Consider the following 240,054-nt stretch of genomic DNA (forward strand, 5'->3'; position numbering starts at 1 on the left):
CATTTAACTGAGCAACAAAACTTTTTGGTTTGTAAGATTTATGCATCTGTTAATAAATCCTGCTCTTGTTTGAAGTTTGAAGGCTCTAACTTATTTGCATCTTATTAAACCTGCTAAATCTGCAGGGGGTTGAATACTACTTGTAGGCATTGTATCTGTGTGATTTAAGGGCATGAAAATTCAAAGTTGGAAAATTGCGACATTTTCAAAATTTTGCCAAATTTTCGTTTTTTTCACAAAAATAAACGCATGTCATATCAAAGAAATTTTACCACTATCCTGAAGTACAATATGTCACGAGAAATCAATGTCAGAATTTCCGGGATCCGTTGAAGCATTCCAGAGTTATAACCTCATAAAGGGACAGTGGTCAGAATTGTAAAAATTGGCCCAGTCATTAACGTGCAAACCACTCTTGGAAGTAAAAGGGTTAAAGAAAACCTGTCAGCAGGATTATGCTGAGCAACATACAGACAGTGTCAGGTGAGCGCCATTATACTGATTAAAATGATACCTGGTGATGAAATCCGTCTTGTGGTTGTTGTTTAAGCTTTACTTTCAGGTTCGAGTTAATGATATGCCCGTGCTTCAGGGTGGGGTTGTGGGGGGTCTTCACGTGTTGCTCTGCTTAGGTATTCATCGGTTTGGCCTCTGACAGGTCACTGATCCCTCAGTGACCTGCCCCCTAGTTTACATAATGATTAGTATATATATTATTTAAAAAATATCCCCATCTGCAGGCAAGAGGCACTGGCGATGCAACATGATCACATCCATAATGTGCATTTAATAATTCTTTTTGATGGTATCCATAAATTTCTAAAAAAAAAAAAAAAAGTTTAAAAATGGAGCCGGCCACTCCTGCGCAGTAATAACTATCAGTCATCCGATAGCTCCTACTATACAGGCGCAAGCAGTGCCATCTTGCTACAGAAAAAAATGTTTCCTCCAAGATGGCACTGCTGGCACCTGCTGTTGTGAATTCTGTGGTCAAGCTCCCTCCTGTGGTCATGAGTGGTACTTCGGCTGGTTCTGTCTATGAGCTTCCTCTGGTGGATGTGAGTGGGGCTGCGGCTTCTGAGTTTCCTTCCTCAGGTGACGAGTTTAAGTCGTTAGGTGCTGCTCTATTTAACTCCACCTAGTTCTTTCTTCCTGGCCTCCAGTCAATGTTCCAGTATTGGTCTTGCTCTCTCCTGGATCGTTCTTGTGGCCTGTCTGCCCTGCATAAGCTAAGTTTTGCTTGTGTTACTTTTGTTTGCTATATTTTCTGTCCAGCTTGCTATATTGGTTTTTCTTGCTTGCTGGAAGCTCTGAGACGCAGAGGGAGCACCTCCGTACCGTTAGTCGGTGCGGATGGTCTTTTTGCCCCCTCTGCGTGGTTGTTTGTAGGTTTTTGTGCTGACCGCAAAGCTATCTTTCCTATCCTCGGTCTATTCAGTAAGTCGGGCCTCACTTTGCTAAAATTTATTTCATCTCTGTGTTTGTATTTTCATCTTACTCACAGTCATTATATGTGGGGGGCTGCCTTTTCCTTTGGGGAATTTCTCTGAGGCAAGGTAGGCTTATTTTTCTATCTTCAGGGCTAGCTAGTTTCTCAGGCTGTGCCCGAGGCGCCTAGGTTTTTGTCAGGAGCGCTCCACGGCTACCTCTAGTGTGGTATGATAGGATTAGGGATTGCGGTTAGCAGAGTTCCCACGTCTCAGAGCTCGTCCTATGTTAGTAACTATCAGGTCACTTTGTGTGCTCTTAACCACTAGGTCCATTGTGGTTCTGAATCACCTGTTCATAACAGTACTGGAGGCCCAAAGTACTAATGCTTCTCAATAGAGGGAAAAGAGAAGTTCTGAGACCATTTCTTTTTCTCTGTACTGTGTTTTGTCTTTCTTTTCCCCTAGACATTTGGGTGGTTCAGGACATAGGTGTAGTGATGGACATTAAAAGTCTGTCTTCTTGTATGGATCATCTCACTGCAAGAGTACAAAATATTCAAGACTTTGTGGTTCAGAATTCTATGTTAGAACCAAGAATTCCTATTCCTGATTTGTTTTCTGGAGATAGAGCTAAGTTTCTGAGTTTTAAGAATAATTGTAAACTGTTTCTGGCTTTGAAACCCCGCTCCTCTGGTGACCCAGTTCAACAAGTTAAGATCATTATTTCTTTATTACGTGGCGACCCTCAAGACTGGGCATTTTCCCTTGCGCCAGGAGATCCTGCATTATGTAATATTGATGCATTTTTTCTGGCGCTCGGATTGCTGTATGATGAACCTAATTCAGTGGATCAGGCAGAGAAAAATTTGCTGGCTCTGTGTCAGGGTCAGGATGAGGTAGAGATATATTGTCAGAAGTTTAGGAAGTGGTCTGTGCTCACTCAATGGAATGAATGTGCGCTGGCAGCAATTTTCAGAAAAGGTCTCTCTGAAGCCCTTAAGGATGTCATGGTGGGATTTCCTATGCCTGCTGGTCTGAATGAGTCTATGTCTTTGGCCATTCAGATCGGTCGACGTTTGCGTGAGCGTAAAACTGTGCACCATTTGGCGGTATTATCTGAGCATGGACCTGAGCCTATGCAGTGCGATAGGACTTTGACCAGAGCTGAACGGCAAGAACACAGACGTCAGAATGGGCTGTGTTTTTACTGTGGTGATTCCACTCATGCTATCTCCGATTGTCCTAAGCGCACTAAGCGGTTCGCTAGGTCTGCCACCATTGGTACGGTACAGTCGAAATTTCTTTTGTCCGTTACTTTGATCTGCTCTTTATCATCCTATTCTGTCATGGCATTTGTGGATTCAGGCGCTGCCCTGAATTTGATGGACTTGGAGTATGCTAGGCGCTGTGGGGTTTTTTTTGGAGCCCTTGCAGTATCCTATTCCATTGAGAGGAATTGATGCTACGCCTTTGGCCAAGAATAAGCCTCAGTACTGGACCCAGCTGACCATGTGCATGGCTCCTGCGCATCAGGAGGATATTCGCTTTTTGGTGTTGCATAATCTGCATGATGTGGTCGTGTTGGGGTTGCCATGGCTACAAGTCCATAACCCAGTATTGGATTGGAAATCAATGTCTGTGTCCAGCTGGGGTTGTCAGGGGGTACATGGTGATGTTCCATTTCTGTCTATTTCATCATCCACCCCTTCTGAGGTCCCAGAGTTCTTGTCGGATTACCGGGATGTATTTGATGAGCCCAAGTCCAGTGCCCTACCTCCGCATAGGGATTGTGATTGTGCTATCGATTTGATTCCTGGTAGTAAGTTTCCTAAAGGTCGACTGTTTAATTTGTCTGTGCCTGAACACGCCGCTATGCGGAGTTACGTAAAGGAATCCTTGGAGAAGGGTCATATTCGCCCGTCGTCGTCGCCATTGGGAGCAGGGTTCTTTTTTGTGGCCAAGAAGGATGGTTCGCTGAGACCTTGTATTGATTACCGCCTTCTAAATAAAATCACGGTCAAATTTCAGTACCCCTTGCCGCTGCTGTCTGATTTGTTTGCTCGGATTAAGGGGGCTAGTTGGTTCACCAAGATAGATCTTCGTGGTGCGTATAATCTTGTGCGTATTAAACAGGGCGATGAATGGAAAACAGCATTTAATACGCCCGAGGGCCATTTTGAGTACCTGGTTATGCCATTCGGGCTTTCTAATGCTCCATCAGTGTTACAGTCCTTTATGCATGACATCTTCCGAGAGTACCTGGATAAATTCCTGATTGTATACTTGGATGATATTTTGGTCTTCTCGGATGATTGGGAGTCTCACGTGAAGCAGGTCAGAATGGTGTTCCAGGTCCTGCGTGCGAATTCTTTGTTTGTGAAGGGGTCAAAGTGTCTCTTTGGTGTTCAGAAGGTTTCATTTTTGGGTTTCATTTTTTCCCCTTCTACTATCGAGATGGACCCTGTTAAAGTTCAGGCCATTTATGATTGGACTCAGCCGACGTCTCTGAAGAGTCTGCAAAAGTTCCTGGGCTTTGCTAATTTTTATCGTCGCTTCATCAATAATTTTTCTAGTATTGCTAAACCGTTGACTGATTTAACCAAGAAGGGTGCTGATGTGGTCAATTGGTCTTCTGCTGCTGTGGAAGCTTTTCAAGAGTTGAAGCGTCGTTTTTCTTCTGCCCCTGTGTTGTGCCAACCAGATGTTTCGCTCCCGTTCCAGGTCGAGGTTGATGCTTATGAGATTGGAGCAGGGGCTGTTTTGTCGCAAAGAAGTTCTGATGGCTCGGTGATGAAACCATGCGCCTTCTTTTCCAGGAAGTTTTCGCCTGCTGAGCGTAATTATGATGTTGGCAATCGAGAGTTGCTGGCCATGAAGTGGGCATTCGAGGAGTGGCGTCATTGGCTTGAAGGAGCTAAGCATCGCGTGGTGGTCTTGACTGATCACAAGAACTTGACTTATCTCGAGTCTGCCAAACGGTTGAATCCTAGACAGGCTCGTTGGTCGCTGTTTTTCTTCCGTTTTGACTTTGTGGTTTCGTACCTTCCGGGCTCTAAAAATGTGAAGGAGGATGCCCTGTCTAGGAGTTTTGTGCCCGACTCTCCGGGTTTGTCTGAGTCGGCGGGTATTCTCAAAGAGGGGGTAATTTTGTCTGCCATCTCCCCTGATTTGCGGCGGGTGCTGCAAAAATTTCAGGCTAATAGACCTGACCGTTGCCCAGCGGAGAAACTGTTTGTCCCTGATAAATGGACGAGTAGAGTTATCTCTGAGGTTCATTGTTCGGTGTTGGCTGGTCATCCTGGAATCTTTGGTACCAGAGATTTGGTGGCTAGATCCTTTTGGTGGCCGTCTCGGTCGCGGGATGTACGTTCGTTTGTGCAGTCCTGTGGGATTTGTGCTCGGGCTAAGCCCTGCTGTTCTCGTGCCAGTGGGTTGCTTTTGCCCTTGCCAGTCCCGAAGAGGCCCTGGACACATATCTCTATGGATTTTATTTCGGATCTCCCCGTCTCTCAAAAAATGACGGTCATTTGGGTTGTTTGTGATCGCTTCTCTAAGATGGTCCATTTGGTACCCTTGTCTAAATTGCCTTCCTCCTCTGATTTGGTGCCATTGTTCTTCCAGCATGTGGTTCGTTTACATGGCATTCCGGAGAACATCGTTTCTGACAGAGGTTCCCAGTTTGTTTCGAGGTTTTGGCGAGCCTTTTGTGCTAGGATGGGCATTGATTTGTCTTTTTCCTCGGCTTTCCATCCTCAGACAAATGGCCAGACTGAACGAACCAATCAGACCTTGGAAACATATCTGAGATGTTTTGTTTCTGCTGATCAGGATGATTGGGTGTCCTTTTTGCCTTTGGCTGAGTTCGCCCTTAATAATCGGGCCAGCTCGGCTACTTTGGTTTCGCGGTTTTTCTGCAATTCTGGTTTCCATCCTCGTTTCTCTTCAGGGCAGGTTGAGTCTTCTGACTGTCCTGGTGTGGATACTGTGGTGGATAGGTTGGAGCAGAGTTGGACTCATGTGGTGGACAATTTGACATTGTCTCAGGAGAAGGCTCAACGTTTCGCTAACCGCAGGCGCTGTGTGGGTCCCCGACTTCGTGTTGGGGATTTGGTTTGGTTGTCATCTCGTTATATTCCTATGAAAGTTTCCTCTCCTAAGTTTAAGCCTCGTTTCATTGGTCCGTATAGGATTTCTGAGGTTCTTAATCCTGTGTCTTTTCGTTTGAACCTTCCAGCTTCTTTTTCCATCCATAACGTATTCCATAGGTCATTGTTGCAGAGATACGTGGCACCTGTGGTTCCATCCGTTGATCCTCCTGCCCCGGTTTTGGTTGAGGGGGAGTTGGAGTATATAGTGGAGAAGATTTTGGATTCTCGTATTTCGAGACGGAAACTTCAGTACCTGGTTAAGTGGAAGGGTTATGGTCAGGAAGATAATTCCTGGGTCTTCATTTGGCTTATCCTGGTCGGCCTGGGGGCTCTGGTGAGGGTTCGGTGACCCCTCCTCAAGGGGGGGTACTGTTGTGAATTCTGTGGTCAAGCTCCCTCCTGTGGTCATGAGTGGTACTTCGGCTGGTTCTGTCTATGAGCTTCCTCTGGTGGATGTGAGTGGGGCTGCGGCTTATGAGTTTCCTTCCTCAGGTGACGAGGTTAAGTCATTAGGTGCTGCTCTATTTAACTCCACCTAGTTCTTTGTTCCTGGCCTCCAGTCAATGTTCCAGTATTGGTCTTGCTCTCTCCTGGATCGTTCTTGTGGCCTGTCTGCCCTGCATAAGCTAAGTTTTGCTTGTGTTACTTTTGTTTGCTATATTTTCTGTCCAGCTTGCTATATTGGTTTTTCTTGCTTGCTGGAAGCTCTGAGACGCAGAGGGAGCACCTCCATACCGTTAGTCGGTGCGGATGGTCTTTTTGCCCCCTCTGCGTGGTTGTTTGTAGGTTTTTGTGCTGACCGCAAAGCTATCTTTCCTATCCTCGGTCTATTCAGTAAGTCGGGCCTCACTTTGCTAAATTCTATTTCATCTCTGTGTTTGTATTTTCATCTTACTCACAGTCATTATATGTGGGGGGCTGCCTTTTCCTTTGGGGAATTTCTCTGAGGCAAGGTAGGCTTATTTTTCTATCTTCAGGGCTAGCTAGTTTCTCAGGTTGTGCCCAGGCGCCTAGGTTTTTGTCAGGAGCGTTCCACGGCTACCTCTAGTGTGGTATGATAGGATTAGGGATTGCGGTCAGCATAGTAACATAGTAACATAGTAACATAGTTAGTAAGGCCGAAAAAAGACATTTGTCCATCCAGTTCAGCCTATATTCCATCATAATAAATACCCAGATCTACGTCCTTCTACAGAACCTAATAATTGTATGATACAATATTGTTCTGCTCCAGGAAGACATCCAGGCCTCTCTTGAACCCCTCGACTGAGTTCGCCATCACCACCTCCTCAGGCAAGCAATTCCAGATTCTCACTGCCCTAACAGTAAAGAATCCTCTTCTATGTTGGTGGAAAATCCTTCTCTCCTCCAGACGCAAAGAATGCCCCCTTGTGCCCGTCACCTTCCTTGGTATAAACAGATCCTCAGCGAGATATTTGTATTGTCCCCTTATATACTTATACATGGTTATTAGATCGCCCCTCAGTCGTCTTTTTTCTAGACTAAATAATCCTAATTTCGCTAATCTATCTGGGTATTGTAGTTCTCCCATCCCCTTTATTAATTTTGTTGCCCTCCTTTGTACTCTCTCTAGTTCCATTATATCCTTCCTGAGCACCGGTGCCCAAAACTGGACACAGTACTCCATGTGCGGTCTAACTAGGGATTTGTACAGAGGCAGTATAATGCTCTCATCATGTGTATCCAGACCTCTTTTAATGCACCCCATGATCCTGTTTGCCTTGGCAGCTGCTGCCTGGCACTGGCTGCTCCAGGTAAGTTTATCATTAACTAGGATCCCCAAGTCCTTCTCCCTGTCAGATTTACCCAGTGGTTTCCCATTCAGTGTGTAATGGTGACATTGATTCCTTCTTCCCATGTGTATAACCTTACATTTATCATTGTTAAACCTCATCTGCCACCTTTCAGCCCAAGTTTCCAACTTATCCAGATCCATCTGTAGCAGAATACTATCTTCTCTTGTATTAACTGCTTTACATAGTTTTGTATCATCTGCAAATATCGATATTTTACTGTGTAAACCTTCTACCAGAGTTCCCACGTCTCAGAGCTCGTCCTATGTTAGTAACTATCAGGTCACTTTGTGTGCTCTTAACCACTAGGTCCATTGTGGTTCTGAATCACTTGTTCATAACACCTGTGCAGTAACATCTATTGGATCGCCGATAGCTGCTACTGCACAGATGCCAGCAGCGCCATTGTAATAGAAATAAAAAAAAATTGTCTTAAATAAGATGGTGCAAGCCGCGCCTGCGCAGTAACATCTATCGACGATCCGGCACCTGAATGCAGAGGGTGATTTTTGTTTTTTTTTAAATATATATAATATTTATTATGTAAAATAGGGGCAGGTCACTGAGGGATCAGTGAGCTGTCAGAAACCATACTAGTGAATACCTAATTAGAGCACTACATGAAGATGCCCCCCCACAGGCTGCCCCGGAGCATGAGCATATCATTAACTTAAAACTGAAAATAAAGATTAAACAATTACTACAAGACAGATTTTATCAACCAAGGTATCAATTTAATCAGTAAAACGGTGCCAACCTGACAATGTCTGTAGGTTACTGAGCACAATCCTGCTGATATGCTTATATTAAAGGGAACCTAACTAACTGTGCCTTGCTTATGCAGTGAGGTGGGGGAGGGGATGAGTTCGGTGCTGTATCTCTCTCACTTCTATCTTGAGGTAAAAAAGATGCTCCTGGCTGTCCTGACTGCTTCTATGTTTACAGCACTCACTTCCCAGAAAGAACTTATTTATACACCTTGTCTGATATCAGCCTGACAGGAGACTCTCTAACACACATCTTCCTCTTTGATGTCCAGGACACAATAACAACTTTGTGATCAGGGGGCATGGTCAGTATCCACATTCGCCAATCTATGCTGGTGTAACTATACCCGTTTTTCAAAGGCTTTTTTTCATTGGTCAGCTGTATGCATAAAAAGCTGATACCATTACTTTTAGCCACTCTCTGCGTAGAAGGCAAGGACATAAGCCCACGTAGGAGACCTGGCATACTCTCTCCCAGCTCTGGTAATTATATTTATTAGATTAGTGATTTTTGCTTCACCTTACCTCTGAGGCTTTTACTCTATTAGCATAGGTTTTGTGCTTGTTAACTAAGCTTAATTGATCGCTAGATGTCGACTGATTCTCCACAATACCACTGATTGACAACACTGGTACTGATCTTCCTCTGCTTATGCATCTAATCAACTAACTCTATTTGTACATTGGCTATCTGCAGTGTTCCCCAACTCCGGTCCTCAGGAGCCACCAACAGGTCATATTTTCAGGATTTCCTTAGTATGGCCCAGGTGATAATTGCATCACATAGACAGGCAAGCATTTAATAACATGTGCAATACTAAGGATATCCTCAAAACATGACCTGTTGGTGGCTCTGGAGGACTGGAGTTGGGGAACACTGGCGCTAAAGCAATCTCATTTTGTGTTTACCATTATACCATTTGCTGGGACTGGTGACTTAACTTTTGGTTCAGCTGTATTTTAAATTGGTCTAATAAAGATTTAGTTATATTTTTTTACTATCCTGCTACATAGTCCTTTTTGCACCTTTTTCTATATGATCTTTATAGAAGGATATAATTGCTTGTTCATTTCATCCACACAAGAAGTAAACTTTCCGTTGGAAGCATGTAATTTCATAGTAAAGATTTGCACTGAGGAGCAGCCTCTCCAAAATTAATTATATCCAAAAAAATCCACAGTGGGTAACTCCACATCAAATCCAGAATAAAAATGTGCATGTTACAGAATTTGATGAATAGTTGCTGTAGATTTCACAAAATTAAAATTCACAAATCTCGATTTAAAATCTCTTCCATAACTGCTCCATGTGAACAAACCCTAAACTCAAATAAATCAGTTGTTCTGCAACAAAACAAGACTAAAGTAAACCAGAGACACAAAGTTTCTCCATGTAGGTGAAAGGGTTAATGCTACCTAATTCAGAGCGTCCATTCAACCAAACAGTGATTTCTGCCAGTAATTCATAATATCGAAAAAGAAAAATGAATGAGCCCATTCAGAGCTGTTTGAGGGGAAGCAGAGGTAGAGTGTAATATTGGGAAATATTATGGACTGTGAAGCAACGTCTGCACACAGCGGCTCATCTGTCTGCATAAATGGCTTCGTTCTACCAATGGTGAGTGTAGAACACTCTCACTCCAGCCCCTAGAGACAGTGGGTGATGGCTCCTTACTGGGGTGGATTAAGAGTAGCCAGGGTCTCGGGCAGTTTAGAGGGCATGGCCACCTCAGCACATGACATGTCACATGATTCCCTTGAGAGATCATGTGATTGGTCATGTGGCTAACCCCTTTCTGACATTGGGCGTAATAATACATCCCTGTGCCCTGGGCCTATTTTACCAGTGATGGATTATTGCTTGTTTTTTCATGCAACAATGCAACCAAAGTCCGGGTGATCACATTAAAATTCAGGATCCATCTTACCTCAGAGTAGATGGTGTCAGCATCCTGGGGGGTGTCGCTGCCCCCCAGCAACTATGATCACTGTGATTGGCTGCCACAGCCAATCGCAGCATGTCTCAGTGTTTCAGGCAATCAGGCATGGAGTGGGCACGATCTGATTGGTGCGATCGCATGGTCCCTACATGAAGATGTAAACCTTGGACGACTTGAGTAAAATACCCCTGTCTCAAAGGGGCGGAGTTGATGGCGATCATGGGTATGAGTCTGGACAGAGAATGTGGATTGATGCCTTAGACCTGGACGATCCTAGCGTCGATCAAGTTAAACCCTGCCCCACTATCCAGAAATGCAGACACATCTACCTTTATTTTACCCAGGTGAATTTCTGCTGGCAGAAAAAATTGTGTCCTATCCACAAAGGTGATGAGTACACCCAGGTTGCTAACCTCTGTGGTCGGGAAGGACACGTGCCTACGAAATGGCCCTTTTTACCACAGTAAAAACACACTCCCCCTTTGCGCCAAACAGACAGTTTTCCAGAGTGAATTGCCACACCCACCTGCATGGGTTCCTCAGACTTAGCCCTGATCTTCCTTGGCCCTGGACCTCCTGCATACAGGGGTGTTGTCTCCTTTTGTCTCTGGTGAAGACAGCGATCAACCCGGATTGCCAGAGACATGGCCGCCTCAAGGGAGACTGGAGTCTCATACAATGCTAAGGCATCCTTCACCCTTACTCTAAACCCTCACAAAACTGGTTACGGAGTGCGGGGTCATTTCACTTAGTGTCTGTGGCCCAACTCTGAAACTTCCAGCAATGCTCCTCCGCAGGCCAGTCTCCTTGCTTAAGTTGTCGCAGTGTGGACTCAGCCAAGGAGATGTGGGGTGGGTCATCGTGTATAAGGCCCAGTGCCAGAAAAAATTCCTCCACAGTCTGGAGGTCCCCCCGAAGGAGCAAGATTATTATCCCCACAAAACGTTGCTCCTCTGTACCTGAGGAAACAGGATGTAACCTAAAGTGCAGTTTACATGCATCTCTGAAAACTACAAACTTGTCACACACCCCAGAGAACTTCTCAGGCAAAGCGATCTTGGGCTCCACTACGGTTTGCCTGGGAGATGCGATTCCCACACCAGATGTATTAGGGTACTGCAAAACAACACTGCGTAGATCTGCCACCTCCAGACTGAGCTGCTGCAATTGTCCTGTCAGAGCAGTAATAGGATCCATAATGGATCAAAAAATTGTTATGGTCAGGGCTAGTGTCACAACTCAGCTGTCGGGTGACCCAGGACCAGGGACTCCTTCCCTATTCCTAACACTAGGGGGCGCCCTAGCTTGCCCTATTCCATGGGATACTTCTAAAGTGAAGCTACCAGTGCCTCCAACCTTGCATTAGCTGCCGAATCAGCCCTCTGTCTATTCCCTTCCCCCACCCAGTAAAGAGGGGAGCTGCCATGCACCACAGTACACCAATCCGAAGAACAAGGCAACACGAACAAGGGTAATTTAAAATACCAGGTATAAAAATATTCACTCATATATAACAGATAAATGCAAGGGGGAGTGGAGGATGGGGAAAAAAAACAAAACCCACGCAACAGTCACAGATAACTCCTACAAACTGCTTCTCATATAAGCACCAAAACACCTCTCCTCCCAGCCATGCAGCATAAGCTAGCTCTGACGATGCTTTTTAAACGGGACCCAGATGACATAGGGGATATAAGTGGTTAATCGAGCTCAGCTGAGAGCTCAAACTTCCAGAGCTCTCAACATGAACGATTAACCCCTGCTCTGCCAAAAGAAATTAACACCATTTAAAAAGAAGGTGAAGTGCTTCTTTTCAGCGCATGAGTAGGGGCAATCAGACGCTGTGGTCTTCTGGCTCCTCTCTGTTGTGGTAACCCCATGACACTAGGAGTCATTGAAGAGTGATCCAGTCCCAAAGTCTTGGTGATGAAACCAGGTGGAGAATGGCGGCTCTGCAATGATTACCAGAAGTTGAATTAAGTCTTGAAATTTAACACATATCCTAGAGGCTAGGCCAGCCAAGTATATTACCACTCTGGACTTCACGGAAGGGTATTGGTAGAAAAGTCTATCCAAAGATGCCAGGAGAAGTTGGCCTTTTCAATAACAGAGTATTGCTTCCAGTATGTCTGGATGCCATTTGGGTTGGAAGGAGCTCCAGCCACCTCCCACAGAGCCATGGACTGAATCTTAACTTTGCACAAGAAGTACACAGCAGCCTACTTGGATTACATTGTGATCTTCAACTAGGATTGAGGAAGCTATCTAGGCAAGGTCTAAGCAATATCTCGTGCTTTAATGAAGGTGGGTTTTTCTATCAACCTGAAGAAATGTGATATGGGGTGGAAGAAGCTAAATACTTGGGATATATCATAGGCAGGGGCGAGATCAAACCCCAAGTGAATAAGGTTGACATAATCCAGATTGGCCACAGTCACTCTCAAAGAGTAGGTCAGAGCATTTTTTGGCTTCGTGGGCTACTACCGTTAGTTCATCCCTACTTTCGCATTGAAATTGGCACCTCTGGCGGACCTCTTTAAACGTACGACATCGGCTATGGTAAAGTGGTCTCCACAAGCGGAGACACCTTTCCAGAACTCAAGCTAGCTCTGTGTATGTAAACAGACAGTGGCTCCAGACTTCTCCAAGGAGTTTGTTGTGCAGACGGATGCATCAGATGTTGGCTTAGGTGCCGTCTTGTCTGAGAAAGTGAATGACAAAGAAAACCTGAGTCATAATCTGTCCTACTACAAGAACAACTACTTCATTGTGGAGAAGGAGTGTTTGGCCATCAAGTGGACATTGGACACTTTAAGATACTACCTATTAGGCCGGGATCACACATGCAAGAAACACAGCCGAGTCTCGCATGTTAATACCCGGCACTGCCGCTGGCACTCAGGAGCGGAGTGTGCGGCCGCATAACAATACATGGAACCGCACGCTCCGCTCCTGAGTGCCGGCGGCAGTGCCAGGTATTAACATGCGAGACGCATCTGAGTTTCTCGCATGTGTGATCCCGGCCTTAGGCAGGAAGTTCAGGTTAGTGTCAGATCATGCTCAGCTGAGATTGATGCAAGAGAAGACGAGGAAAAATGCAGAGTGGCCAGGTGGTTCTTCTTCCATGTAGAGAATAGTCCTGGAAAACTACATGGCAATGCTGACTCTCTGTCGAGGGTCCACTATATGATGGTGGAAGGTACCAAGCTCTCATTGATTGGAAAAATGCATCATGGGGTGGTTGTCCTTAGTGATATAAGCCCGAAAGCAAGCCCCAGCACTTATGGCGCTGAGAGTCTTAGTAGGGTGTGCCAAGAGCCTGGTTTACAAGTAAAAGAGATGGGTGGGACTGGCTGCTCACATATCCCCACCCCAGGGTGTGGTATGGTGGATATAATGACATTTATCTGTATCATTAGGGCCCAGTGTATGGAGGTAAGAAAGCCTCCTGTGTGTTGTCCATAGACCAAATTTTTATACTAGATGCTATCCAGCCCGAGTGTACTGAACTATGACTACAGTGCCGTTATTTGAACTATTTATTTTGTTTTGCCTGCACTGAAAGGCTTTTATTTACTTTGCTTGTGGCATGGTTTATGGAGTCTTAATATATCAGCTTGGATGTTTTACTTAAACCACTTCCTGTGCCTACGTTAATGCTACCAAGTGAGTAGAAACTTTATATGAAACTTGCATAAGCATCTGCTGGTCAACACCAAAGTAACATGATAGGAGAAACCAGAGTGAAGTCAAATACTGTGACTTATTATTAGTGATAAAGGAATATACTCGTTACTCGAGATTTCTCGAGCACGCTCGGGTGTCCTCCGAGTGTTTTTTAATGCTCAGAGATTTAGTTTCCATCGCCGGAGCTGAATAATTTACATCTGTTAGCCAGCATAAGTACATGTGGGGGTTGCCTGGTTGCTAGGGAATCCCCACATGTACTCAAGCTGGCTAACAGATGTAAATCATTCAGCTGAGGTGAGGAAAACTAAATCTCCGAGCACTAAAAAATACTCGGAGGTCACCCGAGCATGCTCGGGAAATCTCGAGTAAAGAGTATATTCGCTCATCAGCATCACTACTTATTATCAAAGCTCAAGGAACCCAAACACTACAAGAACACAAGCCAAATCTAAAATGGCAAAAATCAATAGGGTTTGTAGCTTTTTAAAGGGAAATGACTTTTTACATCTTTTCACATCAAAACCTTAAAGGGGTTGTCCACTGCTAGGGCAACCCCTTCTTAATCTAAATGCTAAGCCCTGCTAACATAATAAAGCCTATAGTCGCGGTCGCAGTCCCAGGGATGTGATGCAGTGGAATGAGGCGTCACTGTCTCCGCCTTCGGTCAATCTAAGCATGAAGAGGGAGTCTGGGATCAGCTGAAGCCATGGCTTCCTCTTCATGTTGAGTTTGTTCGAAGGCAGAGACAGTGATGCCAGCTCTGATTGGACACCGGCGTTACAACACCGCACGACAGACCCAGGGAAGCGAGTGATGACACCGTAGGAATGGTGCGTTCACGGGCACAGTCCGGCGGCAAAATGACCACTCCTTACTCCCCACAGTCAGTGCCCGCTCCATACTCCCCTCCAGTCATTGCTCACACAGGGTAATGGCAGCGTTAACGGACCGCGTTATGCAGCGGTGTAACGCACTCCGTTAACGCTGCTATTATCCCTGTGTGACCAACTTTTTACTATTGATGCTGCCTATGCAGCATCAATAGTAAAAAGATCTAATGTTAAAAATAATAATAATAATAATAATAAAAAAATCATTATATACTCACCTTCCGGATCCAGCCCAGGCCTTTCCCGCTCCTCGCGATGCTCTGGTGACCGATCCATGCATTTCGGTCTCGCGAGATGATGACATAGCGGTCTCGCAAGACCGCTACGTCATCACGTCATCATCTCACGAGACCGCAATGCACTCTTGGGAGCGACAGGCACAGTCCGGCCGCTCCCTACTCCCCTGCAGTCACTGCCCCCTCCATGCTCCCCCCCAGTCAGCGCCCGCCGCCCACATAGCATAGTAGCAGTCCATTAAACCAACTGCATTACACCGCGGTGTTCGAATCTGGCCACCATCTAGTATTAATAATATGACAACAACAAGTGGGAGAAAAACTTCCTGCCTTGGCACTAGCCCCTCATTCAGCTGAGCCCACTTCAGCTGATGTCTCCTCCAGGGAGGGCAATTTCCTGGTTTATCTGCTCTACTGATGTCACTCTCCCAAGATGCAGTTGAGCAAGGAAAGTGAGCAGCAGTCTCCTGGTTTGTGCCCAGGCCAGAATGCTGGTGCGCCTCTGTGCTGCTGACATTTATGTGAAGGGTAAGCAGTGCTGCTCTGGCAGGATCGCTGGCCTGCTGTATATAAAAGCAACCATTGTGCTGGTGAGTCAGCAATAACCCAGCGATCCTGCTCTGCAGCTGCTGGGTGGATCAATCGGGCAGCTCTGCACTGAAGTCACAATGTTCTGAAGACTCCAGCTTGCCAGTGTACTCATTGTACCCCTCCCTCACCGTGTCACAGCAAACAGGGGTGAAAGGAGAGGTGCTGGCAACAGAAACTACGTACTCAGAGAAGAAGTATGCTGGGCAAGATGGGTTTTATTTATTTCCAATACTTGTACAGGTGCTTCTCACAAAATTAGAATATCATCAAGAAAGTTATTTTTTTCAGTTCTACAATGCAAAAAGCGAAACTCATAGATGGATTCATTGCAAATAGAGTGATGTATTTCAAGTGTTTATTTCTTGTTAATGTTGATGGTTATGGCTTACAGCTAATGAAAATCCAAAAGTCATTATTTCAGTAAATTAGAATACTTTATAACATCAGCTTGAAAAATTATTTTAAAATCCGAAATGTTGACCTACTGAAATGTATGTTCAGTAAATGCACTCAATACTTGGTCGGGGCTCCTTTTGCATCAATTACTGCATTAATGCGGCGTAGCAGGGGGGGCGATCGGCCTGAGGCACTGCTGAGGTGTTATGGAAGCCCAGGTTGCTTTGATAGCAGCCTTCAGCTCGTCTGCATTGTTAGGTCTGTTGTCTCTTCTTCCTCTTGACTATACCGCATAGATTATGGGGTTAAGGTCAGGCGAGTTCCCTGGCCAATTAAGCACAGTGATACTGTTGTTTTTAAACCAGGTGTTGGCACTTTTGGCAGTGTGGACAGGTGCCAACAGTCCTACTAGAAAATGAAATTTCCATCTCAAAATGCTTGTCGGCAGAGGGAAGCATGAAGTGCTCTAAAATTTCCTAGTAGAAGGCTGCGCTGACTTTGGTCTTGATAAAACTGCAATGGATTATATACGGCACTCAAAGTAATTGGAATAGGTGCTCAAGTAGGGTATCCATCCCAAAATCAATATAAGCAAAAACTCGGCACTCAAAATGTATCGTGTTGAATAAAAGGGTTCCAATTTATTTTGCATACAGTGATCAATTAAATGTTTTCGATCTGGGTATAGACCTTAATCAGAAACTATGGAGATATACAAAAGAAATGTGTCAAAGAAGTGACAAATACATCAAAATAAATTGGTTGACATCATTGTATAGACAATAGTAGAACGTCCTATCTTCAATATAGTATGAGCCCTAATACAGCCAGGGAGAAAATATTCAGAGTTACGGCTATAAATAACATCACATCTTTATCAACCTTTTAGCTAGATTTTTAAACGAGCTTCTAGCATAGCAATGAAATATAAAGGATACAACCGTGTCCCATTGAAAAGTCAAAATAGGAGGTATTTCTGCCAGTATAGCAAAGAATAGAGCTGGAAGATCAGTGTTCTTTAAAAAGATCCAGTGTAATAAGACATAGGGGTAGCGAGTCACCAGATACCTGGAGGGTTGAGGAAAGGGTTAATAGAATAACATGTATGTGTTCTGTCACACAAGGTAGTAGTAGTACAGTATGTAGTAAATTTGATTACGTGCATTGTAGTGGCCATAAGGTTTTGTATCGGCCATATCTGTTTGCTGCTTGTTTAGGGAACCACGTGTCCTAGCAACAGGGAAAATTACCGGTGCCGTAGGTCTAATAAACAGACCGGGTAAATGTAGTCCGGTGTAGCGGTGAGGGTAAATAGGATAGCCCGTTGTATATTCTGTAATAAAGGATAATGGCTCAGTTTGAAAAAAAAAAATCACATATTGTGTGCACAAAGTGGTCATATGGGTTCAAAGGAGTAGTGTACCTGTTTGCCGCTTGATGAATAAATCATGTGTCCTGGCACAGGAATATGGCGAGCTGCGTCGCCTGTGATACGCGCTGTTGGTCTATTGTACAGACCGGATTTTTATATCCTGGCAAAACCAATAAATGCGTTGGTTGGGTATGTCAGGCCATGTGATCTGGATAAGATCACATGACCACAGCAGGGGGAAGGTCCTGCTATAAAGTTTAGCAATGTGCAACCATGTGACAATAGGAGTTGTAAGGTCTCGAAATCAGATAGTGTGTACACACTGATTGTTTGGTTATATTGCCCTTGGCAATAGTATCTGTTAAGCTGGGTAGGTATTGGGCCCCATTATGGAAATGAGACTACTATACAAAAAAAAGAAAATGTACAGGAGGGACGACATACTGTACCATGTGATTAGTAGAATATGATGTGACAAGGGCAGAGTCTATCGATTCTGAAAGGAATGAGAAAACAAGCATTAGTGCAAATGGAATAATGTATATACTCGAGTATAAGCCAGCCCGAGTATAAGCCGACCCCGCTAATTTTGCCACAAAAAACTGGGAAAACTTATTGACTCGAGTATAAGCCTAGGGTGGGAAATGCAGCAGCTACCAGTAAATGTCAAAAGTAAAAACAGATACCAATAAAAGTAAAATTAATTGAGACATCAGTAGGTTAAGTGTTTTTGAATATCCATATTGAATCAGGAGCCCCATATAATGCTCCATAAAGTTTATGATGGCCCCATAAGATGCTCCATATTAAAATATGCCCCATATAATCCTGCATAAAGGTTAATAATGGCCCCATACGATGCTCCATAGACACATTTGCCCAATATAATGCTGCACAAATGTTGATTATGGCCCCATAAGATGCTCCATAAAGATATTTACCCCATATAGTGCTGCACAAACCTTGATTATGGCCCTATAAGATGCTCCATATAGACACTTGCCCCATATAATGCTCCACAAACGTTAATTATGGCCCCATAAGATGCTCCATAAAGATATTTGCCCCATATAGTGCTGCACAAACGTTGATTATGGCTCTATAAGATGCTCCATACAGACACTTGCCCCATATAGTACTGCACAAACGTTGATTATGGCCCCATAAGATGCTCCATACAGACACTTGCCCCATATAGTGCTGCACAAATATTGATTATGGCCCCATACAGACACTTGCCCCATATAGTGCTGCACAAACGTTGATTATGGCCCCAGACACTTGCCTCATATAGTGCTGCACAAACGTTGATTATGGCCCCATACAGACACTTTCCCCATACAGTGCTGCACAAATGTTGATTATGGCCTCATACAGACACTTGCCCCATAAAGTGCTGCACAAAGGTTATGGCCCCATAATATGTCCCATACAGACACTTGCCCCATTTGCTGTTGCTGCTATAAAAAAAAATCACATACTCACCTCTCCGTCGCTCAGGCCCCGGCACTTTTAGTATTCACCTGCTCCTTGTTCCGGCGCCGCTCCATCTTCAGCGTCTTCTGCACTGACGTTCAGGCAGAGGGCGTGCACTAGTCACGTCACCGCGCCCTCTGACCTTAGCGTCACTGCAGAAGACGCTGAAGACGGAGCGGCGCCCAGAACGGCGAGCAGGTGAATATCGCGCAGCGGTTCCCCCAGTGACGCTGCTACCATTAGGCGATTTGAGCTCTTTGGCTCAGGCGGCAGAAGAGAGGGGGCGGCAGATTCTGTAGTACCCGTATATACTCGAGTATAAGCCGAGAGTTTCAGCCCATTTTTTTTGGCTGAAAGACCCCCTAAGTCATACCCGGGGTCGGCAGGGAAGGGGGGTCATTTGGGGAGTGTAATTATACTCACCTACTCCCGGCGCGGTCCCTGCACGTCCCTGCTTCTTCCAGCGCTGCAGATTCTTCCTGCACTGAGCGGTCACATGGTACCGCTCATTACAGAAATGAATATGCAGCTCCACCTCCCATAGGGGTGGAGCCGCATATTCATTTCTGTAATGAGCGGTAACTGTGACCGCTCAATACAGGAAGAAGATGCAGCGGTGGAAGAAGCAGGGACGCAGCGCCAGGAGCAGGTGAGTATACGGGGAGAGGGAGCGCAGTGCTGCGCGATATTTACCTCTCCTCGTTCCAGTGCGGCTCCGTCTTCAGCGTCCTCTGGCAGTGACGCTCAGGTCAGAGGGTGCGATGACGTAGTCAGTGCGCACCCTCTGCTGAACGTCAGTGCCGAAGACGGAGCCGCACGAGGAGCAGGTAAATATTGCCAGTGCCGGGGTCCTGAGCGAAGAGAGGTGAGTATGTGATTTATTTATTTTTTATCGTAGCAAAAGCATATGGGGCAAGTGGCTGTGCGGAGCTCTGTATGGGGCCATAACACTTGTGCAGCACTATATGGGGCAAGTGGCTGTACAGAGCATCTTATGGAGCCATAACACTTGTGCAGCACTATATGGGGCAAGTGGCTGTACAGAGCATCTTATGGGGCCATAACACTTGTGCAGCACTATATGGGGCAAGTGACTATACGGAGCATCTTATGGGGCCATAACACTTGTGCAGCATTATATGGGGCAAGTGACTATATGGAGCATCTTATGGGGCCATAACACTTGTGCAGCACTATATGGGGCAAGTGACTGTACGGAGCATCTTCTGGGGCCATAACACTTGTGCAGCCCTATAAGGGGCAAGTGGCTGTACAGAGCATCTTATGGGGCCATAACACTTGTGCAGCATTATATGGGGCAAGTGACTATACGGAGCATCTTATGGGGCCATAACACTTGTGCAGCATTATATGGGGCAAGTGACTATATGGAGCATCTTATGGGGCCATAACACTTGTGCAGCACTATATGGGGCAAGTGACTGTACGGAGCATCTTATGGGGCCATAAAACTTGTGCAGCCCTATAAGGGGCAAATGGCTGTACAGAGCATCTTATGGGGCCATAACACTTGTGCAGCATTATATGGGGCAAGTGACTATATGGAGCATCTTATGGGGCCATAACACTTGTGCAGCACTATAAGGGGCAAGTGGCTGTGCGGAGCATCTTATGGGGCCATAACCCTTGTGCAGCACTATATGGGGCAAGTGATTGTGCGGAGCATCTTATGGGGCCATAACACTTGTGCAGCACTATAAGGGGCAAGTGGCTGTACGGAGCATCTTATGGAGCCATGACGTTTGTGCAGCACTATATGGGGCAGTGACTGTATGGATCATCTTATAGGGCCATAACACTTGTGCAGCACTATATGGGGCAGTGACTGTACGGAGCATCTTATGGGGCCATAACGCTAGTGCAGCACTATATAGGGCAAATATCTCTATGGAGCATCTTATGGGGCCCTTATTACCCTTTATGCAGGATTATATGGGGCATATTTTAATATGGAGCATCTAATGGGGCCCATCAAACTTTATGGAGCATTATATGGGGCTCCTGATTCAAAATGAATATTCAAAAAAACGTAACCTACTGATGTCTCAATTAATTTTACTTTTATTGGTATCTATTTTTACTTTTGAAATTTACTGGTAGCTGCTGCATTTTCCACCCTAGGCTTATACTCGAGTCATTAAGTTTTCCCAGTTTTTTGTGGCAAAATTAGGGGGGTCGGCTTATACTCGGGTCAGCTTATACTCGAGTATATACGGTAACTGGATTTGCGCTGCTAGGTTTTTTTGTTTTTTTTTAAATATTTTTTCTATAAAACTCCGGGGTCAAGTGTCCACCCTCCCTCCTTCCCGCCCCCCCCCCTCCAGCAGGGACTGTGTGTGGGGGGGGCACCATTTTTCCGTTCGCCTCAGGCAGCAGAGAGGCTAGGTTCACCCCTTCGCTCCCCTCCTCGTTATACTCACCTACTTCTGGCGCTGTGCAGTCCCTGGTTCCCCAGCGCCGCAGCTTCTTCCTGTACTGAGCGGTCACCGTTACCGCTCATTACAGTAATGAATATGCGGCTCCACCCCTATGGGAGGTGGAGCCGTATATTCATTACTGTAATGAGCGGTATCATGTGACCGCTCAGTACAGGGAGAAGCTGGGGCGCCGGGGAGCCAGGGACCTGCAGGGACCGCGCCAGGAGCAGGTGAGTATAATTACACAGCCCCGCTCCCCCTCACCTACCGACCCTAGGTATGACTCGAGTATAAGCGAGAGGGGGACTGTCAGCCCAAAAAAATGGTCTGAAAATCTCGGCTTATACTCGAGTATATACGGTATATGTATTGCAATGCATAACACTGTACATATAAATATCAATGGAGGCATCATGATTCCCAAATGAGCAACATATTAAAGAAAACTCGCTATGTCGTAATCTCTGTTCAGACCTTTTGGTTCCAGGGTCTGTAAAGAATAAATCCAAAATGCTTCCCTCTTCTTCAGGATTTTGTATCCTGTCCTGTCCCCTTCTGGATGGCTCAATTTGTTCCGAAACCTAGAATCTTAACTGGGTTACACTGTGACCCATTTTTTGGAAGTGTAATGGCAGTGGTATTTGTGTTTTGTTACATCTAATGTTTGATTTATGTTGTGAAATTCTGTCCTTGACTGAACAGCTTTTGGCCAGAATTAAAGTTCACACTACTGCACAATATGAACAAGATCAGCTTTCTCAACACACTGGTACAAAAGAATGACAATAGTAACCTTTCAACAGATCTCTTTACCAAGGCAACAGATCGTAATAGTATTCTTCACTTCTCTACCTTTCATCCATTATCCACCAGGAAGTCGATCCCGAAATCACAGTTTCAAAGGATTGCTAGGATAGTTTCAGAAGAAAGCACCAAACTAGGCTAGATGGAGATGAAATTTGCATCAAGAGAATATCCAAAAAAATTACTCTCTGAAATAAAAAAAGCCCCTCGCTTTACTAATCCCAAAAGGGATACCAAGAGGATGGCTTTTGTCCATATATACCATTATTAGAAAACACTGGGCCACTTTGCGAAACAGTTACCCAGACATTCAGGAATTTCGGAATCCCTTTCTCCCATGTTACCGACGCCCCACCAATCTTAGAGACAGATTGGTCAGAGCAGACATTGGTTCAAGCACATTAATCCCAAAACAAACCTTCCTTTGTACCCAAAAAGAGGCATGTTGCCATGTCTAAATTGCCTTCAGTGCAACCATATTCAAAAGGGTCATCTTATTTATCACCCACAGACAGGATATGGCATACCAATCAAAGGCCTTTTCATGTGTGAATCCACATTCGTTATATATGCCGTCAAGTCCTTGTGGCCTTGTATATGTGGGAGAAACCACTCAGGCAGTCAAGGACAGAATTTCACAACATGAATCAAACATTAGATGTAATAAAACACAATTACCACTTCCATTCCACTTCCAAAAAATGGGTCACAGTGTAACCCAGTTAAGATTCCAGGTTTTGGAAAAAATTGAGCCATCTAGAAGGGGACAGGACAGGATAAAAATCCTGAAGGGAAGCATTTTGGATTAATTCTTTACAGACCATGGAACCAAAAGATCTGAAGAGAGACTACAACATAGTGAGTTTTCTTTAATGTGTTGCTCATTTGGGAATAATGATGCCTCCATTGATATTTATATGTGCAGTGTTATGCATTGCAATACATATTCCATTTGCACTAATGCTTGTTTTCTCATTCCTTTCAGAATCGATAGACTCTGCCCTTGTCACCATCCTCTTCTCTTAATCACATGGTACAGTATGCCGTCCCTCCTGTACGTTTTTTTTTGCATAGTAGTCTCATTTCCATAATGTGGCATGACACCTACGCTACTTAACCAATGCTACTGCCAAGGACAATATAACCAAAACAATCAGTATGTACACACTATCTGGTTTCAGGACCTTAAAACTCCTATTGTCACATGGTTGCACATTGCTAAACTATATAGCAGGACCTTCCCCCTGCTGTGGTCATGTGATCTCATCCAGATCACATGGCCTGACACGCCCAACCAACGGACTTACTGGTTTTAGCAGGATATAAAAACCCAGTCTGTGCAATAGACCAACAGCGCGTATCACAGGCGACGCAGCTCGCCATATTCCCTGTGCCAGGACACATGATTTATTCATCAAGCGGAAAACAGGTACACTACTTCTTTGAACCCATATGACCACTTTGAAAAAAAAAGTCACATATAGTGTGCACAAACTGAGCCACTATCCTTTATTACAGAATATACAACGGCCTATCCTATTTACCCTCACCGCTACACCGGACTACATTTACCCGGTCTGTTTATTAGACCTACGGCATCGGTAATTTTCCCTGTTGCTAGGACACGTGGTTCCCAAAACAATCAGCATACAGATACGGCCGATACAAAACCTTATGGCCACTACAATGCACGTATTCAAATTTACTACATACTGTACTACTACTACCTTGTGTGACAGAACACATACATGTTATTCTATTAACCCTTTCCTCAACCCTCCAGGTATCTGGTGACTACCTACCCCCATCTCTTATGGCGCTGGATCTTTCTAAAGAACACTGATCTACCAGCTCTATTCTTTGCTATACTGGCAGAAATACCTCCTATTTTGACTTTTCAATGGGACACGGTTGTATCCTTTATATTTCATTGCTTGGCTAGAAGCTCTTCTAAAAATATAGCTAAAAGATTGATAAAGATGTGATGTTGTTTATAGTCGTGACTCTGAATATTTTCTCCCTGGCTGTATTAGGGCTCATACTATATTGAAGACTAGCTGAAGAGCCCGGCGTTGCCTGGGCATAGTAAAAATCTGTGGTTAGTTATAGCACCTCACTTCTCTTATTTTCCCATCATGCCTCTCATTTTCCCAATCACATCTTTCATTTTCCCCCTCACACCTCTCATTTTCTCCCTCACTCCTCTCATTCCCCCCTAACACTTGTCATTTCGACCTCACATCTGTCATTTTCCGATCACTCCACTATTTTCCCTCACTCCTCATTTTGCACTTACACCTTTTCATTTTCACCTCACACCTCTCATTTTCACCTCAGTATATACATGTTTGTCATCTCCCTTATATATAGTATACACGTGTATGTCATCTCCCCTGTATATAGTATATACCTGCTGTGTCATCTCCTCCTATATAAAGTATATACCTGTATGTCATCTCCTTCTATATATAGTATATACCTGTATGTCATATCCTCCTGTATATAGTATATACCTGTGTGTCATCTCCCCTGTATATAGTATATATCTGTGTGTCATCTCCTCCTGTATATAGTATATACCTGTATGTCATCTTCTATATATAGCATATACCTGTATGTCATCTCCTCCTGTATATAGTATATACCTGTAGGTCATCTGCTCCTGTATATAGTATATACCTGTGTGTCATCTCCTCCTGTATATAGTATATACCTGTATGCCATCTCCTCCTGTATATAGTACGTACCTGTATGTCATCTCCTCTATATAGTATATACCTGTGTGTCATCTCTCCCGTATATAGTATATATCTGTGTGTCATCTCAACTGTATATAGTATATACCTGGGTGTCATCTCCTCCTGTATTAGACCTCGTTCACACGTTATTTGCTCAGTATTTTTACCTCAGTATTTGTAAGCTAAATTGGCAGCCTGATAAATCCCCAGCAAACAGGAAGCCTTCCCCCTGGCAGTATATATTAGCTCACACATACACATAATAGACAGGTCATGTGACTAACAGCTGCCGTATTTCCTATATGGTACATTTGTTGCTCTTGTAGTTTGTCTGCTTATTAATCAGATTTTTATTTTTGAAGGATAATACCAGACTTGTGTGTGTTTTAGGGTGAGTTTCGTTTGTCAAGTTGTGTGTGTTGAGTTGCGTGTGGCGACATGCATGTAGCGACTTTTGTGAGATGAGTTTTGTGTGGCAACATGCGTGTAGCCACTTTTTGTGTGTCGAGTTGCATGTGACAGGTTAGTGTAGCAAGTTTTGCGCATGGCGAGTTTTGCGCGTGGCGAGTTTTATGTGTGGTGCCTTTTGAGTATGTGCAAGTTTTGTGTGAGGCAACTGTTGCATGTTTTGCAACTTTTGTGCATGTGGCAATTTTTCCGCATGTGCAAGTTTTGCGTGTGGCGAGTTTTCCATGAGGTGAGTTTTGCACTTGTGGCAAGTTTTTCGTGAGGTGAGTCTAGTTTTTGAATGTGGTGAGTTTTGCGCGTGGCGAGTTTTGAGCGGCGACTTTTGTGTTTCGACTTTTATGTGGCGAGGTTGGTGTATGTGTGGTGAAATGTGTGCTGAGGGTGGTGTATGTGTTCAAGCACGTGGTAGTGTGTGGCGCATTTTGTGTGTGTGTTCATATCCCCGTGTGTGGTGAGTATCCCATGTCGGGGCCCCACCTTAGCAACTGTACGGTATATACTCTTTGGCGCCATCGCTCTCATTCTTTAAGTCCCCCTTGTTCACATCTGGCAGCTGTCAATTTGCTTCCAACACTTTTCCTTTCACTTTTCCCCATTATGTAGATAGGGACAAAATTGTTTGGTGAATTGGAAAGCGCAGGGTTAAAATTTCACCTCACAACATAGCCTATGACGCTCTCGGGGTCCAGACGTGTGACTGTGCAAAATTTTGTGGCTGTAGCTGCGACAGTGCAGATGCCAATCCCGGACATACATACATACACACATACACACACACATTCAGCTTTATATATTAGATAGGACGTTCTACTATTGTCTATGCAATGATGTCAAACAATTTTTATGTTCGTCACCACTTTATTTTGATGTATTTGCATTTGTCACTTCTTTGACAATATTTTTTTTCTATATTTCCATAGTTTCTGATGAAGGTTTATACCCAGATAGAAAATGTTTAATTGATCACTTTATTCAAAATAAATTGGAACCCTTTTTTTTTCAACACGATACTTTTTGAGTGCGGAGTTTTTACTTATATTGGTCTTCATAAAACACAATGGACCTACACCAGCAGATGACATGGCTCCCCAAACTATCACTGATTGTTGACACCTCACACTAGACCTCAAGCAGCTTGGATTGTGGCCTCTCCACTCTTCCTTCCAGACTCTGGGACCTTGATTTCCAAATGAAATTAAAAATTTACTTTAATCTGAAAAAAACACCTTGGACCACTGAGCAACAGTCCGGTTCTTTTTCTCCTTGGCCCAGGTAAGACGCTTCTGGCGTTGTCTATTGGTCATGAGTGGCCTGACACAAGGAATGTGACACTTGTAGTGCATGTCCTGGATACGTCTGTGTGTGGTGGCTCTTGAAGCAATGACTCCAGCAGCAGTCCACTCCTTGTGAATCTCCCCCAAATTTTTGAATGGCCTTTTATTAATAATCATTTAAAACCTGCAGTTATCCCGGTTGCTTGTGCACTTTTTCTACCACACTTTTTCCTTCCACTCAACTTTCCTTTAATATGCTTGGATGCTCTGAACAGCCAGCTTCTTTAGCAATTACCTTTTGTGGCTTACCCTTCTTGTGGAGCTTGTCCAGGGCCAGACTGGGACAAAAAGCAGCCCTGCCATACAAACCCCACCAGCCCACATACTATAACACTCACCATCCCCAAACAGTGAATGTTTGCTATTCTATGTTCTGCCTGCCCTTCAACACTCTCTTTAAGGAATTATTTGAAGAGCCACATGTGAATGGCGCACCATTGGGTATAATCGACCACAGCTCCATTTACATGGAGCTCTTCAGAGCTCCGGCTGTTATGATCTGGTGGCCTAGGAGCAGCATGAGACGGACTCTGGAGAAGGTGGCCCCTGTACTGACCGCAGACCCTGAACCTAGCAACGCAACTAGAAGTAGCCGTGGGGGGTACCTAACACTCCCTAGACCCCTCGGCACAGCCTAAGATCTAACTACCCCTAAAGACAGAAACAGGAAACCTATCTTGCCTCAGAGAAAATCCCCAAAGGATAGATAGCCCCCCACAAATATTGACTGTGAGAGGAGAGGGAAATAACATACGCAGAAATGAAATCAGATTTTAGCATAGGAGGCCATACTAGCTAAAAAGAAAGAACAGAACAGAGCACTATGCGGTCAGTATAAAAACACTAGAAAATATCCACCACAGAAGATACGAATCACCACATCTGACTAAAGACATGGGGGGTATATCTGCATCTCCAGAGAAATAGCTAGGCTGCAAACATCCTTCACAGACAAAACTGGACAAGACAAAAACATGAATATGCACAGAACTATAAGGTCCATAGCAGGTGGACAGCAAAAACAAAGCCAGGACTTATCTTTGTAGAAAAGCACAGCAAACACAATGAACAACTGGCACTGACTAAAGAGTCCTGCAAAGCTATATACCCCAGTCAGTTTTGCAATTAGTAGATACACATGTCCACTCCTGCAGTCCAGGCACAACTGCATTACCCTCTACAACCACCGGAGGGAGCCCAAAAGCTGAATTCACAACATCCGGCTCTTGGGTAGAGGGGGGTCCCAGCATCAGGGCTGTGGAGTCAGAGTTGGAGTCAGAACCCATTTTAGTGGAGTCGGAGATGGAGTCTGTGTCATGGAAATTGAGGAGTCAGACTTGGAAGTTTGGCTTACCGACTCCACAGTCCTGCCTAGCAGTAGGATCTCCAGCGACTGAAAACTTATCACTAGGGTTGAGCGAAACGGATCAGACAAATTCAAAAATCGCCGACTTTCGGCAAAGTCGGGTTTCATGAAACCCGACCCGATCCTAGTGTGGGATCGGCCATGAGATCGCCGATCTGCGCGCAATAGTCACGTTTCGTATGATGTGTTCAGCGCCATTTTTCAACCAATGAAGGAGGACGCAGAGTGTGGGCAGCGTGATGACATAGGTCTCGGTCCCCACCATCTTAGAGAAGGGCATGACAGTGATTGGATTGCTTTCTGCAGCGTCACAGGGGCTATAAAGGGACGTGCACGCCGACCACCATCTTACTTCTGCCGATCGCAGCATAGGGAGAGGTTGCCGCAGCTTCATCAGAAGAAGGGATATAGTTAGGGAGGGAAGATTAACCCCCGAAACTGCTTGTGCTGTAGCGATTTCCACTGTCCAACGCCACCATTTGTTTGCTGGGACAGTGGAGGCTATATTTTTGTGCATCAGCTCTGTAGCTTATTAGGCTGCCTTATAAGGCTCCCTGATAGCTGCATTGCTGTTTGCGCGCCGCTGTGCAAACCAACTGCTTTTTTAAAAGCAAAAATCCTGTTGCTCCTTTCTGCACAGTTATCTTGTTTATTTGTCCACACTTTTGTGTGCAGCAGTCCTTTTTATTGCTGCCATACTTTTCCTGAGATCATTGTAGGGAGATTGAAATTGTACCACAGTCCTTGTATTTTTTCATATATCTTCCAGCCACTTTCTGCCACTTACATTGCGTTGTTTTATACACTGCGCCTGAGTTTTTGTTCAGTCTCCCCCCAAAAAAAGTGAGATTCAAATTCTCACAAAGTGGATATACTTCAGTCCTGTTAGTTTGTCGAATATCAGCCAGCCACTTTCTGCCACCTACATTGTATTGTTTTATACACTGGGCATGAGTCTTGGTTCAGTCTCCCCCCCCCAAAAAAAGTGAGATTCAAATTCTCACAAAGTGGATATACTTCAGTCCTGTTAGTTTGTTGTATATCAGCCAGCCACTTTCTGCCACTTACATTGTGTTGTTTTATGCACAGGGCCTGAGTTTTGGTTCAGTCTCCCAAAAAAAGGGAGATTTAAATTCTCAACAAGTTTATTTACACTTTCTACCTTGTTTTACAGTACCATATAATGGTTGTTATTTTGGTTAGATTTTCCAATAAATGAGGAAGTCTCGTGGAAGATCTCGTGGGCAGTGGTTGCCAGCTGGTACTGATGGTGGTGTGGTGGTGGTGCATCTGGTGGTAGTGGCAAAAGCACAATAGCATCTAAGGCTGGAGGTGTTGAGCCAGTGTCATCGTCTGGCTACACAAGGCCTCGAAGGCTCCCTTATCTGGGAGTAGGAAAACAGCTTTTAAAGCCGGAGCAGCAGGAAAAAGTTTTGGCTTTCCTTGCTGACTCAGCCTCTAACTCCTTCGCCTCCTCTTCAGAAAGTTCCAAATATAAAAGCAGCGAGTCGTCAGTGGATGCTCCCGGTCAGGAACAAGACGTTTCCTTGTGTCCTTCACCAAAACCAAAAGTGAAGGATGCGTCAGGCGACACTACAGGTTACTCCATGGAGCTCTTTACACATGCCGTGCCTGGGTTAGAAAGGGAAATTGTTAACTGCACATTACAAGATGAATCGGACATGGAGTGCACTGATGCACAGCCACAGCTAGATTATTATGCTGTTCCATTGACTCAGATCACTACATTGCCCTCGCAGTGTACTGAGCCAGAATCTGACCCTCATGAGACTATGGTGCCCCGTCCCGAACGGTATAGCACATTATACGGTGACACAGAGGAAGGTGCACATGACATTGAACAGGAGGTGATAGATGACCCAGATGTTGACCCAGATTGGCAGCCATTGTGGAAGAGGGTGTCGCTGCCAGTAGCTCAGAAATGGAGGAGGATGATCCGCAGCAGCCATCTACATCGCAACAGCTGTCATCTGGCAGGCCCGTATCAGGCCAAAAACGTTTGTCAAAAACAAAACCAGTTGTAGGACAGCGTGGCCATCCGGTGAAAGTAGCACAGCGTGCAATGCCTGAAAAGGTAGGAAGAGTGCAGTGTGGCAATTTTTTAACCAAGATCCGAATAATCAGTCAAAAGTTATCTGTAAGAAATGCTCAAAGACCTTTAGCAGAGGGAAGAATCTTTAAAATTTAAATACAACGTGCATGCTTAGACATTTAACCAGCATGCACTTGCAAGCCTTGACTAACTACCAAACGTCCCGTACCGTTGGTGCACCTGCTCTGAATGAAGGTAGTTAGCAATGCTACATTGCTTCCCTCACTGTAAGCCCACCGATTAGGACACCACCAGCAGCAAATGTGGAGGTATCGTCGCAAGGTCAAAGCCGTCAGGGAATCACAAGGTTATTGGTAGGAAACGCTGTATGTAGGCCAACATCAAGAATACCATCACCAACCATCTCTCAATCCGCCATGTCCACCACCACCACCGCTAGTTCCACCAAATGCAGCTCTCCAGTCCAGCTCACCCTACAAGAGTCTCTCGTTAGGAAAAGAAAGTACTCATCCTCTCATCCACATACACAGGGTTTGAATGCCCACATTGCTATACTAATCTCGTTAGAGATGATGCCCTACCGGTTGGTTGAAAGCGAAGCTTTCAAAGACCCGATAGCCTACGCAGTACCACGCTATGACCTACCCAGTCGGCACTTATTTGCGAGAATAGCCATCCCAGCCCTCCACCAGCATGTCAAAGACCGCATTGACCATGCACTGAGGCAATCAGTCAGTAGAAAGGTGCACCTCACAACAGATGCATAGACCAGTAGGCATGGCCAGGGACGTTACGTGTCCATCACGGCGCACTGGGTTAATGTGGTGGATGCAGGGTCCACAGGGGACAGCCATAGTGGGACAGTTCTGCCTAGCCCATGGTCTAGGAAACAGTTGGTTGTAGGCGTTCGCCACCCCTCCTCCTCCTCCTCCTCCAGAAGCGAAAGCTCATCCACAGAGCGCAGTCGCACGACCACTCCATCCGCAGCTGCCAGTGTTGCACACGAAGTGTTCCATTATCGAACAGCTAGTGGTAAGCGTCAGCAGGCTGTGTTACAAATGAAGTGTTTGGGCGACAACAGACACACCGCGGAAGTACTGGCCGAGTACTTGCAGCAACAAACTCAGTCATGGCTGGGCAGTGTACATCTTGAGGCAGGCAAGGTAGTCAGTGATAACGGAAGGAATTTTATGGCTGCCATAGCCCTTTCAGAACATAAACACATACCTTGCCTGGCTCACACCTTGAACCTGAACTCCACACTGCACATGGTTCAGAGGCTGTGCGAACAGAGGCGTGCTGTTATTAATTTGTGGGAGGATACACATGCATGGGCAGGCAGTTGGATGGCAGACATGGAGTTGTCTGGTGTGCAGTGGTCGAATCTCCAAGACCTCTCTGAAGTCCTTCAGTGTTTTGAGGAATGCACACTGCTGGTAAGTACAGACGACGCCATCATAATCATGAGCATCCCACTAATGCGTCTGCTGATGCAAAGTTTGACGCACATTAAGGAGCTGGCGTCTGCAGCCGAGGAGGAGGGAAGCCTTGATGACAGTCAGCCATTGTCTGCTCAGGGAACAATCCTGGATGAGGTGGCGGACGAAGAGGAGGAGGATGATAGGGATGAATAATTATGGGAGAAGGATGTGTTATGATCTGGTGGTTTAGGAGCAACATGGGACGAGCTCTGAAGGAAGTGGTACCTGTACTGACCGCAGTCCCTAAGCTCAACACAACACTAGAAGTAGCCGTGGGATGCTCCTGACACTCCCTAGGCACCTCGTCACAGCCTGAGAACTAACTACCCCTAAAGATAGAAACAGGAAAACTATCTTGCCTCAGAGAAAATCCCCAAAGGATAGATAGCCCCCCACAAGTAATGACTGTGAGTGGAGAGGGAAAAGACATACACAGAATGAAACTAGGATGTAGCACAGGAGGCCAGTCTAGCTAGATAGATAGGACAGGATGGAATACTGTGCGGTCAGTATAAAACACTACAAAAAATCCACACAGAGTTTACAAAAATCTCCACACCTGACTAAAGGTGTGGAGGGTAAATCTGCTTCCCAGAGCTTCCAGCTTAACTGAATTAATTCATACTGACAAGCTGGACAAAACATAGAAAGCACAGAATGGATAAGTCCACAAGCTGTGGACAGAAAAGAGCAAGCAAGGACTTAACTTTGCTGAACTGGTCAGGATAACAGGGAAATCCAAAAGAGATGTGAATCCAACCAGGAACCATTGACAAGTGGCACAAGCTGAAGGAAAGAGCCAGGCTAAATAGCCGAGCAGAATAGACAATCAGTGGAAGCAGCTGCTGACTGCTAAATCCAAGGAGCAGCCATTCCACTTAAAACCACCGGAGGGAGCCCAAGAGCAGAACTCACAAAAGTGCCACTTACAACCACCGGAGGGAGCCCAAGAGCGGAATTCACAACAGTCCCCCCCCCCTTGAGGAGGGGTCACCGAACCCTCACCAGAGCCCCCAGGCCGATCAGGACGAGCCAAGTTAAAAGCATGAACCAAATCGGCGGCATGGACATCGGAGGCAATAACCCAAGAATTATCCTCCTGGCCATAACTCTTCCACTTGACAAGATACTGAAGCCTCCGCCTCGAAAAAAGAGAATCCAAAATTTTCTCAACCTCATATTCCAACTCTCCCTCAACCAACACCGGGGCAGGAGGATCAACCGAGGGAACAACGGGCACCACATATCTCCGCAACAAAGATCTATGGAAAACATTATGAATGGCAAAAGAGGCTGGAAGAGCCAAACGAAAAGACACCGGATTGATAATTTCAGAAATCTTATAAGGACCAATAAACCGAGGCTTAAACTTAGGGGAAGAAACCTTCATAGGAACATGACGAGAAGACAACCAAACCAAATCCCCCACACGAAGCTGGGGACCAACACACCGACGGCGGTTAGCAAAACGTTGAGCCCTTTCCTGAGACAAAGTCAAATTGTCCACTACATGAGTCCAAATCTGCTGCAGCCGATCCACCACAGAATCCACACCAGGACAATCAGAAGGGTCAACCTGCCCAGAAGAAAAACGAGGATGAAAACCAAAAGAAAGGCGAAACCAAAGTAGCCGAACTAGCCCGATTATTAAGGGCAAACTCGGCCAATGGCAAAAAAGCCACCCAATCATCCTGATCAGCAGACACAAAGCATCTCAAATAGGTCTCCAAGGTCTGATTAGTTCACTCAGTCTGGCCATTTGTCTGAGGATGAAATGCAAAAGAAAAAGACAAATCAAAGCCCAGCTTGGCACAAAAGGCCCGCCAAAACCTAGAAACAAACTGGGAACCTCTGTCGGACACAATATTCTCTGGAATACCATGAAAACGTACCACATGCTGAAAAAACAACGGAGCCAAATCTGAGGAGAAAGGCAACTTAGGCAAAGGTACCAGATGGACCATTTTAGAGAACCGGTCACAAACAACCCAGATAACAGACATCTACTGGGAAACAGGAAGATCCGAAATAAAATCCATGGAAATATGTGTCCGAAATAAAATCCATGGAAATATGCGTCCAGGGCCTCTCAGGAACCGGCAAAGGCAAAAGCAACCCACTAGCGAGGGAACAGCAAGGCTTGGCCCGGGCGCAAGTCCCACAGGACTGCACAAAATCACGCACATCGCGCGACAAGGAAGGCCACCAAAAGGACCTAGCAACCAAATCTCTGGTACCAGAAATCCCAGCATGACCAGCCAACTCTGAACAATGAACCTCAGAAATCACCTTACTTGTCCATCCATCAGGAACAAACAGCTTCCCAACTGGACAGCGGTCAGGCCTATCAGCCTGAAATTCCCAAAGCACCCGCCGCAAATCAGGGGAGATGGCAGAAAGAATCACCCCTTCCTTAAGAATGCCAACCGGCTCAAGGACTCCAGGAGAATCAGGCGAAAAACTCCTAGAGAGGGCATCAGCCTTAACATTCTTAGATCCCGGAAGATACGAGACCACAAAATCAAAACGGGAGAAAAACAGGGACCAATGAGCCTGTCTAGGATTAAGCCGCTTGGCCGACTTGAGGTAAATCAGATTCTTATGATCAGTCAAGACCACAACGCGGTGCTTAGCTCCCTCAAGCCAATGTCGCCACTCCTCAAACGCCCACTTCATAGCCAACAACTCCCGATTGCCGACATCATAATTGCATTCCGCAGGCGAAAGCTTTCTGGAAAAAAAAGCACACGGTTTCATCAAAGAACCATCAGACTCCCTCTGAGACAAAACGGCCCCTGCCCCAATCTCAGAAGCGTCGACCTCAACCTGAAAAGGAAGAGAAACATCCGGTTGACACAATACAGGGGCAGAAGTAAATCGGCGTTTAAGCTCCTGAAAGGCCTCAACAGCCTCAGAGGACCAATTCGTTACATCAGCGCCTTTCTTCGTCAAATCAGTAAGGGGCTTAACCACACTGGAAAAGTTGGCAATGAAACGGCGATAGAAATTAGCAAAGACCAAAAATTTTTGAAGGGTCTTCACAGATGTGGGTTGAATCCAGTCATGAATAGCTTGGACCTTAACAGGATCCATTTCTATAGACGAGGGAGAAAAAAATAAAACCCAAAAAAGAGACCTTCTGAACTCCGAATAGGCACTTAGACCCCTTCACAAATAAAGCATTATCACGAAGGATCTGGAATACCATCCTGACCTGCTTCACATGAGACTCCCAATCATTGGAAAAAATCAAAATATCATCCAAATATACAACCATGAATTTATCAAGATAATTGCGGAAAATATCATGCATGAAGGATTGGAACACAGATGGAGCATTAGAGAGCCCGAATGGCATCACAAGGTATTCAAAATGGCATTCGGGCGTATTAAATGCAGTTTTCCATTCGTCACCCTGTTTAATACGAACAAGATTATATGCCCCTCGGAGGTCAATCTTAGTAAACCAACTAGCCCCCTTAATCTGAGCAAACAAATCAGAAAGCAAAGGCAAAGGGTATTGGAATTTGACCATGATCTTATTAAGAAGATGATAATCTATACAGGGTCTCAAGGAGCCATCCTTCTTAGCAACAAAAAAAGAAACCCGCTCCCAATGGTGACGAAGACGGCCGAATATGCTCCTTCTCCAAAGATTCCTTCACATAGCTCCGCATGGCGGCATGCTCTGGCACAGACAGATTGAAAAGTCGGCCCTTAGGGAACTTACAACCTGGAATCAAGTTAATAGCACAATCACAGTCCCTATGTGGAGGACGGGAACTGGACTTGGGCTCATCAAAAACATCGTGGAAATCCGACCAATGGTGTAGCATCAATGCCCCTCAAAGGAATAGAGCTCTGCAAAGGCTGCAAGGAAAAACCACAGCGCCTGGTGAATTCTAAGTCCATTAAGTTCAGGGCAGCGCCTGAATCCACAAATGCCATGACAGAAAAGGACGACAATGAGCAAATCAGGGTCACAGATAAAAGAAATTTAGGCTGTACAGTACTGATGGTAACAGATCTAGCGACCCTCCTAGTACGTTAAGGGCAATCAGAAATAACATGAGCAGAATCACCACAGTAAAAACACAGCCTATTCTGACGTCTAAATTCCTGCCGTTCTGTTCTAGTCAAAATCCTATCACTTTAGGCTCAGGGCTCTGCTCAGAGGACACTGCCATATGGTGCATAGCTTTGCGCTCGCGCAGACGCCGATCAATCTGAATGGCTAGAGACATAGATTCGCTCAAACCAGTAGGCGTAGGGAAGCCCACCATAACATCTTTAAGGGCTTCAGAAAGACCTTTTCTGAAAATAGCAGCCAGAGCATCCTCATTCCATTTAGTGAGCACAGACCATTTCCTAAATTTCTGGCAGTATAATTCTGCCGCTTCCTGACCTTGACACAGGGCCAACAGGGTTTTTTCCGCATGATCCACAGAATTAGGTTCGTCATACAATAACCGAGCGCTTGAAAAAATGCGTCTACATTCAGCAATGCCGGATCCCCTGATTCAAGGGAGAATGCCCAGTCCTGAGGGTCACCACGCAGCAAGGATATGATGATTTTAACTTGCTGAATGGGATCACCAGAAGAACGGGGTTTCAAAGCAAAAAACAATTTGCAGTTATTTTTAAAGTTCAAAAACTTGGATCTGTCCCCAAAAAACAAATCAGGAGTAGGAATTCTAGGCTCCAAAGCCGGAGTCTGGACAACATAATCTTGGATACTCTGTACTCTTGTAGCAAGTTGATCCACACGAGAAAACAAACCCTGAACATCCATGCCAGAGCATAAATCCTGAACCACCCAGAGATCAAGAGGAAAAAAAAGACAAAACAGAGCACAGAAAAAAAAATGGCTCAGAATTGTTTTTTCCTTCTTTTGAGATGCATTTAATTCATTTTTGGCCACTTGTACTGTTATGATCTGGTGGTTTAGGAGCAACATGGGACGAGCTCTGAAGGAAGTGGTACCTGTACTGACCGCAGTCCCTAAGCTCAACACAACACTAGAAGTAGCCGTGGGATGCTCCTGACACTCCCTAGGCACCTCGTCACAGCCTGAGAACTAACTACCCCTAAAGATAGAAACAGGAAAACTATCTTGCCTCAGAGAAAATCCCCAAAGGATAGATAGCCCCCCACAAGTAATGACTGTGAGTGGAGAGGGAAAAGACATACACAGAATGAAACCAGGATGTAGCACAGGAGGCCAGTCTAGCTAGATAGATAGGACAGGATGGAATACTGTGCGGTCAGTATAAAACACTACAAAAAATCCACACAGAGTTTACAAAAATCTCCACACCTGACTAAAGGTGTGGAGGGTAAATCTGCTTCCCAGAGCTTCCAGCTTAACTGAATTAATTCATACTGACAAGCTGGACAAAGCATAGAAAGCACAGAATGGATAAGTCCACAACCTGTGGACAGAAAAGAGTAAGCAAGGACTTAACTTTGCTGAACTGGTCAGGATAACAGGGAAATCCAAAAGAGATGTGAATCCAACCAGGAACCATTGACAAGTGGCACAAGCTGAAGGAAAGAGCCAGGCTAAATAGCCGAGCAGAATAGACAATCAGTGGAAGCAGCTGCTGACTGCTAAATCCAAGGAGCAGCCATTCCACTTAAAACCACCGGAGGGAGCCCAAGAGCAGAACTCACAAAAGTGCCACTTACAACCACCGGAGGGAGCCCAAGAGCGGAATTCACAACAAGGATGCTTCTGAGGGGGCAATAGAAACTGGTGGCGTTGCAAGGTCAGGTACAGGGTTTTTGCGGGACACAAGTGATGTTGATTTGCAGGAAAGTGCTCCTCAACCCAGCACAAGCAGTGAATTGACACCTGGAACATTGGCCCACATGGCTGAGTATGCCTTGCGTATCCTAAAATGGGACCCCCGCATTATCAAAATGATGACCGATGACGATTACTGGTTGGCCTGCCTCCTGCATCCATGATATAATGGAAAATTACAAAATATCATGCCACATGAGAACCTTAAGCAAATATTGGCTACCAAACAAGCAACTCTTGTAGACCGTTTGGTTCAGGCATTCCCAGCACACAGCGGCGGTGATGGTTCTCACACAAACCGTAGGGGGCAACATGGCTGAGGTGTTAGAGGTGCACAAATCCAAAGTGGTGTTGGACAGAGGGGTTTTATGACCAGGTTGTGGAGTGATTTCGCAATGACCGCTGACATGATAGGTACTGCTGCATCGATTTAAAGTGACAGGAGACAACATTTGTCCAGTATGGTTACGAACTACTTTTCCTCCCTTATCGATGTTCCCCCTCACAGGTCATTCCCCTTTGATTACTGGGCATCTAAAATAGACACCTGGCCTGAATTGGCAGAACATGCATTACAGGAGCTCGCTTGCCCTGCTTCTACTGTCCTATCAGAAAGAGTCTTCAGTGCTGCTGGTTCAATACTGACCGAAAAAAGGACACGTCTGGCTACCCAGAATGTTGATGATCTAACCTTCTTTAAAATGAACCAATCATGGATTTCAAATTATTTTGCCCCACCTTCTCCTGCTGACACGCAGCTTGCCTGAAAAATGTCTTGCTTTTGGCCTCCTCTTACTGACTTCTCCAATTCCTCAATTTGCAGCTGCTGAATGTCCACCATAGGCCATTTTTATACCTCCTTAAATGGGCTGACTAACCCCACAGGGCCGTGGTCACACCTGGCCCAAGCACCCGTGCGAGTGCCGTTTGCCTGGACAGGTGGGTGCGCCCACTCTTGGGCACCCGCACTGGCACAGGGTCCCTCATAGTACAATGAAGTGTCTCTGACGGTGGTGGTGCACAACCAATGTCAGACACACCGTCATAATATGGGGGGCCCTGTGCCAGTACCACCACCCACGAGAGTCTTCCCCCCCAGCTCGAACAGTGGTCTGCCACTTGCAATACTTACCTCTCCCTGCTCCACCACTGTGTAGTCTGTGCTGTTAAATCCTTCAATGGCACTGCCAATACAAATTTGTTGAAATGATAGATGATAGTTAAAATATGCAGGGGCCCTGGCCTCCATTTAGACCAGTTAATACTTTGCGCCTACTACCACTGTCTGCTACTCAGCAGAGGAGCCCACCCCTGTAACTAGCTATGCCACCTGTCTATTTATGAACTATTTTTTGGCAGACATTAACCCACTTTATTATTTGGGCCTCCCAACTGTGTCTCCCACTCATTACAGTTGTCCTCCACTGAACAAAGCAATGCCGCCTGTTTAGTCCTGTTACCAATTTTTAACTGCATTTAGCCCACTTTATTATTTGGGCCTACTAACTGTGTCTCCCACTCATTACAGTTGTCCTCCACTGAACAAAGCAATGCCGCCTGTTTAGTCCTGTTACCAATTTTTAACTGCATTTAGCCCACTTTATTATTTGGGCCTACTAACTGTGTCTGCCACTCATTACAGTTGTCCTCCACTGAACAAAGCAATGCCGCCTGTTTAGTCCTGTTACCAATTTTTAACTGCATTTAGCCCACTTTATTATTTGGGCCTACTAACTGTGTCTCCCATTCATTACAGTTGTCCTCCACTGTTGTATATAAATATCCCAAACACTGCGGTCCCCATGAATCTGCCCAGTGGCCAGAGTAATTGATGTTGCTGGCCGGAGGTACTTCACCTCTGTTCTAAAGTTCTGTAACTTAATTCTATGCAGAAAAGTCACGACCAGACCTAGAGATGGTAAATATTATTTATTTTAGTAATATTTTGTAATTAATGGAATATATGACAACATGATAGTCTGGGGTTGCAGCTGTTATCAAGATTACTGCACATGATGGAATCAGTATCTCTACAAAGCAGATGAGGAATCTGTGGATCATACGGGAAATGATCTGTAACTTCTGCAGATTTCTGTAAAGAGAAGAAGTCACATTATTACATCACATCAATAGATTCCGAATAACAAACTAAATACAAATGAGCTGGAGACTAAAAGAAAGCTAAATCTAATATCTACTTATTATGGGACAGAGGCGTAATTGTAGACAACTTACCATCCAATGTTTTTGGGAAATCTCTGTTCATAGCCTTTCATGCTTGGTGAGATGTTGACCAAAGCTGTTGGTAAGCTAAAACCAGACCAGAACAGTATGGAAATAAAGGAAGTTTTTTTTTTCCAGTCTTCAAAATAATGGATATTTCTGTGAAGAGAACAAGATATTACATCACATCCATAGATTCATATTAAAAAGTAAATATTAATGGGCTGGAGAATAAAAAATAACTAATTCTGATACCTACTTACATGAAGTACAGGTTATTCTGATCTAATTCCTCAGTGTTCTCCAGACTTGGACCTTCCTTCTACAAAAATGAGAAAATACAAATTATTTTACATTTTACATGTAATATACATGTTATAGGACAAAGAGAGATGACTTACCATCTGGTGTTTTGGGGATATCAGTGCTCATAGCTCTTCATGTTTGAGATGGTGACCAAAGCTGATGGTAAACTAAAGAGAGACCAGAACAGTAAAAAGTTTAGGTGATTTTTTTTCCAATCTTCAAAATGATGCAGATTTCTTTGAAGAAATTATGACAAAATATTACCCCACATCAATTGACTCCTAGTAAAAAAAAAGTTACTAATCAGCTGGAAAATAAAAGAAAGCAAATTCTAATATCTACTTACATGCATGATACAAGTCATTCTGATCTAACTCCTAGGTGTTCTCCAGACTTAGACCTTTCCTCTACAAAAAAAGTGAAAACAATTAACTTTATGTTACATGTTATATTCATACTAGCTATTGAACCAGTTCTACGCCCGGGTGGCGAACATTTATATTGGTATATGGTCTCCATCCTGATATGTGCTGCTTCCATCCTGCGCCCTAATCTTGTCATGTGCTGTGACCATCTTGCGCCCCCTTCCTGTCATGTGCAGCCCCCATCCTGCACCTCATCCTGTTTTGTGCGCCTCCATCTTGTCATGTGCTACTCTCTTCCTGTGCCCTCATCCTGTCATGTGCTCCCATCCTGCACCCCAATCCTGTCATGTGCTCCCATCCTGCGCCCCAATCCTGTCATGTGGTGCTCTCATCCTGCGCCCCCATCCTGTCATGTGGTGCTCCCATCCTGTGCCCCCATTCTGGTATGTGCTGCCCCCATCCTGGTATGTGCTACTCCAATTCTGCGCCCCCATCCTGTCATGTGGTGCTCTTATCCTGCGTCCCCATCCTGTCATGTGGTGATCACATCCGGTCATGTGGTGCTCCCATCCTGCACCCCCATCTTGTCATGTGCTGCTCCCATCCTACGCCCCCATTCTGTCATGTGCTGCTCCCATCCTGAGCCCCCAGCTTGTCATGTGCTGCTCCCATGTTGCACGCCCATCCTGACATGTGCTGCTCCCTTCCTGCACCCCCATTCTGTCATGTGCTGCTCCCATCCTGCACCCCCATTCTGTCATGTGCTGCTCCCAACCTGCGCCCCCATTCTGGTGTGTGCTGCCCCCATCCTGGTATGTGCTACTCCAATTCTGCGCCCCATCCTGTCATGTGGTGCTCCCATCCTGCACCCCCATCTTGTCATGTGCTGCTCCCATCCTGCGCCCCCAATCTGTCATGTGCTGCTCCCATCCTGAACCCCCATGCTGTCATGTGCTGCTCCCATCCTGCGCCCTCATTCTGTCATATGCTGCTCCCATCCTTCGCCCCCATCTTGTCATGTGCTGCTCCCATCCTGCACTCCCATCCTTTCATGTGCTGCTCCCATCATGTGCTGCTCCCATCCTGCGCCCCATTCTGTCATGTGCTGCTCCCATCCTGCACCCCCATCCTGTATTGTGCTGCTCCCATCCTGCACCCCCATTCTGCAATGTGCTGCTCCCATCCTGTGCCCCCATTCTGTCATGTGCTCCACCCATTCTGCGCCTCCATTCTGTCATGTGCAGTAAAAAGTCACTGGCTTGTGGCGCTGATGTATTTTCTATATATATTCAGTAGAAAGTGGCTGGATTGCTCCGCTGACGTATTTTATATATAGATTCAGTATAAAAATAGCGCCAGAAAGTGTGGACTGCGCAAGCGCCGATTCCGGCGCCACAGCCCTCCTGGGCCACAATCCTCATCCCCGGATGTGTAACTCTGTGGGGTCCAGACTGCGCAGGCGCATCGTGCAGTCTATAGAGGCTTCGGGCAGAGTGACACTCCTAGCATTATATTATAGATTATGGGACAGATGAATGAGAGATGACTTACCATCTGGTGTTTTTGGGAGTCTCTGTTTATAACCTTTCATGGTAGATGTTGACCAAAGCTGATGGTAAACTAAAGAGAAAGCAGAACAGCAGGAAGTTAAACCATTTTTTTACAGCCTTTAAATGAATGTGGTTTTAATGTTTGCACAGCTCCCTTACCTGATCTGGAATTCAGAATGGTCTTTTCCACTGTCTGCACCATCACGTTGGTGCTTTATTGTAAGCATTGGTGACGGCACAGGGGGCACAGAGAGCTGGAGCGGAGCCATCTACGCACACAGCCCTTATGGAAGCTGTGATTGCATGGGAGGACTGTGACCTGCTCTCTGACCTCATATTCAGCCATGCAGATGACACATGACTGGACCTCCTCCTGTGGGGTTACCACCTTTGTTGGGAGATTTGCAATTTGCAGCTTTCTCCTGCCAATCCGACTAATCCTTCCCATTTGCACAGGTACGTTTTGTGCAGGTGGAGCCTGCTCCTGTGGAGCCTGTGGCAGTGGTGGTGTCATCACACCCACCTACTGCCGTTGAATGGGTGGGAGGGAACGGCCGCCATCCCTGCTGCCCTCTCCTGATGACGTGGATGGCTCTGCAGGGGCTGGTCTTAGAGGAGAGCGGCTTCTTTCTCTACTCTCTTCTTGTCCTCTAGGCCTTGGAGGATCTATGGCCCGTCTCCCTCTCCTCTCAGTGACAGCATTGTTGTCACTCTGACGCCCATGACGACTGGTAGAAGGCCTCTCCTGATCTCTTTGAGGAGACCTAGTCCGTACATGGAGAATTATGGTTTGACCTATAAAAAAATGAGAATTTATAAGAATTATTCCCAATTTTATCAAACACTTTTGGGTTATAGCGATGGGCTTGTCTGCTTCTGTGGTGTTTGGGGAGGGTAACCCTAGAAGAATTACCTTTATTTTGGACTAAGTAAACCTGCACTGTCTGCCCCGAAATGTGGCCCAGCATATCCCAGAGATAGCTCCTCTCAGGAAAGCCCTATATGATGTGAAGAATGTCTATCTCCCTGGAATATTTCACTTACCTCGGTTTTCGGGTCTGCCCAGCCATGCCTCATTGTCAGCAATCAGCTGACGCAGCTCCCTGGCACTCATGGCTTAGGTACCTGAAGCTGACTGATGAAATATTGGAGAACCAAGCTCTCCGGTGTCACTGCTGTTATTGTGCTCTGATCAAAGATCAAAAAAGCAATGGAAGTAATCACTAGATGTGTAAAACAAACTAGTTCGCTCTTTCAGAACCAAAATGAAGTCTCAGCAAAAGCCTCAACTCAAGAAATGGCGCTGATATCACAGTGCCCTGAGTTTATATACCCTCAGGACATTCCATAATGCCATTATGACATCATAATTGAGTACCAACCTAAGCATTTCATTGTGACATCAGAGCATCCAGGCTGCCATGTTCTTCATAATTTATAGTTGTGGGTGGTACATTATTGCTAAACTGTACAGACCTCAGCTGCTGCAGAACCTCTTTCACAGAGGTTCATAGGAACTGAGGTGTGTATTATGAAGCTCTGTAGAAGATGAGGTTTGTATTACGAAAATCTGAGGCAGCTGAGCGGAGTATTATTTTATTTTTGCACAGTAGAAGCCATTTTCATCAAAATTCATTTGGGTCACAATAACTCTGCAGGAAGAGCTATTCAGTGTCGAAACATCATGTATGTCCAAACTCTTATTCAGGGCCAGCATCAGCACCTGGGCAAGTAACAGCAAAAAACTGACTGGCACATCCAAACTAGTCTCAATGGTTGCATACTAGGAGGAGCTACCTCCATATACAATATACAAAAAAAGGGTTGTGCTCTATCGTGCTAAAGCATGTCAATGTGAAATACATGAATATATGAATTACAATATGGCACCCGGGCAAGTGTCAGGGCCCTGAGTAGGCGAGGGGCCAATTCGGCATTGGGGACACTGGCGCACGTTGGAGGCCCGATATCAGCGCCCACAAGAGGGCCCCCCTGCCTGCTCAGAGCCCCGGTACATGCAATACTTACCTCTCCCCGCTCCTTCGCTGCAATACATGGGGCCCATCATATACTGGAGCAATATATGGGCCCATCATATACTGGAGCATTATATGGGGCCCATCATATACTGGAGCATTATATGGAGCCCATCATATACTGGAGCATTATATGGAGCCCATCATATAGTAACATAGTAACATAGTTAGTAAGGCCGAAAAAAGACATTTGTCCATCCAGTTCAGCCTATATTCCATCATAATAAATCCCCAGATCTACGTCCTTCTACAGAACCTAATAATTGTATGATACAATATTGTTCTGCTCCAGGAAGACATCCAGGCCTCTCTTGAACCCCTCGACTGAGTTCGCCATCACCACCTCCTCAGGCAAGCAATTCCAGATTCTCACTGCCCTAACAGTAAAGAATCCTCTTCTATGTTGGTGGAAAAACCTTCTCTCCTCCAGACGCAAAGAATGCCCCCTTGTGCCCGTCACCTTCCTTGGTATAAACAGATCCTCAGCGAGATATTTGTATTGTCCCCTTATATACTTATACATGGTTATTAGATCGCCCCTCAGTCGTCTTTTTTCTAGACTAAATAATCCTAATTTCGCTAATCTATCTGGGTATTGTAGTTCTCCCATCCCCTTTATTAATTTTGTTGCCCTCCTTTGTACTCTCTCTAGTTCCATTATATCCTTCCTGAGCACCGGTGCCCAAAACTGGACACAGTACTCCATGTGCGGTCTAACTAGGGATTTGTACAGAGGCAGTATAATGCTCTCATCATGTGTATCCAGACCTCTTTTAATGCACCCCATGATCCTCTTTGCCTTGGCAGCTGCTGCCTGGCACTGGCTGCTCCAGGTAAGTTTATCATTAACTAGGATCCCCAAGTCCTTCTCCCTGTCAGATTTACCCAGTGGTTTCCCGTTCAGTGTGTAATGGTGATATTGATTCCTTCTTCCCATGTGTATAACCTTACATTTATCATTGTTAAACCTCATCTGCCACCTTTCAGCCCAAGTTTCCAACTTATCCAGATCCATCTGTAGCAGAATACTATCTTCTCTTGTATTAACTGCTTTACATAGTTTTGTATCATCTGCAAATATCGATATTTTACTGTGTAAACCTTCTACCAGATCATTAATGAATATGTTGAAGAGAACAGGTCCCAATACTGACCCCTGCGGTACCCCACTGGTCACAGCGACCCAGTTAGAGACTATACCATTTATAACCACCCTCTGCTTTCTATCACTAAGCCAGTTACTAACCCATTTACACACATTTTCCCCCAGACCAAGCATTCTCATTTTGTGTACCAACCTCTTGTGCGGCACGGTATCAAACGCTTTGGAAAAATCGAGATATACCACGTCCAATGACTCACCGTGGTCCAGCCTATAGCTTACCTCTTCATAAAAACTGATTAGATTGGTTTGACAGGAGCGATTTCTCATAAACCCATGCTGATATGGAGTTAAACAGTTATTCTCATTGAGATAATCCAGAATAACATCCCTCAGAAACCCTTCAAATATTTTACCAACAATAGAGGTTAGACTTACTGGCCTATAATTTCCAGGTTCACTTTTACAGCCCTTTTTGAATATTGGCACCACATTTGCTATGCGCCAGTCCTGCGGAACAGACCCTGTCGCTATAGAGTCACTAAAAATAAGAAATAATGGTTTATCTATTACATTACTTAGTTCTCTTAGTACTCGTGGGTGTATGCCATCCGGACCCGGAGATTTATCTATTTTAATCTTATTTAGCCGGTTTCGCACCTCTTCTTGGGTTAGATTGGTGACCCTTAATATAGGGTTTTCATTGTTTCTTGGGATTTCACCTAGCATTTCATTTTCCACCGTGAATACCGTGGAGAAGAAGGTGTTTAATATGTTAGCTTTTTCATCGTCATCTACAACCATTCTTTCCTCACTATTTTTTAAGGGGCCTACATTTTCAGTTTTTATTCTTTTACTATTGATATAGTTGAAGAACAGTTTGGGATTGGTTTTACTCTCCTTAGCAATGTGCTTCTCTGTTTCCTTTTTGGCAGCTTTAATTAGTTTTTTAGATAAAGTATTTTTCTCCCTATAGTTTTTTAGAGCTTCAATGGTGCCATCCTGCTTTAGTAGTGCAAATGCTTTCTTTTTACTGTTAACTGCCTGTCTTACTTCTTTGTTTAGCCACATTGGGTTTTTCCTATTTCTAGTCCTTTTATTCCCACAAGGTATAAACCGCTTACACTGCCTATTTAGGATGTTCTTAAACATTTCCCATTTATTATCTGTATTCTTATTTCTGAGGATATTGTCCCAGTCTACCAGATTAAGGGCATCTCTAAGCTGGTCAAACTTTGCCTTCCTAAAGTTCAGTGTTTTTGTGACTCCCTGACAAGTCCCCCTAGTGAAAGACAGGTGAAACTGTACAATATTGTGGTCGCTATTTCCTAGATGCCCGACCACCTGCAGATTTGTTATTCTGTCAGGTCTATTAGATAGTATTAGGTCTAAAAGTGCTGCTCCTCTGGTTGGATTCTGCACCAATTGTGAAAGATAATTTTTCTTGGTTATTAGCAGAAACCTGTTGCCTTTATGGGTTTCACAGGTTTCTGTTTCCCAGTTAATATCCGGGTAGTTAAAGTCCCCCATAACCAGGACCTCATTATGGGTTGCAGCTTCATCTATCTGCTTTAGAAGTAGACTTTCCATGGTTTCTGTTATATTTGGGGGTTTGTAACAGACCCCAATGAGAATTTTGTTACCATTTTTCCCTCCATGAATTTCAACTGTAAATATACTGTAGCATTATATGGGCCCATCATATACTGGAGCATTATATGGAGCCCAGCATATACTGGAGCATTATATGGGGCCCAGCATATACTGGAGCATAATTTGGGGCCTTGTAAATACTGGAGCAATATATGGGGCCCAGCATATACTGGTGCATTATATGGGTCTCATCATATACTGGAGTATTATATGGGGCCCAGCATATACTGGAGCATTATATGGGGCCCATCATATACTGGAATATTATAAGGGGTCCAGTATATAGGCATATATAGGTGTGGAGCGCATATTCATCACCTTAACCCCTTTACCCCCAAGGGTGGTTTGCACATTAATGACCGGGCCAATTTTTACAATTCTGACCACTGTCCATTTATGAGGTTATAACTCTGGAACGCTTCAATGGATCCCGGTGATTCTGATATCGTTTTCTTGTAACATATTGTACTTCATGATAGTGGTAAAATTTCTTTGATATTATTTGCGTTTATTTGTGGAAAAATGTTAATTTGGTGAAAATTTTGAAAATTTCGCAATTTTCCAACTTTGAATTTTCATGCCCTTAAGTCACAGAGATATGTCACACAAAATACTTAATAAGGAACATTTCCCACATGTCTACTTTACATCAGCACAATTTTGGAACCATTTGGAAGTAATAATGGTTAAAAGTTGACCAGAGATTTCTCATTTTTACACCATTTTTTTCAGGGACCACATAACATTTGAAGTCACTTTGAGGGGGTCTATATGATTGAGAATATCAAAAAGTGACACCATTCTAATAACTGCACCCCTCAAGGTGGTCAAAACCACATTTAAGAAGTTTATTAGCTGGCAGTTAATTAGTTTGGCAGCTGTCACACACTAAAAGATGCTTTTTATTGCAAAAAATTTTGCGTCCCCACATTTTAAGAGCTGTAATTTTTCCATATTTTGGTCCATAGACTCATGTAAGCTCTTGCTTTTTGCGGGACGAGTTGACTTTTTTATTGGTACCATTTTCGAGCACATGACATTTTTAGATCGATTTTTATTCCAATTTTTGTTAGGCAGAATGAACAGAAACCAGCAATTCATTAATTTCTTTTTTTTTTTGGGGGGGGGGCGTTTATACCGTTCCACGTTTGGTGAAATTGATAAAACAGTTTTATTCTTTGGGTCAGTACGATTATTTTATACAGTAATACAATAAAAACTATTTTATATAAAAAATATTTATGTTTGCATCACTTTATTCTGAGGGCTATAACTTTTTTATTTTTTTGCGGATGACGCTATATGTCTGCTCATTTTTTGCGGGACAAGATGACATTTTCAGCGGAACCATGTTTATTTATATTCGTCTTTTCGATCGCATTTTAATCCGCTTTTTGTTCGGCGGTATGATGATAAAGCATTGTTTTTTGCCTCTTTTTTTTTACGGTGTTCACTGAAGGGGTTAATTAGTGGGACGGGTTTATAGGTCGGGTCGTTACGGACGCGGTGATACCAAATATGTGTACTTTTAATTTTTTTAACATTTACATAAAGAAATGTATTTATTGGAACAATATTTATTTATTTATTTTTTCTTTATTTAGGAATTTTTAAAAATATTTTTACACAGTGTAATATTTTTGTTTTACTTTTTTACATTGTACCAGGGTGGGACATCACTGTATACAGTCAGATCGCTGATCTGAGACTTTGCAGAGCACTGTGTCTGATCAGCGATCTGACAGGCAGTGCAGGAGGCTTGCCGGCGCCTGCTCTCAGGAGACACTGACAAGCCACCTCCCTGCAGGACCTGGAAGGACCCCACGGCCATCTTGGATCCGGGGGCCTGCAGGGAGGAGACAGGAGATGACCCTCGGAGCAACGCAATCACATCGCGTTGTTCTGAGGGTCTCAGGGAAGCACGCATGGAGCCCCCTCACTGCGCGATGCTTCCCTGTTCCGGGGGTTAAAGTGCCGGGAGCTGTTCGTGACCGCTCCTGGCACAAGTGCCGGACGTAAGCGCGGCTGATCGCTTATGACATACTATCCCATCCATGGTGATATGGGCCCAGGTTACCTCGATGGGATAGTACGTCTAATGTCAGAAAGGGGTTAATGAGTGGTACCACGTGACTACTGAGCACAGGAAGAGCTGCAGGTTGGCGCCGGTGGCCGGAACGAGATGCAGTGCCAGCACCCAGGGCGTGCAGGTAGGTGAGTATGATGTGTTATTTTTTTTTTAATAGGAAACATGGACACAGAGATAGGGGATAAGGAGGCAGGTATGCAGGGACGGAACGGGGAGGCATGCATACAGGGATGGGGAGGCATTCAAACCAGGACAGGGAAGGGGGAGCCATGCATAGCAGGACAGGGATGAGGGGACAATGCATACCCCGCTTATACTCCAGTCAATAAGCTTACCCAATTTTCCGTGGCAAAAGTAGGAGCCTCGGCTTATGCTCGATTATATACTGAAGCATTATATGGAGCCCAGAATATACTGGAGGTTTATATGAAGCCAAGTATATACTGGAGCATTATATAAGACCCAATATACAGGGTGGGCCATTTATATGGATACACCTGGGTGGGCCATTTATAAAGTTCGATCCAAATTGTCCGACTTCAAAATGGCCGCCATGGTCACCACCCATCTTGAAAAGTTTTCCCCCTCCCATATACTAATGTGCCACAAACAGGAAGTTGATATCACCAACCATTCTCATTTTATTTAAGTGTATCCATATACATGGCCCACCCAGTATATACAGGACCATTAATGGGGCCCATTATATACTAGACCAGTATATAGGACCCAGCATATACTGGAGCGTTACTTGAAGCCAAGCATATACTTTAGCAGTATATGGGGCCCATTATATACTGAAGAATTATATGGGGCCCATTATATACTGAAGAATTATATGGGGCCCATTATATACTGAAGCATTATATCGGGTCCATTATATACTAGACCAGTAAATGGGGCCCAGTATATACTGGAGCATTATATGGGGCCCAGCATATACTGGAGCAGTATATGGAGTCAAGCTTATACTGAAGCATTATATGGGGCCCATTATATACTGAAGCATTATATGGGGCCCATTATATACTGAAGCATTATATGGGGTCCATTATATACTGTAACATTATATGGGGACCATTATATACTGGAATAATACATGGGGACCAGCATATACTGGAGCATGATATGGGGCCCATTATATAATGTAGCATGATATGGGGCCCAGCATACACTGGACAATTAATGAGGCCCATTAAATTCTGGACCATTATATTTAGCCCATTTTATACCAGAGCATTATATGGGGCCCAGCATATACTGAAGTATTATTTGGAGCCCTGCATATATTGGAGCATTATATGGAGGCTAGCATATACTGGAGCATTAAATGGGCCCAGCATATACGGGAGCATTATATGGGGCCCAGCATATACTGGAACATTATATGAGGCCCAGCATATACTAGAGCATTATATGGTATCCATCGTATACTGAGGCATTATATAGGGCCCAGCATGTATTGAAGCATTATATGGGGTCCTGCATATATTAGAGCATTATTTGGGGCCTAGCAAATAATGGAGCATTATATGGGCCCATCATATACTGGAACATTATAAAGGGCCAAACGTATAATGGAGCATGATATAGGGCCCAGCATGTATTAGAGCATTATATGGGGTCCAGCATATACTGGACCATTTTATTGCGCCTAGAGTATATACTGGAGCTTTATATGGGGGCCAACATATACTGGACCATTATATGGGGCCCGTTATATACCGGAGCATTACATTGGGCCCAGCATATACTGGAGCATTATATGGGGCCCAGCATATACTGAAGCATTATATGAGGACCAGCATGTACTGGAGCATTATATGGGGCCCATCATATACTGGACCATTATATGGAGCCCAGTATATACTGGAGCATTATATGGGGCCCAGCATATACTGGAGCATTATACGGAGCCTAGTATATACTGGAGTATTATATGGGGCCCATCATATACTGGAGCATTATATGTGTCCCGGCATATACTGGAGCATTATATTTGGCCCATCATATACTGGAGTATTATATTGGGCCCAGCATATACTTGACCATTATATGGAGCCCATTATATACCGGAGCATTATATGGGGCCCAGTTTATGCTGGAGCATTATATGGAGCTCAGTATATACTGGAGTATTATATGGGGCCCATCATATACTGGACCATTATATGGAGCCCATTATGTATTGGACCATTATATGGAGCCCATAATATACTGGAGCATTATATGGGGCCCAGCATATATTGGAGCATTATATGGAGCCAAGTATATACTGGAGAATTATATGGGGCCCATCACATACTGGACCATTATCTAGAGCCCAGCATATACTGGAGCATTATATAGAGCCTAGTATATACTGGAGTATTATATGGGGCCCATCATAAACTGGAGCATTATATGGGGCCCAAAATATACTGGAGCAGTATATGGGGACCAACATATTCTAGAACATTATATGGGGACAATTTTTTATGGAGCATTATATGGGTCCTGGCATATACTGGAACATTATCTGGAGCCCAGCATATACTAGAGCACTATATGGGGCCCAGCATATACTGAAGCATTATATGGGGCCCAGCATGTACTGGAGCATTATAGGGAGACAAGTATATACTGGAGCATTATATATGGCCCATCATATACTGGAGCATTATATTGGGCCCAGCATATACTGGAGAATTATAAGGGGCCCAGCATATACTGGAACACTATATGGGGCCCATTATATACTGGACCATTATATAGAGCCCATTATATACTGGAGCTTTATATGGGGCCCAAAATATACTGGAGCATTATATGGGGACCAACATATTTTAGAACATTATATGGGGACCATTTTTTATGGAGCATTATATGGGTCCTGGCATATACTGGAGCATTATATATGGCCCATCATATACTAGAGCATTATATTGGTCCCAGCATGTACTTGACCATTATATGGAGCCCATTATATACTGGAGCATTATATGGGGCCCAGTATATACTGGAGTATTATATGGGGCCCATCATATACTGGACCATTATATGGAGCCCATTATATACTGGACCATTATATGGGGCCCAGCATATACTGGAGCATTATATAGAGCCCATTATATACTGGACCATTATATGGGGCCCAGTATATACTGGAGTATTATATTGGGTCCATCATATACTGGAATATTATAAGGGGCCCAGTATATAGGCATATATAGGCGTGGAGCGCATATTCCTCACCTTAACCCCTTTACCCCCAAGGGTGGTTTGCCCATTAATGACTGGGCCAATTTTTACAATTGTGACCACTGTCCATTTATGAGGTTATAACTCTGGAACGCTTCAATGGATCCCGGTGATACTGACAGTTTTCTCGTAACATATTGTACTTCATGATAGTGGTAAAATTTATTTGATATTACTTGCGTTTATTTGTGAAAAAAATGGAAATTTGGTGAAAATTTAGAAAATTCTGCTGGGACCCAATCAGAAGAATATGGAGCTTTTATCCCCATTAGACTGGAGATACATGTTCAACTTGACCACTGATCCATTCATTCCCTCAGAGGCTGCGAGCGCTACTCTTGTTTTTTCTGGATTCCCCACAGAGAATGAATAGCGCTGCGGTCAGACATCCCACCTGCAGCTCCATTTTAAAATAGGGATAACTATCCTGTCAGGACTAAAACTTCCCCATTCTTCCGATCGGTTCAGTTCTGAAAGATGAGAACAAGAGGTTAGATTATACTCACCCAGGGGCGGTCCCGCTGCGGTCCGGTCCGGGGCCTCCCATCTTCTTACGATGACGTCCTCTTCTTGTCTTCACGCTGCGTCTCCGGCGTACTTTGTCTGTCCTGTTGAGGGCAGAGCAAAGTACTGCAGTGCGCAGGTGCTGGGCCTCTCTGACCTTTCCGGCGCCTGCGCACGTCATTACTTTGCTCTGCCCTCAACAGGACAAACAAAGTACGCCTGCGCCGGAGCCGCAGCGTGAAGACATGAATAGGACATCATCGTAAGAAGATGGGAGGCCCCGGACCGGACCGCAGCGGGACCGCCCCTGGGTGAGTATAATCTAACCTCTTGTTCTCATGTTCCAGGATACATCGGGGTCTTATCTACAGCTTTACAGAATGCTGTAGATAAGCCCCTGATGCCCGTGGGCTTAGCTCATCTTCGATTTTGGGGGTGACAGGTTCCCTTTAAGCTCTGGCACTTTACAGGAGAACAGTGTCCCAGTCCCAGTGTGCTGTCAGGTGTGGGGGACATCACACTCCCTTGTGTATAAATATCCCAAACACTGCGGTCCCCATGAATCTGCCCAGTGGCCAGAGTAATTGATGTTGCTGGCCGGAGGTACTTCACCTCTGTTCTAAAGTTCTGTAACTTAATTCTATGCAGTAAAGTCACAACCAGACCTAGAGATGGTAAATATTATTTATTTTAGTAATATTTTGTAATTGATGGAATATAAGACAACAGGATAGTCTGGGGTTGCAGCTGTTACCAGGGTCACTGCACATGATGGAATCAGTATCTTTACAAAGCAGATGAGGAATCTGTGGATCATACGGGAAATGATCTGTAACTTCTGCAGATTTCTGTAAAGAGAAGAAGTCACATTATTACATCACATCAATAGATTCCGAATAACAAAGTAAATACAAACGAGCTGGAGACTAAAAGAAAGATAAATCTAATATCTACTTATTATGCGATGGAGGTGTAATGGTAGACAACTTACCATCCAATGTTTTTGGGAAATCTCTGTTCATAGCCTTTCATGCTTGGTGAGATGTTGACCAAAGCTGTTGGTAAGCTAAAACCAGACCGGAACAGTATGGAAATAAAGGAAGTTGTTTTTCCCTTCTTCAAAATAATGGGATTTCGGTGAAGAGAACACAAGATATTACATCAAATCCACAGATTCATATTAAAAAGTAAATATTAATGGGCTGGAGACTAAAAAATAACTAATTCTGATACCTACTTACATGAAGTACAGGTCGTTCTGATCTAATTCCTCAGTGTTCTCCAGACTTGGACCTTCCTTCTACAAAAATGAGAAAATACAAATTATTTTTCATTTTACATGTAATATACATGTTACTAGATTGTGGCCCGATTCTAACGCATCGGGTATTCTAGAATATGCATGTCCCCGTAGTATATGGACAATGATGATTCCAGAATTCGCGGCAGACTGTGCCCGTCGCTGATTGGTCGAGGCAACCTTTATGACATCATCGTCGCCATGGCAACCATTATGACATCTACGTCGATACTGTGCCCATCGCTGATTGGTCGAGGCCTGGCGACCTCGACGAATCAGAGACACGGGATGTCTACGTCCTTTATGACATCATCGTCGCTGTGCCCATCACTGATTGGTCGAGGCCTGGTGGCCTCGACCAATCAGGGACGCGGGATTTCTACGTCGATACTGCCGGGCTCTGCACACAGTTCTCTGCTGACACACTCCGGGCTCGGGCTCTACACACAGTCTCTGCTGACACATTCCGGGCTCTGCACACAGCGCTCTGCTGACACACTCCGGGCTCTGCACACAGCGCTCTGCTGACACACGCCGGGCTCTGCACACAGTTCTCTGCTGACACACGCCAGGCTCTGCACACAGGGCTCTGCTGACACACTCCGGGCTCTGCACACAGCGCTCTGCTGACACACGCCGGGCTCTGTACACAGTGCTCTGCTGACACACGCCAGGCTCTGCACACAGCGCTCTGCTGACACACTCCGGGCTCTGCACACAGTGCTCTGCTGACACATCCCGGGCTCTGCACACAGTCTCTGCTGACACATCCCGGGCTCTGCACACAGTGCTCTGCTGACACATGCCGGGCTCTGCACACAGGGCTCTGCTGACACATTCCGGGCTCTGCACACAGGGCTCTGCTGACACACTCCGGGCTCTGCACACAGTGCTCTGCTGAAACACGCCGGGCTCTGCACCCAGGGCTCTGCTGACAGATTCCGGGCTCTGCACACAGGGCTCTGCTAACACACGCCGGCTCTGCACACAGGGCTCTGCTGACACATTCTGGGCTCTGCACACAGTCTCTGCTGACAGACGCCGGGCTCTGCACACAGCGCTCTGCTGACACATCCCGGGCTCTGCACACAGGGCTCTGCTGACACACTCCGGGATCTGCACACAGTGTCTGCTGACACACTCCGGGCTCTGCACACAGTGTCTGCTGACACACTCCGGGCTCTGCACACAGGCCGGCTTCTATGTGATTGTGATGTGTTAGGTGTCGGCACCACGTGATCTGACTGCAGGGGGCGCTGTTGCGCTGTCCACACCTCCCCGGTCTTCAGGAACTCAATGCAGCCTGAGGCGAAGTGACCACCTGCCTCGCTATAGGTGCGCCCTTGAGTGTCACCATAGTAACAGGTTCAGCCACGCCTTTTTCTTTGTGATTGGCTGACTCTTCCTAGGTCACCTAACGCATGCTCGCTTTGAATGTTAATCTCCTAGCAACAGGACGCCGCGCTCCCCGATAGTTTACAGCATTACCATAGCGACTGAGCCTGACTGAAGCGTCCGGTCGCCATGTCCGCCGCTCAGGTGCTAGATTGTGGCCCGATTCTAACGCATCGGGTATTCTAGAATATGCATGTCCCCGTAGTATTTGGACAATGATGATTCCAGAATTCGCGGCAGATTGTGCCTGTCGCTGATTGGTCGAGGCAACCTTTATGACATCATCGTCGCCATGGCGACCATTATGACATCTACGTCGATACTGTGCCCGTCGCTGAATCAGAAACGTGGGATTTCTACGTCCTTTATGACATCATCGTCGCTGTACCCGTTGCTGATTGGTCGAGGCCTGGCGGCCAATCAGAGAGGCGGGATTTCCAGGACAGACAGACAGACAGAAAGACAGACAGACAGACAGAAAGACAGACAGACGGAAAAACCCTTAGACAATTATATATATAGATAGGACAAAGAGAATGAGAGATGACTTACCATCTGGTGTTTTGGGGATATCCGTGCTCATAGCTCTTCATGTTTGATGAGATGGTGACCAAAGCTGATGGTAAACTAAAGAGCAACCAGAACAGTAAAAAGATTAGGTGATTTTTTTTCCAATCTTCAAAATGATGCAGATTTCTTTGAAGAAATTATGACAAAATATTACCCCACATCAATTGACTCCTAGTAAAAAAAAAGTTACTAATCAGCTGGAAAATAAAAGAAAGCAAATTCTAATATCTACTTACATGCACGATACAAGTCATTCTGATCTCCTAGGTGTTCTCCAGACATAGACCTTTCCTCTACAAAAAAAGTGAAAACAATTAATTTTATGTTATATGTTATATTCATACTAGCTATTGAACCCTTTCTACGCCCGGGTGGCGAGCATTTATATTGGTATATGGTCTCCATCCTGGTATGTGCTGCTTCCATCCTGCGCCCTAATCTTGTCATGTGCTGTGACCATCTTGCGCCCCCTTCCTGTCATGTGCAGCCCCCATCCTGCGCCCCCTTCCTGTCATGTGCCTCATCCTGTTTTGTGCGCCTCCATCTTGTCATGTGCTACTCTCTTCCTGTGCCCTCATTCTGTCATGTGCTCCCATCCTGCACCCCAATCCTGTCATGTGCTCCCATCCTGCGCCCCAATCCTGTCATGTGGTGCTATGTCCAAACTCTTATTCAGGGTCAGCAGCACATGAAAGGATGGGGGTGCAAGATGGGAGCAGCACATGACAGAATGGGGGCGCAGGATGGGAGCAGCACATGACAGGATGGGCATGCAGGATGGGACCAGCACATGACAAGATGGGGGCTCAGGATGGGAGCAGCACATGACAGAATGGGGAGCGCAGGATGGGAGCAGCACATGACAAGATGGGGGTGCAGGATGGGAGCACCACATGACAGGATGGGGACGCAGAATTGGAGTAGCACATACCAGGATGGGGGCAGCACATACCAGAATGGGGGCGCAGGATGGTAAATGTGTAAATTGTGTAAATGGTATGGTCCATTTTCTCCTATTATCCCTTTTGAATATTAACCCCTTAATGACCATGGGATTTTTCATTTTTCCGTGTTCGTTTTTCACTCCCCTCCTTCCCAGAGCTATAACTTTTTTATTTTTCCGTCAATTTGGCCATGTGAGGGCTTATTTCTTGCGGGACGAGTTGTACTTTTGAACGACATGATTGGTTTTAGCATGTCGTGTACTAGAAAACGGGAAAAAAATTCCAAGTGCGGTGAAATTGCAAAAAAAGTGCAGTCCCACACTTGTTTTTTGTTTGGCTTTTTTGCTAGGTTCACTAAATGCTAAAACTGACTTGACATTATGATTCTCCAGGTCAGTACGAGTTCGTAGACACCTAACATGACTAGGTTATTTTTTATCTAAGTGGTGAAAAAAAATTCCAAACTTTGCTAAAAAAAAAAATTGCGCCATTTTCTGATACTCGTAGCGTCTCCATTTTTCGTGATCTGGGGTCGGTTGAGGGCTTATTTTTTGCGTGCCGAGATGACATTTTTAATTATAGCATTTCGGTGCAGATACGTTCTTTTTATCGCCCGTTATTGCATTTTAGTGCAATGTCGCGGCGACCAAAAAAACGTAATTCTGGTGTTTCGAATTTTTTTCCCGCTACGCTGTTTAGCGATCAGGTTAATGCTTTTTTTTAATTGATAGTTCAGGCGATTCTGAGCGCGGCGATACCAAATATGTGTAGATTTGATATTTTTTTTATGGATTTGATTGGGGTGAAAGGGGGGTGATCTAAACTTTTATATTTTTTTTACATTTTTTTCAACTTTTTTTTTTCACTTTTGCCATGCTTCAATAGCCTCCATGGGAGGCTAGAAGCAGGCACAACTGCTGATCGCTGCTATGTAGCAGAAATGGAGGTGTGCTGTGAGCGCCGACCACAGGGTGGCGCTCACAGCCACCGGCGATCAGTAACCATAGAGGTCTCAAGGACCTCTATGGTTACAATGGAGACGCATCGCCGACCCCCGATCATGTGACGGGGGTCGGCGATGACGTCATTTCCGGCCGGAAGCGGTAGTTAAATGCCGCTGTCTGCGTTTGACAGCGGCATTTAACTAGTTAATAGGTGCGGGCAGATCGCGATTCTGCCCGCGCCTATTACGGGCACATGTCAGCTGTTCGAAACTGCTGACATGTCCCGGCTTTGGTGCGGGCTCACCGCGGAGCCCTGCATCAAAGCGGGGCTTCTGACCTCGGACGTACTATCCCGTTCAAGGTCAGATAGGGGTTAAAAACTTGAGGTTCCATTCCATTGACTCAGCCCAATGTTATACAGTTCTGTTAAACATGCTCACTACACCTCGAGGTATCGGCGTACTCAGTAGAAATTGCACAACAAATTATATGGTCCATTTTCTCTTGTTACCCTTGTGAAAATGAATAATTTGGGACTAAGGCAACATGTTTATGGGAATAATGTGTTACTTTATTTTCACAGGTCAACACTATAAAATTTTGTGATGTAACTGCAGGTTCAAGTTGCTCACCGCACCTCTAGATAAGTTCCTTGAGGGTATAGATTAAAAAATGGGGTCACTTGCGGGAGCTTTCCACTGATTAGTCACATCTTGGGCTCTGCAAAATGCTGCATGGCATCCACTATCTATTCCAACCAATTTTGCGCTTTAAAGGTTTAAGGGATCTCGTTCCCTTCCGAGTCCTGCTGTGCACCCAAACAATAGTTTTCCATCACATATGGGGTATCCCCGTACTCAGAAAAAAACTGCACAACAAATTGTATGCTCCATTTTCTCCTGTTACCCCTTTGAAAATGTAAAATTTGGATCTAAATCAATATTTTGGTGGGAAAAAGTAAAATGTTATTTTATTTTTTTCCTTCCACATTGCTTTAATTCTGGTGAAGCCCCTGAAAGGTTAATAAACTTCTTGAATGTGGTTATGAGCACATGGGGGGGGGGGGGGGGGAAGGGGGTGCAGTTTTTAAAATAGTGTCACTTTTTTGGTTATATTGGCCATCAAAGTCACTTCCAAATTTGGTCCCTAAAAAAACGATTTTTACCTGCTGAATGGAATCACCAGAGGATCGAGGTCTCAGGTAAAAAAACAGTTTACAGTTGTTTTTAAAACTCAAAAATTTAGACCTGTCACCAGAAAACAAATCAGGAGTAGGAATCTTCGGTTCTAAAGCAGGAGTTTGAACAATATAATCAGAAATACCTTGCACCCTAGCAGCAAGCTGGTCTGCACGAGAAGCTAATTTTTGAACATTCATGCTTGCACCAGGCTCCTCAGTCACCCAGATATTAAGAGGGAAGAGAACACAAAACAGACTGGAGAAAAAAAATGACTCAAGAGCTTCCTTCCCTTCTTCTGAGATGCATTTAAGGGTACCGTCACACAGTGGCATTTTGATCGCTATGACGGCACGATTTGTGACGTTCCAGCGATTTCGCTGTGTCTGACACGCTCCTGCGATCAGGGACCCCGCTGAGAATCGTACGTCGTAGCAGATCGTTTGAAACTTTCTTTCGTCGTCTAGTGTCCCGCTGTGGCGGCATGATCGCATGGTGTAATAAAGGTGTGCACGATATTGTATACGATGTGCGCATAGTAACCAACGGCTTCTACATCGCACATACGTCATGAAATTATCGCTCCAGCGTCGTACATTGCAAAGTGTGACAGCAGTCTACGACGCTGGAGCGATATTGTTACGATGCTGGAGCGTCACGGATCGTGCCGTCGTAGCGATCAAAATGCCACTGTGTGACGGTACCCTAACTCATTGTTGGCCAGTTGTACTGTTATGATCCGGTGACCTTGGAGCTGCATGAGAACTTTCACTGGAGAATGTGGCCACTATACTGACCGCAAACCTGAACTTAACACAGCAACTAGAAGTATATTAGTGTAAATATTGGCGGTGAGTCGGAGAGGAAAAAACATACACAGGCAGAAAAAACAGGATTTAGCACAGGAGGCCACTCTAGCTGGATAGGACAGGATAGGACAGAGTTCTGTGCGGTCAGTATAAAACCCTTCAAAAATCCACAGCAGAATATACAAAAAACTTCCTACATCTAACTAAAGATGTAGGAGCGTATATCTGCAACTCCAGTGAAACCAACCAGACTGAGAAAACACAGACACAGTCTAATCTGGACAAAAGACAAACAAACGAACAGTACTGAAAATAAGCACACTGCATGTGTGCCACAGGAAATGAAACAGACACTTATCTTTGCTGAACTGGCAGATAAGCAGGAGAGGCCAGGCAGAGATCCAAAACTTCCAAAGAAACATTGACAACTGGCAAGGGCTAAAGGATCCTGCACACCTAAATATCCCAGTCAGAATTGTAATTATCCGATACACCTGGCAAGGACTGCGAGTCAGAGACAACTGCATTCCCACCAACAACCACTGGAGGGAACCCAAGAGCAGAATTCAAAACAGCCAAGTATATGCTGGAGCATTATATGGGGCCCCAAATATACTGGAGCATTATATGGGAACCTTTTATGGACCTGGTGGTTAGGAGCACCCGGCACGACCTGATAGTTAAACTGACACAGGACAAGCTCTGGGATGTGGGAGCTCTGCTGACCGCAACCCCTAATCCTATCACACACACTAGAAATAGCCAAGGAGCGTTCCTGACTCTCCCTAGATGCCTCTTCACAACCTAAGAGCTAGCTAGCCCTAGAGAAAGAAAATAAAGCCTACCTTGCCTCAGAGAAATTCCCCAAAGGTAAAGCAAGCCCCCACATATATTGACTGTGAGTTAAGATGAAGTCACAAACACAGAAATGAAACAGATTTTAGCAAAGGGAGGCCAGACTTACTAAACAGACAGAGGATAGGAAAGGTATCTTTGCGGTCAGCACAAAAAACTACAAAAGACCACGCAGAGTGTGCAAAAAGACCTTCGCACCGACTAACGGTGCAGAGATGCCACTCTGCATTCCAGAGCTTCCAGCTAGCAAGGCAAAATCATGATATCCAGCTGGACAAGAAAACAATGAACAAATAATAATATCAGGGACTTAGCTTCTGCTGGAGCAGACAGGTAACCAGAAAGATCCAAGAGCGAACTGAACCAATGCAGGAACATTGACAGCTGGCATGGAGTAACGATCTGAGTGGAGTTAAATAGAGCAGCCAACCAAAGGATAAACCACGTCACCTGTGCAAGGAACCTCAGAAGCAGCAGCTCCACTCACAGCCACCAGAGGGAGTCCATAGACAGAACTCGCCGAAGTACCATTCACGACCACAGGAGGGAGTTCGACAACAGAATTCACAACAGTACCCCCCCCTTGAGGAGGGGTCACCGAACCCTCACCAGAGCCCCCAGGCCGATCAGGATGAGCCAAATGAAAGGCACGAACTAGATAGGCAGCATGAACATCAGAGGCAAAAACCCAGGAATTATCTTCCTGACCATAACCCTTCCACTTGACCAGGTACTGGAGTTTCCGTCTCGAAACACGAGAATCCAAAATCTTCTCCACCACATACTCCAACTCCCCCTCGACCAACACCGGGGCAGGAGGATCAACGGAGGGAACCATAGGCGCCACGTATCTCCGCAACAACGACCTATGGAACACATTATGGATGGCAAAAGAAGCTGGAAGGTCCAAACGAAATGACACAGGATTAAGAACTTCAGAAATCTTATATGGCCCAATGAAACAAGGCTTAAACTTAGGAGAGGAAACCTTCATAGGAACATGACGAGATGACAACAAAACCAAATCCCCAACACGAAGTCGGGGACCAACACAGCGCCGGCGGTTGGCGAACCGTTGAGCCTTCTCCTGGGACAATGTCAAATTGTCCACCGACATGAGTCCAAATCTGCTGCAACCTGTCCACCACAGTATCCACACCAGGACAGTCCGTAGGCTCAACCTGCCCTGAAGAGAAACGAGGATGAAAACCAGAATTACAGAAAAACGGTGAAACCAAAGTAGCCGAGCTGGCCCGATTATAAAGGGCGAACTCAGCCAAAGGCAAGAAGGACACCCAATCATCCTGATCAGCAGAAACAAAGCATCTCAGATATGTTTCCAAAGTCTGATTAGTTCGTTCGGTTTGGCCATTAGTCTGAGGATGGAAAGCCGAAGAAACAGACAAATCAATGCCCATCTTAGCACAAAAGGACCGCCAAAACCTCGAAACAAACTGGGAACCTCTGTCCGAGACGATGTTCTCCGGAATGCCATGCAAACGAACCACATGCTGGAAAAAAATGGCACCAAATCAGAGGAGGAAGGCAATTTAGACAAGGGTACCAAATGGACCATCATAGAGAAGCGATCACAAACCACCCAAATGACCGACATCCTTTGAGAAACAGGGAGATCAGAAATAAAATCCATGGAAATATGCGTCCAGGGCCTCTTCGGGACCGGCAAGGGCAAAAGCAACCCACTGGCACGAGAGCAGCAGGGCTTAGCCCGAGCACAAGTCCCACAGGACTGCACAAAAGAACGCACATCCCGTGACAAAGAAGGCCACCAAAAGGATCTAGCCACCAAATCTCTGGTACCAAAGATTCCAGGATGACCAGCCAACACCGAACAATGAACCTCAGAGATAACTCTACTAGTCAATCTATCAGGGACAAACAGTTTCTCTGTTGGACAACGGTCAGGTCTATCAGCCTGAAACTTCTGCAGCACGCGCCACAAATCAGGGGAGATGGCAGACAAAATTACCCCCTCTTTAAGAATACCCACCGGCTCCGGAACACCCGGAGAGTCAGGCACAAAACTCCTTGACAGGGCATCAGCCTTCACATTCTTAGATCCCGGAAGGTATGAAACCACAAAATCAAAACGGGAGAAAAAGAGCGACCATCGAGCCTGTCTAGGATTCAAGCGTTTGGCAGACTCGAGATAAGTCAAATTCTTGTGATCCGTCAAGACTACCACGCGATGTTTAGCTCCTTCAAGCCAATGTCGCCACTCCTCGAATGCCCACTTCATGGCCAACAACTCTCGATTGCCAACATCATAATTGCGCTCAGCAGGCGAGAATTTTTTAGAAAAGAAGGCACATGGTTTCATCACCGAACCATCAGAACTTCTTTGCGACAAAACAGCCCCTGCTCCAATCTCAGAAGCATCAACCTCGACCTGAAACAGGAGCGAAACATCTGGCTGGCACAACACAGGGGCAGAAGAAAAACGACGCTTCAACTCCTGAAAAGCTTCTAGAGCCGCAGAGGACCAATTGACCACATCAGCACCTTTCTTGGTCAAATCAGTCAACGGTTTAGCAATACTAGAAAAATTAGCGATGAAGCGACGGTAAAAATTAGCAAAGCCCAGGAACTTTTGCAGACTCTTCACAGATGTCGGCTGAGTCCAATCATAAATGGCGTGAACTTTAACAGGGTCCATCTCGATAGTAGAAGGGGAAAAAATGAAACCCAAAAATGAAACCCTCTGAACTCCAAAGAGACACTTGGACCCCTTCACAAACAAGGAATTCGCACGAAGGACCTGGAACACCATTCTGACCTGCCTCACATGAGACTCCCAATCATCCGAAAAGACCAAAATGTCATCCAAATATACAATCATGAATCTATCCAGGTACTCTCGGAAGATGTCATGCATAAAGGACTGAAACACAGATGGAGCATTAGAAAGCCCGAATGGCATAACCAGGTACTCAAAATGGCCCTCGGGCGTATTAAATGCTGTTTTCCATTCATCGCCCTGTTTAATTCGCACAAGATTATACGCCCCTCGAAGATCTATCTTGGTGAACCAACTAGCCCCCTTAATCCGAGCAAACAAATCAGACAGCAGCGGCAAAGGATACTGAAACTTGACTGTGATCTTATTAAGAAGGCGCTAATCAATACAAGGTCTCAAAGAGCCATCCTTCTTGGCCACAAAAAAGAACCCTGCTCCCAATGGTGACGACGACGGGCGAATATGACCCTTCTCCAAGGACTCCTTTATAACTCCACATAGCGGCGTTCTCTGGCACAGATAAATTAAACAGTCGGCCCTTAGGAAACTTACTGCCAGGAATCAAATTAATAGCACAATCGCAATCCCTATGAGTAGGTAGGGCACCAGATTTGGGCTCTTCAAATACATCCCGGTAATCTGATAAAACCTCAGGGACTTCGGAAGAAGTGGAAGGTGAAATTGACAACAATGGAACATCACCATGTACCCCCTGACAACCCCAGCCGGACACAGACATAGATTTCCAATCCAACACTGGATTATGGACCTGTAGCCATGGCAACCCCAAAACGACCATATCATGCAGATTATGCAACACCAAAAAGCGAATATCCTCCTGATGTGCAGGAGCCATGCACATGGTCAATTGAGTCCAGTACTGAGGCTTATTCTTGGCCAAAGGCGTAGCATCAATTCCTCTCAATGGAATAGGATACTGTAAGGGCTCCAAGAAAAAACCACAGCGCCTGGCAAACTCCAAGTCCATCAAATTCAGGGCAGCGCCTGAATCCACAAATGCCATAACAGAATAGGACGACAGAGAGCAAATCAGAGTAACGGACAAAAGAAATTTAGACTGTACCGTACCAATGGTGGCAGACCTAGCGAACCGCTTAGTGCGCTTAGGACAATCGGAGATAGCATGAGTGGATTCACCACAGTAAAAACACAGCCCATTCCGACGTCTGTGTTCTTGCCGTTCAGCTCTGGTCAAAGTCCTATCACACTGCAAAGGCTCAGGCCTATGCTCAGAGAATACCGCCAAATGGTGCACAGCTTTGCTCTCACGCAAGCGCCGATCGATCTGATTGGCCAAGGACATAGACTCATTCAGACCAGCAGGCGTGGGAAATCCCACCATGACATCCTTAAGGGCTTCAGAATGACCCTTTCTAAAAATTGCCGCCAGGGCACATTCATTCCACTGAGTAAGCACAGACCACTTTCTAAACTTCTGACAGTACACCTCCGCTTCATCCTGACCCTGACACAAAGCCAGCAAGATTTTCTCTGCCTGATCCACTGAATTTGGTTCATCATAAAGCAATCCAAGCGCCAGAAAAAACGCATCAACATCACGCAATGCAGGATCTCCTGGCGCAAGGGAACATGCCCAGTCTTGAGGGTCACCACGCAACAAAGAAATAATGATTTTTATTTGTTGGACGGGGTCACCAGAGGAGCGGGGTTTCAAAGCTAGAAACAGTTTACAATTATTTTTGAAATTCAAGAACCTAGATCTATCCCCAGAAAACAAATCAGGAATAGGAATTCTAGGCTCTAACATCGGATTCTGAACCACAAAATCTTGAATGTTTTGTACCCTTGCAGTGAGACGATCCACACAAGAGGACAGACCTTGAATGTCCATATCTACACCTGTGTCCTGAACCACCCAAAGGTTTAGGGGAAAAGAAAGACAAAACACAGTGCAAAGAAAAAAAAATGGTCTCAGAACTTCTCTTATCCCTCTATTGAGATGCATTAATACTTTGGGCCAGCTGTACTGTTATGGACCTGGTGGTTAGGAGCACCCGGCACGACCTGATAGTTAAACTGACACAGGACAAGCTCTGGGATGTGGGAGCTCTGCTGACCGCAACTCCTAATCCTATCACACACACTAGAAATAGCCGAGGAGTGTTCCTGACTCTCCCTAGACGCCTCTTCACAGCCTAAGAGCTAGCTAGCCCTAGAGAAAGAAAATAAAGCCTACCTTGCCTCAGAGAAATTCCCCAAAGGTAAAGCAAGCCCCCACATATATTGACTGTGAGTTAAGATGAAGTCACAAACACAGAAATGAAACAGATTTTAGCAAAGGGAGGCCAGACTTACTAAACAGACAGAGGATAGGAAAGGTATCTTTGCGGTCAGCACAAAAAACTACAAAAGACCACGCAGAGTGTGCAAAAAGACCTCCGCACCGACTAACGGTGCGGAGATGCTACTCTGCATTCCAGAGCTTCCAGCTAGCAAGGCAAAATCATGATATCCAGCTGGACAAGAAAACAATGAACAAATAATAATATCAGGGACTTAGCTTCTGCTGGAGCAGACAGGTAACCAGAAAGATCCAAGAGCGAACTGAACCAATGCAGGAACATTGACAGCTGGCATGGAGTAACGATCTGAGTGGAGTTAAATAGAGCAGCCAACCAAAGGATAAACCACGTCACCTGTGCAAGGAACCTCAGAAGCAGCAGCTCCACTCACAGCCACCAGACGGAGTCCATAGACAGAACTCGCCGAAGTACCATTCACGACCACAAGAGGGAGTTCGACAACAGAATTCACAACAGGGACCAACATATTCTAGAACATTATATGGGGACCATTTTTTATGGAGCATTATATGGGTCCCGGCATATAATGGAGCATTATATATGGCCCATCATATACTGGAGCATTATATTGGGCCCAGCATATACTTGACCATTATATGGAGCCCATTATATACCGGAGCATTATATGGGGCCCAGTTTATGCTGGACCATTATATGGAGCTCAGTATATACTGGAGTATTATATGGGGCCCATCATATACTGGACCATTATATGGAGCCAATTATATACTGGACCATTATATGGAGCAAATTGTATACTGTAGCATTATATGATGCCCAGCATATATTGGAGCATTATATGGAGCCCAGTATACAGTACAGACCAAAAGTTTGGACACACCTTCTCATTTAAAGATTTTTCTGTATTTTCATGACTATGAAAATTGTACATTCACACTGAAGGCATCAAAACTATGAATTAACACATGTGTAATTATATACTTAACAAAAAAAATGTGGAACAACTGGAATTATGTCCTATATCCTAGGTTCTTCAAAGTAGCCACCTTTTGCTTTGATGACTGCTTTGCAGACTCTTGGCATTCTCTTGATGAGCTTCAAGAGGTAGTCACTGGGAATGGTTTTCACTTCACAGGTGTGCCCTGTCAGGTTTAATAAGTGGGATTTCTTGTCTTATAAATGGGGTTGGGGCCATCAGTTGCGTTGTGCAGAAGTCTGGTGTATACACAGCTGATAGTCCTACTGAATAGACTGTTAGAATTTGTATTATGGCAAGAAAAAAGCAGCTAAGTAAAGAAAAACGAGTGGCCATCATTACTTTAAGAAATGAAGGTAAGTCAGTCCGAAAAATTGGGAAAACTTTGAAAGTGTCCCCAAGTGCAGTGGCAAAAACCATCAAGCACTACAAAGAAACTGGCTCACATGAGGAGCGCCCCAGGAAAGGAAGACCAAGAGTCACCTCTGCTTCTGAGGATAAGTTTATCCGAGTCACCAGCTTCAAAAATCGCAGGTTAACAGCAGCTCAGATTAGAGACCAGGTCAATGCCACACAGAGTTCTAGCAGCAGACACATCTCTACAACAACTGTTAAGATGAGACTTTGTGCAGCAGGCCTTCATGGTAAAATAGCTGCTAGGAAACCACTGTTAAGGAAAGACAACAAGCAGAAGAGACTTGTTTGGGCTAAAGAACACAAGGAATGGACATTAGACCAGTGGAAATCTGTGCTTTGGACTGATCAGTCCAAATTTGAGATCTTTGGTTCCAACCACTGTGTCTTTGTGCGATGCAGAAAAGGTGAACGGATGGACTCTACATGCCTGGTTCCTTCCGTGAAGCATGGAAGAGGAGGTGTGATGGTGTGGGGGTGCTTTGCTGGTGACACTGTTGGGGATTTATTAAAAATTGAAGGCATACTGAACCAGCATGGCTACCACAGCATCATGAAGCGGCATGCTATTCCATCCTGTTTGCGTTTAGATGGACCATCATTTATTTTTCAACAGGATAATGACCCCAAACACACCTCCAGGCTGTGTAAGGGCTATTTGACCAAGAAAGAGAGTGATGGGGTGCTACGCCAGATGACCTGGCCTCCACAGTCACCAGACCTGAATCCAATCGAGATGGTTTGGGGTGAGCTGGATCGCAGAGTGAAGGCAAGAGATCCAACAAATACTAAGCATATCTGGGAACTCCTTCAAGATTATTGGAAGACCATTCCCGGTGACTACCTTTTGAAGCTCATCAAGAAAATGCCAAGAGCATGCAAAGCAGTCATCAAAGCAAAAGGTGCCTACTTTGAAGAACCAAGAATATATGTAACACCTGCACTGGGAACTGTTAGGGCAGCTACTGGTATACTGGGATTTACAGACACTAAGAAGAGCTTTGCAGCTGCTGTTATACCAGGACCTACAGACATTAGCAGATTTTCCTCTGAGCTGCAGTGGACTACAATTCCCAAGGACCCCTGGACTACAATTCCCAGGGATCCTTGTTTGAGTCAGATGACACAGCTTGGATTGGAGGAGGAGGGACTTGGAGGCAGGAGCTGGGGAGAAAGTGAAACTAAGAATACACAGGAAGAAAAGAGCGTGGTATCTTGTTGGGAGAGACGGAGCACGGGGGACTTGCCTGGCCCCATGCTGCAGGGTTGCTGTCCTCCCGGATATACTCGTGTTGCTGGAGAGAGTGCGACTTTGTGTTACCCTCTGGAACAAGTTGCATCAAAAACTTGGAGATTTCTGCCTGCACTCCCACCGTATAAAGGACTGAATCCGGCCGCCCCAGCTGGTGTCCAGAGAACCATCCGACCGTTAGAGACGTGCCGTGAGTGACTTTCTGAGACTTGTGGTCCTACGAGCGTTACTTACAGTGAGTACATTACAGCTCAGACTATTGCCAGTTATATTCGTCTAAGTGCACTAACTGTTTTAATTTGCGCGCCTGCATCCGCGGCAACTGGGCCCCAACGTTTGGACTGAGTTAAACTAGAAGAAACAAACAAAAAACCCTACTACGTTATACTTGCAGGGTTGAAGTAGAATTAGAGTGAGATGTGTATATGACCTTGACAGAGCACAGTTATTTGTATTTCATGTTATTCTTTTAAATCCATCTAATTTATGCTGCATAGCAATTAACCTGTTAAACTGTTTTACTCCTGATCCCTGTGAGTGTGTACTGAGAGTGGCAGGGGTTTCCCGAATCAGCCCCTGGCAGAAGATAATAGCCCTTCTGCAGTCCCAGAGAGAGAACTCCAATCAAGATTCGGGTGGAGGCACTGCGCCCTGGAGAGGTGAGACCCCCCATAACACCCAGTGTACCGTGGTAGCCCTAAAGGGGTGTTACATATAAAACATAATTTCAGTTGTTTCACACTTTTTTGTTAAGTATATAATTCCACATGTGTTAAGTCAGAGTTTTGATGCCTTCAATGTGAATGTACAATTTTTATAGTCATGAAAATACAGAAAAATCTTGAAATGAGAAGGTGTGTCCAAACTTTTGGTCTGTACTGTATACTGGAGAATTATATGTGGCCCATCATATACTGGACCATTATATGGAGCCCAGTATATACTGGAGCATTATATGGGGCCCAGCATATTCTGGAGCATTATATAGAGACTAGTATATACTGGAGTATTATATGGGGACCAAAGTGATAGAAATATTTATATCATGTAGATCTCACTTGCATGTATACTCCTCTATAATCATATATACTCTTATAAACGCAAATATATCTATATACACTATAATCAATTGCTTAAAATGGCTTACATAAACTGATATAAGCCAGACAGACTGTTCGGTGATTTCCATCCAAGCGGAAGAACTCCAGATGTCTTAAGTGCTGATGAGATGTCTCAACTTTGTCCTAGATGCAGAGATACATTTTAGTTGCTTAATCAGCAATCATATGTGCATTAATCACAATATTCCATATATATTCAGAACCAATAACAGAGGAGCTAGACAATATGTTAATTAACTAACCACCCCTAACCACTCCTTTCTATATGCAATTATAAAACTATGTATCAGGAAATAAAGGAAACTATGTATCAGGAAATAAGGAAATAAAATTGATGGAATGCTTTTCTGTCACAATGATGTACAGACTCATTCTTGATGAGCGCTCAAAATACTCAGTCTTATTGGGAACGGCCGCAGCACACATGGGATAGATTTATCCAACCCAAATTTCCATATCAAATGGCCCCCAACTGCGAGGCGTGGACAAAACACATGGGACCCTGCTGACCGGAGAAACAGAGGTGTTGGCCACGGCCTTGGTTCACGGGATCAGAGACTGCGCAGCTCCATAATTAAGGTAAGAAAATGTTATCATCTTACCTGAAAGTCCCCTGTGCCCAGTCCGGGTCTATACCTCTTGCCGGTCAGGTGTGGTCACCACCGCATTCCCAGGTGTAAAAAGTACAAAGCCTGTATCCAAACCCTGGGATCAAGGTGTCTGCTGTGTGCCGTGTATGTGTTCTGTGTTTGTGTAAGATCCGGGAGACAGTTGGATGGAACAGTGGCTGTTTTGCTTGTGGTTGCTGGGTAACAGACCGCAGGAGGTCAAATCGCTCGATAAGTTATTGCAGGATTCCCGTGCATAGGAGGAACAGGCAGTTCTGGGGCAGGTGGCTCCATATCCAGGCACACGGGTAGTGATAAATTAGAGGGCTACTGCAGATTCCCGTAGTGCTGGCTATCCAGTTAGGTAGACTGGACCGGGGTGGTAGATATCCCGCCTGTTGTGTTTCTCACTCAGGCGGCCCGGGCACAGGTGTGCCCAGTGCGATTGGCAGTAGTCTGTTCCCAGCGCAACCTGCACGTGTCACAATAATTAAATGGGTATCTCCCGGACGTCTGTATATGTTTCTGTTTGTGTCACGTAGGCTGCTTTAAGAGCATATAATTGTATAGAGAAGTTTTTTTTTCTCTTCCTCTTTTTCCTTCCTTTTCCTGCTAGTAGAGATATATCCATTGTAAATCACACTGTCAAATCTGTTTTTTTTTTCCTTTTTGCTAAGTTTCCTGTTTTTGCATATATCTCGCTATGGTATAGCATTTATTTGAAGAGGTGAAACTAGATCATTTTTGATGTGACATACGTGATTTTTTTGGTAACATTTGATACAGCAGCATAAGAAAAGGGGAAGTGTGTGTGTCTAACTGTGTTTGAGCGCAGACAGTTTAGGGGGAAAAAAAAGAGAGAGAAGCCGTTATAAATTTTTACTCTTCTTAAAATTTTCCTTCTGTCTTTTTTCATTTTAAAGTTATTTTTAGTTTTTTTTAGTTTCCAAAAGTTTTCCATTCTATCTCTTTGGTTCTTTTTTTAAAAAAGGAAAAATCTTTCTGAAGTTTTTTTGCTGTTTTTTTTCCTTTTTTGTTTGTTTTTCATTTTTATTTTTGCAAGGGGGAATAAAGTGGCCGAGCAACAGGATAGCCTTTTGCTTCCTGATGAGAAAACGGCCCCCCAGTATGTGAAGAATTTTAGAAGGTATAAAGTATGTGAAATCCATAAGAATGGCAGACTTCAAGCTGCGGAATGGCATGACATAGAAAGGAAAATAAGGGAAGTTAGCTGATGTTACATTGCTGAATGCTGATACATGGTATACAGTAGCAGCAGAGCTTACATCGTTTAGGTGGTACAGAGAGATATGTGAGCAAACCAGGAAGTGATTTTTATGTATATAAAATGGGGAAAGGTATTAAGCCATCAGCGCCTCTCCATGCTCTCACCAGATTCCATTGTATAGGGAGTTTTTGCACAGTATGTGGTGCGCCCCGCCCAACCTTTGTACATGGAGATGGCGATGTTGCTGTGACCATGCAGTCTCAGGCTGCATCTGCCATCAAAGAAGAAGGAATTTTCTATTTTTTTGTCTTTCTCCTCCATCTTTCTCCTCTCTATCCTCCTTTTTCTCTGTCACTCTTTCTCTCCTCCTTCTCCTCTCTCACTCTTTTCCTCTCCCTCTCTATCTCCTCTACACATCTACTCCTCCTTCTTCTCCACACCTCTTTCCTCCTTCACTCACCCTCCTTCTCCCCTCCTTCTTCACTCCCCCACCACACCTATCTCCTCCTGCTCTTCCTTCTCCACACCCATCTCCACACCTCTCTTCTCCTCCTTCTCTCTCTCCTCCACACCTCCCATCTTCTCCTCCCGCTGTTCCTCACTCCTCACCTCCTCCTCCTCCTATACTCTTTTTCATCAACCCCTCCTCCTTCTTCCTCTTCTTCTGTGTTGCCAGCTGGGCCAACGCCCAATCCAAACAATGTGGTGCTTACAGCACAAGGCACCCCTTCTATGTTTCCAATACAGCCCAGCCTCTGACAGTCATGGTATTGGGGGAGGAAGGTGGAGATCCCCCAGTAGAAGGCACCCCCCAAGATACAGACACATCAGGCAGCAGACAGCTCAGCCCTGGGTGCAGAGGGGAGGACTCACCATCTGTTGATAATGTACAACTTCAGCAACGGTCAGAGCTGCCTACATTCACATCAACATAGAGCTATAAGCCTAGTCCACCACAGCTTCAGCAAGGGGGAAGACATCCTCACACAAAAAGGCAGCTTCTAAGTCCAAAATCAGCCAGTGTATGACCCCAGCACACGCTATCACAACTATTCCTCTGATGAAGATGAGGAGGGAACATCATACATGCTGTCCAGTACTAGGAAAAGAAACCCAGAGGCGCCAAGAATGCAGGGGCAGATAGAGGCACCACCATTACACTATGTGCACTTCAAGTCAGGTGACAATCTTTCAGACCCAGGGATGTATCCCATGCCATTTTACTGAAGAATGTAGCAGAACCAGCGAACATATATAGCCACCTGGAATGATCTCTGGGCCATAAATGGAACTAAAAAGCAGGTGATGCAGAATTATATGTACACGCTTGGGAGTCAGGGCCACAGCTAATTGAACAGCTCAGAGAGTGGGCCAAAGGCAGATTGGCAGGACAAGCCCTCAGCTTACATGACATGAGCCAAGACAAGACAGAGTCTGTAAAGAAGTTTCATGGCAGAGTAATGCAAGTATTCCAAGACTTGGGCTTCACCATTCATGACCAGATACACACGCAAATGTTGGCACAGGCCTTTGTGCATGGACTGAGACAGCCAATCAGGAAAACACTGATAGTGGCTAGGCCCGAGAACAGGTCAATAGCAGTGGACTGACCCAGCAAAACGGGTTATGTGCACCTGGGAGACTGTTTATTGCCAATTGTCGCCAAAACTGCTGCCATTATAGCGCCACAAAGAGCGCGAAGAAGGAAACGGGTGCCGTGCTGCTGAGAACGCCGGAACGGGAGCCAGAGGTGAAGACGCTGCAAAGTGTCGAGCGACACGCCGGAAGAACCACTGCAGACTCCGGAGAGGAGACACCGACCTCAACAAGGTTAGCAAAGGGGAGAAGCTATGTCAAAGCAGGGGGAAGAAGTGATGGCAGATGCAGCCGCAGCCCCTGTAATGCCCCAAGACCTTGGGTTGGATGCAGCCGCCGGTCTCATGGCACCCCCGGGCCTCGCCACGGACGCACCTGCAGGCCCCATCTTACCACCGCAGCTTCAATCAGCAGGCCGGACCCCGCTGCCGCTACAGTGCCCATCATGCCGTTGTCCACAGTAGCCAAAGGGATTGAGTCCCAACCAGGAGTGCAGAAGATGGCCCCTCTCATGGTGACCACTGACGTGGAAGCGCAACCACCCTACAAAGACAGAAGAAGGGTCAAGTGTTGCAACTGTGGCAAGTTTGGCCATTCCCGGAACAAGTGCAGAGCACCCATGCAACCCAAGAGTTGGTCCAGAGAAACAGGTCAAGCAAGAAGTACAGAAGGCAGTGAAGTACCCCGTACATAGGACAGGGGCAAGCAAGCCAGGTCCGCAAGACACTACGCTCCTTGTTGTGAAAGGTAATTCAGTACCACAATGGACATAGAGGTCAGAACACATACAGTGACCTAACAATAACCCAAAAACATAGAACGAGCTCTGAGACGTGGGAACTCTGCTGACCGCAATCCCTACTCCTCTCCAACCACACTAGAGGCAGCCGTGGATTGCGCCTAACGCTCCCTATGCAACTCGGCACAGCCTGAGAAACTAGCTAACCTGAAGATAGAAAATAAGCCTACCTTGCCTCAGAGAAATACCCCAAAGGAAAAGGCAGCCCCCACATATAATGACTGTGAGTTAAGACGAAAAGACAAACGTAGAGATGAAATAGATTTAGCAAAGTGAGGCCCGACTTTCTGAACAGAGCGAGGATAGGAAAGGTAACTTTGCGGTCAACACAAAACCCTACAAAAACCACGCAAAGGGGGCAAAAGACCCTCCGTACCGAACTAACGGCACGGAGGTACACCCTCTGCGTCCCAGAGCTTCCAGCAAGCAGGAAAAACAAATAGACAAGCTGGAAAGAAAAAAACAGCAAACAAAATAGCAAAGAGGAACTTAGCTATGCAGAGCAGCAGGTCACAGGAACGATCCAGGAGGAAACAGGTCCAATAGTAGAACATTGACTGGAGGCCAGGATCAAAGCACTAGGTGGAGTTAAATAGAGCAGCACCGAACGACTTCACCACATCATCTGAGGAAGGAAACTCAGAAGCCGCAGTACCACTTTCCTCCACCAACGGAAGCTCACAGAGAGAATCAGCCGAAGTACCACTTGTGACCACAGGAGGGAGCTCTGCCACAGAATTCACAACAGTACCCCCCCCTTGAGGAGGGGTCACCGAACCCTCACCAGAGCCCCCAGGATGACCAGGATGAGCCATATGAAAGGCACGAACAAGATCGGGAGCATGGACATCAGAGGCAAAGACCCAGGAATTATCTTCCTGAGTATAACCCTTCCACTTAACCAAATACTGGAGTTTCCGTCTTGAAACACGAGAATCCAAAATCTTCTCCACAATATACTCCAACTCCCCCTCCACCAAAACCGGGGCAGGAGGATCAACAGATGGAACCATAGGTGCCACGTATCTCCGCAACAATGACCTATGGAATACGTTATGTATGGAAAAAGAATCTGGAAGGCTCAGACGAAAAGACACAGGATTAAGAACCTCAGAAATCCTATACAGACCAATGAAACGAGGTTTAAACTTAGGAGAGGAAACCTTCATAGGAATATGACGAGAAGATAACCAAACCAAATCCCCAACACGAAGTCGGGGACCCACACAGCGTCTGCGATTAGCGAAACGTTGAGCCTTCTCCTGGGACAAGGTCAAATTGTCCACTACATGAGTCCAAATCTGCTGCAACCTGTCCACCACAGTATCCACACCAGGACAGTCCGAAGACTCAACCTGCCCTGAAGAGAAACGAGGATGGAACCCAGAGTTGCAGAAAAACGGCGAAACCGAGCTGGCCCGATTATTAAGGGCGAACTCAGCCAAAGGCAAAAAGGACACCCAGTCATCCTGATCAGCAGAAACAAAGCATCTCAGATATGTTTCCAAGGTCTGATTGGTTCGTTCGGTCTGGCCATTAGTCTGAGGATGGAAAGCCGAGGAAAAAGACAAGTCAATGCCCATCCTACCACAAAAGGCTCGCCAAAACCTCGAAACAAACTGGGAACCTCTGTCAGAAACTATATTCTCCGGAATGCCATGTAAACGAACCACATGCTGGAAGAACAATGGCACCAAATCAGAGGAGGAAGGTAATTTAGACAAGGGTACCAAATGGACCATCTTAGAGAAGCGATCACAGACCACCCAAATGACTGACATCCTTTGAGAGACGGGAAGATCTGAAATAAAATCCATAGAGATATGTGTCCAAGGCCTCTTTGGGACCGGCAAGGGCAAAAGCAACCCACTGGCACGAGAACAGCAGGGCTTAGCCCGAGCACAAATCCCACAGGACTGCACAAAAGTACGCACATCCCGCAACAGAGATGGCCACCAAAAGGATCTAGCCACTAACTCTCTGGTACCAAAGATTCCAGGATGACCAGCCAACACCGAAAAATGAACCTCAGAGATAACTTTATTCGTCCACCTATCAGGGACAAACAGTTTCTCCGCTGGGCAACGATCAGGTTTATTAGCCTGAAATTTTTGCAGCACCCGCCACAAATCAGGGGAGATGGCAGACACAATTACTCCCTCTTTGAGGATACCCGCCGGCTCAGATAAACCCGGAGAGTCGGGCACAAAACTCCTAGACAGAGCATCCGCCTTCACATTTTTAGAGCCCGGAAGGTACGAAATCACAAAGTCAAAACGGGCAAAAAACAGCAACCAACGAGCCTGTCTAGGACTCAACCGCTTGGCAGACTCGAGATAAGTCAACTTCTTATGATCAGTCAAGACCACCACGCGATGCTTAGCTCCTTCAAGCCAATGACGCCACTCCTCGAATGCCCACTTCATGGCCAGCAACTCTCGATTGCCCACATCATAATTTCGCTCAGCAGGCGAAAACTTCCTGGAAAAGAAGGCGCATGGTTTCATCACCGAGCAATCAGAACTTCTCTGCGACAAAACAGCCCCTGCTCCAATCTCAGAAGCATCAACCTCGACCTGGAACGGAAGCGAAACATCTGGTTGACACAACACAGGGGCAGAAGAAAAACGACGCTTCAACTCTTGAAAAGCTTCCAAAGCAGCAGAAGACCAATTGACCACATCAGCACCCTTCTTGGTCAAATCGGTCAATGGTTTAGCAATGCTAGAAAAATTGCAGATGAAGCGACGATAAAAATTAGCAAAGCCCAGGAACTTTTGCAGACTTTTCAGAGATGTCGGCTGAGTCCAATCATGGATGGCTTGGACCTTAAAGGGACACTGTCACCTGAATTTGGAGGGAACAATCTTCAGCCATGGAGGCGGGGTTTTTGGGTTTTTGATTCACCCTTTCCTTACCCGCTGGCTGCATGCTGGCTGCAATATTGGATTGAAGTTCATTCTCTGTCCTCCGTAGTACATGCCTGCACAAGGCAAGATTTCCTTGCGCAGGCGTGTACTATGGAGGACAGAGAATGAACTTCAATCCAATATTGCAGCCAGCATGCAGCCAGCGGGTAAGGAAAGGGTGAATCAAAAACCAAAAAACCCCGCCTCCATGGCTGAAGATTGTTCCCTCCAAATTCAGTGACAGTGTCCCTTTAACAGGGTCCATCTCGATAGTAGAAGGGGAAAAGATGAACCCCAAAAATGAAACCTTCTGAACACCAAAGAGACATTTTGATCCCTTCACAAACAAAGAATTAGCACACAGGACCTGAAACATCGTTCTGACCTGCTTCACATGAGACTCCCAATCATCCGAGAAGATCAAAATGTCATCCAAGTACACAATCAGGAATTTATCCAGGTACTCTCGGAAGATGTCATGCATAAAGGACTGAAACACTGATGGAGCATTGGCAAGTCCGAATGGCATTACTAGATACTCAAAATGGCCCTCGGGCATATTAAATGCAGTTTTCCATTCATCGCCTCGCTTAATACGCACAAGATTATACGCACCACGAAGATCTATCTTGGTGAACCAACTAGCCCCCTTAATCCGAGCAAACAAATCAGATAACAACGGCAAGGGGTACTGAAATTTAACCGTGATCTTATTTAGAAGGCGGTAATCTATACAAGGTCTCAGTGAACCATCCTTCTTGGCTACAAAAAAGAACCCTGCTCCTAATGGCGACGATGACGGGCGAATATGCCCCTTCTCCAAGGACTCCTTCACATAACTCCACATAGCGGCGTGCTCAGGCACAGATAAATTAAACAGTCGACCTTTTGGGAATTTACTACCAGGAATCAAATTGATAGCACAATCACAATCTCTATGCGGAGGTAGGGTATCGGACTTGGGCTCATCAAATACATCCCGGTAATCAGACAAGAACTCTGGAACCTCAGAAGGGGTGGATGACGAAATAGTCAGAAATGGGACATCACCATGTACCCCCTGACAACCCCAGCTGGACACAGACATGGATTTCCAATCTAATACTGGATTATGGACTTGTAGCCATGGCAACCCCAACACGACCACATCATGCAGATTATGCAACACCAGAAAGCGAATAACCTCCTGATGTGCAGGAGCCATGCACATGGTCAGCTGGGTCCAGTACTGAGGCTTATTCTTGGCCAAAGGCGTAGCATCAATTCCTCTCAATGGAATAGGACACTGCAAGGGCTCCAAGAAAAACCCACAACGCCTAGCATACTCCAAGTCCATCAAATTCAGGGCAGCGCCTGAATCCACAAATGCCATGACAGAATACGATGACAAAGAGCAGATCAAGGTAACGGACAGAAGAAATTTTGACTATACCGTACCAATGGTGGCAGACCTAGCGAACTGCTTAGTGCGCTTAGGACAATCAGAGATAGCATGAGTGGAATCACCACAATAGAAACATAGCCCATTCAGACGTCTGTGTTCTTGCCGTTCAACTCTGGTTAAAGTCCTATCGCACTGCATAGGCTCAGGTTTAAGCTCAGGTAATACCGCCAAATGGTGCACAGATTTACGCTCACGCAAGCGTCGACCGATCTGAATGGCCAAAGACATAGACTCATTCAGACCAGCAGGCATAGGAAATCCCACCATGACATCCTTAAGGGCTTCAGAGAGACCTTTTCTGAAAATAGCTGCGAGCGCACCTTCATTCCATTGAGTGTGTACGGACCACTTCCTAAATTTCTGACAATATACCTCTATCTCATCCTGACCCTGACACAGAGCCAGCAAATTTTTCTCTGCCTGATCCACTGAATTAGGTTCATCGTACATCAATCCGAGCGCCAGGAAAGACGCATCGATATTACTTAATGCAGGATCTCCTGACGCAAGAGAAAATGCCCAGTCCTGAGGGTCGCCACGTAAAAAAGAAATAATGATCCTAACTTGTTGAACTGGGTCACCAGAGGAGCGAGGTTTCAAAGCCAGAAATAGTTTACAATTATTTTTGAAACTCAGAAATTTAGTTCTATCTCCAAAAAACAAATCAGGAATAGGAATTCTCGGTTCTAACATAGAATTCTGAACCACAAAGTCTTGAATATTTTGTACTCTTGCTGTGAGCTGATCCACACATGAAGACAGACCTTTAATGTCCATCGCTACACCTGTGTCCTGAACCACCCAAATGTCTAGGGGAAAAAAAGGCAAAACACAGTGCAGAGAAAAAAAAATGGTCTCAGAACTTCTTTTTTCCCTCTATTGAGAATCATTAGTACTTTGGGCCTCCAGTACTGTTGTGAAAGGTAATTCAGTACCACAATGGACATAGAGGTCAGAACACATACAGTGACCTGACAATAACCCAAAAACATAGAACGAGCTCTGAGACGTGGGAACTCTGCTGACCGCAATCCCTACTCCTCTCCAACCACACTAGAGGCAGCCGTGGATTGCGCCTAACGCTCCCTATGCAACTCGGCACAGCCTGAGAAACTAGCTAACCTGAAGATAGAAAATAAGCCTACCTTGCCTCAGAGAAATACCCCAAAGGAAAAGGCAGCCCCCACATATAATGACTGTGAGTTAAGATGAAAAGACAAACGTAGAGATGAAATAGATTTAGCAAAGTGAGGCCCGACTTTCTGAACAGAGCGAGGATAGGAAAGGTAACTTTGCGGTCAACACAAAACCCTACAAAAACCACGCAAAGGGGGCAAAAAGACCCTCCGTACCGAACTAACGGCACGGAGGTACACCCTCTGCGTCCCAGAGCTTCCAGCAAGCAGGAAAAAACAAATAGACAAGCTGGAAAGAAAAAAACAGCAAACAAAATAGCAAAGCGGAACTTAGCTATGAAGAGCAGCAGGCCACAGGAACGATCCAGGAGGAAACAGGTCCAATACTAGAACATTGACTGGAGGCCAGGATCAAAGCACTAGGTGGAGTTAAATAGAGCAGCACCTAACGACTTCACCACATCACCTGAGGAAGGAAACTCAGAAGCCGCAGTACCACTTTCCTCCACCAACGGAAGCTCACAGAGAGAATCAGCCGAAGTACCACTTGTGACCACAGGAGGGAGCTCTGCCACAGAATTCACTACAGCTCCTGACATGTAAAACCCCATCTGCAGGACCAATACCTCAAATTGCCCTGATAGTGGATGGCGTTGTCAGATCTTTTCTTCTGCACACCGGTGCAGTCAGAAGTGTAATGAGACCTGTGGAACTCGCTGATCCCTCCTGCCTATCAGAATCCTCTGTGTCTCGCATGGGCATTGATGATCAAGTCAGACATTCTCAGCTTACAAAGCCTCTGAGCATGTGCACTCAGCCAGGACACTATCCTGTCCCAGTTTGTGGTGTCAAGAACCTGCCACTCAAGCTGCTGGGAGCGGACCTACTGCAGAAGCTGAAGGCAACCACAGTGTTCCAGGAAGATGGGACCGTGACACTTTCTTCATCCCTGACCTATGAAGAATCATGCTGGTGGCCCTACAAGAACCTCAAACAACCAACGGAGGCCTACCCAAGGAGGTACTGGACGTAGTACCAGAAAGTTTATGGTCTAAGGGACCTCAGGACGTGGGAAAACCTCAAGTTGCACCAGCACGGGTGTCACTCAAGCCAGGTACCCCGTACCCTCATAAGGCCCAGGCCAGGCCTAGAGTCAAGCTGCCTCTGACCAACTGAAGGTCTACCTGGAAATAGGAATCATTGTTCCTTGCACATCGCCTTGCAATACCCCGCTTTTCCCGGTCAAGAAAAAAGGACTGTAAAAGGAGAGCCAGCCATCTGTTGTCAGATCGTTGCTCTCAAATGTGCCTGCCACAGCAAGTGTTCACAGTGACCAACATGGCTAATGCTTTCTCCAGTGTTCACTTCATCCAGAAGACCAGTACCTGTTTGCCTTAACGCACCAGGGGGGACAGCACACATGGACAGTTATGCCACAGCGGGCCCAGTACAGCCCTTCACAGTTCAGCAAAGCAATGTCCACAGTCCTCACGAACTGGGTCACATAACATGCAGAAGTAACCCTGCTACAAAACGTGAACAATCTACTCCTTTGTGCACGTGTAAAGCCCATTCCTTGTCTCTCCTACTCTACCTGGCAGAGCAGCACTGCAAGGTCTCAAAGAACCAAGTCCAGTGGTGTCTGAAGCGAGTTACGTTCCAGAGACACTGTATTGCTCACCAGACGAAACATCTGACAGATAACCGGAAGACCACAGTGGAGAAGATGGTTCCTCCAACAACTCCAAAGGCGCTACAGGCCTTCCTTGGTCTAGTTTCGTATTGCAGAGCCTGGATCCCTGATGCTTCAGTCCTAATGCAGCCTCTGTATGACTGTGTCAACATAACCCCGTTCCTCCTGACAGATGCAGCCTTCAGCTTGTTCAAGAATTTAAAAGACTCTGTAGTCTCAGCGCCAGCACTAGGCTTACCTGACTACGAGAAGCCATTCCGTCTCTACCTGATGGAAAAAGAAGGCCTTGCTACTGGAGTCCTGACGCAGCTTCAGGGGGGAAAGCAGAGACCTTTAGGCTACTTTTCAGCTTGCTTGGATCCAGTTGCAAGGGAAGCCCCCTCCTGCATGAGAGCAGCATTTGCAGCATATGCCCTCCTGGACAGGACTGCTGTCATCATTCTTGGGTATCTATTGGAAATCCTGGCTCCACATGACATCTCAGCAATCCTCAACCGAACCCAGCCAAAACATCTCTCCACCGCCAGGCATCTTCGCCTCCAGTGCTCTCTACTCCTGCCCGACAATGTCACCATCTCCAGATGCACAGTCCTCAAGCCGTCCACTCTACTCCCACTCCCAAGGGGGATACAGATATGGACCCTCAGATCAAAAGTCTGATCAAAATCTGCATGATAGCTTCCGTAGGGATCTGAATTTGCTCCGGACAGGTGACCATGATTGATTCAGCATCATGCAACAGGAAACAGTAGGACTACCCAAAGTGGCAGAAGAGCCACTGACCAACCCAGAGTTGATCCTCTACATGGATGGCTCCAGATTTGCAGATGATGAAGAAAGATTCCACACGGGATGTGCAGTGACCAGCAATCAAGAGATCCTGTGGTCCAGAAGTCTGCCGCCTAGTATGTCAGCCCAGGAAGCAGAACTGATAGCGCTGACGAAGGCCTGCCAGATTGCAGAAGGCAAGACTGCGAACATGTATATCGATTCAAGGTACTCGCATGGCATAGCACACGACTTTGGACCTGTCTGGGCTGCAAGAGACTTCATCACAGCAAGCGGAACAACCGTGAAACTTCATGGAGCCATCAAGGACCTGCTGGACGCACTCCAACTTCCAAAAATGGTGGCAGTACTAAAAGTCAAAGCACATGGAAAATTGAACACAGTAGAGGCACGGGACAACAACATGGCGGATATGGCAGCCAAAGAAGCAGCCAAAGGAAGACAAAACGGAGAAGTGGGAGAGGTCGTAGAGCTGGACGGCTACTACATGACGACTGAAGACAAGAAACCTGACCAGATGACGTCCTGGGATCTGCTCAAAAAGCTGCAAGAGAATGCCCTAAAGAAAAAAGAACAAGAAGGAATGCTGGATGCGGAAGGGAGCAACACATGAAGGAGGAAGGGTATACGCAATGGACTACGAACCCTGTTTATCCCGAAGCGTGTATCCTATGGTGGTCCAGTGGGCACATGGGCCCACACACAGATCAAAGACACAGATGAATGATCTGATTGGTGCTTACTGGTTCGCTCCAGGGATCTCCACCCTAACAGCCAAGTTCGCTAGCAGCTGTCTGACCTGCGGCAAATGCAACCCTGGAAGAATGAAGAAAGTTCCCACACATCATCTTGCCAGCCCGCTGTACCCCCTCCAGAGGATCCAGATAGACCACATCCAGATGCCGCCAAGTGGAGGTTTTGAATGTGCCCTTGTGGTCGTGGACGTGTTCTCAGGATAGCCAGAAGTTTTTCCCAGTGAGGAACCAGTCAGCAAAGACTACTGCAAAGAGACTACTCTCAGAGATGAGATACGCAGATATGGGGTCCCAGAAGTGATAGGCAGTGACCAGGGACCTGCATTTACAGCAAATCTCACACGAGAGATCTGGTCAGCAGTAGGGTCAGACTTAGGCCTACGCACTCCCTACAATCCCCAGAGTAGCGAGAAAGTGGATAGACTGAATGGGACACTTAAGAACAGGATGTTGAAAGTTGCCCAAGAGACACGCAAACCATGGCATGAGACACTCTCAATCACACTACTTAGTGTAAGGCACACTCCCAGAGGCCTAGAAAAGCTGTCACCATATGAAATTTTGTTTGGGTCTAGTCCCAGGTTAGGGGTATTCTTTCCCTCAGCAGTTGACTATGTAATATGATACTTTGTCTGCTTATGTAATTGAACTCACCAAGAAACTTGCTAACATCCATTCTCGAGTTTTTTCTTCATTGCCAGATCCAGATTCAGTGTCCGGTACACACTCCTTGAAGCCAGGAGACTGGGTGTTGGTGAAAAAAGTTTGTAAGGAGAACACCACTCGATCCCAGATCTAATGGTCCTGTCCAAGTGCCGCTGATGACACCAACCTCTGTGAAGCTGGAGGTTCCACGCATCGCATTGCAAGAACGCTCCCCTAACAGAAGTTGACACCCAAGCCAGAACGATGTTGTGGATGCCCTGCCTGACGGAATAGATGACCTACCTGATAAAGAATACACTACACATGCTATTGACTAAGAGACTGATTGCAACTAACCCCCGTTAGGGACAGATCTCCTGACCGCCCATTTGCGAAAAGTCTGTACGGTGTAGGGCGTAGGCGCTAGGCTTGCGTCAGTTCGCCAGCAGCACAAAAGAGTTGCAGCGCTTTGGGACAGGAGGCTAGGATTAGGGCAAGTGATATCTAAGGGGGGCTTGTGATAGAAATATTTATATCATGTAGATCTCACTTGCATGTATACTCATATGTACTCTTATAAACGCAAATATATCTATATACACCATAATCAATTGCTTAAAATGGCTGACATAAACTGATATAAGCCAGACAGACTGTTCGGTGATTTCCATCCAAAAAAGCAGAAGAACTCCAGATGTCTTAAGTGCTGATGAGATGTCTCAACTTTGTCCTAAATGCAGAGATACATTTTAGTTGCTTAATCAGCAATCATATGTGCATTAATCACAATATTCCATATATATTCAGATAACCATTAACAGAGGAGCTAGACAATATGTTAATTAACTAACCACCCCTAACTACTCCTTTCTATATGCAATTATAAAACTATGTATCAGGAAATAAAGGATCAGTATTGATGGAATGCTTTTCTGTCACAATGATGTACAGACTCATTCTTGATAAGCGCTCAAAATACTCAGTCTTAGGCTACTTTCACACTAGCGTTAACTGCAAAAGTGCTTGCAGGATGCGTTTTTTCCCCATAGACTTGCATTGACGACGCATTGCGACGGATTGCCACACGTCGCATCCGTCATGCGACGGATGCGTCGTGCTTTGGCGGACCGTCGGGAGCAAAAAACGCTACATGTAACGTTTTTTGCTCCTGACGGACCGCTTTTTCCGACCGCGCATGCGCGGCCAGAACTCCGCCCCCACCTCCCCGCACCTCACAATGGGGCAGCGGATGCGCCGGAGAAATGCATCCGCTGCCTCCGTTGTGCTGTGCGTTAAACGCTAGCGTCGGAATCTCTGCCCGACGCATTGCAACGGGGAGATTCCGACGCTAGTGTGAAAGTAGCCTTATTGGGAACGGCCGCAGCACACACGGGATAGATTTATCCAACCCAAATTTCCATATCACCAGCATATACTGGAGCATTATATGGAGCCCAGTATATACCGGAGCATTATGTCGGGACCATTATAAACTGGAGCATTATATGGGGCCCAGCATATACTGGAGCAGTATATGGGGACCAACATATTCTAGAACATTATATGGGGACAATTTTTTATGGAGCACTATATAAGTCCCGGCATATACTGGAGCATTATTTGGAACCCTGCATATATTGAAGCATTATCTGGAGCCCAGCATATACTAGAGCACGATATGGGGCCCAGCATATACTGAAGCATTATATGGGGCCCAGCATGTACAGGAGCATTATAGGGAGACAAGTATATACTGGAGCATTATATATGGCCCATCATAAACTGGAGCATTATATTGGGCCCAGCATATACTGGAGAATTATATGGGGCCCAGCATATACTGGACCACTATATGGGGCCCATTATATACTGGACCATTATATGGAGCCCATTATATACTGGAGCTTTATATGGGGCCTAGCATATACTGACGCATTATATGTGGCCCAGCACATACTGGAGCATTATTTGAAGCCAAATATACACTGGAGCATTATATGGGGCCCATCATATACTGTAGCATTAAATGAGGCCCAGCATATACTGGAGCATTATATGGGGCCCAGTATGTACTGGAGCATTATAGGGAGCCAAGTGTATACTGGAGCTTTATATGAGGCCCAAAATATACTGGAGCATTATATGGGGACCAAAATATTTTAGAACATTATATGAGGAGCATTTTTTATGGAGCATTATATGGGTCCCGGCATATACTGGAGCATTATATATGGCCCATCATATACTGGAGCATTATATGGGTCCCGGCATACAGTCATGGCCAAAAGTATTAACACCCCTGCAATTCTGTCAGATAATACTCAGTTTATTCCTGAAAATGATTGCAATCACAAATTCTTTGGTATTATTATCTTCATTTAATTTGTCTTAAATGAAAAAACACAAAAAGAATTGTCCTAAAGCCAAATTGGATATAATTCCACACCAAATATAAAAAAGGGGGTGGACAAAATTATTGGCACCGTTCGAAAAATCATGTGATGCTTCTCTAATTTGTGTAACTAACAGCACCTGTAACTTACCTGTGGCAACTAACAGGTGTTGGCAATAACTAAATCACACTTGCAGCCAGTTGACATGGATTAAAGTTGACTCAACCTCTGTCCTGTGTCCTTGTGTGTACCACATTGAGCATGGAGAAAAGAAAGAAGACCAAAGAACTGTCTGAGGACTTGAGAAACCAAATTGTGAGGAAGCATGAGCAATCTCAAGGCTACAAGTCCATCACCAAAGACCAGAATGTTCCTGTGTCTACCGTGCGCAGTGTCATCAAGAAGTTTAAAGCCCATGGCACTGTGGCTAACCTCCCTAGATGTGGACGGAAAAGAAAAATTGACAAGAGATTTCAATGCAAGATTGTGTGGATGTTGGATAAAGAACCTAGACTAACATCCAAACAAGTTCAAGCTGCTCTGCAGTCCGAGGGTACAACAGTGTCAACCCGTACTATCCGTCGGCGTCTGAATGAAAAGGGACTGTATGGTAGGAGACCCAGGGAGACCCCACTTCTTACCCCGAGACATAAAAAAGCCAGGCTGGAGTTTGCCAAAACTTTCCTGAAAAAGCCTAAAACGTTTTGGAAGAATGTTCTCTGGTCAGATGAGACAAAAGTAGAGCTTTTTGGGCAAAGGCATCAACATAGAGTTTACAGGAGAGAAAAAAAAAGGCATTCAAAGAAAAGAACACGGTCCCTACAGTCAAACATGGCGGAGGTTCCCTGATGTTTTGGGGTTGCTTTGCTGCCTCTGGCACTGGACTGCTTGACCGTGTGCATGGCATTATGAAGTTTGAAGACTACCAACAAATTTTGCAGCATAATGTAGGGCCCAGTGTGAGAAAGCTGGGTCTCCCTCAGAGGTCATGGGTCTTCCAGCAGGACAATGACCCAAAACACACTTCAAAAAGCACTAGAAAATGGTTTGAGAGAAAGCACTGGAGACTTCTAAGGTGGCCAGCAATGAGTCCAGACCTGAATATCCCATAGAACACCTGTGGAGAGATCTAAAAATGGCAGTTTGGAGAAGGCACCCTTCTAATATCAGGGACCTGGAGCAGTTTGCCAAAGAAGAATGGTCTAAAATTCCAGCAGAGCATTGTAAGAAACTCATTGATGATTACTGGAAGTGGTTGGTCACAGTTATTTTGGCTAAAGGTTGTGCAACCAAGTATTAGGCCGAGGGTGCCAATACTTTTGTCTGGCCCATTTTTGGAGTTTTGTGTGAAATGTGTGAATTGATGAAATGATCAATGTTTTGCTTTTTGCTTCATTCTCTTTTGTGTTTTTTCATTTAAGACAAATTAAATGAAGATAATAATACCAAAGAATTTGTGATTGCAATCATTTTCAGGAAGAAACTGAGTATTATCTGACAGAATTGCAGGGGTGTCAATACTTTTGCCCATGACTGTATACTGGAGCATTATATATGGTCCATTATATACTGGAGCATTATATGGGGCCCAGTATATACTGGAGTATTATATGGGGCCCATCATATACTGGACCATTATTTAGAGCCCATTATATACTGGACCACTATATGGGGCCCAGCATATACTGTAGCATTATATAGAGCCTAGTATATACTGGAGTATTATATAGGGCCCATCATATACTGGAATATTATAAGGGGCCCAGTATATAGGCATACATAGGCGTGGAGCGCATATTCCTCACCTTAACCCCTTTACCCCCAAGGGTGGTTTGCACATTAATGACCGGGCCAATTTTTACAATTCTGACCACTGTCCATTTATGAGGTTATAACTCTGGAACGCTTCAATGGATCCCGGTGATTCTGACAGTTTTCTCGTAACATATTGTACTTCATGATAGTGGTAAAATTTATTTGATATTACTTGCGATTATTTGTGAAAAAAATGGAAATTTGGAGAAAATTTTGAAAATTCTGCTGGGACCCAATCAGCAGAATGTGGAGCTTTTATCCCCATTAGACTGGAGATACATGTTCAACTTGGCCACTGATCCATTCATTCCCTCAGAGGCTGCGAGCGCTACTCTTGTTTTTTCTGGATGCCCCAAAGAGAATGAATAGCGCTGCGGTCAGACATCCCACCTGCAGCTCCATTTTAAAATAGGGATAACTATCCTGTCAGGACTAAAACTTCCCCATTCTTCCGATCGGTTCAGTTCCCAATGGCCATACCTAAACGATAAATAAGTTATCATCACCTATCCTGTGGAGCCCATGGATCGGTGTGTTTTAACCAAAGAACCCTTTAATGCAATCTAACATAATTGGAGATCCCAACTATAGTATGTGCACAGTAGATGTGCAGGAGCCGCCTGTGCTTTAGGCGGTGTGCACACGTTGCGGATTTTTCACATTTTTTTCGCTATAAAAACACATAAAAACGCATACATTATGCATCCCATCACTTAGAATGCATTCCGCAATTTTTGTGCACATGATATTTATCGCAGTAAAAAACGCAGCATGTTCATTAATTTTGCAGATTTTTCGATTTTTCGTGTTTTTTCCCGCTATTTAATGCATTGGGAAGCTCCGGAAAAAAACGCACAAAAAACGAGTCAAAAACACAAAAAAACGCATGTGGATTTCTTGCAGAAAACATCCGGTTTTGCTCAGGAAATTTCTGCAAGTAATCCTGATAGTGTGCACATAGCCTTTCAGTTGATGCTCCACTATATCGGGGATAACGATATCAGATATTTGCATATAGCTGTAGGGTGAGGCCCTAGAGTCTATTCACCCAGTTTGACCCTGTATGGACCGATCCTACCGACTACGGCAAATGTAAAGTACACGAGAGCGGTAGTCATGATCGAGTTGCTGTCCGGTTAAAGGGAACCTGTTACCCCCAAAATCGAAGGTGAGCTAAGCCCACCGGCATGAGGGGCTTTTCTACAACATTCTGTAATGCTGTAGATAAGCCCCCGATGTAACCTGAAAGATGAGAAAAAGAGGTTAGATTATACTCACCCAGGGGCCTCCCATCTTCATAGGATGACGTCCTCTTCTAGTCTTCACGCTGCGGCTCCGGCGCACTTTGTCTGTCCTGTTGAGGGCAGAGCAAAGTACTGCAGTGTGCAGGTGCTGGGCCTTTCTGACCTTTCCCGGCACCTTTCCTGTGCACTGCAGTACTTTGCTCTGCCCTCAACAGGACAAAGTACGCCTGCGCCGGAGCCTGAAGACAAGAAGAGGACGTCATCGTAAGAAGATGGGAGGCCCCGGACCGCAGTGGGACCGCCCCTGGGTGAGTATAATCTAACCTCTTTTTCTCATCTTTCAGGTTACATCGGGGGCTTATCTACAGCTTTACAGAATGCTGTAGATAAGCCCCTGATGCCCGTGGGCTTAGCGCATCTTCAATTTTGGGGGTGACAGGTTCCCTTTAAGCTCTGGCACTTTACAGGAGAACAGTGTCCCAGTCCCAGTGTGCTGTCAGGTGTGGGGGACATCACACTCCCTTGTGTATAAATATCCCAAACACTGCGGTCCCCATGAATCTGCCCAGTGGCCAGAGTAATTGATGTTGCTGGCCGGAGGTACTTCACCTCTGTTCTAAAGTTCTGTAACTTAATTCTATGAAGTAAAGTCACAACCAGACCTAGAGATGGTAAATATTATTTATTTTAGTAATATTTTGTAATTAATGGAATATATGACAACATGATAGTCTGGGGTTGCAGCTGTTACCAGGGTCACTGCACATGATGGAATCAGTATCTTTACAAAGCAGATGAGGAATCTGTGGATCATACGGGAAATGATCTGTAACTTCTGCAGATTTCTGTAAAGAGAAGAAGTCACATTATTACATCACATCAAAAGATTCCGAATAACAAAGTAAATACAAACGAGCTGGAGACTAAAAGAAAGATAAATCTAATATCTACTTATTATGGGACGGAGGCGTAATGGTAGACAACTTACCATCCAATGTTTTTGGGAAATCTCTGTTCATAGCCTTTCATGCTTGGTGAAATGTTGACCAAAGCTGTTGGTAAGCTAAAACCAGACCAGAACAGTATGGAAATAAAGGAAGTTTTTTTTCCAGTCTTCAAAATAATGGAGATTTCTGTGAAGAGAACAAGATATTACATCACATCCATAGATTTGTATTAAAAAGTAAATATTAATGGGCTGGAGACTAAAAAATAACTAATTCTGATACCTACTTACATGAAGTACAGGTTATTCTGATCTAATTCCTCAGTGTTCTTCAGACTTGGACCTTCCTTCTACAAAAATGAGAAAATACAAATTATTTTTCATTTTACATGTAATATACATGTTATTGGACAAAGAGAATGAGAGATGACTTACCATCTGGTGTTATGGGGATATCAGTGCTCATAGCTCTTCATGTTTGATGAGATGGTGACCAAAGCTGATGGTAAACTAAAGAGAGACCAGAACAGTAAAAAGATTAGGTGATTTTTTTTCCAATCTTCAAAATGATGCAGATTTCTTTGAAGAAATTATGACAAAATATTACCCCACATCAATTGACTCCTAGTAAAAAAAAGTTACTAATCAGCTGGAAAATAAAAGAAAGCAAATTCTAATATCTACTTACATGCACGATACAAGTCATTCTGATCTCCTAGGTGTTCTCCAGACTTAGACCTTTCCTCTACAAAAAAAGTGAAAACAATTAATTCTATGTTACATGTTATATTCATACTAGCTATTGAACCCGTTCTACGCCCGGGTGGCGAGCATTTATATTGGTATATGGTCTCCATCCTGGAATGTGCTGCTTCCATCTTGTCATGTGCTGTGACCATCTTGCGCCCCCTTCCTGTCATGTGCAGCCCCCATCCTGCGCCCCCTTCCTGTCATGTGCAGCCCCCGTCCTGTGCCTCATCCTGTTTTGTGCGCCTCCATCTTGTCATGTGCTACTCTCTTCCTGTGCCCTCATCCTGTCATGTGCTCCCATCCTGCACCCCAATCCTGTCATGTGCTCCCATCCTGCGCCCCAATCCTGTCATGTGGTGCTATGTCCAAACTCTTATTCAGGGTCAGCAGCACATGAAAGGATGGGGGTGCAGGATGGGAGCAGCACATGACAGAATGGGGGCGCAGGATGAGAGCAGCACATGACAGGATGGGCATGCAGGATGGGACCAGCACATGACAAGATGGGGGCTCAGGATGGGAGCAGCACATGACAGAATGGGGGGCGCAGGATGGGAGCAGCACATGACAAGATGGGGGTGCAGGATGGGAGCACCACATGACAGGATGGGGGCGCAGAATCGGAGTAGCACATACCAGGATGGGGGCAGCACATACCAGAATGGGGGCGCAGGATGGTAAATGTGTAAATTGTGTAAATGGTATGGTCCATTTTCTCCTATTATCCCTTTTGAATATTAAAAACTTGAGGTTCCATTCCATTGACTCAGCCCAATGTTATACAGTTCTGTTAAACATGCTCACTACACCTCGAGGTATCGGCGTACTCAGTAGAAATTGCACAACAAATTATATGGTCCATTTTCTCTTGTTACCCTTGTGAAAATGAATAATTTGGGACTAAGGCAACATGTTTATGGGAATAATGTGTTACTTTATTTTCACAGGTCAACGCTATAAAATTTTGTGATGTAACTGCAGGTTCAAGTTGCTCACCGCATCTCTAGATAAGTTCCTTGAGGGTATAGATTAAAAAATGGGGTCACTTGCAGGAGCTTTCCACTGATGTCACATCTTTGGCTCTGCAAAATGCTGCATGGCATCCGCTATCTATTCCAACCAAATTTGCGCTTTAAAGGTTTAAGGGATCTCCTTCCCTTCCGAGTCCTGCTGTGCACCCAAACAATAGTTTTCCATCCCATATGGGGTATCCCCGTACTCAGAAAAAAACTGCACAACAAATTGTATGCTCCATTTTCTCCTGTTACCTCTTTGAAAATGTAAAATTTGGATCTAAATCAATATTTTGGTGGGAAAAAGTAAAATTGTATTTTATTTTTTTCCTTCCACATTGCTTTAATTCTGGTGAAGCCCCTGAAAGGTTAATAAACTTCTTGAATGTGGTTTTGAGCACATGGAGGGGGTGAAGGGGGGGGTGCAGTTTTTATAATGGTGTCACTTTTTTGGTATTTTCTATCACATAGTCCATCAAAGTCACTTCCAAATTTGGTCCCTAAAAAAATGAGTAAAGGAGTTTTTAAGTTGCATGTTCATCGAATCTGGTGTAAATTTCGTATCTGCATATTATGTCACACTGCAGAGTTTGACTGAGAAGCAGGATTTGCACAACAAAATCTATCCCAAAAATCTTTGGTGAATTCCCAGCTGAGTCCGCAGTGTGTTGACTTCACATTAAATCCAGAATCAAAATGTGCGTGTTACAGAATTTAATTGCTGTAGATTTCACAAAAGTAAAATTCACAAACCTGGACTAAAAATCCACCCTGTGTGAACAAACACTAAACACAGAGGAAGAGACATTTATTATTTTGCAGCAAAACAAGACTAAAGTAAACCAGAGACACAAAGTGGAAACTTCTGAATTCTACATCTCCAGTTTTCATGCAGGTGAAAGGGTTACTGCACCTAATCCAAAGGGTCCACTAAAGCAAACAGTGATTTCTGCCAGTAATTCATATTACGGAAAAAAAATGAATGAGCCAATTCAGAGCTGTTTGAGGGGAAGCAGAGGTGGAGTGTAATATTGGGAAATATTATGGACTATGAAGCAACATCTGCACACAGCGGCTCATCTGTCTGTATAAATGGCTTCGTTCTACCAATGGTGAGTGAAGAACACTCTCTCCAGCCCCTAGAGACAGTGGGTGATGGCTCCTTACTTCCCTGTGGTTCTGGGCCTCAATCTGATAGGTAAGCAAAAAAAATATCAGCTATCCTGCAAACAGAATGTAATGCAGATGATCATGTTTATTACATCTGGAAGGTAAAGTGAAAGCATTGATATCATCATGTATTAGTGTAGTGTAATGGGATTTGCCAGTCAAATAATTCCAAATGGACATAGGATAGTTAAAAAGGGATGAATGTTAGTCCAGAACATCAACATAAACGACTTCATGCCCCAGCTCTGTACACGCAAATTCTACTATAACTCTTTATCAAGAACTGCATTACCTTTTACTTTACAAGTATTGTTTGAGGTTGTGTTCACACGTAGCGTAAATGCTGCATTTTTTCTGCTGTTTTTCATCCTCATGTTTTCTGCAAGTGTCCGACCAAAATATTTAAAAGTCTTCTTTGAGTATCGCGCTACGTTGCTACGTTTTTCTCCGTGTGATGCATTTTAGTGCAGATTTTAAGCTGCGTATTTTAATAGAGAAAAGCTGTGATTCTGCATTTTTTCCGTATGTTTTTCTGAGCTTCCCTCAGAAGCCTATGGAGAAAAAAAATGCATCAAAAACTGCACAGTGTAACAGCATCTTTAAATGCACAGAAAGTACAGAAAGCAGGAGTTTTCATGTAATCACATCCACTTTACTTAGACTTCAGAAAAAATGCAGTATACACACTATTTGGGAACATGGCCACTTTACCATGAATATAAGACATTTATCTATACAAAATGTAAGGGAAATTGCTAGACAAACTTTATTAATTGTCTAGCAGAGGTCTCGTGTTAAAAAAATCCAGTGTGGTCCTCACTGAAATCAGTGATGCAAAGTGAGACTTATATTCTTTATAGATGTTATGGAGAGAACTGGTCATTAGTAAAATAGTAGGATATTTATGTGTAAAAACATTTCTTATACAAATATGTTATTGTAATGTACTATCTTTTATACCCTTACAACACGGTGCATATACCATGACACTAGTATTGTCGATGCTCTGGTGGGAACCCTCCATTAACCAAACCTTCCAAGCTGAATACCCAAAAACCTCCCCCACCCGGGCCCCCAAAATAAGGCAAAGACACTGTGAAGTTGGATAATTTTGACCACAGCAGCCTTTATTTATACCACAAATATTTAATAATAATATAAATAAAACCCTGGGAGGGTCCTTGAAGCTCCCAAAATCTGGTGCTTAACCAAACAGAGAACTGTGGACATAATAACAGACCATAAATTACCCCACTGGCTTGGGAGCATCCATTGTCCACTTAAACCCTGGGGATCCGACAAACCCTTGCAGAAGATCCCCTCAAAATCACCAAACCAAACCATAATATATAACCACTTGGGGAATCCATACACTCATGGACCCCCCAGGCCAATTTAGCACCAATTTCAAGGACCCCCCCCCCAACCGCACAAGGCCACAATGACCCGATAATGAAAACTACTAAAACCCCACCAGAACAAATATAAAATTAGGGCGGCTGGGACTGCTTTTCACCTTACAGGAGCGGGAAACTGAGGCACCTCACCCCTAACTGACCTTATAAAAACCCCTCTTTGCATATCACCACCCTTTTAACCCTGTCCCACCTCCTCCAATCCATTCTCATGTCGGTCTCTGCCAACACCATGGGGGGAGGAGGCGGCTTTTTCCAGCCTTTACTGGAGACTAAATCATCTGCAGTAGAGTCCTAGCTACATACTACAGAATTTTCTACCGCAATGACTATGTGCACCTCTTTCTAATACTGCTGTGCCTATGGTCTTCTCTCCATGGGCACAGCACTATTAGAAATTAACCCCTCTCTGCCATCTGACGTACTATCCAGTCCATGCGACCTGGGTCTTACTTCCCATGGATGGGATAGTACATCATGCCCTTTAATGCAACTCTGTGATTTAAGTTGCGTTTATCGCATTAAAATTCCTGTGCCATCTTACCTCTTGGAAGATGGTGTCTGCATCCCGGGGGTGTCCCCGCCCACCCGGGCTCAAGATTGCTGTGATTGGCTGTTCAATTCTGAACAGCCAATTGCAGCCTTTCTCAATGTTTCAGCCAATCAGACTAGGAGCGAGTACCGATCGGAAACCCCTCAGATTGGTGAGATCGACAATCCCATCGATTGCGCCAATCGCATGGCACAGCCGTGGTGTTACCGCATTGTGCCCTTCCTGGATCGGTGCTCTAAGAGCACCAATCATAGGCCAGTGCCTAGGACAGGCCAATCATGGCCTGCAGCTGCTGATTGGCACGATCAATGTAATCGTCGATCGCGCCAATCACAGGGCACAGCTGCAGGTGACCACACTGTGCTCTGCTGGTGACCTGCCAGTGAACTGCCTAGGATCGGAGCAACATTTGCGTCACCAGGGCCAGCTCTGATTGGTGAGATCAATGAGGGACCGCTAGCTGAGGATTCCTGCAGAGCGGTCACACTGCCAGATCTCCTCCTGTGCTGGGCCTTGTGGTGCTACAGAAGCCTGTAACACCACAATCCCTGCTGTAGAAAGAAGACAGAAGAAAGAAGAGAGACTACAACCATAAGTGTTGATCCCTGCCCGATCTCTCTTCATCCACCCCAATGCCTCCCATCCCCCTTCCCTTTACCCCTCTTTTTACCCCCTACAACACCCCTTTGCGCCGCCTCCATATGCACATTTAGCAGCCGCCGAGTGTTGATTGGTGACGCAGTTCATCGATCAACACTCATGCTCGCTTTTCTTTCCCACCCCCCTTTGCTCCACCTCCGTGCGCACATCCAGCAGCCGCCGAACTTTGATAAATGACGCAGTTCACTTATCAGAGCTGGTGCCTGCCGATTTCCTTTTTTTTCACCCCCCTTTGCGCCACCTCCGTGCACACATCCAGCAGCCGCAGAACTTTGATAAATGACGCTGTTCACTTATCAGAGCTGGTGCCTGCTGTTTTACATTTTTCTTTTCACAAACATTATTTTCTCCCCATTTGCTTTTTTTCTTTTAGCTTTTTCTTTTCAGATAAAAGTTTACACCAAACACTATCCCCCTACACACATACAGTTATAGGCCTGTTTCACACGTCAGTGGCTCCGGTACGTGAGGTGACAGCTTCCTCACGTACCGGAGCCACTGACACACGTAGACACATAAAAATCAATGCATCTGTGCAGATGTCATTGATTTTTTGCGGACTGTGTCTCCGTGTGCCAAACACGGAGACATGTCAGTGTTCGTGGGAGCGCACGTATTACACGGACCCATTAAAGTCAATGGGTCCGTGTAAAACACGTACCGCACACGGACGTTGTCCGTGTGCAGTCCGTGTGCCGTGCAGGAGACAGCACTACATTAAGCGCTGTCCCCCCCCACTGGTGCTGAAGCCGCGATTCATATCTTCCCTGCAGCAGCGTTTGCTGTAGAGAAGATATGAATAATCGTGTTTAAAATAAAGATCTATGTGCCCACCGCCCTCCCACCCCCCATAGGGGTGGAGCCGCATATTCATTACTGTAAATGAGCGGCCCCACATGACCGCATACAATAGAAGGTGCGACCAGGACAGGAAGCAGCTACAGCCAACGAGGGAGCTGGGTGAGAATTTTCAGAACAGTGGGGGGGCGCACAGGGGGTGGGAGGGCGGTGGGCACATAGATCTTTATTTTAAACACGATTATTCATATCTTCTCTACAGCAAACGCTGCTGCAGGGAAGATATGAATCGCGGCTTCAGCACGATGCAGGGGACAGCGCTAAACTTTAGCGCTGTCTCCTGCACGGTGCATGTGGTACCCAGTGGGCACTCGGGCGGCACATGTGTGCCGCACGTGTGCCACACTGATGTGCCACAGAAACGCAGGGGCACACGGACACGGATAATTCCGGTACCGATTTTTTCCGGTACCGGAATTATCTGGACATGTGGGACAGCCCTTAAATAAAGTACACACACGCACCATACTCATAAAACAAATGTCCCGCCCCGTTACGTTCGTCCCAACAGCGCTATTCAGTGGAGGAGGCATATGCTTTCCTTTCCTCTGACACTGACAGCGAGGGAGAGGGTCCCACATTTCTTTACTTTTTGGATTCTTCATCCTCTTCCTCCTCCTCATCTTCCTCCTCGGGTCCTGCGGAACCACCATGCAGATGTCCCAGGACAGAAAATGAGGCAGCGCCCACCATTCCACAAAATGAAGCTGAACCAGCGCACCCTATTGCGGACCCCGTATGAACCTCGCCCCCCAAAAAATTACAAGCCACTAATTCCTGATTTTGTGGCAGAATCAGGAATCAAGTTTGACACCACCGGCCTCACAGATATAGACTTTTTCAAAGTCTTTTTCTCTGAGGATTTTGTTAACCTCATGGTGGACAAAACTAATTTGTATGCTCGTCAATTTTTGGCACAAAACCCCGGTTCATCATATTCTAACTGGTCTCCTGTAGACGCAGTTGAAATGATGCAGTTTTGGGGCCTGGTCCTTCCCATTGGGATCCTGAAGAAGCCAGAAATTTGGCAATATTGGAGTGTTGATATTTTATACAACACTTCAGTGTTCCGAATGGTCATGGCCAGACACGTTTTGAGGCCATCCACAGATTCCTGCATTATACCGATAATGGACAGTGTCCCCCATAAGATCACCCCAACTTTGACCATTGGTTCAAAGTTCAGCTGGTCATCGAACACTTCAACAAAACATTTGCTGAAGTGTACATGCCCCAAAGGGACATCTGTGTGGATAAGTCCTTAGTTCATTTTAAGGGAAGGCTCGGATTCCGTCAGTACCTGCCCAGCAAGAGGGCCAGGTACGGAATCAAACTCTATAAGCTGTGTGAGAGTATCTCAGGGTACACCCACAGGTTTAGAGAATACGAAGGAAAGGACACCAGGATTGAACCCCCTGAATGTCCCTCTGTCCTGAGAGTGAGTGGGAAAATTGTGCGGGATTTGGTGAACCCACTGCTGGATAAAGGTTATTACCTCTACACCTATAACTTGTATACCAGCATCCCACTCTTCATATCCCTCTCTGCGAGAGGCACCGCAGCCTGCAGTATTGTCCGCAAAAATCAGAGAGGCCTCCCGAAAACACTACTTGGGCAGATGCTCAGAAGGGATGACAGCAGAGCCCAATGTAGTGACCACCTGCTGGTGGTTACGGGGTACCTCTACACAGGTCAGCAAACCGGACTGTGTACTGGGGTACACCAAAAACATGGGGGGCGTTGATCTCTCCTATCAACTCCTCCATCCGTACAGTGCTTTGAGAAAGGCCAAGGTGTGGTATAAAAAGCTGGCCGTGCACATCGTACAAATGGCAATGCTCAACGCTTTCCTGCTGTCATAATGTGCACGCCACACCGATACGTTGTACCTTCAGTTCCAGGAGGTAGTGGTTAAGGCCCTGATATTTGGCACTCAGAAAGAAGCGGGCCTCAGTACTTCCGGAACTGAAGGCGCTCATATCGTACCAGGTCTGCATTTCCCGCGGATGGACCCGCCAACTGAAAGAAAAGGTAAGATGCAAAATAGGTGCCGAGTGTGTTACAAAAGGGGAATGCGCAAGGACACCATTTATCAATGCGACACCTGCCCCGAAAAACCTGACTTGTGTATGAAAGATTGCTTCAAATTGTACCACACCTCCATGCACTACTAATTTACTTGGATTTACAGGACACAGTAGATTAGTTCCAAAAAGGGGGCACATCTAGATAAGTTCCTTAGGGGGACTAGTTTAAAAAATGGGGTCACTTGTGGGGGGTTTCTACTGTATAAGCTCATCAGGGGCTCTCCAAACTGAACATGACGCCCGCAGACCATTCCATCAAAGTCTGCATTCCAAAACATCACTACTTCCCTTCCAAGCCCGACAAGTGCCCAAGCAGTAGTTTTCTCCCACATATGGGGTACCAGCGTACTCAGGACAGATTGGACAACTACTTTTGGAGTCCAATTTCTCCTTGGTAACATTAAAATTTGGTGACTAAAAGATCTTTTTTGTGGGAAAAAATATGACTTTTGTATTTTCATGCCCGAGCATTATAAACTTTAGTGAAACACTTAGGGGTTTAAAGTTCTAACCATACATATAGATAAGTTCCTTACGGGGGTCTAGTTTAAAAATGGGGTCACTTGTGGGGGGTTTTTACTGTTTAGGGACATCAGGGGCTCTGCAAGCGGAACATGAAGCCCACAGACCATTCCATGAAAGTCTGCATTCCAAAACGTCACTACTGCCCTTCTGAGCCCCGAAGTGTGCCCAAACAGTGCCCCCCCCCCCCAAATATGGGGTACCAGCATACTCAAGACAAATTGGACAACAACCTTTGGGGTCCAAATTCCCCTGTTACCCTTGGAAAAATAAAAAATTGGGGACTATACGATCATGTTTGTGGAGAAAGTATAAACTTTAGTGAAACATTTGGGGTTCAGAGTGCTCACCACACATCGAGATAAGTTTCTTATGGGGTCTAGTTTCCAAACTGGGGTCACTTGTGGGTCATTTCCACTGTGTAGTCACATCAAGGGCTCACCAAACTTGACATGGTGTCTGATCTTAATTCCAGCCAAATTTAGTTTGAAAAAGTCATACGGCGCTCCTTCCCTTCCGAGCCCTACCCTGCGCCCAAACAGTGGTTCTCCCCACATATGGGGTATCAAAGTACTCAGGATCAATTGGACAACAATGTTTGGGGTCCAGTTTCCCTGCTATACTTGGGGAAAAAAATTGGGGACTAAATTATAATTTTTATGGAAAAAATATATATTTTTTTCACGCCCATGCATTATAAAGTTTAGTGAAACACTTGGGGGTTCAAATTGCTCATCAAATATCTACATAAGTTCCTTAGGGGGTCTAGTTTCCAAAACGGGGTCACTTGTGGGGGTTTTCACTGTTTAGGCACATGAAGGGCTCGCAAAACGTGACATTGCGTCATATCTCAATTCCAGCAAATTTTAGTTTGAAAAAGTCAAATGGCGCTCCTTCCCTCCTGAGCCCTGCCGTGTGCCCTAACAGTGGTTCCCCCACATATGGGGTATCAGCATACTCAGAACAAATTGGACAACTTTTGGCATCCAATTTCTCCTGTTACCCTTTGGAAAATAACAAAAATGGGGACTAAACAATCATGTTTATGGAAAAAATAAATATATTTTTTCACGCCCAGGCATTATAAACTTTAGTGAAACACTTGGGGGTTCAAAGTGCTCACCACACATCTAGATAAGTTCCTTAGGGGGTCTAGTTTCCAAAGTTTAGGCACATCAAGGGCTCGCCAAACGTGACATGGCGTCCGATCTGAATTCCAGACAATTTTAGTTTGAAAAAGTTAAATGGCGCTCCTTCCATTCCAAGCCCTGCCTTGCGCCCAAACAGTGGTTTTTCTTAACATATCGGTTATTGGCGTACTCAGGAGAAATTGCACAACTTTATCTGTTCATTTTCTCCTTGTACCCTTGTTGTGAAAATAAAAAAATTGTTGCTAAAAGATCATTTTTGTGACTAAAAAGTTAAATGTTTATTTTTTCCTTCCACGTTGCTTCTGCTCCTGTGAAACACCTGAAGAGTTAATAAACTTGTTGAATGTGGTTTTGAGCACCTTGAGGGGTGCAGTTTTTAAAATGGTGTTACTTTTGGGTATTTTCTGCCATATAGACCTCTCAAAGTGACTTCAACTGTGAGGTGGTCCCTAAAAAAAATGGTTTTGTAAATTTTGTTGTTAAAATGATAAATCGCTGGTAAACTTTTAACCCTTAGGCTCTGTGCACACGTTGCGGATTTTGATGTGTTTCCGCAGCGTTTATGGACACGCGGAATTGCATCAAATCTGCAGTGTAGTACAGTAACAATGATAGTCAATGGGAATTTGAAAATTGCTGTGCACATGCTGTGGAAAAATCTTCGCGGATTCACTGTGCTTCTGCACCCATTGAGTAAGGCAAATCCACACATCAAAAAACGCATGACAATCCACAACAAATCCGCATGAAATCTGCATCAATTCCGCATTAAATCAGCAAGCATTTTGGCCTGCTTTTTCTGCCAAGAGATGCAGATTCTGGGCCAAAAATTCCGCAGGCCAATCCGCAACGTGTGCACATACCCTTATAACTTAAAAATGTTTCCAAAATGTGGGAAATGTTATTTATTTAATCTATTTTAAGGGAATAAAAATTAAACATTTGAAAATTGCAAAATTTTCGCCAAATGTCCATTTTGTACACAAATAAACGCAAGCTATAGCGAAGAAATTTTACCACTATTATGAAGTACAATATGTCATGAAAAAATAATCTCACATTTGCCGAGATCTAATGAAGCATTCCAGAGTTATTACCTCATAAAGGGACAGTGGTCAGAATTGTAAACATTGGCCCGGTCATTAATGTGCAAACCACCCTTGGGGGAGGGTAAAGGGGTTAAAGAATTTGGATTATAAATGCAGCTTATCACATTCCAGTGTAGGGTCCCGAGAACAGGGCGCTTTAATTAAATCAGTGATCCTATCTGCGAACCACGGCTCCATTCATTGTCTTTAGGACTTCTAAAGACAGCTGAGTACATAGTCCATTTGTACTGCAGACACATCCGAGCATTCTTTTTTTGGATCAGTGGAGGTATTCTTTTCATAGTTTTTACGCATTGCAGAGTTTTGGTCTTTTCCCACTAGTTTGAAACACCTCAACCGAAATGGGTGGAACTGGGGAAAAGCAATGGTGGGACGGGACGCGGCTATACCCACCTGTCAAATTCATCAAAAGTGGCGTCAAATTCAGCAAAAGTCCCTGACTGGAGTAGTATTTCTGTTGAGGCGCGTGCCAGTGATAAAATGCGTTAAATTCATTAAATGGTGTGGATCGTCTCCAGCGAGTCCTTCATTAAGACTGGCAGGCGCAACGCCAGTCTAATTTAATCAGTTCCTGTGTGTTTTAGAAACTTTCTGCCTCTTTCAGGACAAGGAAGCATGGTCTCTCTTAAAATACACATTGCTTCACAAAAAGGGCTTGGTCTAACCTGAGATGCCATGTACCGAATAACAAGCCAATTAAAAAGTGGAGCAAATTTAGATTAAACAGTCTTAAAGTATGCAAGATGTATAGAACAGCATGAGCCAATGGGATAAATCTGGAACACTTTAAGGCTAGGTTCACAAGACCATATGTTCTCTCACATAAGAAAATCGGTCGGATTATGCTAACACTCTGATCAGAATTGGATCAGAGTGTGATCATAGTGTAATCCAATTTTTTCAGATGTGGAGAAGATGTAAAAAAAATGTGTCTATCTTATCCATTCTGTCAGTCCGTAAAAATTGGACTGCACTCACATGTCGTCCGAGTTTGTCCCGACTTTTTGACAGACTCGTTGACTTACATTCGATCCAGTTTATGGATGCAAATTGGGCATGCTGCTTTTTTCCTTCGACAGACTTGGTCCAAAGAAACAAATCGGACATCTGCATGGCCCCATAGAATAACATTGGTCAGAGTGGACCATAAATATGCTCATGTGCACGAGCCCTAAGACCATCTAGTCAGTTCTGATTGTCTAAATATTAGACAGTATTGATAAATATGTCTTGGTGTGTCCCCTTGCCCTGATGGGGCTATGGTGGCCTTCAGGCTGTTTTGTGTTACGTTTTGCACTGGGGCCAGTCCATTACAGATATTTAATTGGTTACAGATGGTATTACATTGAGACGAATTTAATGCTATTTTCCTGTTTCTCAGTCTTTTGCCTAGCCGTTACTAAAACAAGAAATATTCGCTGGTGTCTGACATCAGAGAGTGAATACAAGAAATGCAGGGATTTGGCAAGATTGTGTAAGAGTGCAGACATTCCCCTCATCTGTGTAAAGAGAACCAGCCTCGAAGACTGTTTCCTTGCCATTAAGGTAAGTTTGATGATTAAATACAAAGACATGTACGGTATATTAAAGAAGCAATTATTTCAATATATGAGAAGAAATTATGTAATAATACTTCAAAAAGTAACAATGACGAAGGCGTGTGTGAAACGCGTTTCGAGTTTGGCTGGGGATCCATGTTGGGTACTGGAGCATGGGACTGTTTAATGCTGCTACCTTTGAGTCTCTTTGTCTTCTTTAGGATCATCCTTGTAACTTATTCAGGTTTCCTATTTATAAAGCGCCATGGAATAAATGGCGCTATAACAATAAATAATAATAATAATATGCATTCCTATATTCACAATCTATACTGAAAACGTAAAACGCTTGATATTTTGCAGGATGGAGATGCTGATGCCCTTACGGTGGATAGTGGAAATGTCTATAAAGCATCCTTGCATCCTTATAACTTGAAACCAATCCTTGCAGAAAGCTATGGTCCTCAAAAAGGTATAAGCGTGTTGTATGAGATTCATGAGTTGTTGACCAATTTGGACGATGACACAAGATCAGGCAGTGCTGATGCAATGAAGAATCCTTTTGGGCCAAGATGAGTTGAATGCTTTTTATTTCCTCAACGCGTTTCAATGCTTGACTAACGTCTGTTTCAAGTGAAAAACACTATTGCAACAAAAAAAAAAAAAAGTTGCAATTTTTCCATTTAACCCCTTCATGACCTGAGCTTTTTTCAGTTTTGTGTTTTCGTTTTTTGCTTCCCTTCTCAGAGCCATAACTTTTTCATTTTTCCGTCAATATCACACGTGAGGGCTTGTTTTTTGTGGGACGAGTTGTACTTTTGAATGACACCATTGGTTTTACCATGTCATGTACTAGAAAACGGGAAAAAAAATTCCAAGTGTGGTGAAATTGTAAAAAAGTGTGACACTTGTTTTTTTGCTTGGCTTTTTTACGAGGTTCACTAAATGCTAAAACTGACCTGCCATTATGATTCTCCAGGTCATTACGAGTTCATAAACACCAAACATGACTAGTTTATTTTTTATCTAAGTGGTGAAAAAAAATTCCAAACTTTGTTAGAAAAATAAATAAATAATTGCGCCATTTTTCCGTTACCTGTAGTGTCTCCATTTTTCATGATCTCGGGTTGGGGGAGGGCTTAATTTCTGCGTGCCAAGCTGACATTTTTAATGATACCATACTGATGCAGATATGATCTTTTGATCGCCCATTATTGCATTTTAATGCAATGTCGCGGTGACCAAATAAATTAATTCTGGCGTTTTGACTTTTCTCACTACGCCATTTAGCAATCAGGTTAATCCTTTTTTTTATTGATAGATTGGGCGATTTTGAACTCGGCGATACCAAATATGTGTATGTTTGATTTTTTTTATTGTTTTATTTTGAATGAGGCAAAAGGGGGGTGATTTAAACTTTTATATTTGTTTTTATATTTTTATAAACATTTTTTTTTCTTTTGACATTCATCAATAGTCTTCATGGGAAACTAGAATCTGCCACAACCCGATCGGCTCTGCTACACAGATGCGATGATCAGATTGCCTCTATATAGCAGAATTAGTGGCGCTCACAGCAAGCTGGCACTGACAACCATAGAAGTCTCCAGGAGACCTCTGGTTGTCATGCCAATGAACCGGTGACCCACGATCACGTGACGGGGGTCACCGGTGGATGAGATTCTGGCCCGTTGGCCGGAGGCGCGATTTAAATGCCGCTGTCAGATTTGACAGCGGCATTTAACTAGTTAATATCCGCGGGTGGATTGCGATTCCACCCGCGGCTATTCCGGGCACATGTCAGCTGTTCAAATCAGCTGAAATGTTCTGGGAAAGATGTGGGTTCACCGCCAGAGACCACATCAAAGGGAGGGAGTCCGACGTCGGTGTGCTATTACGCCTGACGTCAGAAAGGGCTTAAAAAAGATGCTAGTCCAGCATTGTGGAAATAAAAACCATTCAACTTGTCTTGGTGAGCCTGATATTGTGTAATCATGCAAATTGGTCACCTATCGAGATCATCCCTCAGCCATGAAGGAACAACAGCTGATATTTTATGATTTTCATATGAGTTGTGCCTGCACACAACCTGCTTTTGAGCACCTTCCCTTTACTTTCCTAGTGCCCAAATATACCCTGCAAAGACATGCGTGGGGCCCACTGATGGCACCCCCCCTGCCTGCTCAGGGGCCCTATAGTGGCCGGGCAGCAGAGCAGAGAGATCGTCTCCCAGCTCTGTCCCAGAATGTAACTGTATCGGCTCGCTGTGCACGCCGATACAGTTACATAGCATAGCTACGGATGGGACCCCTCAGAGCACAGGGCCCCGGGGCGCCCGCACCCTCTGCCCCCTCGGTAGAAACGCTACTGCCTGCCCTGCACCAAAGTTACACGCACCCCAATAACCCTTTGAACCAACGTCTTGAATGGCCACATGAAAGCAAAGTTCACATTATTAGTCTTTGGTACTCCCATAAAGTTTACCCATTAAGTGAATGCAAGGCCTGCACCAAATTTGCACGCACCCCAATCACCCTTGGAATAAATGTGGACGATTGCCTCCGAAAAATGTTTTCCCAGTTTAAAAACCCTGCTGTTCTGTTGGTCAAAAATGACCGACTTTGAACTTCAATATTCTTTAAAATATTCAAGATGCGGCTCTGAAACCCGTGGCCGACCGACCCATCCTCATTTAAGTCAATCAACCACAAGTTTCAGAACCGCATCTTGAACACCCCAAAAAATACCAAAGTTCAAAATAGGTCTCCCCAGACCGAACAGAACAGCAGGGTTTTAAAGGAGCGGGTCTCCTATACTTGTAGTGCCCATACACTAAGTGTATGGGTAGACAAATACTTGCCCCAGGGGGGTTCACCTCAACATGCTGTGTAAACATTTCTTTACGGGCATCATAAACACCCTTTAACACAATAACTTGGCTGTTGCATCATGGACCACGGTCACCATGGTGATCTAGTGATGATAGCTGATGAGGATGAGGAGGATAACAGCAAATAGGCAAAATCAGGAAGCGTATACCCATGTGTGGGTGTGAAGAGGTGCATGAGAATAGACCTCCCAAAAAATGACACTGGATTTGAGGTTATGCTTCGCTGTTATCATTCTGTGGTGTAGAGAAGTCTGGCCCAATCGAGACCTTGTTCTTTTTTATAAGAGTCAGCCTGTCAGCATTTTCAGTGCGATGGGAGGGTCTGAGAAAACTCTATCAGAACTTTGCCAGTGTTCTCCTGCCTCTGCTGGATTGGAGTTGTGTCTCTCTCGCTTGTACTCCTTCGTTGTCCAACGAACTGTGACCTCTGCTGCCAGCGTTTTCAGATGGGAATATTTTAACAATTCTGCAACAATGGCCTTCTGGTACTGCACCATTTTAGTACACCTGTCTGCCTCTGGAAGAAGAGATTGAAAGTTCTCCTTGTTGTGTGGGTCTAGAAGTGTCACCAACCAGTAATGACTGTCACTCAAAATTTTAAGAATACGAGGGTCAAGGGAAAGGCAGCACAACATAAAGTCAGCCATGCGTTCCAGACTGCTAACAGGCAAGACTTCCATGTCCTCACCAAGAGGACGACTGACCAGGCCATCCACTCTGAATAGACGGTATGACATCTATAGCACATGAAAGTAGCTTCTATTCTTCCTCATCCTCCTCTTCCTCATTGTGAACCAATCTACGCTGGGATGACATGAGGCTGGGCAGTGTGTAATCACCCTGTATCGTTCCTTGCTTCATCACATCATGCTCCGCCTGCAATGCATCCTCTTTCATTGTGAGCAGAGAGCTTTTCAGAATACAGAGAGGCAGGATGTTGACGCTAATTATGGCATCATCACCGCTCACCATCTTGGTGGACTCCTCAAAGTTTTGGAGAATGGTACATATGTCTGACATCCATGTTCACTCCTGAGGTCTTATGTGTGGAGTCTGAACTGAATACCGACAGCCATGTTGATGCTGGTAGTCAACAACTGCCCTCTTCTGCTCACAAATACTTTCCAACATTTGCAGTGTAGAGTTCCAACGCATGGGGACATCACACATCAGTCAGTGAGCCGGAAGCTGCAAATGCTGCTGAAGCACGACAAGAGCGGCGGAAGCTGTAGCTGACTTCCTAAAATGGGCACACAGGCAGCACACTTTCACAAGCAGATACTGCAGCTCCAGGTAGCTTTTGAGAAACCGTTGTACAACAATGTTAAGCACATGGACCAGGCATGGTTCGTGTGTGAGCTCACCTCTCCTCAGAGACACCACCAGGTTCCGAACATTGTCACACATGACAATTCCTGGCTGTAGGTTCAGCGATGTGAGCCACAGATCTGCCTGCTCTTTCAGAGATGTCCCCTACTTTTCAGCATTGTGCGGTTTGTCACCTAAGCATATTAGCTTCAGCACAGCCTGTTGCCGCTTGGCTGAGGCAATGCTGCAGTGCTTACAGCTTGTGACTGATGTGATCATTTCTGAGATGGAGGCTGAAGACGAGGAGGAGGAGGTGCTGGACCTGTAGACTGTGGAGGCAACCCTGATTGACGTAGAGCCCGCAATCTTTGGCGTCGGGAGGACTTGTTCCATCCCAAGGTCTGACTGGATTCTGGCCTCCACTATGTTAACACAGTGTTCCATCAGCGAGATGTACCGTTTCTGCCCACAAGCACTTGTCCACGTGTCCATGGTTAGGTGGACTTTCCCACTAACAGCATTGTTGAGGGCATGGGTAATGTTGTGAGACACGTGCTTGTGTAATGCCGGGACGGCACACACGAGAAATAGTGGTGGCTGGGGACCCAGTACCTTGGGAAGGACACCTCCATCAGGTAACGGAAAGCTTCAGTCTCCTAAAAGGCAACATTTCAAGCACAAGCAGACGTGGAATGTGTGAATTTAGTACTGCTGCCTGTGGGGCGTTGGCTGCGTATTTATGCTTCCGTTCCAAGGACTGGGGTATGTTCAACTGAACACTTCGCTGGGATTACATGGACGTGCTTGATGATGGTGCTAGTTGAGTGTGTGTGCAATGACAGGTGCAGGGCAGGAGGCATCTCCGCTTGCACCATAGACAGGGGATTGGCATTGTCACACAACAGCGGAAGAAACAGTGGTGTCACCCGCAGACAGTGTTCCTGGAGCCTGGGGTTCGGCCCACAAAGTCGGGTGCTTTATGCCATATGCCTGATCATGCTGGTGGTGGTCACGCTGGTAGTTTTGCTACCCCTGCTGATACAGGCATGGCAGATGGTGCACATGGCCTTTTGGGGTTATCGGCAGAGTCTTTAAAAAACAACAAGACTCGGGAAGACCTAGCAGTTTTACTGACAACTTCCGTCATGTTGGTGTTACGAGGATCGGTTGACCGCCTTCTGTCTGCGGCTACCACACTGGTCCTTCCTGCCTGTTGGGGTGCTACACCTCCCTCCCCCTGTGTGCTGCTCTCCTCGCTTTGCATGTCCTCCTGCCAGGTTGGGTCAGTTACTATATCATCCACACCTCATCTTCCACTTCCATACCCTGGTCCTCCTACTGACATTCTGGCAATTGTGTCTCATCATCATCCACCTCTTGTGACACATGCCCACCATCGCCTTCATGTGACCGTGGCTACTTAAATATTTGGGCATTGCTACATGCGATCTCATCTTGCCCTGCTTCAAGTGAACCGGGCGAGAGGCCCAAATCTATAAATGGAAAAGGGAACAGCTCTTCGAAGTGTGCAAGTGTAGGATCAGTTATCTCCGGGCACGCAGCATGGTGGAAGGAAGGAGGATCAGGGTGAGGAATATTTGGTCAAGACTCACGGCTACTCAGACTTGACCGTGTGGAAGACAGGGTGGTGGTGGTGGTAGCAAAGTGACTGGAAGCATTATCCGCTATCCAACCAACAACCTTTTGACACTGCTCTGGGTTCAAGAGTGCTGTTCTGCAGTCCCCTAATAATTTGGACAGGAAGGTCAGGTGAGAAGATGTGGGTGTTTGTTGTGGCACAATTTCAGCTTGCCCACGGTCTCGGCCTCTGCATGCACCATCACGTCCACTTCCCCGTCCCTTGCCACATGCCTTGCCCATTTTAAATAGACTACAATATTTTCCATGTTCACTACAAATTGGTGAATTTGGAGAAAACTTATATATGATTCCTGTGCGGGAAAACCACAGTTTAAATATCTGGCCTGTAGCTAACAATTTTTTTTTCAACAAACTGGTGTCAATAACTAGGCTAAAGTAGAGTAATGTTCAATCACCGCACACTCTTGATAAATGCTTGTGAAGACTTTATTATACAGATGTACATGCAGCGATAACACAATTCATGAATAAGTGCAGGGATAGAGAAAATGGTGAGGCGACAAGAACATAATGTTTCGACCCTCATAGGGTCTTATTCATATAGTCGCTGGGTCATGGGTAGGTCCGGCGCACCTGAGCCTTGGATTATAGGCTGCAATGTCATTGCAGCCTACAATTCAAGGCACAGGTTTCACTAACTAGGGTAGCACACAGCAAAACCAGTTCAATGTAGGCCTGAAATGCAACAATTTTTAGCCCACAGATACATTAGGCGTGTGATGGAGAAACCACACTGTAAAATATGTGGCCTGTATTTTTTGTTTCCCAGCAAAATGGTGTTGATAATTGGAATAACACACAGGAAAAACAGTAGAATGAAGCCCTCAAATGCCACAATTTGTAGCACACAGAGAGATGAGGCGTCTGACAGAGATAGCCCACTTTCAAATATCTGGCCTTTATTTTTATTTTTGTTTCTCGGCTTCAGGAAAATGGCCGCCGCGATGTCCATCTGCGCACGCGCGGCATCCCGCGGCCATTTTCCTGAAGCCACCAACGGGAACATAGGCAAGATGTGGGGGAGAAACAGCGCTGTGACCACGCCCATCTGACCTGACCAGCCTGATTGACAGGCGAAAAAGGACACTTTTGTAAGGTATTTCGGCAGCATAGATAGGGAATCAGGGGACAAAAAATACCCTATTGTAAAGCACAGCTCAGGCCCTATTTAACGGTATTTTTATCTCCTACTGAAAAAACGGGGTGACAGGTTCCCTTTAATCACAGTTTGAATGCTGCTGACTGGCATTATAAATTCCTTGGATATCTTTTTGTATCGATTTCCTGTTTTATACATTTCAACTACTTTTTCCCATAGATCCATTGACAATTCTTTTGCTTTCACCATGACTCACAATCCAGAAACATCAGTGGCTGGATGAAATATGCAAGAGTCTGTCTGGATCCCATAAACTCTCAGCTTTCATGTACACACACTGATTACAAGCAAACAGGGATGAGGATGTTACCTTTAGTAGCTATTCAAACCCATTTGTGTCAATTTCTGTGCATGTTATCAGGCCAAAATCACCAGGGTATGTAAACTTTTGATCAGGGTCATTTGGATGTTTTGGGTTGTCATTATGATTTAAAAAGAGAAAACACAGTAGTTTGACAATAAATGGCTTCACCCAACCACTAACCATGAGTGGAGAAAAAGTTTTGGTGTTATCATTAATATTCTCCAAACAAAAGTCTAGGAAAGCAAAAATTCTGCCGGGGTATGTAAACTCTTGAGCACAACTGTATAAAAAATATACATATATTGTATATGAGGAGAATACAGGAAATGCTCTTCTCCATTTACACCTTTGGCCTGGGACAGCTCATAGAATCTCATGGCTTTCAGTATCACCTCTATGCTGATGACACACAGATCTACATCTCTGGACCAGATATCACCTCCCTACTAACCAGAATCCCTCAATGTCTGTCCACTATTTCATCCTTCTCCTCCGCTAGATTTATGAAACTTAACATGGACAAAACAGAATTCATCATCTTTCCCCCATCTCACGCGACCCCCCCAACGAACCTATCCATTACAGTGCATGGCTGCCCACTCTCCCCAGTCCCACAAGCTCGCTGCCTTGGGGTAATCCTTGACGCTGATCTCTCCTTCAAACCACATATCCAAGCCCTTTCCACTTCCTGCCAACTTCAACTCAAAAATATTTCATGAATCCGTACATGCCTCAACCAAGAATCTGCAAAAACCCTAATCCATGCCCTCATCATCTCTCCCCTTGACTACTGCAACCTCCTGCTCTGTGGCCTCCCCTCTGACACTCTCGTGTTGTGAATTCTCTTGTTAAGCTCCCTCCTGTGGTCATGAATGGTACTTCGGCTGGTTCTGTCCATGGGCTTCCTCTGGTGGCTGTGAGTGGAGCTGCTGCTTCTGAGTTTCCATCCACAGGTGACGAGGTTAATTCGTTAGCTGGCTGCTCTATTTAACTCCACCTAGATCTTTGCTCCATACCACCTGTCAATGTTCCAGTATTGGTCTAGTTCGCTCCTGGATCGTTCTTGTGACCTGTCTTCCCAGCAGAAGCTAAGTTCCTGCTTGTTTTTCTCTGTTTGCTATTTTTTCTGTCCAGCCTGCTATTTTGATTTTTGTCTTGCTTGCTGGAAGCTCTGGGACGCAGAGGGAGCGCCTCCGCACCGTGAGTCGGTGCGGAGGGTCTTTTTGCGCCCTCTGCGTGGTCTTTTTGTAGTTTTTTGTGCTGACCGCAAAGTTACCTTTCCTATCCTCTGTCTGTTCAGTAAGTCGGGCCTCACTTTGCTAAATCTATTTCATCTCTGTGTTTGTAATTTTCATCTTAACTCACAGTCATTATATGTGGGGGACTGCCTGTTCCTTTGGGGAATTTCTCTGAGGCAAGGTAGGCTTTATTTTTCTATCTTTAGGGTTAGCTAGTTCCTTAGGCTGTGTCGAGTTGCATAGGGAGCGTTATTTCTAGTGTGTGTGATAGGATTAGGGATTGCGGTCAGCAGAGTTCCCACGTCTCAGAGCATGTTCTGTATTATTGGTAACTATCAGGTCGTTCCGTGTGCTCTTAACCACCAGGTCCATTATTGTCCTCACCACCAGGTCATAACAGTACAGGTGGCCCAAAGTATTAATGCATCTCAATAGAGGGATAAGAGAAGTTCTGAGACCATTTTTTTTTCTTTGCAGTGTGTTTTGTCTCTCTTTTCCCTTTTACCTCTGGGTGGTTCAGGATACAGGTGTAGATATGGACATTCAAGGTCTGTCCTCTTGTATGGATAATCTCACCATTCAAGATTTTGTGGTTCAGAGTCCGATGTTAGAGCCTAGGATTCCTATTCCTGATTTGTTATTTGGGGATAGATCTAAGTGTCTGAATTTCAAAAATAATTGTAAATTGTTTCTTGCTTTGAAACCTTGCTCCTCAGGTGACCCTGTTCAACAAGTGAAAATCATTATTTCTTTGTTACGTGGCGACCCTCAAGACTGGGCATTTTCCCTTGCGCCAGGGGATCCGGCATTGCGTGATGTTGATGCGTTTTTTCTGGCGCTTGGATTGCTTTATGAGGAACCAAATTCAGTGGATCAGGCAGAGAAAATCTTGCTGGCTCTGTGTCAGGGTCAGGATGAGGTAGAGATATATTGTCAGAAGTTTAGGAAGTGGTCTGTGCTCACTCAGTGGAATGAATGTGCCCTGGCGGCAATTTTCAGAAAGGGTCTCTCTGAAGCCCTTAAGGATGTCATGGTGGGATTTCCCATGCCTGCTGGTCTGAATGAGTCTATGTCTTTGGCCATTCAGATCGATCGACGCTTGCGTGAGCGTAAAGCTGTGCACCATTTGGCGGTATTACCTGAGCATAGACCTGAGCCTATGCAGTGTGATAGGACTTTGACCAGAGCTGAACGGCAAGAGCACAGACGTCGGAATGGGCTGTGTTTTTACTGTGGTGATTCCACTCATGCCATCTCCGATTGTCCTAAGCGCACTAAGCGTTTCGCTAGGTCTGCCACCATTGGTACGGTACAGTCGAAATTTCTTTTGTCCGTTACTCTGATTTGCTCTTTGTCATCCTATTCTGTTATGGCATTTGTGGATTCAGGCGCTGTCCTGAATTTGATGGACTTGGAGTATGCTAGGCGCTGTGGTTTTTTCTTGGAGCCCTTGCAGTATCCTATTCCATTGAGAGGAATTGATGCTACGCCTTTGGCCAAGAATAAGCCTCAGTACTGGACCCAATTGACCATGTGCATGGCTCCTGCACATCAGGAGGATTTTCGCTTTTTGGTGTTGCATAATCTGCATGATGTGGTCGTTTTGGGGTTGCCATGGCTACAGGTCCATAATCCAGTATTGGATTGGAAATCTATGTCTGTGTCCAGCTGGGGTTGTCAGGGGGTACATGATGATGTTCCATTTTTGTCTATTTCGTCATCCACCCATTCTGAAGTCCCGGAGTCTTTGTCGGATTACCGGGATGTATTTGATGAGTCCAAATCCAGTGCCCTACCTCCTCATAGGGATTGCGATTGTGCTATCAATTTGATTCCTGGTAGTAAGTTTCCTAAGGGCCGACTGTTCAATTTATCTGTGCCAGAACACGCCGCTATGCGGAGTTATATAAAGGAATCCTTGGAGAAGGGTCATATTCGCCCGTCGTCGTCACCATTGGGAGCAAGGTTCTTTTTTGTGGCCAAGAAGGATGGTTCTTTGAGACCTTGTATTGATTACCGCCTTCTTAATAAGATCACAGTCAAATTTCAGTACCCTTTGCCGCTGCTGTCTGATTTATTTGCTCGGATTAAGGGGGCTAGTTGGTTCACCAAGATAGATCTTCGTGGTGCGTATAATCTTGTGCGTATTAAACAGCATTTAATACGCCCGAGGGCCATTTTGAGTACCGGGTTATGCCATTCGGGCTTTCCAATGCTCCATCAGTATTTCAGTCCTTTATGCATGACATCTTCCGAGAGTACCTGGATAAATTCCTGATTGTATATTTGGATGATATTTTGGTCTTCTCGGATGATTGGGAGTCTCACGTGAAGCAGGTCAGAATGGTGTTCCAGGTCCTTCGTGCGAATTCTTTGTTTGTGAAGGGGTCAAAGTGTCTCTTTGGAGTTCAGAAGGTTTCATTTTTGGGTTTCATTTTTTCCCCTTCTACTATCGAGATGGACCCTGTTAAAGTCCAGGCCATTTATGATTGGACTCAGCCGACATCTGTGAAGAGTCTGCAAAAGTTCCTGGGCTTTGCTAATTTTTATCGTCGCTTCATCAGTAATTTTTCTAGTGTTGCTAAACCGTTGACTGATTTGACCAAGAAGGGTGCTGATGTGGTCAATTGGTCCTCTGCGGCTGTAGAGGCTTTTCAGGAGTTGAAGCGACGTTTTGCTTCTGCCCCTGTGTTGTGCCAGCCAGATGTTTCACTCCCGTTTCAGGTCGAGGTTGATGCTTCTGAGATTGGAGCAGGGGCTGTTTTGTCACAAAGAAGTTCTGATGGCTCGGTGATGAAACCATGTGCCTTCTTTTCTAGAAAGTTTTCGCCTGCAGAGCGCAATTATGATGTTGGCAATCGAGAGTTGTTGGCCATGAAGTGGGCATTCGAGGAGTGGCGTCATTGGCTTGGAGGAGCCAAACATCGCGTAGTGGTCTTGACGGATCACAAGAATTTGACTTATCTCGAGTCTGCCAAATGGTTGAATCCTAGACAGGCTCGTTGGTCGCTATTTCTCTCCCGTTTTGATTTTGTGGTTTCGTACCTTCCGGGCTCTAAGAATGTGAAGGCTGATGCCCTGTCAAGGAGTTTTGTGCCCGACTCTCCGGGTGTTCCTGAGCCGGCGGGTATTCTCAAAGAGGGGGTAATTTTGTCTGCCATCTCCCCTGATTTGCGGCGGGTGCTGCAAAAATTTCAGGCTGATAGACCTGACCGTTGCCCAGCGGAGAAACTGTTTGTCCCTGATAAATGGACTAGTAGAGTTATCTCTGAGGTTCATTGTTCGGTGTTGGCTGGTCATCCTGGAATCTTTGGTACCAGAGATTTGGTGGCTAGATCCTTTTGGTGGCCATCTTTGTCACGGGATGTGCGTTCTTTTGTGCAGTCCTGTGGGACTTGTGCTCGGGCTAAGCCCTGCTGTTCTTGTGCCAGTGGGTTGCTTTTGCCCTTGCCGGTCCCGAAGAGGCCCTGGACGCATATTTCCATGGATTTTATTTCGGATCTCCCTGTCGCTCAAAAGATGTCGGTCATTTGGGTGGTTTGCGATCGCTTCTCTAAGATGGTCCATTTGGTACCCTTGTCTAAATTGCATTCCTCCTCTGATTTGTTGCCATTGTTTTTCCAGCATGAGGTTTGTTTACATGGCATTCCGGAGAACATCGTTTCGGACAGAGGTTCCCAGTTTGTTTCAAGGTTTTGGCGATCCTTTTGTGCTAGGATGGGCATTGATTTGTCTTTTTCCTCGGCTTTCCATCCTCAGGCAAATGGCCAAACCGAACGAACTAATCAGACTTTGGAAACATATCTGAGATGCTTTGTTTCTGCTGATCAGGATGATTGGGTGTCCTTTTTGCCTTTGGCTGAGTTCGCCCTTAATAATAGGGCCAGCTCGGCTACTTTGGTTTCACCGTTTTTCTGCAATTCTGGTTTCCATCCTCGTTTCTCTTCAGGGCAGGTTGAGTCTTCGGACTGTCCTGGTGTAGATACTGTGGTGGATAGGTTGCAGCAGATTTGGACTCATGTGGTGGACAATTTGACATTGTCCCAGGAGAAGGCTCAACGTTTCGCTAACCGCCGATGCTGTGTGGGTCCCCGACTTCTTGTTGGGGATTTGGTTTGGTTGTCGTCTCGTTATGTTCCTATGAAGGTTTCCACTCCTAAGTTTAAGCCTCGTTTTATTGGTCCATATAAGATTTCTGAGGTTCTCAATCCTGTGTCATTTCGTTTGACCCTTCCAGCTTCTTTTGCCATCCATAATGTATTCCATAGGTTGTTGTTGCGGAGATACGTGGCGCCTGTGGTTCCATCCGTTGATCCTCCTGCCCCGGTGTTGTTGAGGGGGAGTTGGAGTATGTGGTGGAGAAGATTTTGGATTCTCATATTTCGAGACGGAAACTCCAGTACCTGGTCAAGTGGAAGGGTTATGGTCAGGAAGATAATTCCTGGGTCTTTGCCTCTGATGTTCATGCTGCCGATCTGGTTCGTGCCTTTCATTTGGCTCGTCCTGGTCGGCCTGGGGGCTCTGGTGAGGGTTCGGTGACCCCTCCTCAAGGGGGGGTACTGTTGTGAATTCTGTTGTTAAGCTCCCTCCTGTGGTCATGAATGGTACTTCGGCTGGTTCTGTCCATGGGCTTCCTCTGGTGGCTGTGAGTGGAGCTGCTGCTTCTGAGTTTCCATCCACAGGTGACGAGGTTAATTCGTTAGCTGGCTGCTCTATTTAACTCCACCTAGATCTTTGCTCCATGCCACCTGTCAATGTTCCAGTATTGGTCTAGTTCGCTCCTGGATCGTTCTTGTGACCTGTCTTCCCAGCAGAAGCTAAGTTCCTGCTTGTTTTTCTCTGTTTGCTATTTTTTCTGTCCAGCTTGCTATTTTGATTTTTGTCTTGCTTGCTGGAAGCTCTGGGATGCAGAGGGAGCGCCTCCGCACCGTCAGTCAGTGCGGAGGGTCTTTTTGCGCCCTCTGCGTGGTCTTTTTGTAGTTTTTTGTGCTGACCGCAAAGTTACCTTTCCTATCCTCTGTCTGTTCAGTAAGTCGGGCCTCACTTTGCTAAATCTATTTCATCTCTGTGTTTGTAATTTTCATCTTAACTCACAGTCATTATATGTGGGGGGCTGCCTGTTCCTTTGGGGAATTTCTCTGAGGCAAGGTAGGCTTTATTTTTCTATCTTTAGGGCTAGCTAGTTCCTTAGGCTGTGTCGAGTTGCATAGGGAGCGTTAGGAGCAATCCACGGCTATTTCTAGTGTGTGTGATAGGATTAGGGATTGCGGTCAGCAGAGTTCCCACGTCTCAGAGCTTGTTCTGTATTATTGGTAACTATCAGGTCGTTCCGTGTGCTCTTAACCACCAGGTCCATTATTGTCCTCACCACCAGGTCATAACACTCTCGCACCCCTCCAATCTATTCTAAATTCTGCTGCCCGACTAATCCACCTGTCCCCCTGCTATTCCCCGGCCTCTCCCCTGTCAATCCCTTCACTGGCTCCCCATTGCCCAGAGACTCCACTACAAAACCCTAACCATGACGTACAAAGCCATCCACAACCTGTCTCCTCCATACATCTGTGACCTTGTCTCCCGGTACTTACCTACACGCAACCTCCGATCCTCACAAGATCTCCTTCTCTTCTCCCCTCTTATCTCATCTTCCCACAATCGTATACAAGATTTCTCTCGCGTATCACCCCTACTCTGGAACTCTCTACCACAACACATCAGACTCTCGCCTACCATCGAAACCTTCAAAAAGAACCTGAAGACCCACCTCTTCCGACAAGCCTACAACCTGCAGTAACCACCGATCGACCAAACCGCTGCACGACCAGCTCTATCCTCACCTACTGTATTCTCACTCATCCCTTGTAGATTGTGAGCCCTCGCGCGCAGGGTCCTCCTCACTCCTCCTGTACCAGTTATGACTTGTATTGTTTAAGATTATTGTACTTGTTTTTATTATGTATACCCCTCCTCACATGTAAAGCGCCATGGAATAAATTGCGCTATAACAATAAATAATAATAATAATTCAATAAATCAAAGGATCAATACAGACAAATAGCGTCTTTCCTTATAAACTAACCCCAATGCCTAAATTACTGTTCTGTAATGGTAAGGAATCAACATAGGGTGAAATATAATGTCATAAGAAGATAAATACCCAAATTGCATGAATCTATAGATAAATGCAGCAATGGCCGCTAAATAATCCTGGATATTTATCTTGCTATGATATTACCGTATGTTTCAACCTATGTTGCCTCCTTACCATTACTGAACAGTAATTTGGGCATTGAGGTTAGTTTACAAGGAAGGAAGCTATCTGCATTGATTTACTGAATTCTTCCTGTATCCTCCTCATATAATATATATATATATATATATATATATATATATATATATATATATATATATAATTTATTTATTTATTTTATTATTATTCCTTGTTGTTTTTCTTGTCCTTCTTTGTATATCCAGCATCTCCTATGGTATTATTGCTATCTATATCATGTGCTTTTTTTAACTCTTTGTGTTTTTATAACTAATTGTAATAAAAATTTAATATTTTAACTTTATTGGTGGATCTCTTCCGTTTCCCCATATTATGGGTTGGTTGTCATTTTCTACTAAGTGAAACTTCCAATTAATTATCTTGGGGCGGAGGGTTTTTTCAAACATCATCATCATACTCTTTGGACTTTTTTTTATAGAAACGTGTTATTATGCGGTGGCCGTAGTGAAAAAATCAAGCACTTTCAAGTTCAATGAGCTGAGGAACAAGAGATCTTGTCACTCTGGAATAGGACAAATGGATGGATGGTACTCACTACTAAGAGCTCTTCATGAGAAGAGGTTATTGAACTGGACGATTGAAGAAACAGAAAGAGGTAAATATTAGAAAAGAGGGAATTGATTGCAAGTTGTATCAAATTTTAGGAAAATCGCTAAGCTCAGAGAATTTGACCAATTTTCATTTTTAGTCTTGTATCATCCAAAAAATGCACACCACCATTGTACCCAAAACAGAAGATAGAATGAACCAGAGAAGGCACACATGACCTCAGGTCTGGTCTTGTGGGCTTCCCAAAATGCTCTGAAGCTATCACATCACATGTTGCTATACAGCCAATCAGGAAGGACTATAAAAGACTGTATAAAAGTTGAAATAGGGAATGCAGCAGCTGCCTTGTTGTGAATCTGGATAGTGAAAGAACATCACAACCCACAGCTTTGCAACAGAGATAAATAAAGTTTTAAAACAATGAATGAAAATTACAGATACAGTACATATATTTACATATAAAACAGTACATGATCCTGCAATCAGAAAATAATGTAATGTAATAGAAGTATACAGTTACAAAGTTACAGTACTACTAGAAGCACACAATAGGGCTATTAAAACTTGGACTAGAAAATAATTTGTCATTCCTTACCTTTCCTCTTGGCTTGACAATTAAATTTTCACTGTTTTATAAACTCTTCAATCAAAAACCAGCAGAAATGTATTTCTATGAAATTCCTCCTATTTAGCCGTCTCAAAGTATTTTTCAGCAAGTTGTGTCCCGGGAGCCACTCAGCCAAACCTGTGTAAGCAATGTATAGGACAGGGAAGTAAAAAGTGCAAGCTCAGCAACGATGAACCGTACTACGGGCCTGACGGAGCATTCAGGTACGCACAATGTTGCCCAACTGGCAAAGCGTGAGTGTAACAGATTTATACTGGATACTTGTTTATAGTCAAATATATGTAATATTTTGTAGATATTCCTCGTGCATAATATAACTTGATATATCTCGATTTCAGTGTATGCATTTTTTTTTTAACTTTTGTACAGATGTCTGAGAGACAACAAGGGTGATGTAGCTTTTGTGCCACACACGACTCTACCAGGTAACCAAAAGAAATGTATATGTATGTGTTTTACAAAATTTTCACAGAAATTAAAGGGTTTTTTTTTTCCAGTTCATATATTTACGACGTCTACAGAACAAAGAATATGGCATGAATATCTGATAGATGTAGGCACCATTGCTATAACCTATATCTATCTGAAGAAAAGGGCTCCATCTCATGTGGCACCAAATAGCGATGTGGCCTCACATGCATGGTTCTCTACACCCACTATTGAGGCAGTTCTGAAAATTTCAGAGCATGTCTGCTTGGCACTTTCTTTTTGTAGCTCACGCACAAGTGAATAGAGAGAGCACACATGCACATCTATCTCATACACCGGTCTTAAAATCTTTATTGTACGCTCAATCCAACTGAAGACCCTCGCTCTCCTGGAAAAAATTCAAAACAAAAAAGCAACAATATCCCATACCTGTCCGCCATACAGTCATGTCCCACGCTGTTATTCCATCTGAAGTGGTTAAATGCAGTTACACCGTCACCGAAGCTGCGTCTCCTGGTGGCATAAACTCATATGAACTGTAGCGTGTGAATTTTTCTGAATATTTTCTCACGCTACAGTTCATATGAGTTTATGCCACCAGGGGACGCAGCTTCAGTGACAGCGCTCCGTAACCTTCATTTCATTCATTCCCCAGTCTTTTACAGGTGGGAGCTGCTGCATCAGTACCGCTCCTAGTTGTAAGTGTATTTAACCCCTTTAGATGGATTTACAGCGTGGGACATGACTGTACGGCGAGCAGGTATGGGATATTGTTGCTTTTTTATTTTGCATTTTTTCCAGGAGAACGAGAGTCTTCGGTTGGATTCAGCATACAATAAACATTTTAATACCATGTGTCTTTCTTTCTTTTATTAAAATACCTTATTCTTAATGTGTGTGTTTATTTTTAACCCTTTCCTACTATTGTATTAATAATGGATAAGTGTCTTATTGACACCTCTCCATTATTAACCAGGCTTAATGTCACCTTACAATAGCAAGGTGACATTAACCCCTTATTACCCCATATCCCACCACTACAGAGGAGTGGGAGAGAGAGGCTAAGTGCCAGAATAGGCGCATCTTACAGATGTGCCTTTTCTGGGGAGGCTGGGGGCAGATGTTTTTAGCCAGGGGGGCAATAACCATGGACCCTCTCCAGGCTATTAATATCTGCCCTCAGTCACTGGCTTTCCCACTCTGGCAGAGAAAATTGCGTGGGAGCCCACGCCAGTTTTTTCTGTGATTTAACCCTTTAACACAGATCCCAAATTTTGCACACACAAACTACTAACATTATTAGTGAGGGATATGTAAAAATATAATGGATATGCAATGGTTTACTGTATGTAAACCATGTCTCATATCCTGTCGGGTTCAGGAATTATTTAGCAAAAGCCGACAATTGAATTATCGGCTTATTTGCTAGCTAGCGCTGTATGAAATATGAATATATATATATATATATATATATGTGTGTGTCTCACTGACATATATATGTATATATATAATATATATATAGACTGTATATATGTTTTCACGAATATTTGAGCCCATGGATCCTTTCTATGTCCATTTTGCAAGCCGGCGAGAATATCTCGCCGTACGTATGCCATACAGAGGTTTACATGCGCAAAATACGCAGCCACACCTTGCCAACGGATGACATACGGATCACTGTTCAGGGAACATTTCTGCTTATTTGGTCCATAAAAAACGGACCGTATTTTTATACGTTGTGTATGACCTCGGCCTAAGACAATTTATAGTGCTAGAGTATTTTATGTTTTAATTGAGTTTGCTGGAGTCATGGCGATCTCAGCCCTGGTCTGATACTGCAGATTGGGGGGATGTCGCTGTAGTATACAGCAGTTATGTGAAACTGCTCGCACAAATCACTGCCCCACTATTACATGAACCTGCTTCACATATTTGGAAATTGCACTTTTACAACTTTGTCTTTCAGCTCAACTCAGTAAAAACTTTCAGCTACTCTGCCCCGATAATAGCAGAAAGTCAATAGACCAGTATCAGCAGTGCAACATGGCACGAATTCCAGTCAATACTGTGGTGACCAGGAGCACCGGAGACAAGGCTGTAGATATTGTGACTTTTTTCCAAAATGCCCAGGTAAGTACAAAGTGAAATACATTTGGAAGGTAACAATCAAACTATTAAAAAAAAAACCTTCCAGGAATTTTCCATGCAAGACTTGTTCACATACAGTGGGTACGGAAATTATTCAGACCCCTTTAAATTTTTCACTCTTTGTTTCATTGCAGCCATTTGGTAAATTCAAAAAAGTTCATTTTTTTTCTCATTAATGTACACTCTGCACCCCATCTTGACTGAAAAAAAGACAGAAATGTTCGAAATACTCACACATGCTCAGAAAACTTGAGTAACGAGCACACTCGCTCATCAATAGTGAGGACCCTTGACGCTGGGTTGCGAGCTTGCATATCTTGGCCAAAATATCGACCAATACCTCACATTTTTATATGCATTTTGTTCACTTTATTTTTCGGGTGCAGCCAAGCCCAGCACGTTGGGTCTTGTGTACAGGAGTGTTCACGCTGGGATGCATTGAGAGAGTGCTTGCCAGCCCGCCTAATCGAATAGTAGGTGCGTGACTAATAGGCTGTTAACTAGACACTATGCATTACCTGCATGTGAACAGCACCCTATACCAACCTTTATTGTGCAAACATATACTAAGCAGTCACCTCCTCCATTAATTGGTAGGCTATGAGTGGCTGTCTATTTGGTATTTTGCACCTGTGTTGCTGACATCTTTGCTACATTTGTTCAGAGACCTGGGCAGGTAAGCGGTGCTGCCCCTTTTTCAGCTGTTTTTTTTTAATTTTTGGAGGATTTTCAATCCTCTTTTGTGCCTTTGCTACTAAGTTGAGATACTAGATGTAATCTGAAATCCAAGGATGATGACAGTATGTCTCCTGATGAGAGATCAATAGTTTTACTTCACTTATTTATAATCTTTCTAAATATTTTTCAAAACAAAGAAAAAAGAATGCAAACTATCCGGCACGAAGTCTGGGAAGAATCTACTTTTGAGGAACCCTGCAGCCATTCCTATTCCTTTACCATCATCAATGGATGCCTTCTTGTATCTTGGAGCAAGTCACTTTGGTTCTATACGAGGAATGTCTGGTAAGGAGGGAAGTAGTAATAAGAGGACTATGTATTTGTTACTAGCACTGGATGACTATCTCATGGCGAGAATAAGAATTTTGCATTTATAATGGGAGATTATAGATTGGCTTTAGGTATTGTAGTTCCCCTTATTTTCTGTGTTTTCAGTGTTGAATCCTCCTTCCAAGGAGATGGTACGCTGGTGCACACAGAGCAAACAGGAGAAGATGAAGTGTGACGACTGGACCCCTGCAAGCGGTGGGGCCATTGAATGCACTCAAGCATATTCCGCAGAAGAATGTATTCTACAAGTCTTAGTAAGACTAAAAAGACACAAACTCTCTATATCGACCTAGATAAAATATAACTCGTATATCCAAAATAATAGAATACTTAAAATAATTTTTAAAAATATACTAAGTATATAGTGTATGAGGTGTGTGACAAGGAAAAAGTGGAGCCCACTCAGTACATAGAGAAAACCAAAACCTAAAACAAGGATCAAAAGAAGGAGGACCACCAGGCTAGGATGTGCAAATATTCAATTTTATTATTTATTATGGTAACAAATGGTAATATAATATTATAAAATTATTAAAAAGAGATGTGCACTACAGGACATATACTGATATAAATAATACATAGGTATATACATAATAGTAACCCTCAGTATAAAAAAGGGGGGAAGGCAAAACCTGATGCTGAATAATTAAATAAGTGTAAAGAAAAAAAATTTTTGTGGAAAGAGTATATACAGGTCCTTCTCAAAAAATTAGCATATAGTGTTAAATTTCATTATTTACCATAATGTAATGATTACAATTAAACTTTCATATATTATAGATTCATTATCCACCAACTGAAATTTGTCAGGTCTTTTATTGTTTTAATACTGATGATTTTGGCATACAACTCCTGATAACCCAAAAAACCTGTCTCAATAAATTAGCATATTTCACCCATCCAATCAAATAAAAGTGTTTTTTAATAACAAGCAAAAAAACCATCAAATAATAATGTTCAGTTATGCACTCAATACTTGTTCGGGAATCCTTTGGCAGAAATGACTGCTTCAATGCGGCGTGGCATGGAGGCAATCAGCCTGTGACACTGCTGAGATGTTATGGAGGCCCAGGATGCTTCAATAGCGGCCTTAAGCTCATCCAGAGTGTTGGGTCTTGCGTCTCTCAACTTTCTCTTCACAATATCCCACAGATTCTCTATGGGGTTCAGGTCAGGAGAGTTGGCAGGCCAATTGAGCACAGTAATACCATGGTCAGTAAACCATTTACCAGTGGTTTTGGCACTGTGAGCAGGTGCCAGGTCGTGCTGAAAAATGAAATCTTCATCTCCATAAAGCATTTCAGCCGATGGAAGCATGAAGTGCTCCAAAATCTCCTGATAGCTAGCTGCATTGACCCTGCCCTTGATGAAACACAGTGGACCAACACCAGCAGCTGACATGGCACCCCACACCATCACTGACTGTGGGTACTTGACACTGGACTTCAGGCATTTTGGCATTTCCTTCTCCCCAGTCTTCCTCCAGACTCTGGCACCTTGATTTCCGAATGACATGCAAAATTTGCTTTCATCAGAAAAAAGTACTTGGGACCACTTAGCAACAGTCCAGTGCTGCTTCTCTGTAGCCCAGGTCAGGCGCCTCTGCCGCTGTTTATGGTTCAAAAGTGGCTTTGCCTGGGGAATGCGGCACCTGTAGCCCATTTCCTGCACACGCCTGTGCACGGTGGCTCTGGATGTTTCCACACCAGACTCAGTCCACTGCTTCCTCAGGTTCCCCAAGGTCTGGAATCGGTCCTTCTCCTCAATCTTCCTCAGGGTCCGGTCTCCTCTTCTCGTTGTACAGCGTTTTCTGCCACATTGTTTCCTTCCAACAGACTTACCATTGAGGTGCCTTGATACAGCACTCTGGGAACAGCCTATTTGTTGAGAAATTTCTTTCTGGGTCTTACCCTCTTGCTTGAGGGTGTCAATGATGGCCTTCTTGACATCTGTCAGGTCGCTAGTCTTACCCATGATGGGGGTTTTGAGTAATGAACCAGGCAGGGAGTTTATAAAAGCCTCAGGTATCTTTTGCATGTGTTTAGAGTTAATTAGTTGATTCAGAAGATTAGGGTAATAGGTCGTTTAGAGAACCTTTTCTTGATATGCTAATTTATTGAGACAGGTTTTTTGGGTTATCAGGAGTTGTATGCCAAAATCATCAGTATTAAAACAATAAAAGACCTGACAAATTTCAGTTGGTGGATAATGAATCTATAATATATGAAAGTTTAATTGTAATCATTACATTATGGTAAATAATGAAATTTAACACTATATGCTAATTTTTTGAGAAGGACCTGTATCTGTATAAAGTGTATATATACACATATATATAAATAAGTGACTATAGTGCTCAAGTGCTATAGTAAACAAAAAGTGTTTGCACTGGTCCAGAATAATATATATCAGGGCCAGCATAAATATCAGAACACCGCTATGAATGTAAAAAATAGTGATAGAAAGTAAAACTTAAGAGCATACAGGTACCTTAATGGGGTTAATGTCCTTGTGCACAACGCGCCCCGACGCGTGTCGGGGCGCATTGTGCACAAGGACATTAACCCCATTAAGGTACCTGTATGCTCTTAAGTTTTACTTTCTATCACTATTTTTTACATTCATAGCGGTGTTCTGATATTTATGCTGGCCCTGATATATATTATTCTGGACCAGTGCAAACACTTTTTGTTTACTATAGCACTTGAGCACTTTAGTCACTTATTTATATATATGTGTATATATATACACACTTTATACAGATATATATTTTTTCCACAAAAAAAAATTTCTTTTCACTTATTTAATTATTCAGCATCAGGTTTTGCCTTCCCCCCTTTTTTATACTGAGGGTTACTATTATGTATATACCTATGTATTATTTATATCAGTATACGTCCTGTAGTGCACATCTCTTTTTAATAATTTTATAATATTATATTACCATTTGTTACCATAATAAATAATAATATTGAATATTTGCACATCCTAGCCTGGTGGTCCTCCTTCTTTTGATCCTTGTTTTAGGTTTTGGTTTTCTCTAAGTCTTAGTAAGGACAACTGAGAAATCCTCAACCAAAACGTGTGCCGTCTAAACATAAGGAATGATAAACTTAAATGGGGTTGTCCAAGCATTTAATTCTGATGACCTCTTTTAAGGATAGGTCATCAATAACATATCAGTGGGGAGCCAACAAGTATCAGATCAATGAGGGTCCAACAATTATCAGATCGGTGGGGGTCCAACAAATAGATCAATGGGGGTCCAAAAAATATCAAATCAATGGAGGTCCAACACATATCTGATCAATGGGGTTTCAATGAATATCAGATTAATGGAGGTCTAACAAATATCAGATCAATTGGGTCCAACAAATATCAGGTCAATGGGGGTCCAACAAATATCAGATTGGTGGCAGACCAACAACAGCTACAAAATCCGGCGGCAATAAATGGAACTGAAGATCAGTTCCTATTTCGGAGAATAGCTACTTACCGTATGGTCCAGGAGAGCTCCATCTACTTCATCTGTGCCCTTAGACTCCCATTCACCTGACGGAAGCCAAAGAAGTGTGCATTTGGTCTTTATTGGCAAGGTATAAGTTGGCTATTTTTTTGTTATCTTTTATGTAATATATAGAGAAATAAACAAAACATACAATCATACGGCACTAACCGTGCAGAGATATATACAGAGAGATAATTACTGAAAGATGGCAGTAACAACTAAAACATTTAACTGATTACCGTACTCAGATCCTGAGAGTTATACAGAATAAAATTTAAAAAACACCATCTGAGTAAAAAAGAGCAGGATATGAATCTGCATGACCAGAGCCAATTATCGCAAACAAGACATAAAAGGAAACAAATAGCAAGGAAGATTAAAAAGAATAGGAGAAAAGAAAAACAGCAGAAGAAAATGCAACAAGAGAAGAGGGAAGGAAAGGGGGAAGGGGAGAGAGGAGGTGAGGGAGGGACGGCAATATGAAAAAATGTTACCAGATGATGCCCAAAGAGTACAGATCAGTTCCCCATGAACATAGTCATATGACGCTCTAAATTTTATCCAATAAAAGCAGGTATTGTGGAAATGATCATGACAGTTATTAATCGTACAAGTGAGTTCTTCCATTAACATAATCTCATTTACCTTGGAAAACCAGAGGGAGATTGTTGGGACAGCACCTTTCTTCCAGAGTAGGGGAATTCACGCTCTTGCAGTTGCGATTAGATATCTTAATATTGATTGCCTGTAGGTTTTTAAAGGAATGTCACAGTGATGGAGAAAAACAAGTACCAGACCCAGGTCTGAAATAAGATTTGTGAATTTACATATCACCTGCTGCACCTTCCCGCAAAAAGAAGTCAGAAGCCTAAAAGACAAGAAAATGTGTAATATATCACCCTCCTCCGCCCCGTATATCCAACACAAGAGACTTGCCTCTGGAAAGATAGAGTGCAGTTGAATCAGAAGTCTATAACATGAAAAAGGGACCAGATAGATGATTTATGCGTTAAGGTGAAGATACGTTTCCACTGATCTTTCATTAGAGAAAGTTTTAGGTTGAGCTGGAGGTTTGATCAGCAAGGAGTATGAGAAGGATAAAGTGTGTCTTAATGATTCCGTGTCCGAGCATGCAATCTCAAAAGGTGTCTTGGTGTTGCTGTAAAAAGGTTTAGGAGGAAGTGAAAGGAGAAAGAGGCAAAACTGCCCAACTCTCCAGGTTCGCAAGGAAGAAGGCATAGAGAGGCTAAGAAGGCAATCTTTTGAAGGTCAAACATGACCATCCCCAAAATGAGATACACTGATGCAACCCCCATATAGTCAAGCACAAAAAAAACTTTGTCCTCTAACACCAGAGGAAAAAGCGGATTACCCAAAATAGGGAACATAGAAGAAAATAACAATAAGATATGACAGAGGACAACAGGATGAGCACAGCCAGCAAGAATGGCCCTAATCGTGGGATGAGACTTTAGGGTTTTCACCAAAGACAAGTCCAACCAAGGGATAGCAGACAGAAAGATATTGATAAAGCCTTTCTAGATCGCAACCAAGGATTTCTCTCTCCCACTCCTACAACAATCCTAAATTCAAGAGAAGTGAGCAGCTATATAATAGGATCTGAAATCGGGCAAGGGTATGCCCCCTGAGGACTTAGCATGATATAGTGTGTTTCTGATGATCAAGGAGGTTTAAAACAATAGGCTTAAACTGAAGCAAGGCTCCTGAAGAAGGATGAGGGGGTGCTAATTGGAAGAGCTTGGATTACGTACTTTTAGAGTCCTGAGGATAATGTTCATCTTAAAGATTTTAGCAGTCCCTATTGAAGAAGTTTAGAGAAATGAAGAGAACATGTCAGACTAATGTCTCTTGGTAGCAATATCCCTAAATATTTTATAGCTGAATTAGCTCATTTAAAGATGAAAGCAGCCTTGAGAAGCACTAAAATGGAAGGAGAAGTGTTTAACGTTCAGAGCCTCCAGTTTGGAGAAATTGATTTTAAAATTAGATAGGCCATTGTATGTACAGAATTCTGCCATGCAGTTTGGGAGTGAGGAGGCTGGATTATTAATGAAGAAAAAAGGATCATCTGCATAGGCCAAGGGCTCATAATATTTGTGTTGGACCGGACCCACCTGAGGAATATCTCTAATTTCTTTCTTTCAATGTTCTTTTTATTGAAAACATGTTTATACAATCATTTTCAGTGAGTTAACGAAAACATAAAACAACTTTAGAATATAGAGTATAATACAAGAATATCGCTTGTTACTAATTCTTTAAGTGCTATTTGTCAGGTATATATATACATTCAAACATATATAGTGTCATTTTGTCAAATCAAGTATACTCTATTCTTGGTTTAAATTTGACTGAAAAATCTTGCAAAAAGAGAAATCAACTTGTACATTCGAAGATAAGAAGGGTTAGAAGAAGAAAGGGAATGCAAGTTAGGGTTAGAAGAGTAGGGATGGGGGGGGTAGGGGGTTGGTACCTGGGATGTTAGTGTAATGGCTTAAGGTGTTGTTTCTGCTATCTTCGAAAGGAAAGCTTGTTGTGTCCTATAGAGGGTCCAAGGTTTCCAAACATGGTTAAAGTTTACTAAGTTATGATTGACTCTGGCGGCCAATTCCTCGATATGATATAGTTGTTCTATTTTAAGATGTAGTTGGGCGGCTGTGGGTATTGTCTTGGTGTTCCAGTGCAATGGTATCAAGGATTTCCCAGCTGCTATGATGAATTGAGCTAATTTATCAGCTGCTCTGTCATTTGTCCAAATTGTAACGTGCAGGAAAATATTTTCGGGTTTACATGTAGTGCGCTTATTTAGTAGTTTATATATCATAGAGTTAACCTCTTTCCAGAGGGGGGCTAAAGACGGGCAGGACCACCATATGTGTAAGTAGTTGCCTTCTTCAATGCCACATCTCCAGCAGACAGCGGACGCAGCATGATGCCATCTTTGGATCAGCTTGGGCGTGATATACCATCTAGTGACTAGTTTAAAAGAATTTTCTTGGATTCTTACACATTTTGAGTGACCGTGTGAGTTCCTATAAATGTGTTTGATTTGTGAGTCAGTAAAGGTGCAACCCAAGTCCTTTTCCCATCTGGCCAGGTAGGCGCGCTTCAATGTTATGTCTATTTTAATTAAGGATTGATATATAGTTGACAGAACCTTGGTAGGAGGTCTCAGTCCTGCACATAGACTTTCGTAGGCGGTTAATGGTCTGTTGAGATCGGCTTGTCGGTTATATTGATTTGTTATATGAGAGAGTTTTCTGTGTTGCAGGAAAGTTAGGCCAGAGAGACCTGGGATTTTGTGTAAATCTTCCAATGGTATAGGGACGCCGTCTTCCAGTATGCGCTCTAATGGAATTTGTGTAGCTTGTTTTGGGAGGGAATCCAACAAGTCTGCGATTTTTGCTAAGGGGGGATAAAGGTGAATATCTCTAATTTAAGTAAGAAAATTAAAGGAGACAGTGGACATCCCTGACGTGTAACATTGTGAATAGCAAATTCCTTAGACAAGACCCCATTTACCTTTACCCTTACCCTGGCAGTCGGCTTTGTGTATACAGCAGAAATCCAACAAAGCATTTTGAACTTCAGGCCGATACTACAGAGTGTTTCATTCATGAAGGTCCAGTTTACCGTCAAAGGCTTTTTCTGCATCAGTAGATAGAAGCATAAGGAGATTGAAAATTCCTTTTGGCTATATGTATGAGATTCAATGCCTTAGTTGTTTCGTTGTATTGTCTCTAGCCTCTCTACTACTTATGAAACCTACCTGGTCTGGGTGCATAATATCTATTTAATGCAGGCACAATTTGGCCGCAAGCATTTTCACAAGTAATTTAATATCCACAAGTCGACGAGTGAGATGGATCTATAACTTGTACATTGAAATGGGTCTTTTCCTTCCTTATGAATGACGGATACTGTATATGAGCTCATAAGGAATCTCCTGGGAAAGATATAGCTTTGAGGCTGGAATTTAGATGGGGATAAAGATATCCAAGAACTGTTTATAATAGGGCAAGGAGAACCTGTCCGGGCCCAGGGCCTTCGGCAATTTGGACTAATTTATGGCTGTTCAGTTATACCTTTTTTTTACTGTATTGGGTAACTTAGTAGACTGCGGTGTTTTATACAGAGGTCTCCATAAAGGCATGTAGTATACAGTACAGACCAAAAGTTTGGACACCCCATCTCATTTAAAGATTTGTCTGCATTTTCATGACTATGAAAATTGTAAATTTACACTGAAGGCATCAAAACTATGAAGTAACACATGTGGAATTATATACTTAACAAAAAAATGTGAAACAACTGAAAATATGTCTTGTATTCTAGGTTCTTCAAAGTAGCCACCTTTTGCTTTGATGACTGCTTTTCATAGTCATGAAAATACAGACAAATCTTTAAATGAGAAGGTCTGTATATTTTTTACAAATGGAGGCTACAGACAATATGGCCTAGAAAATGTCAGAGGTATCTGCTGGGAGATCATCTTGATATATATCATACCCTGATGGACATTATAAAACAAGTGTTAAAGACCCTAGAATTTAATGTGTTTTTTTTATGCAGTTAATAAAGTTAAAGTAATTTCTTTGTAGAAAGGTGAAGCTGACGCAGTAACACTAGATGGAGGGTACTTGTACACTGCAGGGCAATGTGGTCTTGTTCCTGCAATGGGAGAGTACTATAACCAAGGTAAGAACATCCACTATGTAGTCAGTGCCATGTACTACAGGAAAGTCCCGATGTCTGCTGGATAATGCCACTGTAACAAACAATTATACAGTACAGAAGAAAGATTGGTACAAAGTACTGTATGGTAGTTATTACTAACCATAATGATACTATAATAGGGCCCGTATGGACAGTCTACTGCCCAAATAAAAGAACTGTTAGATGCACAAATGGTGCTAAATAGTGTTCAGGTATAGTAATTCACTGCCAAGATAAATAATGATGGCACTAGGGACCATACAGTGACCATATAGTGGTGGCATAGAAGGCTTACATACCATAGGCCCAATCACAACTTTACATTTCTCTTATCTGTCTCTAAAAGTAATGTGCACATACTGACACTAATGCTACAGTATATGCCACAGCCTGCACTGATAGGGATAAGAGACTTTTAGGGATAAGAGACTTGAAACTGCATTGCCGGCTCTGAACCCACAAGTCGATCATTCCGGTACATAGAGACGCTGAAATTAACATAGAGTTCACTAAAAATAATCTCCTTGCACCCCTGAACTCCACACTAGAAGAAAACAATCACAACACTCCAAAAGATGCAATGAGAAATTCACATTTAACTTTATTGAAGTGCCAGCAAATTTGATTTTCTGATTGCATCTCTTGGAGCTCCATTAGTGTTTTCTGGGTTTGGGTGGTGTCCACTGCCACTGTAGCACGCTCACTGAACTGGGGGTGCCCAACCATTATATTTACTGACCTCACACTAGGTGATCATGTTAACGTCCATGAAGAAACAATGTGTCTCATAACATTTCTTCTCCTAGGGACATAAGATACGGTATATATATGTATACCATAGATATTTTTGGCTGAGAAGTAACACTAGATATACCTCTATATTGCAGTAGTCTCTTGATAAACTGATCATATGGAAATCTCTTCTACTTTACAGATGATTTGAAACCATGCAGAACAAGTGGATCAAAAACACAAGGTACTGGCTTAATCTCAATCAATGTTCTGCTAGAGAAGTACATATTCCAATTCCTGACTAATTATGATTATGGTTTTCTTATCAGCCCATTTAAAGCAGTTTCATGCTGTGGGAACCAGTGGTACCATTACATGAGAGAGGTTGAGATGTTTCAACATGTTTCGATAATATACAGGGTGGGTCATTTATATGGATACACCTAAATAAAATGGGAACGGTTGGTGATATCAACTTCCTGTTTGTGACACATTAGTATATGGGAGGGGGAAAACTTTTCAAGATGGGTGGTGACCATGGCGGCCATTGTGAAGTCAGTTATTTTGTATCCAACTTTATTTTTTTCAATGGGAAGGTCATGTGATACATCAAACTTATTGAGAATTTCAGAAGAAAAACAATGGTGTGCTTGGTTTTAACGTAACTTTATTCTTTCATGAGTTAGTTCCAGGTTTATGACCACTTATAAAATGTGTTCAAAGTGCTGCCCATTGTGTTTTGTTGTCAAAGCAACTCTCTTCTCCCACTCTTGACACACTGATAGCAACACCTCAGAAGAAATACTAGCACAGGCTTCCAGTGTCCATTGTTTCAGATGCTGCACATCTCGTATCTGCACAGCATAGACAATTGTCTTCACATGACCCCAAAGATAAAAGTCTAAGGGGGTCAGATCGGGAGACCTTGGTGGCCATTCAACTGGCTCACGATGACCAATCCACTTTCCAGGAAACTGTTCATGTAGGAATGCTCGGACCTGACATCCAAGATGGTGTACCACCCATATTGAAAAGTTTTCCCCCTCTCATATACTAATGTGCCACAAACAGGAAGTTGATATCACCAACCATTCCCATTTACTATAGGTGTCTCCATATAAATTCTCCACCCTGTAGAATGAAAAGCAAGTCAGCCCAGGCAGAGTAGTCTGGATAAAGGAAAAGAGGACCACAAAGTGTCTCTCTTCGGTGTATTGCTGCCTATGCAAATGTACTGCTGCATATTCAAATAGAAATAGACCTGTCAACAAGCCAGGCTGGTCGAGGAGAAGCCAAATCTTTTTCCCCATGCCTGGCTTCTTTCCAGGCTATATTTTCATATTTGGACCAAAGCTGTTCACAAAACAAAATCTCCACTGTAAGACTGAAAATATTAGATCTTCAGAATTTTCCGTATTTCTGCACAAATTTGACTACATCAGACTACATCAGATTTTCAGGCAAATCCTAAAAGTCAAATGAAGAGAACCAAACACAGGAGTCAGACTTGGTCACTATTTTTATTCAGGGTCCAGTATCACATGTCTGTGAGTGACAAAAGGATGTGGACCTTTGCTTTTAGTATCTGATGTGAATTCCCCTACACCTAAATGTTTCTGGCAATCACTGATTAGTCCAGATGAATTTTAGCCCATAGCTCCCTGCAAAACAGAGTCAACTCTGTTATGTTGGTGGGTTTTCTCCCATAAATTGCTAGTGTCAAGTCCTTCCACATCATTTCTAGAGGATTACGGTGAGGACTTTGACTTAGTAGTTCCAAAAATGTAACTTTATTATTTTTAACTATTGTTTAGTAGACCTTGTCTGCTTTGAGTCGTTGTCTTGCTGCTTGATCTGATTATAGTTAGATGTCCTGACATGTTCCTTTACAATTTGCTGGTAGAATTCATAATTCCCGGCAAGCCGTCCTATCCCAGATGCAGCAAAACAGCCCCAAACCATGATACCATTAGGACTGTGTTTTTCACAGATGGTATCAGGTTTGTATGTTGAAATGCAGTGCTTTCTTAGCTCTAAAGATAACTCTTCTCATTTAAACCAAAAAGCTTTAGTTTGGTCTCATCCATCCAAAAAACATTGTTCAATAGCCTTCTGGTTAGCACAGGTTACATTTAGCAAACTGCACACAGGCAGCAATGTTCTTTATGGAGAGCAGTGGCCTTATTCTTGCAATCCTGTCATGCACACCATTGGTGTTCAGTGTCCTCCTGATGGTGGACTAATGAACATTAACATTACCTAAAGTGAGACAGGCCTTTAGCTGCTTAGAGTTTATCCTTGGCTCCTTTGTGACCTTGTAGACTATTATGCACCCTGCTTTTGAGGTGATCTTTGCTGTTTGAGGGTAATAATAGTCTTTTATTTCCTTAATTTGCTTAAAATCTGACTGGATAAGTGGAGTCCGAACTTTTTAGAAATGGTTTTGCAACCTATTCCAGCCTTATTAGCATCAACAACTCTTCTTCAGAGGTCCTTATAAATCTTTCTTGTTTGTGCCACAATACACTTTCATAAATCTGTTGTGAATATCCGACTTTGATCGATCCTTTTGCTTTAAAGAAAACAAGTCACTTGCTCATACCTTATCTTCATATTGATTGAAAATACCAGGTTCTAATTTCATCTTTAAATGATCTGCTAACCTTAAAGGATCAGATACTTTTGAGACTCACCAACATGTGATATTAAGTCATTTTTCTCCAATACAATATTTTTGACTCATTTGTTTGTTTAGTTTCATTTGATCTACTGTTAGGAGTTTTGCGAAAGTTTATGTAGCTTTTGGTCAAACATATGCAGAGAAATATGGTCAACTCTGAAGTGTACACAAACTTTTAAACACCACTGTATATCATTACAATGGCAATTTACTAAGCCATGGACTGCACTTACTATATTGCTACTGATACAAAACTAAGTATGATGTTTACTAGCCTTATACCAAATCTATTATCATGACACAGTGATGATGATTCTCCTTGTACAGCATAACCAGACAATGACTGTGCTTAAGATGACCACAGAAAGAGGACATATTGAATTTTAATACAGGAAAGATATATATCTTGGTACCATGTTAGCCAGTAGATAGAAAAATATTTAGAATTGAGAGTCCTCAGTGGTTGATACCTTTTAATGGCTAACTGAAAAGATGGTAACAAATTGCAAGCTTTCCAGACTACACAGGTCTCTTCATCAGGCAAAGCCCATCATGAAAGAGTACATATTGAATTTTAGGATTGTTACTTTCAATAGATGGCACCAGATTTCCTCTCCTCTTTATTTTCCAAGGGAGCATAGCGTGGCTTGTAAGTCTCTCTACTTCGACTTGGCACTCTCCACAAGAAGAAACTTCAGACCCTCTGTCAAAGTCCTCTCACCCAGCCATTCAGATCTCCTGCTTTACACTGATGAGGGGCTTAACCCCAAAACAAGTATCTGCAAATGGAGCTCCTCGTTTGGCTGTAATTCTTAGTAATGTGGCAAGAGTCTGCAAAAAGTTGACATAGACTAAAAGGCTTGCTACTTACTCTAGGACGCCAGTTACATTTTTTTATCATTCACTACATGATGTGATGGGGCCATTATCGTAGGTGGATAATAATTTTAAATTGTCTTCACATTGATTAGTAAGTTAACTGCATTATAAAAAAAACACAGTATGAAGGTGTAGATTTGTCCTCATTGTGTAAATTACAATTTTCCTTCTCTACAAAGGAACATATTACGCTGTTGCTGTTGTAAAGAAAAGTAACAAAGACATCTCATGGAACAATCTAAAAGGCAAGATGTCGTGTCATACAGCCGTGGGACGCACTGCGGGCTGGAATATTCCTGTAGGTCTTATTAATAAGAAGAATAATAATTGTGATATTGGTGAGTGTAAAACAATGTGACAATAATACAAAGAGCTTAGAATGAGATAAAGAACTGTCCACATTGCAACCTGATCTGCGAGAGTCTAGGAAACTTCCACCCTCAAATCCATCACACAGAAATATCTACTGTTAATAAACAGAACCAATGGTGAGCGGAACCATCAAGAGTGATGGAGCTTCCACTGCAAATCCCATCAGATTTGGTGGAAGGAATATAGTGTAGTTGCATTCTACATTATTCTTCCCATCAAAATAATGGACACTATGTATTATACAGAAGCCATGATGCATATGAAAAAAGAGCCTACGTTGGGGACCTTAGCCATGCTTTGCTGCTCTAATTCTTTATTTCTATTGTACAGAAGTACCCTCAGTTATAAAAGGGATTGTCCATGATTTTAAGAAAGTGGGCAAATAGCATGAAATGGAATAAATCAAATAACCATTACTCACGCTTTAGATCCTCTGGTGCTCCTGCACCACTGCTCAGGTGATCTTAGCTGGTCCTGCAGCAATGTCCTCATAGATCATTTATTTGACGAGCTGAGGCCAATGACTGGCTGCATGAATGATGTACAAGGCGTCATTACCACACAACAGGCAGGGACCATTGGGGCAGGAGGACATTTCAGGTAATTTATTTGACATTATTTTCTGCTCTTGGGGAAATTTCATAAAACCCCCAAAATATTATGGAAATCAGCGAGGATGGTCTGTCTAATCTGAGCACCCTGCTGTCCTACTTCATACCTGTGACTAAACTACATGTACCAGCAATGTATAAATCCAGTTCACATGAACACTGCACAAAGATGACGGTTCTTGCATACGGTACATTTTATTTAGGATTTGGGCATGTTACATAATTTCTAAGTCTTTGTTCACCTGTTCATTTGGAAGTTCGGTTTTCTGTACAAATAAATAGAATTCATGCCCAAAATGGACCCATTTCCTAAGTGATGTAAACAGAAGCAGAGGAGCCCCATTGATTATTATGGAGTCTACCTGGTTAGTGCTTAGTGTCAGTTTTCAAAACAAAAGAAGAAATTTAGCATGCTGCGCTTTTTCTTCTCTTCTAAAAATGGGCACAAAAAAGTTACCCAGATGGACTCCATAATATTGAGGGGGCCCCCTCTACCATTTGTATCAGTAAGCAAACAGGTCAATTTTGGACATGAATTCATTGGACATGAAGTTGGACTGTTCCTAAAATGGGACAAACTCTCAGAAGGACATGTGAACATAGCCTAACATGAACATTTGGGAGAAGTACCCAGTGGCCATGATACTTAAAGAGAACATGTCAGATTTCCCAGGCCCCCAAACCGCCACCATGTCATTGAACATAGAACATATTGACCCATTTAAGAAAATCCTAAGAAAACCATTCTTGTGGCTTATAGATTTTTGAATCTCCATAAAATTAATTTTATAATTTGGCTTACAATATATTTATTAGTGGGTGACTAGTCATAGTGGTCTCCATGGACAAATCTTCACACTGATCATAATATCCCACCCCTGTGGGCATGAGTGACATGATTTGCAAGAGCGGCATCACAAGCCACATGACTGAGGAATCAATGCTTAACGCTACATCTGCCAGTGTCCAGTGAGCTATCCCTTTATGCACAGTGCCCCGGGCTCTCTGCAGTGAATAATACCTTACTCCTCTGCTCCAGTGACCACCATAGTGCTGTTTGGATGCCAGATTAGTCAGGCAGAGCAGATGGGAAGCCTTTGGTTTGAAGCCCTCACTGCACAGAGCCGCTGATGGATGAAGAGACCATCCCCAGGACACCTACGATCAGAGCGAAGGGGAAGTGAATCTTGGATCACATATATGGCCCGGTCAGCAGCTTGGTGAGATCAAAACCGCCTTCACATTCCCCTTATATACCAATTTATATAGCCAGCTAGCATGGTAATGATAATTCTAATCAGAAATCTGTACCACTAGTCAAAACAGGACCTAAAAGACCTGTCATCAAAAACATAGCAACAACATGAAAAGGATGATACACGGTCAAAAGAAGTATCATGCAAAAAAATATAAACTTTATTAATGTTTAAATATAACAAGCGCATGGAAGGTGATACAGAAAATGGCACCACAGAAAAAGACACTGTAAAAACTAGCAGGAGGCACATGCACAGGAATATCATTCCACAAAGATATAGTAATCACGTACTCATAATATCTACGGACATAGTCCAGAAAAAATAAGCAAAAATATGTAAAATAACCTAAAAAATAAACATAACAAAATAAATATGGCTATATATGGAATAATCCATTTAAAGTGGGAACCAGACTGCCAGCAGCAATCAAAACAAATAACCTCAGATCACAGTCCTAAGAACACTAATAGATTGACAGTGCACTATATAGGAATCATATTCAGCATAGGACTGCCGATCTACATCATCTATAGTTAATAATATGAAGCAGCTATACTGCGTAAGCCACCGCAGAATGGTACCCACCGCAATGTGGACTGAGGATCCTGGGGACGCGCCTCCGCCCCAATGCGCGTTTCGGTGAGAAAACCTTCGTCAGGGGGCATACAGAGTGAATGAGCATCGGGTTTAAAAAGAGAAGACCCCGGAAGTAAAGGCTAGCGTGAACCGGAAGTAGACGCACGGCGTCATGGCAACCATAGCGCCGGCACACTCCGAAAGAAGCCGAAGGACGCCAAAGAACACAGGGGCCCCATGTGATCAAGAGCGTCCAACAGCCCCCACGGACATGCGCAGGCGCAAGGACGTCCGACAGACTGCACGGCATACACAGCGTAGGTATACAATATATAAATAGAAAAACCGCTTAGATCACAGTATTACCGGAATACCCAACTCGACCGCAAGGTGTACATATAAAAATGTATATATAATAAAGATGTTACAAACTCGGCACATATGCAGAGGGTATCCCGGAAATGGATACATGTCGTCATGGCAACATAACGCTCAGAATGATACGAGGCTGTGGAGAAATAGCACAGGCCATAGAACCGACATGATCCAGAACACCGGACCACAGCTCAGAAAACTTAAAAAAACAAACAAAATAAACACAATACCGCCGTACATAAGACCGACACAAACTACGCTGATCCAGAAACCGGAATAAATTAAACTGCAGATAGATCGCATATACTTATACTTAACCGGCATACCTATGCAAAACAAAAGCATACAATAACACTACTAAATGTCTAGCCATCTCAATCGCCACTAGCTCCCCCACATGTAGATGGACTACCACCAATATTCAATTAACAACAGAATACAACAATATTATGCGTAAGGTGATAGCACACAAGATTGAAGAAAAAGTCCATGCAAGTCCTCATAAAGGAAACGTCCTAATCCCTGAAATGGGTTAATTTGATAGTAGCAGAGGCTTGATCCCAGGGATAGAGCTGATCTTGACAGACGTACCACTTCACAGGGTCAAGATACACTAGGAAAACAACGAAACAGTTAAAAAATGATTAAGAACAATAAAACAGCGACCCCACCATGGCGCCAAACCACAGCATAACCCAATGATTATAGGAAGGGGGCATAACTGATGTTATCATTAAGACCCGCAGGCTGGACCATGTTAAGCGTCCAGATCCACCTGGATTCAACACGGGCTAACCGCTGAAAAGTGCCCCCTCCACGAATTGGCATCGCAATTATGGAACCTCTTGAAATGGCGTGGCAGTGTCTTAAGGGTGGTAATATCATCAACCGCGGCCGCTGCGCCAATGCCCAAAACATGCTCGCGTATACGTGTTTTTAGTTGGCGAGTGGTCATTCCAACATACATTTTTTCACACGGACATGTCACCATATATATAAAGTTCTTACTGAGGCAAGAGATCTTTTTCTTAATTTTATATTTGCGTGAACCGTCAGAATTGGAAAAGATCCCAACTCTCTCAATATTTGGGCATGCAACGCAGCGGCCGCAGGGGGAACACCCCACCCGGACAGCCATAGAGTCCAGAAACATAGCATAGCCTAACATGAACATTTGGGAGAAGTACCCAGTGGCCATGATACTTAAAGAGAACATGTCAGATTTCCCAGGCCCCCAAACCGCCACCATGTCATTGAACATAGAACATATTGACCCATTTAAGAAAATCCTAAGAAAACCATTCTTGTGGCTTATAGATTTTTGAATCTCCATAAAATTAATTTTATAATTTGGCTTACAATATATTTATTAGTTGGTGACTAGTCATAGTGGTCTCCATGGACAAATCTTCACAGTGATCATAATATCCCACCCCTGTGGGCATGAGTGACATGATTTGCAAGAGCGGCATCACAAGCCACATGACTGAGGAATCAATGCTTAACGCTACATCTGCCAGTGTCCAGTGAGCTATCCCTTTATGCACAGTGCCTCGGGCTCTCTGCAGTGAATAATACCTTACTCCTCTGCTCCAGTGACCACTATGGTGCTGTTTGGATGCCAGATTAGTCAGGCAGAGCAGATGGGAAGCCTTTGGTTTGAAGCCCTCACTGCAGAGAGCCGCTGATGGATGAAGAGACCATCCCCAGGACACCTACGATCAGAGCGAAGGGGAAGTGAATCTTGGATCACATATATGGCCCGGTCAGCAGGTTGGTGAGATCAAAACCGCCGTCACATTCCCCTTATGCAGTGAGTTCTGGATAAACTAAGCTGACTATGGTGCTTCAAAACATGATGTAAAAGCCATCTAATGAAAGATATGCTGACTGTGGCATTTCCCAGAGTGGTTGGTACCGTGCCATCATTCTTCAGTAAATGAAAATGAGGTAAACGCAGGGTAATCAGAGCAATTATTGTACCAAGGGTGCAGACCTGTCGACTCTAATTAGTTTTTAAAAAGTGATGGCCTATTCTTAGTGCGTGCAGAAGGGTGTAATTTATTTTGGTACTAGTAATGTACTCTGTATATATGCTATTCATAATATATGAAAGTATAGGGTATATTTATCTATACAACCTAAGAGGACACATATATGCTGGTAATATCCCAGGGCAAAGACTCATGTTACTGGTGACTGATCTAATATGCAGTTTTTATAAATGGGAAATTTATGGAATGTAACTTATACTGAGTCATCTGCTCCATGTATATGGCAGGTTCCTACTTTAGTAAAAGCTGTGCTCCTGGCTCCGATATCGATTCCACCTTCTGCCAGTTATGTATCGGTGACCCACAAAAACCGCTCACAGATGCGAAGTGCTCTCCCAGTGATGCTGAAGCTTATTTTGGATACTCTGGAGCCTTCAGGTACCAGAATTGCATAGTCTCTAATTATCTTGTATTCATATTTATAAAATGAGGAAATGATTACCGCAATCTTTGGCCGAGTTCAGACGTCCGTGTATCACAGTCCGTAAGGCACGGACTGCAGCAGATCTCCTGACCTGATCTCAGCAGCCTCACAGGCATAAATGAGGTTGTCAAGTCCATGTATCAAAGTCCATACTCGGTCCATGATACACAAACAACTGAATGAGGCCTTAGTGTGATGTTATCAACACCACTATGTACAGGTCCTTCTCAAAAAATTAGCATATAGTGTTAAATTTCATTATTTACCATAATGTAATGATTACAATTAAACTTTCATATATTATAGATTCATTATCCACCAACTGAAATTTGTCAGGTCATTTATTGTTTTAATACTGATGATTTTGGCATACAACTCCTGATAACCCAAAAAACCTGTCTCAATAAATTAGCATATCAAGAAAAGGTTCTCTAAACGACCTATTACCCTAATCTTCTGAATCAACTAATTAACTCTAAACACATGCAAAAGATACCTGAGGCTTTTATAAACTCCCTGCCTGGTTCATTACTCAAAACCCCCATCATGGGTAAGACTAGCGACCTGACAGATGTCAAGAAGGCCATCATTGACACCCTCAAGCAAGAGGGTAAGACCCAGAAAGAAATTTCTCAACAAATAGGCTGTTCCCAGAGTGCTGTATCAAGGCACCTCAATGGTAAGTCTGTTGGAAGGAAACAATGTGGCAGAAAACGCTGTACAACGAGAAGAGGAGACCGGATTCTGAGGAAGATTGTGGAGAAGGACCGATTCCAGACCTTGGGGAACCTGAGGAAGCAGTGGACTGAGTCTGGTGTGGAAACATCCAGAGCCACCGTGCACAGGCGTGTGCAGGAAATGGGCTACAGGTGCCGCATTCCCCAGGTAAAGCCACTTTTGAACCATAAACAGCAGCAGAGGCGCCTGACCTGGGCTACAGAGAAGCAGCACTGGACTGTTGCTAAGTGGTCCCAAGTACTTTTTTCTGATGAAAGCAAATTTTGCATGTCATTCGGAAATCAAGGTGCCAGAGTCTGGAGGAAGACTGGGGAGAAGGAAATGCCAAAATGCCTGAAGTCCAGTGTCAAGTACCCACAGTCAGTGATGGTGTGGGGTGCCATGTCAGCTGCTGGTGTTGGTCCACTGTGTTTCATCAAGGGCAGGGTCAATGCAGCTAGCTATCAGGTGATTTTGGAGCACTTCATGCTTCCATCAGCTGAAATGCTTTATGGAGATGAAGATTTCATTTTTCAGCACGACCTGGCACCTGCTCACAGTGCCAAAACCACTGGTAAATGGTTTACTGACCATGGTATTACTGTGCTCAATTGGCCTGCCAACTCTCCTGACCTGAACCCCATAGAGAATCTGTGGGATATTGTGAAGAGAAAGTTGAGAGACGCAAGACCCAACACTCTGGATGAGCTTAAGGCCGCTATTGAAGCATCCTGGGCCTCCATAACATCTCAGCAGTGTCACAGGCTGATTGCCTCCATGCCACGCCGCATTGAAGCAGTCATTTCTGCCAAAGGATTTCCGACCAAGTATTGAGTGCATAACTGAACATTATTATTTGATGGTTTTTTTGTTTGTTATTAAAAAACACTTTTATATGATTGGATGGGTGAAATATGCTAATTTATTGAGACAGGTTTTTTGGGTTATCAGGAGTTGTATGCCAAAATCATCAGTATTAAAACAATAAAAGACCTGACAAATTTCAGTTGGTGGATAATGAATATATAATATATGAAAGTTTAATTGTAATCATTACATTATGGTAAATAATGAAATTTAACACTATATGCTAATTTTTTGAGAAGGACCTGTATACTAACCCAGGAGTTGATGGATAACAGACTTTTGGAATCAATATTAATGGTCAGCATTCATGCAGGAGTTTAAAGCTGGCCTTTAAACCACTTTGTTTCCCGACTTCTCATACAGCCAACTGTTCCTGTGTTCTCTATGAGGAGAGCCTAATAGGACACTATCAAAATCATCTGGCAGTGACTTAAGGTACCCTCACACTCAACGATATCGCTAGCGAGCCGTGACGTTGCAGCGTCCTGGCTAGCGATATCGTTGAGTTTGACACACAGCAGCGATCTGGATCCTGCTGTGCCATCGATGGTCGGTGCAGAAAGTCCAGAACTTTATTTCATCGCTGGACCTCCTGCAGACATCGCTGACTCGGTGTGTGTGACGCCGATTCAGCGATGTCTTCACTGGTAACCAGGGTAAACATCGGGTTACTAAGCGCAGGGCCGCGCTTAGTAACCCGATGTTTACCCTGGTTACCAGCGTAAACGTAAAAAAAACAAACACTACATACTTACATTCCGGTGTCTGTCCTCCGGCGCTCTGCTTCTCTGCACTGTGAGCGCCGGCCAGCCGGAAAGCAGAGCACAGCGGTGACATCACCGCTGTGCTTTCCGGCTGGCGCTCACAGTCAGTGCAGAGAAGCACAGCGCCGGGGGACAGACACCGGAATGTAAGTATGTAGTGTTTGTTTGTTTTTACGTTTACGCTGGTAACCAGGGTAAACATCGGGTTACTAAGCGCGGCCCTGCGCTTACTAACCCAATGTTTACCCTGGTTACCAGGGGATCGGCATCGTTGGTCGCTGGAGAGCTGTCTGTGTGACAGCTCTCCAGCGACCACACAGCGACGCTGCAGCGATCGGGATCATTGTCTGGATCGCTGCAGCGTCGCTAAATGTGACGGTACCTTTACCTGCCTGCAGAACAAAAGGATCGGGTGATTGAATTCCAGCCGCCCTTTCCTTATCCCCACTGACATAATCTGTTGTGAGAAAGCCTGGAGCCCCCATACACATGATGGTCCACCGATCCCACAGAAATTGGCCAGTTCAGACATCCTTTATCGATTGTGAGTGAATAGTGGAAGATAGAATAGAAGCAATTGCTGCAAAATCATTTCTAAGTATAAAGCTGGAGTCACACACAATGTATAAAAAATCTGTCCCATTTTGTCTTCTGAGAATCGCACAAATGTTCTCCGTATGGTGATCCATATGTCATCCGTGTGCAATGCCAGGATGCATTTTTTTCTCAAAAAATTATCTGTGTGTCATCCATATGGTGAGATTTTCACACACACTTCCAAAATGGGCAAATAATGGCTGAGCCAATTTCCTGTCACCTGCCAAATGCCTGAGAATTTCTCGCAAGTCACACGCATGGTCCGTGTGCTGTGCGATTTTTTTTTTCTCACACCCATAGACTTGCATTGGCGTATCTCAGCTGATATACGATGACAATCGCAGCATGCTGCGATTTCACTCGCAAGTATAATACGGACGAGAAACAAAAACAGATGATGGGAGCTGCCCCATAGATTAACATTGGTCCAAGTGCTATGCGATTTTTTATCGCTTAGCATTCGTCCGTATTACACTGTAGTGTGACCCTGGCCTAACCCTTACCCGATCCCCACCACCCCAAAACTAGCCTTGGCACACAGTGGATGGCAACTATCCATACCAGTGGTTACCAAACTTATTACCAGATGACAACCTTGGGCCATTCTTGAAGAACTCCTAACTCTGTGCCTGCCTCAAATAATGTTGGTGTTAGGGTCAGTAATTATTTCCTAATGCCATAATTTAACTTATATTAATTAACTACTTTGCAACTTCAAACACGCAGAAATCAGTTTGCCTTCCCCCTGCTCTACAGCAATAGATGTGCCTAGGGGTCATGTTGCTCCATTAATATCTAGAGACTGAGAAATGAGTGAATTATGTGACAATCTGAAGACACGTCTAACTACTAAAATATTACACAACAAATTAACACGACGCTCTTTTGATGCTGGTATTATTGTGTGGTATAATGTATAATGAGCAATAATAGATTAATATACTGTATATTTCTTATTATTAGGTGTCTTGTTGAAAAAGGAGATGTAGCTTTTGTGAAGCACACAACAGTATCTGAGAATACAGACGGTAAGAAAATATTGTATTTCCTCTGATATATTGCTATAAAGCTTATATTTAACATCATTCCTCCCAAATTCAATTTTTTCCCTATTTAGGAGATCATTTTGGTGGATTGGTTCCTTCGAAAGCCTGGTAACTAGAGTTGAGCGACCTTGACCTTTTTAGAGTCGAGCCGGGTTTCGCGAAACCCGACTATCTCAAAAGTCGGGTCGAGTGAAATCGGCCGATTATGACGTAAAGTCGGGATCGACCGAAACACGAAACCCAATGCAAGTCAATGGGGCAGCATAGTCGGCAGTGAGTGGGGGCCAGGAAAACACCTAGAGTGCCCATTTTAATGTCAAAACCATCCATTCTTCTTAATGAAGCTTGTCAAGCGTAATTTACCTTATAATAATTGGAAGGCATTTGAAATTGGGGGTCATTTGGCTAAAGTTGTGGTGGGTAGGGCTGGTTCAAGTAATTAGTGGGCCCAGGAAATCTGGACCACGTCACGGCAGTGGAGCAGGGAGAGGTAAGTATTTCAACTTTGCAAGTGCTTTGAACCTGAGCAAGTAGGGGGGGCCCACTCGTTGGCATTGGCACTGGCACAGGGCCCCTCAAAGTACAGCGGTTTGTTTGCACGGCGGGGGCGCCTCCCACCGGCAGCAACACTTTTGCGTACTATGAGAGGCCCTGTGCCAGTGACGTCGCCAACTAGTATTCCTCCCCCCACCTGATGAAGGAACCTGCACTTTCATCTGCACCTTCCTCTTTGTCCCCGTGTAAGGTGGTATGGTATGCGGGAAGGGGGACCTGACTTTCAGCAGGGTCACAATGTTGTTGTGTAGCGTGCACGGGGAATGTTGCGTTATGGGTCAATGTACCAGCAGACTCATCTATCACTGGCTGGGCAATGGGCAGGATGAGGAGGAAACACAGATATAGGCCCAAAGAATAAAGTTGGCTAAATGCAGTTAAAAATTGGTAACACAGGAATAACCAGGGGGCATTGCAGTGGAGGACAACTGGAATGAGAGGCTGACACAGAGAGTAGGCCCAAATCAGTAAGTAGTCGAAATGCAGTTCAAAATTGGCAACCGTAGTAAACAGGCGGCACAGCTTTGTTCAGTGGAGGAGAACAGCAAGGAGTGGCAGACACCGATAGTAGGCCCCAACCCAACTAGTAGGCCAAATGCAGTCTAACATTAACAACTACTTAACGAGCGCCTGAAAACGGAATTTCAGGACAGGAAACCAGGAGAACAGCAAGGAGTGGCAGACACCGATAGTAGGCCCCAAACCAACTAGTACGCCAAATGCAGTTGTTCCGTTTAACCACAATTTAATGAGAGCCTGAAGATAGAAGTTCAGGAAAGGCAACCTGGAGAACACCTTGGAGTGGAACACACCATCTCTCTACACCCCATACCCAATTTGTAGGCCTAATGCAGTGTAGTTTCCAAGAACTACTAAACGAGAGCCGGAAGATCGAAGCTCAGGAAAGGCAACCTGGAGAACACCTTGGAGTGGAACAAACCATCTCTCTCCACCCCATACCCAATTTGTAGCCCTAATGCAGTGTAGTTTCCAACAACTACTAAACGAGAGCCGGAAGATCGAAGCTCAGGAAAGGCAACCTGGAGAACACCTTGGAGTGGAACACACCATCTCTCTACACCCCATACCCAATTTGTAGGCCTAATGCAGTGTAGTTTCCAAGAACTACTAAACGAGAGCCGGAAGATCGAAGCTCAGGAAAGGCAACCTGGAGAACACCTTGGAGTGGAACACACCATCTCTCTACACCCCATACCCAATTTCTAGGCCTAATGCAGCGTAGTTTCCAACAACTACTAAACGAGAGCATGAAGATCGAAGCATTGGCGAGGAAACCTGGGGAACACCTTGGAGTGGAACACACCATCTCTCTACACCCCATACCCAATTTGTAGGCCTAATGCAGTGTAGTTTCCAACAACTACTAAACGAGAGCCGGAAGATCGAAGCTCAGGAAAGGCAACCTGGAGAACACCTTGGAGTGGAACACACCATCTCTCTACACCCCATACCCAATTTGTAGGCCTAATGCAGTGTAGTTTCCAAGAACTACTAAACGAGAGCCGGAAGATCGAAGCTCAGGAAAGGCAACCTGGAGAACACCTTGGAGTGGAACACACAATCTCTCTACACCCCATACCCAATTTGTAGGCCTAATGCAGTGTAGTTTCCAAGAACTACTAAACGAGAGCCGGAAGATCGAAGCTCAGGAAAGGCAACCTGGAGAACACCTTGGAGTGGAACACACCATCTCTCTACACCCCATACCCAATTTGTAGGCCTAATGCAGTGTAGTTTCCAACAACTACTAAACGAGAGCCGGAAGATCGAAGCTCAGGAAAGGCAACCTGGAGAACACCTTGGAGTGGAACACACCATCTCTCTACACCCCATACCCAATTTGTAGGCCTAATGCAGTGTAGTTTCCAACAACTAGTAAACGAGAGCCGGAAGATCGAAGCTCAGGAAAGGCAACCTGGAGAACACCTTGGAGTGGAAAACACCATCTCTCTACACCCCATACCCAATTTGTAGGCCTAATGCAGTGTAGTTTCCAAGAACTACTAAACGAGAGCCGGAAGATCGAAGCTCAGGAAAGGCAACCTGGAGAACACCTTGGAGTGGAACACACCATCTCTCTACACCCCATACCCAATTTGTAGGCCTAATGCAGCGTAGTTTCCAACAACTACTAAACGAGAGCCGGAAGATCGAAGCTCAGGAAAGGCAACCTGGAGAACACCTTGGAGTGGAACACACCATCTCTCTACACCCCATACCCAATTTGTAGGCCTAATGCAGTGTAGTTTCCAAGAACTACTAAACGAGAGCCGGAAGATCGAAGCTCAGGAAAGGCAACCTGGAGAACACCTTGGAGTGGAACACACCATCTCTCTACACCCCATACCCAATTTCTAGGCCTAATGCAGCGTAGTTTCCAACAACTACTAAACGAGAGCATGAAGATCGAAGCATTGGCGAGGAAACCTGGGGAACACCTTGGAGTGGAACACACCATCTCTCTACACCCCATACCCAATTTGTAGGCCTAATGCAGCGTAGTTTCCAACAACTACTAAGCGAGAGCCGGAAGATCGAAGCTCAGGAAAGGCAACCTGGAGAACACCTTGGAGTGGAACACACCATCTCTCTACACCCCATACCCAATTTGTAGGCCTAATGCAGTGTAGTTTCCAAGAACTACTAAACGAGAGCCGGAAGATCGAAGCTCAGGAAAGGCAACCTGGAGAACACCTTGGAGTGGAACACACCATCTCTCTACACCCCATACCCAATTTGTAGGCCTAATGCAGTGTAGTTTCCAAGAACTACTAAACGAGAGCCGGAAGATCGAAGCTCAGGAAAGGCAACCTGGAGAACACCTTGGAGTGGAACACACCATCTCTCTACACCCCATACCCAATTTGTAGGCCTAATGCAGCGTAGTTTCCAACAACTACTAAACGAGAGCATGAAGATCGAAGCATTGGCGAGGAAACCTGGGGAACACCTTGGAGTGGAACACACCATCTCTCTACACCCCATACCCAATTTGTAGGCCTAATGCAGCGTAGTTTCCAACAACTACTAAACGAGAGCCGGAAGATCGAAGCTCAGGAAAGGCAACCTGGAGAACACCTTGGAGTGGAACACACCATCTCTCTACACCCCATACCCAATTTGTAGGCCTAATGCAGTGTAGTTTCCAAGAACTACTAAACGAGAGCCGGAAGATCGAAGCTCAGGAAAGGCAACCTGGAGAACACCTTGGAGTGGAACACACCATCTCTCTACACCCCATACCCAATTTGTAGGCCTAATGCAGTGTAGTTTCCAACAACTACTAAACGAGAGCCGGAAGATCGAAGCTCAGGAAAGGCAACCTGGAGAACACCTTGGAGTGGAACACACCATCTCTCTACACCCCATACCCAATTTGTAGGCCTAATGCAGTGTAGTTTCCAACAACTACTAAACGAGAGCCGGAAGATCGAAGCTCAGGAAAGGCAACCTGGAGAACACCTTGGAGTGGAACACACCATCTCTCTCCACCCCATACCCAATTTGTAGGCCTAATGCAGTGTAGTTTCCAACAACTACTAAACGAGAGCCGGAAGATCGAAGCTCAGGAAAGGCAACCTGGAGAACACCTTGGAGTGGAACACACCATCTCTCTACACCCCATACCCAATTTGTAAGCCTAATGCAGTGTAGTTTCCAAGAACTACTAAACGAGAGCCGGAAGATCGAAGCTCAGGAAAGGCAACCTGGAGAACACCTTGGAGTGGAACACACCATCTCTCTACACCCCATACCCAATTTGTAGGCCTAATGCAGCGTAGTTTCCAACAACTACTAAACGAGAGCATGAAGATCGAAGCATTGGCGAGGAAACCTGGGGAACACCTTGGAGTGGAACACACCATCTCTCTACACCCCATACCCAATTTGTAGGCCTAATGCAGCGTAGTTTCCAACAACTACTAAACGAGAGCCGGAAGATCGAAGCTCAGGAAAGGCAACCTGGAGAACACCTTGGAGTGGAACACACCATCTCTCTGCACCCCATACCCAATTTGTAGGCCTAATGCAGTGTAGTTTCCAAGAACTACTAAACGAGAGCCGGAAGATCGAAGCTCAGGAAAGGCAACCTGGAGAACACCTTGGAGTGGAACACACCATCTCTCTACATCCCATACCCAATTTGTAGGCCTAATGCAGTGTAGTTTCCAACAACTACTAAACGAGAGCCGGAAGATCGAAGCTCAGGAAAGGCAACCTGGAGAACACCTTAGAGTGGAACACACCATCTCTCTACACCCCATACCCAATTTGTAGGCCTAATGCAGTGTAGTTTCCAAGAACTACTAAACGAGAGCCGGAAGATCGAAGCTCAGGAAAGGCAACCTGGAGAACACCTTGGAGTGGAACACACCATCTCTCTACACCCCATACCCAATTTGTAGGCCTAATGCAGTGTAGTTTCCAACAACTACTAAACGAGAGCCGGAAGATCGAAGCTCAGGAAAGGCAACCTGGAGAACACCTTGGAGTGGAACACACCATCTCTCTACACCCCATACCCAATTTGTAGGCCTAATGCAGTGTAGTTTCCAACAACTACTAAACGAGAGCCGGAAGATCGAAGCTCAGGAAAGGCAACCTGGAGAACACCTTGGAGTGGAACACACCATCTCTCTCCACCCCATACCCAATTTGTAGGCCTAATGCAGTGTAGTTTCCAACAACTACTAAACGAGAGCCGGAAGATCGAAGCTCAGGAAAGGCAACCTGGAGAACACCTTGGAGTGGAACACACCATCTCTCTACACCCCATACCCAATTTGTAAGCCTAATGCAGTGTAGTTTCCAAGAACTACTAAACGAGAGCCGGAAGATCGAAGCTCAGGAAAGGCAACCTGGAGAACACCTTGGAGTGGAACACACCATCTCTCTACACCCCATACCCAATTTGTAGGCCTAATGCAGCGTAGTTTCCAACAACTACTAAACGAGAGCATGAAGATCGAAGCATTGGCGAGGAAACCTGGGGAACACCTTGGAGTGGAACACACCATCTCTCTACACCCCATACCCAATTTGTAGGCCTAATGCAGCGTAGTTTCCAACAACTACTAAACGAGAGCCGGAAGATCGAAGCTCAGGAAAGGCAACCTGGAGAACACCTTGGAGTGGAACACACCATCTCTCTGCACCCCATACCCAATTTGTAGGCCTAATGCAGTGTAGTTTCCAAGAACTACTAAACGAGAGCCGGAAGATCGAAGCTCAGGAAAGGCAACCTGGAGAACACCTTGGAGTGGAACACACCATCTCTCTACATCCCATACCCAATTTGTAGGCCTAATGCAGTGTAGTTTCCAACAACTACTAAACGAGAGCCGGAAGATCGAAGCTCAGGAAAGGCAACCTGGAGAACACCTTAGAGTGGAACACACCATCTCTCTACACCCCATACCCAATTTGTAGGCCTAATGCAGCGTAGTTTCCAACAACTACTAAACGAGAGCCGGAAGATCGAAGCTCAGGAAAGGCAACCTGGAGAACACCTTGGAGTGGAACACACCATCTCTCTACACCCCATACACAATTTGTAGGCCTAATGCAGTGTAGTTTCCAAGAACTACTAAACGAGAGCCGGAAGATCGAAGCTCAGGAAAGGCAACCTGGAGAACACCTTGGAGTGGAACACACCATCTCTCTACACCCCATACCCAATTTGTAGGCCTAATGCAGTGTAGTTTCCAAGAACTACTAAACGAGAGCCGGAAGATCGAAGCTCAGGAAAGGCAACCTGGAGAACACCTTGGAGTGGAACACACCATCTCTCTACACCCCATACCCAATTTGTAGGCCTAATGCAGCGTAGTTTCCAACAACTACTAAACGAGAGCATGAAGATCGAAGCATTGGCGAGGAAACCTGGGGAACACCTTGGAGTGGAACACACCATCTCTCTACACCTCATACCCAATTTGTAGGCCTAATGCAGCGTAGTTTCCAACAACTACTAAACGAGAGCATGAAGATCGAAGCATTGGCGAGGAAACCTGGGGAACACCTTGGAGTGGAACACACCATCTCTCTACACCCCATACCCAATTTGTAGGCCTAATGCAGCGTAGTTTCCAACAACTACTAAACGAGAGCCGGAAGATCGAAGCTCAGGAAAGGCAACCTGGAGAACACCTTGGAGTGGAACACACCATCTCTCTGCACCCCATACCCAATTTGTAGGCCTAATGCAGTGTAGTTTCCAAGAACTACTAAACGAGAGCCGGAAGATCGAAGCTCAGGAAAGGCAACCTGGAGAACACCTTGGAGTGGAACACACCATCTCTCTACATCCCATACCCAATTTGTAGGCCTAATGCAGTGTAGTTTCCAACAACTACTAAACGAGAGCCGGAAGATCGAAGCTCAGGAAAGGCAACCTGGAGAACACCTTAGAGTGGAACACACCATCTCTCTACACCCCATACCCAATTTGTAGGCCTAATGCAGCGTAGTTTCCAACAACTACTAAACGAGAGCCGGAAGATCGAAGCTCAGGAAAGGCAACCTGGAGAACACCTTGGAGTGGAACACACCATCTCTCTACACCCCATACACAATTTGTAGGCCTAATCCAGTGTAGTTTCCAAGAACTACTAAACGAGAGCCGGAAGATCGAAGCTCAGGAAAGGCAACCTGGAGAACACCTTGGAGTGGAACACACCATCTCTCTACACCCCATACCCAATTTGTAGGCCTAATGCAGTGTAGTTTCCAAGAACTACTAAACGAGAGCCGGAAGATCGAAGCTCAGGAAAGGCAACCTGGAGAACACCTTGGAGTGGAACACACCATCTCTCTACACCCCATACCCAATTTGTAGGCCTAATGCAGCGTAGTTTCCAACAACTACTAAACGAGAGCATGAAGATCGAAGCATTGGCGAGGAAACCTGGGGAACACCTTGGAGTGGAACACACCATCTCTCTACACCCCATACCCAATTTGTAGGCCTAATGCAGCGTAGTTTCCAACAACTACTAAACGAGAGCCGGAAGATCGAAGCTCAGGAAAGGCAACCTGGAGAACACCTTGGAGTGGAACACACCATCTCTCTGCACCCCATACCCAATTTGTAGGCCTAATGCAGTGTAGTTTCCAAGAACTACTAAACGAGAGCCGGAAGATCGAAGCTCAGGAAAGGCAACCTGGAGAACACCTTGGAGTGGAACACACCATCTCTCTACATCCCATACCCAATTTGTAGGCCTAATGCAGTGTAGTTTCCAACAACTACTAAACGAGAGCCGGAAGATCGAAGCTCAGGAAAGGCAACCTGGAGAACACCTTAGAGTGGAACACACCATCTCTCTACACCCCATACCCAATTTGTAGGCCTAATGCAGCGTAGTTTCCAACAACTACTAAACGAGAGCCGGAAGATCGAAGCTCAGGAAAGGCAACCTGGAGAACACCTTGGAGTGGAACACACCATCTCTCTACACCCCATACACAATTTGTAGGCCTAATGCAGTGTAGTTTCCAAGAACTACTAAACGAGAGCCGGAAGATCGAAGCTCAGGAAAGGCAACCTGGAGAACACCTTGGAGTGGAACACACCATCTCTCTACACCCCATACCCAATTTGTAGGCCTAATGCAGTGTAGTTTCCAAGAACTACTAAACGAGAGCCGGAAGATCGAAGCTCAGGAAAGGCAACCTGGAGAACACCTTGGAGTGGAACACACCATCTCTCTACACCCCATACCCAATTTGTAGGCCTAATGCAGCGTAGTTTCCAACAACTACTAAACGAGAGCATGAAGATCGAAGCATTGGCGAGGAAACCTGGGGAACACCTTGGAGTGGAACACACCATCTCTCTACACCTCATACCCAATTTGTAGGCCTAATGCAGCGTAGTTTCCAACAACTACTAAACGAGAGCATGAAGATCGAAGCATTGGCGAGGAAACCTGGGGAACACCTTGGAGTGGAACACACCATCTCTCTACACCCCATACCCAATTTGTAGGCCTAATGCAGCGTAGTTTCCAACAACTACTAAACGAGAGCCGGAAGATCGAAGCTCAGGAAAGGCAACCTGGAGAACACCTTGGAGTGGAACACACCATCTCTCTGCACCCCATACCCAATTTGTAGGCCTAATGCAGTGTAGTTTCCAAGAACTACTAAACGAGAGCCGGAAGATCGAAGCTCAGGAAAGGCAACCTGGAGAACACCTTGGAGTGGAACACACCATCTCTCTACATCCCATACCCAATTTGTAGGCCTAATGCAGTGTAGTTTCCAACAACTACTAAACGAGAGCCGGAAGATCGAAGCTCAGGAAAGGCAACCTGGAGAACACCTTAGAGTGGAACACACCATCTCTCTACACCCCATACCCAATTTGTAGGCCTAATGCAGCGTAGTTTCCAACAACTACTAAACGAGAGCCGGAAGATCGAAGCTCAGGAAAGGCAACCTGGAGAACACCTTGGAGTGGAACACACCATCTCTCTACACCCCATACACAATTTGTAGGCCTAATGCAGTGTAGTTTCCAAGAACTACTAAACGAGAGCCGGAAGATCGAAGCTCAGGAAAGGCAACCTGGAGAACACCTTGGAGTGGAACACACCATCTCTCTACACCCCATACCCAATTTGTAGGCCTAATGCAGCGTAGTTTCCAACAACTACTAAACGAGAGCATGAAGATCGAAGCATTGGCGAGGAAACCTGGGGAACACCTTGGAGTGGAACACACCATCTCTCTACACCTCATACCCAATTTGTAGGCCTAATGCAGCGTAGTTTCCAACAACTACTAAACGAGAGCATGAAGATCGAAGCATTGGCGAGGAAACCTGGGGAACACCTTGGAGTGGAACACACCATCTCTCTACACCCCATACCCAATTTGTAGGCCTAATGCAGCGTAGTTTCCAACAACTACTAAACGAGAGCCGGAAGATCGAAGCTCAGGAAAGGCAACCTGGAGAACACCTTGGAGTGGAACACACCATCTCTCTGCACCCCATACCCAATTTGTAGGCCTAATGCAGTGTAGTTTCCAAGAACTACTAAACGAGAGCCGGAAGATCGAAGCTCAGGAAAGGCAACCTGGAGAACACCTTGGAGTGGAACACACCATCTCTCTACATCCCATACCCAATTTGTAGGCCTAATGCAGTGTAGTTTCCAACAACTACTAAACGAGAGCCGGAAGATCGAAGCTCAGGAAAGGCAACCTGGAGAACACCTTAGAGTGGAACACACCATCTCTCTACACCCCATACCCAATTTGTAGGCCTAATGCAGCGTAGTTTCCAACAACTACTAAACGAGAGCCGGAAGATCGAAGCTCAGGAAAGGCAACCTGGAGAACACCTTGGAGTGGAACACACCATCTCTCTACACCCCATACACAATTTGTAGGCCTAATGCAGTGTAGTTTCCAAGAACTACTAAACGAGAGCCGGAAGATCGAAGCTCAGGAAAGGCAACCTGGAGAACACCTTGGAGTGGAACACACCATCTCTCTACACCCCATACCCAATTTGTAGGCCTAATGCAGTGTAGTTTCCAAGAACTACTAAACGAGAGCCGGAAGATCGAAGCTCAGGAAAGGCAACCTGGAGAACACCTTGGAGTGGAACACACCATCTCTCTACACCCCATACCCAATTTGTAGGCCTAATGCAGCGTAGTTTCCAACAACTACTAAACGAGAGCATGAAGATCGAAGCATTGGCGAGGAAACCTGGGGAACACCTTGGAGTGGAACACACCATCTCTCTACACCTCATACCCAATTTGTAGGCCTAATGCAGCGTAGTTTCCAACAACTACTAAACGAGAGCCGAAAGATCAAAGCTCAGGAAAGGCAACCTGGAGAACACCTTGGAGTGGAACACACCATCTCTCTACACCCCATACCCAATTTGTAGGCCTAATGCAGTGTAGTTTCCAAGAACTACTAAACGAGAGCCGGAAGATCGAAGCTCAGGAAAGGCAACCTGGAGAACACCTTAGAGTGGAAAACACCATCTCTCTACACCCCATACCCAATTTGTAGGCCTAATGCAGTGTAGTTTCCAACAACTACTAAACGAGAGCCGGAAGATCGAAGCTCAGGAAAGGCAACCTGGAGAACACCTTGGAGTGGAACACACCATCTCTCTACACCCCATACCCAATTTGTAGGCCTAATGCAGCGTAGTTTCCAACAACTACTAAACGAGAGCCGGAAGATCAAAGCTCAGGAAAGGCAACCTGGAGAACACCTTGGAGTGGAACACACCATCTCTCTACACCCCATACCCAATTTGTAGGCCTAATGCAGTGTAGTTTCCAAGAACTACTAAACGAGAGCCGGAAGATCGAAGCTCAGGAAAGGCAACCTGGAGAACACCTTGGAGTGGAACACACCATCTCTCTACACCCCATACCCAATTTGTAGGCCTAATGCAGCGTAGTTTCCAACAACTACTAAACGAGAGCATGAAGATCGAAGCGTTGGCGAGGAAACCTGGGGAACACCTTGGAGTGGAACACACCATCTCTCTACACCCCATACCCAATTTGTAGGCCTAATGCAGTGTAGTTTCCAACAACTACTAAACGAGAGCTGGAAGATCGAAGCTCAGGAAAGGCAACCTGGAGAACACCTTGGAGTGGAACACACCATCTCTCTACACCCCATACCCAATTTGTAGGCCTAATGCAGTGTAGTTTCCAAGAACTACTAAACGAGAGCCGGAAGATCGAAGCTCAGGAAAGGCAACCTGGAGAACACCTTGGAGTGGAACACACCATCTCTCTACACCCCATACCCAATTTGTAGGCCTAATGCAGTGTAGTTTCCAAGAACTACTAAACGAGAGCCGGAAGATCGAAGCTCAGGAAAGGCAACCTGGAGAACACCTTGGAGTGGAACACACCATCTCTCTACACCCCATACCCAATTTGTAGGCCTAATGCAGCGTAGTTTCCAACAACTACTAAACGAGAGCATGAAGATCGAAGCATTGGCGAGGAAACCTGGGGAACACCTTGGAGTGGAACACACCATCTCTCTACACCCCATACCCAATTTGTAGGCCTAATGCAGCGTAGTTTCCAACAACTACTAAACGAGAGCCGGAAGATCGAAGCTCAGGAAAGGCAACCTGGAGAACACCTTGGAGTGGAAAACACCATCTCTCTACACCCCATACCCAATTTGTAGGCCTAATGCAGTGTAGTTTCCAAGAACTACTAAACGAGAGCCGGAAGATCGAAGCTCAGGAAAGGCAACCTGGAGAACACCTTGGAGTGGAACACACCATCTCTCTACACCCCATACCCAATTTGTAGGCCTAATGCAGTGTAGTTTCCAACAACTACTAAACGAGAGTCGGAAGATCGAAGCTCAGGAAAGGCAACCTGGAGAACACCTTGGAGTGGAACACACCATCTCTCTACACCCCATACCCAATTTGTAGGCCTAATGCAGTGTAGTTTCCATGAACTACTAAACGAGAGCCGGAAGATCGAAGCTCAGGAAAGACAACCTGGAGAACACCTTGGAGTGGAACACACCATCTCTCTACACCCCATACCCAATTTGTAGGCCTAATGTAGTGTAGTTTCCAAGAACTACTAAACGAGAGCCGGAAGATCGAAGCTCAGGAAAGGCAACCTGGAGAACACCTTGGAGTGGAACACACCATCTCTCTACACCCCATACCCAATTTGTAGGCCTAATGCAGTGTAGTTTCCAAGAACTACTAAACGAGAGCCGGAAGATCGAAGCTCAGGAAAGGCAACCTGGAGAACACCTTGGAGTGGAACACACCATCTCTCTACACCCCATACCCAATTTGTAGGCCTAATGCAGTGTAGTTTCCAAGAACTACTAAACGAGAGCCGGAAGATCGAAGCTCAGGAAAGGCAACCTGGAGAACACCTTGGAGTGGAACACACCATCTCTCTACACCCCATACCCAATTTGTAGGCCTAATGCAGTGTAGTTTCCAACAACTACTAAACGAGAGCCGGAAGATCGAAGCTCAGGAAAGGCAACCTGGGGAACACCTTGGAGTGTAACACACCATCTCTCTCCACCCGATACCCATTTTGTAGGCCTAATGCAGTGTAGTTTTCTACAACTACTAAACGAGAGTCGGAAGACCGAAGCAATGGCAAGGAAACCTGGGGAACACCTTGGAGTGTAACACACCATCTCTCTCCACCCCATACCCAATTTGTAGGCCTAATGCAGCCTACTTTCCGACAACTACTAAACGAGAGCATGAAGATCGAAGCTCAGGAAAGGCAACCTGGGGAACACCTTGGAGTGTAACAAACCCTCTCTCTACACCACGGAAGGGCTGATTCTTAGGAAGGATGGCTGTCGGAAAGAAGCAGGGCGCGTCCGAGGGTGATTATATTCTTATTAGGTATATACTCACCCTCGGACGCGCCCTGCTTCTTTATTTGTAATGAATGTTTATTTGCAATGTGGTTTAGACTTACTCTATTTTTTTGGTAAATAATGATTTTATTATTTTCATTGTTTTGCATCTTCTTGGCAATAATATAAAGAAGACGCGACAGGACAACACTCGGTGGATGCCATATCTGTGTTTTAAATTGAAAAAAACTTTCAGTTAACTACTTGCAGGAGAAAGTTATTGTAGCTGGTGGCCATTTTTAGTACTGTACCAGATTTTTGTTGTATGTGTTTGTTTTTAATGTTAAAATGTCTGCATTTGATATCTCTCCAGTATTTTCTTTTTTATAAGCAAAATACTTATTTTTATATTTTCTGATGTTGGTTCAAGGGGTACACGGGCAGCAGTAGACAGGTCAGTGGAGGCCTAGTGGAAGGAGGGACCGCAGACAGGCTTCGAAGCCCTAACATAATAAATTGGGCTGGCTGTAGGCAATTTAAAATTGGTTCCAGGGGAACACGGGCGGCAGTAGCCAGGTCAGTGTAGTAGTAGTGGAAAGAACGGGCCGCAGACAGGCTTCGAAGGCCTAACATAACAAAAATTGGGCTGTAGGCAATTTAAAATTGGTTCCAGGGGAACACGGGCGGCAGTAGCCAGGTCAGTGTAGTAGTAGTGGAAAGAACGGGCCGCAGACAGGCTTCGAAGGCCTAACATAACAAAAATTGGGCTGTAGGCATTTTAAAATTGGTTCCAGGGGAACACGGGCGGCAGTAGACAGGTCAGTGGAGGCCTAGTGGAAGGAGGGACCGCAGACAGGCTTCGAAGCCCTAACATAATAAATTGGGCTGGCTGTAGGCAATTTAAAATTGGTTCCAGGGGAACACGGGCGGCAGTAGACAGGTCAGTGGAGGCCTAGTGGAAGGAGGGACCGCAGACAGGCTTCGAAGCCCTAACATAATAAATTGGGCTGGCTGTAGGCAATTTAAAATTGGTTCCAGGGGAACACGGGCGGCAGTAGACAGGTCAGTGGAGGCCTAGTGGAAGGAGGGACCGCAGACAGGCTTCGAAGCCCTAACATAATAAATTGGGCTGGCTGTAGGCAATTTAAAATTGGTTCCAGGGGAACACGGGCGGCAGTAGACAGGTCAGTGGAGGCCTAGTGGAAGGAGGGACCGCAGACAGGCTTCGAAGCCCTAACATAATAAATTGGGCTGGCTGTAGGCAATTTAAAATTGGTTCCAGGGGAACACGGGCGGCAGTAGACAGGTCAGTGGAGGCCTAGTGGAAGGAGGGACCGCAGACAGGCTTCGAAGCCCTAACATAATAAATTGGGCTGGCTGTAGGCAATTTAAAATTGGTTCCAGGGGAACACGGGCAGCAGTAGACAGGTCAGTGGAGGCCTAGTGGAAGGAGGGACCGCAGACAGGCTTCGAAGCCCTAACATAATAAATTGGGCTGGCTGTAGGCAATTTAAAATTGGTTCCAGGGGAACACGGGCGGCAGTAGACAGGTCAGTGGAGGCCTAGTGGAAGGAGGGACCGCAGACAGGCTTCGAAGCCCTAACATAATAAATTGGGCTGGCTGTAGGCAATTTAAAATTGGTTCCAGGGGAACACGGGCAGCAGTAGACAGGTCAGTGGAGGCCTAGTGGAAGGAGGGACCGCAGACAGGCTTCGAAGCCCTAACATAATAAATTGGGCTGGCTGTAGGCAATTTAAAATTGGTTCCAGGGGAACACGGGCAGCAGTAGACAGGTCAGTGGAGGCCTAGTGGAAGGAGGGACCGCAGACAGGCTTCGAAGCCCTAACATAATAAATTGGGCTGGCTGTAGGCAATTTAAAATTGGTTCCAGGGGAACACGGGCGGCAGTAGACAGGTCAGTGGAGGCCTAGTGGAAGGAGGGACCGCAGACAGGCTTCGAAGCCCTAACATAATAAATTGGACTGGCTGTAGGCAATTTAAAATTGGTTCCAGGGGAACACGGGCGGCAGTAGACAGGTCAGTGGAGGCCTAGTGGAAGGAGGGACCGCAGACAGGCTTTGAAGCCCTAACATAATGAATTGGGCTGGCTGTAGGCAATTTAAAATTGGTTCCAGGGGAACACGGGCAGCAGTAGACAGGTCAGTGGAGGCCTAGTGGAAGGAGGGACCGCAGACAGGCTTCGAAGGCCTAACATAAGAAAAATGTCAATACAATGGTATTGACAGTGCCAGGCATTGAAGGATGTCAGGGCATAGACTAAACATTGGTGGAGCTGTGAGAGAAAATTTTGCAAGTCGTAGAGCACTGTTTGACCTGGGGGGGGGACTGTCTTGTGGCCGGCGGTACAGGCCCAGGGCCCCTCATATTACAACGGTGTGTCTGACGTTGGGTGCGCACCACCACCGCCAGACACTTTATTGTACTATGAGGGACCTAGTGGCAGTGCCGTCGACCAAAAGCGGGCACACCCACCTCTTCAGACAAACAGTTCTCTCACGGGTGCTGGCGCCAAGTGGCGATACCACGGCCCCGTGTGGGGACTTTGGCCATTTAGGGAGGTGTTAACATGTCGGATGCTGGACAATCAGGTGCTGCAAATTACGAGATTGGAAAAGTCGTTCAGAATAGTCCACAGGCAAGACCTTTACATAGGAAAGCTAGGTGTCAGCCGGGCAAGGTGGGGCAAAAGATTTCGAAATCCAGTTGTGGTTCATTTTAATGAAGGTTAGATCATCTACATTTTGGGTAGCCAGACGAGTCCTTTTTTCTGTTAGTATTGAACCTGCAGCACTGAATACTCTTTCTGATAGGACACTAGCTGCCGGGCAAGCAAGCTCCTGCAATGCATATTCTGCCAATTCTGGCCAGGTGTCTAATTTTGATGCCCAGTAATCAAATGGGAATGACGGTTGAGGGAGAACATCGATAAGGGATGAAAAATAGTTTGTAACCATACTGGACAAATGTTGTCTCCTGTCACTTTGAATTGATGCTGCAGTACCTGTCCTGTCTGCGGTCATAGCAAAATCACTCCACAACCTGGTCAGAAAACCCCTCTGGCCAACGCCACTTCTGATTTCTGCCCCTCTAACTCCTCTGGTCTGCTGGCCCCTGCAGCTCGTGTGAGAACGATCACGGGCGCTGTGTGCAGGGAATGCCAGAAGCAAACGGTCAACAAGAGTTGATTGTTTGGTTGCTAATATTAGTTCCAAGTTCTCATGTGGCATTATATTTTGCAATTTGCCTTTATAGCGAGGATCAAGGAGGCAGGCCAACCAGTAATCGTCATCGTTCATCATTTTAGTTATGTGTGTGTCCCTTTTGAGGATACGTAAGGCATAATCCGCCATGTGGGCAAAAGTTCCAGTTCTCAAATCTCCGGTTGTGCTTGGTTGAGGGGCAGTTTCAGGCAAATCCACGTCACTTGTGTCCCTCCAAAAACCAGAACCCGGCCTTGCCGCGCCACCAATTTCCAGTGGCCCCGGAAAAGCTTCCTCATTACAAATATAATCATCCCCATCATCCTCCTCGTCCTCCTCCTCCTCTTCGCCCGCTAACTCGTCCTGTACACTGCCCTGGCCAGACAATGGCTGACTGTCATCAAGGCTTTCCTCTTCCTCAGCTGCAGACGCCTGATCCTTTATGTGCGTCAAACTTTGCATCAGCAGACGCATTAGGGGGATGCTCATGCTTATTATGGCATTGTCTGCACTAACCAGCCGTGTGCATTCCTCAAAACACTGAAGGACTTGACACATGTCTTGAATCTTCGACCACTGCACACCTGACAACTCCATGTCTGCCATCCTACTGCCTGCCCGTGTATGTGTATCCTCCCACAAAAACATAACAGCCCGCCTCTGTTCGCACAGTCTCTGAAGCATGTGCAGTGTTGAGTTCCACCTTGTTGCAACGTCTATGATTAGGCGATGCTGGGGAAGGTTCAAAGAACGCTGATAGGTCTGCATACGGCTGGAGTGTACGGGCGAACGGCGGATATGTGAGCAAAGTCCACGCACTTTGAGGAGCAGGTCGGATAACCCCGGATAACTTTTCAGGAAGCACTGCACCACCAGGTTTAAGGTGTGAGCCAGGCAAGGAATGTGTTTCAGTTGGGAAAGGGAGATGGCAGCCATGAAATTCCTTCCGTTATCACTCACTACCTTGCCTGCCTCAAGATCTTCAGTGCCCAGCCACGACTGCGTTTCTTTCTGCAAGAACTCGGACAGAACTTCCGCGGTGTGTCTGTTGTCGCCCAAACACTACATAGCCAATACAGCCTGCTGACGTTTGCCAGTAGCTGCCCCATAATGGGAGACCTGGTGTGCAACAGTGGCAGCTGCGGATGGAGTGGTTGTGCGACTGCGGTCTGTGGACGAGCTCTCGCTTCTGCAGGAGGACGAAGAGGAGGAGGAGGGGGTGCGAACGGCTACAGCCAACTGTTTCCTAGACCGTGGGCTAGGCAGAACTGTCCCAAACTTGCTGTCCCCTGTGGACCCTGCATCCACCACATTTACCCAGTGTGCCGTGATGGACACGTAACGTCCCTGGCCATGCCTACTGGTCCATGCATCTGTTGTCAGGTGCACCTTTGTGCTCACAGATTGCCTGAGTGCATGGACGATGCGCTCTTTAACATGCTGGTGGAGGGCTGGGATGGCTTTTCTGGAAAAAAAGTGTTGACTGGGTAGCTCGTAGCGTGGTACAGCGTAGTCCATCAGGGCTTTGAAAGCTTTGCTTTCAACTAACCGGTAGGGCATCATCTCTAACGAGATTAGTCTAGCTATGTGGGCGTTCAAACCCTGTGTACGCGGATGCGAGGCTAAGTACTTCCTTTTTCTAACCATAGTCTCATGTAGGGTGAGCTGGACTGGAGAGCTGGAGATCATGGAACTAGCGGGGGTGCCGGTGGACATGGCAGACTGAGAGACGGTGGGAGATGGTATTGTTGCCGCCGGTGTCCTAGATGCAGTGTTTCCTACTACGAAACTGGTGATTCCCTGACCCTGACTGCTTTGGCCTGGCAAAGAAACCTGCACAGATACTGCAGGTGGTGTGGAAAATGGTGGCCCTACACTGCCGGAAGGGATGTTGCGTTGCTGACTAGCTTCATTGGCCGAGGGTGCTACAACCTTAAGGGACGTTTGGTAGTTAGTCCAGGCTTGCAAATGCATGGTGGTTAAATGTCTATGCATGCAACTTGTATTGAGACTTTTCAGATTCTGTCCTCTGCTTAAGGTAGTTGAACATTTTTGACAGATGACTTTGCGCTGATCAATTGGATGTTGTTTAAAAAAATGCCAGACTGCACTCTTTCTAGCATCGGATACCTTTTCAGGCATTGCAGACTGAGCTTTAACCGGATGGCCACGCTGTCCTCCAACAGGTTTTGGCTTTGCCACGCGTTTTGGGCAAGATACGGGCCCGGCAGATGGAACCTGTTGCGATGTTGATGCCTGCTGCGGCCCCTCCTCCTCCGCTTCAGAACTGCTGCCGCCTGCACCCTGTTCCCCAAATGGCTGCCAATCGGGGTCAAGAACTGGGTCATCTATTACCTCTTCTTGTAGCTCGTGTGCAACTTCGTCTGTGTCACCGTGTCGGTCGGTGGTATAGCGTTCGTGATGGGGCAACATAGTCTCATCAGGGTCTGATTCTTGATCATTACCCTGCGAGGGCAATGTTGTGGTCTGAGTCAAAGGACCAGCATAGTAGTCTGGCTGTGGCTGTGCATCAGTGCACTCCATGTCAGATTCAACTTGTAATGGGCATGGACTGTTAACTGCTTCACTTTCTAAGCCAGGGACGGTATGTGTAAAGAGCTCCATGGAGTAACCCGTTGTGTCGCCTGCTGCATTCTTCTCTGTTGTTGTTTTTGCTTAAGAGGACAAGGAAGCGACTTGTCCCTGACCGTGAACATCCACTTACGACGCGCTGCTTTAACATTTACCAGTTTCACGAGAGGAGGCAAAAGAGCTAGAGGCTGAGTCAGCAAGATAAGCCAAAACTTGCTCTTGCTGCTCCGGCTTTAAAAGCGGTTTTCCTACTCCCAGAAAAGGGAGCGTTCGAGGCCTTGTGTAGCCAGACGACGAACCTGGCTCCACAGCTCCAGACTTAGGTGCAATATTTTTTTTCCCACGACCAGCTGATGCTCCACCACTACCACTACCCTCATTACTAGCTGACAATGAACGCCCCCGGCCACGACCTCTTCCACCAGACTTCCTCATTGTTTTAAAAACGTAAACAAACTAACGGTATTTGTTGCTGTCACACAAATTACACGGTGAGCTATAACTTCAGTATGATTTAGCTACCCCTTTACAGGTGAGTGAGACCACAAGAAAATCAGGCACAATGTTACACACTCTGTTGTTGGTGGCAACAAATGAGAGAGATGCCACACACGCAGGACTGTCACTGAAGCACAAATGTAAATATTAATCTCCCACTGATTTGATTATTTTTTTTTTTTCAGGGAGACTTTAGGAAAAAAAAATAATAGAATAAAATGATTTTTTCAGGAAGAATTTAGAAACCAAATACAATAAAATGATTTTTTCAGGGAGAAATTAGAAAACAAATAAAACAAAAAAAGGCTTTCTATGGCCCACTTAGTGAGAGATGACGCACACAGGAGTCAGGAGTGGCTCACAAGCCCAGAGGCCAATATTTATCTCCCACTGATTGATGTAGTGATTTTTTCAGGTAGATTTTGGAACCCAAATCAAGCTAAAAAAAATAATAGGCTTTCTATGGCCCACAATTGGAGAGAGAGAGAGAGATGGCACACCCAGGAGTCAAGACTGGCACACAAGCAGAAAGGGCAATATTAATCTCCCACTGATTTGTTTTTTTTTTGTTTTTTTCAGGGAGACTTTAGGAAAAAAAAATAATAGAATAAAATAATTTTTTCAGGAAGAATTTAGAAAACAAATAAAATAAAATGATTTTTTCAGGGAGAATTTAGAAAACAAATAAAACAAAAAAAGGCTTTCTATGGCCCACTGTGTGAGAGATGACGCACACAGGAGTCAGGAGTGGCACACAAGCCCAGAGGCCAATATTTATCTCCCACTGATTGATGTAGTGATTTTTTCAGGTAGATTTTGGAACCCAAATCAAGCTAAAAAAATAATAGGCTTTCTATGGCCCACAATTGGAGAGAGAGAGAGAGATGGCACACCCAGGAGTCAAGACTGGCACACAAGCAGAAAGGGCAATATTAATCTCCCACTGATTTGTTTTTTTTGTTTTTTTTCAGGGAGACTTTAGGAAAAAAAAATAATAGAATAAAATGATTTTTTCAGGAAGAATTTAGAAACCAAATAAAATAAAATGATTTTTTCAGGGAGAATTTAGAAAACAAATAAAACAAAAAAAGGCTTTCTATGGCCCACTGAGTGAGAGATGACGCACACAGGAGTCAGGAGTGGCACACAAGCCCAGAGGCCAATATTTATCTCCCACTTTTTTTTTTTGTTCCAGGGAAAATTTATAAACCCAATAAAAAAAATAATAAATAGGCTTTCTATGGCCCACTATCTGAGAGAGAGAGAGAGATGGCACGCTTAGGACTGGCACACAAGCCCAAAGGCCAATATTAATCTCCCTTTTTTTTTCAGGGAGAATTTATAAAACCAAAAAAAAATAAATAAATAGGCTTTCTATGGCCCACTATTTGTGAGAGAGATGGCACGCTTAGGACTGGCACACAAGCCCAAAGGCCAATATTAATCTCCCACTGATTGATTTATTGATTTTTTTCAGGTAGAATTTAGAACCCAAATAAAGCAAAAAAAAAAAAAAAATGGGCTTTCTATGGCCCACTGAGTGAGTGATGATGCACACAGGAGTCAGGAGTGGCACACAAGCCCTGAGGCCAATATTTTTCTCCCACTGATTGATGTAGTGATTTTTTCAGGTAGATTTTAGAACCAAAATCAAGCAAAAAAATAAATAGGCTTTCTATGGCCCACTGACTGAGAGATAGCACACACAGGAGTCAAGAGTGGCACACAAGCCCTGAGGCCAATATTTTTCTCCCACTGATTGATGTAGTGATTTTTTCAGGTAGATTTTATAACCCAAATCAAGCAAAAAAATAAATAGGCTTTCTATGGCCCACTGAGTGAGAGATGGCACACACAGGGATGGCACTCTAGCAGAAATGTCAATCTTAATCTCCCACAAAAAAAAACCAAAAAAAAAAACCAGGGAGTGTCCTTCAATTACTATCTCCCTGCAGTAATCTCAGCCAGGTATGGCAGGCAGCAATAAGGAGTGGACTGATGCACAAATTAAATAAAAAGTGTGTACAAACAAAAAAGATAGCTGTGCAGAAAGGAAGGAACAAGAGGATTTGTGCTTTGAAAAAAGTAGTTGGTTTGCACAGCGGCGTACACACAGCAATGCAGCTATCAGGGAGCCTTCTAGGGCAGCCCAATGAGCTACAGCGCTGAGGAGAAAAAAAAAAAAAATGTAGCTTCCACTGTCCCTGCACACCGAAGGTGGTGTTGGGCAGTGGAAATCGCTACAGCACAAGCGGTTTGGTGGTTAATGGACCCTGCCTAACGCTATCCCTGCTTCTGACGAAGCGGCAGCAACCTCTCCCTAAGCTCAGATCAGCAGCAGTAACATGGCGGTCAGCGGGAACGCCCCTTTATAGCCCCTGTGACGCCGCAGACAGCAAGCCAATCACTGCAATGCCCTTCTCTAAGATGGTGGGGACCAGGACCTATGTCATCACGCTGCCCACACTCTGCGTTTACCTTCATTGGCTGAGAAATGGCGCTTTTCGCGTCATTGAAACGCGACTTTGGCGCGAAAGTCGCGTACCGCATGGCCGACCCCGCACAGGGGTCGGATCGGGTTTCATGAAGCCCGACTTTGCTAAAAGTCGGCGACTTTTGAAAATGAACGACCCGTTTCGCTCAACCCTACTGGTAACTACTAATATGGCTGCATTTAAAGCTTTCACAATGTCATCATTTTACTTCTTTCAGCACCTGAAAAGCAAATCTGATTCAACATACAGCCACAAGGAATGAGAGCATGTATCTCTGCATTATTTGCTCTGCAAATTGAAGACATATTCTCAGAAACAAAACCAAAAAATGGGTTGTCTAGTTTAAAAGGTGTTAGTTGTAAGTTAAAGGGGTATACACCAAAAAAAAACAAGTTATCCCCAGATTGGGGTCCTAGAACCCTAAAAACAGCCCTCGCCTGAATAGAATGGAGGTCGCATATGTGGCCAATACTCCAATCATTGTCTGTGAGACAGCCATAAAGAGCGCTTGGCTATTTCTGAAAGTCCCATAGATAATGAATGGAGCAGCGTTAAAGCATTCGCACCTTCATTCTATTAAAGATGGGGCTGCAGAGCGTCAGGCTCGGGATCACTGATTTCCCACTTGTCAGACCCCCAACGATCTGCAAGTTATCCATGTTAAGGATCCTCAGTTATAAAAATGTCTGAGCCTTTAGCACAATTATGGATTATGTACATAGCCCTCTGATTATAACGTTATGTCCCCTGTGAGGGTGCTGCAAATCCTTTGAGAAGAAAAGAAATCCTTTGAGAAGAAGCTGATGATCATGTGAACAATTTGTTATAACATATGGTGCATTTACAATTTTTCTTTTAAGTTGGATGTACAGCATTGAGTCAAATTTAGGACAGCTACACATAAAAGTTCACTAACCCTTTGTTGTGGCGCTTTGTTCAGGTAAAAGCTCTTCAGAATGGGCAAAGAAACTAAAGTCACGTGATTTTGAGTTGTTATGCCTCGATGGCTCTCGGGCATCTGTCAGTGACTACAAAACGTGCAACCTGGCAGAGGTGCCTGCCCATGCTGTCGTCACCAGGTCAGAGAAGAGGAACAGTGTGGTAAAGACGCTTAGTAAACAGCAGGTATGGGCTTCAGACCATCAGCAAGTCATTGTTTTTCTACTTCTTTTACCAGGTTCCTAAACTAAATCGTGACCCCAAATTAGGCTCCTTCACAACTAGCATCTGAACACCAAAAATTGTGCCCACAACAAAAAACTGCTGCACTCACTCATGTCCATCTGTACCCAAACTTTTCAAAGTAAAACTGAAAAACACATAGAACACAGAGAGTTGAGTTGTACTTGTAGAGTAACATTATTCCGATATGGTACCAAATTGTGTCCAATGACACTTCTCAATACAACGGATGGAGTGTGATCCTTGCAGCATGGTTCTATATATGCTTACATGGTGACTCTCATATTGTGAAAAGTGACCCTAAAGTGTGCTGTCTAATGTCCCCTGTAGAATACAAACATTGTTTTTTTCTGGCTTAATTTTCTACGAACCCAAAGGCCCCCATAAACCTTAGAGAAAAGTATTATTTAATGGACCGAAACTTGTGAAGGCTCTCCCAAATAGTTAACTAAACATAGGAGTGTAATCCAAAAATAAAATCAAAATATCTTTATTGAATAATTAATAGACATATAAAATGTTCAAAAGTTTATCATACATAGTCAGAGCCACACAGAGACAACCTCCCTGAACAGTCAAAAAATCCATAGGTAATAATGGTGGTATCAAACACACCTAGACATAGCAATGGTGTAAAGATATGATAACAAACAACACTCTTCAAAAATGTATATCAGAATCAATTAGATACACGGTGGAACAAAGTCCTACCGCAATAGTATACAGATGTACAAAGAGTCCCAGTGAGGATATGAAGGACATCTTTGCTGTAGGTGGAAATAATGTATCACCAAAGCAGATGTTTGCTGAACAAGGTATCAGAGTATAACCAGAATTAAAGTGAGGCAAACAGATTACTTAGATAAGAGATCTAGCCACAATAAGGCATAAAGAAGAATAAAATAGTGACAGTTCTGGCTTCAAGAAGGCTGTAGAACCAAAAATTAACTGATACATAAAGAAGTAAAAGGAAGTTGAACAGGCCTGTCCAACAGCCAAAGGAGCACCCCTCCTTAGGCCGCCACACAGGGGGTGTGAGGCTGCTCCTTAGGCCACCAGACGGGGTGTGAGGCTGCTCCTTTGGCTGTCACACAGGGGGTGTGAGGCTGCTCCTTAGGCCGCCACACAGGGGGTGTGAGGCTGCTCCTTTGGCTGCCACACAGGGAGTGTGAGGCTGCTCCTTTGGCTGCCACACAAGGGGTGTGAGGCTGCTCCTTAGGCTGCCACACGGGGGTGTGAGGCTGCTCCTTAGGCTGCCACACAAGGGGTGTGAGGCTGCTCCTTTGGCTGCCACACAGGTCTATTCTACATCAGTTCATTCTTGGTTCTACAGCCTTCTTGAACCCAGAAAGGTCTTATTTTTATTCACCTTTAGGCTATGTGCACACGTTCAGGTTTTTACGCGTTTTTTTTCCGGTAAAAACGCAATAAAAACTCATTAAAAACGCATACATTATGCATCCTATCATTTAGAATGCATTCTGCATGTTTTGTGTACATGATGCGTTTTTTTCCGGAAAAAAATGCATCGCGGTAAAAAAAGCATCATGTTCATTAATTTTGCAGATTTTCTGAGTTTTTCCCACTATTCTATGCATTTGGGAAAAAACGCACAAAAATGCACCAAAACCGTGTCAAAAACGCAAAAAAAAAAACGCATGCGGATTTCTGGCAGAAATGTCCGTTTTTTGTCAGGAAAATTTCTGCAAGAAATCCTGACATGTGCACATACCCTTATGCTTTATTATGGCTAGATCTCTTAGTTAAGTAATCTGTTTGCCTGTTGCTGTTTGTTATCATATATTGACACCATTGCTATGTCCAGGTGTGTTTGTTACCACCATTATTAGCTATGTACAATACTCTCTTTTTAAAGTTTTAGATGTCTATTAATTATTCAATAAAGATATTTCCTTTATATTTTGGGCTTGCACTCCTATGTTTTCTTAGAGAAAAGTAGTCCAAACCCGACGACTGCAACGGGACCAGCTACCTACCTAACATCCAACTAGTCCAAAAATGTCAGAGGAGAAAAGCATAAAGGCCCCTTCACATTAAGCGACGCTGCAGCGATACCGACAACGATCCGGATCGCTGCAGCGTTGCTGTTTGGTCGCTGGAGAGCTGTCACACAGACCGCTCTCCAGTGACCAACGATGCCGGTAACCAGGGTAAACATCGGGTAACTAAGCGCAGGGCCGCGCTTAGTAACCCGATGTTTACCCTGGTTACCATCCTAAAAGTAAAAAAAACAAACAGTACATACTTACCTACCGCTGTCTGTCCTCCAGCGCTGTGCTCTGCACTCCTCCTGCACTGGCTGTGAGCACAGCGGCCGGAAAGCAGAGCGGTGACGTCACCGCTCTGCTTTCCGGCTGACCGACGCTCACAGCCAGAGCAGGAGGAGTGCAGAGCACAGCGCTGGAGGACAGACAGCGTTAGGTAAGTATGTACTGTTTGTTTTTTTTACTTTTAGGATGGTAACCAGGGTAAACATCGGGTTACTATGCGCGGCCCTGCGCTTAGTTACCCGATGTTTACCCTGGTTACCAGTGAAGACATCGCTGGATCGGTGTCACACACGCCGATCCAGCGATGTCCACGGGAGATCCAGCGACAAAATAAAGTTCTGGACTTTCTTCAGCGACCAACGATCTCCCAGCAGGGGCTTGATCGTTGGTCGCTGTCACACACAACGATTTTATTAACGATATCGTTGCTACGTCACAAAAAGCAACGATATCGTTAACAATATCGTTATGTGTGAAGGTACCTTTAGGCAGCTTGAATTCATTTGCCTGATCCTTTTGTTCTTCCACTTCTGGTCGAGCCAAGCATTCATGTGTATGGTGGAATGCGGAAAGATAGCTGTCAGCCAACAGCCATGAAAGATAGATGAGCACCTTTACTCTTACTTATTCAAATTCTGCAATGAGTAGGTCTTAAAGGGAATCTGTCAATAGGATCAACCCTCCTACGACATCTATATGGCCATGCAAGTCATGCAAGAAAGTTGAATATAATTATACCTTGATATCGGCAATTCAATGTCTTACTCCAGAGAAATCCATGTTTTTGTTAATATGTAAATGAGCTGTTAAGATCTATAGGTCAGACATAGATCTCTCTGAGAATGTGCATCCACAGATTATTTTAAATGAAAGGGGGCATTACCAGCATGAGACGTTTTCACAGCCAGTCTGCTCTCATGATCTATATGTTTCACACTGGTAACATCCCTTTCATTAATAATAATCTCTGGAGGCAGATTCTCAGGGAGATCAGTCTCCAGCCCATTGATCCTATATGTAAGACAACTGTGTATTTCTCCGTAATAAGACATCAGATCGCAGATATCACGGTATCATTTTATTCAGCTTTCTTTGACCTGCATGGATATACAGACGGCTTAGGAGGGTTGATCCTACTGACATTTTCCCTTTAAGGTTGCTCCCATTGTTCTTTCTCCACACCATGACAACATACAGGTCTAAAAAGGTGACATGATGTCCTATCCCATCCACTATGAGTGATTTAACTTATTAATGAAGTTAAAAAAAATAATGATTTTTCCCCTAAATGTTCACATTTTAGTCACTATTTGGGCGGAATGGAATCCAGACACAAAAGTTTCAGTTATTCGGCTCTAAGGAGGGCAAAGATCTTCTCTTCAAGGATTCCACCCAGTGCTTGCTTGAGAATGATCAGAAAATCACTATGGAGGAATTCCTGGGAAAAACCTACTATTCAGCAGTCTCTGCCCTTAATAAATGCTCACCAACATCAGGTATGTACTGTCTGTTTTCAAAAACAGCCCCCAAAAATTAAAGGCATTTAAAAAAAATATATACAAATGCTTCTCACAAAATTAGAATATCATCAAAAGGTTAATTTATTTCATTCTTCAGTACAAAAAGCGAATCTCATATATTATATAAAGTCATTATGCACAGAGTGATCTATTTCAAGTGTTTATTTATGTTAATGTTGATGATTATGGCTTACAGCCAATGAAAACCGAAAAGTCATTATCTCAGTAAATTAGAATAATTAACAAAAAACGCCTGCAAAGGCTTCCTACGGTTTTAAAAAGGTCCCTTAGTCTGTTTCAGTAGGATCCACAATCATGGGGAAGACTGCTGACTTGACAGATGTCCAGAAGGCAGTCATTGACACATTCCACGAGGAGGGTAAGCCACAAAAGGTCATTGCAAGCATATTAATGTAAAGTTGAGTGGAAGTAAAAAGTGTGGTAGAAAAAGATACACAAGCAGCCGGGATAACTGCAGCCTTGAAAGGATTGTTTGAGGGAACCTGTCAGTAGGGTTGTGCACAGTAACCTACACACAGTGTCAGTTCGGCGCCGTTATACTGAGTAAAATGATACCTTGGTTGATGAAATCCATCTTGAAGTTGTTTCTTAATCTTTATTTTCAGTTTTGTATTAATTATCTGCTCGTGCCCTACGGCGGGGTTGGTGTATGTGGTGCTCTAATTAGGTATTTATAATGAAGACTGCTGACCGGTCACTGCTCCCTCAGTGACCCGACCCCTAGTTTGCATAATGAATACCATCACATACTGAACAAAAAAAAACGCTTCTGCAGGCAGGTTCCAGCCATGGCCCCTGCTCTGCAGCATAATCACATGGTTATTGTGCACTTAATAATCCCTTTTGCAGATTTACTTGAGCGAGGAAAAAAAAGAAGCCATTTTGAAAATGGTGCCCGGGGCACCTGTGCAGTAGCAGCTATCGGTTTGTATAAAGATCAGATAGCTGCTGTTACGCAGGCGCCAGCGACACCATCTTGCTGGAGAAGAAAAAATAAATGTCCTCCTCCAAGATGGTGCCGCCCGCGCCTGTGCAGTAGCAGATCTCGGAGATCGCTAACAGCTGCTATTGCGCATGCGTGGGCAGCACCATCTTGGTGGAGGACATTTTTTTTCTTTTCCAGCAAGATGGCACTGTCGGTGCCTGCACAAAAGCAGCTATCTGATATCTATACAAACCGATAGCTGCTACTGCGCAGGCGCCCCGAACGTTATTTTCAAAATGCCTTTTTTTTTCCTCGCTCAAGTAAATCTGCAAAAGAGATTATTAAGTGCACAGTAACCATGTGATTATGTTGCAGCACGGGCCATGGCCGGAACCTGCCTGCAGAAGCATTTTGGTTTTTTCCATGATTTGTGGAGCCCACTGAAAAAGATTAAGGGACCTTTTTAAACGCTTTGGAAGCCTTTGCAGGTGTTTTTTTGTTAATTATTCTAATTTACTTAGATAATGACTTTTGGGTTTTCATTGGCTGTAAGCCATAATCATCAACATTAACAGAAATAAACACTTGAGATAGATCACTCTGTTTGTAATGACTATATAATATATGAGTTTCACATTTTGTATTGAAGAACTGAAATAAATTAACTTTTTGATGATAATCTAATTTTGTGAGAAGCACCTGTATATATAATAATAAAAATGTCTTTTTCTGCTTTCATATAAGCTCATATACACAAGTGTTCAAAATTGTTGGTACCCTTCGTTTAATGACAGAAAAATCTACAATGGTCACAGAAATAACTTGGATCTGACAAAAGTAATAATAAATAAATAATCTATGAAAATGAACAAATGAAAGTCAGACATTGCTTTTGAACCATGCTTGCACAGAATTAAAAAAAAAAAAAATAAAACTCATGAAATAGGCCTGGATAGAAATGATGGTACCCTTAAGTTAAAATTTTGTTGCACAACTTTTTGAGGCAATCACTGCAATCAAACAATTCCTGTAACTGTCAATGAGACTTCTGCACCTCTCAACAGGTATTTTGGCCCACTCCTCAAGAGCAAAGTGCTCCAGTTGTCTCGTGTTTGATGGTTGCCTTTTACAGACAGCATGTTTCAGCTCTTTCCAAAGATGCTCAATATGATTTAGGTCAGGGCTCACAGAAGGTCACTTCAGAATAGGCCAATGTTTTCCTCTTAGCCATTCTTGGGTGTTTTAGTTGTGTATTTTGAGTCATTATCCTGTTGCAAGACCCATGACCTGCGACTGAGTTCAAGCTTTCTGACACTGGGCAGCACATTTCTCCCTAGATAGTCTTGAGATTTAATTGTACCCTGCACAGATTCTAGACACCCTGTGCCAGATGCAGCAAAGCAGCCCCAGAACATACAAGAGCCTCCTCCATGTTTCACTGTAGGGACAGTGTTCTTTTCTTTATATGCTTAATTTTTCCATCTGTGAACATATAGCTGATGTGCCTTGCCAAAAAGTTCCATTTTTGCTTCATCTGTCCATAGGACATTCTCCCAGAAGCTTTGTGACTTGTCAACATGTTCTTTGGCAAATTCCAGTCTGGCTTTTTTATGATTTTTTTCCAACAATGGTATCCACCTTGGTTGCATGAAGTCCACTTTGGCTCATACAATGACAGATAGTCCGATCTGACACTGATGTTCCTAGAGCTTGAAGTTCACCTTTAATCTGTTTAGAGGTTTTTCTTGGCTCTTTTGTTACCATTCGTATTATCCGCCTCTTTGATTTGTCATCAATTTTCCTCCTGCGACCATGTCCAGGGAGGGTGGCTGCAGTCCCATGGATCTTAAATTTCTGAATAATACATGCAACTGTAGTCACAGGAACATCAAGATGCTTAAAGATGGTCTTACAACTTTTATCTTTAACATGTTTGTCTATAATTTTCTTTCTAATCTTCTGAGACAACTCTTTCCTTTTCTTCCTCTGGTCCATGTTGAGTGTGATACACACCATGTCATCAAACAGCACAGTGAGTATCTGGAGCCCTATATACAGGCCCACTCACTGATTCCAAGATTGTAGACACCTGTGATGCTAGTTAGTGGACACACCTTGATTTAACATGTCCCTTTTGTCACATTATTTTCAGGGTTACCATCATTCCTGTTCAAGCCTATTTCATGAGTTGTTTATTTTTTTAATTCTGTGGAAGCATGGCTGAAAAGCAATGTCTGACTTTTCATTTGTTCATTTTCATAGATCTTTTATTTATTATTACTTTTGTCAGATTCAAATTATTTCTGTGACCATTGTGGGTTTTTCCGTCATTAAATGAGTGGTACCAGCAATTTTGACCACGTTTGTAAATCAATTATGCCATTTTTTGCATATTATCAGTACAGATAAGTTTTTGCTACCAAACACCAGGTAATATTCACAAAACCAAATCCAAAAAGAAAGGAAACTAATGTAACTATAAATATGGTAAAATAGAAAGTAAACTTTGGTAATTTTTTATATATTTTTTAATGTTTAAGGTGTTTGCAGATTGGTGGAGGTTTAAGCATGAAGCAAAGTACGGATTCATTAGAAAGTCTGTAGGCTTGAGCTGTGCACTTCTCAGGGGTGCTTTGAGTGATTGATAGCAATCACAGGACCCAAACCCCACCAATCTACATGGAATTTAAAGGAAACCTTTCATTGTGGGATTCGCAATTAACCTGCAGATATAGCGTTAATCTGCAGGTATATGACGTTAATGTAATGTTTGCCTTACTGGAAGCACAGCTACAGGGAGAAAATGCATTACATCTTCCCTGCAGCCAACTGCATTTAGTCATAGAGGCGGCACATGGAGCGGTTGCAGTCCCCACTCATTAAACTGTGAGCGCAGCTGTAATCATTCCCCAGCATTTCAACAACCAGGAATGACAGGTACAGTGGAAGGCTGAAATAAGTTTGACTAAACAATCTGGTTTGGGTAACTTATTACTCCTAGCAATGTACTAGATTCTTTCTTTCTTAGCAAATGTAGAGAATGAGTCATGGTCGTTGGATCCATGTTTGAAGAACAATTCTAGGTAGTCCTATCGGGCTGATATTCATCAACTTCCTCGTATTCTTTATTCTTTCCCTAGAATTGCTGCCTGCCTGCACGTTCCACAGCTGTTAAGCGGCTCCAGTGGTGAAGAACAATCCACTGAAAGACACATATACTATACAGTTTTCATCTGTCTGCAAAATAACACAATAAACTTTGCCTGCAGTGTTGAGGGTATGTGCACACGTCTGGATTTTTCGCGTTTTTTTTGCGGAATTTCGCTATAAAAACGCTATAATTCCGCATCAAAAACGCTAAAAAAATGCATCCTATCATTTAGAATGCATTCCGGATTTTTTGTTCAGATGGATGCGTTTTTTACCGCAAAAAAAACGCATTCCGCAAAAAAAATGGACATGCTCATTCTTTTTGCGGATTTTTTGCGGATTTATAAGCCAAAATGACTGTCAAGAAAAAAAAAAAAAAACGCAAAAATTCCGCAAAAAATCCGCGCAAAAAACGCGCAAAAACCGCGAAAAATCCGCGCGGAAAAAAACGCGATTTCCTGCCAGAATTCTCCGGATTTTGTCAGGAAAAAAACCTGACGTGTGCACATACCCTGACACTTGTGTAAAGATGTCACTACATTTTACAAATCGGTGTTCTGTAATTGCCGCTCTTGAGTTCCATGTATGTAACATCTTGCTCACACACTGAGATGCTGCACTGAAGGGTGTCGGCATTTGCTGTGTTTGCTTGCAGATTTTTCGTGTTTGAGGCCAAACTAAAAATACAGCCACATATTATCATAGTATGAAAACCTGAACAATCAGAATGGAATGATAAATGCTCCAAAATATAAGAAAGGAAAAGGGAATATCCAGCACGTCCATCCAGTGTAAGTAAAATATCCAAAATTTATTAGAGCATTTTAAAAAACATTGGTTCCTTGCTATATATAAACCTGTTCATCTATATCAGGGGTGGGCAATTAATTTTGCCATGGGGCCACATGAGAAATTGGGAAGGTTTTAGAGGGCCGGACTAATATAATTTACTCATCTTTACCCAATACTGTAGTATACATATGCTATCTTTTCCCCCACTTTAGGTAATATTCTCCATGTAGCCCCCAATTATTGTGTCACCCTGTGTATTTAACACTCCTGTGTCACCCTGTGTATTCTGCACCGTTTCACCCTGTGCATCCTGCACCCCTGTGTCTCCCTGTGTATCCTGCCCCCCTGTGTTTCTCTGGATATTTTTCACCCCCATGTCACCCTGTGTATCCTGCACCCCTGTGTCACCCTGTGTATCCTGCACCCCTGTGTCACCCTGTGTATCCTGCACCCCTGTGTCTCCCTGTGTATCCTGCACCCCTGTGTCACCCTGTGTATCCTGCACCCCTGTGTCTCTCTGTGTATCCCACACCCCCGTGTCGCCCTGGGTATCCGGTGGCTGCACTATATGGCTGTGTCCCCTATATTACCCTCCATCTCTTACAAGTGCAGATAAGAGATGCCACCTCTGCCATTCACCCCCAGCCCAGAACACACGTGCTTCCTACAGGACTGGGCCCTGGCTCTCTGGAAATTGATGCTTGCTGGTTTCTCTGCTGATTCTGAGGATTGCTTTGGTTGGATTTCCCTGGGAGCAGATATGGACCCCGGACACACAGGCTTCAGCTGCGGATTAGTGTCTCGTCATACCCGTGTCGTGTCCACCTCGGCATTAGGTAGTACATGGACGTGTACATTCCCTGGGTCTGCACCGTTCGTCTTCCCATCACACATCCCCGCTGGCCTCCTCTCCACGGCTCCACTAGGAAATGCAGGAGTCCTGTCACTACCTAATGCCAGAAGTGTCGGCTCGGCCATGGGCGTGTGTGGATCGCTGTCCCTGATCCGGTTGTTTCTTTGTCAGTCAGGGAGCCATTTCGCTCCCCCTTATGAAATAACTTGCACTTTTAGGTGAGATCAATAATTTACATAGGCATCCTCCCTCACTCTCCCCAGCAACATAGGGACCCCTTCTCCCCCCGACAGCGTGGCTGCTCACCCGAAGGAGACCACCAGCCAGCAACTTTCACCGCAGCACATCCCGCGTGGTGCTGCAGTGACGTACAGGGCCGGCCAGTGAGCACCGCCCCGCCACCAGCGTCGCCCTGACCGCCGATGCAAGATCACATGGGGCCCCATATGATCAACGCATCAGACAGTGGGCGGAGTCAGTGGGTATGGCAGGGTGCAGTCAAATGACCAACGCACTCCGGCGGCCATCTAATCATGGGCTGCTCAGAAGCGTCTGGCAGCTGGCCGAGCGGTGGCGGGGGCGGGCCGTTTAAAATCATCAGGCGGGCCGGATGCGGCCCGCGGGCCGCATCTTGCCCAGGTCTGATCTATATGGTATTAGTTCTTATTACTAAGGGCGCCGTGGTGCGCCAGAAACGCGTCAGGCAGAGAGGCTCTCTCTCTCTCTTTTTTAATATTGTTTTTTAAAATGCTCTAATAAATTTTGGATATTTTACTTACACTGGATGGACGTGCTGGATATTCCCTTTTCCTTTCTTCTACTTCAGCTGAAATCACCAGCAGGTACGGCACCCACCAGCTACATTCATTTGCAACGGCTTACAGATGCATGTCTCGGCGTGTCAAGCTCCTAACCTTCCCTCTCCCCCTCCTCTTTGAATGGCACTGGTACACATGTCCTTGCTGTAATCTTGCTATATCACTCCTAGTTTGTCTGCCATGTAAAAATTCAAAAAAGTCTTGAATATATCTAGAAAATTGTATCAAATCTACACCCTCCTTCCTGTCCATGGTCTGGGATGAGCCACTCCCTCCATAATCAGAATATGATCTACTTATATTTAATATACAATATTTATGGAGATTACTTTGGCAACAAAAGTTTAATAGAACGAGACTTGATTTTACAAAGAAAATATTACACGCTTTAGCACAATTGTTGTTTTTCTCAAATTAAAGGGAACATGTGACCAAAATCATGTTACCTTAACCCCTAACTGACATACGATGTACAGTAACGTCATACCCCAGCTCTCTGACTTTGATGTAGGCTCAGGAACTGAGCCCATATTTTTGCTGGTAGATGATATGTTATGATTGTGTAACAACTCACACAGAAAAATAGATAAAACACTCAAAAACTACAACTTACCCTGCCGGATACTTTACGGACTAGAGATTCTGGCCCTGCAATCTCTAGTGGTTCCTACGTGGGCTGGAATAGCGATAAAAACAGAATAAACGATGACAGCATGGACCTATACTGCCTAAAAGGCCGTCGAGCACTTCACGTTTCTCCTAAAGAACGGGAGGGCAGAACAGAGTGCAATTTATCCACAGAAGGGAGGGAGTGCTGGAATAGAAAGAGTTTCCAAAGTGAGTTAAAACAAACCACGAAATACAAAATGAAAAGATAAGGTAAAAACTGCTAGATAGTATGCTGCCTACTTCTTAAAAAAGAAGCAGAAGATAGGAGCAGGGTGAAAAGTATGAGAAGAGATAAACCAAAGCTGGTCTTTAACTGACTGGCATAAACAACAGCAGTATTGCTGGGCATCCAAATGATAATATCCCCAGCAAGAAATATGAGCAGGGGGAAAATATATGTAGCTGTACGCAAAAGGTGATTGGGCAGACAAATGAATCAATGAAAACATCTGTTAACCTAAAAAGACTAAAGCAAGGATAACAGATAATAAAAACCCAGAGTACAGATGTAAGTGCTGTGGCTCAGCAGAGAAACCGAAACCAAGCACAGGCTCAAGGGTACAAACATAGATGTATGACAGTAACCCCTTCTACGTTTGGCTCCTGAACCCACTTATCTCCAACCACTGAAGCCACTGACAAACCTCTCTCACTAGGAGATCAGCATGCAATTCTTCAGCGTTAACTCGGGAATTATCCTCTGGACTGAAACCTTTCCATTTAAGGAGATAACTATAATCGAAATCTGACATGTCTGGAACCCAAAACTTGTTCCACCTCACACTCATTGTCCTCCTCTAATGGACTCCTCCGTCAATTATGTCATGAGGACCCGACGTCCCCTCAAACCTTTTAAAAAGAGAGGAATGGAAGGAATTATTAATCCTCTACACAACCGGGAGTTGGAGCTTGACTGTCACAGGATTAATGATTTTAATTACCTTATATGGACCAAAAAACTTAGGAGCAAATTTCCTTGACGCAACTGTTAGATGAAGATTTTTTGCGTAAACCCAAACAAAATCTCCTACCTTAAAGATAACGTCCCTCCTACATCTGTGGTTTACAGTTCTCTTGGTCTTATCGCAGGTTATCAAAAGATCTTTTTCAACTTCTCTCCAGACCTTAATCAGACAAAAAGAATACCTTTCCTCATCTGAGACAGCAGACTGCATACCAGAAAAATTTACAAGTTGGATGAAAACGCCCACAACAAAAAAAAGGTGAGGCAGCGGTAGCAGTAGAGGTGGAGTTATTGAGAGCAAACTCAGACAGAGGAAGAAAATCCACCCAGTCCTCTTGATTAGATGAAACAAAACAGCTTACTATTGTTTTAATTCTTGGTTCATTCTCTCCGTCTGACCATTAGTCTCAGGATTATAGCCTGAAGAGAACAAAAGCATAATTCCTAATCTGGAGCAAAAGCTAAGGCTAGCCATAAACTCAAACCCTCTTTTAGAAATAATGCTTTTAGGAACACCGTGTAACTTAATGACGTGAGAGATAAACAGTGCAGCTCAACTCTTAGCCATAGAAAATTTTGGTGAGGAACCAATGAATCATCTTGCTGAAATGATCCACCACCACCCATATTACAGTATTACCACCAGAATTGGGCAAATCTGTGACAAGATCCATGGACAAATGAGCCCACCCAAGGTTGAGACTGAAGTCCTCTGCCACCAAACCAGCATCTCCGGCCAGCACAGAGTCATGAACTTTGTTAAAAGGATTTGTACATCTGTCAGGTGGCGGGGACCCTCAACTGCCCTTTCTCTCCTATACACCGAGCACATGTGTCACCCTGATGGTTCATTAATGTTTTATACTGTTATGTCATGTAGTAATGTCATTGACATATGTTATGTTGTATCTTAAATGTGCATGTGCTTGTATATATTTAGTTTAGGGATAGAATGAGTTAAACTGTTTTGGGAGGAGTTAAAAAGGGGGATGGTGCAACATCTCAGAATATAGAGAAATTACTTCCTGCTCCGAAAGCAGAGCCTGGGCAGGCTTACCCTGGGCAGGACATGCACCGTAGTGAGGAGAAAGGATTCCCCGGTCGGGGGGATGAAGGCGGCCCTAGCTTGACAGACAGTGTGGACAGACACTGGCTTAGTGAGGTTGACCCTAGGAGAAATACGGGGTTCGGGACCAGGACAGGAGCTGCTGTCGGGCAGTTTATTGAAGTCGCAGGGAAAACGCAGGAAGCATTGTCTTGTTTACATCGTGTTCAATAAAGTTTTGCTGTTGGAACAGAACTTTGGCTTGTATTGTTTCCTGAGACCTTGTCCCCTGCAACCTGATTGGCTGTGTGCTGAATGTAACTGACTGTATCGCAAGACTGGGACTTCACCTGTCTTTTCATGTGCAAGGTGCCGGGCTGTTAACTGACTGTGACTTAGTAACCTCACCCATGCCTACCACCCCGTGCCACCCTGTTACACATCAACAATGACAGTATTGCTGTACATCCAAATAAGAACATCACCAACAGCAAATACCTGCAAGTGGAAAGTATACGCGCACCCAAAAGGTGATTGGGAAGACAAATTAAAACATCTGTTAACCTATAAAGACTAAGGCAAGTACACCGCTTTCTATAACTCCACCCTCACATCAGCCATAGGCTCAGTCGCCCCTCTCATGCATGGTGAAGTGCGACAAATCAATGGGCAACCCTGGCATAACAATCTCACCAAAAAACTTCGACAAGCATCCAGGGTCGTGGAGTGGCATTGGAAGAAAACATGTCTGCCAGTTGACTTCACTGCTTTCAAACAAATTACACTTGCCTTCAAATTAGCCCTCACCTCTGCTAAACAGAACTATTTCACAAACCTGGTATCTTCATTATCCTACAACCCAAAACAACTGTTCAGCACATTTAACTCTCTCCTCCGCCCATGACTGCCACCTCCAACACCCCTCATCTCTTCCGAGGACTGTGCTACCTACTTCAAAAACAAGATCGACCAAACAAGGCAAACCGTTACTGTTCCACCACCGCAACCACTTCATATACCAGACCTCTGCCCTTCCCTAATAACCTTCCTCTCCAACATCACTGAAGGAGAGCTCTCATCTACAATCCAAATCACACTTCACCACCTGTGCACTTGACCCCATCCCTTCCCACCTGCTCCCCAACCTCACTAACGTGCTCATTCCAGCCGTAACCCTTCAACCTATCGCTATCTTCTGGTACCTTCCCCTCTGCCTTCAAACATGCCACCATCACACCCATCCTCAAAAAAAAAACTAATCTTGACCCAACTGCTATGCCCAGCTATCGCCCCATATCACTGCTCCCATTTGCTTCAAAACTCCTTGAGCAGCATGTCCATGCTCAACTTTCCTCCCACCTCTCATCTAACTCTCTCCTTGACAACCTCCAATCTAGCTTCCACCCACACCACTCCACCGAAACTGCCCTGACCAAAATTACTAATGACTTATTCACAGTCAAAACTAACAGACAGTTCTCCATCCTCCTCCTTCTCGACCAGTCCTCTGTCTTCAACACAGTCAACCACTGCCCAATCACTGCCTACTGCTACAGATTCTTTCTTCCCTTGGCATCAAAGACCTTGCCCTGTCCTGGATTGCCTCATACCTTTCCGACTGCACATTTAGCATTTCCCACTCCCACACTACCTCCTCATCCCGCCCGCTCTCTGTTGGAGTCCCTCAAGGCTCTGTCCTAGTGCCCCTACTTTTTTCCATCTATACCCTTGGACTAGGACAACTCATAAAGTCCCATGGCTTCCAGTACCATCTGTATGCGGACGACACTCAGATCTACCTCTCTGGCCCAGATGTCACCTCTCTGCTGTCCAGAATCCTGGAGTGTCTATCAGCCATATCCTCCTTCTTCACCTCTCGCTTCCTAAAACTCAAACTCAATGTAGACAATACCAAACTTATCATCTTTCCTCCATCTCGCGTATCCCCCTTACCTGATCTGTCTATTATGGTAAACGGCATCGCGCTCTCTCCCGCAACCTGAAATCCGCTGCCTCGGGGTAACTCTCAACTCTGCCCTAGCCTTCAAACCGCACGTCCAAACTCTTGCCACCTCCTGTCACCTCCAACTCAAAAATATTGCCAGAATCCGTCCCTTCCTCAGCCCACAATTTACTAAAACTCTTGTGCATGCCATCATCATCTCCAGCCTCGATTACTGCAACACCCTCCTCTGTGGCCTCCTCAATATCTCTCTTGCACCACTCCAGTCTGTCCTCAACTTGGCTAATCCACCTCTCTCCTCGCTATTTCCGTTTCTCCCCTCTGTAAATCCCTCCACTGGCTCCCAATTCCCCAACGAATCCAGTTCAAACTACTAACACGACCTACAAAGCCATCCACAACCTGTCCCCTCCATATATCTCTGAACTAATTTCCCAATATCTTCCCTCACGTAATCTTCGATCCTCCCAAGACCTCCTACTCTCCTCCACACTTATTCGTTCCTCACACAACCGCCTCCAAGATTTCTCCCGGATATCCCCCATCCTCTGGAATTCCATGCCTCAACACGTCCGATTATCCACCACCCTCGGATCCTTCATACGGAACCTGAAAACCCATCTTTTCAGGAAAGCCTACAGCCTACAATCACCATTCTGCTGCCTCGCCACCACCAGAGCTGCTGCACCCCCGACCTTCTGCCTCTTCCCCACTATCCTGTAGAATGTAAGTCCGCAAGGACAGGGTCCTCTCCTTTCTATACCAGTCTGTCATTGTAAATTTGTTTACTGTAAACGATATCTATTACTCTCTACGTAACCCCGTCTCATGTACAGCACCATGGAATTAATGGTGCTATATAAATAATAATAATAATCAGAAAATAACCTGTGAAAGGCAACCTGTCATGCAAAAATTGAATTGGATCTTGGAAAATGGCGATATAATCACATTTTTTTTTACAAATTGACAACATTGTTTTCACCACTTAAGTAAAAAACTATACATGTTTTACAGCTCAGTAATCATGCAGGCCTGGAGAATCATATTACTGGGTAAATTTACAAAAGAGTGAACAAATAATTGTAATTTTCCAAAATTCCATATGTACATAATATAACACTTACCTATTGTCTATGGCAGTAATGCAGTCCCAATTTTCTAGATTTACCATTCTAAATAATTCAGATGCAGCTTTGTTTTTTCTTAGAATCGTTGTGTTAGCTGGCACCTGTTCACACTGGTTGGGATGTGCTGGTCAGTTTTTCTGTTTGTAGCAAACTCCTGTAACATGTGCACTCCTACTCCCATTCCATCAGTCTTAGGTGGTTTTAACAAGCCGGCTCCTTCCTACCCCATTACTTGTAGGATTTTTAGTCCAAGAGAGGTGTCTTATCAGGACAGGAACCCAACTATAAGGTACGCTTTGGGAGATGGCTAATTTATATGCTAAGTACCTTCTTTTTACTGTACTTTTTCCTATAGCAATATTGCAATTCCAATTTTCCAAAATTCTATATGTACATAATGTAGCACTTACCTATTTTCCATGGCAGCAATGCAGTTCCAATTTTCTAGATTACCATTCTAAACAATCCATAGTGCAGCTTTGTTTTTCTTACACCCTAGTAAGCACTGCCCTCTGCTGGACAATAAATATATTACTGCCATGTATAAGGATAAATATAAGGATAAACATATACATAATTAAACAGAAATCAGATTTATACAATATATATACATTATCTATAGATAGATAGATACTTGCCCATAAATTGTAGGCTAAATCCAGGAGCAGACATGAGTGTCCAAAATTGTAGGTTGATAGTTCAAGAGAAGGCATGTACAGTAGAGCAGGGACCCATCAGAGAGAGGTCACCTTGCTGTGGTTGATGGGCATACATGAATTGGTCAATTTATGCACTAAGAACCTTCATTTCCGTAAGTTTCACCCCTTCACGACATGCGCCGTACTAGTACGGCGCATGTCATGTCTTCCCCTTTGATGTGGGCTCCGGCGGTGAGCCCACATCAAAGTCGCGACATGTCAGCTGTTTTGTACAGCTGACATGTGCGCACAATAGCGGCGGGTGAAATCGCGGTTCACCCGCCGCTATTAACCTGTTAAATGCCGCTGTCAAACGCTGACAGCGGCATTTAACTACCGCTTCCGGCCGCGGCGCCGGAAATAAGCGCATCGCCGACCTCCGTCACATGATCGGGGGTCAGCGATGCATCAGGATGGTAACCATAGAGGTCCTTGAGACCTCTATGGTTACTGATGGCCCTGTGGTCGGCGCTCATAGCATGCCTGCAATTCGGCTGCATAGGAGCGGTCTGATGATCGCTGGTATGTAGCAGAGCCAATCGAGTGGTGCCAGCTTCTAGCCTCCCATGGAGGCTATTGAAGCATGGCAAAAGTTTGAAAAAAATGTTTTAAAAATATGAAAAAAATATAAAAGTTTAAATCACCCCACTTTCGCCCCATCCAAAATAAAACAATAAAAAAAAAAAAAAATCAAACCTACACATATTTGGTATCGTCGCGTTCATAATCGCCCGATCTATCAATAAAAAAAATTAACATTAACCTGATCCCTAAACAGCGTAGTGAGAAAAAAATTTGAAATGCCAGAATTATGCTTTTTTGGTCACCGTGACATTGCATTAAAATGTAATAACAAGTGATCAAAAGAACGTATCTGCACAAAAGTTGTATCATTAAAAACGTCAGCCCGGCACGCAAAAAATAAGCCCTCACCCGACCCCAGATCACGAAAAATGGAGACGCTATGGGTATCGGAAAATGGCGCCTTTTTTTTTAGCAAAGTTTTGAATTTTTTTTACCACTTACATAAAAAATAACCTAGACATGTTAGGTATCCACTTACTCGTAATGACTTGGAGAGTCATAATATCAGGTCAGTTTAAGCATTTAGTGAAGCTAGCAAAAAAGCCAAACAAAAAACAAGTGAGGGATTGCACTTTTTTTGCAATTTCACCACACTTGGAATTTTTTTCCAGTTTTTTAGTAAAAGACATGGTAAAACCAATGGTATCGTTCAAAAGTACAACTCGTCCCACAAAAAATAAGCCCTCACATGGCCATATTGACAGAAAAATAAAAAAGTTATGGCTCTGGGAAGGAGGGGAGCGAAAAACTAAAACACCAAAACGAAAAAGGGCCCTGGCGAGAAGGGGTTAAAAAATATTTAGAAAATGTTTTTTTCAGTAGCAAAATCTAGATTATGTTTTTAATGTTTTTCTGTGTTTTCACATGGTCTAAACTTATACATAGTGCTGCTGTGCTCTTCTTTTTCTATGTAATGCAGTCTGGCAGCTTGCACATGGTCACACTCAGGAGGTTCTGATCCGTCTTTGTATATAGATAGATGACCACAACTGGACTATTTAGCAACCTTTCAGACCACAGACATTTTGGGATTCATCAGATAGGCACTTCTAACGGCTCTATAATTTTTTCTCATTTGGCTAATTACATCATTTTTGCCTCTTTTTTAGGATACATGGGGCCTAATTTTAATGTCATGTTATGTCCTTTTTGGGCTTATATCAGAGCCCAATATCAAAAACAATAAAACATATGTTCCTATTTTTCACATATTTTAGTATTAGAACAAAGGATTGCTAAAAGCAGTTTAAAGGGAATGTCTCCCCCCCCCCCCCTGGATGTATATGACCTATTACTATGGGCATACAGGTCATAGAAATGTTACACTAGTCCTACCTGTATACCTCATATTAATGGTCTTGATGCTGAGAAATGTTATATTCTGTGTTTATGCTTGTGATTTCTTCCAGGTTCTGAGGTGTGCGGTGCTGGCAGAAATCACTGCGTCCTGTCTTCGTTATAATACTACCACCCTCCCATGCACGTCAGTTGTGGCCCTGCACTCCCTCAGAAACACAAGCCCTGGCAAAAATTATAGAATCACCGGCCTTGGAGGATGTTCATTCAGTTCTTTAATTTTGTAGAAAAGAAGCAGATCACAGACAAGGCACAAAACTAAAGTCATTTCGAATGGCAACTTTCCGGCTTCCCGACATACCCCGTACTGTTACTGCGGAGGTCGGGTCCCCTGCTTTGATGTGGGCTCCGGCGGTGAGCCCACCTCAAAGCCGGGGCATGTCAGCTGTTTTATACAGCTGACATGTGCCCGCAATAGCGGCGGGTGAAATCGCTATTCACCCGCCGCTATTAACCAGTTAAATGCCGCTGTCAAACGCGGCCAGAGCTGATCGCAACGCCGACCCCTGTCACATGATCGGGGGTCGGTGATGCATCAGGATGGTAACCATAGAGGTCCTTGAGACCTCTATGGTTACTGATGCCACCCTGTGGTCGGCGCTCATAGCAAGCCTGTAATTCATCTGCATAGGAGCAGTCTGATGATCGCTGCTATGTAGCAGAGCCGATCCAGTTGTGCCAGCTTCTAGCTTCCCATGGAGGCTATTGAAGCATGGCAAAAGTAAAAAAAAAAAAAAAAAAAAAAAAATGTTTTAAAAAAATATGAAAAAAATTAAAAAATATAAAAGTTTAAATCCCCCCCCTTTCGCCCCAATCAAAATAAAATAAAATCAAACCTACACATATTTGGTATCGCCGCATTCAGAATCACCCAATCTATCAATAAAAAAAAGGATTAACCTGATCGCTAAGCGGCGTAGCGATAAAAAAAATTTAAACGCCAGAATTACGTTTTTTTGGGTCGTCGCGACATTGCATTAAAATGTAATAACGGGCGATCAAAAGATCGTATCTGCACCAAAATGGTATCATTAAAAATGCTAGCTCGGCACGCAAAAAATAAACCCTCACAAAACCCGAGAGCACAAAAAATGGAGACGCTACGGGTATTGGAAAATTTCGCATTTTTTCTTTTTTTTTTAGCAAAGTTTGGAATTGTTTTTTTACCACTTAGATATAACGTAACCTAGACATGTTAGGTGTCTATGAACTCGTAATGACCTGGAGAATTAAAAAGGCAGGTCAGTTTTAGCATTTAGTGAACGTAGCAAAGAAGCCAAACAAAAAAACAAGTGTGGGATTGCACTTTTTTTGTAATTTCACCATACTTGGAATTTTTCCCCCCATTTTCTAGTACACAACATGCTAAAACCAATGATGTTGTTGAAAAGTGCAACTTGTCCCGCAAAAAACAAGCCCTCACATGGCCATATTGACAGAAAAATAAAAAAGTTATGGCTCTGGGAAGGAGGGGAGCGAAAAACGAGAACGCAAAAACGGAAAATCCCAAGGTCATGAAGGGGTTAAGAAACACAAAGAAATCAAGAACAAAAATTGTGGTAGTCAGTAATGGTTACTTTTTTTTAACCAAGCATAGGGAAAAAATTATGGAATCACTCAATTCTGAAGAAAAAATTATGGAATCATGAAAAGCAAACAAACAAGAAAACACTCCAACACATCACTAGTATTTTGTTGCACCACTTCTGGCTTTTATTACAGCTTGCAGTCTCTGAGGCATGGGCTTAATGAGTGTCAAACAGTTCTCTTCATCAATCTGGCTGCAGGTTGGAGCCTTGTCATGGACCATTTTCTTCAACTTCCACCAAAGATTTTCAATTGGATTGAGATCCCGACTATTTGCAGGCCATGACATTGACCTTGTGTCTTTTTTCAAGGAATGTTTGCACAGTTTTTGCTCTATGGCAGGATGCATTATCATCTTGAAAATTGATTTCATCATCCCCAAACATCCTTTCAATTGTTGGGATAAGAAAAGTGTCCAAAATATCAACATAAACTTGTGCATTTATTGAAGATGTAATGGCAACCATCTCCCCAGTGCCTTCACCTGACATGCAGCCCCATATCATCAATGACTGTGGAAATTTGCATGTTCTCTTCAGGCAGTCATCTTTATAAATCTCATTGGCACCAATCAAAAGTTCCAGCATCATCACCTTGCCCAATGCAGATTCGCGATTCATCCCTGAATATGACTTTCATCCAGTCATCCACAGTCCACAATTGCTTTTCCTTAGCCCATTGTAACCTTGTTTTTGTCTGTTTAGGTGTTAACAATGGCTTTTGTTTAGCTTTTCTGTATGTAAATCACATTTCCTTTAGGTGGTTTCTCACAGTTTGGTCACAGACGTTGACTCCAGTTTCCACCCATTCATTCCTCATTGGTTTTGTTGTGCATTTCCTGTTTTGAGACATATTACTTTAAGTTTCTGGTCTTGACACTTTGATGTCTTCCTTGGTCTACCAGTATGTTTGCCTTTAACAACCTTCCCATGTTGTTTGTATTTGGTCCAGATTTTAGACACAGCTGACAGTGAACAACCAACATCTTTTGCAACACTGTGTGATGATTTACCCTCTTTTAAGAGTTTGATAATCCTCTCCTTTGTTTCAATTGACATCTCTCATGTTGGAGCCATGATTCATGTCAGTCCACTTGGTGCAACAGCTCTCCAAGGTGTAATCACTTCCTTTTAGATGCAGAATAACGAGCAGATCTAATTTGATGCAGGTGTTATTTTTGGGTATGAAAATTTACTGTGTGATTCCATAATTTTTTCCTCAGAATTGAGTAATTCCATAATTTTTCCCCTATGCTTGGTTAAAAAAAAGTAACCATTACTGACTACATTTTTTGCTCTTGATTTCTTTTAGTGTTTCTTAAAGCCGGAAAGTTGCCATTTGAAATGAGTTTTGTGCCATGTCTGTGATCTGCTTTTTTTCTACAAAATTAAACAACTGAATGAACATTTTCCAAGGCCGGTGATTCCATAATTTTTGCCAGGGGTTGTGTTGTGAATTCCGCTCTTGGGCTCCCTCCGGTGGTTGTAAGTGGCACTTTTGTGAGTTCTGCTCTTGGGCTCCCTCTTGTGGTTTCAAGTGGTATGGCTGCTCCTTGGAGTTAGCTGTCATCAGCTGCCTCCACTTATCGTCTCTTCTGCTCGGCTATTTAGGCCTGGCTGTTCCTTCAGCCAGTGCCACTTGTAAATGGTTCCTGGTTGGATTCACATCTCTTTGGATTTCCCTGTTATCCTGACCAGTTCAGCAAAGCTAAGTTTTTGCTTGCGCTTTTCTGTTCACAGATTGTGGACTTATCCGTTCAGTGCTTTCTATGTTTGTCCAGCGTTATCAGTATGAATTAATTCTGTCTTGCTGGAAGCTCTGGGAAGCAGATTTACCCTCCACACCTTTAGTCAGGTGTGGAGATTTTTTTTGTAAACTCTGCGTGGATTTTTGTAGTGTTTTATACTGACCGCACAGTATTCCATCCTGTCCTATCTATCAAGCTAGACTGGCCTCCTGTGCTCATCCTGGTTTCATTCTGTGTATGTCTTTTTCCTCTCCACTCACAGTCATTATTTGTGGGGGGCTAATCTATCCTTTGGGGATTTTCTCTGAGGCAAGATAGTTTTCCTGCTTCTGTCTTTAGGGGTAGTTAGCTCTTAGGCTGTGACGAGATGCCTAGGGAGAGTTAGGAGCATTCCACGGCTACTTCTAGTGTTGTGTTGAGCTTAGGGACTGCGGTCAGTACAGTTACCACTTCCTTCAGAGCTCGTTCCATGTTGGTCCTAGACCACCGCATCATAACAGTACAAGTGGCCAAAAATGAATTAAATGCATCTCAAAAGAAGGAAAAGAAAGATCTGAACCATTTTTTTTTCTGTGCTCTGGTTTGTCTTTTGTTTCCTCTTGATATCTGGGTGGTTCAGGATATATGCTTTGGCATGGATGTTCAGGGTTTGTTTTCTCGTGTGGATCAACTTGCTGCAAGAGTACAGAGTATCCAGGACTATGTTGTCCAGACTCCGGCTTTAGAGCCTAGAATTCCTACCCCTGATTTGTTTTTTGGGGACAGATCCAAGTTTTTGAACTTTAAAAATAACTGCAGATTGTTTTTTGCTTTGAAACCCCGTTCTTCTGGTGATCCCATTCAGCAAGTAAAAATCATCATATCCTTGCTGCGTGGTGACCCTCAAGACAGGGCTTTTTCTCTTGAAACAGGGGATCCGGCATTATTGAATGTTGATGCATTTTTTCAAGCGCTCGGATTATTGTATGACGAACCTAATTCTGTGGATCATGCAGAAAAAACCCTGTTGGCCTTGTGTCAAGGTCAGGAAGCGGCAGAGTTATACTGCCAGAAATTTAGAAAATGGTCTGTGCTCACTAAATGGAATGAAGAGGCTCTGGCTGCTATTTTCAGAAAAGGTCTTTCTGAAGCCCTTAAAGATGTTATGGTGGGCTTTCCTACGCCTGCCGGTTTGAGCGAATCTATGTCTCTAGCCATTCAGATCGATCGGCGTCTGCGCGAGCGCAAAGCTGTGCACCATATGGCAATATCCTCTGAGCAGAGTCCAGAACCTATGCAATGTGATAGGATTTTGACTAGAACAGAACGGCAGGAATTCAGACGTCAGAATAGGCTGTGTTTTTACTGTGGTGATTCTGCTCATGTTATCTCTGATTGCCCTAAGCGTACTAAGAGAGTCGCTAGGTCTGTTACCATTAGTACTATACAGCCTAAATTTCTCTTATCTGTGACCCTGATTTGCTCATTGTCGTCCTTTTCTGTCATGGCATTTGTGGATTCAGGCGCTGCCCTGAACTTAATGGACTTAGAATTCACCAGGCGCTGTGGTTTTTCCTTGCAGCCTTTGCAGAGCCCTATTCCTTTGAAGGGTATTGATGCTACACCCTTGGCCAAGGATAAACCTCAGTACTGGACGCAGGTGACTATGTACATGGCTCCAGCACATCAGGAAGATTGCCGTTTTCTGGTGTTGCATAACCTGCATGATGTTGTTGTACTGGGGTTTCCATGGTTACAGGAACATAATCCGGTGCTGGATTGGAAAACTATGTTGGTGTCTAGTTGGGGTTGTCAAGGGGTACATAGTGACGTTCCTTTGATGTCAATTTCCTCTTCCCCCTCTTCTGAGGTCCCTGAGTTTTTGTCGGATTTCCTGGATGTATTTGATGAGCCCAAGTCCAATTCCCTTCCTCCGCACAGGGACTGTGATTGTGCTATTAACTTGATTCCTGGTTGCAAGTTCCCTAAGGGCCGACTTTTCAATCTGTCTGTGCCAGAGCATGCCACCATGCGGAGTTATGTGAGGCTACGTTCACATTTGCGTTGTGCGCCGCTGCGTCGGCGACGCAACGCACAACGCAAATAAAAACGCACAAAAATGAACGCAAAAACGCTGCGTTTTGCGACGCATGCGTCGTTTTTTGCCGAAATTTGGATGCAAGAAAAATGCAACTTGTTGCGTTTCCTGCACCCGATGCTTGCGGCAAAAAAAACGCATGCGTCGCACAACGCAGCACAACGCATGTCCATGCGTCCCCCATGTTAAATATAGGGGCGCATGACGCATGCGTCGCCGCAGCGTTAAACGATAATGTGAACGTTACCTTAAGGAGTCTTTGGAGAAGGGGCATATTCGGCCCTCTTCGTCACCATTGGGAGCGGGTTTCTTTTTTGTTGCTAAGAAGGATGGCTCCTTGACACCCTGTATTGATTATCGTCTTCTTAATAAGATCACGGTCAAATTCCAATACCCCTTGCCTTTGCTTACTGATTTGTTTGCTCAGATTAAGGGGGCTAGTTGGTTTACTAAGATTGACCTCCGAGGGGCATATAATCTTGTTCGTATTAAACAGGGTGACGAATGGAAAACTGCATTTAATATGCTCGAAGGCCATTTTGAATATCTTGTGATGCCATTTGGGCTCCCTAATGCTCCATCTGTGTTCCAGTCTTTCATGCATGATATTTTCCGCAATTATCTTGATAAATTCATGGTCATATATTTGGATGATATTTTGATTTTTTTTTGATGATTGGGAGTCTCATGTGAAGCAGGTCAGGATGGTGTTCCAGATCCTTCGTGATAATGCTTTGTTTGTGAAGGGGTCTAAGTGCCTATTCGGAGTTCAGAAGGTCTCTTTTTTGGGTTTTATTTTTTCTCCCTCGTCTATAGAAATGGATCCTGTTAAGGTCCAAGCTATTCATGACTGGATCCAACCAACATCTGTGAAGGGCCTTCAAAAATTTTGGGGCTTTGCTAATTTCTATCGCCGTTTCATTGCCAACTTTTCCAGTGTGGTTAAGCCCCTTGCTGATTTGACGACAAAAGGCGCTGATGTGACGAATTGGTCCTCTGAGGCTGTTGAGGCCTTTCAGGAGCTTAAACGCCGATCTACTTCTGCCCCTGTGTTGCGTCAGCCGGATGTTTCTCTTCCTTTTCAGGTTGAGGTCGACGCTTCTGAGATTGGGGCAGGGGCCGTTTTGTCTCAGAGGGAGTCTGATGGTTCTTTGATGAAACCGTGTGCTTTTTTTTCCAGAAAGTTTTTGCCTGCGGAACGCAATTATGATGTCGGCAATCGGGAGTTGTTGGATATGAAGTGGGCATTTGAGGAGTGGCGACATTGGCTTGAGGGAGCTAAACACCGCGTTGTGGTCCTGACCGATCATAAGAATCTGATTTAGCTCGAGTCGGCCAAGCGGCTGAATCCTAGACAGGCTCGATGGTCCCTGTTTTTCTCCCGTTTTGATTTTGTGGTCTCGTATCTTCCGGGATCTAAGAATGTTAAGGCTGATGCCCTCTCTAGGAGTTTTTCGCCTGATTCTCCTGGAGTCCTTGAGCCGGTTGGCATTCTTAAGGAGGGGGTGATTCTTTCTGCTATCTCCCCTGATTTGCGGTGGGTGCTTCAGGAATTTCAGGCTGATAGGCCTGACCGCTGTCCAGTGGGGAAGCTGTTTGTTCCTGATAGATGGACAAGTAAGGTTATTTCTGAGGTTCATTGTTCAGTGTTGGCTGGTCATCCTGGGATTTTTGGTACCAGAGATTTGGTTGCTAGGTCCTTTTGGTGGCCTTCCTTGTCGCGCGATGTGCGTGCTTTTGTGCAGTCCTGTGGGACTTGCGCCTGGGCCAAGCCTTGCTGTTCCTGCGCTAGTGGGTTGCTTTTGCCTTTGCCGGTCCCTGAAAGGTCCTGGACGCATATTTCCATGGATTTTATTTTGGATCTTCCTGTTTCCCAGAAGATGTCTGTTATCTGGGTTGTTTGTGACCGGTTCTCTAAAATGGTCCATTTGGTACCTTTGCCTAAGTTGCCTTCCTCCTGAGATCTGGTTCCATTATTTTTTCAGCATGTGGTTCGTTTGCATGGCATTCCGGAGAATATTGTCTCTGACAGAGGTTCTCAGTTTGTCTCTAGATTTTGGCGGGCCTTTTGTGCTAGGATGGGCATTGATTTGTCTTTTTCTTCGGCGTTTCATCCTCAGACTAATGGCCAAACTGAGCGAACTAATCAGACCTTGGAGACATATTTGAGATGCTTTGTGTCTGCTGATCATTATGATTGGGTGTCTTTCTTGCCGTTGGCCGAGTTTGCCCTTAATAGGGCTAGTTCGGCTACTTTGGTTTCACCTTTCTTTTGTAATTTTGGTTTTCATCCTTGTTTTTCTTCTGGGCAGGTTGAGCATTCTGATTGTCCTGGTATTGATTCTGTGGTGGACAGTGTTATGACCTGGTGGTCATGACAATAATGGACCTGGTGTTTAAGAGCACACGGAATGACCTGATAGTTACTGATAATAAAGGACGAGCTCTGGGACGTGGGAACTCTGCTGACCGCAATCCCTAAACCCATCAACCACACTAGAAATAGCCGTGGATTGCGCTTAACGCTCCCTATGCAACTCGGCACAGCCTAAGAAACTAGCTAGCCCTGAAGATAGGAAAATAAAGCCTACCTTGCCTCACAGAAATTCCCCAAAGGAAAAGGCAGCCCCCCACATATAATGACTGTGAGTAAAGATGAAAATACAAACACAGAGATGAAATAGATTAAGCAAAGTGAGGCCCGACTTACTGAACAGACCGAGGATTGGAAAGGTTACTTTGCGGTCAGCACAAAAACCTACAAAAAGACCACGCAGAGGGCGCAAAAAGACCCTCCGCACCGACTCACGGTGCGGAGGCGCTCCCTCTGCGTCCCAGAGCTTCCAGCAAGCAAGACAACAAATTAAATAGCAAGCTGGACAGAAAAATAGCAAACCAAAGAAATACAAGCTGGAACTTAGCTTCTGATGGGAAGACATGTCACAAGAACGATCCAGGAGTGAACTAGACCAATACTGGAACATTGACAGGTGGCGTGGAGCAAAGATCTAAGTGGAGTTAAATAGAGCAGCAGCTAACGAATTAACCTCGTCACCTGTGAAAGGAAACTCAGAAGCCGCAGCACCACTCACATCCACCAGAGAAAGTCCATGGACAGAACCAGCCGAAGTACCATTCATGACCACAGGAGGGAGCCCGACAACAGAATTCACAACAGTACCCCCCCTTGAGGAGGGGTCACCGAACCCTCACCAGAGCCCCCAGGCCGACCAGGATGAGCCAAATGAAAGGCACAAACCAGATCGGCAGCATGAACATCAGAGGCAAAAACCCAGGAATTATCTTCCTGACCATAACCCTTCCACTTGACCAGGTACTGGAGTTTCCATCTCGAAACACGAGAATCCAAAATCTTCTCCACCACATACTCCAACTCCCCCTCAACTAACACCGGGGCAGGAGGATCAACGGATGGAACCACAGGCGCCACGTATCTCCGCAATAACGACCTATGGAACACATTATGGATGGCAAAAGCAGGAAGGGCCAAACGAAATGACACAGGATTGATAACCTCAGAAATCTTATACAGACCAATGAAACGAGGCTTAAACTTAGGAGAGGAAACCTTCATAGGAACATAACGAGACGACAAACAAACCAAATCCCCAACACGAAGTCGGGGACCCACACAGCGCCGGCAGTTAGCGAAACGTTGAGCCTTCCCCTGCGACAAGGTCAAATTGTCCACCACATGAGTCCAAATCTGCTGCAACCTATCCACCACAGTATCTACACCAGGACAGTCTGAAGACTCAACCTGCCCTGAAGAGAAACGAGGATGGAAACCAGAATTGCAGAAAAACGGCGAAAGCAAAGTAGCCGAGCTGGCCAGATTATTAAGGGCGAACTCAGCCAACGGCAAAAAGGACACCCAATCATCCTGATCAGCAGAAACAAAGCATCTCAGATATGTTTCCAAAGTTTGATTAGTTCGTTCGGTTTGGCCATTTGTCTGAGGATGAAAAAGACAAATCAATGCCCATCCTAGCACAAAAGGATCGCCAAAACCTTGAAACAAACTGGGAACCTCTGTCAGAAACTATGTTCTCCGGGATACCATGTAAACGAACCACATGCTGGAAAAATAATGGCACCAAATCAGAGGAGGAAGGCAATTTAGACAAAGGTACCAAATGGACCATCTTAGAAAAGCGATCACAAACCACCCAAATGACCGACATCTTTTGAGAGACGGGGAGATCCGAAATAAAATCCATAAAAATATGCGTCCAGGGCCTCTTCGGGACCGGCAAGGGCAAAAGCAACCCACTGGCACGAGAACAGCAGGGCTTAGCCCGAGCACAAGTCCCACAGGACTGCACAAAAGAACGCACATCCCGCGACAAAGACGGCCACCAGAAGGATCTAGCCACCAAATCTCTGGTACCAAAGATTCCAGGATGCCCAGCCAACACTGAACAATGAATCTCAGAGATAACTCTACTAGTCCATCTATCAGGGACAGTTTCTCCGCTGGGCAACGGTCAGGTCTATCAGCCTGAAATTTTTGCAGCACCCGCCGCAAATCAGGGGAGATGGCAGACAAAATTACCCCCTCTTTAAGAATACCCGCCGGCTCAGGAACACCCGGAGAGTCAGGCACAAAACTCCTTGACAGGGCATCAGCCTTCACATTCTTAGAGCCCGGAAGGTACGAAACCACAAAATCAAAACGGGAGAAAAATAACGACCATCGAGCCTGTCTCGGATTCAACCGTTTGGCAGACTCAAGATAAGTCAAATTCTTGTGATCTGTCAAGACCACCACGCGATGCTTGGCTCCTTCCAGCCAATGACGCCACTCCTCGAATGCCCACTTCATGGCCAACAATTCACGATTACCAACATCATAGTTACGCTCAGCAGGCGAAAACTTTCTAGAAAAGAAAGCACATGGCTTCATCACCGAGCCATCAGAACTTCTTTGCGACAAAACAGCCCCTGCTCCAATCTCAGAAGCATCAACCTCAACCTGAAACGGAAGCGAAACATCTGGCTGGCACAACACAGGGGCAGAAGAAAAACGACGCTTCAACTCCTGAAAAGCCTCTACATCCGCAGAAGACCAAATTGACCACATCAGCACCCTTCTTGGTCAAATCAGTCAACGGTTTAGCAACAGTAGAAAAATTAGCGATGAAGCGCCGATAAAAATTAGCAAAGCCCAGGAACTTTTGCAGGCTCTTCACAGATGTCGGCTGAGTCCAATCGTAAATGGCCTGGACTTTAACAGGGTCCATCTCGATAGTAGAAGGGGAAAAAATGAACCCCAAATATGAAACCTTCTGAACTCCAAAGAGACACTTTGACCCCTTCACAAACAAGGAATTCGCACGAAGGACCTGGAACACCATTCTGACCTGCTTCACATGAGACTCCCAATCATCCGAAAAGACCAAAATATCATCCAAATACACAATCAGGAATTTATCCAGGTACTCTCGGAAGATGTCATGCATAAAGGACTGAAATACTGATGGAGCATTGGAAAGCCCGAATGGCATAACCAGGTACTCAAAATGGCCCTCGGGCGTATTAAATGCTGTTTTCCATTCATCGCCTTGTTTAATACGCACAAGATTATACGCCCCTCGAAGATCTATCTTGGTGAACCAACTAGCCCCTTTAATACGAGCAAACAAATCAGACAGCAACAGCAAAGGATACTGAAATTTGACTGTAATTTTATTAAGAAGGCAGTAATCAATGCAAGGTCTCAAAGAACCATCCTTCTTGGCCACAAAAAAGAACCCTGCTCCTAACGGTGATGACGACGGGCGAATATGGCCTTTCTCCAAGGATTCCTTTATATAACTCCGCATAGCGGCATGTTCTGGCACAGATAAATTGAACAATCGGCCCTTAGGAAACTTACTACCAGGAATCAAATTAATTGCACAATCGCAATCCCTATGAGGAGGTAGGGCACTGGCTTTGGGCTCATCAAATACATCCCGATAATCCGACAATAACTCTGGAACTTCAGAAGGAGTGGAAGACAAAATAGACAAAAATGGAACATCACCATGTACCCCCTGGCAACCCCAGCTGGACACAGACATAGATTTCCAGTCCAATACTGGATTATGAACCTGTAGCCATGGCAACCCCAAAACGACCACATCATACAGATTATGCAACACCAGAAAGCGGATATCCTCCTGATGTGCAGGAGCCATGCAAATGGTCAATTGGGTCCAATACTGAGGCTTATTCTTGGCCAAAGGCGTAGCATCAATTCCTCTCAATGGAATAGGATACTGCAAGGGCTCCAAGAAAAAACCACAGCGCCTAGCATACTCCAAGTCCATCAAATTCAGGGCAGCGCCTGAATCCACAAATGCCATAACAGGACGACACAGAGCAAATCAGAGTAACAGACAATAGAAATTTAGACTGTACCATACCAATGGTGGCAGACCTAGCGAACCGCTTAGTGCGCTTATGACAATCGGAGATAGCATGAGTGGATTCACCACAGTAAAAACACAGCCCATTCCGACGTCTGTGTTCTTGCCGTTCAGCTCTGGTCAAAGTCCTATCACACTGCATAGGCTCAGGCCCATGCTCAGGTAGTACCGCCAAATGGTGCACAGCTTTACTATCACGCAAGCGTCGATCGATCTGAATGACCAAGGACATAGACTCATTCAGACCAGCAGGCATGGGAAACCCCACCATGACATCCTTAAGGGCTTCAGAGAGACCCTTTCTGAAGATTGCTGCCAGGGCACATTCATACCACTGAGTGAGCACAGACCACTTTCTAAACTTCTGACAATATATCTCCGCTTCATCCTGACCCTGACACAGAGCCAGCAAGATTTTCTCTGCCTGATCCACTGAATTAGGTTCGTCATAAAGCAATCCAAGCGCCAGGAAAAACGCATCAACATCACGCAATGCCGGATCTCCTGGCGCAAGGGAAAATGCCCAGTCTTGAGGGTCCCCACGTAACAAAGAAATAATGATCTTTACTTGTTGAACAGGGTCACCTGAGGAGCGAGGTTTCAAGGCAAGAAACAATTTACAATTATTTTTGAAATTCAAGAACTTAGATCTATCACCAAAAAACAAATCAGGAATAGGAATCTTAGGCTCTGACATCGGATTCTGAGCCACAAAATCTTGAATGTTTTGTATCCTTGTAGTGAGATTATCCATCCAAGAGGACAGACCTTGAATGTCCATGTTTACACCAGTGTCCTGAACCACCCAGAGGTAAAGGGGAAAATTGAGACAAAACAAACTGCAAAGAAAAAAAATGGTCTCAGAACTTCTCTTATCCCTCTATTGAGATGCATTAGTACTTTGGGCCACCTGTACTGTTATGACCTGGTGGTCAGGACAATAATGGACCTGGTGGTTAAGAGCACACGGAATGACCTGATAGTTACTGATAATAAAGGACGAGCTCTGGGACGTGAGAACTCTGCTGACCGCAATCCCTAAACCTATCAACCACATTAGAAATAGCCGTGGATTGCGCTTAACGCTCCCTATGCAACTCGGCACAGCCTAAGAAACTAGCTAGCCCTGAAGATAGGAAAATAAAGCCTACCTTGCCTCAGAGAAATTCCCCAAAGGAAAAGGCAGCCCCCCACATATAATGACTGTGAGTAAAGATGAAAATACAAACACAGAGATGAAATAGATTAAGCAAAGTGAGGCCAGACTTACTGAACAGACCGAGGATAGGAAAGGTTACTTTGCGGTCAGCACAAAAACCTACAAAAAGACCACGCAGAGGGCGCAAAAAGACCCTCCGCACCGACTCACGGTGCGGAGGCGCTCCCTCTGCGTCCCAGAGGTTCCAGCAAGCAAGACAACAAATTAAATAGCAAGCTGGACAGAAAAATAGCAAACCAAAGAAATACAAGCTGGAACATAGCTTCTGATGGGAAGACAGGTCACAAGAACGATCCAGGAGTGAACTAGACCAATACTGGAACATTGACAGGTGGCGTGGAGCAAAGATCTAAGTGGAGTTAAATAGAGCAGCAGCTAACGAATTAACCTCGTCACCTGTGAAAGGAAACTCAGAAACACCCACCAGAGGAAGTCCATGGACAGAACCAGCCGAAGTACCATTCATGACCACAGGAGGGAGCCCGACAACAGAATTCACAACAGGACAGGCTGCAGCAGATTTGGACTCATGTGGTGGACAATTTGACGTTGTCTCAGGAAAGGGCTCAACGTTTTGCTAACCGCCGTCGGTGTGTTGGTCCCCGGCTTCGTGTGGGGGATTTGGTTTGGTTGTCTTCTCGTCATGTTCCTATGAAGGTTTCTTCCCCTAAGTTTAAGCCTCGGTTTATTGGTCCTTATAAAATTTCTGAAATTATTTTGTTTGGCTCTTCCAGCCTCTTTTGCCATTCATAATGTTTTCCATAGATCTTTGTTGCAGAGATATGTGGTGCCCGTTGTTCCCTCGGTTGACTCTCCTGACCCGGTGTTGGTTGAGGGAGAGTTGGAATATGAGGTTGAGAAGATTTTGGATTCTCGTTTTTCGAGGTGGAGGCTTCAGTATCTTGTCAAGTGGAAGGGTTATGGCCAGGATGATAATTCTTGGGTTGTTGCCTCCGATGTCCATGCCACCGATTTGGTTCGTGCTTTTCATTTGGCTCGTCCTGATCGGCCTGGGGGCTCTGGTGAGGGTTCGGTGACCCCTCCTCAAGGGGGGGGTACTGTTGTGAATTCCGCTCTTGGGCTCCCTCCGGTGGTTGTAAGTGGCACTTTTGTGAGTTCTGCTCTTGGGCTCCCTCTTGTGGTTTCAAGTGGTATGGCTGCTCCTTGGAGTTAGCTGTCATCAGCTGCCTCCACTTATCGTCTCTTCTGCTCGGCTATTTAGGCCTGGCTGTTCCTTCAGCCAGTGCCACTTGTAAATGGTTCCTGGTTGGATTCACATCTCTTTGGATTTCCCTGGTATCCTGACCAGTTCAGCAAAGCTAAGTTTTTGCTTGCGCTTTTCTGTTCACAGATTGTGGACTTATCCGTTCAGTGCTTTCTATGTTTGTCCAGCGTTATCAGTATGAATTAATTCTGTCTTGCTGGAAGCTCTGGGAAGCAGATTTACCCTCCACACCTTTAGTCAGGTGTGGAATTTTTTTTGTAAACTCTGCGTGGATTTTTGTAGTGTTTTATACTGACCGCACAGTATTCCATCCTGTCCTATCTATCAAGCTAGACTGGCCTCCTGTGCTCATCCTGGTTTCATTCTGTGTGTATGTCTTTTTCCTCTCCACTCACAGTCATTATTTGTGGGGGGCTAATCTATCCTTTGGGGATTTTCTCTGAGGCAAGATAATATTCCTGCTTCTGTCTTTAGGGGTAGTTAGCTCGTAGGCTGTGACGAGATGCCTAGGGAGAGTTAGGAGCATTCCACGGCTACTTCTAGTGTTGTGTTGAGCTTAGGGACTGCGGTCAGTACAGTTACCACTTCCTTCAGAGCTCGTTCCATGTTGCTCCTAGACCACCGCATCATAACAGGGTTGTATATACCTCATCCTCCCTTCTGTGGGTGCTACATTCAGGGATCTTCTGCGCAAGCGCTGGAGAATCACTGTTTCCTCTGCTTTCCCCAATTCTTCCCTGTACAGTCGTCGCTAGGAACCATGTGTACATAGCGATGACTATGCAGAGAGGAAGTGGGGAGAGCACCTTAGCATTATAATGAAGACATGAGGCAGAGATGTCTTACAGCACCGCACAACCCGGAGGGTGGAAGAAATCATTAACATAAAGACAGAATATAACATTTCTCAACAACAAGACCACTAATGAGGCATACAGGTAGGACTAGTGTTACGTATCTATTACAGTATGCCCATATTAACAGGTCATATATGTCCTGGGGGGGTGACAGATTCCCTTTAACGGCTCATCCTCATCTGTGTTTAAAATGGACGAGTGTAATCATATAAAAACCGGATTGCACTCTGCCGAATGTTGTTCTGTGATTCCCTGCTCATCTCCAATTTTTTTTCTCAGCTCGGATCAAACTGCTCTGCTACACCCGGATGGTTTGATGAGTGGTGACATGATGTGACCGCTCATCATGCCAGCCAGAACTCACTGACAGTACCGTGAGAAGGTACCTACAGTGATATCAGTAAGGTGACCGGTTCCTTGTTTTATCTCCGGCAGGATCGGCGCGGGTACAACAGACAGGTAATTGCCTCTGTTATCAACTACATACAGTTCAGGGTTCATCTCTAGGTTGAACATAGTGTGCACTTTATTAGTGTGATGTTTGTACTTGTGTTTTGTCCCCTTTTTAAAAAAAATTAATACTAAAAGTTATATTTTATATCTTGTCACAACTGGGGTTCTTTCATGTTAGCCTATACTGATTTACCCTCTTATACCTATTTTTTTTTTTTTAACTATGTTCTCTAAATACTAAAACTGCCATTATGATTCTCCAGGTCATTGCGAGTTCACAAACATGTCTAGGTTCTTTTTTATTTAAGTGGTGAAAAAAACACACAAAGTTTGCTATTTTAAAAAAAAAAAAAAAAAAAAAAAAAAAAAAAAGGGGGCCATTTTCCGAGACCTGTAAAGTCTCTATTTTTCATGATATATGCTTGGGAGAGGGCTTATTTTTTGCACGCCGAGCTAACATTTTTAATACCATTTTGGTGTAGATACAATCTTTCGATTGCCCATTTTTGCATTTTAATGCAATGTTGCGGTGACCAAAAAAAAAGTAATTCTGGCGTTTTTAATTCCTTTTCGCTACACCGTTTACTGATCGGGCTAATTCTTTTTATATATTGATCAAGCACGTGAATGTGGTGATACCAAATATGTGTTTCGTTTTTTAAAAATTGTTTTATTTTGAATGCTCAAAACAGCTGAAATGTGTCGGGAAAGACGTGGGCTTAGAGCCGGAGCCCACATCAAAGGGAGAGACGTGACATGTGCAGTACATGTACGGCACATGTCGTGAAAGGGTTAAAAAGTTTTAAAGGAATCTAATTTACTTAATAGGTGCAGAAATGGCGGCAAAAATCTGCAACATCAAAAACTCACCAATTGCTCATTGTGGGAACAGAGCCTCATGGAACCTTCACACTGAGTTTTATGAGATTCTTCTCGTAAATCTACACGAAAAATAGCGTAAAATACTCTTTGAATAAGTTTTTGACTCATTTTAAAGGGAAAAGCTCTTTCAGTGCACACAGCACTGGGTTTTTTCACATTATTTTGAACATTTTGCAGTAAAACTAGTAGGAAGAGTATTTGAAGCATTTACAGTATTTGTTATTGGAGGATTTGCAGTAAAATCAGCTTCTAAATCCTTGTAATATACTGTGTGAATAGAGGGAGAGGAAAAGAGGCTTTCACCAGGGCTGTGGAGTCGAGGCCCATTTTGGTGGAGTCTGAGGTTTGGCTACCGACTCCACAGCCCTGACTTGCACATGACACTACAATAGACCACGGGCTTGTGCTTACCGCTGAATGACTCAGAACGCCCGGAAAGCACAGTGGAGCGAGGCACAGGCACGGAAGACCACCTGTCTAATCCACACTCAGGATTGCAGGATAATATTTTGGGGAACATATGACTTTTTTTTCCATTTTTTGGAAAGCAGAATAAATTAAAAAAAGAGCACACATGGCATTGTTTTTCACTGTCTTCACTGTGCGGTATTACCGTAATTGTACCTTTAATTTATTCTCAGTCGGGGTCAGTATGATTACAGCATTGCTCAGTTTACATCTTCTTTTGGTTTTATTGCTTTCAAGTAACAAAATAATCATTTTTTACATCATATTCTGAAAGTGTTAGGGCCGATTGAAGTCTTGATGAAAGTTTGTGATAGAATATGACACATCTTACTCCATCATTGCAGTATATAGCGGAAACCATCGAGTTGTAAGACAATGTCCCCTCAAGTAAAAAAAGTTTTTGAGAAAGTCTATACGTTTACACCCCTGATTAATCCAGTTGTAAAATAAAGCAAGAAAATATTATTACATGTAATTGATATCACAGCGTCTATAAAATTCTAATATGATGAACATTGAACAAAAAAAATGGCAGATTTGGGGGATTTTCAGTTGTTTCAGCTCCACAAAAAATACAATAAAAAGTGACACCGGCTCCATCAATGGAAAAATAAGAAAGTTTTGTCTCTGAAAATGGTGGCAATTTTTTTCTTCACAAACTTATGAATTGTTTTTCACCACTAAAATGTAAAAAAAAAAAAAAAAAAAAAAATCGACACAAGATTGATATCAGCGTAATTGTGCTGCCAGAGTGTTGTCAGGTCATTATGCTGCACTATGAACACCTGAGAAAAAGAAAAAAAACCAAAACCTGGAAAACAATGGGGGAATTGCCGTTCTTTCACAATTTTGCCCTACGCTGAATTTTTTTTTCTCATTTTCCGGTACGCGATATGGTAAAATGGACGCTGTCAATCAAATCCAGATCTCGGCCACCATAAAACAAGGCCGAGCACTGAGACAGCGAAAAATTGTACATTTTCTTCACATTTTTCCTTACAGAGAAGGTGCACAATGCCATAAGCACATTCTGTAGCGCCCTGGACCCCGGCCGCTGTGTCAGGGGCACAAGCACCCAAACATGCCCACCACATTACAAGCCCACCCTAGGTCATACATTATGCCCACCACATTACAAGCCCACCCTAGTTCATACATTATGCCCACCACATTACAAGCCCACCCTAGTTCATACATTATGCCCACCACATTACAAGCCCACCCTAGTTCATACATTATGCCCACCACATTACAAGCCCACCCTAGGTCATACATTATGCCCACCACATTACAAGCCCACCCTAGGTCATACATTATGCCCACCACATTACAAGCCCACCCTAGGTCATACATTATGCCCACCACATTACAAGCCCACCCTAGGTCATACATTATGCCCACCACATTACAAGCCCACCCTAGGTCATACATTATGCCCACCACATTACAAGCCCACCCTAGTTCATACATTATGCCCACCACATTACAAGCCCACCCTAGGTCATACATTATGCCCACCACATTACAAGCCCACCCTAGTTCATACATTATGCCCACCACATTACAAGCCCACCCTAGGTCATACATTATGCCCACCACATTACAAGCCCACCCTAGGTCATACATTATGCCCACCACATTACAAGCCCACCCTAGTTCATACATTATGCCCACCACATTACAAGCCCACCCTAGTTCATACATTATGCCCACCACATTACAAGCCCACCCTAGTTCATACATTATGCCCACCACATTACAAGCCCACCCTAGGTCATACATTATGCCCACCACATTACAAGCCCACCCTAGGTCATACATTATGCCCACCACATTACAAGCCCACCCTAGGTCATACATTATGCCCACCACATTACAAGCCCACCCTAGTTCATACATTATGCCCACCACATTACAAGCCCACCCTAGTTCATACATTATGCCCACCACATTACAAGCCCACCCTAGTTCATACATTATGCCCACCACATTACAAGCCCACCCTAGGTCATACATTATGCCCACCACATTACAAGCCCACCCTAGGTCATACATTATGCCCACCACATTACAAGCCCACCCTAGGTCATACATTATGCCCACCACATTACAAGCCCACCCTAGGTCATACATTATGCCCACCACATTACAAGCCCACCCTAGGTCATACATTATGCCCACCACATTACAAGCCCACCCTAGGTCATACATTATGCCCACCACATTACAAGCCCACCCTAGTTCATACATTATGCCCACCACATTACAAGCCCACCCTAGTTCATACATTATGCCCACCACATTACAAGCCCACCCTAGGTCATACATTATGCCCACCACATTACAAGCCCACCCTAGGTCATACATTATGCCCACCACATTACAAGCCCACCCTAGGTCATACATTATGCCCACCACATTACAAGCCCACCCTAGTTCATACATTATGCCCACCACATTACAAGCCCACCCTAGTTCATACATTATGCCCACCACATTACAAGCCCACCCTAGTTCATACATTATGCCCACCACATTACAAGCCCACCCTAGGTCATACATTATGCCCACCACATTACAAGCCCACCCTAGGTCATACATTATGCCCACCACATTACAAGCCCACCCTAGGTCATACATTATGCCCACCACATTACAAGCCCACCCTAGGTCATACATTATGCCCACCACATTACAAGCCCACCCTAGGTCATACATTATGCCCACCACATTACAAGCCCACCCTAGTTCATACATTATGCCCACCACATTACAAGCCCACCCTAGGTCATACATTATGCCCACCACATTACAAGCCCACCCTAGGTCATACATTATGCCCACCACATTACAAGCCCACCCTAGGTCATACATTATGCCCACCACATTACAAGCCCACCCTAGGTCATACATTATGCCCACCACATTACAAGCCCACCCTAGGTCATACATTATGCCCACCACATTACAAGCCCACCCTAGGTCATACATTATGCCCACCACATTACAAGCCCACCCTAGGTCATACATTATGCCCACCACATTACAAGCCCACCCTAGGTCATACATTATGCCCACCACATTACAAGCCCACCCTAGGTCATACATTATGCCCACCACATTACAAGCCCACCCTAGGTCATACATTATGCCCACCACATTACAAGCCCACCCTAGGTCATACATTATGCACATTGCTATAAGGGCAAAACCTCAGAAAATCTCCCCAAATCCCTCTAAATGTGGCCATGTGGACCGTCACCCATAGCAGTGTAGAACTTGTATCTATGGGCAGTGTTACGTGAGACGCCATTGCTGTAGGGGCACTACAAGTCTCAGCAGTCAGCGCTGCAGGTCACCGCCGTCGGAGCACGGCTGCCTCTACCCTCTCTCTGCAGCTGAGTGCACTGCAGTGACCACGCCTCTTTTACGTCACGTTCCCCAGCTCCCATCAAGCACCGCTCCTGTCAGTCACTTAGGGCGGCTCAGTGGTTGATAGCGAGTGACACGTTGCCGGGTGCAGGGCGCATGCGCTGTAAGCGCACTGCGGCTGCGCAAGCATGACAGCTATGGCGGCGGTGGAAGAGAATGTGAGCGGCCAGCTCCTGCCAGACATGGAGTTTATCACCCAGGAACTTGCCCGGCAGGACCCCACTGTGCTGTCTGTGGTGGCGGCGCTGGTTGTGGTGCTGCTCAGCCTGGGTGAGTATTAGCATGAAAGGCAGTATAACATTGTGTCCCTCCAGCTGTGGCACCACAAGTCTCAGGAATACCTACCAATCCTGCAGGGCCAAGTACAAGGTGCCATAGGCCTGTGTGATACAGTTATACCTGAATGTGACTGACAAATCTAAGAATGAGGAGTAACATTCGCCCTCTGATCCCTCGCACTCCAGATCCGATGTTCATCCAGTTCTTGCTGATGCATGGAGGCTGCACCAGGGAGTAGGGATCAGTGGGAGCAAAATAAGTCTTAGAACAGGACCTATTGGGGAGATCTCTTCTTTAAAGGGGTGGTCTGAAACATCCTAATCTATTTAATGCCACAATCTAATATCTTGTGTAATATACAGTATTTTCACTAAAGTCTCTATTGTCCCCTCACTACACAAACTGCTTTATTTTTTCTACTTCCTCTTTGATGCTTCATTTAAGAATCACCGTGCATGCTGGGATACTGAAATTACATACTACATGCTACATACTTAGGCAGTGAACAGGTTCATGCAGCTTAACACCTGAGCCTTACACTATGGCCGGTCCGAATAACTAAAACAATTGTTACCATCCACCTCTCGTGTCTCCCCTTTTCCTCATAGTCTGTAAGCTTGCGAGCAGGGCCCTCACTCCTCCTGGTATCTGTTTTGAACTGTATTTCTGTTATGCTGTAATGTCTATTGTCTGTACAAGTCCCCTCTATAATTTGTAAAGCGCTGCGGAATATGTTGGCACTATATAAATAAAACTATTATTATTAAGCATCGTTGGGGGCACAGGCTGCGGTTTCTGCTGGAGCCCCCGGCCAGAACAAAGCGTCATCAGTGATATCTATTTTAGGGGCCATCAGATGCTCAGTAGATTCTTCTGTACTGTGTGATATGCACAGTGACAGTGCACGCTCTCCTGGCTCTGTGTGATATGCACAGTGACTGTGCACGCTCTCCTGACTCTGTGTGATATGCACAGTGACAGTGCACGCTCTCCTGGCTCTGTGTGATATGCACAGTGACAGTGCACGCTCTCCTGCCTCTGTGTGATATGCACAGTGACAGTGCACGCTCTCGCTGGCTCTGTGTGATATGCACAGTGACAGTGTACGCTCTCGCTGGCTCTGTGTGATATGCACAGTGACAGTGCACGCTCTCGCTGGCTCTGTGTGATATGCACAGTGACAGTGCACGCTCTCGCTGGCTCTGTGTGATATGCACAGTGACAGTGCACGCTCTCGCTGGCTCTGTGTGATATGCACAGTGACAGTGCACGCTCTCGCTGGCTCTGTGTGATATGCACAGTGACAGTGCACGCTCTCGCTGGCTCTGTGTGATATGCACAGTGACAGTGCACGCTCGCCTGGCTCTGATTACAAATGGCCTGAATGGGAGCACACTGTCAGTGCGCATTGTAAGAATATCTGACATGCAAAGACCAGTGTTTGGATCAGTTCATGTAAAGAACATGTCTACAACTGTGAACATTTAGTTTGTTATTTTTATGAAGAAAACCACAAATAGGACAGAATAACTGAAAACTTGTACATAACTATTCCCACCCCCCACCCCAAAATAAAATATTTATCGAGCCTCCTTTTGCAGCAAGTACAGCTGTAAGTCACTTTGGGTAAGTCTCCATTAACTTTCCACGTTTTGCCGCTAGGATTTTTGCCCATTCCGCAAGACAAAACTGTTCAAGCTCCTTCAAGTTAGATGGTTTCCTCTGGAGAACAGCAATCTTCAAGTCTGACCACAGATTATCGATTGGATTAAGGTCTGGGTACTGACTAGTCCACTCTAAAACATTTATCCACTCCCCTTAACCCCTTCCCGACCTGTGACACAGCGTATGCGTCATGAAAGTCGGTGCCAATCCGACCTGTGACGCATATGCTGTGTCACAGAATGATCGCGTCCCTGCAGATCCGGTGAAAGGGTTAACTCCCATTTCACCCGATCTGCAGGGACAGGGGGAGTGGTAGTTTTGCCCAGGGGGGGTGGCTTCACACCCCCCCCCCCCCCCCCCCCGTGGCTACGATCGCTCTGATTGGCAGTTTCACTTTCAACAGCCAATCAGAGCGATTTGTAATATTTCACCTATTATAACTGGTGAAATATTACAATCCAGCCATGCTGCAATATCATCGGCCATGGCTGGAAACATTGATGTGCCCATGCCCCACCTCACCCCACCGATCGCCCCCCCAGCCCTCCGATCTGTCCTTTACGCTGCTCCGCTCCCCTCCGTTCTCCTGTCCGCTCCCCTCCGTGCTCTTGTCCGCTCACCCCCGTGCTCCGATCCACCCCCCCTGCGCTCCGATCCACCCCCCTGCACTCCGATCCACCCCCCCTGCAGTCCGATCCACCCCCCCTGCAGTCCGATCCACCCCCCGATGCTCCAATGCACCCCCCCCCCGTGCTCCGATTTACCCCTCCATGCTCCGATCCACCCCCCCGTGCTCCCCCCCCCCCCCCCCCCCCACCCCATCATACTTACCGAGCCGTCCGTGGTCTTCTTTCCTGGGCGCCGCCATCTTCCAAAATGGCGGGCGCATGCGCAGTGCGCCCGCCAAATCTGCCGGCCGGCAGATTCGTTTCAAGTGCATTTTGATCACTGCGATAAAAATCACAGTGATCAAAATAAAAAAAATACTGAATGACCCCCCCCCCCCTTTGTCACCTTTGTCACCCCCATAGGTAGGGACAATAATAAAATAAAGATTTTTTTTTTTCTTCCACTAAGATTGGGGTAAGGGCTAGGGTTAGGGTTAGGGCTAGGGCTAGGGTTAGGGTTAGGAATGTGCACACGTATTCTGGTCCTCTGCGGATTTTTCCGCTGCGGATTTGATAAATCCGCAGTGCTAAACCACTGCGGATTTATGGCAGATTTACCGCGGTTTTTCTGCGCGTTTCACTGCGGTTTTACAACTGCGATTTTCTATTGTAGCAGTTGTAAAACCGCTGCGGAATCCACAGAAAGAAGCGACATGCTGCGGAATGTAAACCGCTGCGTTTCCGTGCAGTTTTTCTGCAGCATGTGTACAGCGATTTTTGTTTTCCATAGGTTTACATTGAACTGTAAACTCATGGGAAGCTGCTGCGGATCCGCAGCGTTTTCCGCAGCGTGTGCACATACCTTTAGAATTAGGCTATGTGCACACGGTGCGGATTTGGCTGCGGATCCGCAGCAGTGTTCCATCAGGTTTACAGTACCAAGTATACCTATGGAAAACCAAATCCGCTGTGCCCATGGTGCGGAAAATACCACGCGGGAACGCTGCGTTGTATTCTCCGCAGCATGTCAATTCTTTGTGCGGATTCCGCGGCGTTTTACACCTGTTCCTCAATAGGAATCCGCAGGTGAAATCCGCACAAAAAACACAGTAAATCCGCAGGTAAAACGCAGTGCCTTTTACCCGCAGATTTTTCAAAAATGATGCTGAAAAATTTCACACGAATCCGCAATGTGGGCACATAGCCTTAGGGTTAGGGTTGGGTTGGAATTAGGGTTGTGGTTAGGGGTGTTGGGGGGGTTAGGGTTGTGGTTAGGGGTGTGTTGCGGTTAGGGTTGTGATTAGGGTTATGGCTACAGTTGGGATTAGGGTTAGGGGTGTGTTGGGGTTAGTGTTGGAGGTAGAATTGAGGGGTTTCCACTGTTTAGGCACATCAGGGGTCTCCAAACGCAACATGGCGCCACCATTGATTCCAGACAATCTTGTATTCAAAAAGTCAAATGGTGCTCCCTCACTTCCGAGCCCCGACGTGTGCCCAAACAGTGGTTTACCCCCACATATGGGGTACCAGCATACTCAGGACAAACTGAGCAACAATTACTGGGGTCCAATTTCTCCTGTTACCCTTGTGAAAATAAAAAAATGCTTGCTAAAACATCATTTTTGAGGAAAGAAAACATATTTATTATTTTCACGGCTCTGCGTTATAAACTTCTGTGAAGCACTTGGGGGTTCAAAGTGCTCACCACACATCTAGATAAGTTCCTTTCGGGGTCTAGTTTCCAAAATGGGGTCACTTGTGTGGGGTTTCTACTGTTTAGCCACATCAAGGGCTCTGCAAACGCAACGTGACGCCCGCAGAGCATTCCATCAAAGTCTGCATTTCAAAACGTCACTACTTCACTTCCGAGCCCCGGCATGTGCCCAAACAGTAGTTTACCCCCACATATGGGGTATCACCGTACTCAGGAGAAACGGGACAACAACTTTTGGGGTCAAATTTCTCTTGCTACCCTTGGGAAAATAAAAAATTGCTGGCTAAAAGATCATTTTTGAGAAAAATGTTTATTTTATTTTCATGGCTCTGCGTTATAAACTTCTGTGAAGCACTTGGGGGTTCAAAGTCCTCACCACACATCTAGATTAGTTCCTTAGGGGGTCTAGTTTCCAAAATGGGGTCATTTGTGGGGGATCTCCAATGTTTAGGCACACAAGGGCTCTCCAAACGTGACATGGTGTCCGCTAATGATTGGAGCTAATTTTCCATTTAAAAAGCCAAATGGCGTGACTTCCCTTCCGAGCCCTGCCGTGCGCCCAAACAGTGGTTTACCTCCACATATGGGGTATCAGCGTACTCAGGACAAACTGGACAATAACATTTGGGGTCCAATTTCTCCTAATACCCTTGGCAAAATAGGAAATTCCAGGCTAAAAAATCATTTTTGAGGAAAGAAAAGTTATTTTTTATTTTCTTGGCTCTGCCTTATAAACTTCTGTGAAGCAGCTGGGGGTTTAAAGTGCTCAATATGCATCTAGATAAGTTCCTTGGGGGGTCTAGTGTCCAAAATGGGGTCACTTGTGCGGGAGCTCCAATGTTTAGGCACACAGGGGCTCTCCAAACGTGACATGGTGTCCGCTAAAGAGTGGAGCCAATTTTTCATTCAAAAAGTCAAATGGCGCTCCTTCCCTTCCAAGCCCTGCCGTGCGCCCAAACAGTGGTTTACCCCCACATATGAGGTATCAGCGTACTCAGGACAAATTGGACAACAACTTTCATGGTTCAGTTTCTCCTTTTACCATTGTGAAATCAAAGAAATTGTTGCTAAAAGATAATTTTTGTGACTAAAAAGTTAAATGTTCATTTTTTCCTTCCATGTTGCTTCTGCTGCTGTGAAGCACCTGAAGGGTTAATAAACTTCTTGAATGGGGTTTTGTGCACCTTGAGGGGTGCAGTTTTTAGAATGGTGTCACTTTTGGGTATTTTCAGCCATATAGACCCCGTAAACTGACTTCAAATGTGAGGTGGTCCCTAAAAAAAATGGTTTTGTAAATTTCGTTGTAAAAATGAGAAATCGCTGGTCAAATTTTAACCCTTATAACTTCCTAGCAAAAAAAAATTTTGTTTCCAAAATTGTGCTGATGTAAAGTATACATGTGGGAAATGTTATTTATTAACTATTTTGTGTCACATAACTCTCTGGTTTAACAGAATAAAAATTCAAAATGTGAAAATTGCGAAATTTTCAAAATTTTCGCCAAATTTCCGTTTTTATCACAAATAAACGCAGAATTTATTGACCTAAATTTACCACTAACATGAAGCCCAATATGTCACGAAAAAACAATCTCAGAACCGCTAGGATCCGTTGAAGCGTTCCTGAGTTATTACCTCATAAAGGGACACTGGTCAGAATTGCAAAAAACGGCAAGGTCTTTAAGGTCAAAATAGGCTGGGTCATGAAGGGGTTAAACCACTCGAGTGTTGCTTTAGCAGTATGCTTTGGGTCATTGTCTTGTTGGAAGGTGAACTTCTATCCCAGTCTCAAATCACTGACAGACTGAAAGGTTTCGCTAAAGAATATCCCTGTATTTTGCACCACTCATCTTCCCCCTTGACTCAGACCATTTTTCCTGACCCTGCTGAAAAAAACACCCTCAGAGCTTGATTCTGCCACCATGTTTCACTGTGGGGACGGTGGTGGCAGCATGTTCCTGAATACACTTGAGGAGTCTCCCATATGTCTTTTGTGTAAGTAAAGGCTTTTTTCTGCCCACTGTTTTGTAAAGGCCACCTGTATGGAGTGTACGGCTTATTGTGGTCGTATGGACAGATGCTCCAGTCTCTGCTTGGGATCTCTGCAGCTCCTTCAGGGTTGCCTTTGGTCTCTGTGCTGCCTCTGATTAATACCCTCCTTTCCCGGGCTGAGAGTTTTGGTGGGCGGCCGCGTCTTGGCAGGTTTGTTGTGGTACCATGCTCTTTCCATTTGATGATAATGGATTTGATGGTGATCATCAGAGATTGGGACATTTTTTTTTATAACCCAACCCTGACTTGTGCTTCTCACCAACTTGGTCCCAGACTTGTTTGGAGATCTCCTTGGTCTTCATGGTGTTTGGTTAATGGTGTTGGAGCCTCTGTGGTCTTTCAGGAAAGGTAGAGCACGGTATATATACTGACAGACATGTGACACTCAGATTGCACACAGGGGGATGATCTGTCACTAAGCATGGGACTTATGAAGGGAATTGCTTGCACCAGAAATGCTTAGGAGCTTCATAGCAAGCAGGGTGAATACATATGCACATGCCAATTTTCAGTAATTTAATCCCAATAAATTTAATGTATTCCTATATTTTTGTCACGTTGCCAATTTAGATACGGTGATAAAGCATCACACACAAATCAGATTACAAAAATATTGAAACAGAAGTTGCAATGTAGCAAAATGGGTAAAAAGCCTAAAAGTGTATATTTTTGAAAGCCACTGTACCAGTTGCTGGAAAATCAGCAATAGTTGTTGGTTTTACAAGCTGTACCATGGACCCTACAGATGTCTCCTACAACTTCATTATGTTTAGTGTTTATTGTTCCTGAAGGCATGGGGTGAATGTTCAAGCTCTGATACCGATGTTCTAACTTCTGGTTCCTCTTCTTTAGTGATCTGGAGATTGCTGCGGGGACGTCAGAGCAGCCGCAGAGCCGTGCTACTTGTGGGCTTGTGTGACTCCGGAAAAAGCCTCCTCTTCTGCAGGGTATGCTGTGCAGCATTGGCATCTTTTGTCTGTAGCTAATGTAGATCAGGTTTTACCATTGTGAGCTCACATAGTAGCCCTGATGATGAACACGTGTATAGATGTTCAGTAGTTGTAGTTTCTACGCTCCCATTTAGACAATCCAATAATTTCCATACAAGCTTTTTGTAAGAATTTTCATCTCTTACTGTTACGTCTGTGTAAATAGACCAACAAACGCCCTACAAAATATCCAAGGAGTAGGTGATGACTTGTTGGTCGGTGGTGGTCCGACCGCTGGAAGTCACGCTGATCTGCAGAATGGGGGAACTCTTATCCCCATTAGAATGTATAAGGCATCTGCTTGTGTGACCTGCACTCCTTTCACTCCCTATGGGACTGCTGAGCGCGGACTTCACTTTTTCCTGCAGCCCCATAGAGAATGAATGGAGTGGCGGTCGGGCATCTGACCTCATTTGCCATTTTGTAATGGGGATAAAAAAATATATACATATACCGACCAAACTGCAAGTTGTCTATCCAGGGGATTGCTGATAACTTATTACTCAACAATCCCTTTTAAAAGGACCCTGTCACCAGACTTTTCCCATATGAGGTAAGGCCAGTACCATTCATCTCTGGTCTGCAGCATTCTAATACACAGTATATCTGCCCCCAATCCAACCAGCGAGACCTTTTATTATACTTGCCTATGGGGTGGTCTGGTCAGATGAGGGTCGCTGATGTTTATCTGGCGGCTCGTACGTTACTCAGTATCCAGCATCGCACTCCTGCACAGGCGTACTTCTCTCTCTGACCTGAATAAAGTGCTGCAGTTCGCTCGTGTAGGAAGAAGCCAAGGAGCGCTTGCGCATGCGCACTGAGAGAGAAGTACGCCTGTGCAGGAGCGCGATGCTGGGCACTGTTCATGACGTAGTACGCATCATCCACACGTTGCAAGAAGAGAGGAGGCACTGGACCCTACCAGCGACCGCCCCGTAGGAGAGAATAGGAAAATGTCTTTATTGTCTTGCAGGGTGGATTAGGGGCATGTATACAGCGTATTATAATGCTGTATACCGGGGATTACATGTACTGGCCTTACCTCATATGGGGAAAAACCTGGTGACAGCTTCCCTTTAAACCAGGGCATTTTAGCTTGTGCATGATCAAATTACAAACTAAAGCATGGAAGTGTCCTGCAATATCCATCGCCTCTATTCAGCAGATCCACGGTGAAGGACTGACTATTGAACTTGCATGTAGCTGGTCGGCAGTCATTTTACGGCCACGATTGTGCAGAATAAACCCAGAACAAGACGGCACAAGATGCTTTTACCTGATTTTATAAGGTGCATTCACAAGTCAGTCTAGAGCCTTGCTGGCAGTGTATAAAACAAGGTAATTGTGATGCCCGCTGTATGGACCCTGTGCCAATCCTCACTGTGCCAGATCACTATGGCATCCCATCCACGATAACACTGTGATGTGGTGGCACTTGGCTGTCGTCCCGTGGGACTGATAAACAAGAAGTGCTGGAGATCGATGGAGCAGGAATGAGGCAGAATCTTATTATGCACTTTGGTTTGTTTCACATTTAACGTTACTATGATGCATATGCAGGGTATGAGCGCATCTAGGAAACCTACAGGATCTCTGTGCGAACGTTGATGATCCAAGAAATTTAGGCTCATTACTAAGATTTTTTTTTTTTTTTTTTTTTTTTTTCAGTTTCTAAATGGAAAATTCCGGCAAACCCAAACTTCCATTTCTCCCAATTCCTCAATCTACAGAGGGAAGAATGAGAAGGTGAGAGAGCTTGGGATTACAGGGTACATGCCCTTCCCCCCCCCCACCCCAATTCTTCAAAATGGCGCACGTGATTCATGAATTTGTCACAAAATCACTATTGCTTTCTAGTTTTGTTCGTCACAAATTTTTGTGACTTCGGAACCAAAACGTTTCTATGACTTAACTGTCAGGAAGAAGGTCTAATATAAATTATTAAAGGGGCTGTTCACTCTCCATCTGGTGTTTTTCTCAGTCACGTGAAAATTGCAGCACTTGCTACAATGGTGTGACGTCCGGTCTGCTAATCGTAAATAGACTCATCTGGTTACAGGAGAATTGAGATGGCATGCTGGTCCTTTGCCCTCAGAATGCTGCTTCACAAATTACTGAATTTTTCAGATTATAAGATGCACTTTTTAGCAAGAAAAACTCTTGCTAAAAAGTGTGCACATCATATAGTCCAAAGGCAGCTTCCTGTGACAGAGAGCGCTGACACCGCATACTTCCCGATGACCGAGAGCTGCTCTCCTGCCCCACAATGACCTATATGATCGATGCAGAGCAGGAGAGGAAGCTCCCGGACCTTTAACGGAGACTGTACGTCTGAAGGACCAGCCACCCGACAAGCTCCAGGACTCTTCAGGTCTTGGAGTTATCACATGCCTGGAAGGAACTGCAAATTGTGTGTGTGTACAGTATGTAGCAAAGCTGTGTGCGTATAATACTGCAGGGAAATCCTGACAATAGATCTGTTACCTCCCTATTTTACCCTAGTGCATTAAAATTATTAATAAATGACCCTCCACTTTTCAGCACCAGGGAAGTTTTAATTGTTTTCCGCATTTTCTGCTGTCTAAACTTGGGGTGCTTCTCATAGTCTATATATTCCTTGAGCAGGGACTGTACTAGAATTAGTGCCCCATGCGATCGGCAGACGGAACGTGATGCAGTGCAGCAAGTTCCACCTCAAGGCCAAAATTTGAAACTGACTCCTAATAGTTGATGTTCAACAACCCAATTATTACAAAATCTTCTGTTAATACTTTGATTTGGAGATATTAATGTCCCTCGTCAGGCTCTTGCTTCAGGGTAATCTCACATTATATTACAATTCTGTGCACTAAACCATTGCCAGATTTCCAGAAAGGGTCAGACTACTGGATTTTAGGGATTTCTGTCCATATCGCCAATCTCTTTTCTCCTTATTCTTGTTCCTGCATCCACAGAGCTCTAGTTTCACCTTAGTTGATGTTCCCGGTCATGAAAGCTTAAGACTCCAGTTCCTGGACCAGTATAAGACGTCCGTCAGGTAATGTCTAAGACCTTCCATCAAATCTGTCATTCAAATAAACTTAATTTTAGTTATAGAAATCATATTGACTGTTGCCTATTATTTAAAGGGTTTATCCCATCTTCGTAGATGGATATTGTCGGATAGTTTGTAAATACAAGCACTTTGCAGCCTTTCTTCAGGTATTATAACCTTTCTTGTTTACAACTCGTTGCCTAGGAAACGACCACTGATGTCTAGCTTCTAAGCGCCGAACTGAAGATGGCCAGGATTAGGAGGCAATGGCACGCTCCAGTGACCCCCCCCCCCAGCTACCGTTAAGACCAAGCTCCATAAATAAGAGCTTATAGCCACTATATAGCAGCGGTGGTCGGTCTTCAAGGCATTAATCTGTAGACAAAAGAAAAGGGTTAATAACTCAAGAGCAGCTAAGCATTATATTGCAAAAGTGCTTGTATTTAGAAGAACAATCCAATAATGCCCATCCATGAAGATGGAAATAAGTCTATAAGGGTTTTGGGTTTTTTTCACTTGTCCTTGGCACAACTGCTAAGTTAGTGATTGTCTGCAGCAGTGATGGTTGCTGTAGTCGTGATGTCACCACTGCAGTGACAGAAAACACCGGAGCAGGCGCTGGACCGGGGGAAGGAAAGTACTATCTGTGTTTTGTGTTTAAAGTAGAATCCCAAATATTTTTTGAAAGGAGAAAAAAAAACAAAAAAAATTTAATAAAAATATCTTATGCGGCCGCAATAATTTGATAATCTCTTCTGTAATCCTGCAGGGCCATGATTTTTGTAGTGGACAGTTCATCATTCCAGCGTGAAGTAAAAGAGGTGGCAGAATTTTTCTACCAAATTTTGACAGATGCTACGTTGTTGCGAAACAATCCCCCAATTCTGGTTGCCTGCAACAAGCAAGGTGAGTTGTTTTCTAAAATGTCCAGAAAGGCTTAATCTTTATTCACACTTTAAGTGAACCTATTGCCACTAGACGCTGTTTTCCTGCAGACATAGGGTTATTTTGCAGGTTTATAGCATTTAAATCATACCTGACTGGCTTATTGGAGATGCGGCTACAGGGAGAAAATGACGTTTTATATTCTCCCTGCATTCACTCTCCTTCAGTCATCAGGGCGGTGCACGGAGTGGTCATCGCTTAACGAAACAGTGAGTGGGACCTGAGCTTCAAGAAAATGTCAGTGGTGAGGCAGGAGCAGGGTCCCAGCAGTGCTTAAGGAAAATGGCCACCAGAGTCGGCGCATGCGCAGATTGGGATTTTGGCTCAATGTCTCCTAACCTTTTCTTGAAGCTCAAGGCCCGCAGCCTCACACCTCCGAGATAACCCCTCTCCACCGCCGTCCCCCTACCCCCACATCCAGTAAGCTAAATTCAGACTATAAAACAAACTTGGGGGTGTTGCCGGGTCTTATAGTCCGCAGAATACGGTACATTATTTGTATGCAGAATCACCTTTACACCTGCAGGCATAATGCGTTTCTAGAGGAGAGATGTTCAACTTTTAAAGTGTACCTATGACTGTCATTTTTGTTCCAAAAATTAGCTATTTCTTGCCTACATCTTTTTTTCTAAATAGGAGTGATTTAAAAAAACAACTATTAAACTAACCTCTAAAGAACCTGAGTCTCCAGGAAGAGCAAGGTCTGGACTTTATGAATCTCCCACAACTCTACATTTGGTCTCAGAACACAAAATCTCGCACTTTAATCTACAGTTACGTCAATATGTTTGGACAGAGACAACATTTTTTTAAATTTTGGTTATAGACATTACCACAATGAATTTTAAACAAAACAATTCAGATGCAGTTGAAGTTCAGACTTTCAGCTTTCATTTGAGGGTATCCACATTAAAATTGGATGAAGGGTTTAAGAGTTTCAGCTCCTTAACATGTGCCAACCTGTTTTTAAAAAGACCAAAAGTAATTGGACAGATTAAATAATTTTAAATAAAATGTTCATTTCTAGTACTTAGTTGAAAACCCTTTGTTGGCAATGACTACCTGAAGTCTTGAACTCATGGACATCACCAGACGCTGTGTTTCCTCCTTTTTGATGCTCTGCCAGGCCTTCACTGCGGTGGTTTTCAGTTGCTGTTTGTTTGTGGGCCTTTCTGTCTGAAGTTTAGTCTTTAACAAGTGAAATGCATGCTCAATTGGGTTGAGATCAGGTGACTGACTTGGCCATTCAAGAATATTCCACTTCTTTGCTTTAATAAACTCCTGGGTTGCTTTGGCTTTATGTTTTGGGTCATTGTCCATCTGTAGTATGAAACGACGACCAATCAGTTTGGCTGCATTTGGCTGGATCTGAGCAAGGACTTTGAAGAGTTGGGGAAGAAAGTAAAGGAACTGGATGCACAGGTAGTTTTTTCTTCTATCCTTCCAGTAGACGGGCATGGCACCAGGAGATGGAACAGGATCCTTGATGCAAACAACTGGCTAAGACGATGGTGCAGACAACAAGGATTCGGATTCCTGGACCACGGTGTGAATTACTGGTATGATGGACTCCTCGCCAGAGACGGACTACACCTCAACAAACCTGGGAAACACACATTCGCCAGAAGACTCGCTACACTCATCAGGAGGGCGTTAAACTAGAAGAAGAGGGGACGGGAAGAAAAACATTAGACTCGAACAAAGACGACCCAGGAAAACATACTCTGAAGGGAGGTAAGAACATTTCTAAAACAATCCACAGTGAGGAGATTGGAACAAAACAAAATCCTCTAAACTGCATGCTCGCAAACGCCAGAAGCCTGACAAACAAGATGGAAGAACTAGAAGCAGAAATATCTACAGGTAACTTTGACATAGTGGGAATAACCGAGACATGGTTAGATGAAAGCTATGACTGGGCAGTCAACTTACAGGGTTACAGTCTGTTTAGAAAGGATCGTAAAAATCGGAGAGGAGGAGGGGTTTGTCTCTATGTAAAGTCTTGTCTAAAGTCCACTTTAAGGGAGGATATTAGCGAAGGGAATGAGGATGTCGAGTCCATATGGGTTGAAATTCATGGAGGGAAAAATGGTAACAAAATTCTCATTGGGGTCTGTTACAAACCCCCAAATATAACAGAAAGCATGGAAAGTCTACTTCTAAAGCAGATAGATGAAGCTGCAACCCATAATGAGGTCCTGGTTATGGGGGACTTTAACTACCCGGATATTAACTGGGAAACAGAAACCTGTGAAACCCATAAAGGCAACAGGTTTCTGCTAATAACCAAGAAAAATTATCTTTCACAATTGGTGCAGAATCCAACCAGAGGAGCAGCACTTTTAGACCTAATACTATCTAATAGACCTGACAGAATAACAAATCTGCAGGTGGTCGGGCATTTAGGAAATAGCGACCACAATATTGTGCAGTTTCACCTGTCTTTCACTAGGGGGACTTGTCAGGGAGTCACAAAAATATTGAACTTTAGGAAGGCAAAGTTTGACCAGCTTAGAGATGCCCTTAATCTGGTAGACTGGGACAATATCCTCAGAAATAAGAATACAGATAATAAATGGGAAATGTTTAAGAACATCCTAAATAGGCAGTGTAAGCGGTTTATACCTTGTGGGAATAAAAGGACTAGAAATAGGAAAAACCCAATGTGGCTAAACAAAGAAGTAAGACGGGCAATTAACAGTAAAAAGAAAGCATTTGCACTACTAAAGCAGGATGGCACCATTGAAGCTCTAAAAAACTATAGGGAGAAAAATACTTTATCTAAAAAACTAATTAAAGCTGCCAAAAAGGAAACAGAGAAGCACATTGCTAAGGAGAGTAAAACTAATCCCAAACTGTTCTTCAACTATATCAATAGTAAAAGAATAAAAACTGAAAATGTAGGCCCCTTAAAAAATAGTGAGGAAAGAATGGTTGTAGATGACGAGGAAAAAGCTAACATATTAAACACCTTCTTCTCCACGGTATTCACGGTGGAAAATGAAATGCTAGGTGAAATCCCAAGAAACAATGAAAACCCTATATTAAGGGTCACCAATCTAACCCAAGAAGAGGTGCGAAACCGGCTAAATAAGATTAAAATAGATAAATCTCCGGGTCCGGATGGCATACACCCACGAGTACTAAGAGAACTAAGTAATGTAATAGATAAACCATTATTTCTTATTTTTAGTGACTCTATAGCGACAGGGTCTGTTCCGCAGGACTGGCGCATAGCAAATGTGGTGCCAATATTCAAAAAGGGCTCTAAAAGTGAACCTGGAAATTATAGGCCAGTAAGTCTAACCTCTATTGTTGGTAAAATATTTGAAGGGTTTCTGAGGGATGTTATTCTGGATTATCTCAATGAGAATAACTGTTTAACTCCATATCAGCATGGGTTTATGAGAAATCGCTCCTGTCAAACCAATCTAATCAGTTTTTATGAAGAGGTAAGCTATAGGCTGGACCACGGTGAGTCATTGGACGTGGTATATCTCGATTTTTCCAAAGCGTTTGATACCGTGCCGCACAAGAGGTTGGTACACAAAATGAGAATGCTTGGTCTGGGGGAACATGTGTGTAAATGGGTTAGTAACTGGCTTAGTGATAGAAAGCAGAGGGTGGTTATAAATGGTATAGTCTCTAACTGGGTCGCTGTGACCAGTGGGGTACCGCAGGGGTCAGTATTGGGACCTGTTCTCTTCAACATATTCATTAATGATCTGGTAGAAGGTTTACACAGTAAAATATCGATATTTGCAGATGATACAAAACTATGTAAAGCAGTTAATACAAGAGAAGATAGTATTCTGCTACAGATGGATCTGGATAAGTTGGAAACTTGGGCTGAAAGGTGGCAGATGAGGTTTAACAATGATAAATGTAAGGTTATACACATGGGAAGAGGGAATCAATATCACCATTACACACTGAACGGGAAACCACTGGGTAAATCTGACAGGGAGAAGGACTTGGGGATCCTAGTTAATGATAAACTTACCTGGAGCAGCCAGTGCCAGGCAGCAGCTGCCAAGGCAAACAGGATCATGGGGTGCATTAAAAGAGGTCTGGATACACATGATGAGAGCATTATACTGCCTCTGTACAAATCCCTAGTTAGACCGCACATGGAGTACTGTGTCCAGTTTTGGGCACCGGTGCTCAGGAAGGATATAATGGAACTAGAGAGAGTACAAAGGAGGGCAACAAAATTAATAAAGGGGATGGGAGAACTACAATACCCAGATAGATTAGCAAAATTAGGATTATTTAGTCTAGAAAAAAGACGACTGAGGGGCGATCTAATAACCATGTATAAGTATATAAGGGGACAATACAAATATCTCGCTGAGGATCTGTTTATACCAAGGAAGGTGACGGGCACAAGGGGGCATTCTTTGCGTCTGGAGGAGAGAAGGTTTTTCCACCAACATAGAAGAGGATTCTTTACTGTTAGGGCAGTGAGAATCTGGAATTGCTTGCCTGAGGAGGTGGTGATGGCGAACTCAGTCGAGGGGTTCAAGAGAGGCCTGGATGTCTTCCTGGAGCAGAACAATATTGTATCATACAATTATTAGGTTCTGTAGAAGGACGTAGATCTGGGTATTTATTATGATGGAATATAGGCTGAACTGGATGGACAAATGTCTTTTTTCGGCCTTACTAACTATGTTACTATGTTACATAGTATGGCTCTGAATACCTCAGAATTCATTCGGCTGCTTCTGTCCTGTGTCACATCATCAATAAACACTAGTGACCCAGTGCCACTGGCAGCCATGCATGCCCAAGCCATCACACTGCCTCCGCCGTGTTTTACAGATGATGTGGTATGCTTTGGATCATGAGCTGTACCACGCCTTCGCCATACTTTTCTCTTTCCATCATTCTGGCAGAGGTTGATCTTGGTTTCATCTGTCCAAAGAATGTTCTTCCAGAACTGTGCTGGCTTTTTTAGATGTTTTTTTAGCAAAGTCCAGTCTAGCCCTTTTATTCTTGATGCTTATGAGTAGCTTGCACCGTGCAGTGAACCCCTCTGTATTTACTTTCATGCAGTCTTCTCTTTAGGTAGATTTGGATATTGATATGCCGACCTCCTCGAGTGTTGTTCACTTGGTTGGCTGTTGTGAAGGGGTTTCTCTTCACCATGGAGATTATTCTGTGATCATCCACCACTGTTGTCTTCCGTGGGCGCCCAGGTCAGGACTTTTTGCATTGATGAGTTCACCAGTGCTTTCTTTCTTTCTCAGGATGTACCAAACTGTAGATTTTGCCTCTCCTAATATTGTAGCAATTTCTCGGATGTGTTTTTTCTGTTTTCACAGCTTAAGGATGGCTTGTTTCACCTGCATGGAGAGCTCCTTTGACCGCATGTTTACTTCACAGCAAAACCTTCCAAATTCAAGCACCACACCTCAAATCAACTCCAGGCCTTTTATCTGCTTAATTGAGAATGAAATAACGAAGGGATTGCCCACAAATGTCCATGAAATAGCCCTGCAGTCAATTGTCCAATTACTTTTGGTCCCTTTATAAACAGGGTGGCACATGTTAAGGAGCTGAAACTCCTAAACACTTCATCCAATTTTAATGTGGATACTCTCAAATGAAAGCTGAAAGTCTGAACTTCAACTGCATCTGAATTGTTTTATTTAAAATTCATTGTGGTAATGTCTATAACCAAAATTAGAAAAATGTTGTCTCTGTCCAAATATATATGGACGTAACTGTACTTCTGGTCCCTTTTAACCACAATATAAACAAGTGCTTCTCACTAAATTAGAATATCATCAAAAAGTTAATTTATTTCAGTTCTTCAAAACAAAAACTGAAACTCATATATTATATAGTCATTACACACAGTTATCTATTTCAAGTGTTTATTTCTGTTTTTGTTGATGATTATGGCTTACAGCCAATGAAAATCCAAAAGTCGTTATCTCAGTAAATTAGAATACTTTAGAACACCAGCTTGAAAAATGATTTTAAAATCCAAAATGGTGGCCAACAGAAATGTATGTTCAGTAACTGCACTCAATACTGGTTTGGGCTCCCTTTGCATCAATAACTGCATCAATGTGGCATGGAGGAGGATCAGCCTGTGGCACTGCTGAGGTGTTATGGAAGCCCAGGTTGCTTTGATAGCAGACTTCAGCTCATCTGCACAGTTGGGTCTGGTGTCTCTCATGTTCCTCTTGTCAATATCCCATAGATTCTCTATGGAGTTAAGGTCAGGTGAGTTCCCTGGCCAATCAAGCACAGTGATACTGCTGTTGTTAAACCAGGTATTGGTACTTTTGGCAGTGTGGACAGGTGCCAAGTCCTGCTGGAGAATGAAATTTCATCTCCAAAAAGCTTGTCAGCAGAGGGAAGCATGGAGTGCTCTCCAGTTCCCTGGTAGACGGCTGTGCTGACTTTGGTCTTGATAAAACACAGTGGACCTACACCAGCAGATGACATGGCTCCCCAAACCATCACTGATTGTGGAAACTTCACACTAGACCTCAAGCAGCTTGGATTGTGGCCTCTCCACTCTTCCTCCAGACTCTGGGACCTTCATCTCAAAACAACACCTTGGACCACTGAGCAACAGTCCAGTTCTTTTTCTCCTTGGCCCAGGTAAGACGCTTCTGGTGAGGCCTATTGTTCATGAGTGTCTTTCTCTTGTAGCAATGACTCCAGTAGCAGTGCACTCCTTGTGAATCTCCCCAAAACTTTGGAATGACCTTTTTGTTAACAATCCTTTCAAGGCTGCGGTTATCCCGGTTGCTTGTGCACCATTTTCTCCAACACTTTCCTTCCACTCAACTTTCCATTAATATGCTTGGCTACAGCACTCTGTGAACAGCCAGCTTCTTTAGCAATGACCTTTTGTGGCTTCCCCTCCTTGTGGAGTGTCAATGGCTGCCTTCTGGACATCTGTCAAGTCAACAGACTTCCCCATGATTGTGGAGCTACTGACACAGACTGCGGGACTTTTTTTTAAATGCTTAAAAAGCTTTTGCAGGTGTTTTTTGTTAATTATTCTAATTTACTAAGATAATGACTTTTGGGTTTTCATTGGCTATAAGCCATAATCTCAACATTAACAGAAATAAACACTAGAAATAGATCACTCTGTGTGTAATGACTCTATACAATGAGTTTCACTCTTTGTATTGAAGAACTGAAATTAACTTTTTGATGACATTATAATTTTGTGAGCAGCACCTGTACATGTGGGTTCAAATTGTTCTCCAAACACGTAGATGAATTTTTGTAGGGGTCTCGTTTCAAAAATATGGTGGCTAGTGGGGGTTTCTGTTAGTTTGCCAGCTCAAGGACTCTGCAACAAGTTCACTATTAATATAAAGTATCAGGAATAAAAAGCAATCTCAAAATCCCATGGACATGTTGAAGCTTTTCAGATATCATATTCAAGGGCACGGAGTCACTTTTTTGGCACATTTTTCAAATCTGACCAATCATTAAGGGAATAAACTTTTTTCCCACTGAACAGTTGGCTGTAGGCGATATGATTGTCTGCGTCCTTTTTAGCTATTTCTTTAGGACAAAAGTGGGTTACAGAACTTTTTATAGATCGGTTTTAACAATGTTTTTCCTCTTAACAGATATATCCATGGCCAAGTCGGCTAAACTTATACAGCAGCAGCTGGAACGGGAATTGTAAGTGCATCCATGAGTAATTGTAAGGGTGGGCTCGCAGATACGTGGTGTGCTAGTACAAAGGCTTCTGGGCTTCAGTGAAACATTGTTAGGGCTAATTATACAGTAAGGATGGATTTACCCAGAAGTGTTGAGTATGTACGTTCCCCCCCTGACGGTCTTAAAAGACCTCTGAGAGGCATTTTATCATATTAACCCCTCTGTGACCTTAGACGTACTATCCCGTCGAGGTGCCCTGGGCTTATCTGACCCTGGACGGGATAGTACGTCATAGCCGATCGGCCGCGCTCACGGGGGGAGCGCGGCCGATCGCGGCCGGGTGTCAGCTGCTTATCGCAGCTGACATCCGGCACTATGTGCCAGGAGCGGTCACGGACCGCCCCCGGCACATTAACCCCTGGCACACCGCGATCAAAGATGATCGCGATGTGCCGGCGGTGCAGGGAAGCACCGCGCAGGGAGGGGGCTCCCTGCGGGCTTCCCTGAGCCCCCCGCAGCAACGCGATGTGATCGCGTTGCTGCGAGGGTCTCCTCACCTCCCTCCCTGCTCGAGCCCCGGATCCAAGATGGCCGCGGATCCGGGTCCTGCAGGGAGGGAGGTGGCTTCACAGAGCCTGCTTAGAGCAGGCACTGTGAAGGCTGCAGCGCTGCATGTCAGATCAGTGATCTGACAGAGTGCTGTGCAAACTGTCAGATCACTGATCTGTGATGTCCCCCCCTGGGACAAAGTAAAAAAGTAAAAAAAAAATTTTCCAAATGTGTAAAAAAAATAAAAAAAAATATTCCAAAATAATGAAAAAAAAATATATATATTATTCCCATAAATACATTTCTTCATCTAAATAAAAAAAAAAAACCAATAAAAGTACACATATTTAGTATCGCCGCGTCCGTAACGACCCGACCTATAAAACTGTCCCACTAGTTAACCCCTTCAGTAAACACCGTAAGAAAAAAAAAAAAAAAAACGAGGCAAAAAACAACGCTTTATTATCATACCGCCGAACAAAAAGTGGAATAACACGCGATCAAAAGGACAGATATAAATAACCATGGTACCGCTGAAAGCGTCATATTGTCCCGCAAAAAAAGAGCCGCCATACAGCATCATCAGCAAAAAAATAAAAAAGTTATAGTCCTGAGAATAAAGCGATGCAAAAATAATTATTTTTTCTGTAAAATAGTTTTTATCGTATAAAAGCACCAAACCATAAAAAAATGATATAAATGAGGTATCGCTGTAATCGTACTGACCCGAAGAATAAAACTGATTTATCAATTTTACCAAACGCGGAACGGTATAAACGCCTCCCCCAATAGAAATTCATGAATAGCTGGCTTTTGGTCATTCTTCCTCACAAAAATCGGAATAAAAAGCGATAAAAAAATGTCACGTGCCCAAAAATGTTTTCAATAAAAACGTCAACTCGTCCCGCAAAAAACAAGACCTCACATGACTCTGTGGACCAAAATATGGAAAAATTATAGCTCTCAAAATGTGGTATTGCAGTGTGTGACGGCTGCCAATCATAAAAATCCGCTAAAAAACTCGCTATAAAAGTAAATCAAACCCCCCTTCATCACCCCCTTAGTTAGGGAAAAATAAAAAAAAATGTATTTATTTCCATTTTCCCATTAGGGCTAGGGTTAGGGCTAGGGTTAGGGCTAGGGTTAGGGCTAGGGTTAGGGCTAGGGTTAGGGCTAGGGTTAGGGCTAGGGTTAGGGTTAGGGCTAGGGTTAGGGCTAGGGTTAGGGTTAGGGCTAGGGTTAGGGCTAGGGTTAGGGCTAGGGTTAGGGCTAGGGTTAGGGCTAGGGTTAGGGCTAGGGTTAGGGTTAGGACTAGGGTTAGGGCTAGGGTTAGGGTTGGGGCTACAGTTAGGGTTGGGGCTAAAGTTAGGGTTAGGGTTTAGATTACATTTACTGTTGGGAATAGGGTTGGGATTAGGGTTAGGGGTGTGTCAGGGTTAGAGGTGTGGTTAGGGTTACCGTTGGAATTAGGGTTAGGGGTGTGTTTAGATTAGGGTTTCAGTTATAATTGGGGGGTTTCCACTGTTTCGGCACATCAGGGGCTCTCCAAACACGACATGGCGTCCGATCTCAATTCCAGCCAATTCTGCGTTGAAAAAGTAAAACAGTGCTCCTTCCCTTCCGAGCTCTCCTGTGTGCCCAAACAGGGGTTTACCCCAACATATGGGGTATCAGCGTACTCAGGACAAATTGGACAACAACTTTTGTGGACCAATTTCTCCTGTTACCCTTGGGAAAATACAAAACTGGGGGCTAAAAAATAATTTTTGTGGGAAAACAAAAAGATTTTTTATTTTCACGGCTCTGCGTTATAAACTGTAGTGAAACACTTGGGGGTTCAAAGTTCTCACAACACATCTAGATAAGTTCATTGAGGGGTCTAGTTTCCAATATGGGGTCACTTGTGGGGGGTTTCTACTGTTTAGGTACATTAGGGGCTCTGCAAACGCAATGTGACGCCTGCAGACCAATCCATCTAAGTCTGCATTCCAAATGATGCTCCTTCCCTTCCGAGCCCTCCCATGCGCCCAAACGGTGGTTCCCCCCCACATATCGGGTATCAGCGTACTCAGGACAAATTGGACAACAACATTTAGGGTCCAATTTCTCCTGCTAACCTTGGAAAAATACAAAACTGGGGGCTAAAATATAATTTTTGTGGAAAAAAAAATATTTTTTATTTGCATGGCTCTGCGTTATAAACTGTAGTGAAATACTTGGGGGTTCAAAGCTCTCACAACACATCAAGATGAGTTCCTTAGGGGGTCTACTTTCCAAAATGGGGTCACTTGTGGGGGGTTTCTACTGTTTAGGTACATTAGGGGCTCTGCAAACGCAATGTGACGCCTGCAGACCATTCCATCTAAGTCTGCATTCCAAATGGCGCTCCTTCCCTTCCGAGCCCTCCCATGCGCCCAAACGGTGGTTCCCCCCCACATATGGGGTATCAGCGTACTCAGGACAAATTGGACAACAACTTTTGGGGTCCAATTTCTCCTGTTACCCTAGGGAAAATACAAAACTGGGGGCTAAAAAATAATTTTTGTGGGAAAAAAATTTTGTTTTATTTTTATGGCTCTGCATTATAAACTTCTGTGAAGCACTTGGTGGGTCAAAGTGCTCACCACACATCCAGATAAGTTCCTTAGGGGGTCTACTTTCCAAAATGGTGTCACTTGTGGGGGGTTTCAATGTTTAGGCACATCAGTGGCTCTCCAAACGCAACATGGCGTCCCATCTCAATTCCTGTCAATTTTGCATTGAAAAGTCAAATAGCGCTCCTTCCCTTCCGAGCTCTCCCATGCGCCCAAACAGTGGTTTACTGCCACATATGGGGTATCGGCGTACTCAGGACAAATTGGACAACAACTTTTTGGGTCCAATTTCTCCTGTTACCCTTGGTAAAATAAAACAAATTGGAGCTGAAGTAAATTTTTTGTGTAAAAAAGTTAAATGTTCATTTTTATTTAAACATTCCAAAAATTCCTATTAAACACCTGAAGGGTTAATAAACTTCTTGAATGTGGTTTTGAGCACCTTGAGGGGTGCAGTTTTTAGAATGGTGTCACACTTGGGCATTTTCTATCATATAGACCCCTCAAAATGACTTCAAATGAGACGTGGTCCCTAAAAAAAAATGGTGTTGTAAAAATGAGAAATTGCTGGTCAACTTTTAACCCTTATAACTCCCTAACAAAAAAAAAAATTGGTTCCAAAATTATGCTGATGTAAAGGAGACATGTGGGAAATGTTACTTATTAAGTATTTTGTGTGACATATCTCTGTGATTTAATTGCATAAAAATTCAAAGTTTGAAAATTGCGAAATTTTCAAAATTTTCGCCAAATTTCCGTTTTTTTCACAAATAAACGCAGGTACTATCAAAGAAATTTTACCACTATCATGAAGTACAATATGTCACGAGAAAACAATGTCAGAATCACCAGGATCCGTTGAAGCGTTTCGGAGTTATAACCTCATAAAGGGACAGTGGTCAGAATTGTAAAAATTGGCCTGGTCATTAACATGCAAACCACCCTTGGGGGTAAAGGGGTTAAAACATTCTTTTGATTGCTGATTTCCCCTGTAACTGGGGCTGGTATATTTGTCCTAGTTACAGGGGAATTTCAGCCTCCAGACTGCATATTGGGACACGACAGCTTCTGCTCTGTTTTTACACTCAGCAATCGTATGACTGCAGGGTGTTGAGGAGGACGTCCTGACAGCGCTTCTTAATGTGCACACACAGGTTCAGCACTGTAATTCATAGAAAAAAAGATGTAAAATGAACCCACAAAGATAAAAATATCAGATATAGATCAATCTTTATTATTACATACATACACACAGGTTCAGCACTGTGTATAGAGAGATGGGAAGCATGGTAGTAATCACGTTTGTTTTCTGTGGGGAGTCTGGCTGTGTCTAATAGTCGGCTCCCCATACCTGCATGATCTTCTGTAAACTGCTTAGACTGCATTGATGTTTTAGAATTTCAGTACAGGGTAAAGTGTGGACTGCCCGGACGTTTATAGTCCATGTGCGGTCCAGAAGTATCGGTATGAAAGGATGGATTGTAATCACACTGTGCCAGTGGATCTGTGTGTGAACTGGGCCCCATTGAATTCCGATGTGACTAGTTCCTAGCGTACGCTTTCTCTTCCCGCACAGTTTGGACATGGCGTTAGAGCATCTCTTGTGTTGGAGGACTGGTCCTGCATTAAGCAGCCCTTTGAATGAAACGATCACCATGTAAAGCTTTATTTCCCTTGTGGTGTTGCTGCAGGAAATGGAATAGATACTGTCAAGTTTCTACATGGATTACAGCAGGAAGACCATTCATGATGAGTTTAACCTAGGGTTTGTCCGAACCCTTTTTAGAGGGAACCTGTCACCCCCCCCCCCCAAGGCGTTTAACTAAAAGAGCCACCTTGTACAGCACTAATGCTGCATTCTGACAAGGTGGCTCTTTTAGTTCGGGTCCCTGCAAATGCTGAAATAATCGCTTTTATAATATGCCCCTCATACCTGAAGTTTGTCAGGGCGGGGGCATGTCTTCTCACCCCTGACACAAACGCCTCCCAGCCGTCACTCAGGGTGTCCTTGCGCCGCCTCCATTTCCTTCCTGAACGTCCCCAGTGCCTGTGCTGTAAATTTTTTTTCCGGGCATGCACAGTTTGCGCTGCCCGCCGAACTTACAGCGCAGACGCCGGGGACGTTGAGAAAGGAAATTGAGGCGGCGCAAGGACACCCTGTGTGACGGCTGGGAGGCGTTTGTGTTAGGGGGGAAAAGACATGCCCCCTCCCTGACAAACTTCAGGTATGAGGGGCATATTATAAAAGCGATTATTTCAGCGTTTGCAGGGACCCGAACTAAAAGCCACCTTGGCAGAATGCAGCATTAGTGCTGCACAAGGTGGCTCTTTTAGTTAAAAACGCCTGGGGGGGGCAGGTTCCCTTTAAAGGGAATCTGTCACTAAGTTTTTGCCACCTAATCTGAGCAACACAATGTACAGACAAAGACCCTGATTCCAGCGATGTCTTGTAGTTTAATGTTTTTCTTATAAAACAGTGATTTTATCACTGTAGGACTAATAAACCTGCCAGGAAGTCCTCCATATTCCTGAACGCTGTATAACCCCACCACCACCGATTGGCACCTTTCTGCCTATGGACAGTGCAGACAGAAAGCTGGTGATCAGTTATGAGGGTTATACAGAGCTCAGCATTCAGAGAGATGCAGCAAGCGGCCCAGTAAGTGATATGTCACTTGAGTCGGGGTCTCTGCCCCACGTGATGCTGGTGTCAAAAACCTAATGATGGATTGCCTTTAAGTCGTTAAATCTCTTTACAGTTTGACAGAATGACTTAGAAGGATTCTGTTGCTTTGGCCAGTGGTTTCCTTGATCTGTTTTTGGAAAAGAATGGTGATGCCATCACTGCCTCGTTACCCAGCTTTCTCAGACTTTACACTAGTACGTTAGTCTTCTATGTGGGTGGAAGGTAAACTTCCCATAGCGGCTTCAGATCTGGTGCAGACCCTGCACCTGGACCAAGCAGTAGAGATACCGGAGGAATGGATGGGAGGTTGTGTGCCAGGTAATAACCTGTGGTGTTCTTCTCCTTTATAATAGGAATACCCTGCGTGTCACCCAGTCGGCAGCTCCCAGCACCCTGGAAGGCACCAATTCACCAGCAACCACACAGCTAGGGAAGAAAGGGAAAGACTTTGAGTTCTCCCAACTTCCTCTGAAGATTGAATTCCTGGAGTGCAGCGCGAGAGACGGCAAGGAAGAGGAAGGGGACGCAAATCTAGGCAACGTGGAAGGATGGCTGGCAAAGCTGGCCTGAGGAAAAATGGCTTCTAGACTCGCAGAACTCCATTATATGTCATGTTTCCGCGTTGCTGTGAAAAAATAGACCTTGCTTCATGAAGATCGGCGCTGTTCACGCGGGTCCTGGTGAGGGGTGAAGTCAGACACTGCCGATTCAGGAGGTGATTGACGCCTCTTAATGAATCGGTAGCATCTGACAAGTGGCATGTGTGTTTCTTGCCACTAATCTCACTTCAGTCGAGGATTAGAGTAAAATGTGACAAGTGGGTGTTGCCCCAGCTCGGCCCACTGAGCAAAAATGAGCTAAAAGTTGCAAAATTTTACCGCTACCTCGAGTTGGGCCAAAATTTTGCAACTTTTCAGAGCTTTTTCCGACAGTATTCGAGGCCAAAGTATTTTTTTTTCCTTCTGCCAACTATTTATCTAGAAATATCAGCAGAGGCTCTTAAAGGGATTTCTAGAGCTGCGGTCACTGTGTAGAGTCGCCGTGCTGCTGTACTCGGGAATTGACTCGACACGGTGCTTGGATCTGTGCTGTGTCACTAACTACACTGTAACATCAACCAACGATGTAGCGGGTGATCGGTCAGGTTTTGGGACCCCCATCAATATGATATTGATGACTTTTCCCAAAGAAAGATCATCAATATCGAACAAGTGGACAACCCCTTGAAAGCACGCCTGATAATGCGAAAAAGCTATCATGGATTTTTATGAATAACTGATGGTTACAGAATTTCTGCTGCCTTCGCAATTACAAGGTGCGCACATGTCTATTGATAACCTGTATGAATAGAATATTTTTTTACCAGCACATATTTATGTTCAATAAAACGTAGTTGTGCCTCCAAGTGTGTAATGTGCAGTTGTGGGAGACCCGGCTCGTAAGGGTGATAGCCAAGCTCTGCATCCAGCATATGCAATGTGTGACTGCACAGCGGCTTTGTACAACTTGCTCTATTATGTGGCTACATTGTAAGTGAAGGTGCAACAAGCAAATCGCAAAAAAACCCAAGCCTGCTGGCATTTTTGAGACTTGACATCACATTGGCATCTCATTCCCTGAAATCATGGCGCGATGTTACAGCAGCCCCAGCATTAGGGTGCACGCTTCTGCCAAATCAAGCTAGTTACTTGGTCCATGCCATAACGTGATGCACTAGGAATAGTAATGAGTGAGCATGCTCGTGTGCCCAAATACTATGCTTGAGATGCCACAGCTGCATGTCTCATGGCTGCATGTTGGGCGATCCCTGCATGTGTTGCAGCCGCAGGGAGTCGATCATAGAGTATCTTCTGCGAGCTTGAATATTATTGGCAAAGATTAGGAACATTAGTTTTACTGCTCTATATAAACTATAATATGCTTACAAAATTGAAGTCACAACCTCCAAATAAGAAAAAAAAAAAAAATTATATACAATGAAGTAGTGAGAGGTTCTCTGTAGTGATGAGCGAATATACTCGAGATTTCTCAAGCATGCTCGGGGGTCCTCCGAGTATTTTTTAGTACTTGGAGATTTAGTTTGGTTTTTTTTTTGCCGCTGTTGAATGCTTTACATCTGACAGCCAGCATAAGTACATGTGGGGATTCCCTAGCAACCAGGCAACCCCCACATGTACTTATGCTGGCTAACAGATGTAAATCATTCAGCTGCGGCAAAAAAAACTAAATCTCCGAGCACTAAAAAATACTCGGAGGACCCCCGAGCATGCTTGAGAAATCTCAAGTAACGAGTATATTCGCTCATCACTAGTTCTCGGTAAAGACTCAAAAAGAGAGATTCACCCAACACAGATGGCATGTTGGGCAGTAAAAGGAGAATCGCTGGCGAAACAATCTGTAGTAGTGTTACTCAACTCCGGCCACCAACACGTCAAGTTTTCAGGATTTCCTTAGTATTGCACAGGTGATAATTTCATCACCTGCTCAAGCATTAATTCCATCGCCTATGCAATGCTAAGCAAATCCTGAAAACATGGCCTGGTGGTGGCTCTTGAGTTGAGAAACACTGATCTATAGGGAATAAGTACAAAATGTGTCAGCTGATCTCAGTAGATAAATGGTAATAATCTCTACACAGTACCCAATATGCCCCTGATGCAAAGGGGAGCACAAAATATAGCACGCTTGTGTAGCTCACCCTTTGCATATGGAACTTGGCAATCATACAGTTAAATAGTCAGGCATTCCTTACCCATGGTGTGTGTCACAGGCCCGTGCCATACACACTTTGGGGGTTGTTGGACATACACCACAAAGCATGATGCATATTGTGTACTGTGTGGGGATGATTATTATTGCGATTTATATATGGAGATTAGCAGACACATTTTGCACTTCTTCCCTGTAGACTGTATCTTGCTAGTGATTCTCGTTTTACTTTCCATCTGTGTGGTGTGTATCTTTGTTTGAGTCTTCACTGAGAACCTTGAACACCATTTGTAATGGTATAGACTTTGTGGGTTTTTTGTTTTCCATTCATTTATATTTCATTTGCAGGCTGTGACTTCATAATTTTGTAGGCATATTATCATTGTGGGAGTCCTCCCTGTTGTGATCCAGATCTTTTTCTAAAATTTCTGTGTAAACTATGTAGCGAGGCACGAGGGGTGCCATGTATTATTCTTTCTCAATTTTTGCTTCACAAAAAAACATTTTTTGGCTGAAAGTTTACAATGTTGTTTTTTTTTTTTTGCTTGTTGTTTTTTATGGATGGTTTAACCCCTTAATGACAGCCAATACGTCTTTTAAATGACCTGAGATATAAGAGACTAGCCTCCCCATACAGGTGACAGTCCAGTAGCTGTTGGCTGTCCACTATAGCTGACAACTTGCTGCATCAGCCACGATCAGTGTTTGCACCGTCCAACTCTGTTTAACCCCTTAGATGCTGCTGTCAATAGTGACTACATCATTATAAATGGTTAAGGCCGGTTTCACACGTCAGTGGCTCCGGTACATGAGGTGACAGTTTCCTCACGTACCGGAGACACTGACTCACGTAGACACATTGAAATCAATGTGTCTCTGCACATGTCAGCGTGTTTTCACGGACCATGTGTCCGTGTGCAAAACGCAGAGACATGTCCGTGTTCGTGGGAGCGCACGGATTACACGGACCCATTAAAGTCAATGGGTCCGTGTAAAACACGTACCGCACACGGACTATGTCTGTGTGCAGTCCGTGTGCCGTGCAGGAGACAGCGCTACAGTAAGCGCTGTCCCCCCACGTGGTGCTGAAGCTGCCATTCATATCTTCTCTCCAGCAGCGTTCGCTGGATAATAGATATGAAAAATCCTTTTTTTTTTCGTGTTTAAAATAAAGATCCCTGTCCCCTCCCCCCTCACGCCCCCTGTGCGCCCGCCCGCTGTTAATAAAATACCCGGCTCCCTCGCAGCGTCCTGTCCTCGCCGCAGCTTCTCCTGTATGAGCGGTCACATGGTGCCGCCGATTACAGTCATGAATATGCAGCTCCACCTCCCATAGGGATCTTTATTTTAACCCCTTCATGACCGGGGGATTTTTCGTTTTTCCGTGTTCGTTTTTCGCTCCCCTCCTTCCCAGAGCCATAACTTTTTTATTTTTCTGTCAATTTGGCCATGTCAGGGCTTATTTTTTGCGGGACGAGTTGTACTTTTGAACGACATCATTGGTTTTAGCATGTCGTGTACTAGAAAACGGGAAAAAAATTCCAAGTGCGGTGAAATTGCAAAAAAAGTGCAATCCCACATTGGTTTTTTGTTTGGCTTTTTTGCTAGGTTCACTAAATGCTAAAACTGACCTGCCATTATGATTCTCCAGGTTATTACGAGTTCATAGACACCAAACATGACTAGGTTATTTTTTATCTAAGGCCGCCGTCACACTTGCGAGTTTTACGGACATAAGAGCGCAGAATCTACGTCCGTAAAACTCGCAAAAAATACGGCACAATTATTCTCTATGCCCCTGCTCCTATTTGCCGTATTTTACTGATCAGTATTATACGGCTTTCTACGGCCGTACAAAATCGCAGCATGCTGCGTTTGTCACCGTACTGCGCAAGAAATACGCCAATGAAAGTCTATGGAAGCGTGAAAAATACGGATTACACACGGACAAGCAGTGTGACTTGCGAGAAATACGCAGCGCTGTTAGAGAGAAAAGCCGGCAATTCAGTGCGGTGTACAGTAAAATCACACTGACAGCTTACAGTCCAATAGGTAGAATAAATGTGTACACATAGAATAGGTATATATATATATATATATATGTCAGTGAGACACATATATGTATATATATTAATATTTATTCCAGCGCTATACAGCTTGAAAGCCGGTAATTCAATTACCGGCTTTTTCTTTCTCCTTCCTAAAACCCGACATGATTTGAGACATGGTTTACATACAGTAAACCATGTCTTCTCTCCATTTTTTTTGCAGATTCCACACTACTAATGTCAGTAGTGTGTATCTGCAAAATTTGGCCGTTCTAGCTCTTAAAATAAAGGGTTAAATGGCGGAAAAAATTGGCGTGGGCTCCCGCGCAATTTTCTCCGCCAGAGTAGTAAAGCCAGTGACTGAGGGCAGATATTAATAGCCTGGAGAGGGTCCACGGTTATTGGCCCCCCCCTGGCTAAAAATATATCAATGATCTATGGCTGTTCATAGATCGTGGGAAATTACCTAGAAAGCCAGGGAGCTTTCTAGGTAATTTCCCACGATCTATGAACATCCAGCAGAGGGCGCCTCACCGCAAATGAAGCTAAATATAGATCATTGATCTATATTTAGACTCATTCTCCGGGGTTTTGCAGCGAGGAGCAGCCTGCATTAGCACAGCTCCTTGCTGCAAAATGTTTTAACCCCTTCAGAAGGATTTACATCGTTGGACGTTACAGATCTGCGGAGGGTAAGTATATTGTTGGTTTATTATGTTTTTTTACTCACAGAACGAGGGTCTTCAGTAACTGGATTGGGCGTTGAATAAAATACTGCAACAACCATTGTTTTTATTTCATTAAAATAATTTTAAATAATGTGTTTGTGTTTTATTTAACCCTTCACTACAATTGGATTAATAATGGATAGGTGTCATAATTGACGCCTCTCCATTATTAATTAGGCTTAATGTCACCTTACAATAGCAAGGTGGCATTAACCCTTCATTACCCCATATCCCACCGCTACACGGGAATGGGAAGAGAGTGGCCAAGTGCCAGGATAGGCGCATCTTCCAGATGTGCCTTTTCTGGGGTGGCTGGGGGCAGATATTTTTAGCCAGGGGGGGGCCAATAACCGTGGACCCTCTCCAGGCTATTAATATCTGCCCTCAGTCACTGGCTTTACTACTCTGGCGGAGAAAATTGCGCGGGAGCCCACGCCAATTTTTTCCGCCATTTAACCCTTTATTTTAAGAGCTAGAACGGCCAAATTTTGAAGATACACACTACTGACAGTAGTGTGGAATCTGCAAAAAAAATGGAGAGAAGACATGGTTTACTGTATGTAAACCATGTCTCAAATCATGTCGGGTTTTAGGAAGGAGAAAGAAAAAGCCGGTAATTGAATTACCGGCTTTCAAGCTGTATAGCGCTGGAATAAATATTAATATATATACATATATGTGTCTCACTGACATATATATATATATATATATATATATACCTATTCTATGTGTACACATTTATTCTACCTATTCTACTTTAAGCTGTCAGTGTGATTTTACTGTACACCGCACTGAATTACCGGCTTTTCTCTCTAATATATGTGTCTACTGACATTATATATATATATATATATATATATATATATATATATATATATATAGACAGTATATATATATTTTCTTTTCTTTTTGGGACACATGGATCACTTCTATAGCGGTATGTTGGTTTTGCTAGCCTGCGAGAAAACCACGCAGTACGGATGCCATACGGATTACATACGGAGGATGCCATGCGCAAAAAACGCTGACACACCCTGCCTACGGAGGAGCTACGGACCACTTTTTTCGGGACTTTTCAGCGTATTACGGCCGTAATATACGGACCGTATTGTTTTACGCTGTGTGTGACGCCGGCCTTAGTGGTGAAAAAAAATTCCAAACTTTGCTAAAAAAAAAAAAAAAAAAAATTGCGCCATTTTCCGATACTCGTAGCGTCTCCATTTTTCATCACCTGGGGTCGGTTGAGGGCTTATTTTTTGCGTGCCGAGATGACGTTTTTAATGATAGCATTTCGGTGCAGATACGTTCTTTTGATCGCCCGTTATTGCATTTTAATGCAATGTCGCGGCGACCAAAAAAACGTAATTCTGGCGTTTCAAATTTTTTTCCCGCTACGCTGTTTAGCGATCAGGTTAATACTTTTTTTTTAATTGATAGATCGGGCGATTCTGAGCGCGGCGATACCAAATATGCGTAGATTTGATTTTTTTTTATTGATTTATTTTGATTGGGGTGAAAGGGGGGTGATTTAAACTTTTATGTTTTTTTTTATTTTTTTCACATTTTTTTTAAACTTTTTTTTTTAACTTTTGCCATGCTTCAATAGCCTCCATGAGAGGCTAGAAGCAGGCACAACGCGATCGGCTCTGCTACATAGCAGCGATCTGCTGATCGCTGCTATGTAGCAGAATTGCACGTGTGCTGTGAGCGCCGACCACAGGGTGGCGCTCACAGCGACGGGCAATCAGTAACCATAGAGGTCTCAAGGACCTCTATGGTTACCATTCACAAGCATCGCCGACCCCCGATCATGTGACGGGGGTCGGCGATGACGTCATTTCCAGCCGCCCGGCCGGAAGCGGTAGTTAAATGCCGCTGTCTGCGTTTGACAGCGGCATTTAACTAGTTAATAGGTACGGGCAGATTGCGATTCTGCCCGCGCCTATTACGGGCACATGTCAGCTGTTCAAAACAGCTGACATGTCCCGGCTTTGGTGCGGGCTCACCGCGGAGCCCTGCATCAAAGCAGGGGAGCCGGCATCGGACGGTATAGTACGTCCGATGCCGGTAAGGGGTTAAACACGGGAAAAAAAAAAAAAAAGGATTTTTCATATCTTCTATCCAGCGAACGCTGCTGGAGAGAAGATATGAATGGCGGTTTCAGCACCACGTGGGGGGACAGCGCTTATCTCTAGCGCTGTCTCCTGCACGCTCCGTGTGGTACCCAGTCAGCAGACGGGCGGCACACGTGTGCCACACGGATGGCCTACGTGAGCTCACGGACACGGATAATTCCTGTACCGATTTTTCCGGTACCGAAATTATCTGGACGTGTGAGACTGGCCTAACAGAGTGTGGGGGCTTCCTATTTAACCAAATTGGTGTTATCAGATCTTGATTGTGTGGTCCTGATGTTTGCGATGGCAATTCATGACCAAATAGCGGCCTTAGCGTCTGATTGCTGTAGTAATCTGTTCAGAAGTTAGAGGCATTTAGGTGGTAAAAATACACATTTTCATTCCTATCATGCCACTTTGCATTAATTCCTGTAAAGCACCTGAAGAGTTAATAAACTACCTGACAGCAGTTTTCAATACGTCTGGGGGTGCTGTTTTTAAAATGGTATCACGTTTGGGGGTTTCCCAATATGAGACCCCTAAAGTCGCATCAAACATGGTCCCTAAAAAAATAAATTTTGTAAATTTCCTTGAAAAAATGATAAATTAATGCTACATTTTTAATCCTCCTAAAATGCTAACAAAATAAAATAACATTTTACAAATGATGCTGATGTAAAGCCGACATGTGGGAAATGTTATTTAATAGTAGTTTGCTGTGATATGACCATCCGGACTAAAGGGATAATCATTCAAAGTTTGAAAATTGCTAATTTTTTAACATTTTTCTCAAATTTTTGATATTTTTTAGAAAAATATTTAGAATTGAGAGTCCTCAGTGGTTGATACCTTTTTAATGGCTCACTGAAAAGATGGTAACAAATTGCAAGCTTTCGAGACTACACAGGTCTCTTCATCAGGCAAAGGCTTAGTCTATGACTGATAAAGAGACCTGTGTAGTCTGGAAAGCTTGCAATTTGTTACCCTCTTTTCAGTTAGCCATTAAAAGGTATCAACCACTGAGGACTCTCAATTCTAAATATTTTTCTATCTACTGGCTAACACGGTACCAAGATATATTTCTTTCCTGATATTTTTTTATGAACGCAAAACATATTGACCTAAATTTACCGTTATCATAAAGTATAATGTGTCACGAAAAAACAATCTCAATCACTGGGATTTGTTGAAGCGTTGCAGAGTTATTACCACATAAAGTGACACTGGTCAGATTTCAAAAATTTGGCTCAGTCACTAAGGGGTTAAATGAAAGTTTTGTGTTTCTTCATCTGGGGCTTTGGACTTTTGGAGAATACAATTTACTTTGGCAGTGGGAAAAGTTGATTCACGTCCAAGTAGGGGTATGCTAATGATGCACGAACTTGTATTTTCCTTTGATGTAAGACAATGGGCTGCAGCAGGAGCCTCCCCCTATTTTCTCTCAGTGCTGTAGGACACGTAGACACGTGTTTTTGTTTTTTTATACACTGCTGATTTAGAAAGGGGAAAAAAATCTCAAGAAGAATAACATTCCCCGTGTGACATTACATAACACATTATTGAACTCACCTGTGGTGTTGCACATAGTAGCTGTTACATCTGTGGTGTCCGTTACCTACGTTTTATTTAGACACCTAAAATAAGTCTTGCTGAATCGAACTCCATTGTTTTATATGGAATTTGCTCACTCATCTGACCAATATAATTTAGGCCTCAAATGTAGTTAATTTGTAAGGAAGAAAAGGTGGAACTCAAAACAATTA

The 240,054-nt window shown here is 44.3% G+C and overlaps 2 protein-coding genes and 4 long non-coding RNA genes across 6 annotated transcripts; 2 read left to right on the forward strand and 4 right to left on the reverse strand.

Moving 5' to 3' along the window:
- Window positions 1-39,214: 39,214 nt before the first annotated feature.
- On the reverse strand, window positions 39,215-42,802 carry LOC138680901 (uncharacterized). Its single transcript, XR_011321827.1, has 6 exons — window positions 41,705-42,802; window positions 40,135-40,195; window positions 39,884-39,955; window positions 39,746-39,804; window positions 39,495-39,641; window positions 39,215-39,351 (listed from the first exon to the last, which is right to left on the reverse strand). It is a non-coding gene; the product is annotated as an uncharacterized lncRNA (long non-coding RNA).
- Window positions 42,803-53,567: 10,765 nt separating this feature from the next.
- On the reverse strand, window positions 53,568-55,887 carry LOC138680902 (uncharacterized). Its single transcript, XR_011321828.1, has 3 exons — window positions 55,829-55,887; window positions 55,575-55,649; window positions 53,568-53,627 (listed from the first exon to the last, which is right to left on the reverse strand). It is a non-coding gene; the product is annotated as an uncharacterized lncRNA (long non-coding RNA).
- A 33,046-nt stretch (window positions 55,888-88,933) lies between these two features.
- LOC138680903 (uncharacterized) lies at window positions 88,934-89,500 on the reverse strand. Its single transcript, XR_011321829.1, has 3 exons — window positions 89,441-89,500; window positions 89,192-89,336; window positions 88,934-89,048 (listed from the first exon to the last, which is right to left on the reverse strand). It is a non-coding gene; the product is annotated as an uncharacterized lncRNA (long non-coding RNA).
- Window positions 89,501-92,008: 2,508 nt separating this feature from the next.
- On the forward strand, window positions 92,009-175,036 carry LOC138638540 (serotransferrin-B-like). Its single transcript, XM_069727920.1, has 17 exons — window positions 92,009-92,110; window positions 101,819-101,982; window positions 102,339-102,447; window positions 117,244-117,420; window positions 118,067-118,205; window positions 118,372-118,427; window positions 120,398-120,561; window positions 121,455-121,602; window positions 121,753-121,901; window positions 129,778-129,874; window positions 130,827-130,868; window positions 134,363-134,521; window positions 139,658-139,808; window positions 143,763-143,827; window positions 166,526-166,710; window positions 170,362-170,554; window positions 174,665-175,036. Exons 1-17 carry the CDS (start codon window positions 92,068-92,070, stop codon window positions 174,697-174,699), a joined length of 2,076 nt encoding a protein of 691 aa, XP_069584021.1. The 5' UTR covers window positions 92,009-92,067; the 3' UTR covers window positions 174,700-175,036.
- Window positions 118,082-125,879, reverse strand: LOC138638541 (uncharacterized). Its single transcript, XR_011312516.1, has 3 exons — window positions 125,801-125,879; window positions 125,144-125,199; window positions 118,082-118,119 (listed from the first exon to the last, which is right to left on the reverse strand). It is a non-coding gene; the product is annotated as an uncharacterized lncRNA (long non-coding RNA).
- A 30,990-nt stretch (window positions 175,037-206,026) lies between the features above and the next one.
- On the forward strand, window positions 206,027-232,094 carry SRPRB (SRP receptor subunit beta). The gene is made up of 7 exons (XM_069727921.1): window positions 206,027-206,198; window positions 213,098-213,192; window positions 214,903-214,980; window positions 216,189-216,271; window positions 217,038-217,174; window positions 224,827-224,881; window positions 231,043-232,094. Exons 1-7 carry the CDS (start codon window positions 206,057-206,059, stop codon window positions 231,257-231,259), a joined length of 807 nt encoding a protein of 268 aa, XP_069584022.1. The 5' UTR covers window positions 206,027-206,056; the 3' UTR covers window positions 231,260-232,094.
- The last annotated feature ends 7,960 nt before the right edge of the window (window positions 232,095-240,054 follow it).

The sequence above is a fragment of the Ranitomeya imitator genome, chromosome 5 (genome assembly GCF_032444005.1).
Source record: "Ranitomeya imitator isolate aRanImi1 chromosome 5, aRanImi1.pri, whole genome shotgun sequence".
NCBI classification, from domain to species: domain Eukaryota; kingdom Metazoa; phylum Chordata; class Amphibia; order Anura; family Dendrobatidae; genus Ranitomeya; species Ranitomeya imitator.

Coding starts and splice junctions, on each gene's coding strand:
- SRPRB (XM_069727921.1), top strand. CDS start 206,057: ATGACAGCTATGGCGGCGGTGGAAGAGAATGTGAGCGGCCAGCTCCTG. Junction 216,272..217,037: donor CAGTATAAGACGTCCGTCAG/GTAATGTCTAAG, acceptor GTAATCCTGCAG/GGCCATGATTTTTGTAGTGG. Junction 224,882..231,042: donor CAGCAGCTGGAACGGGAATT/GTAAGTGCATCC, acceptor CCTTTATAATAG/GAATACCCTGCGTGTCACCC.
- LOC138638540 (XM_069727920.1), top strand. CDS start 92,068: ATGGCTCCTTACTTCCCTGTGGTTCTGGGCCTCAATCTGATAG. Junction 118,428..120,397: donor GCCACACACGACTCTACCAG/GTAACCAAAAGA, acceptor TTTGTCTTTCAG/CTCAACTCAGTAAAAACTTT. Junction 121,902..129,777: donor AATGTATTCTACAAGTCTTA/GTAAGACTAAAA, acceptor ATTTCTTTGTAG/AAAGGTGAAGCTGACGCAGT.